Source organism: Urocitellus parryii, chromosome 15, assembly GCF_045843805.1.
Source record: "Urocitellus parryii isolate mUroPar1 chromosome 15, mUroPar1.hap1, whole genome shotgun sequence".
In the NCBI taxonomy this organism is placed as follows: domain Eukaryota; kingdom Metazoa; phylum Chordata; class Mammalia; order Rodentia; family Sciuridae; genus Urocitellus; species Urocitellus parryii.
Window position 1 is genome coordinate 33944009 of NC_135545.1, and position 283549 is coordinate 34227557.

Below are 283549 nucleotides of genomic sequence, written 5' to 3' on the forward strand. Positions count from 1 at the left end.
AACAACAAAAAAGATTTTAAATTAATAACATTTATTGTTCTTTTTTTCTCTGGTTACAAAATAGATATTCATTGAGACCATAATCCCACCCGTTGGACTTAAATGCTGCCAACACTTCACTACATTTTTTTTTCCTGTGCACATAATAGATACCATTTATTCAAAGCCAAACACCGTGCCTGGCGCTGAGCTCTTTATAAACAAGATCCTATTCAACCCTGATCACCCTATGAGGTGGAGACCATCATATCCCCATTTTTTTCAAGAGAGGAAACTGAGCCTGAGAAAGTTCATTCACAGTGTGTGTCAGAGCTGAGCAATCAGCCCAAGAGCCCTCGTGGACACAAGGAGGAGCTTATTAAGATCAAAGAGCCAGGGCTGGGGCTATAGCTCAGGGGTGGAGTGCTTACCTGCCATGTGTGAGGCACTGAGTGGGTTCCATCCTCAGCACCACATAAAAATAAGTAAATAAAAAGGTATTGTGTCCATCAAAGCACCAGAAGGAAAAAAAGAAAATGGAGCCATTATGAGGAGGCATTTCTGAAATTTTAGCAAAACTCTGGCTTAAAATGTAAAAACTAATTATTCAATGATTGCTAGAATTAAAGAATGCACCAAACTTGGACAGGCTGGAGCTCAGTGGCTTTGGCCTTGACCCTTCCTGTCCACCTTCTGTTAGAGGCATTGCTGTCTCAGGGAGGGGCAGACAAATTGCAGAGACCAGAACACTGCATACCCTGGTCTACCCTGTTCTCCAGTCAGCAGTGCCATCTTTATGCTCAAAGGGCCTGAAACCCTCCACATCTCACATCTCCATCAGAGAAGCAGCCAAGGGCCAGAGTTCTTTTCCCCAGAGGGGAGCAAGAAGAGGAATGAAAAACCAGACTGTGTTTGATCTGCCCCTCATGGCAAACCGGAGTCTGGCACAGATAAGATGAACATGACTTTCCAGTTTTAACAATTTCACTTAAGATCCAATCACCCCCAGGCTTTGGCAAGTGCCTTCCTCCCTGCCCAGAAGGTCTCTCACCTTCACCTGCTTGCACCTGCCTCCACTCACCTTTATCTGACCAATTCCAGCCTGTCTTTCAAGTTTCTGAAAGCTTAGAGACGAGCCAGCATCCTTGACCCTCCCAGGCACCCAAGGCAGCCTTCCCTCCCAGCAGTGCATTGGCCTTTTCCTACCCAAGCCACCCCCTCCCTCAGCTGGGCCCTTTCCTGACATGGACAGGGAAAACCGGAGCACGGGGCGCAGTGTCACATGCATGCCACCAAAGAAACTCTGGTCACTTAAGAGTTCAGAGGCAAACAGGATGCCCGAAATGGATCTGAACAGACCATTCCCAGGTGAACTAATGACACTTCCTACAAAAAGGAAGGGAGGGAAGGGTCCTTAGGCAATTATTTCAGGTGGCCAGTTAGGAACACCCTGTGGCTACAAAAGGTGCTTATCCTTTAGTGATCCTGAGTGAGAATTTATTTTTTTCTTGGAGACGGGACTCCCTATGTTGTCCAATTTGGCCTCTAACTCCTGGGTTCAAGCAATCCTCCTGTTTCAGCCTCTCAATTAACTTGGACCGCAGCCTCACGCCACTGTATTCAGCTAATAGTTTCTTAACCTGAGAGAACATTCTGTCGTTAAGAGTCCCATATTAAGGGCCAGATGGCAGTGGCGCAGCCAGTAATTCCTGCAACTTGGGAGGCTGAGGCAGGAGGATCACAAGTTCAAGGCGAGCCTCAGCAACTTAGCATGATCCTTGTCTCAAAATAAAAATAAATAAATAAATAAATGGACTGGAAATGTAGCTCAGTGATAAAGTGCCCCTAGGTTCAATCCCCAGTACAGAAAAGAAAAAAGTCCATATCAAGTAATCCTGACTCCATCAACTGCTAGTTAAGAACCTGTGTCTTCCAATAGCCCTGAACTGTCCATCAAGAACACCCAAGAAACAGCTGGAGAAGACACCATGGAGGTCAGAGCCATTTGCACTCAGCTTCACAAGAACTAAGTTTGATTGCCAGCTTTGCCCTCCCCAGCTCCAGGGCTCTGAGCCTATTTGGAGGACAGGCCCTAACCTCTCATCTGCTAGCTCAGGATGTGAAGGGGCAAGGGTCTTTAGAAGAACACAAATTCCTCTAGCCCTTGTCTGCTGCAGACTTCTCTTGCAGGCACTGGGGACTCGGTGGACATTTGGACAAATTACACCTTGCACCTTTCTCTCCCCGTCCCCTTCCTGTTCTGAGCTCCCTCCTTTCTAAAAGGTATATTAACTAGAAACAATTCTTCCATTTTCAGAAGTCCCTGCACGAAGCCAAAGCAATCCTCCCCCAATCAAGCCACCTTGCCCCAGACAGTGGCTGCCTTTCTGCATTTCCCTAGGAGCTGGACTTAACAGAGCTGCCCCTACTCTCAGATGAGGGGAACCCAAAACCTATTTACACCGGGAGGAGGAATTTGGCAGATTCTTTCCCTGGGCACCACGAGGGGGAAAGCAAACAGAAGCTTTTTTTTCCCCTTTATCATTTCCTGTAGTTAAAAAAAAAAAAACACGAGAGGAATGCAAACATGCAGGAGATAATGTAGTTAAGCTCCAGGTAATAAAAAGATTTAGCAAGAATGGCCAGGGGAGCAGCGCAGCCAGATAAGCCCCGCCCCCTGTCCCTGCCCCGCCCCTGCCCCGCCCTCGCGCCGACTCAGTCTTGCCGACGGTCCAAAGCTACAGGGCTCCGCGCTGGATCTGCAGGGCTTCGCTTCCTGTCCCTAACTCTGTCCTACCCCTCGTCTAAGCCGATGTCCCTTTTCCACGGTCCCCATTTTCTCGTTCTTTTCTCCCCATCTGGGTTTTCTGTGTTTTGCTGTGCTGGGGATGGGATCTAGCCCTCCCCCACCTCCACCCCATGCTAGGAAAGTTGGTTTTTTGTTTTTTGTTTTGTTTTTTTGTTGTTGTTGTTATTCTGTTTCGTTTTGGTTTGGTTTTAGAGAGGAACTAACTACATTGCCCACTGTGATCTCAAACTCCCGGGCTCAAGGGATTCTCCTACGTCAGCTTTCCAAGTAGCTGGGAGCCCAGGCATGTGCCATCACGTCCACAAAAGACCAAAGTGGGTTTTTCTGCACCAGTGAATTAGAAACCAACAAAAGAAAAAAACCCCAGATCTCACTACCTTAACTTAAAGGCATTGGACCAGATTTTCTTTCAGGTAACTGATCTTGGGCAGACATGCTTCTACAGTTAAAAGAGGCAGTAGGAAGCATCAGTTGCCAGGTGTGGGGGCACATACCTGTATTCCTCAGCTCAGGAGGCTAAGGCTGAGTCAGGGGGATCGAAAGTTCAAGGGCAGTCTCAGTGATTTAGCAAGACCATAAGGAATTTAGCGAGACCCTGTCTCTATATAAAAAATAAAAAGGGCTGGGGATGCAGCTTAGTGGTAGAGTGCCTCCATGGTTCAATTTCAATTTCCACATACACCCCAAAAAGGGCGGGGTGAGAAAACAATGGTTATTACTGGGCTTGGGGTCAGGTTGTGGGCTTGAACCTGGTTCAGCTGCTTCCTCAGTGCCTGGTTTCCTCCCATGAACTTGGGGCTACCAGGAGTGCCTAATCCATGGGTTGCTGTGACATAAATTTAGAGTAAGCATGAAACACTCTTATCATCTGGCATTCGATGACTTTTTCAAGAACACAAGCTGCAGTTGGTGAAAAGCAGATTAGACAGAGTTTTCTATTCTGGCCAGGCCTGGTGGCACATGCCTGTCACCCAGCAGCTTGGGAAGCTGAGGCAGGAGAATTCAAAGTCCAAAGCCAGACTCTTAGCGACTTAGTGAGGCCCTAAGCAACTTAGAGTGACCCTGTTTCAAAATAAAAAAAATAAATAAAAGTTGAGGTTGTGGCTCAGTGGTAAAGCACCCTGGTTCAATCCCCAGTACAAAAAAAAAAAAAAAAAAAAGAAAAGAATTTTCTACTGTGCCTATTCTCACTTTATATCCCATAATAAGTACTGTCTGCATTGCTTTTTCCTCCTTAGGCCTGCTCTTTTCTGCAGACCCCAGGCTGAGGCTGGGACCCCATGCAGCACTGGGGTCCTATTGAACAGTCCCTGTTTTACATGGCCGCATAATATTCCACTGAGTGGCTCTTCCTGACTGAGCTGACCTTGCCACAGGCTTAGAGTTGAACAGCTTCCACTTTTGCACTTTATAAACAGCATTGCTCTCGCCACCCCCTCCCCCACAAAACACACACTGCACAAGTCCATGCACTCCCTGGGGGGAGGGGAGGGAGCCGAAGGGCTGTCAATTTCACAAAATCTTTCTGAACAGAGTCGGAGCGTTTTTGTATTCATTTTCCATGTTGCCAGATTGCCCTGGGAAGGGCTGTACCCAATTTACACCGTCCTTGGCCGCATGTTTGGATGAGAACGACTTTCCATGCTGAGTTACAGCTTTTCTCTGGGATCTGGAATCCGTGCCCTGGCTGGCTCTCCTGCGAGGCACAGACAGAGATGCCTGAATGACTGAATGATGGCTGTCAAGAGAGGGGAGTGGCTGGATGCTCTGCCTGGGAGCATTTGTCAGCTGGGTGGAGCCGGGTGGGGTCCTGCCTGCTCTTAAGCCCCCAGCTACTTCCCAGGTGGGTCCCCCCACCCTGCTGTCAACCCCCGGGAGGATCGTCCACTGTGCTCTGACATCATTTCTGCTCTCCCCGGTCCAGGCCCTGGATGCTGGCGTCTGGCAATAAGTGAATCAGTCACTGCTGGAAAGAAAATCCCTGGGAGTGGGGTCAGGGGAGTCACCAGGCCAGGGAAGCCCAGGGCTCTTAGAAAACCACAGCCCAGCCCCCACCACCCCCTCGCCTCTCAGCCCTGTCCCTGCCCTTCCACTGTCGTGTGGCCCTGGCCAGCACCATGGTAGACAGGCCTCCTGGCCTCCTGCTCTGGGAGTGGCCCGTGTTTGAAGATGGCAACGGAAGTTTTGACGTTGATGATCCACCAGCCACCCACGGCTCTCCCTCTGCTGGTTCTTAGTCATTCTCACAAGGCTCAACCTCCCGGCCATCCCACGGACGTCACAGCATCCAGGTGACAGGGAAGAAGGGAGCAGGATTGCGGTGAAGCTTCGGTGGCTTCCCAGAGAGGGGAGGGTAAGGGAGGGATGAACTTCCAGCCACCCACACAACCAGAATGTGCAGGGCCTCGAACGCCAGGGCGGGGAGGCCTCTTGTGTGTCGAACACGGGCGGACTCTCCCGGCATTTCCTCCTGGGATCTCGATTCGTGGCCACAGCACGTGTGGCTGGCCTCGTTCCCGTTTTAAAGGTGGAGAAACTGAGGTTCTGCATTACGAGCAGGGCCAGGGAGGCCCAGGACTGAGTGGGGAGCCACTCTGGAGGGCAGCCGGGAGTGCTGGGTGTGGCAGGGCCGCTGTGTCCAGGGACAGAGTTCTTCTCTGTCCCCTGGAGCCCCTCCCTGGGTAATTGAGCAAGGTGGGCTATTTGCAGCACTTCAGCCTGGAGGAAGTGAGCGGGCCACTCGGAAGGGACGTCTAGCTCTGGGGAGGAAGGAGGCCACAAGAGAGGAGACCTGCAGAGGCTGGCCACAGCCACCTTGGGAGTCGGGCCTGTCCCCAGTCATCCCCTGTAGCACCCGCACTCCAGAGCCGCAGAGAGGTGTTTGTGTGAGGCCACCCAAGTAACAGGTCCTGGGGTCGGTGGCCCCTGGCCTCCTCAGAACTGAAGGGCAGGTGCATGTGGGGCTGGAGGAGTGGCCAGGAGGTGTGGGAAAATGGGCGGAGCCAGAGCAGGTGAGACCCTGCGAATCAGGGCCAGGTGCTGCTCAACCCAGGGCCTGGGACCCCGGGGCCTGCCCAGTTGCCCCCCTGCACTGTCGCCCTCTACCCTGAGCCAGAGGCACAAGTAAGTGCGGGGCATCCACAATGAGGGCAGAATCGACCAATAAGAGGCAGGACTCATTCCACTCCTGCTGCTAGGGCCACTTGGGCTGAGAAAGGGGGGTCCCAGCTTCCTGCCAATTTCTCCCCAGCAGGCGCCCAGGACACCCCGCCACCAGGCCTCTCCTCCACCCAGGGGTGCCCGCCCCACCCCGCCTCCTGGGCAGGGGACACCAGATGGCCCCATCCTAGGTGAACCCAGGGGGTTCACCCCACCCACCTCCTGGAGACCAAGTGCCACAAGCAGTCATTCGGGTTCCACTCTGCGCCCAAGTGAGCCTGCAGCCTGGGCCCGTCCATGCCCAGGACCCTCCAGCAGCAGCACTGCCCACCGGGTGGCTTCTCCCTCCTCACCAAGAGACCCAGGGACCATGGAGCTCAGGACGGCTGCAGCCCCACAGTCCGAGACTGGACTGGATGCTCCCAGGGTGGCGGCCACAGGGTGCCCAGCAGAGGCAGTGGACACCCCAGGTTGGGTGGGGGTTTGGGCTGCCTCAGCCCCCAGCTGTGAGACAGACAGCTGTGAGGGTGGCTTCTCCCTCCTCACCAAGAGACCCAGGGAGCATGGAGCTCAGGATGGCTGCAGCCCCACAGTCCGAGACTGGACTGGATGCTCCCAGGGTGGCGGCCACAGGGTGCCCAGCAGAGGCAGTGGACACCCCAGGTTGGGTGGGGGTTTGGGCTGCCTCAGCCCCCAGCTGTGAGACAGGCTGGCCCCAGTCCAGTTCTTACCGCTGCACCACACTGCCTCTCGGGGGAGTCAGGGGTCCGTGTCCCACAAGTCATTCCTGAGCATGTGTCCAAGGCCTGTCACCACCTGCCTGCAGCCACCCTGCACGGCCTTCCTAACATTCGCCCTCCTCAGGACACCCTCTCGCAGAGCCTTGAATTCACCACGTTCCCACCTGCTGTCCTTGTGCCCGTGGTTACCTTCATGACGACAGCCCGGGCACCTTGAGACCCACCCCCTCTGTGGGGCCTTCCTGACACTGCCCCGTCAGAAGTCCTCAGGGTCACTTCCCCTCCCCGTAGCTCACTAGCACTTGAAGGGTGAATGTGGAGAACATGTTAGTCTTCTCGATTCAGACTCCCAGGCTGTGTGACTTTGGGTAAGGCATTTAACGTCGCTGCACTACATTGTCCACCTAGGTACTATTTATGGAGCACTGACTATGTGCCAATGACAAGGTACCTAGGACTTTATGTGCATGATCATATTTACCCAGGCACAGCAATTACCTGTCTCCCAGCTACTTGGGGGACCGAGACAGGTGGATCACACGTTTGAGGTCAGCCAGAGCAATTTAGTTAGATCCCATCTCAAAATAAAAAATAAAAAGGGCTGGGGATGGTACAGCACCCTTGAGTTCAGTCCCCAGTACCAGGAGAGAAAAAAGAAAAAAAACAGCTGCCACCATTATGGTCATTTGCTCTTGTTTCTGTCTCCCACCCAGGTAGCGAGGAGCAGACACTGAAACTCCATTACAGGTAGGTCTGGACAGACGTGAGTGAGTGGGAGGGGCCGGGACAGGAAGCAGTCCCAGAGTCACCGCCCTGCACATGCCCCAGAATGCTCAGGGGCAGCCCTGTCCTGGCTGGGGCAGTACCGTCTTTGGAGCCTACTGCTGACAGACAGTGGTGGCAGGGGACCTGGAGGTGACCTGCTGTCACTTCTCCCATCGGCCCTTTCGTCACCCATAGAAAACAGACTGCCCCAGCCAGGCCTGCAGTGGGCAGAGCCCCGCAGCAGACAGGCTGACCCCGAAACCAAGTTCCATGGCCCTGGGAGGCAGACTGGAAGCAGCATTTGTGCAGTTGGTGACCAGCGTGGATTCTGGGTTGTTTTCACCAGCTCAAGGCCACAGGGACAGATGCCCTGCCTCCCTGTGTGCCAGCCCGCCCCAGTATTTTCGAGAATACCTGGCCCTTCCAGACATCTCCCAGAAGCCCCAGGGGCTGTTTTCAAGGTTCTCTGCCATCACCTCCAACCTAGCTGAGCAGGGTCCACATCCCACCTCGCCCGCCCCCTCTACCAGGATGCCCTCCGGGATGCCAAGGCCAGCCTGAGCCCCGCTGAGCGTCCTGCACGGCACTGCACTCGGGTGGGGCAGAAGAGGGGAGTCAGGTCCCCTCCCTCCATCCTGCCCCGCCGCGGCTCATCCACAGCAGAGCTGCCTGGGTTTGTGGCATCTCCGAGTTCTTCTTTCTCATCACAAACCCCAACCACCGGGGACGCGTCTCCTTGCCCTTCCCCTACCGCAGGCACACATTCGGTGCCAGGCACCCGGAGCGAACCTGTGCCCCCTTGTGGGCCAAGGTGACCAATTGTGCATGGACTCGCCAGGCGACCCCTGCTGCACATGGACGACGACACCCCTGCACCTCAGCTGGGTGAAGTGTTGGGAGCCCTGACCCTTTTCTCCCCCGAGGTCTCTCCATCCTGATGTCAACCGGTGGCTGCGACCAGGCACCCACAGGACAGGGGGCGCCAAGCCCTCCTCCCCGCGGATCTGAGCCATGGGATCGGATACTTGTGGATATTGGAGGAATGCGTCTCCAATGTTGGGGAGAAGGGAGGAGAGGGAGCCCCCCTTCATAGGTGGGAAAATGGAGCCCTAAAAGAAGATCAGTCCAAAGAAAGTGCCAAAACCAGGTACTGCGAGCCCAGGAGCGTGGAAGGACCCACCAGGACACCCCTCGGCCTAGCCCAGAAGGGGTGACCAGCCCAGAGGAGGTCGGGAAATGGAGCCAGGTCTTTGGCCTTCCCAGATCTTGGGCCGACAGGGGCCTAGGCCTCCCTCCCTCCCTCTTGAGGCCCAGGGAGACCCGCTTTGGGTCTCTGAGCAGGAGCTGGGCAGAGAAATGAGGGTTTTGGCTGCCACAGGGGAAACCTGGGCTCAGAACTGCCGCGTGAGTCATGCCTGGCGGGGAGCAGCTGACGCTCCGTCTGCGCCTTACAAAACCACAACAGGCTGCCAGTGGAGTGACAGCCGGCTGCCCGAGTGTCGAGGAATGCTGTTGCCAGACAGGTTTCCGAGGCCCCTGCGAGCGTGCTCCAGAGAGCAGGCCTGGCTGCTGCCACGCAGGCGGCAGGCACAGGCCAACCCGCCCCTCCTCACCACAAGGACCCCCCAACCTCAACATAGCCCCCTGCCAGGAGTCCCTGAAGCCAGCCACCACTCCTAGGGCAGCCACCTCTTCCAAGCCAGCACTAAGTGAAGACTGTGACTTGGGGCAGCCACCTCCCCAAGCAAGAGTGGGGGGCCAGGAAGGTTGAAGGGCTCCCCACTCCTGACAAGTCGGCCATCACCGCAGACCTCCCTGCACCATAAATAAGTTCCTACTAAGAATGGTAACAGCGGTGACACTGACAAGCCCTTACACAGCGCTCACTGTGGCCACGCCCGGAACTGCAGCACTGAGCACTTTTGCTGTGTGGGTATTAGTTTCACGGTGGCTGCTGTAACAAAATGACCGCAAATTGGATGGCTTAAAACAACAGAAATGTCACCGGGTGCTGTGGTGCATGCCTGCAATCCCAGCTACTCAGGAGGCTGAGGCAGGAAGATTGTGTAGCTCCAGGATATATTTGTGTTGGTTTTTATTTCTGTTTTTGTGCTGGGATGGAACTCGGTCGCACTCTACCGCTGAACTACATCTCCAATCCTCACCCTCCCACCAACACTTTTAAATTTTATTTTGAGACAGGGTCTTGCTAAGTTGCCAAGGTTGACCTTGAACTTGTGATCCTCTTGCCTCAGCCTCCTGAGACGCTGGAATTACAGATGGGCAGCATGGCACCCATCTGATTAACAGGCCTTGTCCCCCCCAGGTCCAGCACACTCCACAAGGGGATCTAACGGAAACACCTTCTGAGCTGGCAGAGGCTCTCTGCCTGGTGTGATCTACGGCACTGTTGTGTTTCCTGATAACACCCAGCTCGGCTTCGCCTGCCAAGCTCATAAAAGGTACGTAAAGCTGCGGCTCGGTTGACCTCACCAGGTACCAGCGCCATCCTGACTGTCCTTTCCAGCTGTGGGGCCAGCGGTGTGAGTGGTGACAGGGTGGAGAAAATCCAGCTCAAGAATCCACAAGTTCTTACAGCGGAGCTGAGCAGGGGCTCGGGGAAGGCAGCACGGGCCGGTGGGCGCTGTTCTCCAGGGCTCCCAATGCAGCCGCTGCCCAGTCCTCAGCCCTGGGTTGGCCTGGCCCCAGGCAGAACCCAGCATTTTCTCACTTAATTCTCACAAGGGCCCCACTAACAAGTGACAACCATTTTTCCAGATGAGGAAGCTCATTCTGCTGGCTGGAAGCCAAACCAGAACTTGGTCCCAGCTCTGCCTGGGCCGTGGTCTATAACAAGGGCACTCTGGAGGGCGGGAGGCCCCAGGGAGGACAGGGCTGAGGATCAGGAGACCAGGGCACGTGATGTGGCCCAGGCAGGAAGGTGGGACCACCCGTCTGGACGCTGCCACGGGCAGCCACGGTCTCAATATGCAAAGGAGACTGCGTTGCCTTCCAATTTGAAAAGCCCCCGTGGCTTTCCATGAAGCTGATGACAGAATCCAAAGTCCTTCTATGATCCACAAGGCCCTGCAAGGACGGCCAGCAGTCTCCCCCTCAGCTCAGCTCCAGCCACGCCAGCCCCTTCCTGCTCCCCAGACATGCCACCGGGCCTTTGCACTTGCTGTTCCCTATGCCTGCAGTGCCCTTGCCTCGGCTCCACACACTGGCTCCTCAGCCTTAGCATCCGAAGCTGAGGGCAGCCTTAGGGTGGGTGGCCCCCATTACTCTCCATCTTACCTCCCTGCTTTGTTGTCTTCCTCACACTCACTGCCACCTGCAATAATCTGTGTATGGACCACCTGTTCCTTAATTGTCCTTGTCCCATGAAGGTGAGGACTTGCTCTTGTTCCTGGTGACCTCAGCACCCCTCACCGTGACGCACACATAGCAAGTCCTCAGCAGATAGTCACTGAATGAATAAATGGACAAATTCAATAGAGAACGCAGAGTCACAGACAGACAAACAGACACTGGGACCCTGGGCTGGCCAGAGGAGGTGGAGAGGGGAGTGGCCTGGGAGAGCAGGGGGCGGCTGGGCCAAGCCTGGAGGACTTCCTGGAGGAGAAGACCCAACCCTGTGAGGGGATGCCTGGCCTCTGGCTGCAGCCCTGACCAGGGCAGAGCCCCTTCGTCCCCATCGTCCTGCCCAGCCCATAATTGCCACCTGGGTTAGACGGCAGAGGTTCCAAAGTGAATCTTCACCCTGTGATTCTCTGTGCCCATTTTCTGGACTCCTCCATGGTTCTGAGGCTAACTGCCCCTGGCCTCTTGCAGGTCTGGGGAAAGCAAAAGGCCAGCCGTGTGTCTCAGGTGCCTGCAGGGAGGGTGTTCTTATGGGTAGGGGAGAGCTAAGGGCCCCGAGGACAATTGGTTGGCCTGAGAGTTCCAGAAGTTGACAGAAACAGTGCTTGCACCTAAATCACCAAGAAATTCTCCAGGGCACCAGAGCCCAGGGGTTCAGAAAATGTGCTCTGGGGTTGACATCAGGGCCACCTCTCAGTGGCCAAGCAACCTCAGGCTAGCCCCTTGACCTCTCTGGGCCTGCACAGAAAGAAGATAAGCCCACACTTGTCCTGCAAAGGGCTGCTGGAGGATGAATGAGCCAAGGCACACAGGAGGTGCTCAATACATGCAGCACTTCTTAGGGGCCGGTTATGTGCCTGGGTACTGCGGGAGGCACCTTCATTCTGAGAAATAGTGGCCTCTTCAGAAGTGTCAATGTCATGAAACACACAGAAGCCCACAGGGACTGCTCCAGATGGAAGGAGACCAAAGAGAGACAAGTGCACACAAAACCTGAGTGTGGACTTCTGTTTGCCTCCAAGGACACTCTTGGGACGACTGGCAGATCCCCGTGTGGACTGACCGTGCGATGGTCATGTGGTTTTGACATTCATTTCCCGATTCTGATGGTCGCACACTGGTTATCAGAGAGAACGTCTTGCTTTTAGGGACACATGCTGATGGATTTGAGGGGAGCAAGGCAGGTCTGCATCCTCCTCTTGAATAGTTCAGGGGAAGAAAAAATGTTAACATGAAAGTAGTCGCAGGTTAACGCTCGGGAAAAAGTTAAAAGAAACGGTGGAGGAGCGTATTTGGGAATTCTTTGTATTATTTTTTGCAACTTTTCTGTAATTATAAAAGTCGAGAGAGAGAGAGAGAGAGAGAGAGAGAGAGAGAGAGAGAGAATATGAAAGAAAGAGGAAATGCATGACCTCTTCTCTTGAAAGGACGCAGAGACCTGGCAGGAGGGCACATCCCTCTGGTGGCGGGCCTCCAGCAAAGGTGACCATTAACCTCTGACGTGATGCTACAAGTGGAAAATCCCACACCTGACCCCATGTGACGAGTCACAGAGTGTAGATGCGCTAAAAATGTCAAAATTGCTCAGGAATCTGAGGCTGCAGGATTGCAAGTTCAAGGTCAGTCTGGGCAATTTAAAGAGACCCTGTCTCAAAATAAAAAATGCAAAGGACTGAAGATGTAGCTCAGTGGCAGAGCGCCCCTGAGTTCAATCCCTAACATTGCAAAATAAAAACAAATAAGGAAATAAATAAATGTCATTCATACATACACACATATGTATGCTTATATGTATACACACACACACAATTACCTTTAAGCCATGTATATAATGTATATCTGAAGCAAAAGAATTTCCTGTTTGGCTACCCTCTCTAAAAGATCTCATTATATATATGCAAATATTCTAGAATCTCCCAAATACTCTGGTCCCACAGCACTCTGGTTGGAGGGATCCTCAACCTGCAGGTGAATGCAGCAGGTGCCTCATGAACCTCCAGTGCCCCACGTGAGTCTCTCTGCTGTGGGGGCGGGGATGGTGTCACCAGGGCTACACCCTCGGTCAGGGCCATGGCAAGTGCACAGGCCAAGGACAGACTGGACACCAAGAGCTGGGCCAGCAACTTCCTGACAAAATAAGGTGTTCCCTGCAAACGAACAAGGTCCCGGGTGGCCGGGAGGCCCTTGGCTGAGGTGACCCGAGGCCCCATGGGTGGAATGAGGCAGGCAGCCCGGGAGGCCAGCGCTGTCCAGGCCCTCGCTCAGCCTCGGGCAAATAGCTAACCTGCATCTCCAGCCCACTGGGCCCTGGCTGCAGTGGAACCCCGCCCCAAGGATGAATGAACAGTGACGGTGGCCAAGGAATGTGGCCTACAGCGCAGAGCAACGCAGCCCAGCCCGGCCTAGCCCAGTCTGCCTGGCAGGTTGTGGCCCAGCCCCTGCGGGCCACCTCAGGCTGCTGGGCCTCACGGATGACCTCCTGGGGCTTCCCCTCCTGTGACCTGTCCAGGGGCGAGCGACACACCTGAGTGGGTGGAGAGACGCTGCCTTCGGTCCCATGACTCACCATCCGCTTCTCTCCCCTCTAGACGCAGGGTGTCAGGGCTACAGCAAGGCTTGTCCCCGGCCTGGAAGGACTCCCAGAGGGGAAAGTGGGGCTTGCACACGAGCTTTGGGCTCCATTCATGAAAGCCGAGAAGCGTGTGATTACCAGAGGATACGAGCTTGCTGCGACAAGCTGCTAAACCCCAGGAGCAGGACGCCCCTCCACTTAACACCCGCGGCTGCCGCGGGGCCAGCTGTGAGTCAGGCCCTGACCTCGGCCACCTGCTTAATTTAGAGCAGCGGCAGCTGCCCCCCCTCCCAAAATTAGCTGCCCTGTTCCGCCTCGGTCCTGCCGCTCACGGGCCTCTGAGCTGAGGCACTTTGGAAATCCAGTGGGCACAGGGCTCTGGGAGGTGTTCTCCACCCAAGTTCAAGTTCAAGTAGTACCAGCTTTGGTGGGAAGTCAGTCTCCTCCTCCCGCTCACCTCTGGCCTCCATCGCCTCCTCTGAGACTATCACAGCCACCAGGCCCAGGGACCCCTCCCAGGCACAGTCCCCATTTATAAGTTGACACTAAAAAGTCTCACAGCACTTCATTTCCACACTTAACCCTCAGGAGCCTCCGCGTCCCACATACAGACACCTTGGTTTCCTCCCTCCTTGTTTTTTTCTTTGCAGTGCTAGGGTTGTACCCAGGGCTTCATACATGCTGGGCAAACCCTCTACCACTGAGCCATATCCTCTACCCTTCTTTATTTTTATTTTGAGACAGGGTCTCACTAAGTGGCCCAAGCTGGCCTCGAACTTTCAATCCTCCTGCCGCAGCCTCCCAAGCCATGCACCACCACTTCTGGTGGCTGTGCCTCTTTCAAAGAGTGGACTTCTCCAACTGCTTTCACCAGTTCCCCTGCCACAGATAATTGAGTATTTCTAGTCCCTTGCAACCACAATGCTTCTCGGGACATCCAGGCACCTGGATCTCTGTTCTCATGTGTAGCAGGTATTCCTAGGAGCGGAACTGCTGGCATTACCATGTTGGTATTTGTGCTGGGGTTTGAACCCAGGGCCTTGTGCTTGCTCAGCAGCTACTTGACCCCCGAGCTCCACCCAGACCCCCCAGCAGAGGAACATTTTAAATTTTAGTTAGGAACAACCACACCTTTGAAAGTTGAATGAAAAATAAGAACTGAGCCTATGTGATTATTTTCATTCAATATCTGTATGGAGGCTCACAGACTCCACATTAAGAAGGTCTTAGAAGGGCCAGGTGTGGTAGTGCACGCCTGTAATCCCAGGGACTAGGGAGGCTGAGGCAGGAGAATTGCAAATTCAAAGCCAGATTCCGCCACTTAGGGAGGCCCTGAGCAAGTTAGCAAGACAAACAATAAAAAGGGCTGGGGATGTCGCTCAGTGGTTAAGCACCCCTGGGTCCAATCCTTAGTACCCCCATCTCCCCTCAGAAAAAGTTTTGGAAGCGAGAGCTAGAACTTGTGCAGGAAAGTTGTGTCCAGCCTCTGCTCCTGCGAGGGCGTTGGACTCGGTCCCTCCACAGGAAGCCAGCCGGTTCTGCTGTCACTCATGGCTGGTGGAGATGCAGTTCCGAGCTGATTCCAGAAGTCAGATTCTTTGTCGCGCTCCACTGCCAGGGCACATACCTCTCATAGATGGCCTCGGGCTCCCAGGACGTGGCTGTCGCTGTCCGGCAAAAGTGCCGGGCCAGGGCTGCTCCTCCTCAGGGCGCTGGGGTGTGGGGTCCTGGGGCCCTGGTGGCCCCTGCACAGCTGCCATCTCGGGACTATGAAACCCGACCCTGCTCAGGGAAGGCTCCGGGGCTCACACACTCGTCAGCCGTTAATATTTCAGCAGCCACCAAGGACTCAGGTTAACAGACGCCACTTCAGGAAAGCACCGGGCCCAACACAGACCCCGACATCTTCCTCTTGGGGTCCACGTGAGACGGCAGGATCCCACCAGGGAAGGCTGACTGGACATGCAGCCCGCGGCGGTCAGCCTGGGGCCAGCAGGCTCCGGTGTGACCTCGGTGCCCTTGGGAGCCAGGAGCTTCCCTTGGCCATGGGCCACATCCTAGTGTCCAGCTGGCTCTGTGTCCACCATGAAGACGTCGCAAGGGCTCTGGCTGACCATCCGCTGGGCCTTCACCTGATGGCGCCTCCCTCTGTACAGTTTCCACAAATCTGGAGCCAAAGAGCGGTCCCAGCCTGGCACGGTGGAGACACTGGGCACCTGTGACCCTTCCCGCTTCCTTCCCCTCTAAGTTCCTGGAGCTCAAACTCTCCCCGGCGCCTCACACTGCCCGTGTGACACGTCACAGGGGTTTTCAGGACCACAGCCTTCCTGGTGGTGTGACCATTTCCAGTGGCTGTGGTCATCTGCCTGGGCTTCAGCAACCATGAGGCATTGGGTAGAAACTCCACCGGGCTCCTTCCAGTGAGCAGAGACCATGTCTAGAGAACATTCTAGAAAACACGTGTCTCTCAAGCTCTGCAGAGGAAGGGACTGAGAACTCCCATTTCTGGACTTCCATGTCAGTTCTAGAAGGTTCTACCTTGAAGACTGAAGCCATTTTGCCATGTGTGACTCATACCAAGAAAAAATAAAAATAAAACCGAGCTTCGACTTCGAGGATCACGACATCCCAGAAGCCCCTGGAGCATGTGAGAGGAGCGACCCCTTGTTTCACCCCACAACACCCGGAGACAAGTTCTGCGTGTGGAACCGTTCTCAGATGAGGAAATTGAGGTATGGGAAGGTCAAACACTCGCCCAACGTCCCCCCGCCGGTGAGCAGCAGGCCCAGGACTTGCTACCCAAGGGTCCCCCTACTTTGGGAGGCTGAGCAGCCTCCCCGAGCAGCCTCCCCAAGGAACAATGGAGGGAGAAGCAGCCCCACACTCCTCCTCCTGAGGAGTGCCTGTCTGTCACCTGGTGTCACCTGGTGTCACCTGCCCCCTGAGGTGGCTAGCATGATGATGTCCCTCTCCCAGGCGAGGAAGCCAACCAGCAGCAACCTGCCCAGCGAGTCAGCCGCAGAGCAGGGACTGGCCCAGGGCTGTGCCGTCTTCAGAGCCCTCTCTGGGCAGCGCACGTGGCGGCCCGTGTGCAGACAGCCCTGAGAAAATGGAGTGAGCCAGTCAGGCAAGGAGGCGGCGTGGGCAGCGGGCGGGAGGGGGCAGGTGCCAAAGCTCGCCTCTGCCTTTGCCAAGATCTGCTCTTCATGGTCTAGCGAGGTGGCACCTGGGCAGGGCCCCTGGCTCTGGGCTGGGGTCTGAGCCTGGCTTCTGGCCCCAGCTCTGCCCTGACAGGTCCAGTCTCTCTGGGGCCTGGACGCAGCCCCGAGGACCCTCTGCCCTGATATTGTGATGCAGGAGCAGGAAGCAGGGTGACAGCACCAACTGCTAACCACAGTGTCCTTTCAGTAAGTGCCCGAAGAGCAGCCCACTCCCGGGAGGCACTCACCCCTCCCCAAACTAGCCCCTCCACACACAGCACCCCCAGCCCCCGCAGAGGGCAGGGACGGCGGTACCACCGCTGGAGTACCAGCTAGACACCAGGAGTGACAGGCTGCCTCTGTGCTGGCCACTTGCCATGGATTCAAGCAGACACGGTCACGGCACCCATTTCACACACGAGAAGACTGAAGCTCCGAAAGTCAACTTGCTCAAGGTCACCACCGACCAAACCCAAGGCCAGCTGACCCCAGTGGGCACAGTGCCTCGGGCCCACAGCGCTTTGAGGGGCCCGGGAAAATGGTTTAACGTCACTCAAATCAAAAGAGGAAAAAATGAACTTTTAAAGTAAAGACAATGCTTTCAGATATAACACTAATATATTCATCTTTATGCCAATATAGCAGCAAAATATAGTCAATATATTTTTTTTCTCTTTTATAAAGAAAAGGATCCACAAAGGCCAAAGTGCCCGGGGTTTGTGGAAGTCACCACATACTCACAGGCAGAACTTGAACTCTGAGCTGTTCCCTTCAAAGGTCCCGTCTGTCAAAGAATCCTCCAGTGTCCTCCCAGCCTCTAAGGGGAACAAGTTAGGGAGCTGAAGAGTCTACACGTGTCCCTGGGAGGGTCACAGACAGACAGACACCCAGCTGGCCCCAATCCCAAGTGGGCAAGCTGGCCCGGCTCGATTCCTGGCCTTCCAAGAAGGTGCTGGAGCAGAGAAACATTTCAGGAGACTCCTTGAAGGAGAGAGAAGGCAAAGAACAAAGAGAGCCGGGGTAGGTGCTCACTCCTAAGCCAGAACACATAGACAAGAATGATAAAGATTATCTGGAAGAACATTCCAACTTTTCTTCTTCACTTGAAAGAAAACAGCAGGCAGCCTCCACCATGGGAATTCTGCCTATGAAAGTCCAGGAATAGCCCAAGGAGACAAGGAGTGCTGGCTTTGGAGGTACCCAGACCTGGGTTGAGTCCATACTTGGCTATTTAGTTTGCTGTGTGGCCTTGAAAAAGTTGCTTGACCTTTCTGATTCTATTTTCCCTTTTGTAACATGGGAATCATAGCAACCCCAACCCCCCATAGGGGTTGTAGTGAGAATTGGCTGAAATTTAAAAATTTCTATATAATAAAGCCCTTGCAAGGACTAAAAAAACAAAAGAATATTCAGTTATTTGTTGGGGAAAGAAAAAAACAAACCTGATTCCGACAACCTTAGGGCGTTGAGCAATTACCCCGTGGACTTGCCTAAGACATTGATCAATCTGTGCAGTCACCAGGGTCACACCGAGGGGTTGACCTCTTTCCCCCTCCAGGTCTTTGAGGGGAGTTTAGAGACGAGGTAGTGATCTTGCTAATAAAAGAGGTGACTTGCCTCCAATTAAGGCGTCACCAGAGTCAGAAACGCATCGGCTGGTGACCTGGTGATTCATGCCACTCGTGCGCCTTCCAAGTCCAGGATTGCTCAACCCCCGGCAGAAACCGTGAAATGAGAGCAAAGGCCTGAGTAACCGGCAGGTGAGGGTCCCGCACAGGTGAGCAGCCAGCGGTTTAGCAAGAGGGCCCGTCCCCCGGGAGGCTCAGGGCTAGAGTCAGAATCACGCCGGGAGGAGGAACCCCCAGAGCTCTTGGCTAGACAGCCCCCCCCCCCCCAGAACTGCACCTCCCTCCTGCCACCCGGGTCCCAGAGCAGCACCTCTCAAACTGCGCATGCGCAGGCACAGCCTGGGCCGTCAGTAACACGCGGCTTCAGACAGAGCGGGTCTGGAGTTCTCCTTCCCTTTCCTCCCCTCCTGCCGGGCCCCTCCCTTCCCCTCTGCTCCCCTTTCATTTCCTTTCCTCGGGCCTGGCCAAGTTGCTGAGGCTGGCTTTGAACTTGCGATCCTCCTGCCTCAGGCTCCCGAGCTGCTGGGATGACAGGCGTGCCCCAGAATTCATTTCTGACACACTCCTGGCTGGTGCTTCAGAGCCTCAAGGACCCCGACTCTCCTCCTGGCCCCGTGACCTCTGGGGCTGTCCTCCACCAGGAACCTGGCTCAGCTTGACTCCAAAACGTGGGATCCCAGGACCCAACGGCACTGCTATAAACTGGATCCCTTGGGATTTCTGGTTTTTGTGGGGGTGCAGGGATAAAAAATGAGTTCAACAGCATGGCTGGCACATACCTGTGATCTCCACTACATGGGGGGCTGAGAGGTAGAAGGATGGCAAGTTCAAGGCCAGTCTGGGCAACTTAGCAAAACCCTGTCTCAAGATAAAAATGAAAAGGGCTGGGGACCTAGCTGAGTGGCAGAGCACTGCCTAGCACACCGAGGTCCTGGATTGCATCTCCAGTGTGTGTGTGCACCCTCGCACGGAGCAGGATGATTTATTGAAAAGTTGAATTTCTTTTCATCTCAACATACCCGCTCTACGTCCTCTGTTCAGGCAAGTAGCAAGTCCCCTTGATGTCCACCCCCAACCCCGATGCTGGGGACTGGATCCAGGGGTGCTCTTACCACTGAGTTACATCCCCAGGCTTTTTATTTTTTGACACAGGATCTCACAAAATTGCCAAAGCTAGCCTTAAACTTGTGATCCTTCTGCGTCGCCGGGCTGACAGGCGAGCACCACCGTGCGTGGCCTCTGGATGCCTTCTTGCACCGGGCTCTCTAAATTACAACTAAGTACAGAAATCAGACAATTCCTTTTAAAAACAGAAGGCTCCAGATAAAGCCGGGCCCTCTCCCAACACCCCTGCTCCTTGTTGTTACTTTAGGGCTTATATCTACAGAAGGTTTTTTTTTTTTTTTTTAATTTTGCCGGGCTGGGAATCAGACCCAGGGCCTCGTGCATGGCAGGCAAGCACTTGACCACTGAGCCACACCCGGCCCCAGAAAGCTGTTTTAGAAGAGGGATTTCTGCAGAATCATCTTGGGCTGGATCTTCCTTTTACAAAAATATAAGCCCAGGGGCCCAGGAAGGCAGAAGGAGAGGGGCTCCCCGTTTCCATCCTGTTGCAGGACATGACCGGGGGACGGGGGAGCAGTAAGGATATAAAGGGGGCCTTCCTTCAGCCTCCCCATCAACGCCACCAGGTCCTGATTAGAACAGAGCATGGCCACGGCATGCTGGACAGGCAGACCCCAGCTCTCTAGGGGACGATCCCACCCCTAGGGACAGCCCTTCACTGGGGAGCAGGGGATGTATCCCACTGGACCAACCCAACAGGCTAAAACCAAGAGGGGGGCTTTCAGGCAGGACCTGGGCTTCGGCCCCAAGCATGCCCCACCTGGCAGGGGCCCCCAGAAGTTGGGTCACCTGTGGTGTCAGCATCAGGGACGTGACATGGACACGGAAAGGCAGAGCCCCTGCCCCTGATTCTGAATGAGTTCTCCGTCCTGGTGTTACCTGGAAGGGAAGGGCCTTCAAATGACTGAAAAGGAACTAAGGGCCACACCTCCCCAGGGGAATTTGGGGTGAGCCCCAGGGAGAATCAGCTGCAAATTCTAAAGTGCTCTTATATCTACTGTGTCAATCATGGCTTCTGCAGAATCGGAGTGCGGGTGTGCCAGCAGGGCACACCCATTCTGAATGGAACCCAAAGGTATCCACTAACGCTATTCCATATTAGAAATGCATTCACTTTTTTTTTTTTGTATCAGAGATTGAACCCAGGGGTGCTTAACCACAGAGCCACATCCCCAGCCCTTTTTATTACTTTGAGGCAAGACCTCGCCAAGTTGCTTAGGGTCTCACTAAGTTGCTGAGGCTGGCTTTGAACTTGAATCCTCCTGCCTCAGCTTCCTGAGTCCCTGGGATTACAGGCATTTTCCACTGCGCCTGGCACATACCATTTTAAAGTAATACACATACTATAGTTTTGGAACATGTTATCAACCTGTTTCATCCAAAAAAAAAAAAAAATTCGCTAAAGGTCACCATCTGTGGAAACATCCCGTGCTGCCTCCTTGAGGAGCACCCTTGATCTTAACTGTTCTAGGGTTAGGGACCATGAGTTTGTCCCTAAGCAGGCGGCGCTCCCTGGCTTTTTTTTTTTTAAACATTAAGAAAAAAAATTATTGCAAAGGTTCTATACACTCTAGAGTTCATTCATTATTCAGTAGAATATGCACTTTGATCCTTTTTTTTCAAGTGATAAAATTCAGAACTGTCTCAGATAAAAATACCTTTGGGTTCCATTCAGAACGGGTGTGCCCTGCTGGTCTCGCCACCGCGTGCAGATTCTGCAGAAGCCGTGACGGATGAGCAAGGCTCCCGCCTCTGCTGTCCCTGCCGTCCAAGTCCTTCCCCACAGGGGCGGATCTGGGAAACCATGGGAGATACCTGGATGTGATTGTAAAATTCAGGAGGGAAAAAAAAAGCAATAAAAAACTTCACGCACTTTCCTCTTTGCCAAGGTTGGCTGACTCCCCAGAGGCCCCTCCGCCCAGTGAGTAAGAACCAGAAGGATTTCTTCTTTGTTCTAGGGATAGTCATAAGAGATGCTGCCTCTTCCCCGAAGGGGTTTCAGGATATTTTAGGAGTTGTGATAGGCCATGTCATTAAAAAAAAAAAAGCAGTTTTTTTGTTGTTGTTTGTTTTCTAGTGCTGGGGATTGAACCCAGGACCTGAGAATGCTAAGTATATATGCACACTACCATCTAAGCTATGTCCCCCACCCCACTTCTTATTTAAGACAGTTTAGGGTTGGGGGTGCCTGGGTCGACTCCCAGCATGACAAAGAAGTAAATAAAAAACACCAAAATCAAATCAGCCCATTTATCAACAAGGAGGAAAAAAAAAGAATGTGTATTTATAGTCTCCCAGCCTGCTCTGAAATTCAAAGCTGGAAAGCGTTTCAAAAAGCAGCGTAGACACGAGTATGGAAAGCCAAAACACACGCGCCAGCAGCGTCTACGGTGGTTCATTCAATCTCCATAACAACCTGCGGGGAAACTCTACTCGTTAGCGTTTCTAGAACCTGAAGAGCTGAGTGGTTTTCCAGAGTTTGGGGCCTAACAAAACTCCAGGTCTCCAGGCCCTTGCTCCTGACTCAGGATGTGCTGACTCCCTGGGGAATAGCCGCTGTCCTGCACCTGACCTGCAGATCACTCTCTTGGGGGGCAACTCAAAGGCTGGTGCCGTTTGCTGGCTGATCTTGGTCAGAGCCCACCGTAGAGCTGACAGCAGGATTCTTCTCTTGATAGAAACCCTCGACCAGGCCCAGTGGCACACCCCTGTAATCCCAGCGGCTTGGGAGGCTGAAGCAGGAGGATCGTGAGTTCAAAGCCAGCCTCAGTGATTCAGTGAAGCCCTAAGCAACTTAGAAAGACCCTGTCTCTAAATAAAAGTATAAAAAAGGGCTGGGGATGTGGCTCCGTGGTTAAGTGCCCCTGGATTCAATCCCTTGTGTGAAAAAAAGAGAGAGAGAGAAAAAAAAAAGTCTATCTCAAGAAGGCACCCAGCTCATCAAACATCAAGGATGGAAATAATGGCAGAGGTGTTCTGGGTTATCTTCCCTTTATCTCATTGAGGCACCCCAAAAATATACATACAGAAAATAAAAATGTTTATTCTTGACCCAAAAGAATTCTGGCTTTCACCCCCGCCCTTTAAAGATGCATCATTGATTCTATTAGTCTTAGGAACCAACCAACATGTATCTCACGTGTGTGTGTGTGTGTGTGTGTGTGTGTGCGCGTGCGTGTGTTCAAAGGGCAACAGAGCTGGGGTGAAAACCAACTGAGGAACTCAATCAACCCAATAGAAAAAACAACACAACTTTGAAAATGTAGCCGCAAACATGAGATCGGGTTGCCATAGCAACCACTTAATTGACATTTTCCTTTTACTCGTGTTTGTTCTGGGCAGGTAGGTGCAGACATGTGTCCCCAGGGTTGTGTAAGTATGCGGGTACCCCGCTTTCCCCATCAGGGTTCATCACTGGGGGCTGGTACTGCTCCCAGACAAGGCCCTGGGAATCCAGGTCTTGCGCATGGAGAACCCTCTGTCTCAGGACCCGTGGCCACAAGAACCACATCACCATGTAAATAAATGATATTTCTGAACTTGCTCCTGGCATGACCAGGAGGCTAAGGATCAGGATGCAGAGTGATGGTGGCAGACCCCAGAGCAGTGACACCAGGTGGGCTGTTCCCCACTGGCTTGCTGAGCCAGGTGACGTGGAGGGGCAGAGGAGAGAGGAGGCAGCCCAGCCCAGTTTCAATCCATCAAGAACGCAGGACCCTCTTTTATCTTCTCAAAGCACAGTCATTTTCTGCACCAAACCATATGCCAGCAAAGCTGTCGTCAAAAAAGACAAAGAACAGGAAGACAGGCCAGGAGTGGCTTTGCCAGCCTCAGCAATGGAGGACAGAGTGACCCTTGGATTTACCTGCAGGAGTGACTGACTGTGGCTTCAGCCACAGACCTCCCCCACACAGCCTCTGAGATGCAGAATTCCTGAGCCGCACAGCAACGAGAGGCAGCCCTGGCTCAGTCCCTGCAGCCACGTGGCTTGTGACAACGATGCATGCAGAATACTAAACATGACCCTGGGAGCTCCTGACACAGCCACCTGGCTGCAGCCCTGCCTCTTCTCGTCTGTTTCACGCGGGCCTGTCACCAAACACACGTGGACAAGCCGGTGTCCAGAAACCACAGCTCTGCGCCGGCAGATAGGAGTCGTCGTCAGCAAATTATTTTTGCAGGGACAAGAAAATCGGTAGGTGGAAAATATTGCCTTTGTGATTTCCCCATGACCAAAGAACGGGATGGAATCGCAGCTTGCATTTTTGAAAAGGCAAAACGCTCCCCAGAAGCCCACTGGAGTTCCACCTATCAGAGCTTCGCTTTCTCCATTTCGTCACAGGCCTGACTGTGTCACCTTTGTTTCCCGGACCCCTCCTGCCTCTAAGGGTCACTGCAAATCTCATTGTATAAAAATCTGGAGCATCTGTGTGTTGTGTAAATCAGACCCCCAAAAGGCGCCACCAGGATCAGGTGCATGAGATTCTGGGTGGAAGGAGGACTTGAACGAAATGGCCCTTAGGAAATGGGGGGGAAGGCCTCCTGGCCTCCTGGCCTCCTGGACCTCTTCCTACAAACTGAGAATAACATTCTGGGGGGGAACCCTTATTTGGGTGGTGGTATTACTCCCCCCAGATACTAAAGATGATGGTAGAGGACATGCTAGGAATCTGTGGTACCCTGGATTCACTCCCCAGCCGCCCCCAAGCCAAGTAAAAATAAAGACCATTTGTAAATGTCTCTGTCACATTTGGAGACCCCACCCATTTTGATTCCCTTTATTTTAGATTTCACTGAAATTTATCTTACAACACTTTCTGTGACTTGAGAATACAGACGTTTGACTAACATTATTATCCAGTGATTTACTGGAATGTCATAACTGTCAAGCTTATTTACCCAGACTTGCTCAGATCTAGGTTTTAGATTATTTTCCCCCCAATATCTAATATTTCATCATTCTTGGGCAACTCCTAAAAGCCAGTTTATGGTTTCTCCACTATTTTAAGCATTTTTATTTTCCTTCGCCATCTTTTCCCACTGACGACTCTAATGTGGGGAGCACCCACATCAGACCCAGGGAGGAGCTACACCCTCCTGCAGTTAGGATAACCTCCTTGGACTGGAGGTCCCTTCCCCCACCTCGTCCTCTCCAGGTGTCCCTGTCCCTGTCCCTGGTACAGGAAATGGCCTCAGCTGCTCAGATCAAAAACCTAGGAGGATTCTCATTCCTCCTCCAGGCCACGCCCCAGCTGTGAGCAGGTCCAGTGGGCCCCATGAACAAGACAGATGTCACCGTCACCTTCTAGCAGCCTCTTCGCTTGGCCCCCTGGGCCCCTCAGGCCTTTCTGCCACCCAGTCAGGGGAGACAACTTAAACCATGTCACTGTCTTCCATTTCTCCTTCAACAAATATTTGTGCACCTCCTCTGGCGAGCACCGCCCTCGCGGGAGCATGACCTTATACTCTCCTGGAGGCAAGGACAGTGGACAAAATTAAAGGGTGAAATGCAGAGTGTGGTTGGGGGGTAGATTGTAAGAGCTGTAGGTGAAAATACTCGGGGAAGGGGGATGTGAAGTGGTGGGTGGCTGAATTCCTCTCTGCTATTTAAACAGGGAGTTGTGATTTCAGGGAGGGTGGCCAGGGGAAGGCCTTGCTGTAAGGGGCGTTTGGGACCCAAAGGAGGTGGGAGAGCACCCACATCAGACCCGGGGAGGAGCTACAACCCTCCTGCAGCTCCACGTTATGTTAGGATAAAGTCTGAGCCCCTTACCATGCTCCATGAGGTCCGCTATTGGGTCTGCAGAGGTAGCCTGTGCACAGGCCTCTAGAATGTCCTTTCAGTCCCAGCCTTTCGGTGCTCTGGGTGTGTCACCAGACCAGTTCTCTCCCATCTAAGTGTCTTTGCTGGGATTGTTTCTTCTCTGGGTCACCCACTTCCCATAACACACAGCCCGAGCTCAGTGGTCCCTTCTTCTCAAAGCTGGTTTCTGTCTACCCTGTGCTTAAAAATGTCACTTCCTCAGAGAGGCCTTCCCTGACCACTCCCACCTTCTTTTTGTGTCATCATCTCCTCACAGCCCCTTCTTGTGGCTGAAGTTATCTTGCTTTCTGTCTGTCACCCCCACCAGGAATGCAAGCTCCCAGGGGGGCAAGCCGGTGTTGACCTGTTCAGGGTCAGATCCCCCCAGGTCTGGACCACAGCCAGGGCTAGGTATGAGCAAACATTCCAATGCATATTTATGGAGTGAGGGAATCAATCAATCAAATAGAGGTAGATAACACACTTGTGAAAAATTCATGCAATCCCCTGCGGCAACACTGGAATCACTTAAAAACCTCATATCCAACCCCCATGGCAGGCGCCACCATTTCATCAACAACAAAAGCAATAAAGTCGGCATGGTGGGTGCACGCCTGTAATCCCAGCAAGTAAGGAGGCAGAGACGGGAGGATTGTAAATCCAAGACCAGACTCAGCAACTTAGCAGGACTCAAAAAATAAAAAGAGCTGGGAATGTAGCTTATGGGTAAAAATGCCCCTGGGTTTAATCCTCAGCACCAAAAAAAAAAAAAAAAAAAAAAAAAAAAAAAAAAATTAAATTAAAAAGAAAGAAGAAAGAGAATAGCAATAAACACAATTCAATGGTAATTCAAGAATTCAATTTCATAATTCCATTCAGTAACATTGCTCATGTTATTAACTTGGACACTTATTAAAAAAACCTTTGCATGTATGACATTTCATCTTCACAACAACCCAATGCGGGTGTGTGTGTGTGTGTGTGTGTGTGTGTGTGTGAGAGAGAGAGAGAGAGATCCAGTATCCCTTGTGTTAATAGGTACAAGAACCAAGGTTTAGGAGATGTTTTGTATTTTCCCAAGATCACACAGCCAGCCTGAGGGCAGAGCAAGGATCCTAATACCAAGCTACACAATTGTATTCAGATGCCTCTAAATAAGTGTCATGGAGTATCTCCTGGGTGCCAGGAACTGCAGAAGCAAGAATTTCAAAGACTTGCTGTGTCCCAGACAAGTCAGAATAAAATGTTCTAGATAAAAGGATATTTTTCTCTTTCTTTCTTTTTTCTTTTTCTGTTTTGTACTGGGGATCTAACCCAGGAGCGCTTTACCACTGAGCTCCATCCCCAGACCTTTTTTTATTTTTTATTTTGAGGCAGGGTCTCCCTAAGTTACTGAGGGTCTTGCTAAGTTGCTGCCAGATAAAAAGATTTTCCATAAATTCTGAACCTCTGGCTAAAGATCCAACCGAGGCCCAGTCAGAAGTGAATATTCACCGTAATTTATTGAGTGCTCACTATCAACAAGGCCCCGGACAAGGTACTTTAAATGCTTTAGCTCTAGACTATTCTCACCCCCATTTTACAGAGAGACAGAGGTAGAGAGCAGACCATGGCCTCAGGACAGGAAGTTGTAACTAAAGGAAAACAAAAAACTTTATCTGCTTTTATCACCAGTTTTAGAGGTCACCCAGCTAAGCAGGATAATTCCCATTGGTCTTGCTACAGATAACACCTTTGACATAGGGGTCACCAAAGTTACAGTTGTTTCGGGAGACTGGAGGTACCTTTTGTCTATCTCAACGCACTGGAACCACTGACCCTTCACCTGGGCACTTGGGTCTGAGAGATGACCTTCTGATGTCAGGGGACCAACACGCCACCCTCAGAGCACACTAGAGCTGCCACTTTCCAAACCTGCATTCTATCAGGAGCCATAAAGTTCAAGTCCCGGTGAGCAGACCACCGATGACTTCCCTTTTCCTCACCCCCAACCTCTTTGCCCCGGGCCTCAGACCACCTGCTTCTTTTAAGAACCCAAACCCGTCATTTCAGAGATTTCCACGGAGCACGGTGGGCCTGGTTCAGTAACAGTGGTGGATCTGGTTTTGAACTTGGCCCTGGCTGCCTAGATAGTCATCATGGTAAACGCCTGGTGTGCCTCTGTGGGTTAACTCCCAGCAACCGGCAGGAGTTTCTGAGAGTAGAGAAGACACCAGAAACACCTGCATCTAGAACCCTTCAGACATGGACTGGATTCCGCACCTAGAATAACACATCCATAGTCCACCCTGGAGAAGGTGCTTTCTTTAGCTAAAGGCAACGTAAACCCCTAGCAAGACCTTTCCTGAGCGCCTCTGCTCCTTACCTGTAGGCCAGGGCCGCGGGTCTCCGAGAGCAGGCTGCCTCCTGGGGAGGTGGGGCTGTGCCAGCCAGGGGCCTCCTCTGAGTCTGTGCTGGGGTCTCTCTCCCTCTTTCCCTTCTGCCGGGCCCAGGTGTCCCAGCCCAGCCACACCAGGGCTGGAAGTACAAACATGGCAGCTTGTGGCCTGGCACAGGCTGACCGACGGGGACAGCCCAGTGCTCCTCACTGCAGCCCACGGCTGCCTGTGCCCTGGAATTTTCTGCTTGGTTCACCAATTCCTCGCTGGACCCCGCAGTGGCTTTGGTGATGAACAAGGCGGGCATTCAGTCTTCCGCTCAGCAATTAAAAGGCTTTGGGGACAGGACCTCCATCAGCTTCCTGGCAGTGATCTGGGTCACCAGCGAGGGTCTTGCAACGTGGCCCTCTGTGAGTTTTTCAGTCATGATTTCCCCTGAGTCCGACAGTAACATCTTGAGAAGGATGAGAATCATCTCAGCAGGAGACAGAAATAGTTAAGGCTCCCGGCATCCAAGTGGGAACTCCAGGTGGGCAAGGTTGGTTTTCATTCCCCCAAAATCCAGTGACCTCGGGTGCAAATTTGGCAGACGACTCAGGTGCTTCTCCGCCTTCCTATGCTGCATGTGTCAGTCACACCCCGTGCTGGCTCTACCTTCAAATATGATCCGGGATCGACCACTGCTCCCACCTCCAGGGTCCCCACCATCTCAGGCTCCAGCCCTCCACCCACTAGTGTCACTTCTCAACACAGCAGCCGGCAGGACCCTGTTAAAACTGATGCCGAATCACATCATTCTCCTGCCCAGAGCCTTTTGATGGCCCCATGACACTCCAAGTACAAGTTCAAGCCCTGTGTGCGCCAGGCCCCCAACTCGAACCTGCTCCTGACCTCGACTCCCTCCCTCCACACCTGCACAGATGTGTTTTCCTTGGGGCTCCTCCTGCAACCGGCTTCCCCAAAATCACAACCCCCACTTCACTCATCTTCCATCTAAGAGACTCAGCTCCTCATCCCGGGCTCTGCTGGTTTTTGGGGGTTTGAAATAGCACTTCCCGCCTCCTGGCACACGAGTGCTGAAGTCACGTGTTGATTCTCTGGTCTACGACCTGCCCTGCTCTGACGGTCTGCACGGCACAGATTTGTGTCTACAGGGTTAACCGGTGGCTCCCAGGAAGTCTGGTGTGTGGCCGGGGCTGGGCAGTGATTTGTGAATCGTTGTCAACGCCATGATGCGAAGGAGGGTGGAGGAAATGTCTTTGACTTTCCTGCTCCTCGGGGAGATGAGATGGGGATGAGCCGAGGGGGTGTCAGAGTTGAATTATGTGTGGGACACCAGCAGGTGGAGAGTTGGTTGGTAGGGAAAATACCCCCACACATTTGGCACATTTGTATCAGGAGTGTTTTATGGGTAGAGACGGATCAGAGATTCCAAACCGAGTCTCTGTGTCAACACACATAGGACTCGGAGTTTCCTGTTATCGGCAGGGGAGGCGAGTCCTGAGAGGGACTTGGTGGATGATGTGGGTGTGTAAGAGATAAGTGAGGCTTCTCTTTCCCTTTGCCTTATTGTTCATGCGTCTGCGGTTTTTATTTATTTACCGAGTGCTGGGGTGTGAACCCAGGGCCTTGAACATGCTAAGATGTGCTCTATCACTGAGCTACATCCCCAGTCCCAAGAGTATATATTTTTAGATTCAGTCTAGATGCCAGAAGAGTCCTTTTGCAAACCAATTTTAAAATACTCCGAGCAATTACAGTGGAACATCTTTGGTGTTAACTAAAAAAAAAAAAAAAAAAAAAAAAAAAATCAGAAGCCCAAGTTTTGTTAGTCATTATTTTCTGTTTCATGCCTGGAAATTGCCATACGTGTCGGGAAGTCTATTAAAGCTCTAAGCTCATTTTGCCCAGATGAGAATTCATTTGCTTTTATGATGCCCTTGGGAAGTCAGAGGTGTCTGGCATTGTTGCTATGTAGTCATTGTTTTCTTTAGTATAAAGCTGGAAGGGAACAGGGGGTGACCTAACTGACTGGCAGAAGGACCACACAGAGAGCTGAAGTTCAGGATGAGCATCTAGACGCCTTACGGGAGCTTAGGGAGTAGATCGGTGGTAGAAAGTGTGCTTAGCATGTGCAAGAATGGCTTGAACCCCAGCATCCAAAAAAAAAAAAAAAGAATAGGATGCTATTTCCAATTCTATGTGTGGACCACTGAAGCATCACTCCCACCGTACAAAAAACTAGCACTGACTGCGCATCATTTTTATATTTCTTTGTTGGATGCTGGAGACCTAATTCAGCTCCTCCGGCTGGCTAGACATGTACTGTGCCACTGAGCCACACCCTCAACCCTCCACAGTGTCTTGGCTTCTTTGTTTTCTTGCAAGGCTGGGGATGGAACCTGGGCTCTCCCGCATGCCAGGTAAGCACTCCACCATCGAGCTACACCCCAACCCTGTTTTTATTTTGAAATAGGGTCTTGCTAAGTTGCCAGGCTAACCTTAAACTTGGTGATCCTCCTGCCTCTGAGTAGCTGGAATTACAGGCATGTGCCACTCCCCCACTCCCTGCAACATAGTGTTTTTAACCAAGCAAATTAGCCTGTCCCGGGACTGTGTGCGTGTGAAGCTTCAGGCAGCCGTAAGGAAAACTGTAGACCTTTAGACAGACTTCTTCAAGATTGCACAAATTCTGTTAGGAAAAAACAAACAAACAAACAAAAAAAACCCAAGTCTCAAGAATTTAGAGGCTGGGGATATGGCTCAGTGGGTAGAGTACCTGCCTAGCATGCACAAGTTCCTGGGTTCACTCGCCAGCACCGCCAAAAAAAAAAAAAAAGAAAAAGAAAAAAAAATTAGATTCCCTACAGGATGTGACCTTAAGTTTTGCTTGGTTTTTCAAGGTGGAAAATGTTCATATAAAATTAAGCTTTTCGAGGGAATTTCTGGGATGAATTTCTTCTCTCTTTCCCTGCCCCTTTATAGATTAATCCTAAAATCCTAAGAATGTTCTTCCCTTCGAAGGCATGATAACACACTTTTGATGTGCTTTTTTTTTTAAATTTATTTTTCAGTTTTTGATGGACACAACATCGTTGTTTGTATATGGTGCTGAGGATCGAACCCGGGCCGCACGCATGCCAGGCGAGCGCGCTACCACTTGAGCCACATCCCCAGCCCTTTTGATGTGCTTTTTAACACAGAAAGAACAGGAGCAGCTGAGAGGTCAGACAGAGCAGGGCTGGGCAGGGGGATTAGCGGCAGGTCCAGAGCTCCTTCTCCACTAGTGTGGGATTGGGCCTCATTGCTGGTCACAAACCCTATTAACCAATTCAGGGCAGACACCAGGAGAGTTTCTAGATAATTGTGATCCCACTAGAAAGGGTACATTGTAAATAAGCAAAGCCATGAAACCCAGCTTTCGCTCATTAATTTATTCCCTACAGACGAGTTTAATTGAGATAAATGACCTTGTAGATGTAAATGCAAATTTACACCAAATCCGTGGAGATCAACTGCTGTGTGTGTGTGTGTGTGTGTGTGTGTGTGTATGAGGGAGGGAGGGAGAGAGAGGGAGGAAGAGGGAGAGAGGGTGGGGGGAGGAGAGGGCAGCGTTTACTTTGCCATTTCTGATTTAATTATTTCCAAGTCCTTATTGAGTGCGTGGAGTGTGCCTGGTGGCAGGTCTCAGGGAATCGGGGTCAGTGTCGCCTTTAAAACTAGAGTGGGTGCTCTTTGTCTTTTGAAGGGAAGGAGAACACAATCTTGCTGCTTCTAGACTAGAAGGTGAAGGGCTGGGGGTGCGGCTCCATGGTAGAGCATTTGCCCGGAATAGAAAGTATGAACCGAGGGGCTTAGAAATAAGTGGGCCAAGTTCAAAGTTCTCCGCAGCATCGTGAGATTGAGAGGCAGCGTGTCAGGGTTGGCTTACTGCTGTTTGTAATGGGGAATGTCTTCCAGGGGGAAAACTTTATACAGGGACAAATAAACTACTTTTTCTCCTTGGTTAATGCTATTTCTTTTTTTAATATTTATTTTTTAGCTGTAGATGGACACAATACTATTTATTTCATTTATTTATTTTTACGTGGTGCTGGGGATCGAACCCAGGGCCTCACACATGCTAGGCCAGCACCCTGCCACTGAGCTACGGCCCCAGCCTGGTTAATGCTATTTCTTAATGATGAAAATCTCTGAATAAAAACCCTGAAAATACCTGAGGGTGCCAGAGACAGTGACCCCCCCCCAAAAACAGACTCTCCCGCCATTGTGTGGGCCCTTCCGATGATTCAGTTTGGGAAAATTTTCCACGTTATTTCTTTGATATTGTCCTCCCCTCCGCTTTCTTTGTTCTCTGTGAAATTCCTTCTGGTCAATTTTTGCAATGGCTGGTTTGGTTCTTTCTTTCTCTTTGATGTTGTACCTTTCTTTTTGTTCTAGTTCCTGAGAAGTTTCTTTAACTTTAAAACCTCACCTACTGTTTTTTTTGGGGGGGCGTGTGGGGGGGATACCGAGGATTAAACTCAAGGGCACTCGACCACTGAGCCACATCCCCGACCCTATTTTGTATTCTAGTAGAGACAGGGTCTCACTGAGTTGCTAAATGGCTGAGGCTGGCTTTGAACTTGGGATCCTCCTGCCTCTGCCTCCTGAGCTGCTGGGATTACAGGCGTGCGCCACCGTTCACCTGCTGATTTTTATGTCCCCCCCTCCCCAAACCCCCACCTTTTCTCCTGAGCTGGTGTTTGCCCAGAGGTGAAGTGAGATCTCCTACTCAGCCCTGGGTGCAGCCCTGGCTGATGGTGTTCTGGGACCCAAGCAGGGGAGGAGGCCAGAGGCCCCGCTATGGAGAGAGAGAGCACTCAATCCCTCCATCCCGGGGTGACGCCTCAACAGCCCCCACCTCTGCTCCAGGTGTTCCCAAACCCTGACCCCTGGTAACTTTTGCTTTCCTTCCTTCCTTCCTTCCTTCCTTCCTTCCTTCTTCTTCTTCTTTCTTTCTTTCTTTCTTTCTTTCTTTCTTTCTTTCTTTCTTTCTTTCTTTCTTTCTTTCTTTCTTTCTCTTTCCTTCCTTCCTTCCTTCCTTCCTTCCTTCCTTCCTTCCTTCCTTCCTTCCTTCCTTCCTTCTTTCTTTCTTTCTTTCTTTCTTTCTTTCTCTTTCTTTCTTCCTTCCTTCTTTCTTTCTTTCTTTCTTTCTTTCTTTCTTTCTTTCTTTCTTTCTTTCTTTCTTTCTTTCTTTCTTCTTTCTTTCTTTCCCTCCCTCCCTCCCTCCCTTCCTTCCTTCCTTCCTTCCTTCCTTCCTTCCTTCCTTTTTTTCTTTCTTTCGTACCAGGATTAAATCCAAGGACGCTTAAGCCACTGAGCCACATCTCCAACCCCTTTCCATTTTTTCTTTCAAGACAGGGTCTCACTAGTTTGCTTACAGCCTCACTAAGTTGCTGAGGCAGGACTTGAACTTGCAATCCTCTTGTCTCAACCTCCTGAGCTGCTGGGATTACACGTGCTGCGTGCCACCACACCCAGCTCCTTGACACCTTTGATTAGCTGTTGTTTCCTCTTACATTATCCTTCGGGGATTTTACTTTGTAAATCTGACAATCATTTCATCTTGGCTCAGGAAGGGATAGAGGCGTGATGCATGCAGGCTTACTTCAAAGCACTTTTTTTTCTTTAGGGCTGGGGATCAAACCCAGGGCCTCCTGCCTGTCGGCCAAATGCTCTACCACGGAGCCAAACCCCAGCCTTCAAAGCACATTTACTTTAGGTGTCATTATTGTTCCATAAACTCTAATGAGCCCAACAGGGGGAGAGTGAGGAAGCCACATGGTGAAGATTCTACCCTCCACCTGAAGTGGTAGAGCAATAGTTGAAAGTAAAGCATCACAGGTCACATATGTATGCCATAATTCCTGCAGCAATTTAAAAAATTATTTGTAGAACAGTCTTTTATTTGTTTTTTTTTAATATTTTTTTGTAGTTGTGGATGGACAGAATGCCTTTATTTTATTTGTTTATTTTTATGTGGTGCTGAGGATCGAACCCAGTGTCTCAAGCATGCTAGGCCAGCACTCTGCTACTGAGCTACAGTCCCAGCCCATTCTTTTATTTTATTATATTATTATTTATTATTTTTACAGTGATGGGGATCAAACTCAGGGCCTCATGTATGCCAGGCAAGCACTCTACCACGAAGCTGCCTCCCCCAAACCCTGTAGTCATTATAGAGAATGACTAGAAATATTTTTGTGTAGCACTAAAACTAGTATATTCTAGTAGTTTTCTTTTTTTCTTTTGATACCAGGGATTGAACCCAGGGGTGCTTAACCACTGAGCTCCAGCCCCTTTAAATATTTTATTTAAAGGCAGAGTCTCTTGAAGTTGTTTAGGGTCTCACTCAATTCCTAAGGCTGGCTTGGAACTTGGGATCCTCCTGCCTCAGCCTCCCCAGCTGCTGGGAAAAAGTTGATTCTTTTTAAAGATCAATGAACCTGATAATCCTGGAGCCAGAACTGACAAACGAGTGAAGCTAGAAAGGAAGTATTAAAAGGGAAAGCGATAGGATCAGACTGCACAGGCAATGGAAGAACAATAAGGGATTATTACAACCAATTCTGTGCACTCGAGTTAAATGAAATGGACCCATTCCTTAAAGCTACAAACTACTAAAGCTCACCCAAGAAGAAACAGAAAGACCACAGAGTAGTAGAGGTTCTAGAAGAAATGGAATGTAGAGTGGAAATTCTTCCATCAAGCAAAACCCCAGGCCCTGACAGTTTTATTGGTGAATTCTCTCCAGTGTTTAAAGATATAAGATCAGATCTTCACAGACCTCAGAAAATAGACGAGGGAACACCTCCCAGCTCATTGTCTTGGCCAGCATCACTCTGATAGTAATGAACCAGACAGATTGTGTTAGTACCGCTCACAACGATGACATACCCCAAATGCCACCTGCCAGCGCTGTGCCCGTGTGCCGTGTGACTTTCTGTGGGTCCCCAGAAAGGAAGCACACATTTGGGCTCCGCCATCCTCTCCAGGAGAGAGTGAACCGACAGGTCAGGAATCACCACACCCAAGTCGCACGCTCCCCTCAGGAAAGCCCAGTCTGACCCTCGGCCAGGTCCTCCGACTCGCCTGGCCTTCCTGGACTCTTCTCCCATTTCTAATTCTCCCAAGTCTCCCAAGAACCCCCCAATCCTCCTTCCTCTCTTCAAACTTCCTGATACTCAATGAGCCAAGAAATTTCTCTCCCATTATCCTCGGAGCCTCATGGCAGGACCCCAAGGCCCTCAGTAAGTGCGTCCAAGTGCAGAGGACTGTGCCCTCGGACGGAGCTGGCCCTTCCCTGGATCCCAAGAGCAGCCGAAGCCAATTTTAGTTTTGTTTAATTTCTGCTTTTTGTTTTGCCTTTTATCTTCTCCTTCCTGCCACATTTCAGGAATAGCGACAAGCCATCTAATGTAAGGATCGTGAACTATTCATAGAAAATCAAAGGGCACAGCACGGCAGCCAGCCATGTCTTGTGCTGGTGTTCTGCTCCAGGTGTGTGATTAAGGGTCATTTACTTTCTTTAGCTCGATAATTCACAAGTGTGTCCCCTACCCCACCCTGGGCTGGAGATGGAACCCAGGGCCTTGCTAGGCAAGTGCTCCACCTCTGTGCTACACCCACAGTCCTTTTTATTTTTATTTTGAGACAGGGTCTCACTAAGTTGCTGAGGCTGGCCTCCAACTTGCCATCCTCCTGCCTCAGCCTCCTGAGTTGCTGGGATTACAGGCATGTAACACCACAACTTTACTCTACACCCTGCCCCGCTTTAAAGCCTTCTTGTTCTTTAACAAATTTAAATGAAAATACATAGTTGAATTCTCATAACGAATTTGATTCCCATGCATACCAAGACAAATGTGTAGAAAAATAGCCAAAGACACTTTATTCAGCTTTATGACAAAAGAAGGTCCATAAAATTATATTTTTCCCTGATACTCTTCCTGACTTAAAATTATATATAGGACCGTATCCACCTTCTTATCTCGGATAATACTGGAACAGTTTCTCTCCGGGGAAGTCAGAGTTAGATTCCCCTAAAGCTGCTTACTCTGGTGGGCAGCAAAGATATTATATTCGACCTGATCCCAAAAAGGAGACACAAAGCCTTTCCAGAAATGTCTACACGAAAACACTTGTTTTCCACACACCAAAAATAGAGGCTTGTCTAATGCGTGTTCTCTGTTTGAATATTTTTTCCTGCTTCCGCTTCCAAATTTAAGAAAGGGCTGAGCTGAGCTGTGCTCCCTCCCTCCTGCAAGGATTGGGTTGGAACCACAAGATGACATGAGTGACATTAGCCCCAAGCCTAGAGCGGAGAGCTGGGGCTGTCACTCAGTGGTTGGGCACTTGCCTCCCCAGGTGCAAGGCCCTGAGTTCAACTCCCTGCACCTCGTCCCCCTCCCCGCCACCACCCAAAAAAGCAAGAAGAGCAAAAGAGAGTGTCACTTAAGGAAACACTAATTATAACTCTTTCTCTTCGGGTCTCAGAGCTGCATCCCGCTGAGCTGCCAGACCCCACCATTAGGCCGTCTGCGTTGGCCTTAGAAACTTCCCTTCGACAAATCTCCTCCCACACCCCCGAGGGAGGCCACGGTATGGTGGGGGGCAACTGTGCAGGGGGCGAAACCCAAACTGTTGGCTTCTTTGCAAAACACAAACCCAACCCACTCCCCCCCCCAACAAAACCAAGAGCGGCAGGTGAAGTGCTCTTCATTCCACCCGGGGAAAGCGGGGAGAGCGGCCAGGAGCCCAGGAAACGGGACATCTCGGTGAAACAAGATGACACCCGTGCACCCCTCACCGCTGTCAACCTTCTGCCTCCGCGCCCTTCCCTCTGGTCCTATCACTGCGCAAACCGAGGCCATCTGTGAGTCTCATCCATCAGATAGAATCGCCCAGGACAAACGGCCGGCCTGGAAGTTCCCAAGGAAACATTGCAGGTGGCCCGAAGGTCCATGAGCCAAGTAGCCGGCACTTTCTCAGTGGATGCTCAGGACACATGGCTCCGACAGGAGGGCCAAGAGCGCCTTGTGACCACAAGGATGTGGGGGTTGGACTGGCTGCTGCCTCTGCCTGGGAGCACCGTGCTGTCCCTCATTTACTGGCTGTTTCCCAGCTTTAGGTGTCATCTGAGGAGTCACCTCCCCAGAGATTAACTGCTTTTCTTATTCATGCGTGAATACAGAAAGTCCCCAACACGTCCTAGGAGCCTGTCATCCTGCAGCTCTGGAGGCGCCCTGTGGAGCCAAACCAGGGAGCCCACTGAGCTGTCCTGATGGGGAGGCTCCACTCCGGGTCCAGGGTCAGCCCTGGAGAAAGGGGAGCCATCCTCGCATCTTACAGAAAACTTCAAGCCTGGAAATCTACACAAAGAAATTTACCAAGAGCTTCCAACATTTGGTCCCAAGCTCATTGCAGCCCTCTGGACAGATTCGAAATACAATTCGGTTCACAGAACTTTCCATCTGGGCTCCCAGGTGATATTTGCAGTAATTATAAGTAGGTGTCAGCCGCACCCAAAGAAGGTAGGAAGGGTCTGGACTGTGACATTCTCCCAAAGACACAGTCTCTGGTCCAGGGCAGGTGACGGCCCTCCACTCCAGAGCCACTCCCCTTCGCTAGCCACAGAGGCAGCCACGGCAGTCCACCAGGAGGGCCGTGACAGACTGTTCCTCGTGACACTGGACGCAGAGAGAAATGACGTCCTTAGCCCTCATCAGTGTCCACAGCCAGAGGAGGAGGCCTCTGAGGAGTGAAGAATGAGGATAATGAAAATGGAAACGTCAGTGGCCAGTGTCAACCGCGGAGGGCCACAGGGGGACAAGGGAGGGTCTATTTCTCCCTAACAGGCAGCACCGGGTGGGGCGGGGCTGGAAGGGAGTTGGACGATTCCTTGGAGGAAGAGGCATTTTTCTGCACTTCCATGTGGAATGGCTTTTAAACTGCATTTAAAAAAAAATACTTTCAAACATTTAATCCCAGGAAGATGTGCATTTAATTAAAATTTAATCTCTGCACTGCCTTATAAGTAATTCATGCTCCAGAGTTCTTACGGTTCTCCAAGGATTTCCGCTGCAAACCCAATCCCTGTTTCTCACCCTGGCCTGTCAATCCTGCCCCCTCCCCCCGCCACCCAGAACCAGGTCATCACCTCACTCTGCCCTGGGACCGGAGCCTCCAATCCAGATGCGTCCTGGTCTCTGGACCTCCATAAGGCTGCCAGGGTTCTCTTTCCGAACAGCAGCTCCGTCCAGGCCATTCCCTGAGCTCTCCTGCTTCCTGGGCTGCCCCATGGCCTTCAGGGTAAAGTACAAAGTCCTCAGCAGACACCTGCAAGGAATCCTTCCCAGTCCATTCCCTCCTCCCCCGGAATGCCACCTGGCCCTGTGCCCCATGCCCTTTGGTCATCAGCCTTCCTAGCTCTTCTCCAGCACACCGTGTCACCTGGCCAGCCTTCTGGGGGGACACTGGGCCTGGAACGCCCTGCCTCCTGTTTCCCAGCCTGCAAGAGCCTATGTGGCCTTCATCCTCCAACAAAACCTCGCTGAAATGTTCCCTCTGCATGGCCACACAAGGGCTGGGACTGTGGCTCAGTGGCAGAGCCCTCGCCTGTGCGAGGACCTGGGTTCAATCCCCAGTCCAGAAAGGAAGATCCTCATGGAGCTGATCACAAATTCCCCCAAGTGGCCAGAGTGTGCTGTGATCCCCTCCCCCTTAGATTTGGGTGGGGTTCTGTGTTTTGTTTTTGCATTTCTTTATTTTCTAAGGGAAAGAAAGCTCCTGGGCCCTCATCTCACCTGTTTTTATCCTCAGGGTCCAGCGTTATGCAAAGCAGAAGGTCAGTACTGGATAACTGCTTCTTGAGCCAAGGAAGGAATGAATGGCACCCTGCAGGTGCCAAAGTGCCTTTTGCAAAAACCAGTCTGCGTCACTCTTTGACCTTTGCTCCTTCCTAGTGATAAGGTCACATTGGAAGCTATGAAAACAGGTAAAGGAGTTGAGGGGAGGAGGCGGGGATGAGTCCAGTGCAGTAGCACAGGCCTGAAACTTGGGAGGCTGAGCTAGGAGGCACAAGTTCCAGGTTCTTCAGGGAGACCCTGTCTCAAGAAATTTTTTTTTTTTAAATATTTATTTATTTATTTATTTCTCGGCGGACACAACATCTTTGTTGGTATGTGGTGCTGAGGATCGAACCCGGGCCGCACGCTTGCCAGGGGAGCGCGCTACCACTTGAGCCACATCCCCAGCCAGTCTCAAGAAATTTAAAAAGGGGTGGGGACATGGCTCCATGGTGGAGTGCCTGCATAGTGGGAAGCCGTGGGTTGGATCCCCAGCACACACACACACAAAGGAGGAGAGAGATCTATGGGACTCTAACAATTTACTTATTTTCACTGTTTCTTCTTTTGTTTCAAAAGTTCTGCCTGGATGAGCTTCGAAGGTGTCTTCCAGTTCTCCTGGGTCCAGAAACAGCTGGGTGAAAACCCAAGCCTTAGCGCCACCTAGTGGCCAACTGGCAAGAGACAGCGAGGTGGAGGAGATGGAGGAGGAGGGACGTGGGGGTGGGCAAGGGAGGGAAGAAGCCCCAGCTCAGTTACATGAGGAGGCAGCCAGAAATTAGGTCAAAAGTGCCAATGTGAAGTTAATCCAAGAGGCAGCACTTTATCCTGATGCTGAGATAATGAATTAGCCTCGGAACAGGTATGAAGTAGACGACAGGAAAACCCCAATTGGAAAAAGGCAAAAAACAATCTCTACTTATCCATTTACTGCTTGATACTTTAATTAATTAAATAGTTTCCTTGAGAGGAAATTTTATCTATTTGTTTGTTTATTTGTTTGTTAGTTTGTTTTAAACGAGGACTGAACTCTTACGCTAAGCACCTATTCTACCACTGAGCTACACCCCCAGCCCAGGAGATGTACTTTTGAAGAATCTACAGAATTGGATGCTCATGACTCACTGAAATCACAAATTAAGTATCTAATCAAGAGTACAAAGATAGTTTTCAAAGTGTTTCTTTACCTACATTAAAGTGTAATAAGGAACATTAAAAACCCAGATGAGTTAGATGTGGTGGCACCTGTAATACCAGCAACTCTGGAGGCTGAGGCAGGATTGCAAGTTTAGACCAGCCTCAGTAACTTAGTGAGACCCCGACTCAAAATAAAAAATAAAAATGGCTGGGGATAGGGCTCAGTGGTAGAGCGCCCCTGGGTTCAATCCCCAGTATCACAAAAACAAAACAAAGCAAAAACAGATATGACCAATTCACACTAGAGAAAATATTTAAAATGATCTGAAAAAAGCAGAAAAATAATAACAAAATATTAGCGTCTGCACATGCTTGGGCATAAGCTTCATGAAAGCTTACTGAGCTAAACTTTTTTTTTTTTTAATGTCAATCTTTGTTTTCTACATTATTTTCTAGCTGCCCAAAATGAGACTCAAATCACCAATTGAATAAATAAACAATTTTTAAAAATTCATCATTTACCGAAGGAGGACTACACTGAGGATTTGTTATAATCTGTCCCCAAGGCCATATCCTGAGACCCTCTATGGGTAGATATTTTAAAAGGTAGGTACTTTATAGAGACACTCAGATAAAGAAGAGTCCTTCAATGGAGATGAGGCAAGTCAGCCCTATGTCTCAACCAACGCTAAAGTGAGATTCCTTGGTTACATTCACAAATAACAAACTCCATCTGTATGTGTATTACCTTATAAAATCTGTTCTTCTATATCCCATCTCATTGGGATCTGATAGAATCCCAGTATTTATTGACACCACCACCGGCAGTACTTATTATTGCAGGGCCCCAGAAACACAGACTCTTCCACTGTGATGCCATATTTTCCAAACCAAAAAAACAAAGACCCCTGGTACTGTTAAGAATGTTTACATAGAAACGAAAGGAAAAAGAGGGTCTCCAAGACACAGGACTTCCAGGTGGCTCTCTTCCTGACAAATCTATCACCTAAAACTGCTTGAAAAGGAAGAAATTGCAAAAGGGAAAAGGAAAGAAGTTGGGACCCAAGAGGGAGGTTTGGGGGACCCCTGAAGGAAGGGGCACAGGTGAATCAGACACCGACAACATAAGAGAACACAGCTAGTCATGGGTGGTGGGTCCGGAGGCAGGCTGAGCCTGGCAGGGGTATTTTACCTGCTGTTCAACACACAACATAGGCCTCAACCTGCAAGCTCACTAGCTGTGCCTTTCTTTCTTTCTTTCTTTCTTTCTTTCTTTCTTTCTTTCTTTCTTTCTTTCTTTCTTCCTTCCTTCCTTCCTTTCTTTCTTTCTTTCTTTCTTTCTTTCTTTCTTTCTTTCTTTCTTTCTTTCTTTCTTTCTTTCCTTCTTTCTTTCCTTCTTTCTTTCCTTCTTTCTTTCTTTCTTTCTTTCTTTCTTTCTTTCTTTCTTTCTTTCTTTCTTTCTTTCTTTCTTTCTTTCTTTCTTTCTTTTCTTTTCTTTTCTTTTCTTTCTTCAGTGCTGGGGATCAAAGCCCTGGCCTCTGGCATCTAGGCACACGCTCCCACCCCCACTTCAAACATGCAGACCTAAAAAAGAAACTTGAAATGAATAAAAAAATGTAAATCCTAACAATGCTCAGATAGGTCACCTCAGCACAGGCAGAAGGTCCTGTAGCCTAGGACACAATCCTCAGCTTCATAATAAAACCCAGACAGGAAAAAGACTTGGCAATTAATCTCCTGACTGAGGTTTAAAACATATCAGGTTCACGTGAAAAATGACCCTCTGCGTTCACACCCATTGAGATGCAAATGGGGTTTTATTCTCCGGGACTCCCCGACTTGGTTCTGAAATTCTGTTTGGAAATTCTGTCTGTCTGCAGATGTCAAGGCCATTAGCTTCTTCCTGGTTGATAAGTGTGCTTTGCATAGAGCGTTTTGTAGGAGTTATTTTTCCCGTAATGAACACTCAGCCACGCAGGCCTGTCTTTCCAGCCTGCCTGATGTAAGTAAGTGTCCCTTGATTAATGGACCTGCCAACTCGATGAGCTGATATCACCCCGACAAAGGCTCAGCCTGAAAAATGTCGCTTCTTATCCTGGTTGTCCAAGCACTTCTGCTTTATGAGCTTTGTGCTTCTCCTGGATGTACCTAGTATTTCATTTGCGGTTTTGTTAGTAATAAGGAAAGTCATATTGAAGCCGAGCACTGAATTATTTAATTCCATAGAAATATTTTCTTTTGCTTAAATGACATGTCTCAGAGGATGGGCAAATTCTCTTGTTTTTGTTTTTTTCCCCCATTTTTTCGCTCCTGTCGGCTACACTGCTACCTGTCCCTTAAATCAATGGATAGATACGTAAACACAATATTTTTTTTCTAGATTCTGCCTGGAGACAAAGCCTTGCAATAATAGAGATGTTTGAGAAGGAAAAAAGAAAATTCTTCATTGAAAATATTTTGCTTTACTTAGTCAAAGACATAGAATCTGGATGTGTGAATAGTCAATTTTGCCAGCATATTTTATGTTATTGGTAAAATTCTGTTTCAGCAGAAGAATCAGAAGTCTCATAATGGAAATAAGCAGAATTATGGGCTACTCTGGCTGCATGATAGAACAGTACTCTTTTTCTTTTTTCTTTTCTTTTCAGTACTGGGGATTGGACCCAGAAGTGCTTAACCACTGAGCCACATCCTCCACCCTCTTTTTGTATTTTATTAGAGACAGGGTCTCGCTGAGTTGCTAAGTGCCTCGCCAAGTTGCTGAGGCTGGCTTGAACTCGCCAACCTCCCGCCTCAGCCTCTCAAGCTGCCGGGATTACAGGTGTGCGCCTTGTGCCTGGGCAGACAGTGTAATTGAAAAATCCCATAACCATTGTATAGAATAAATTTCAAGGTATTATGAAGACTAGCGATCCCAAATTTATAAGACAATAGGACCCCCCCCACCACCACACTCACAGAACCGCATTCCACAATGTGAATAAAGGACTTCTGTCATCATTAAATGTCAAGCTGGGTCCCAAATGAAAGAAGGAAAACAAAATCCTCAAACAAAAACATACTTCTTGGGCTGGGGGTGTAGTTCTTGACCAGGACAGGCAAAGCCCTGGTTGATCCCCAGCAGGAAAAGGAAAGAAAAACTCACTTCCTTCATTCCATGGGCGAGGTTTACAAATGTAGTTCTCAAAAGAAGCAAAACTAGAGTATAGGTACATGAGTACCTCATTTCCATAACCATCAAAATCTAAAATGGTATAAAATAATAAGAAAGAGAACACCTTGGAAAAGGGAAAGAGTCTGGATCAACCTGGCCAAGTGCAAGGACGAGGACCAGAAGACAAAGAGGAGAGAGACATCCTGCTCACATACTGTCTTCATTCATTTTGTGTGGCTATCACAAAATGCCACAGGCTGGTTCATTTTCAAAGAGAAGAAATTTATAAGTCACAGTTCTGGAAGAAACCCATGATGGAAGGGCGACCTCGGGCAAGGGCCTTCTTGCTGCATCAAAACATGACAGAAGGCATTGCATGGCCAGGAGCCCACAGGAGACACAGCTGTCAAGAGGGGGCCGAAACTGCTATGACAGCATGTCCAGTCTCAAGAGCCTAACCTGCTCCTGAGATAACAACACAGATCCATTCATGAAGTCAGAGCCCTGGTGACCTAGTCACCTCTGGAAGGTCCTACCTCTCAATACTCTTAGAGCAGTTATTAATTTCCACATGAGTTTTTGGAAGGTGCCTTCAACCCATCGCTCATTCAGATCAAATTTGAGCAACATCCAGTAAAATGTCAAAATTCAGTGAAAGGCTGGGGATGTGGTGCAGGCGCATGCTCAAGGCCTGGGTTTGATCCCAGCACTGCAAAAGCAAACAAAGAGCAATTAACACCCCCCCTCCAAAAAAAAAAATACACTGATGACAATAGAGTAATAGCCAAACATTACTAATCCATGGAGAGATTTCAACAAGCTCTAGGCAGAAACCAAAGCATATAATGAAACAAAGAGTTAAAGAAATGCTTCGAGTCTCTGTAGCTGGCCACGTCCTCTTTTTATTAGATTGTCCTAAAAATTAATTACTTCTGCTGTAGGGAATTTTCTGCTGGGTATAAAAATATTAGAAAAAAAAAAAAAAGAAGCTTACTAAGTAGAACAACTCCAAGTTCTCAGGCTTGTAGAGACTTGAGTGCTGGTTGTGCCACATAGTGTCGTATCACCTGCTGACAGATTAATAGGAGAAGGATTCCTAGTTCTCATAGCAATCTCATGCAGATATTGCTGGGGCCCTGTTCTTTAGAACTGGGCAGGTGCCCTAAGATTTCCCTCTAAGCAAGTCTCATTCTGTGATTCAACAAGCCTTATTCTGTTGGTTGTTCTCAGAGGCACGACTCATACCTGGAAGGATTATTCTGAATTGCCACGGATATTTCAAGTCTGAATCATTCAAAGTTTCGAGGCTCCTTCTCTAACCCTCAAAATGTCTTCTCTATGGTCACCGTGGTTACAGGTGAAGGGCCTACCTACAGCCTCTGCACTGTCCTTTCAAGTAAATTTCAATGCTGAGAGAAAGCCAAGTATTGTTCTTGGGTGCAAACTTTTGTGGCTCGTAATTCTTCCTGGCAGTTTTCTCCCCTGGTGAGGGTTATTTATGACGAGTTTGCCAAAAGTCATCCAGTTTGTTGTTGATTGAATTGAGGTCAATCTATTTTTATGTCTCCCACCCGCCACTCAGTGCTGGGACTGAACCCCAGGCCTTGTGCATGTGCTGTACCCCTGAGCTCCATCCCCAGCCTGTGATCAATCTGGTTTTATTTTATTTTTACAAGTATATTTTATTCTATTTTACAAGTGTATGTGTTGCTGGGGATCAAACCCACGGACCTCATGCACGCTAGGCAAGCCCTCTACCACTGAGTTATGCCCTCGATCCCATCAATCTAATTTTAAAACTGGTTATTGATTTTAAATTTACGCATGGAAGTTTTCAGTCTTATCTGAATTATTTTTCTAACCATCCCAATCTTTCTTGAAAGATGGAAACACTCCCAGCAGCTCAGAGGCAGGAGGACTGCAAGTTCAAAACCAGCTTCAGCGACTTATTGAGGTCCTAAGCAACTTAGCAAGACCTTGTCTCAAAAATTTAAAAAAATAAAAATAAAAAGGGCTGGGGATATGGCTCTGTGGTTAAGTGCCCCTGGGTTCAATTCCTGTTACAAAAAAAAAAAAAAAAAATCAAGGCACCACTGGGTTTCAGATAGTTGGCAAAGTGAAGGCAGAGGCCTTCTGAGACTCTTCACATCCCCTGATAGCCATTTGTCTAGTTAATTGCTTTTATCTCAAAGGATAATAAAGTCCTCTTCCCTCCCAGAGAGGGACAAATGGCTGTGCAGAGGGCTGGGTTTCACCCCACTGTGCCTGCAAGACTCCGGGGAAGAGTATTTACACACCAAAGGGAGGAAGTCCCAGACCTTTAAGGCCTTAGTGGCTTGGGAGACACCGGGGGCTCTCTGTCTCGCACCTGGAGACTTTCTGTAATCGGTGGTGTCTTTTGCTTGTTTGGGGGCTTCCCAGGTGCTAAGGGAGCACCTGCCACATTCCCAGCAGGAAAGACTATCCACACCCCAAAAGGCTGGAGTTAGGGTCCCCCCATTACGCTTCAAGAGAGACCCTCTCAGGAAGGGAGAGGGAGTCCACCTCCTTTTGCTTTATAAGCAGAAAAATGTTATTATTATTTTTCTTGTTCTTCTCCTAATGTCCAGCTACGACATTCCCCAGCCCGGAGGAGGGAGGGAGGGAGGGGGCGGGACGATGTGTATCTACTTACTTAAGCTAATTAATACTTAAGGTAATTAGTAAGATCAGGTCCAGAACACCTGGTGTGCACATCCAGGACAAAATTAATTAAGGTAAGCGTTGAACACCGAACCCAGACGGCACATCGGAGCGGGCTCTTGCCCTCCTCCGGCGACAATCCTGATCACTCAGGAGAGGGAGGGGGAGGTGTCCAATCGGTCCCTCCTCCCGGGGCTGGGAGGCTGCAGGATGCCCACTGCCCTCTTTCCTTTCTTTGAAGGGGCAGACGTTAGTCTCCATCTTGATAAAACACACCCAGCTGCATTTCGATTTTGGATATATAACAATTTTTTGGTAAAGGTGTGTCCCCAGTATTGTCCCACCTATACTGAGAACAAGCAACACAAAACTCACAACCCTTTGCTGTTTATCTGAAATCCAACCTGTATTTTTATTTCCTGAATCTGGCAAAGTATGGCAGTGACCCGGGAAGACCCCTGGAGATGCCAACAGCTCTTGCCCACCGAAGGAATAAGATAAGCAGGGCGCTTGTGCCCCTTTCCCTTCATTTTGGGGCTGGTGAAGAAAGACTGCTTAGCATATCGAATCCAGGAAATCTTAACTAACAAACACCCATACATTTTTTGGTCATAGTTTATTTAAAATCCATTGAATCTTCTTAGAACACCCTGGGAGGATTGCTTTGTTTCTCCCAATTGAGATGGAAGGGCTGGGACTGGAGCTCAGTAGATCTTGGGCTTAAGCATGCGTGAGACTCTGGGTTCAGGACCCAGTTCCAAAAAATAAAAATGGAGTTGGAATGCCTGAGGTCCAGAAAGCAAGCAGAACAGTGCCTGGCACAAAGGAAGAAAATTTAAAAATATTTACCAAATGAATGAATATCATTTAGGTCAGATGAGCCTGCAGAAACGGGACGGTGGCCAGCGGAGGACATTTCTTTTGGCTATTTGTGCCTCTAGCCAAGGTGCTCATTCCTTAAGAATCGATTCTTTCGCCTCTCAAGTTAGAATTTCCTCATCAATCATGTGGATCTTATCATTTCCTTCCTGATCACTTTGCCGCAGAATTTGGGGCAGAACTAACGAGTGGGAAAGCTCTCCACAGCCCCAAAGCACAGTCACCTCTGTTCTTAGCACTTAAGGACTGTGAAAGACGGCAAGGGGGCGGGATCATTCTAAAGGATCCTTAATGAGGTGGGTTCTGCTCCAAGACTCCTGCCTTTAACACAGGGAAGGGGCTGGGAGAAGTTCTTGGGAAATATCTTTCATGCTCAAGTTTGCTGACAGGTCAAAACACTCTCTCCCGGTGGACTGTCCATCCACAGAGAGGTATGTGACCTGGGTCTTGATCAAACCCGCCTCCTCTATTCTCTGTCTTCTTGATGTTTGCCTTTAGAAACCCAGACTTGTTTTTAAATAGTTTCTAAACAGAAACCAAGTGCCTGTGCGAGACTAAAAGTCACACCCAGAGTAGGTGGCAGAGATCTTGGGTTTTAAATAATCAGGAGACTCCCACAAGTCCTTGCTTAGGTTTCCTTCATTGCGAGCCACAGAAACCAACAGACTAAAGCTCAAGGCAGTGTGTGCGTCATCAGGGTGAGGCTGAGGACAGGCCAGGGAGGCCAGGGAGGCCAGGGACACAGCTGGTAATAAGAATCTGAGCAAGAGGAACTAATGTCCAGCCAGGCCAGGGTGTCAGGTTTGGGACGCCTCTGTTCCTGTTTTCTTTCTTTCCTTCTTCACTTATCCCTCACTTCAGGATGGAAGAATGGCCTCAATAATAAATATAGACCATCATCTCCGATGGCAAGTGGTCTGGGGCTAAGTGTCACAGGGTGGCTTGGGCCACTCAAACATGTCAAGACCTGCATCTCTCTGATGTTTGACTCCTGGGTCACAGGATGGTTGCTGCAGCTCCAAACATATTCTTGCATCCGTATCACGAGCAGCAGGAGAGGAGGACAGTGGTAATGGGGATCTTTCCTTTAATAAGGAGGTCTCATCATCCTTTCTTTTGTAATTCGTTGCTTGGAACTGGGTCAAATGGCCACCCCCCTATGGACAAGGCTGGGAGTCGGGTGTAGGGGAAAGAGAGACAGTGAGAGGGACTGGCTTGGACAGGGCTTCGTCTCCTTCGGGTAGGTGTGTTGTTGCCCAAAGCTAAACCAGTGCCCTGTTAGCAAGGAGTGAGGTGGCAATCGCTGTCAAGAGTCGAATTCTTAGCAAGCAGAATCTAGCTGAGGTCCACCTGTGGCCCAAAGGAAATCTTCCCAAGGGGAAGGGAAGGGAGGCAGGAGCTGGAGGCAGAAAAGACACCCCTGCCTCCCTCTCCCACGGGCCTTTTCAGATACCAGGTGGCTTCCTTATCTAGCCATGACAGGCTGTGTCATTCTGTGAGGCCCAGTGCAAATAAAAATGCAAGACTTGTTCAAAAATTATTAATGTCCAACGCAGAGTCCTTCTGACACGGGCCTTGTGTGAATGCACGAGTCACATGCCTAGTGTCCGTCCCAGGAGGGGAAGCCTTTAGGGAGTGTGTTAGCCTCTGTTTTCATGTGAGAGTGAGTTAAACCGTTAACGTTGGTAGGGAAAACCGTGATTTATAGCGTTATAATTCACACATGCCCAGCCCTTTGTACAAACTCTTGTAAAATTTCAAGAAAGAGGAGATCAGGCCCATTCTGTGTGTATAATTCAGAAGCAGAATTTAGAGGAGAGAGAGACCTGGGCGGGGGTGGCTTCCAGTCTCCTCTGCAGCAGAGTAAGGGGGTGTCCGATTGGATTTATTCCTCGTGCCCATTCAGACTTGGCAGTGCCCTCTGGTATCGGATCATCACGGTGGTCCTGTGTGATACAGTGTGTTATCCTCATCTCATAGACGACATCATCGGGGTTCAGAGTCAAGCTGCAACTGGAAGCCAGACGGTCTGAATCCAGAGCCCGTGTTCAGGAGCACGCTGTGTCATGGAACAGGCTGGCTGGGGAAATTGTGAGCAGTTGGCTGGCTGAGACCAGACATAAAAAGGCCGTCCATTCGAGGCTCTTAGAATTCCAGGGGCCGTGGGGGTTTGATAAGGACATCACCCCAGGGACAGAATAAAGGATGGATTATGGCTCCAAAGATGTCAGTGGGGGATGAGCAAGGGCGCCTGAGCCAGGAAATTCACTTAGTACCGCTCACGGAGGTGCTGTCGCACACAGCCGGCTTTTAAAATGAATCCAAGGGCCAAGAACATTTGTCTAAATTCTTTAATTAAAATGCGCTGTAATCTGAAAGCCCCAGTGTGTATGTGAAGTATTCATGTTTACTAAGGAAACAGATTATAATATTCCTGATAGCTGAACACATTTTGATTATGAAATTTTAAACAGCTTCTTGGTCTGGTTTAAAATATTTATGTAGTTGAAAAAATAACTTGCTATTCATTTTCTACCCAAATGCAGGAAATATTGAGACATTCAAATTGCACAGAGATTCAACATACACAGATAAAGGTCTAGAATTCCTCGACTGTAGAATGACACTGTTTCTGAGCTGTTCCATATCTCAGCAACCAACAGTCCAATTCAATTTGGAGAATCATGCCCGTCTTGAACTCAATTGACCGAATATCCAGGTTTGGGGAAAGTGTTGAATTTGATTTAAGATAGCTCAGTGAAATAATTAAGACACTGTTCATCTCACTTCAAAATCAGTTTCTTTCCAGGGCAATTCTTGAGAACGGTAAGAATCTCTTGTTTTACATAATAAGCAGTACATGTTCAAGGATTGACAACTAAAGAAAGAAGAACATTCACATACAAAAGATTCCTTATAAAACAGGATTCACAGTGAAGGTGCCATTGAAACATTTTGCGTCTACAGAAGGGCGATATGTTTACCTTCTGTGAAGGTCAGAAATAACTTGCTAAGAGTGGAAGCATTCTCTGTGCTTGGGTCTTAGAAGATGTGGTGCGAATATGGGAATGATAAATGAGGGTAAGGGAAGAAATCCTCCTAAACTCCCAGACCTTCCCCATTTAAAAAGACTGTGCCAGTGAAATTACGTCCATACAAGATTTTTTCCAGGGCTGGGGTGAAACCTAGAGCCTTGCTCATGCCAGGTAAGTTTCCTACCACCGAGCTACACCGGCAGCCCCTGTACGTGACAATCAGATTGCACATTATTTTGTTTTTTAACAGCATCGGATTGGAATCATCAATGCTTATCGATGGAGATGGTTTAAGTACCATGATACGTCCATCCGATGGGCTAGATTGCCATCATGAAAACATAGGCATGTTCTTTATGTACTGATAGGGAACAATCTCTAGAATAAATAAGATGGAGAAAAATGGTGGGCCTACTATGGGTTACCACTTATAAAGGAGGAGAAGGGGCCAGAGGGAGAGGAAGAGGGAGGAGCGGGACATGGTGGCTCATGCCTATAGTCCCAGTTACTTGGGAGGCTAAGGCAGGAGGATTGCTTGAGCCCAGGAGTTTGAGGCCAGCCTGGGTAACAGAGCAAGACCATGTCTCAAAAACAAAAACAAACAAACAAAAAGAAAAATAAGAAAAGGAAGGGAATAAGAATGAATATACATAGTTACTTGCATAAGCATAAAATATCTCTAAGAGGATACACAGGGAGCTGATAACAGTGATTACTTCCAAAGAGGGCTCCGTGGAGGCTGGGAGCCAGGGATAGGATCAATCACTTTTCCTGAGTATCCTTTTGTACCCATGTGAATTTTTTTTTTTTTTTTGTGCTGGGGATTGAACCCAGGGCCTTGTGCATTCAGGGCAAGCACTCTACACCATCTGAGCTACGTCCCCAGCCCCATGTGAATGTTTTTAACCTACTAAAACAAATGACTAAAACCTTTAAAGAGGAGGATAATAATGCTGATCATCATTCCATTCCATGTCGTGAACGGCTGTACCAGTGAAATGGCGTTCAGTGGAATGATTGTCCAGGTCACATGACATGACATCAACGAGATAAATCTGTTCATCACTCTGGGATTTGGAAATGCTTGGGCCCACCTGGGAACTCCCAAGTTGTTTAAAAATGTCACAGTGTTGTTTGTAGCCGAAGGACAAATACTACAGTTTGGAGCCTTCGGGAAGTCCCTTCAGGGGCTCCCCAGGTCCTGTCATTTGATATAAAATGGGAAGAACCTACTGGAATTCAAGCCCTTTGGGTTCAGGGTTGCTGGTGGAAACAAATGGTTCAATACCAGATTTTGTTTTTAATCATGGGCTCCCCCAAGAGCCATTCGGTATGCAAATGAAATCCTCTTGATAAATATTCATGGACTGAATAACCCTTTCTGCTTTTTTTTTTTTTAATCATATAAACATGACATGATCTGGAGAGACTTCAGGGATTTAAGTGGTGTCAGCAGCTGTGAGATTACATTTTTGAGGATTAATCCAACTCGCTGCCACCATTTCTCCAGCAAGGGTGTCTAAGGCAAGTGACAGTCTGATCCCTGCTGGTGAGAAACAGGGCTTTTCAGGGTGACAGGCTGAGGATGCTCCCCCAGGGCTGCCCTTTACCTGGGAAAGCTAAGTCCATTTCCACCAAGTCCGTTTCCCTCTTCTCTGCTCTGACATAATGGCGTCAGACAGGCAATTGAATGTCGTCCGGGGAACATGCGGGGCCAGCCTAATAAGCTGCATGTCCCTTAATGTCCCTTAACTGCCTAGCCAAGGAAAACAGCATTCCCTGTTCCGACCAGGATCACCACGGACAGCAGGCTGCCCCCCCCATTGTTTCTTACCCTTGACATAAAGGGGACATAAAGGGACGAATCCCGAGAAGCCCTCCCACTCCCAGACCTGACTTCTCCAAAAGCTTCCCAGACCTCAGAGCTTCATCCTATCATCAGCAGATGAACTTTAAAAGCGGAAAGTGATTTTGTTCTTTTAAAATATAAACCACAGCGTGGTCCGGGGACTGTGGGAGCTTGGGGACACCGACATTTGATGGACATTTGCTGATTTCAAGACCAAGTCCATCAGGAGGCGTCGTAGGAATGGGAAGGTTGGCTCGACTGAGGCCACTAAAGCCGGCAGGCGTCCTCGGACGCAGGGGACCCTGCACAGGGCGCGGCGGGCCGGTGGGTGCACCTGCCAGACCGGGCGCGGGCGACCCTCACTCACTCCACGGCCTCCTTCTTCTCCTCGGGCATCTCTATGGACAGGGACGGCTCGCCTGGATCCGGACCAGGGCTCACGCTGATCCGCACCGAGCGCTCCTCGGGCCCCACCACTCCCTCCCCGCCTGCCTCGGGCTTCCCCGGGGAAGCAGGCGACGCAGAGCCCGCGGCCGGGGGCTCCTGGGGCGCAGGCTGGCCAGGGGCAGGCGCCACCGAGGGGGCCGAGGGGGGGGCCGAGGGGGCCTGGGGCTGGTCCTGGGCGGCAGAGCCTGCCTCGTCCCCCTCTCCTGTGGCTTCTTGCGAGTTCTTGGCCTGAAATTCAAAAAGGAGGATTGGTGAGAAACAGATGCCCAGGGAGTCCGTCGGGGTCTGGATACCTCCTAGTTTCCATCCTCTTGGGCCCAAAGAGCAGGAGGGTGGGTGCCCCCGGCTGACGTCTGCTGGGCAGGGCAGCTTATGGAGGTTATTTAGAAACAGCAGAATATGTTACGCGACGTTTAAGGACAGAAAGTCCCAGCTGGATTTCATGGAAGGTTTTGGAACATCCTCGGTGGCAACTATTGAGGGAGGTGACGGGAGCTGCCCCGCCCACTCCCAGGTGTGGATGATGGAGATACAGGAGAACCCTAAGCTGGCAAGGTAGAGGCTGAGGAGGGCAGGAGCCGCAGGAGCCCAAGGGTGGGATCCTCAGGGGAGGATGGGGCTGGATGCCATTGGCATTAGGCTGAGCTGACCCCATACTCCAGGACTGGGCGGGCACCTCCTCTCTAGCCTGTGCTTCCTCCTGTCAACATTGGCCATGGCCTGTGTTTCAACAGCAAATTGGGTTTATTTATTTATTTTGTACGGGGATTGAGCCCAAGGATGCTTCACCACTGAGCCACATCCCCAGCCCATTTTATTTTTTATTTTTTGGGTACCACAGATTAAACTCAGGAGCACATCCTCAGCCCTATTTTGTATTTTATTTAGAGACAGGGTGTCACTGAGTTGCTTAGTGCCTCTCTTTTGCTGAGGCTGGCTTTGAACTCGCCACCCTCCTGTCTCTGCCTCCAGAGCCCCTGGGATTACGTCATGGGCCACTACACTGGCCAGCCTGATTGTTGGTTTTTTTTTTTTTTTTTTTTTTTTTTTGAGACATTGTCTCATTAAGTCCTTTAGGGCCTTGCTAAATTGCAGAAGTTGGCCTTGAACTTGTGATCCTCCTGCCTCAGCCTCCTGATTGCTGGGATTATAGGCACGGGCCACTGCCCCCAGCTAGGGAATTGGGCTAAAACAAAACTAAAATCCAAACTGAAGCCCTGTGGATGCCTGTGGGCCTGCCTGCTGCCTGACCCATTTCTACATGGAAGGAAACTGGACAAGGAGCCGCCTCCAGAGGATGAGGCCAGATGGTCCTCAGGTGCCTGAGACCCACTTGAGGCTGTGGTTGTAAATTGAAAGGGAGAGCGACCGGCACGCTGTGAGGAACAGGGACCCCTGAAGTTTGCCCAAGTCGTAGGGTTTTAAAGGAAGGGAACAGTGAGCCAGGGGACAGGGTGCTCCTAGAACACCAGGCAGCTCCGGGGACCTGCTGCTCCCTCCGTCTTGGTGCACCTGTTCCGTCCTCCCCTGTCCACCCTAAATTCGGACAACACCCTTCCAGGGCACGGTGCTCAGAGGGGACGTCTGAAGCACATGCTTTGATCAGAGCCAGGGGAATCACGGGAAGCCTAGTGAAGTGCTTTTCCGTGTTCAGAATGCTCTTATAAATGGTCTCCAAAGTGGCCTGCTTGCTCTCGCAACCCCACGACCCCACGGGGCAACGATGAGGAATCTGGGTTGCAGAAAGCTCAGGGTCCCCAGGGCCATGGAACTAGCAGGTGACAGAGCTGGGATTTCGACCTGCATCTCTGCACTTCTAACAGCTCCTGGGGCTCTGCCACGCTGCCCTGGTTGTTCTAAATTGCAGAGGAAATGCCTTTTATTAGCACCCTCATGCAAATTTAATTTACATCTCAGTGACGAGACGACACTTAGGAGCAACGAATCCATTGGAGCTGAAGCCTCCCTCTGCACTGAGTGCACTCTGGAAGTCCATGTCCGCTCAGCCCCATGCAGCAGCCAGCGCTCATGACCTTAGCCTGGGCTCCACCTTGACCTTGGTGATTGCCGAGCTCAGCAATCGCATCTTTCTTCAACCTGTGGCCATTGGTGGCTGTGTCCAGAGGCTATCACAGAACCCCAGAATCACCACACTCCTGCCATCTGTGACCCCTGGATGGGTCCCCTGGACTCTGACACCAGCCTGGGCGGAGGTGGAATTCATGGGGCTCCCTTAAACTCTGTCGTGTGTCCTGCTGTCTGGACCCCGAGAGAGCCCCACCCCTGAGCGCTCGCCTGCCCCGGCCACCTCCTTCCCTGGCAGCCTCCCTCAGGGACGGTCATGAACAGACATAATTAACGTAATTATTCTAATTGGCATTGTTGGCTTTAGTCACAGAAAAAAAAAATCCCAGAACTAATTTTAATATTCCCTTCAGCTTTATGGGGGTGGGGGCCCCGCGCCGTGCCTGTCTGTGGGCGTGCTCCTGTCAGATCTGTTAATGGGTCACAGACACAGTGGGAAGTTGTCCCTGACACCTGGGAGGGACATTCCCTGTCCAGATGCTCTCTTCCCACCTCGGTGACAGCACCAGGGCTTCCCGTTAGGGAACGTCCCCACCCCATCCTGCCACTCTCCGCCCAGGGCTGGGCATGTGGCCTGGGTTCCTCCCGAGTACCACGCTCCCCTGGCTGCACCAAATGGCTCCCAAATTGGCGTGTGGGCCAGTTCTGGCCAGGGACAGTGAGTCCCGGGGCTTTTGCTTGGATCTCTGGGAAGAGGCACTCTCTGGTGGAGTGGGGACACCAGGAGGATGGGATCTTAGGGGCGTGCCTGGAAGTGGAGCGTCACCAAAGAAAACGGTCACGACAGAAGGTTTGTAGTGAGATCCCCTTGGCCCCGTTTGGGCTCCTGGATCCAGCTTCACCTGAACCCGTCGACGACCTGCCTCCCCGATTCCCTCAGCTAATTTGAACTTGCCGCCTGTCCCTGGCCACCCAGTGAGTCCTGCCTGATGGAAAGAATGTGTGCGTGGGGTCCCTGATACCAAATGAGTGGCCTCCCTGGCACAAACCGGAAACAGTCTGGGTCCCCAGGGCCTCACCTGCTCCAGCAGCTGCTGCTGCCTCGCAGCGGCCTCCAGCGCAGCCAGCTCCTTGAGGCGGGCTCGGAGGTGGGCCAGCTTGCCGCCCTTGCCGCCCTTGCCGCCCATCTTCCCTGCTGCAGCGAGGGCCGCGTTGAAGAGCTTCGGGGTCCCCGCCCGCGGGGGCAGGATGAGCACGCTCTTCTCCTTGGGCTTGTTGTTGTTCCTCAGCATGCGCCTGAAAGAGAGCCGCAGCTGCATCAGGAGCACCCTGGGGCGGGAGTGGCACTTCTTCCTCTGGGTCAGAGCTCTGTGCTGGTGGTGGGGGTGGCTGATGGCTTGGGGGCGCCTTTTCTGAGCCAAACACAGGGCTCAGTGTGAATGCACAGACAGACCTCCTTGAAGGATCAGAACATCCACCATGAGGTGGGTCTTCTGGATGCAGAGGTCCTGATGGACGCTGGAGCTCAGAGAGGTTAATAACTCATCTTTGGTCACACAGGACTCACTAAAGGACCGTGGTATGGTGTGGATGTGGTTTGAGTGTGTCCCCCAAGGAACCACGTGTTGGGCTCTCATTTGGGAGAGTTGGGAGGTGGGGGAACCTTGAAGAGGGGGTGCCTGGTGTACAGTAATGAGGTCACTGGGGAACGATGTCGTGGGTCCCAGAGGGTTGTCATACAAGGGGGAGCCTGGCTGTCCTCCTCTCTCTGGCTTCCTGTCTTAGGTGGGGTCTTTCTCCAACATCCTCCCATCATGATGGCATCTGCTGTGGGGTCCTCACAGAGCCAAGCCCATAGCCAGCCCTGAGCCCCTGCCCTTGACCTGCAGCCTGGGAGCCAAACACACCTCCTTTCTGTACCCCGCGCCCCCCCCACCCCCCAGGTATTGCTTTTCTTCTGGGCAGTGCTGAGGGCAGACCCGGGTCCCAGCTGTGCTGGGCAAGGGCTCTTCCACCGACCCGCCCCCAGCCCGGGGATTCTCACAGCAACAGGAAACAGACCCTGGGGGCCTGAGTGCCAAGGGGCTGGGCCCTGTGCTGCCCTTCACAGCACTCTGGGGGCCCCAGCCCCCCTTCCTGGTGCTCACCCCTCTGTGGGGTCCCCACCCGGGAGGACCAGGGAGACATGCAGCTCTTACAGGATCCACACACCACCATGTGCCGGTGCCACCCAGGACTGGGGTCTCCGTCTTGCAAGGAGACTCCCCCACTGGCTCAGATGAAGCCACATTTGGGGACCCTGCAGGGAGCCGCTGGCCAACAGCTAGCTAGGCACAGAAGCACCCCATCCTGCAGCCCCCAGGATCTGAATTCAGCCAACGACCACGTGACCTTGGAATCAGGTCCCCCACCCCCCCAAGACTTGAAATGCAACCTTGCCCTGGCTGTCACCTTGATGACAGGTCCAGATAAGCCATCCCCAAAGGAGGATGCAGATGTCCAGAGTGGGTGAGTAACTTTCCCAAGGCCACACACCCAGGAAGTCACAGAGCTAGAATTCAAACCCACAGTTAGGGGAGCACAGGTCCAAGGTGGCTCAGAAGTGGCAGAGGCAGAATCCCAGTCCGGATCTAGTGCCCCGTGCCACCCTGTTTCTCTAAGCGAGGATAGAATTTTCCATCAAACACAGCCCCCGCCTTTTATAAGACATTTTTCCTGCCCTGAGTCTGTTCTGAGTGGTTTAGCTCAGGAACAAATGGACGTCGCCTGCCATCTAGCTGGCCCAGATGACCAGCCGGCAAGTGTACTCATCAGCATTCTGGAGCCACTTGTTTGTTTAAATATGAGGCCATTCCCGGCTGCTCCTCTAATCAGAGGCCGTGGGTCTAAATTGTGGGTGTTGATATTAATTGCCCAAGATATGCATGTTCTCACTGGGCTCCCCCCGGAGGGCACAAACATGGCGATTCGTCAGGGCCTCTTGGAGACCGGCCTGGCACGGTCACCTGGGTTATTGAGTCCATATTCATGGCTCGGCAGTCCACAGGAAGGACACAAAGGCGCTCTCCATAGGACTAGTGGCTGGCCCTGTTCTGAAACACCGTGCTGGCCTTGGGGACGTTCCAGAGGGAGGACATCTGTCCTCATCATCAGTGGATGAGCTTCCTGTTCATGAGGGCAAGGCACTGCCCTGGGAAAGGGGCCCCGAGCACACCCTGACTTGGAGTGGCCAGGCCAGGACCGTGGGCGCCCCACTTCCTTAGGGCCTCGGGTCCCCTCTGTGAAGTGGGGGTCTTAGAATCCCCTGAGTGGACCTCGTCAACGGTGGGTCTCAGTCTCTCCTTTGACGGGCAGAGTCATCTCCCGGTTCTCCAAGCTGGCCTGTCCCAAGGCAGGGGACAGCCACTCTGAGGGATTGGGATGCCCTGGTCTCATCCCTCTCCCTGCCTCTGCCACACCGCAGTCTGGGAGGGTCTTGGGGACACTGTAGGGAACAGGGACCCCATGGCCCTGGCGAGGGCCCTCCTGATTCCCAATAGTTCGCCTCCCCCCCAGAGGGACAGGGAGCCAGCTGTGGCCCTGAGATGTGCTCCTCTGCAGGGGGACGGGCAGGGAGACAGCGCAGGGCCGTGAAGGAGTGGCCAGACCTGGACAGTGGAATTGCACGATCTGCGAGAATCCTGTTCGATAAGGTGTCTGCGGACCCCGAACCAGCAAATACGAAACCAACGCTCCCGGGAAACACAGGTGAGACCCCGGAACCTCTCACCACAGCGTTGTCAACCGCCAGGCCACGGCCTCCCTTACGAATGACATTGGCCTCGTCAGTGCTGACCACAGCCAGCGGTGCCGGGTTCTGGCCTGAGCGAGGCTCATCACACCTACTTTCTGGGCAGGCGCACGGCAGCCTTCCCGTGCTTAGGAACACAACAGTGGCACTTTGGCCCTGTGCTGGGGGACCATTTGAAACAGCAAAGCCACCAACAAAGAGCACAAACACAATTTTAAAAATGTGGCCCTGAAATGACCACAGATCTCAAATGTTCCCCAAACACCCAGGTGCTCAAGGCCTGGGCACCAGCCTGCGGTGCTATTGGAGGTGGTGGACCCCTGAGGAGGCGGGGCCTAGGGGAAGGAAGTTAGGTTATTGGGGGTGTGGCCTTGAAGAGGCAGGGGAGCCTTTCCCCTTTCTCTGTCTGTCTGCCTGTCTGTCTGCGTCCAGGCTGCCGTGAGGTGGGCGGCTTGGCTCTACCACATGCCACACGTTCTGCCTCAGCATAGGCCCAAAGCCACCGGGCCAGGGGACCACAGGATGGACCCTCTGAAACCATGAGCCAAAATAAGTCCTTGCTCCTCACACACAGGTTGCTCATCCCAGGTGTTTTGTCACAGGGCTGAGCGCCAACAGGGAGGCAGAGGGTCCCCTCGTCTGACTTCAGCTGGGAACATGCATTTTGAATGACGCAAATTTTTGGTCACTCTGGGCATGTGCTGACTGAAGCCCGTGAGCGCCAATCTTGGGGTATCTAGGAAATGAGCGAGTGGAGAATGTAGAGTGGAAATGGTGAGAATGAGGATCTCCTCCACTTCTCTGCCCCCGGGAGAGGAGGAGCTGGTTTGTATACCTGCTGTGACAGGGACAGTGGGCAGATCAGGTCAGGAAAGTTCTGGTAGACTGGCCCATGGCAGGGCCCAGGTGGGCTTCCTGAGAGCAGCCAGATATGCTGAGTTACAGGCAGCTCCCTTCCCCAGGGGCCTCGGCACCAGGTGCATGTGACGCTTCAGTAGCAGCCCTGCCTCCTTCCACCTTGAAGCTGCCAAAGGAATCCTGTAAACACCTGTCACATCAAGCGACTGCCGTATGTAAGCTTGTACAGCTCCTGTCTTCCTCAGAGTAAAAGCCAAAGCCCTTGCCAAGTCATTGCCTACAAGGGCCCACACAATCTCTTTCCCTCCCATTTCTCTGATCCCACATCAAGCGACACCCATTTTCCTGCTGTTTCTCTGCACACACGGAGGTTGCTCCACCTCAGGGCCTTTGCACATGCCATTCCTCCTGCCTGGAATGTTTTACCCTGCGGAAAACACTCCCAGCTCCCCTCTTCCCTCTGTGCAAGTCTTGGTTGAAATGCCGCCTCCTGAGACTCGTGTCCCCGGCCCAGCTTGTCTCAAATAGCTCCTTCCATCTCCTCTGTCTCTACACATGGCCTTTATTTTCTCATGGCTCCTACCACAGCTGACACCTCCCAGAGCCACCCATTTTTCCATTGTCAGTCGCCCTGAGTAGAATGTGAGCTTTGGTCCCTGCTCTGTCCCCAGGGCCTAGAACTCTGTGCTGGATGAATGGCTGTTGGTGACTTGTTCCCTTCCTCTGACCTCTCTGTGCTGTTCCTCGATGGCTTTTTCCAAATGAAAAACTTTAGGGAGGATTCAATGGGTACAAAAGGGGAACCCGAGGATTATCATCATGAAGCGAGCACCTGCCAGGCACCCCACAGAGATGCTCTTGCCCCCTGGTTTATTGAATCTTCACAACGGCAAAGTCAGGGGTGGTCACCTTTATTTTACAGAGGCAAAAACCGAGACCAGAAAAGTTTAGCAACTTTCCTAAAGAAACACAGCCAGAAAACACATGGAAGGGAGTTGAACCTCACTGGACTCCCAAGTCTATTCTGGGCTTTCTACCACCGGTACTGCCTCTGCTGCTCAGTTTGAAGCCCAATCTTAAGGATCTGAAAGCAAAGCCCTACTTTGCTAAAAAATAAGAATAAAAAAATTATAAATGACCTATTTTCCAATAATACAAAATACAGGTGCACAAGGTCACGGGTTGCAAAACACTGGAAATACGCTCAGTGCACACTCATAGGAATGTCGTGCAAACTGCTGAAGGGAATGAGGAAGCCGTCCATGCACCGAGAAAGCAGCTCCCAGGATATTTTGTCAAGGGGGGACAGGCCAGGTGCAGAAAGAATCTATGGTATGCTGCCTCTGAGCATCAGGGAAGGGAAAATGAGAACACAGCCGTGGATCTGCCTACCTGTTGCAAAAGTCAACACAGGAATGAAATGCAGAAACCCATGAGGCTGGCCACCCAGGGGTGGGTGGCAGTGGGGACGCTTGTCTGGGCATAGAGTTTTGTAGAATGTGGACTTTTGGAAATTTAGCAAGGAACAGCCAGTAGATGCTAAAGGTAAGAGATGAAAGTTCTATGAGCAGGTGCGTGCCGCACGCCTGGAATCCCAGCGGCTCGGGAGGCTGAGGCAGGAGGATCGCGAGTTCAAAGCCAGCCTCAGCTACTTAGCCAGGCCCTGAGCCACTCAGCGAGACCCTGTCTCTAAATAAAATATTAAAAGGGCTGGGGATGTGGCTCAGTGGTTAAGCACCCCTGGGTTCCTTCCCTGGTACCCAAAATAAAAAGTTCTAAGGGGAGTGGGACCCCTGAATGGTCCTCAAGTCACTGCCCCGTAGTTACTTATTAATTATAAAGAGAGAAACACTAACAATAGCGTAGAACTTGACCCCGAGATTGAATCAAAAACCATCAGACCAGCCCTGTGTGCCCCTAATGAGATCACTGAGACAGACACAGGGTCACTCCTGCCCTAGACCCGAACCTGAGGGTCATCACAAGAAGAAATCGGGGGAACCCAGACTGAAGAACAGGACAATTCCAAGAAATCAGAGTCAGCAAAGAGAGAAGCCAGTTGACCAGCGGTTCCAGATCCAAGGAGACAAAGGACACGTGGTGACCCCATGTGACGTGTGACCCTGGGTCTGATCCAGGAAGGAACAGAAGCCAAGCCAGGCCGAAAGGGACGCCCCTGGGATGATTAGCAGGATCTGAACCTGGGTCCCAGGTGGTAAGGGTGTTGTTTCCATGTGAAATGTCCTGATTTGGGTAAAGGTATCCTGGTTAGGTCATTTTTTTAAAATGAAAAATAAAACAAAACAAGTAAATTGTGTACCTGGCCTTCTTCCGGAGCAACTTCTGAGATTCAGGATAATGCACCAAAATTTCGTTCAAGTCCTTCTTATCCAAAATGAAGAGGTTGGTGAAGCCGTGGGCCACCACGTTGGCCGTGCGTCGATTCCCGCCCCCGATGGCCAGCAGGCTGGGTGGAGAGGGGAGGAGGTGAGAGCCTGGGGGAGGCTGGGGGAGTCTGGGGTTCTGTTTCTTGAGGTGGGGATCTTGCTATGGCCCAGGCTGGTCTTGCACCCCTGGGCCCAAGCCTCGCAGGCGGCTGGGACCAGAGGCGCGCACCTTCCCGCCCACCATCGTGGCTGTGGTCACCATCAACGGTGCATCCCCCGCTGCGTGGAGCATGACGGTGACCCCACCGACTTGAGAGCCCAGACTCAGCCTGCAAATGCCAGCAGGCGCCCGTGCGGTGCCCACCCAGTCTCCCAAGATCCACGGCGGCCCCTGCCCCCAGCCTTTGCCCAGAGCCTCCCACTCACCCCAGTTCCCTCCTGACCTTATCTCTCCAAACACGGATCCAGCTCTCAGGGTCACCAGCACGGACTTCCCGTCAGGGCCCCCCAGCACCTGCACCTGCCCCGCCTGGATGATGTACATCTCCCGGCCGATCTCCCCCTGAAACAGACCGTGCAGAGTCCTTCCGTCCCCCTCCTCAGAGCAAGCAGGGAAGAGGCGAGGGCTGGGCCCCGAGGCTGGTGGCCCAGGGAGGAGGCACCAAGGCTGAGCGCGTGGGGCCAGTCACGTCCCACGGGGGCCTCAGACTCCTCATCTGTGGACTGGAGAGGCCGCGCGCCCTGCCTACCCGGCGGATGGCCTCACGAGGGGAGGGTCAGCAGGAGAGAAAAACCAGCCACGTGCCAGGTGCTGGCGTAAGGGTCTCCTGCAATTCCCAGCTCTACCCGGCAATGGGGGTGTGGCACCTGGGACGGTGGCCAGGACAGTGGCCCAGGCCGTGAGTGACTGTCCAGGCCCAGCACCTACCAGGTGTTTGCTAACTCAGGAACAACCAAGCCCCGCGGGTCCATGACGCTTTGCGGTGCCAGGCCCTGGTCTGAGTGCCCTACGCACCTGTACCTTCAGGAGGCTCTGCGCCCCTGGAGGCAGGACTGAGCTTTTCTCAAGGTCATAAAGCAAGGACGAGGCAGAGCCAGGATGGGATCCAGCTGGTTCCAGAGTTCGTGGTTTTCATGGTGGTTATGGGTTGAATTCCCCACCCCGCCCCCATTATCTGTCCCAATTGTCATCTCCAGTAGTTTAAAGTGTGACCGTATCTGGCCATAGGCTCCCCATAGGTGTAATTCAATTAAGATGAGGCTGTACTGGAGTCGGGTGGGTGCTGGGTGCCCTATCCAATCTGACTGGCATCCTTACACAAAGGGAAACTGGGGCCGGGCACGGTGGCGCACGCCTGTCATCCCAGTGACTCAGGAGGCTGAGGCAGGAGGATCGCAAGCTTGAGGCCAGCCTCAGCAACTAAAAGGTCCCAAGCAACTGAGGGAGACCCTGTCTCAAAATAAAAAGTAAAAAGGGCTGGGGATGCGGCCCAGTGGTTAAGCGCCCTTGGGTTCAATTCCCAGTACCTGCCCCCCCAAAAAAAGAGAAACTGGACACAGACAGGCACAGAGGAGAGATGATATGAAGGGACTCAGAGAAAAAGGCCATCAGGAAGCCAACCAAAGAGGCCTGCCACCTGTCCGTCATGCCTGGCATATTTGAAATGGGGAGAGGCCAAGGACAGGAACCCGTGACACTTTAGATTTGTTCACCCAATGTTTCCTGCGCGTCTCACTCCGTGACCCTCTTCGAGAAAGGGGGAGGTAGTGGGCCTCCCTGTTTCCACGTTCAGTCTGTCATGGGGCCAACATGTGAGGGCCACCAAGCTCCCCCTCTGGAAGGCCGCCCCTGGAGAGTGTCGCTGAGCAAAACCGCCAGCAGAGGGCGCCACTCACAGGGCTGGGATCGGCCGACTCCCAGCACCTGCTGCCATCCTCTACCTACTGCCAACTGCAGTCCCCAGGCAGATAATAGCCACGGCAATTGTCATCGCTCTGTGCCAGGCACAGTGCCAAGCCATGGGCTCATGTTTCTCCTCCCAGCCCACCCCCATACGGAGGCACTACCAATGGCCCCTCGTCGCCCAGCAGAACAGGAAGGGCGGACGCTGGCTCAGGCTGCACAGCGAGGGCAGGGCTCCGGTGTCAGGGACATCACTTGATTGTTCCCAGATCCCTCCAGGGAACTTTGAATCTCAGCCTCCTGCAGCGGTTTTTCCTTCCTGTCCCCCAGCTCTCTGCTTCCAGAAACTTCACAGCTGCCCAGGATGCCACCTCGTCGGGGGGCCTTCGTGGGCTGGGGGCTCCCAGATCTTACAGGCAACATGTTCACCCTGTACACATCGCCAGCTTCGTCACCAGCTCTGTGCAAGAGGACTAACCCTGGGTACTGTCCCCTCCCCAGTTGACCTTGGGGTCACCTTAAATGCCAAAGACAGGAAGCAGAGGGGGTACCGGACAAGTTCAGGGTTCAAACTCATACGTTTTCTGGGCTTGGGTGGGTGACGTGAAGACAGTCACCCCTCTCCCCTCCCATTTTCCTGATAGAAAGACCGAGGCACTGGAAGCAGTTCCATCCGCACGGTGAGGCCCCTCGATTCCCTTTTCTACAAGGCGGGAATCCTCATCCTGTGCCCTGGTCTCAGGCCGGGGGAGGGATGGGAACACCTTGCGAATCCTGGGGCCCCTCGGTGCACGTCCACTGCCTGGGGCTGGGTACACTGGTCCCAGGTCAGCTGGGCTCTAGTGCAGGGGCTAAAGTGGCCCGGGGCTTGCAAACGTCTCTGGGCCATCAGGATTGCACTGCAGCCGGTGCCCGGGAGGGCGGGTGGCTGTGCAGACCCGGCGGCTCACCTTCTTGCACACGTAGTCGTTGGGCAGGTACACGACAGAGCGCAGCCTCTTCAGCATGTCAAAGATCATCTGCCGGTCACAGCCCTGCAGGGAAGGGGGAAAGGAGGCCCACTGAGCGGAGGTCTTGGGCGTGGGTCCCTCCGGAGGCCCCAGGGAGAGGGCACTGGCGGAGGTACCTGGAAGAGCGCCACCTTGCTGACGATGTCGTAGTTCACGTCGATGGCCAGGTCCAGCCGCATCTTGTCTGGAAGCTGCACCATCAGCTCTGACTCATCTGTGAACGAGACCTGGCAAGGGTCAGAGGCGAGGCCAGTCCCCCGCCCCACGCAGGCGCTGGCCGAGACCCCTGCTCTGGCTCACGCAGCCCACCTTCCCCCGAAGCGCAAACCACTCTTGAAAGACCCTGAAAGCTTCTCCTGTGGCCTCCAGGCCTTTACCAACACCTGTGCCAGGAACGCGGGTTCCCTAACGAACTCCTACTCACCCTTCAAAACCCGGCACTAACGTCACCTCCTTCAGGAAGCCTCCCCTGAACATCATCCCCACCCCCAGATTCTGTGTCCCTGTGCTATAGGACCTGTCACGCCCTTGACTGCAATGGTGTGTGAGCTTTTTTCACCAGTCACCCTAGAAGAACAGGAGCAAGCGCTGACCAGGTACCAGGTGTTTACAGGAGGTTTGTACAAAGAGTGTTTTACTCAATTGTCCCAGCAACCCAAGAGGGTCCACTGCTGTGATCAGGAAAGGGCAGAGGCTTTGCCAGGGCTGTGCAGACAGGGCACAGAGGCAGGATCCTTCCCAGGCTGGGTGGCCCAGAGCCACCTGCCCCAGGAGAGCAGGGACGAGGTCTGCGGTGCACACCCAGGGGAGGAAAGAGAGGAGAGGAAAGAGGGAGAAGGGGGAGGAGGGCTTCCTCTTTCCTGATTTAAACTGTGCTGAACCTTTGACGGGGCTGTGCCTGCTGGGGAGTGAGGTGAGGAGACACCGGTGCCAGAGACAAGACCCTGGGTCTTTGGGGGTCCCAGGGCAGCCAGCTGGAGGTACCCACAGGCCTCAGGAGGCCCCTCTCTCAACATCGCAGCCCAGAGAGGCCCAGCTGGAGACCAGGGCGAGGGCAGCGTTTGGGACACGGGTCGAGGGCAGCAGGTGGCAGGGGTTGGCTGGGGAGCTGCCCGCCCCCTTGCAGGCCAGTCTTACCCAGCATGCCTTGCGAGTGCCAGGTGTACTCGTACCAGGTCTTGACCCGGTTCTGCACGGACCTGGGGATCCTGTAGAAGTTCATGTACTTCACGGTGCTGTCCATGCAGCTGCGGTAGTAGGTCTGTCCCGCCGTGGCGGCCCCCACCACGTCTCTCATCTGGGGGAGAGGGCCGGGGAGTCAGGGAGCTGCAGGGTCGCGGGGAGGGGTCGCTTCTCACAGACAAGGGCTCTTCCTCAGGCTCAGTCCCAAGGCAACATGCGCGGAGAGCAAGGCTTCTGGAAGCAGTGGGGGGAGGGGCTGCAGGTGTCGGGGGGACTGCAGGCTGGGGCCCCGGCTACCTGTCCAATCATCACGGAGAAGGCGAAGACCCCCGTGAAATAATTGAGGAGCTGGAAGACAATTTCAAAGAGGGTCTGGGGGTCGGGCAGCCCCCCGATAGTGATGAGGGTCTTCACGGCCCAGTAGTAGCAGCGGACGTAACTGGAGGGAGAAGAGAAAGAGGCCTTTGGTCACCACAGGACCCTCCCTGCTGTCCTTGAGCCGCCAAGTCCAGATATTTCTGAGCGATGTCACCGTGCACACGAGGGAAACTCGCCCCCCACCCAGGCAGGGGACATTCTGGTTTCCAAAGCAGGTTCATGGGTGCTGTCTGGGTTGGCTGTGGCTCTGTCCCTTCCTTGCAGGGACATGTTGTCATGCCCCTGTACAGACACGAGACCGAGGCTGCAAGGTATCTAGGAAAGGCTGTCGGGAGGAAGGACAGCCCGGGGACTGCGCTCCTTCAGCCTCCTTCGATGTCCCTTCAATCTCCACACTCTTGTCCTTTGTCAACCCCTGTCAGGCTGATTTCCAGAAAGTGGGTGCAACAACCAGGTGGGGAGACAGGGGCACCCTCTGGAGCTGCAGGTTTTACATCTGCAGACTCAACCCACCTCAGATGGAAGATAATCAGAAAAAAAAAAAACAAACCGCGAATCGGACACGTACAGACTTCTTTCCTCATTGTTATTCTCCAAACAACACTGCGTACCACTGTAGAGCTTTGTGTGAGGTGTGATCAGTCATCTAGAGACAACTTAAAGCACACAGGGGATGCGCCGGGGGACATGCCAACGCTGCACTATCTTGTAGAGGGCACCTGAGCGTCCTTGGATTCTGGCATCCTCAGGGGTCCTGGGACCAAGCTCCTGCGGGTTCATAGGAACAACTCTGTCTCCATGACAACTTTTTCTGACCCTCCCCTTCCCCTCCCATTTTTCCAGAGTGAACATGAGGCCCCCAAAGGAAAAGGGAGCACCCACTTGGCAGTCCCAGAACAGGGACTAGAACCAGGGTCTGGCTGTCAATCATCCATCATCAGGTAACCCCTGACAGAGGCCCACGACGACGTGTCAGGAAGGGAGGTGTGGGTGACGGGGTCCTACTGTGAGATAAAAGGCACAGAAGATGCCCCGAGCTTGTCTGGTTATCACAAAGCAGCAAGAGATCACACACAGGTCTGTACCCTCAGGCTGAACCCCCCTGGAGTCAGCCACGAAGGGGGCCCGCGGAGCCTGGAGATGGGTTGTCGGGCCAGCTGCCCAGGGCCTCCCTGGGCTCTTCGGACCAGCTCTGCCTGCAGCCCTGCAGCTGCAACATGGGCTCTGGGGCCAGGCCACCTGGGCTCAGAGCCACTTTCCAGCTACAGAACTTGCAGATTTAAAAAATTTCTCTAAGGTTTAGTCCCCTCCTCCATAAAATGGGGGTGGCAAGGGGACAGCCTTCACAGGCCACCATGAGAATGAAATGAGGTGCCAGAAGAGTGCCTGGCGCAGGTGGGTTCTCAGCCAATCAGTGGTTAAGACCTTCATGCGGCCAGTGCCTGCCACGGGTCTGCAGCGGGGGAGGGACAGCCTGGCCTGGTCCTCGGGAGGGTCCCCTCCTGCGGGGACAGCAAGAAACGGGCACTGAGTGCTGGGAGGAGGGCGCAGAGGTTGCTGGGAGTGAGGTGGGGGCTCTGCCTCTGACTAGCTGCCCTGGCCTTTCTGAACCTCATTTTCACCTGTGGCCTGGACGTCTAGGGCAGCACCAGGAAGCTTGCCCTGGTCACGCCCCTGTCATACCGGTTCTGGCCACCAGAGGGCTGTGGAGCACCTTTAGTGACTGAGCAGCCCTCAACCCTGGGGACCAACCAGGCTGGGTGTGCAGGTACCTGGGCCACTAACAGAGAGGACAGTGCCCACAGAGCTCCCGCTTTCTCCCAGTGCTTCCCAGTTAGAGGAATCTTAATTGGCACAGCACATCTAGGGACAGAGTCCTCATGTCTTCCCTGCTAGTGGGTCTGTGGGACCCTCCTTTTGTGCCCAGGCTGGGCAGAACCAGAGCAGGAGAGCCCTGGACAGGGTGAAGGACCAGCACATGCAGGAACTCGGGTGCCCTTCCTGCTTTCCATCCCTTCCCAAGGCTGCCAGCCCCAGAGAGGTGGATTCTTAGCTCAGTGGGGCGTGAGCCCTCTGGGATTGAAGGAAACTCCCCTGGAGTGAAATTAACGTATTCTCAAGATTTAGCTTCAATTTCCAGGAGGGTGGAAGCACTGACCTAAGGTTATGAACCCCTTTACTGGCAGTTTGGCTTCCCCAGAATAATAGCTATAGCTAGGAAGGGGACACTGACCAGTGTCCAGGCCTGGGCTGCATTGGCTTATTATTCCTCTCCAGAATTCTGAAGGTGAGACTACGGTCATTTTGTAGATAAGAAAACTGAGTCTCACGTTGACAAATTTCTACACACATATGACCTGCCCAAATCAAACCAGGAAGATGTAGAAAACCTCAACAGACCAATGTCAAGTCAAATGAAATTGAAACAGCACTTAAAAGTCTTCCAACAAAGAAAAGCCCAAGACCAGATGGATTCTCAGCTGAATTGCACCAGACCTTTAAAGAAGAACTAACACCAGTCTTTCTCAAACTATTCCATGAAATTGAAAGGGAGAAAACACTTCCAAATACATTCTTTAAAGCCTGTATAATCCTGATACCCAAACCAGACAAAGACACATCCAGGAAAGAAAACTATAGATCGATATCCCTGACAAACATAAATGCAAAAATCCTTAATGAAATGTTAGCAAACTGTATTCAAAAACACTTCAAAAAGGTATTATATCACGATCAAGTGAGTTTCACCCCAGGGATGCAAGGTTGATTCAACGTAAATGAATCAATAAATATAGTTCATCAGTAAATGGAATAATGACCCAGGATCAGATGAGCATCTCAATAGTTGCAAAAAAGACCTTTGATAAAATCCAGCACCCGTTCATGTTAAAAACACGGGAGAAACTAGGGCTGGAAGGAACTTACCTCTACATTATAAAGGCTGAATACGACAAACCCCAAACCAACGTCACACTGAAGGGAGAAAAACTGAAAGCATTTCCTCTATGATCAGAAATGAGAGAAGGATGTCCACTCTCTCCACTTCTATTCAATATGGTTCTCGGAACTTTAGCCGGAGCAACCAGGCAAGAGGAGGAAATCAAAGGGATAAAAACAGAAAAAGAAGAAGTCAAATTATCTCTATCTCCTGATGACATGATTCTATGCCTAGAAGACCCCAAAACCTTACCAGAAGACATCTGGAACTGATAGATGCATTTAGCAAAATATCAGGCAAGATCAACATTCATAAATCAGTAGCTTTCCTATACTCCAACAGTGATTTTGCTGAGAAAGAAATCAGGAAAGCCATCCTATTCAGAATAACAACAACAACAACAAAAAAAAGGTTGGCCATTAATCTAATCAAGGAGGTGCAAGATCTACAATGAAAATTATAGAACACTGAAGAAAAAATCGAAGAAGACCTTAGAAAATGGAAAGACCTCCCATGTTCATAATATTGTCAAAACAGCCATGCTACCAAAAGTAATATTCAGATTCCATGCAACCCCCATTAAAATACCAATGATATTTTTCACAGAACTAGAAAAGACAGTCCTAAAATTTATTTGTAAGAACAAGAGGCCCAGAATAGCTTAGGCAATCCTATTTTTTTTTTTTGGTGGGGGGTACCTGGGATTGAACTCAGGGGCACTCAACCACTGAGCCACATCCCCAGCCCTATTTTGTATTTTATTTAGAGACAGGATCTCACTGAGTTGCTGAGGCTGGCTTTGAACTTGCAATCCTCCTGCCTCAGCCTCCCCAGCTGCTGGGATGACAGGTGGGCACCATCATGCCTGGCAGCCAAGGCAATCCTGAGCAAGGAGAGCGATCGATCCTAGAGGCCTCACAATACCTGATCTAAAATCACACTACAGAGCTGTGGTAACAAAAACAGCATAGTACTGGCATCAAAACAGACATGGAGACCAATGGAATAGAAAGAGAGACACAAAGACCAACCCATATGCTCACAGCCACGATATTTGACAAAGGTGTCAAAAATATATGTTGGAGAAAAGACAGCCTTTTTAACAAATGGTGCTGGGAAAACTGAATATCCTGTATGTAGAATGAAATTAGATCCCTGACCCTGTACAAAAGTCAAATCAAAGTGGGCTACAGACTTTGCAAGTGCTAGAGGAAAGCATCGGCTCAATACTCCAATGCACTGGGACGGGCTCCGACTTCCTCAGCAAGACCCCTGAAGCTCAAAGAAATCAGACCAAGAATCAGCAAGCAGGATGCCGTCAAATTAAAAAAAGCTTCCATACAGCAAAGGAAACAATTAAGAGTGTGGAGAGAGAGCTGCAGGAGGGGAGAAGATCTTTGCCAGCTGCTCCTTCAACAGGGAGTTAATATCCAGAACATGTAAAGAACTCAAAAAAATATAACCCGGAAATAAACAAACATGCAAATCACCCAATCAATCAATGGGAAAAAGAACTAAAGAGACATTTCCCAGAAGAGAAAACAAAAATGGTCAACAAATACATGAAAAAAATAAATGTTCAACATCTCTAGCCATCAGGGGAATGCAAATCAAAACTCCACTAAGAGTTCATCTCACTGCAGTCAAAATGGCAATTATCAAGAATACGAATAATAATGCATGCTGGCGAGAATGTGGGGGAAAGGGTACACTCATACAGTGTTGGTGGGATCTCAAACTAGTACCATCACTCTGGAAAGCAGTATGGAGATTCCTCAAAAAACTAGGAATGGAACCACCATACAGCCCAGCTATCCTGATCCCCAGTATTTATCCAAAAGATCTAAAATCAGTATATGACAGCAATGCAGCCACTCCGATGTTTGTTGCAGCCCAATTTACAATAGCCTAAGCATGAAATCAATCCAGATACCCACCAACAGATGAACGGATTAAGAAAATGTGGTAAATACTCACAATGGACTTTTACTCAGCCATAAAGAAGAATAAAATCATGGCATTTGCTGGTAAATGAATGAAAAGGGAGAACATCGTGCCAAGTGAAATAAGCCAGACTCAGAAAATGAAGGGTCAAATGTTTTTTTCTCCTATATGTGGAAGCTTGAGCAAAACGAGGAAAGAAGGTTGGGGATGGGTGGGAGGACAGGATAGTGTGAAGACAGAGGGAAGGTGGGTGGAGCAGGAGACTGAGGGAGGAAAGAGGGATGGGAAACGGGAAGAAATATGGAGCGAATTCAACAAAATCACGTTAAATGCATACGTAGATATGCCACAGGGAGCTTCACCATATGTAGAAAGCACCAACTGAAAATAAATAAATAAAATGGGTGACAGGGAGGCCAGTTGAGCAAGGAGGAGGGGGAGGGAGGAGAGGAGGGAAAGGGGAGCAGAGACTGAAACAGGGTCCATCAAATTCCACGCACAGGAGTTTGTCAAAAGGAACCCAACCTCTACTTATAACTACAACGCTCTAATTTAAAAAAAAAAACAACAACAACTGTGAGTCTCAGAAGGGGCGAACTCTAGAGTTGGAAGCAGGTGCCTGGAGGGGGACCCAGTGTGGAGGGCTGGACTGTGAGCTTTTCGCATCATGAGAGGCCCCGGGGAGCGCTTGCCTGGCATGCACCAGACCCAGGCTTCATCCCCTGCCCCGTGGGGGAGAAAAGAAGGAAGAAAGTGAGGCAGTCCATGTATGGGAACTCTCGACTTCCTCAGGGACCTTTCTATAACCCCGACACCACGCTAAAGAAGTTTATTAGTTTTTATTAATTCAAATAATTAACATTTTTGCACCCTTGGCTACTCCCCTTGCAAGAATTTGAGGTGAGGAAACCATCAGGCCAGAGGACAAAGGTGCCCTGCAGCATCACCTGGCACATACACACCGTCGCCACCCTCCCGTGGTAGAATACGGGAACGGCAAGCCGGTTGCCCCTGTCCGCAAGCTCCTCGGTGGCTGGTGACCCCCGGGAAGCTGTGTTGGGAAGTGTTTTGTGGCCTCGTTCCCAGTGGGCCATGGGGGGTGAGGGTAGATGGACGGTGTGCTGGCCTGCCTTCCTGGACTTTGGGAAGCTGAAAGGACCCTTCCTGCGGGTCTCGTTCCCACCTGTACCTGTGCCCACCTACAGCAGGTACAGCAGGTGCGCAGGAAAGTGGCTCAGGAAGACACGGGACATGGCCCCCGAACCTCGTCTTGGGAGAGCCATTCCTTAGCAAAGCAGCGGAGCCTGTATGCTCTGAATGACAAAGACGGAGAATGTCACCCGGAGGAGGCCGGCTCACCTGTTCCCCACGCCATCGTACACCCAGTGGGTGGAGCCGATTCCCTGATAGGCCGACGCCCAGTAGTAGAGGCAGGAGTTGAGGTGCAGGCTGTAGAGCAGGTAGGCTGTGGTCCTGATGACCCTGCCGGGCGGGACACCACCCAGGGTGAGAGAGAGCAGGACCCCAGGTGACAGCGTGCTGGAGGCCTCTCGCCACCCCAGGGGAGCAAGGGGGCTCACCCTCTCCTCCCGGGAAGCCCACTTCACAACTTCCCCCATTGGGACGTGGGGCCCGGCCGTGGGTGGACGCCCTGCCGTGGGTGGACGCCCTGCCAGTGGGACAGCTGGGGGGCCACACTGGCCCCATGGGGCACTCTTCCGAGGCGGTGGCAGTTAGGAATGGTGGCCCTTGACGGGAACCTTGTCGAGACTCAGGCTAGGACTGGTCCAGGCGGGAAGAGCTACCTGCTGATGAGTTCTGGGGGAGCAGAGGGGACAAAGGAGTCACGTGGCTGTGGGGAGGGCCTGGAGGGGACAGGTGACTGCAGAGAGGTGACCATGAGGCTGAGAGGTCTCAAGAGGAGGGAGGAGCCTTGTTTCCCAGCGTGGCTGGTGACCTCGTGCCCCCCCTCCCCGTGCTGCTGAGCGGCTGCGTCCACCTGTGTGGACCCTCGTCCCAAGTCACAATGGGAGGAAATAGGACATTCCTGACCTAAACATAAACATCCCTTCAGAGAGGAGGAGGCTGGGCCAGGAAGAGGCCAGGAAGAGGCCCGCTTCCTGTGTGCTGAGGCCGGGAGGTCAGGGTGGGACAGGGCAGGCGAGTGGTGAGAATGCTCTGTCCTGTGTGTGTGTGTGTGTGTGTGTGTGGAGTGTGCGTGTGTGTGTGTGTGTGTGTGTGGTGTGTGCGTGTGTGCGGTATGTGTGTGTGTGTGTGCATGTGTGTGTGGGTGAGTGGTGTAGTGTGTGTGTGTGGGGAGTGCATGTGTGTGTGGCGTGTGTTTGTGGTGTGTGTACACGTGTGTGTGCGCACATGCGTGTGTGTGATGTGTGCATGTGGGGGTGTGTGGTGTGTGTGGTTTGTGGTGTGTGCACTGTGTGCAGGCATGTGTGTGGGGTGTGTATGTATGGTGGGGGGGTGTGGTGTGTGTGGCATGCGTGTGTGTTGTGTGTCCACACGTGTGCATGTGTGTGTGCGAGTGCGCGCACGCGGCCCCACCTGTACACGTAGGCCTTGCTGAGGATGGCTTCCAGGCGGTTGTTGAACTCGAAGAAGGCCATGTACTGGGGGCAAGGAGCGGGCGTCAGGGGCAGCCACGCTGCAGGGGCCACGCTGCCCTCAGCTGCCCGCTGCTAGCGGCCCCAGGACTGAGCCCTTCCTCCCGGGGAAGGGGCTGGACAGTGAGCGTCCCAAACCAGAGGGCCTCGCCCTGGGCCTGGTGGGGCCAGAAACCCCACTAGGAATCATGGCAGCCCTGGCCCCTGGCCGTGGGAATCACACGGGGTCCTGGGGTCACAGTGGCGTGGAGTGAATTAACGGGGACTCCCAGACCTTCTGACCCCACCGTGAAACTTTCAGGGGTCCACGCATCCCAGGTTAGGGACTCTTTTAAATGTTGACTTTTAAAGGAAATAATCTTATTTTTTAAAAAATCATTCCTAACACTTCTTCCTTAGTTCCTTCAAAGGCTTATTTATAGTAATAAAAGTATAACAATAACTACTTTTTTTTGAAGGGGGTTCCTGTGGATTGAGCCCAGGGGCACTCCACCACTGAGTGACATCCCTAGCCCTTTTTATTTTTTGAGACAGGGTCTCATGAAGGTGCCAGGCTGGCCTCAAATTCCAATCCTCCTGTCTCAGCCTCCACATCATTGGGATTACAGATGTGCACCACTACTCCTTTATGGAGCTCCTGTTATATGATCAGTACCTTATATAACTCCCTCCCTCCCTCCCTCCCTCCCTCCTTCCTTCCTTCCTTGGTGCTAGGGACGAGCCCGGCGCCTGACACACGCTAGGCCAGCACTCTAACACGAAGCCACACCCCCAGCCTTATAATTCTCCTTTGACAGAAAGTTGTCACTCAGTGAAGTCCAATAATGTGACCAAAGCCCATGCTGGGGAGTGAGAGTCAAAATTTCTTTTTCTGCTTGTTTTTTTTTTTTTTAGTTGTAGATGGACACAATACCTTTATTTTACTTATTTATCTTTTCATGTGGTGCTGAGGATCCAACCCAGGGCCTCACGCGAGCTGGGCAAGTGCTCTACCACTGAGCCCCAGCCCCAGCCCCAGCCCCAGCCCCAGCCCTGAGCCAACATTTGAATTCAGACCCAACCTTCCTCATGCCGATGACTAGCTCTAAAGCAACCTCTGAGCCCCCGGGAGGTGGTACGAGTCAGACAAGAATGGTGCCAAGTACAGTTTCCCTCTTCCCCTGGGCAGCCAGGAAGCTCAGAGGCAGCTCCTGGGTGCGGTTTCACCCGGGCTCTTGCATTCCTCCTAGTGTTCTCTGCCCTTTTTCTCTGGGTCATTGATGTTATCGCATTTCCCTTTTGTGTCAATCCCCCCTAAAAAAGGCACCAGGCATCACGTAGGGAGAGAGAGGAATTTAAGTGGTTGGCTGGAACAATTCATTTGGGGATCCCAGGAGCCCTGAGTGGCTGTCTACCCTAGCCCCATTAAAGGACAGTTGCCAGGTCTCCAGTATCAGGAAGACCCTCCCTGGGACCCTGCCTCTCCCCAGTGAGTGGCAGGATGAACAACTGGACTGACATTGAGCACCAACCAATGACCAAACGGGTGGTGGGCGGGGCCTCACACCCATCCCGGCACTTCCTCTCCTGTGACCTTGGGCACATCACCCAGCAGCTCCAAGTGCCAGTCTCCTTGTCTTTTGGGTAGAGCCCATCATAAAGTGGAACCCCACTCTGGACCATCTCTTTAACGGTCAGAGGGGACAGACTGCCTATTCCAGCCCCGGCTCTGCTCTGTGCTGTGTGCCCTTGGGCAGGTTCCTTAGGCTCTCTGAGGCTGTCAGCACAGCACCCACATCCAGGGTTGAGGAACCAGGGCCTGGTAAGCCCCTGGATCAATACCTAGCAGCAGTGCCAGCTGGTCACTTTCCATTAAGACATGGGAGGAGTAGGTGCCTGTCCCCTGGGCCACCTTCAAGGACACCTCCCCCTTCCCAGGCTCTTGGGGGAAACTTAGGGGGACATTAAGGTGGCAGTGTCTAGTGCAGAGCACAGAGGCGCTAATTAGGCACTGGGGAAGGGCGGCTGCGGGTCTTACCTTTAAGCAGCGGGGCAGGCGGAGGAGGGGGTTCATGCCCAACTTCAAATAGAGCAAATCCAAGGGCAGGAGGCACAGCAGGTCCATCTGCAATCCCAACGGCCCCCACGGTGCACGGTGAAGGGGGGGGCAGGGGAGCGAGGGGAAAGGGCGGGGCCTTTACCGTGGAAAGGTGAGGTCAGAACCCCAGGAGGGCCTCAGATGGGGGTAGGAGATATCCCCCCAACCGTCCCTGGGCTTCGGCCTCAGTGGAAGCACCAGGCGGCTCCCTTACCATGACCATGGCCCCGTGGCTACTGGGAACCCGTGGTAGGGGCTGGCCCCTTGCCAGGTGGCCTCTGAGCGCCACCCAGCCTGAGTGGCCTGGAGGACACTCCATGGGAGATAGTGGCAGCCACATCCTATGTGTCCCCAGAGCACTGGGCCTGGCGAGGCCCCGCGGGCTCACGGCTGGCAACCTGCACGCACCTTAAATCGGCGGGACTTCAGGTAGTTGTTTCGCATCTCCTTTTTGTCCACCTGAAAGAAAATGGACAATGACATGAAGTGGGTGAGAGCTCAGGCCCTGACCTGCAGAGGCAAAGGGGGTTCCTCCAGAGCCCCTCCTCCCAGAGCAGCCGCCTGAAATAGGCAGTCAGGGAGCTTTCCCTCTGCAAAACTTCAACGTGTTCACCTGCAGGGGAGCAGGGGAGCAGGTGGGAGTTGTTTCTCTGCTGTTCTGGGTGGAACCCAGGGCCCACGGCATGCCGGGAAGGCGCTCCCACTCCACCGCACCCTGTCCCTCCCTCCTTGGGGAATTTTAGGAAGTGACTTGAGTGGGGAGATAGGGGCCTCTGGGATTGCTTTGGGGGTGGGTACTGGGATTGCACCAGGGTTGCTTTGCCCCTGAGCTAATCCCCACTCCTTTTTCCTTTTTTTTTTTTTTGGTGCTGGGGACTGAACCCAGGGATGTTCTACCACTGAGCTGCTTCCCGGGCCCTTTACTATTTTTTTGCACGTTCTTTATTGGTGCATCATACTTGTGCGTAGTGGTGAGGTTGCTGTCACACAGTCATACATGCTCACAACGTAACGATCTCATTTGGCCAATACCACTCCCCAGCCCGTCCCCCTCCCTCTCCGCACCCCCCCCCATTCCTTTTCTGTATTCTACTGAGTTCCTGCTGATTTTCATGAGATACCCCCACCCTTCTTCTCCTTTTCCCTCTCTAGCTTCCACATTTGAGAGAAGACATGCGACCTTTGACCTTCTGAGTTTGGCTGATTTCGCTCCACGTGATGGGCTCTAGTTCCATGCATTTTCCTGCAACTGCCATAATTTCAATTTTCTTTATAGCTGAATAAAACTCCCTGTGTATAGACACCACATTTTCTTTATCCACTCATCTGTTGATGGGCACCTAGGCTGGTTCCATTTCGGCTGCGGTGAACCGTGTGCTGTAACACGGGCAGGAATGTGTCCCTCTAGTAAGATGACTTTAATTCTTTGGGATAAAAACCAAAAAGTGGTATAGCCGGGTCATATGGTGGTTCTATTCCTAGACTTTTGGGGAACCTCCCTACTGACTTCCATAGCTGTACTGATTTACAGTCCCACCAACAGTCTAACAGTGTTCCTTTTTCTCCACATCATCTCCATATCCTATTCTTGATGGCTGCCATTCTGACCCGTGTGAGACGAAATCTCAGTATAGTTTTGGCTTGAATTTTCCTAACTGCTAATGGGGTTGAACATTTTGCTCATACACTTGTTGGACATGTGTATTTCTTCTTTTGACAAGTATCTGTTTAATTCATTTGCCCAGATGCTCAGCTAAATTGCTGAGGGGCCTCAAACTTAGGACCCTCCTGCCTCAGCCCTCTGAGTTTCTGGGTTTACAGATGTGCACCACCGAGTCCAGCTCTTTTTTTATTTTTTAGGTTGAGACAGGGTCTTGCTAAGTTGCCGAGGCTGTCCCTGAACTTGCAATCCTCCTGCCTCAGCCTCCTGAGATGCTGGGCTTACAGGAGTGCACCACCAAGCCAGCTGTCACTTGCTTTTGGAAAGTCACAATCAGGGCCTTGGTTTCCTCAAGCAGGAGCTGGCCTAGACCAGGGTCTCAAAGTGGTCCAAGTGGCAGAGCATCAGCAAGCTCTCTGCAGGAACCCCAGGAACACCCCCACCCCATGCTGGTTTCCAGCAGTTATCAAGCTGAGTGCCCTGCATCCTCTCAATCAATCTGCACAGCAATGCCACCAGGTGGGAACTATTACCAACCCCAATTAACAGATGAGGAAACTGAGGCTCAGGCCATTCAGCTAGGATTTGAACAGTGTGCCTGACCTAAAGGCCATTCCCTGGGCTACTGCTGCATCCTTAATTCCAGTGGGTGGTCCCGGAGCTACTTCGCCGATGAACAATATTGGATGTGTGTCCTCTGAACCTACCCAAGTGTGCAAAGTAAGCAACTGTGTTGTTGAACACACACAGGCAGCTGCACCTGAGCTTATCTTATTCACTTATTTCGTCGTCTACCGCAGCCTCAGGGGTCAGTCCCCTGAAGGCTCTGACTGGAGGACTCAGCCCCCATCCCCCTCTCCCCCGGCCTGTGACTCACGATGATGTCACCCCCTCGGACGAACTGCAGGCGGATCTGGAACACGACGATGTCCAGGAGGTAGATGAGGTCGCACAGGTAGTCCATCAGCAGCCAGAGGTGGACGTTGCCCGGCGTCTGGTAGGGGAAGGCCCAGCGCACGGGAATCAGCCAGCAGTTCCAGTTCCAGGCCAGCACCACGAAGAACAGCCACAGGATGTACATCAGGTCTGCGGGGAGGGAGGATGGGCAGCTAGACCCAGCTGGACCCGGGACCCCCCTCCGTGGGGCCAGGTGGGCTTCCAGCTTTCCGGGGGCCTGCACCTGGTGCTCCTGTCACTGTACACGGGTAAAACTTTCTGTGCTTTAAGGACAGATCACCCCAAGGCCCTAATGAAGGGACACTGAGGAGGGGTTACAGGGACATTATTAGACAGTAGACACCTAACTAGAAAAGCATTTGGCTTTCATTCTTTTTGAAAAATTTTCTAACTGGTAATTCCTGCCTTAGTAAGTCATGCACGGAGGTTGGACGGATGGAGGGACAGACAGGGGTGTTGATGGATGGATGGACAGTGTAGGTCTCCTAGTCATCTTAGAAGCCCAGGGGACACCAGGATTGGAGTCTTGCCCCCTGAAAGATTTCCTTTGTGACCTTGAGAAAGTCACTCTCTGGCACTTGTCCTGCTCGTCTCAAAGTCACAGGAGAATGTCAGATAAGAGGGGCAGGGAAGGCCTTTGTAAACTGCAAAGTGCTGTGCACATAGGCAACGGCATCGCTCCTGAGGACTATAGAATGCGCTTAAAGGGATGAGAGAGGAGTTCCTCTTCAATGTGGAAGAACCTTCCCCGTCTCGGTGCAGCCCGGGCACAAAGCCTTGGCCGAAAGCCAGGAGTCTGGGTCTGTGCTAACTCACTGTGTCTTGAGGCTGGATGGTTTCTCTGTGCCTGGGTTTCTCCATCTCTAAAATGGGTGTGACCTTGCGTTCCTATTCCAGCGACTTTTGTTGTTGTTTAAGAACCAGGTGAGGAAGTGTGGAATCGTTTGGAAAATGGGTCACAAACCTGGGACGACGTGGCCTCCCACCTGCCTCTCACCTCACCCGCCCTCTCCCACTGCACGGTGGCGACTCACTGGTCAGCGGGTCGATGCTCTGGGGGAACTGGTACTTCTTCCAGGGGCGCCGTTTGAACTTGCAGCAGAGCATGTCACAATAGTGCTCCTCCTCCTCCTGCTCCGCTTCCGGGGGCTTCGAGGCTGGGGCGGGCTCTGGGGCTTTCTTGGCTGGGGCTGAGGGATGACATGGGTGACCACCTGTCCAGCCCTGAGAAGGGTCCCCACCGCAGACCCTGGAACCAGAACTGAGGGGTCCACCCCACAGCCTGCTGCAAGCTCTGTGTGTGGAATCCAGGGGGCTCCCCAGAAGCGCCCCTGGGCTCCCTCTGCAGCAGCAGCCAGGCTGCCCCCTGAGACTCTTATCAGCTACAGCACGGAACTGCTTCTCAGGAGCTGTCCCAGTGAGGTCCTCCTGGGCACGGTGACCATTTCAGCTCAGCCTTGCGCGCCTGTGTTTGGACCCCGGCTGCCCTCTGAGGGGCGGGGGGTCGTACCCAGGGCCCTCACTGTCGGGTCGGAGTGCGAAAGGGCCCAGAGAAATCAGGAGACGTTGCTCAGGCTTCTCAGAGCGGGACTCCTGGCCCCTCTGTCCCTGCCAGGGACACTGACTGGGACCTGGCCTCCTGCCTGGCAGCCACCTGCTGCTCTGGGCGACGAGGACCTGTTGCTCACAGGCTCAATGTGGCCGAGTTTCTAGCTTTAGGACTGTGAAGTCAGGTCCATGGTGGGCACCGGAGTTCCAAAGCCCTTCTCTGGAAAGATCTAGAAAACCTTCCTGACAAGAAAGCATGGTTCTTATTTCCCCCTCAATCCTTGAAAGAAAGGAAAATGTTTAGGTGGTCCCATAAGAACTTTCGAGGCTCCAATGAATCTGAACAATAAGACCATCTGGGACACTCTCTGACTGTGGCCCGAGACACAGCCCCACGCAGGCCCCCACCTGCCAGCGGGAAGGGGGCAGAGGGTCCGTTGTTGCTCATAACCTTGAACTTTGTCCCCTCCCAGACAGAGAACCCGTCTTCACAGGGCCCCGAGTCCACAGCACAGGGATCTGGGCTTCTCCTGGGCACTCCAGACTCACCCTGGGCCACCCTCACCTTGGTTGGCAGGGACTTTGGGGACCCCATCCTTCTCTGGCCAGGTGGACCACCTGCAGCCCCCACTCACAGGGCTTGGGGCTCTCCTCGTCGGAGGTGACATCCGGGTCAATGAGCTTCTCCTTCACCTTCTCCGTCCGCTCCTTGAAGAGCTTCACCAGCTCCTGCAGCCGGTCGTTGATGATGGCGCTGTTCTGGCTGGCGGTGGAGGCCGCACGGTCCTGGCCACTGTGGGAACGGAACACAGGCTGAGCAGGAAAGGACCCCGGTGTCCAGTCAGAGCTGGTCACCGTCTGGGGCTCACCTTCCGTCAGAGCCAGGAGGAGGCACATCCTGCCCCTCTTCTCCAACACTAGAAATTCGACCCTGTCCACTTTCTCCCAGGTGGAAAGGCAGCAGGGATCATGTGCAGGTGCGCTGGCCCCAGGGACACTGACACCCACCAGGGTCAGAGAATGGACCCTGTTGCCTCTGATCCAGGCGCAGGTCCTAAAATAAACTTTCATTCCCTTTGTAATTTGGGAAGAAACTCTTGGAACTCAGCCCAGAGTTCAGCAGAATCGGGGATTTAGACCCAGCTCAAGGTTCCCAGGAGATTTGTGCCTGTGGTAGAACAGAGAGGGGAGCAGGGGCTATGTTAGGGGACATAGGACATCAGTGGAAAAGGCACTGGAGACATGTGTTAGCCCCCTTTAACGTAGAGGACTTAGAGTTCATGCACTGACAGTGAAAGAGAGTGGCAGAGAGGGAGGATGAAGGCTGCCCACTTTCCAACAGCGTGGGGCATCTGCCCGGCGTGAGCCGGCACAGGTCACGTGAGCGGGCTCCCCTGAGTGTCCACACTGTGATCAGCTTGCTGAGCGGACTGTACCAGCAGGGTTTGCAGATGTGATATGACTATATGGGTCAAGGTACAGAAACTCAAGTCAACTGCTTCTCTTGGGCTGAACCAAGGAATGGGCCTGATGAGAGGTGGCATGCAAGGACAGCAGACACGGAAGCTGCTTCCTGGCATCTGCTCTCCCCTGTGGTGAGTAGTGGCTGGAATAGAGCCACCCAGCCTGGGACTTCACTTCGAGGTATGTGTGGGAAGCTGTCACCATTGGAACATGAGTAGATATGTGACATGCGACTCCAGAGCTCCTTGCTAAAGAAAGGCCAACAGTTGTCCCTTTCTGATGAGGACCAGTGGGATCTTGGAAGCCACATGGAAAAAGTGGCAGAGCCACTGTAACCTGGGTACCTAAATGATTCTGTGGAGCAGAGCCTTCCACTGACCAGAAACATGCAACTTGTGCCATATCTAACTATGACATATGAGATATCTTCTTGTCCCTTCAGTCACTGAACTTTTAGGGTATATTTGTTATAGCGACTTAGCCTAACTAATACATGGGTATCTATGTTGACCTCCTTATGAGATTTCAAAGATAATTTTTGCATGTTTGTGCAGTGCTGGGAATTGAACCCAGGCCTTTTTGCATGCTAGCCACATGCTCTACCACTGAGCTGCATCCCCAGCCCCTATTTTTATTTTGAAAGACAGGGTCTTGCTAAGTCACTGAGGCTGGTCTCAAACTTGCAGTCTCCTGCCCCAGCCTCCCAAGTAGCCACCGTGCCCAGCTAAGGGTAATTTTTATTATCATACCTGACTTATGCCATATTATCTGAGGCTCGGTCCTCATCCTAACCTACCCTACTGTATTAAATGTGTGCTAAAAAGGGCAACTGGTCTAGGGATGAGGTTAAGGGTTTTTCCTGCTTCTTCATCTTTGATGAATTTCCTGTTACTCTGTTAAGCACAAACTGCATAAAATTATAAATATAAAAACAAAAAAAGGCAAGAAGGAGGAAGGCAAGCCTGGCATCTCCTGTCTCAAGAGGCTCATGGCTGGAGAGCATGGCAGGGACTGGGGCCAAATGCCCATGGCTGGGGTACCCAACATGCACCAGGTCCCTCAGATTCTTCAGAAACACCCCCCATTGACCCAGCCTTGGGATAATTAGATGCCAGAGACCCCAGCCCAAGGCCGTCACTGCCTGTTTTGCATACAAGGGGCAGCAGGATGGCCAGGGAGCGGGTGCAGCCTCCCCAGGGCTGTGGTCTGAGGCTCTGATCCAGTAGAACTGGATAGGCCCGGGGTCTGTAATTTTTGACAAGCTTCCCAAGATGGGACCCAGTGGAGATCCCGTGTCCCCCTGTTCCTGCCGACCCTTTTGGGGTCAGTCACCACCCCCTTGTCTCTGAGCACTGCTGGCTGTTCCCAGAGCTGGACCCAGAGTTGCAGTCTATCCTGCGGAGTTGGCAGAACTCCTGGGCCAGCCAGGAGCAGCCAGCGCAGGAGACCAGCCGACGGACTGCTCGGAAGCCCCTGGGAGAAATACAGTCCCCCGGAGCCGCCGTCCTCTAAAAACACGCACACCCCTCCACCTCCTCATCGGCCCACCCCACCCGGCCCCCCAGCATCATGAGACCCGAGGGGTGGCCCCACTCACTCGGCTTCCTGTGGGGTGGTGGGGTCTGACCAGGCCACCACTGGGGACTCGGCTGGTGACAGCGCCTTGAGTTCTTCGGCCTCATCATCATCGTGAGAGGGCAGTTTCTTCCTGAAAGGATGCAGATACACAAGGTGCCTTTAGGAGGGCAGAGAAATGACTTTGATCCTGAGGACCACCCGGAGCCAGTTCCTAGGTAGAGGATGGGGCGGGGTGCTTCTGCCAAAGGGTCCTCATTTCGCTGGAGGGAGGCACAAAAGAAAAGAGAGGGACACTGCCCGCCTCGGACCTCCGTCTTCCCACCTGCTCACTCGATGGGTATCAGGCAAACTTGAATTTGCACCCAGCCCTGCCTCGGGCCAGGGCGTGACCTTGGCAAATGACTTAAACTCTGAGCTCTTTCCATTTTCCCTTTCTGTAAAATAGGGCTAAATCTCCCCGACTTCATGGGGTCCTTGACACTCAACCAGGTCTCAGCTGGGACGTCCTTCCCCTCCTGTCTCCAGTTCGAAGTCTCCCCTTCTCTGTGCCCACCCTTTCAAGGTGTGACCTTGGGCAAATCCCATCCCCTCCTGGACTCTAGGTTCCCTATCTGAATAAATGAAGACTAAATTATCCAGGGGTCCCCTGTCATTCAGAAAATTAAACTCTGCCATAGAATGCTGCATTGGGGGCCTTTTTGCATCTTGGCTGATGGCGTCGAAGCCTGAAAACCACCTGGATCTCAGGGATGAGAAGGTTCCTGCCCAGCCTGCCCCTGGCCTGGGGTCCCCAGGTTGGAGCCTGGGTGATCTGACGGGGTAGGAGAGGTGCCTTTGATACTATTTGACGTTGGCATTTTAGGGGTGAATTCCCTGGATTTTCCCACCCTTTTTCTCCACAGCGAGAATGATTTGGTTGGCTGGGTTACCCCAAAACCTGGGAAGAGAAGAAGAGCGATGAAGAGAGAGAAATTTCTTAACATCAGCAAGGAAGCCATCCCCGGAATTAGAGAAAAAGTCCTGCTCAGCATAAAGTAGAATAAGTTGAAGACGAAGCATAAAGATCATTCTGGAGGACCTGCCCAGGCCAGTGTCCACCACTAGGAACGGCGTTTTATGGGTTAACGACTTAGGTGCTGGTGGAGAAGAAGGGTCGTTTCTTAAGGACTTGTATTATCCTATGAAACACAGAAGACCGTGTCAGCACATGGAGACGGTGACAGTGTGTGAAACCCAGCGTCTAGGGACACGGATCAGAGCATCAGCACAGCAAGCCTGTGTTCTCCATCAAGACGAGTGTCCGAACCATGATGAGCACTCAGCCCTTGACCCCGAGTGTGCTGGGCCTAAAATGGGTACAGCGTGGCCACCCGTGCAGCCGGGCCCACCCCACCGTGAAGGTGTGAGCAGCCTGCTGAACTCCGCTGTAGCAGCAACTTACCGAACACAGACTATGGCACTCAAATGGTGCCTTGCACTCCTGCTTCCACAATAGCCAACAGGTGGAAATGAGCTAAATGTCCACCGTGGTGAACAGTGCTGAGGATGGAACCCGACGCTCTCCGGCTGAGCCACCGCCCCAGCCCTCGCGTGCTACAGTAGAGTCACCACAAGACACGGCTCCAGGCCCAGAGCACAGAACAGCCGCAGAAGAACAAATCCTGCCAACTCCACTGACTCCTGAAGGCCTGGAGCTCACAGACAGGAGGCTGACGCTTCCCAGCTGGGCTGGGGGAGGAGCGAGCACGTGTCGTTCAATGTATAGTTCCAGTTGTGTGAGATGGAAAATTCTAGAGAGCCGCTGTATCGCAATGTGCGTACAGTAAACGGTATCACACATTTAAACTTTTGTTGAAGAGGGGGAGAAAAGGACTGGTAGTTTATGATCATTTGTAAGTCCAACTGAACCACATCCTTTCAAAAATAAAAAGGAAGTGTCAATGAGTCTGTGACATTCATCACATGTGACATTCATCACATAGGACTGCCCTCCTCTCCTGCCTGAGGGCATCTGGGGCAGGACCTCCGGGGAGAGCCCCTATAAAAAGCCCTGAGCCAGGCATCAGGAGAACCAGGAGAGGGTGTCATGGTCCCAGCACTGAGGCCCCCAAGAGAAGCATAAAAGGTCACCTGTGGGCCCCGGGGGCCGAGCCGGGGACTGTGAGGGTGTCGGATTTGGCGGGCGAAGGTGGCAGCTGCTGGGGCGGTGTCTCCTCCACGATGAGGGGGCGGCTGTCAGCCTCGGTGTCTTCCACCTGCACCTCCGGGTGCTCCTTCGTGGCAGGCACTTGGGGAAAGGGAGAGAGGAAGGGAGTCAGGGAGAGAAGCCGGGGTGGCGGGGGGCCTGGCCACGTGCCTGAAGGAAGCAGCGGAGCCGAGTCTGGAGGGAGCCTGGCAGCCTCACCTGCCCCATGCAGGGGTGCGGGACGCCATGCCTGAGATGCACTGAGGGCCACAGCCAGCCAGCCACCAACCAGGAGCCGCGAAAGAAGCCACATGCCATAGAAACCCTCCAAGCCCTGACTGGCTCCCCTGAGCCCAGAGGGAGCATTCACGGGGGAGGGGGTGACAGTGCTTGGACAGGACCCTCAGGGGAAGTCCCAGGCCTGGCCTAGCACTGCTGGTCAGCCGCTTCCCTTCTCTGAGCCTCAGTTTCTCTCTCAAGGTAGGGTGACAATGCCACTCAGGCCTATGGGAAAACCCAGGGGACACAGACCATTTTTCTAGTGTGTGCCACCCCCGATCTGGGCACCTGCTCTGGCATTTCCCGTTTTCATACAAGCCAGGAGCCACCAGAACCCAATCTCCAGACCACTGAGAAGTGTGTCACCAGGTCATCCCTGAGGACACCAGGTGTGCTCCTGCCTCTGGCTCCATCCCCCACCTCAGGGACTGTGGGGACAGATCTGCCCAAGCCCAAGCTCAGGGGATGCCGGGGTCTGAGCAGTGCCCCTGCTCCTTCGCCCCCCCGCCAACACCTGGGGGACCCTCGGGAGCAGCTAGGCCAGGCCTGGGCCCCAGCAAGGTAGGGGAGGGGAGCTATTGAAATAACTGGATCTAAGATTTGGGGAGGTGGGTTTGGGAGCCAGGGCATCACCCCCGAGCGTCACCCGGCCCTGGGTGTGATAATGGCCATCGTGGGGAAGGCTGCCACTTTGTGGAGTTGTTTATACTTAGTCTCGTGGAGGGGACCTAAGGAGGCATCAAGATCTCTTGGCATTTTTTAAAGAACGAGTCCTAATCTCTCGGAGGAAGAGGATGAAGGTGAATGGAGACGTTGCCTAAAATGTAAAGGAGACACTTCACCAACCAACAGGAGATTCCCCAGCCTCTGGGCGGGAGGAGGACAGGAGGTGGAGGCCCTCACCCAACTGCTCGGTGGCCTGGAAGGGTGAGCTGGGGGGGAGGAGAGGGGACAGGGGACCGCCAATCACGAAACCTCTGGAACATGCTCATGGACTTGGGAGGGCAGCAGCAACCCACCAAATTCAGCATCCACATCGAGGGGGCCCCACAGAGCTGCAGGGGCTGATGCCCACCCTGCCTTGTCCTGGGTGGGACCCTGCATCCTTGATGCCCCTGGGGGGGTGGGGAGAAAACTCCCACGACTGAGGTTGCCTTTCCTACCAGCTCAGGAGAGCAGGAGCTCAAAATAGCAATGCATGGGTTTATATCACGTCCATGTATAGACTCAGAATTATTAGAAATATAGGGCTGGGGCTGGGGCTCAGTGGTAGAGCACTTGCCTAGCGTGTGTGGGGCCCTGGGTTCGATCCTCAGCACCACATCATAAAAAAAATAAACCAATCAAATAAAGGTATTGTGCCCATCTACAAATAAAAAAATTTTTTTAAAGAAATATAAAGAAAAAATATTACATTACTAAATTGGTTAGAGAATAACATTTACTGTTAAGTACTTCCTATATGCCGGCCAATATTTCTTTTGCCAAATTCTAAGTATTTTATATATATCAACTTTTTTTCATTGTTGCTTTGAGATGGGGTTGACTATGTTGGCCAGGCTGACCTTGAACTCCTGGGCTCCATCGATCCTCCTGCCTCAGCCTCCTGAGCAGCTGGGACTCCAGGCACACGGGCTGCCACACCCAGCTCTGTGGACTCTCCAGCCCGTTCCTCTGTGCTGTGAGGTAGTTGTTATCCTGGTCCCCACTTTGTGCATAAGAAACCAAGGCACAAAGAGCAGGATTCGAACCCAGCTCGGGAGGCACCAGTGGCCTCAATGAAACCGTGCGTCTTGCTCTATCTTCTCATTTCCTTATCTGTCACATCTAAAGTCAACACGTGTCGTACCTTTGCCAGATCCACCTGCTGTCACTGGGGACATTTCCCAGTGGGGATTCCCAGGGACCCAGGAGGACAGAGGATGATTTCCAATGTACAGATCAGGCAAAGGAGAACACAGAATGGGAACATGACTCCAGATCCATTCCCTCTAGATCCTGAATCCACAGAGGGGAAGTCAGGTTAGCGCTTCGGTGGCCTTCACTAGCGCCCCTCTGACACATCCGAGGCCCCTTTCAGCCAAGGACACAGCACGGCCCCCAGCCGGCCACCACCCCACCCGTAGCTCTCAGCACTGATTTGTTTTCTGGGTGTTTGGGGTTATTTCTCTTCATGGCAAGCTGTGCTGGTTTTCCATTTGAATAGTAACACCAAGTTTCAGTAAAATGAATTAAATTGAGAAGAGAATCCAGTTAAAGAAAATAAGACGCATATCAAAGGAGAGTTGGCCCAGAATAGGACAACAGGTACGGGGTGATCCAGGGGAGAGGGAGTCGGGGGAGCCCTGGAGTGGGAGAGTTAGGGTCTGCCCACCAGGGCACGGACCCATGGTGGGGACGATCAGCGTGCCACCTCACCCCAACTCTGAGCCCATGGAGAGCCAGGAAGGGGAGAGAGGAGTCAGTGTCCCCGTGAAGGGCTCAGTGAGACCCACCACCTGGCCTGGTCTCAGAGGCAGCTTTGCACGGTGTCAACCCAAAATAGCCAACGTCAAGAGGAGAGTCGGCAGGTCTGGCTTCAGCTAAGGCAGAAAGCGGCAGGGATCAGCCCAGAGGTGCCAGTATGTCCCTGAGAACTTTCATCAGCCAGTGAGCAGCCGTAGCCTAAAAGCCACTATGAGGACCTTGTGACAATTAAAGGGATCCAGACAGGCCTCCCTCTGCGCTGGCCCCTCAGGATGGCCTCCTCCTGGCCGGCCGGCCTGCACCTGGCAGCTCCTTCTTTCCTGAAGTGGAATTTGCTGAGCAGATATTAATAGTCCTCAGAAAGCCCAGCCAGCAAACTCTCACCATCAGTAGATTGTATCTGCAGAGGGCCTGACTTCGCTCTCTTATTACTTTTCTTTTTTTAATGCCCTTACCCCCCAAACGACTAGCTCCTTGGCCCAAGCTTCGTGGCCCAGAGATCCGAGAAAGTGCATTGTTTAGACTAGAGTGCAAATGACTACCTCTCTATTTTTTAAAAACCCGATTGTCTGCAGAAAGCCACGTGTAACCCAAAGAAATAATTGCTAAATGCAGAATGTAGGCATGGGGAGAAGGAGAGGAAACCCTTTCACGTTGCCACCACAAAGCAGGGGGAAGGCCTGGTTCCGCAGAGGAAGAGAAAGTGGCTTTCCCTGAGCACAAGGCGTGGTCCCACACCCTGGCCACAGCACCCTGCAGGTAGAGAGCCCAAGCCATGCACCCGAGGCACCTGGCTGCACCCGCCGCAGGCTGAAGCGCACTGGGTGGTGAGCTCGCGCTACCTAAGCGACGAATGGAGCTCCTGGTCTCCTTGGCGAAGCTGGAATTGGACAGGGCCGTTCTCCGGGTGACGAGGACAGGGATGCGGGTGATGGGCGGGCGGTAGCTAGGCACATTGGGGAGGTGCTCTGCCAGGTTTGGGGGTGCAAGCCTGGGGGCCTCCTGGCCAGGCGGCTGGTCCTGGACCAGGCGATTCAGCTCCATGTCCTGGCCTGGCTTGGCCATGGCGCTGGAGTCCGAAGGTCGCGGGCAGAGGTGTGACCCTGGGGACTGCAATCGGGAGCAGAACAGAGAGGCGGTCAGTGGGGCTCCTCTCTCAGCACCAACACGGAGCAGCATGGTGCCCATCTGCATTCGCAGCAGTTCTGTCCCCGGTCTGAAGCACCCCTCACTCTTATCCCTGAAGTTCAACATCGAAAGGGTCATCCAGGCATGTGGCCGGTCCACCCAGCAGCCCCAGGGCCTCCTGACTTTTCACGGTCTCCACTGACCACCTGCAGCAGCATGACCCATCTCTGACCAAGGAAAGTCAGAATCCCGCAAAGCAGGACTCACAGGCTCGGGCGCTAAGAACTAGAGTCCTGGATGGAAAATATCCTCAGCCCAGAATCGCCCAGGCCAAAGAAACCCTGGAGGTGGATCAGTGTCACTTCCAACCAGGGGCAGTCCCCTTTCCTGGGGCCCAAACCGAGCTGCATAGCTGCACAGTGGAATCAGCCGGGGCCGTCGGTGTGTCTGATACCCAGGCCCGTCATCCCCAGGACCTGACTTCATGGTCAAGGTGAGGCCTGGCACTGGGAGTTTTAAACTCCCCAGGATTCAAATGTGCAGTCAAGTCTGAGAACCAGGGCTCAAGGCCATTCCCCTTTCAAACGCTAACACACAGAGCCATTGCCAGAGGACCTTGTTACACGGTCAATTTCTGACTTGGCTGGTCTGGGCGGCTCCTGGGGCTCTGCATTCCTCAGCAGCTCCCAGGTGACACACAGCTGCTGGCCCTGCGTGCAAACTTTTGAGTATAAATGGACAAGAGGCCGTGCCTCAGCGCTTCTCGAGCGTGGCTCCAGCACGTGGAGCAGGGGCAGAACCAGCCCTGCTGTGCCAGTTGGTCCTGGACTCATTGGAGGCCCAGCATGGGGCCTGGACTTAGTGGGTCTCCCACAGATGAACATGAAAGTTCACAGAGAACGCTTTGTAAAGGCCAGCTGAGGGGCAAGCTGGGGACGCCCAGGTCAGGACCCCGGCCCAGTATCATCTCCATCATCAATCGTCCTCTCCACTTCTGACTCTTCCCTTGACACCAGCAGCGATGCCGGGCACCTTCGATCCATCGCGTCCCCTGTTCTGCCCAACAGCCTTGGAGGTGGGAACTATGATTGCTCCTTTTTTCTGGATTTAGGAGCCAGGACTCTGAGAGGTCGCAGAACTGACTTTGGATCACGCAGCCAGGAAGGGGGAGAGGCGTGAGGGGCAGGTTTGGGCCTTGACCTTGGGGCAGCCTCAATGGTATCATCTGTCCAGTGGTCTGTCTGCATCGCCGGGCGGCTGCAGTGCAGGTGGCTGGAGGAGCGGGAGGCGTGTGGGCCGAGGCTCCACGTCTGTCTGTCTGTCTGTCTGTCTGTCTGTCTGGGTAAGATGGCCTGGCTGCTGCTCGGCGCCCTGGACTCTCAACCCACCATTCTTGAAGCTCTCAGGAGTGGGGGTGGGTGTAAAATACAAGCAAAGCGCAGGTGCCGGCCCCGCCCTGCGAGCTCAGCAGTCGGGACGAGCCCTGAGACCCAGAGTCTGGGAGCACCATTTGCAGGCTCCGTCCGGCCCCACGGTCCCTCACTTACATTATGTGGTGTCTGAGCTGAACCCTGGCTGGGTGGGACCCACAGCTACACTCCCCCGAGAGGGGGTGGCAGGGGCGGAGGGTGGGGGCTAGGAATCCTCGGTCCTCCCTCCACTCCCCTAGGACCTTTGAAAGACGTCATCTGGCCATGACAATGTGGCCCAAGACTCGCGGGATGGGCTTTGCTGAGGGGGGCGGTGGGGCAACAACTTGGAAGGAGGTGGAGGGACAGGCGGAGAGACCCCCCCCCAGCCTGAAAGGACCCACATTCCACGCAGTCACCTCCACCACCACCCACCTGCTGAGCTGGCGGCCTCCGCCTCCTCCTGCAGCCCCTGCAAAGATACAGCGGGGGCAGTGCTGGGACACCCGCTCCCGGCCTCTGTCCCAACGGCCCGCTCAGGACATCTTCAGGGGTCCTCGCGGCCCCCCATTCTACTCTCGCCCTGCCCAGGCAGGCAGGCCCTGCTGGCCCGTCTCCTGGGGCATCCAGACAGGTGGCTAGAACCTGAGGAGTCCACAGCACACAGGAAGCCCCAGGCCCTGACTCGGGGACTTGTCACGTGTGCCGAGAGGAGCCCCCCCCAAGCAGCCTGTTCGTAGGGGCACAAATCAACCAAAGCAGACCCCACCGGAAGCCCCACCCCGGACGGCACCTTGCAGAGGGTACGAGCACTTTTGGACCCTCCTACAATCCCAGGAGGCGTTTTACGCCGTGGTCACGGAGGCCACATAGCAAGGTGAACCAGGTGGGAATCTGAGCCCAGCTCCACCCGACCCCACCCATGGCCAAGGTCCTTCCTGACACCTGAGTGGGGCCCTCCACTCTCTCCCCTCCACCCTGCCCAGGCCTCAGGGGTTCTCCGTACCTGGAATGAGGCCTTCAGGGGCTGCTTCCCGCCTCCTCTGCTCGGATCCACACTGGACTGCACCAGCCAGGAGCTATCCAGCCGGACACTGGGGCTGGGGGCGGGGGTGCGGAAGATGGGGTTAGGAGCGCTCACCAGTTCCCAAGCCCTGCTGAGGCCGAAGCTCTGGGCCAGGGGTTGGGGACAGAATGGTCCAGACCAGGCCTTGTCCTCATCAGATTCCCAGGGCAGTGTCCTGCTGACCATCACTCTGTTTGAGACCCAGGACAAGCCACACCTCTTCTGGGAAGGAGGGCTTCCTGGAGCAGGTGGCCTGCAAGCTGGGCTCAAGGATGAGGATTTTAAAACCAGGAACAGGAAGCCAGGACGGCATGTGGCAAGAGAAGCACAGAGGAGGGAGAGAGGAGGGGTATGGGTGGAGGGAGGCACCGTGTGATGTTCAGAATTCATGCCCAGGATTGCCCTTTGAGTCTCCAGGCAATCTTAGTGTCCAGGCAGAGCAGGGAACATAAGAAAAGCAAGGACCAGAGAGTTGAGTTCACCAGGACAAAATCACACAGCAAATTTTCACAAACCACATGAACCTCACCTCTAGGCCCTGGATGTTCCTATGCTGTAAAATCAGAGTCACACTGCCACTGTCAAAGCTCTCAGTGGTCACTAACCCAGGTAGCAGGCACACATGAGTGACGGGGTCAGAGAGCAGCATGGGGCAGGGAGGACCATGGCAAGTGAGAGACCCATATCCATCTGCAGACGGCGACCCCCCTCTACTGGGAATGGATCTTGCTGTTTTCAAGAGAAGCCTGAACTATATATTTTGAAGGTGGAATTTCCTGATATTTAGATGCCAATAATTAATTCAGATTAATTTGAAATTGATATGTAGATATTTTTAAAAGAGCCTTTCTCCAGGCAAAATCAGGCCCTTAGAAGTCTAAGTATGACCTCTGGGTTACAGGCTGACTTAGAACCGGGGGCTAATGTGACTTTTGTAGTTAGAATTAGTTGCGCTTCTGAATAGCCCTGTCCCAGCCCTTGGTTCCCTGTCCCCAAGAGGCTTATTTAAGATGCTCTGGGGTGTCCACCACCTAGAAAACCTGGGTTCACCTTCCTCTACCCAGGGGGCCTCATCTCAGTCTTCTCAAGGGGGCTGAGGAGGTGGGGACAGGAGTGTGGCCGAGTGGGTTTGAATCCAGCCACCTGGGAGCAGGAATCAGCCCAAGGTCACAGTGCCACAACAGCCCCTGTGGGCCACGGGCCAGGCCCTGTGCCAGGCGCTCCACATACAGTGTCTCCCGACTTTTCGTGTAAACAATCCTGAGAGACCAGGGCTGTGGCTAATACCATTCCAGCTCAGAAAGTTGAGGCTCAGAGAGGTTCGATGGCTGGTCCAGGGTCACACAGCCTGTAAGGGGGAGCCTGGAAAAGACACAGGTGTCTCTGCTCCCAAAGCCAGGTGCTTACCACTCAGTTCTGCTGCCCACCTCTGAGCAGCGACATGGCCCCATGTGACGTGAAGGAGTAAGACCCAGGGTTTGAATGGCACAAGCACCTGACTCACTTTATTTTCCTTCTCTGTGTAGACATTTCCATTGTCAGGACCTCGACTCTCAGGGTAAGGCTCCCCACCTTGCCCAGCACAAAACTGATTTTTTGGTAGAGATTCAAGTCAAGCCGGTCCCAGGGCGGGACCGGCTTCTCCCTCCCCAAACAGATACAGGACCCTTCTCTGAAAGGCCCTGGATATGGGCCACCCCTGTCCCAGCCAGAGGCCTCCTGAGGTCCTGTTCTTTCCATTATCAGGCCAGGAAATCGCTGTCTGGCCTGGGGCAAGTCACCTGGAAGCCCTGGGGCCGCCTCTGTCTGCTCATCTGTCCAGTGGGCAGGACTGGCCTGGCCTGTGCAGCCGGACGTCCTTGAAAGAGGTCAGAGGGCCAGTGAGGACCTCGTGGAAAAGAGACTGTCAGAGCGGTTCTTGGGATTTTTCTGGATCTTTCACCTCTAAACACAGAAAGCGGTTTTCCTTGGCCCAAAGTACAAGGCTCTGTGTTCACTCTGGAGCCAACTGGGGACAGAACCCCAGCTCTGGGCTTCCTGGTGGGCCAGCCCTGGGCGTGCAGGGCACCATCTCTGAGCCTCAGTTCCCCATCTGTGAATCGGGATTAGTGATAGAATCTGCCATTCTGGCTGTCTCAGCTTGGTCTAGCGTGGAAAAATATTACCAGTCAAATGACAGCTGTTTCTATTACTATTCTTGTCACTGCTGTCGTTCATCCCAAGGAGGTGGTGGTCGGCAGGGCCATGGAGTCACCCACAAGGACTGGGAAGTGTTTTGAACAGACAGCCTCAGTTATCCACGAACCAATGTGCCCAGTGGTGTCTGTGCCCATATCACCAAGGGCTGTTGGGGGTGGTCCACGTACCCAGGTCACACCGTCCCTACTCCATCGTGTGCCCGGTACCTGCCAAGGTGCCCACTTTCCCAGCCCAGAAGCAACAGCCTAACAACTTCCAGAGAGTTCTCAAGCCTCGGGGACCTCCGAGCAAAGGAACCCAGATGGGCCAAGGTGGGCTTCTCAGAAGGCCTCTCAGGTCCCAGCTAGCGGCAGCCCGCTCACAAGGGCTGGCCAGTCCACTCCTCCCTCAACCGCCCCAGCAGGCTGTGTCCCCAGCACAGGGTCCTCATGTCACCTGCAGCATGCTCTTCCCCTGAAATCCCAGCCACCAAGGAAGGAGGGAAGGGAGCCCTCGGGCACAAGCAGCCACCTACTTGGGTCTCTCGGTCTTTGCCAGCTCGGGTGCCCATGGCGCGGTTCAGCTGGAGGCTGTGCCCTTCACCCCGAGCCCGGGGTTGGAGCATGCGTGGAGCCTGGAGAGCCCTGGCCCAGCCAGGAGTCCAGCGTCCAAGCCAGAGCGGCTCGAATGGCAGCTGAGCCACCAGTCCTCCTGCCTCCGATCAGATCGAGGGGGTGTGCAGGGAACTCTGCAGAAACGTCCCCAGGGAGGCCATGTGGGGACCAAAAGGCCACAGTTGCTAGGAAAAGCTGAGCTGTTGCCTGCAGAGATGGGGTTGCTAGGTAACCATCCGCATTACCAGGGCTCTGGCGTCATCAGTAACCTGTGCCTCTGCAGAGTGGCCAAGAGCCTCCTTCCCCAGACAGCAACAGCCCCGCTCGGCTGGCTCCGTCACCACAGCATCTGGTCCCTCCCTGGGTCTGGGGCTCAAAAGTTCCCTGAGTTTAAAACTCTGGGTGGGCATTTGGGCACATGTGCGTGCGGGTGGGCTGCGCGTGCATTCCTGTACATGTAGATGCATGGACTGCCCGGCCAGGGCGTCTGCGTGTACCGTGTTCTGAGAACATGTGTACCGCTAGAGCGTGGGCACGTGGAAAGCAGTTTATCATTGGCCTTTAAGGGTCATTTTGGCTCAAGAGCAGTGGCAATAAAGGGACTTTGGGACCTATCTGTTAGGTGCACAGGTGTAGCCGGGGAGTGGCCTGGAGCTATGAACTCTTCCTAGAGGCAGGTTGAAGGCACAGGACACAGCAGTCTGCAGTGACCAAGCTCGACGGCACCATGGTCCCCACCTCATCGGGTGGGGTAGGGGTGGCTGGGACCCAGAACACAGAATTAGGGAAGCAGGCTTAGTGTTTGTAGAAAACTAAGTTCACAAGTCAGAGACGCCTGCGGATGAGTGGACGGCCTTCAAGAGGTTACGAGTCCCCCGTCATTGGAGGTAAGCAAGTAGAGTTTGGGTGGCTTCCTGCCAAAGTTGGAAGAACTGATCCAGGGTGGACCAGGAGCTGAGGACCCCCCAGCATCCAGCTCCGAAATCCTGTGCTGGCCTCTTGGTTTAACAGTTTCCTGACTGGGACTAAATGTGACCCTCTGTGGCGACAAGAGCCCCAGTAACCACCAGCAGGGCACGATTCCAGGTGAGGCCCCACCACACCCTCTCGCAGCTGGCCCTGTGCACCCTCTGCAGGGACCTGCTGGCAGTCCCCACCCCACAGCCATGGAGCTGGGAGGCCACCTCCCCAGGTCACTTTGCTAATGATGCACAGTGGCACTTCTGATGGCAAAGACCGGCCAAGGTCAGAGGGACAGCTCAGGGAGGAGGGCGTCACCCTCTCCCCTCCCGGGTGGGTGCTTCCCGGCTCTTGGTCACCTCCCTGCCCTCTAATCTGGTCCTGGGGCTCCTCCTGTCTCCCCGCTCACTCCCGGGGCATCTCCTCCATGACCCACTTCCCGCTCCTCCCTGCTCCAGTGTCCACTCCCCTAGCCATCGTCCCTCTGTCCGTCCTCACTGCTGTCGAGCCCGCCCCTCCCAGCGCTCCTTTCTCAGCTCCATCTATAAACGTTTACTTGGACTGAGTCCTTGGGTTGAAATCTGTGTAGATGCAGATGAGGATTCGGCCCCGAGTGGACAACAGAGGAGACTCTCGGGCAGCCTTAGAAGGTGTCGAGACAACATGGGATCGTTGGGGGCGGGGGACAGTCTTGGATGTGTTAATAAGAGGGGAGCCCACTGCATGGTCCACGCATGCATTCATCCCTTCAATTGGTCCATTTATTTAGTGCCTACTGTGTACCAGGCACTGTAAGTGGCCCAGGAGCTCCCTCTGGAAACCCTCCTGTGGCTGTGCCCATGAGGGTCAAAGAGGCGCACACCTACAAGGGTGTTGGCTGCACTTGGATCCCTCAAAGGCCCATGCTAAAGGCTTGGTCCCCAGAGTGGCCCAATTGGAAGGTGGAACCTTTAAAAGATAGGACCTAGTGAGAAGTCTTTAGATCTCTGGGGACATGCCTTTGAAGGGGACAGTGGGACCCTAGCCCCTTCCTCTTTCTCCCTCTTTCTTCTCTGCCATGAAGCGAAGGCTTTTGGTCCACTACACACTCCTGCCATGATGAGGGGACCAACCAACCATAGACAGAAACCTCCGAAATCACGAGCCCCAAATAAACCTTCTCTGTCTACCTAAGTCGATTATCTCAGGCATGTTGTTAGAGTAACAGAAAGCGGACAACACACAACATAAACGTCCATCAGTGGTGGGCAGGTTAAATAGATCATATATACTCAAGGATGGAACCCTACAGAGCTGTAAAAATGATAAGGATGATTTCTACCCACTGACTGAGGAAGGCCCTCAAAGTATGTTATTGGATGAATGCAGCAAGGTGCTGACAAGTTACATGGGCTAGATTTCCTTTCAGCCCCACCCCCCACAAAAAAGAATAGAGAGGGTGATGAGAGCAGGGATATGCCCAGACTGTGTCTGGGATGGGCATCAGAACACGGTGCATGCCTGCAATCCCAGGGACTTGGGGACTGAGGCAGGAGGATTGCAATTTCAAGGTCAGCCTCAGCAACTGAGCAAGACCTTGTCTCAAATTAAAAAATGAAAAGGTGTGAGGTTGTGACTCAGAGGTAGAGCACCCCTGGGTTCAGTTTCCAGTACCCAAAAATAAAGAGCCAGGTGTGACCTATGGGATGGGGGCCGGGCTTGGCTGCAGCTCTGTGGCCTCTTGGACCTGGGGATTCGGCACGGCACGCCTGCTACCTTCTCAAACGAGAACTGGCTCTTTCAGGGGACTTCTCGGGCTCCCACCTGGGCGTCTCCACCACGGCCTTGTTCTCTTTCCCGTGAGCTGGAAGCCTCTCCATCTCCTGGTGGCTGGAGCTGCAGTCCTGCCGGGCATCCTCCCAGTGACAGTCAACATCTTCTAGGAAGAGGTCGGGCTCCTGTCGCTGCGTGGCCAGGATGCCAACTGCAGGGGACACAGGAGAAGCCACCTGTGAGACTCCTGCAGGGGATCCAGGAGTCTCAGGGAGCCCAGGCGGGAGCCTGGCCGTCTCCAGTAGCACCTCAGCTCCTGAACGAGTCCAGGGAAATGCGCTGTGGCCGGTGGGACTGGTTCCACCGCATCCGTGCTCAAGCGACGTGTTGAAGCCTGACCGTTGGCCGGGCACCCTTCATTTCCCCCACTTTTTTCTCTTGAGACAGAGCTTTGACAATGGCTGATCAGCTTGGTTTCTTTGCAGAAAGAATTCTTCCAACCAGAGCGTTGTGGGTCGTGCCCAGACGTAGGAGTGGGGTCCGCCTGGCCACCTCGGTGCAGGGCAGCCCAGATGGTCCCCAGAGATGCAGAGAGAGCCTGCCCACCGCTGCCGGCTGGATGCCCAGCACTTGATCCCTCCCCTGCCTCCTGGGTCTAGAAACTCCCTCCTCATGGGAATTCAACTTTGCTGAGGGGCGGAGAATCGCAAGAATCTGTCATTTTAAGCATTTCTCCATGCACTTGAATTCTTGACCGTGGGAATGCGGTGGACCTGTGAGGTTGGCAGAAGTGGGTACAGGGGAGGCTCCTCAGGAACCCCACCCGAGGCAGGTGTCTAGGAGAACAGGGGAGACTCCCTAGATATCAGGTGTTCTGAAAAAGCTCCAGGGGTCTTGGTGGCCCTCAAGCTGAGCGTGAATTAATAATGGTGACTTTAAATGAAAGCTGGCCCCAAGTCTTATCCTGTGATTTTGGAAGTTATTGCTCATGGTACAGCAAACAACAACAATAACAGTAATAGTAACAGCAGCGGCATTCCTGAGTACTCCCGGGGGTCAGGCCTGTGTTCAGAGAGGACCTGGGTTCATTCCATTCGCGCTCACACAACCTCTTGAGGTGGGAAGGATGATTTTTATTTTATTTCCTCTCTTTTGTATTTGATTCCCATCTTACAGATGAGCAAACTGAAACAAAAATTATCACTTTCTTTTATGGGGTGCTTCGCATGGGCCAGGGCTGGGACTCCCAGCTTCCGGGTACAGATATTATCCCCATCAAACAGAGAAAGCACCTGTGTGTCCCCAGGGAAGCCCCCACACGCACCCTGCCTGGCCCGTCTCTGCAGTAGCTCCTGGACTTTGTACTCCAGGAGTCCCCTGGGGGACAGGTTCCTGCCCGAGCACTGTAGGAGACAGAGGACAACACTCCCTGGCCTAAGAGCTTGTTAGCTGTCACAGTGCCCCAAAGAGAACAGCACTCTCCCCATTTTATAGCCCAAACAGCCAGCTCAGAGAGGCTGGCTGACTTGTCCAAGGTCACACAGGAAGTTAGAGGCAGAGTCAGGTCTCCTGATGCCTGTGTCCCTAGCACGCAGTCCCAGGTGGTAAATATGCCCCCGGAGAGCCTCAGCGGGGCCCTGGCCACTGTCTTGGAAGCACCCGTCCCCGCGTGGCTGGTGCTCTAGGAGGGAGCGATCCCTGACATTCCCTCTTTCCTTTAAGGCCTGCCCCAGACTGTCCCTAGTTTACAGCCAAAGATGTGACAACTCTAAGAAGGTGGTGCCCACGGCCACCGGCCAGGAAGGGAAGGGATGGGAGTGTGCCCCTCCCTGCAGGCTCCCCACCTCCCAGGGCTGCCCTGTCTGCGGTAAAGCTTCGCCCCTGGATTCCCTCAGGGCACCCCACCTCGTGGCCGGTGACCTCTCCACCCTCAGGACCTTCACATGGGGCTCCGACCCAGGCCAGGAAGGCCAGCGGCCCCACCCAAGAAAATGCTCCTGCTTCCAGGGTCCGGGAGCCCAGGTGCATGGGATCCGGGGCAAGCCCCCACGGGGACCCCAGGTCACTGGCAGAGCTGGGGCCGTGGTCCCCGCTCCCTCGGCCTCTCCCTAGTCCAGGTCACCTCTCCGCTCTGGCCCCAAAGCACTGACCTTTCACTCACCGGAAATTCCTGAAAGTAGGCTTGCAGCCGTCCCTCATCACCAGGATCTTGGTGGGGGATTCTGAGGCCACTATTCTAATCTGAGGGTGGGACACTCTTCAGAGTTGCCCCCAGTTGCTCTGCGATGCCTCCAGTTGCTTGCTCAGCCCCAGAGTCATCTCTGGGAAGTCACTCCTCTGCTCAACCACACTCCGTGGCTCCCCACTGCCTATAATCTAGCTCACCTAAAGTGAGGCCCAACTCTCCTGCTTAACCACGAAGGGCTGTGGGCTACAGATGGCCGGGTGTCACACCCCACCCCGGGGACCCAGCAGCCTCCCCCTTGTGCCTCTAGCTTTTCCTCCCTTTATTCCCTCTCCTGGGGGTCCCTCTCCTCACTGTCAGTGTGAGCCATCGGGGTCTCAAACGGAGGATACAAGAAGGGACAGCTGCCACCTACCCCGAGTCCCCGGGATGGCAGGGAAGCCAGACATTCTACATAAAGTCACCTGAGTAGTAAATGCTGGCAACGGATTCTAATTTTTCAAATCACCGTTGGCCCAAACAAAGACGTCTGTGGGCCACCTGGGACCCCAGGACCCCTAGCTAATTCCTCCTGCACCCCAGACCGCAGGCCACAGCCCTCTCGGCCCACCCACTTTTAAAATCTCACCACTGTGCTGCAGCCCGACCCTAGGCAATGACGTCGGCCACCACGGGGCTGAGGTGCTCGTCAGGCATGTTTAATGTGGATTTCAATGTCACTGTCCCCCGGCCTGCCCAGAGAGACAAAGTGGCCAGGCCTTAGGAAACCACTTCTGGGAAAAGTGTGTCCCATGGGGGTTGAGACAGAGCCAGTGCCACAGGGGCTGTGGAGGGGTCTTCTCAGAGGGCTTTCCATCGCCTCCCACTGAGGAAGTCCCCCTGCCGTCTAGCCTGAATCTCTCAGGCTGTCCTTGGCCGACCTTCCCCTTGAGTTGGCCTGGGTCCCGCTCCCTTGCCAGGTGTCCTGAGAGGAGGCGGCTGGGGAGCTGGTGGGGCCGCCTCTGGCTCTCCTAGCCCTGCCTGGGAGCGTGGGGGAGGGCCAGCGGCCTACGGACCCCGCAGGGAGGGGTCCATGGCCACCTCCCGCCCTCCACCCCCTGAACGTCTTCTCCTCCGGGCGTCCTTCTTCCCTTCCATCCATCCATCCGTCTGTCCATCTGTGCTCTCCCAGATCCCCTTCTCCCTTGTCTCAGAGGCCTCCAGCTGCCGCCACCCCTGAAACAAAGGAGGAGTCAGTGGGGCAGGCAGCCGGGGGGCAGACAGAGGGCACGGACAGACAGACGGAAGGGAAAGCTGTGGACAGGGCGGGGAGGAGAGGAAGCTCCTTCCCCATGTAGAGGGTTGATAGTGTCCCCCCAAAATGATAAGTTCAAGTTCTAATCCTATCGCCTGTGAATGGGACCTTATTTGGAACAGGGTCTCTGCAGACCTGATTAAGGATCTCAAGAGGCGATCACCCTGGATTTAGGGAGGCCCCTGACATCCTTGCCAAGGAAAGCGGACACAGAGCAGACGCAGAGCAAGACACAGAGCGAGTCCACGTGGGCACTCACGCAGGGTCGGGGGATCAGCTGGAAGCCAAGAGCCCAGGTGTGACCTGCAGCCCCTGAGGCCAGGAAGAGGAGGGACAATCCCTCTCTCAGAGCCTCAGAAGAAACCCACCCTGCAGTGCCTTGGTTCTGGACTTCTGGCTTTCGAACTGCTGCCTTAAGCCCCCTGGAATGTAATTGACTGTTGTTTGTTATGGTGACCAAGGAGGAGGACCTGCCCAGGCTCCAGGCCCCTGCATGTGTCTGTCCCCATTGTTAGGCCTGGTGCCCACCTGTGACCTGCCCACTCCAGGGACTGCAGGAGGCCCTGCCTACAGTGGGCTGAGAATCCTGAGTCCTCCCAGAGGAGCGAGAGGAAGACAAGAGGGGGCCCAGGCTCCAGCGCCCCAGGGGACAGTGTGGGTCCCTTTAACTTTGCCTGACCGAGCAGCTGCTGTCGAGCCAGAGTCCGGTTACTACCCCACCATATTTGCTCTGTGACCCTGGGCAGGTGCCTTGAGTTCTCCGAGCTCTTGTCCCCCACCTGCCGAGAGCCATAGAGGTCCCTTCACTTCATGCTCAGGGAGACCGTGGGCTCCATGAGAGACTGGGCCCGTCCTGCCCAGAGGCCGGTGGGCTCTGCTGCTCCTTGGGTTGCTGTCACGGCCACCATGAACCCTAACACCTCTCATGGCTCGTCCACCAGACCCAAGCCCTGCAGTCAGCCATTTGTCTGTGTCCCAAGCCACAGTGGTCACCCCCAGCTTCAGAGAGCTCACCCTGGGGTTGGACACAGCATTACAGCACAGCGGAAGTGGCCCTGGGAGAGCCTGACCTAGGGTCAGAGAGCCCATGTCCAGGACAGAACAGGGGCTGTCGCTGCCCAAAGGCCCTGCCGGCAGCGGGCTGTCCACCATCACTGACTTAGTGAATGAGTGAATGGCTGCATGGCCAGAGGCCAGGGAGCAAAGCAAGAGCAGATTTGGCTCCCAACACACTCAGAGGGACCTCAGCCTCTGTCGCCCAGTCCTGGCTTGGGGCTGGGATAAAAAGGCCCCCACATCTTCTCACCCCAGCTGCAGGTGAGGGACAGCCTCCCTGCCCAAGGGTGGTCCAGCCGATGGGATCTGGTTCCCTCAGGGACGCCCGCCGCTCTCCTCTCCCCACCTGACCAGAGCCGTCTGCCAGCAGGAAGAGGGCCCATCTGGTTTGACTTTGGGACTGTTTTCTCTGGACAGAAGCCAGGAGCCAGGCCCTGGGGGCCTCCAGCCCCTGCCAGGCTCCGGCTACCTGGACCCGATGAACAGAGATGGCGCCTGCAGGGCAGGGGTCTCTCTGGGCTCCAGGTCAGGAGGCCCCACTTAAACCCCCCCCCCCTAGGATACCAAGCCACCCTCCTGGGAGGTACACGGGAACCCAGAAATGCAGCACTTACTGGTCTGCGCGTCACCCGTCTCCGGGGAGCCAGGCTCCTGTGGGGAGAAAGGGGGGTCACCATGGCTGCCTCCTGCCACCCCCGCGGCCCTCGCGGGAGCCGGCAGGGCTTTTCCTGGGACTTGCTCCACTCTTCCCTGCCTGCGCTCTCCTGCCTCCGAGGCCACCCTGCTCCAGCCCTCTCCCACCAGGGCCACTTCCTGGGCCCCCCTCACCACCTTTGCTAGGGTGGGGCTTGCCTGGAACCCCCCACCCGCTGGCCTCCGTGTCAGATCCTGCTCCCACCCTCCCAGGAGGGTCGCCTCCAAGCTCCCAGCTCCTCCAAGGCCTCTCACCAGGGGAACCCACTTCCCCAGCCTCCTCCCCAGAGCCCCGTGACCCTGTGAGGACATCCTCATCCGCTAACTGCCACCCAGCCCGGTGTGTCTTGGAAAACCAGGTTGTCGCGCTTCCTCTGCAGACCCGAGGCGTGGATACAGCCTGTTTCCTGCCCACTTCCCTCCGCACAGGAACCAGCCTTGGAAGAGGGCAGGATGTGCCTGGAAGCCACAAGAGCCTGGATATGGAGTTGGAACTCCAGCCACGTGTGACCTTGGCTCGCCTCTGTAGGCCTCAGGTGGCCATAGAGGACCCTGCTGTGCCCACAGACCATGAGGGAATTGGGAGAGGGGCTTTGAGGTTCAGTCTTGGCTCAGTGAGGCAGGTGGGGAGGTGGTCCCCAGACAGCCACAACAAAGGTCTCCGCTTGGAGGAGCCAGGCTGGGTCCTTGAGTGACCCAGAGGCCCTGAAACCGGCCAGGCCTTCCTCTCTCCTGGGCCTACACGCCTTTGCTTACAGAGTTCTTTCCTGCCTTCTCACACCCCTGGGGAGTGAGCCACTGTCCGCTCCTTGCTCAGGTGGGACAAGGGGGCTCTGAGAGGGCCATGGCCACACTCACACAGCCTGGACTGAGGGTAGGCTTCCACTCCCAGCTCAAGAGCTTCTATGGAAATGTCCAATTGTCCCCCAAAAAGAAAGGCCAGGTCCCGGGATCTTGGGGAAGGAAAGACACAGTGACAGAGGCCTTGCTCCCCGCCCCCCACGATGGTGTTCTAGGTTGTCAGTTTTGCACACGGGACCTGCTGGTTTCCTGTGAACCCCACTTCTTCCCAGGACAGTCCAGGTCTCTCTTGTCACTGGGCCTTGGAGCATGCTTGGAGGTCACCTCTACTGGGAAGCTTTCCTTGCTGCTCCCAGGAGGCGCCACCTGTGAGTCCTATACCCTCTCTGCTCCCCACATGTTCCCAAAGGACTGTGAGGCCCTGGCAGTGGGCTGGGCCACCACGTCTCAGCCGGTGGCCACAGAGCCACAAAGGGTCTGGGTGAAGTGAACATGGGCTTCAGACAGGCAGGCTGCAGGGCCTGGGTTCTCACGGTGGGTGTCCCCACCCTCCAGGGACCAGGCCCACCACCCCATCCTTCCCTGAGCTCCCAAGATCCCCCTCCCCCACTGGCCAGGACCCACTCCCAGCACTGACCTGCTCCCGGCTGTTCCCAGGGAGCACCGGCTGTGGCAGGGCCTTCTCCAGCCTGTGTAGAAGCCACGCTAGCAACCTGTGGGCAGAGCGGGCTGTGTTCCAGCGGGAGAGCCCCCCACCCCTACCCTGGAGAGACTAGGCCACTGCCAGCTCCCTCCACAGGTCAACAGCAGGCCTGCCAGAGCCCAGCCGCGTCTCCAGCTCTAAAGACCAATTCCTTCCTCCCCTCCCCATCCCCTGGGTGGGCTCTGCCTACTGCTTGGGTTACCCCCGTAGGCAGCTGGGGTACCCCCCCACCCCATCCCCGGAGCTGCATTTCCGTCCTCTCACACTCGGCCAGGGTGCTCGACTTTGGCAGCTCTAATCCGGATTTGTTGTTGTTTTGGTACCTGGGGGCTGAAGCCAGGACCATGCACACCTAGAAAAGCCCTCCACCACCAGCTCCGTCCATCCCAGGCCACCACCCAACCCGGTTTTGACTGAATGTCACCCTTAGCCCAGCAGTTCCATTTTCACGATTTATTCTACAGATTTACTTGGGCAGGAGCCCCAGGAGGCCGGGAGAGGCTCTGACTGCAGCACAAGGGTGGAAACAAACTCAACGTCCACTGCATGGTTAAATCAAGGCTGTGCGTCCACCTGATGGAGCACTACCCGGCTAGTGGAAGAACGGAATGCAGCTCTGTGCACAAACCCACCTCCAAGTGAAAAAAGCAACATGCAGATTCCTGCCTATAGATCACCCTTGCTAGGTGTGTAGTTAAAGGAACAGTGTCCTCACCTGGGGAAGGCAAGAACCTGAGGTTGCCCTGGGAGGACTTGGAGAGTTAAATTTTCTCCCTGGGGCATGTGTTAATTCCATAATTCAAAATGCTACTTTTGTGAAGGTGGGGTGTTGGGCTGGGGCCAGGCACTGACCGTGCTCCCCGAGGTGGGGAGAAGACATTTAGGAGGGCTCACCCCGCAGAGTCCGCAGGTGGTGGCAGGGAGGAGGTCTGGAGGCTGGGCTGGGGCTCTGGAGCCGGCTCCTCCTCGAGACTGGTCACACAGGCGCTCTCGGGGTCCTGCGGCATGGGCTCCGTGGGCTCCGTCTCCAGCGGGGGTTCTGGAGGCTCTGAGCAGAGGGAGAGCAGGGGCAGAAGAGCCCATGGCAGGGCTCCACCTGGCCCCTCCAGGCCTCAGGGGGTCAGCTCCAAAGCACTAACGCGACCAGGCAGGGAGACCCTTGGGACCACTCCAAACACCTCTAGCATCGAAAAGAGCAGGGAGAGGGAGGGACTTTCCAACGTCCCACAGGATGAATGGGACCTGCGCCTAGTCTCAGGCTCCCCAGCTCGGACTAGGGAGGGGGCTCCAGTGCCCTCCCACAACAATCCACTCTCAGAAAGGCCAGAACTGCTCTCTGACCCAGATGAAGACCAAGGGTCTCCCTGAGATCCCCGGGGTTCCCCCAGCCCAGCCCATAACCACCCAAGCAGCCCCTCCCAGGCCCCCTCTCTGTACCTGGGCCCAGGACAGCACCTGCAGGCTCAGCAGTCAAGCCCTGGACGGCAGGTGGGGAGCAAGGACAGTGGTAAAAGCTCTGCACATGCCCCATCCTGGCCAGCGGTCCCTGACCTGAGGCCAGGGCGGAGGGCTATCATGCCCCCAAGTCTCCCCCCCATGGCACCCTGGGCAGTGACTCCTCCCCATTTAGGATGATCCCAGAGGGGTTCACCCCTCTTGGACCCCTGGGGGAGAAACTGCTGGAACAGTCAGTCCCCACCCCTTGGGCTCCCAAATTCTCCCAGGTGGCCAGCTGAGGTCCCTCCCACCATCCACTCACCTTAGCGGGTGTCGGGGGTTGAGGTAGCATTTTCTCCAGATTCTGCTCCAGCCACCTGAGCAGCCACGGGCTGGGCCTAAGGAGGGCCAATGGTCAGACACCCTAAGGGAAGGAGCCAGGCACACTCTCCTGACTGCCCACCAGCACTTCCTGGCCCTGGGCAGTGGGACCTTGTACTGGATGCTCTCAAAGGGCCCCATGGTGGTGGGGAAGCTGCCAACTTCAACTTCAGATTCAAGGCTGGACCCGGCTCTGCCCCTGACCCAGCTCTGGGCTCTTGGGCAGCAGGGAGGAGTAGGAGATGCCTGGATGCAGCCTAGGGGTGAGGCTCCGTGGCTGGCATGGACAGGAGTGGCTTCACGGGAGTGTGACTGTGTAAACACGGGACCCCATACTTCGAAGTTTTATTATGTTTAATGCACTATTGCCATAAACTGAAAATTATTCATCATTTAAAGGGGTCCTGCGTTTTTATTTTACGTCAATTATGCAGCTGGCCCCAGGAGCAAATATTGGGTCCAAATCTATCTGGACTCCAGAAAGCCCCCACGTCCTGAGGGAAGTTCCAGGCCCTAAAGAAAGCTCACAATCTGGGCACTTTTCCAATGTCTGTTCAGCATTGATCGTGACCAGTGGCCCTACCTAGCACATGAAGCCCTAGACTAGCTCCCTGACTGGGAACCTGCTATCAGGTCCCCTGGTGAGAGCTCTGTCTTGTTTCTTCTCAATTCAGTAAATCCTACCCTTTCACAAAGAAGAAGAGGAAGAAGGAGGAGGAGGAAGAAGAAGAAGAAGAAGAGGAGGAGGAGGAGGAGGAGGAGGAGGAGGAGGGAGGAGAGGAAAAGGGGAAACAACATGAAGAAAAGCCTGGTACGTCCTCTACGTCCACTCATTCATCTGGTTATATGTGCCCTGGGTGCCGAGCCCTCAGTCAATACCAAGTACCATGCTGGGCACCAGGGCTCCGCAGTGACCAGGACAAAAGCCCCTGCCCTCCATGGGCCTGCAGTCTAGTGAAGGAATGGGTGAAGCGTGACTGGAGTTGAAATTCCAGGAAAAATCAGAAACTGGAAGTTTCAGGCTCTTGTTGGGGACCCACAGCGTCCTGAAAGCTCAATTAGTTGGCAACATCCAACAATTTCAGATGGTGCATAAAAATCTATATTTCTAGCTTTTCCGTAAACCAGAGGCCCTTGCCACAGTGGGCCTGCAGTTAGAAGGGGTTGGACCTGATCAGGACCCCTCCTGGGCTCCTGGGGCTCCCCGATTGCCACAGTCCTCACCTTCCTGCTGCCCTGGGGGTTGAGGCAGCCGCCCCGCCCACACCCATCAGCTCTGAGAAGTCGAACGCTGTTGCCAACATGAGGCAGAACAACCGAGGACCCCAGTGTCCCCCAGGGCGGTTCAAGCCCTGCTTCCAGTGACCCCGACAGGGACATACCTGGTATCCTGGGCCCCGGGGAACTCACTGGATCCACCTGCAGACCCTGAGGGGTCAGAAAACAGAGACAGGCAGGGAGGGAGGCATGGGGAGTTGGCTCTGTGAGGGCCAAGCGGCAGCTGGCTGGAGGACGCAGGTCTGGGTTGCAGCAGGGCGAGCAGACAGTGACCGCCCACCTCGAAAAGCTAGAAAAGGGGCCTGGGACGCTTTCACTGCCACGAGGAAGGAATGACAAGTGCCAGAGGGGACAGAGAGGCTTCACCTGATTACACGACGTGCACATACATTGGAACAGCACAGGACACCTCATTCATATGCACAGACCTTGAATTTGTATGTATTAGTTAAAAAATAAGTTCAATTTTAAAGATTTAAATGCATTAACAAATTTCCAATAAAACATAACATCAGGCCAGATGTGGTGGCACACATCTGTGATCCCAGCCGCTAGGGAAGCGAGGCGCTAAGCAACTCAGTGAGACCCTGTCTCTAAATAAAATGTAAAATGGGGCTGGGGATGAGGCTCAGTGGTGGAGTGCCACTGGGTCCAATCCCTAGTACCCCAAATCAAAACAAATCATGAAATCAATGGAATAAAAAGGGGGGAGGAGAGGGAGGAAGAGAGAGAAGGAAGGAGAGAGAAAGATGGGAAATGGCAAGGGACATGCCCAGAGCCCTGGGTCAGCCTCCAGCAGGCACCAAGGGACCTCTCGCACTCAGGCCAGAGCCCAGGCCCCGTCAATGGGAAGCCCTGGCCCAGCTGGCCTCTCCCTGGTGGCCAAGGCCATCCCAACAGCCTCTCAACCCTGAGGAGCCGTCTCGCCTCTTGGTCTTACCTGTGTTCCCTGTGCCATGGTGCCCAAGGATCTGCGCTCCGGCCTGCCGGGGACAGACAGGGAAACATGGCAGGGAACCCAGGCCAGGCTGCCCCCAGCGGGCCCTCCTCCACCGCCAGCCCCAGCACTACCTGAGCCGGGGCCTCCGTGCCGGCCGCCGTGTGGGCTGCCCTGCCGTTGCAGACAGGCTGTGGTACCACCTTCTCCATGCCCTTCCTGAGCCAAGTCAGCACCCAACCGCTGGGGCTGTGGGGGACAGAGACATCATCCACCCTCAACACCCACCCCAGGGTCCAGTGACAGTTCATAGTATCCCAAGGGACTTGGCTTGAATCAACCCCTGTCTGCACCGTGAGACTTCAGGCATATCACCTTCCTCCTGAGCCTCTTGTTTCTCTCTAAAAAGTGGGCCCGTGCTGGGCGTGGTGGCGCACACCTGTCATCCCAGTGGCTCGGGAGGCTGAGGCAGGAGGATCATGAGTTCAAAGTCAGCCTCAGCAAAAGTGAGGCACTAAGCCACTCAGTGAGACCCTGTCTCTAAATAAAATACAAAATAGGGCTGGGGATGTGGCACAGTGGTCAAGTGCCCTGAGTTCAGTCCCTGGTAACCACCCCCCCCCCCAAAAAAAAGGAAAGGAAAATGGGCCCACTATGCCCAGTGCCTTTGGAGCCCACTCTCAGGCTGCTCAGAACAGCAGGGCCAGCCTCTTCTCCCCACATCCCTGCTACAGAAGGGTCAGGCTTCCTGTGGGGCATGTCTCTGGAGGCCTGGGCTGGCCAGCCTACACGTGAGGGTCCCAGACTCCCATCCTGGGCCAGCCCCAGCCCCAGAGCTGGCTGGTTAGACAAGCATCATGGGCTAATACGTCTGAGCCATTCAGGAGAGTCTATGCACAAGTCTAGATTTCCGGCTTCACTGAGAGAATAAGACTTTGGCTCTAGGGTAAAAGTATCACCCCTGAGATACTTCTGGCCCCCTCAAAGAGGGTACCCATTATACAGCTCTCTGCCTCCATCTCTCTTGGTCACAATGACCATCTGGCCCAGGAGATCCTCCACCTAATGGCTCAGAATGACTACAGACCAAATGCCTGTCCCCCCTGCCCACCCCCGTGGCTCCCTGGGAGGGAGTGGCGGTCCCAGCCCCAGGGAGAGGTGATGGGGGTGCAGTACCTGTTCACGTCAGGAAACTCCGCAGCCTGGGCCTGGAGGGCTGTGGGCAGAGGAGAGGCATCATTCTGGGTCTCTGGAAGAGTCCCCAGACTTTAAATCTGGGCCCCCAGAGAGGGCCATTTCTACTCTGCTGGGGAGATCAAGTCAAAGGCAGGGGACAAGGGAAAATCCTATGGATCAAAAGGCCTGAAAATTCTCCAGGAACCCTGAGCCTCTCTAGGCCTCGGTTTCTTCATCAGTGAAATGGGCTACCACAGCTCTGAGGGGAGAACTCAGCCTCCCTGCCCGCTGGCCGAGCTTCCAGCACTCACCCTGAAGGCCCGAGTCAGCCGCCGTCACTTCCTCCTCATCAGCTGGCTCTTCCAGGGGCTGGAGGGTTCAAACAGGACCACGTAAGCCCTGGGACCTGCCTGGTTCAAACAGGAGCCGCCTCTGGATCACCCACGAGGGACCCCCCACCCCCAAAGGACTGAACAACTCTATTCTACGATCATCTCTATAAGTTCTTGTGGCCTCAGATGCTCCCTTCCTCCTGGCCTCGGGGGGGGGGGGGCTCCCCCAGGGCGAGGGCCTCACACCCCCTTGATGGTGGCCTCCCGGCCTCCCAGCCTCTCAGTCCTATCATCCCCCCACTAGAAGCTGCCCAACTTCAGTGGCCTGAGAAGAGGGAGATGCAGTGAAGTTATGAAGGCTGGGGACAGGCTGAGGGGAAGGGAGAGGCAAAGGACGTCCCCTCATCCCAGCCAGGGCCCTCTCTCCTCTGGCCTGAATTTCCCATTCCTCTCTAGCAGCTGGGTGGAGTCCAACTCTGCCATCCGCCTCTCACCTGCCTCTCACCTACCTCTCACCTGCCTCTGCAGCCACACGTCCAGCTACTGCATCACCTGTATACACGCATAGACAAGCACACATGCACATACACACACAAATGTGCACACACACTTACATGGATTTTGTATATGTACAGACACACAGATATGAATGTGTGCACCCATGCATAATCCAGTAACACATGAACATACACGTACAGGTCAGTGAATACACACGTGAACACATGTACGAACAGAATCTATGCACATATACATTGGTGCATATGTACACTGCATAATCCAATATATACACACTTGCACATGCAACCACGTGCATATACACACATGCACTCAGGCATACAGATACAAATTGATTGTTTCTCAGTCAATCTAGTGTGTCAACATACAGACATGGGCATGTGCACACAGATAACATTTGCACATATAAAGAAAAAGGAGCACGTCCTTTGAGCATGTGTATACACATGCTCAGTAGCATAAATAAGCATATGCACATGCTCATATTTGCATAGAAGTACAAACATGGATAAATACATGTATACTTGCACATATACCAACTTCAGCATGTAACACACATGAACATACATGTTCACACAGAGGATGTGTATATACATAGAGAAAGGCAAATATGTGAATGCATATGTTTATAAACACCCAAAGGTGCATACATAAATAAACACATGAATACATTCCCATACTCAGAAACATACTTATACACAGTAGTATGTCACACACACACGGAACCATATATACACTAATACATGTGCACATACATGAGCACCTGTGTGTACACATACATATAGATGCACACAGACAATGGCATGCATGCCCAAGTCGCAAATATGTGTTGCACCAAGGACACACTACACACATGCATACACACGTAGACACATACATACACACAAATCCTATAGCTGTTTCCTAAATATGCCCTTCACTACTGCAGTAAGGGCCTTTCTCCGCCAGGAACAACCCATCTCTCCATCTCCAACAGTTAAGATTCTGCCCCAGCCTCTGTCTAGGAAGCATCCCCCACCAGCTTCCAATCTCCAAAGCGAAGGTGACTCTCTCCTGCACTCCCCTAATTCCCAGTCTGACACATTTATTTGGCCCTGCCAGAAGGGTAGAGCTGAGACCAATGCGGAGGCTGGCCACATGGCCTCACCAACCATCTCCTGGCAGAATCAGCTGGCTAGGCACTCGTCTGCTGATCCCCAAAGCAATGCCTTATCCATCTGTATGTCTTCAGCACTGAGCACAGGCCCAGCATCCATTAGAAGCTAAATCAATTCCATTTAATTGAGCTGCTAAATTACTTGTCACCCAGTTCCTGAATGGATGGGATGCAGAACTGGCAAGCTTTTCCTTCCAAGATACGCTTGAAGGAAAATTCTAGAGAAATTCCCCTCAAACTGTGGGACATGAATCAGTGCCAGTGTGCAAAGTGCTCTTGGTTTGTGATGATTAAACAGTTGCACCAGGATGTATATTAACTCCCTGTTTCTTAATCAAGAAGACCTCACTACAAAACAGACACCAGCCGAACTCAGCAGTGTACTTAGCTACACAGTAGATCTACATTCTGGATCAAGTTCCTAATGTCATCCTGGACTGATAACAAATAGTTCGATGGCTGGCTACTTGGAGTGGCTCTGCTCTAGACGCTAGGATGTTGGTAAAATATGGTCCGTGGGCCATATCAAGACCATTGCTTGATTTTAAATAAATTTTTATTGGAACACAGCCTTGCTCATTTGTTGATGCATTATCCATAGCTGCTTTCACACTATAATGCCAGAGATGAGTAACAGAGATGGCATAACCCACAAAGCCTAAGCTAGTCACTGTCTGGTCTTCTAGAGAAACAGCCTCAGACAAGCACTGTACAGTCTTTGGGCCTGAGTGTCCACCATGTTTCCTTCTGACCTCACCTTTTTCTGTAGTAAAAGGTCCTTGGGGAGCAGGTGGGCCATGCCAGGAAGTCCCTGAGCACAAGGGAGCCTGCCCTCCCCCACCCTCTGCCTCTCCCCAGGGAGGCCCTCCCCCATCCTCTGCGGCTATTTGAGACTCTGGCTCTGGTTTTACCTCCGGTTCCAGCTCTAGCTCCGACTCCAGTTCTGCCTCTTCCTCCTCCTCTTCCTCCTCCATCTCTGTCTTCTGAGGAGTTCCTGGGGGCTGAGGCAGCACCTTCTGGACCCAGCCCAACATCCTGGTACCTGTAAATGACAATCCTTAGGCCAACCCAGAGTGCTCACCGTGGCTGCCAGCATCTATGGGCCACTTTTATGGGATACACATTTACTTTCTTGCTCATCATTAAAAAAATATATTTCTGCAATTGTTTCTCCAGATATTTACTTTATAGACTGACTCAAGACCACACACAAATGTGTAGGAAGAGGCCAGTTGCAACAGTGTTACGGCAAAAGATGAAAAATACCCAAATATCCATCAGAAGACTGGTTATTGGGAAGTACCTAAGTGTTCATCTGTAAGAGGAGCACATATGAGTAAATTATGGGATATCAATACTGAATATATAGACCCATTAAAAAGGAAGAGGCAAATCTGTTAGAAATCACCAGAGAAGACGCACAGGGAGCTGAGCCATGAGAAGATCAGTTAGACTCTCTGTGCCTTGTAAAATGGGTGCACTGATGTCTTGGGAGCCTGAGGCAGAAGGATCACAAGTTCAAAGCCAGCCTCAGCAATTTATCGAGGCCCTAAGCAACTTAGCAAGGTCCCATCTCAAAAATTAACAATTTTTAAAAGTGGGGGGGCGCTGGGGATATGACTCAATGGCTAAGCATCCTTGGGTTCAATCCCTGATACAAAAAAAAAGGCACATAGGTCTAGGCTATAACTCAGTTGGTAGAGCGCTTGCCTCGCATGCACAAGGCCCTGGGTTCAATCCCCAGCATCACACACACACACAAAGGTACATAGATAGTACCTACCTCATGGGCAGAGGAAGGTACAACAAATAAGTACAACATATCAAAACAGTGAGATCCGGCACAGGCCCAGGGCTTCCTAAATGTTGCCCATGGCTACTCTGTGAGATCTAGTGAAGATGCCAATCATGGAACATAATGTATGCATAACTGCATAATCTCATAATAAATAAAAGTATACTTTGTGATTCACATAAGAATGGAAAATCTGTTCTGTTTAAGATAACATTAACCAATATTCATGATTTTTTTAATTTTTAAGATAAAATGCCCGATGGACCTTCTTTTTGGTTTATGGTGATTGGTATTCACACAATTCAGCCTCGGGTCCACTGTCTTCTGTGAATGAGAAGTCCATGGGACCATGAGACCGGACCCCTGCAGGATAGCCTGGCCTGGTCACCACCATGCAGGTCAGATCAACCCACCAACTCCCAGCCCTGGACGGCCCCTTCCAAGGCCAGGCTGGATGCCAGCCTGCTCAAGGCCATGTCCCTCTGTGCCAAGGACCCCAGCCCCAAGTTGGAAAGGGTAGACTCAGGCCCCAGGATCCCTGCCCCAGCGCTCAGCTCCCCAGTGCCCTTGGCCACACCACCCTGACCTCTGTCCCTGCTCTGGTCTTAGCAGCCCACCTTCTCCCATGAGAAGCTGTGGTGGGGATGGAGCTCTGGGAAAGGAGTCAGATTAGCCTCCAAACAGGTGAACTCGGGCCAGACCTGACCCCTCTTGTCTTCCGGGTCCCTGTTGGGTGGGGCACGTGGACCCAGTGATTTCCCAGATCCGGACAGCTCCAGGTCACACGTTTGGGGTCACAGATTGCACAGCAATCACAGGCAGCCCTGTGGTACTCCACACAGCGAGGTCAGTATTTTCATATGGAGCACAAACAGGTCAAAGGTCGCGACAAGATGGACCAAGCTGCATTTGCACTCAAGTCTGCCCAAGTTCAGCTGCCTGTCCTCTGCCCGACATCTGCCCCAGGGGCACTGTGGTTGCCAAGAGTTGCATCTTCTTTGGGCCTGACCTGTAGTTCCTCTCCCGGCGAGCAACGACTGACCGTGACTTGTGTGAATCTTCTAGAAATGACTAGGGAAGCTGTCTCCAAGCCCTAGGGAAGTTTTCTTCTTCCCCTAGTCACTGCCGTTTCCTCCTGGATAGGAAGGAATGTGGGCAGCCCCACCCCCACCCATCTTGCTGACTCCACTTTATGAGGGAGACGCAGGCCAGACAGGGACCTGGGAGTGGCAGCCGGGGGAACCATGGTATTGGATCACCAGCATTTTCAGTATCTTCTTGGAAGCTGGTGAAAATCCAGACTCCTAGGTCCCTCCAAACCCTCTGGGGAGGGTCCAGAAATCTGCTTTTCCCAAGCTGCCCCAAAGATCCTGACTCATGCTAAAGTCAGCCCTGCAGAGGGAGGAAGGGGTGGACAGAGAGAAGCCTTGTCTTTTTGGTCCTGATTAAATGCTTTGTTAGAAGCTGAGCATGTGGACACCCTTGGGGTCCCACCAAGCCACCACCTCATCCTGAATTACCTGCTCAGATGCCAACTGCCAGCCAGGAATCACCTTCTCGCTGCCACTGTGGACCGTGGACTGGCCTCTGAGGCCCTGGGGGATTAACTGGCGGGGGCTGGGCCGTGTGCAAAGGATTAGCAGGTGCCAAAGGGAGGGGTGAGTGGAAAAGAGATGATTGATGCCCAGGGAGCCACAGCAATCCCCGAGTGTCCAGCAGGGACCTGGGTCTAAATTGGGGACCCTATGGGTTGCCAGGGAACCTGCCCCGGTACCAGGGCCTGGCTCCCCTCATACCTTGGCCAAGCCACAGTCTGACTGGCTGCCAGAAGAATAACAGTTTGGAGTCCTGTGTGATTCTGGGAGACTCCTCAAGGTGACAGGAACTTGTCAACTCGGTCAGCAGGAGCAGGAGGTGTACCCCTGCTGCCCAGCCCCAAGGCCAGGGTTCACAGTGTTGGGTTTTTTTGCTTGTTTGTTTGTTTTTTCCTGCTGTCTTCAATAGCTTGAGCTCTTCCAGAATGACAGGGTTCCAGGACTGAGACTTTAGATCAAATCTGCATTAGTAGGGTTTCTCCAGCGAAACTGAGCCAATAGATTATGAAGGCTCCGAACTGGGGAGGCCAAAGTCAGAGGCCTCAGTCTCAGGGAGACGTGGAGGGCAGCTTGTGCAAGTCTCACAGTTCAAGGGCCCAGCAAGAGAAGACACGCCCATGCAGGGAGGAAGGACCAAAGAATTCACCCCTTCCTTCTCGTCCCTGTTCCATTCAGGACCTCGTCAATCGGATGGTGTCCCCGCACTGAGGGCCCATCTCCTCCACCTCGGTCACCCATATGCCAATCTTCTTTGAAACACCCTCACAGACACACCCAGAAGTGGGCTTCACTGACTCTCTAAGCATCCCTAGTCCAGTCCAGATGACCCCCGGAACTCACCATCCCAGGATCCGAAGACTGGTGGACCACTGGCTGCATCTGATCTGAACTGAGCTGGACCCCAGAGGGGAGACAGAGACCTGGGGCTCCAGGGCTGCAGGGAACAGGGGCCAAGGGAAGAGGGAGGGGCTCAGCCAGGAGGCAGGACCTGGGTGGCAGATGGGGGCAGGCAGGGACTTGACCAGGTGCAACGTTTGGGGATCTCTTCCTGCCCTGGGCAGTGTCCAGCCCGGGCGTGTTGATCAGGACAGACTTAGGGCCTGCCCTCCTGGAGCCTGCGTTCCAGGGGAGGAGGAAGAGAAGGACAAATTAAGAAATATTGCCAAGTATGCCAGAGCCACCAAAGAAACCAACAGGACAGAGACGTGTCATGAGGGGCCCTGGGTAGGAGGCTCCAGGAAGAAGCAGATCTGTATGAGCTGAGACATGAAAAGCAAGAAGTCTCTACCCTGAAAAGATCACATGGGCGGTGCTCCAGAGAGAGGACACTGCCGGGGGATGAGTCCCCAGGCCAGAATGAGTCTGGAGGAGCAGAAAGGGCACCAAGGGGGCAGGGAGTCCTGTGGGCACAGAGGAGTGGGGAAGGGTGGGAAGTGGGCGGGTGAGACCCCATAGGGCCTCTTGGCCACAGAAGGGTTTGGTTGATGGACCGTGGAAGTCCATGCCTGAGCTCATTGGAGCTGCTCAGCAGAACCCCTGACACTGGGTAATTAATAAACCACAGAAAGGTATGGCTCCCTGTTCCAGAGGTTGGAGGCCCATGGGGCAGCAGATTTGGTGTCTGGTAAGAGTTTGCTCCCTACAGATGGTGCCTTCCATGTAGCCCCTAAAGGAGGGGTGAGCAAGCTCTCTCTGGCCTCTTTTATGAGGGCCCCGCCCCCTTCATGAGGATGTAGCCCCCTGCCCAATCACCTCCCGGAGGCCCCACTCTCACCACTGTTGCATGGAGCTTAGGTTTCAGCATAGGGATTCTGGGGGGCTCACACATGTAGACCCTGTGGTGGTGTTGAACACAAATTGGGCAGAATATGTGTGGCTGTTGTGTAGTAGGCAGGTGCGGGAGCTGGAACTGCTGAGGAAGTCCAGCCTGAAGAGGGACAAGCTAATCTGTGACAAGGTGACCCCTGGTTTCCCCCTCCAATGTGGCTGCTTCAGGACTTCTGATAGGCAACACCCTCCCGAGGCCAGGACAAGGACAAACCCAGCGGCACAGTTCAAGGTGACCCCTGTCCTCCCCCCATAAACATGCCAGGCTGCTCCTCCGCACAGCACCTCCAACAGGACTCTGCAGGAACAGGAACTCTTCCGCCCGCCTGGGCTGGTAACTGGTCACCTGCGTAAGCAGTGATGGGGACAGACGACAGAGCTTGGACTAGGCTGGTGGCAATAAAGATAGGAGGAGGGGAAGGGAGGTGTTGGTTAAGCTCGGGCAACTGGCAACTTTTACCAAAAAATGAGAGCCTGGGTCTGGAGGTGAGGAGGAAGAGTTTGGAGGAGAAAACCACTTCAGATTCGTTAAGTGCAGTAGGTAATGAAGTGTGTGTGTGTGTGTGTGTGTGTGTAGACACCCCAATGGTCCATGTATGCAAAGTTCAAGAGGTGAATGACCTGCAAATAGACCTAATAATACCATAAAGGAAAGCAGCGGTTACACTACAAGATGGGAACAGTTGCTTCTGGATGCCTTCCATGTAGCCCCTGAAAGGAGGAGTGAGCAATGTGACCCGTGAGGCTTGTTGGACACGTGGAGCACGCCTGGGATCTCAGGGACCCCGGAGGCTGAGGCAGGAGGGTCCCAAGTTGAAGGCCAGCCTCAGCAATTTAGTGAGACCTTGTCTCAAAAGATAAAAAGAATCTGGGATGCAGTTCAGAGGTCGAATGCCCCTGGGTTCTGTCCCCAGTGCTAGGGGGAAAATGTGGGGCTTTTGAGTCTGGTTTCATTCATGTCGCTTGTTTTTGAGGTTCACCTACCTTGGAGACGTAGACTTCATTTTAGTGCCCGGAGCTTTCCAGGTATAGGCACGCCACGGTTTGCCTATCAACTCATGAATCTGCAGATACCAGGCTTAGGTCTACTTTTTGGCTATAAATTATGATGCTATGGGGGCTGGGGTTGTGGCTCAGCCGTAGAGCACTCAGGACGTGCGAGGCCCTGGGTTTGATCCTCAGCACCACATACAGATAAATAAATAAAATAAAGGTACTGTGTCCAACGACACCAAAAAATTTTATTAAAAAAATGATAAACATTGGCATGGATATACACATTCACTTCTCTTGAGACAGTCCCTAAGGGTAGAGTCTTCCATATGATCCCATCGCATTGCAAATTGATGTTTCACTTCATAAGAAAATGCTTAACTGTTTTGCAAAATAGTAGCCCATGTCTTGACCTGGGTAGGGCTTATAGGAGAGTCTCAATTTATAAGTTACTTCTGGTTAAATTATATATTGATGTACTTTCTTAATTTCTTTTTTTATAACTATAGAAGGATTAAAAAATAAATTGGGGGTCGTGGTGGTGAATGGAGTGAACTCTGGGAGTTTGAACTTGGGGATGCTGCTCTGGGGTCTCCCTGAACCATGAGGCTGGAGCAACTGTGAACCAAACTCTACACAAATCTAAGCAGGAGTCCTAGGACCCATCAGGTTCAGAACCTGGGCAGGTACATGCAAAGCATATGCAAATATATGCAAAGTAGTTCAGCTCTACCTGTTTCCCTCACCTGGGGGGGGGGGGGGTCCTGGTCCCAGAGCTTTAAGGAGCGAGGCTCAGGCACTCACAGCCTGACCTTCCTGGGAGGGAGGAAGCCTGCACCCCTGCAAGCAGCTGGGGATGGAGTATCACCTGCTAATCCCCAGCCTGCTGAGGCCACCACTCTCCCTGATCCCCACAATGACCCTGGATACTGGCCACAGCTAATCTCTACCCTGAGGCCAACGGCTGGTAGACAGCACAGTGCACCCTTCCTGAAGTTGGCAGGAAGGAGAGGGCCCTCCCAGCTCCCAGGCGCCCCTAATGCAGAGTCTAGGATGCTTGCCTATTCAGACAGGAGCCTTGAGGCCCAGAGAGAGACAGAACCTAGTCCAGGGTCACACAGCCCGGGGTGGGCTCAGCAGCCATCCTGGGTCTGCCCTGTCCCGGCTGTCTCCAGGGATCCCCAGCTCCCTCTCTGACATTTCCCAAGATGCCTGGCTTGTGCTAAAGCTGGGGAAAGCCTAACCTTCAGGAAGGCTAAAAGGAAGTGCCCCACACATAGGGACCCTGGCAGCGGGCCCTTCTCAGAGCCTGCGGTTGCCAAGGAGCAGTGTCCTCACAATCAGACTGGAGTGGGCGTTGTCTCTGCACAGAGTTTCTTTATTCTGCTGTCCACGGGCCTGGCCTGCCTCCCTTCCTCTCCTGCCCACTGAACGGTCAGAAGAGCAGCGAGTCCTTAAAGCCCTGTGCACCAGGCCTGTGCCCTGCAGATGAGGTAGTGGCTGTCAGCGGGTCAGAAGTGGGGTACCCTCTGCTCTCCTCTAAGGGCTCCACTTCCCTGCCCTTCCCCACCTCCTCGAGGCAACTTCCTATGCCGCGTCACCATGCCCTCCCTGTCCCTCCATGGCCCACCGTCCCCTCTCCTCTGGCCCACCTAGCTCCCACCTCATCTCTCACCAAGAGAAATTGAGCTAAGTCAACAAATTCTCACTAAAGTGTAAATGACTGAAAAGAGATTCTGGGAATATCTGCTATTTGGGGTGGGGACACTTGGTAGCCAGCAATGATTTTCTAGTGCATGTGTCATGTCTCTCCTCGTGTTTAAAGTGGTTCTATGTCTCTCTGTAAAATCTGGGGTAAATGCCAGATGCCTTAGACAAGGAAATTCAGGATGGGTCACCCAGAGCCATACAGCATTCTGCGTCACACTCTGAACTCACTTTCTTCACCTTTTCCTGTTCACTACTTAATTCAAACACCGCATCTTCTAGACCATTGCTTGAATGCCCCAACTCCAGCCTCCCCAGACAGACAGACAGACATACACCCTACACTGACCTCACAGCCCCCTAGAGCAGCTTGTGTGTGTATCTGCACACGTGTGCATGTGTGTGCATGAGTGTGAGTATGTGTGTTGAGTGTCCCTGCCACCACACGTGGAACTCTGAAAAATCACCTGGCACAGAGTAAGTGCTCAATAAACCCTTGACTAGTAGACAATCAGCCCAGGCTAAGGTTGTCCCCCCACGGAAGGTCGTTACCTGGCATGAGCCCGGGGAGCCTTTCATGTATACGCTTTGCTCCGCAGCTATGGCCCGCATCATCGACGTGGTGCCCTGGGACGACGGTACTGCCCACGTGTATGCATCCCCGGCCATCGTGCTCCCCATACCGCGGCAGCGCCAACCGCTGGCCGGCGTGAAGCAGCAGCTCTACCACCCGGCGCTGCCCACCCTGCGCCGCATGGACATGGACTCCGTCAAGGCCTGCCTCCCGGATGAGCACTGCCAGTCCACCACCTACTGCCGCAAAGGTCAGGCCGCCTCTCCTCCCACCAGCACTGGGCCCCCCTGGGGCCTTTGCAGAAGGGGCAGGTCGGCAAGGAAAGAAATCTTGGAGGGAAAAGTCACGCGTGGCAAATGAAAGGGTTAAAAGGGCCAGTCTCGGCTGCTCCCTGTCCAGAAACCTCCATTAAGCTCTGACCGCTGTTTCCTTATTTATAAAGTGGAAACGATGACCAGGGCCGCCTGCCTCACAGAGCTGTTGACGCTGGGAAGAGATGAGGCGGGAAAAGCACGGAGAGCCACAGCTCGCACATAATATGTGCTCAACAAACGTGATTGCTGGGTCCGTTGTGAGCGTCCTCTAAGTTTTAAGGGAACAACGTTGATTTTAGCGCCCAGTTCTGGAGGGGCTAGGTGAGGGGCTGCATCTGGTGATGCCCTTCTTGTTGGCAGAGTGTGAGGTGGGGCAGGGCATGGTGAGGGACAGAGTCTAGGTGCCCGCATGCCTCTTATGGCTCTTATTAATGAAGACAGAACTGGGCAGAGATCAGAACGATCATGCTGGTGACAAGGATGACTTCTGCCTGCCCACCCCTGTGTCGGGGAAAGGGAGAGACAGAGCCTTCACACCTCCCATGGAGGCAAGGTCAGGCGGGCCTGCAGGGGCAAAGGGCCCCCAAGGACTGAGAGGGCTTTAGGAGATAGGTCAACGGGACTGGGCGCCAGGGTGGGTGCAAGAGGAAGGGGGAGGTCCAGGTGATACGGAGGTCCCTGCTGGGGTGGCTGGTGGGTGAGGATGTCCGAGCTTACACCGAAATCTCTGGAGACCCACCCTGACCCCTGCAACCAAGATGAGAAACATCGTTGAAGGGAGCAGCGGGGGCCAGCCCCTCTGGTGAGGAAGAGCACCCACATGGGTCCCATCCAGAGGGCTCCGGCTCCCAGACTCCCACTGACTGGGCTGTGTGCAGAGAGTCCGAGAGATCACGGTTCTCCTAATTTCCTGCTTCCAAGGGAAGCCAGGAATTTCGATTTTTAGGGAAAGCCCTGATTTGGTTCTGTATTGTAAGCATATGCAGTGCTGGGGACGGACCCCAGGCCCTTGGGCATGGTGGACAGGGCTCTTCCACTGAGCTACACCCCAGCCCTAAAACTCAAAACGCTACAACAGTGAGTACATTGACACCCCCTTACAGGTGGCCACTCTTGGCTTCTGGTGTACCTTTCTGTTTACTAATGCAAACACAAACATGCATTCTATTGTCTTTGTTTGTTTGTTTGTTTTTTGAAGAGACAGGATCTCACTCTGTTGTCCAGGCTGGCTCTGAATTCCAGGGCTCCCACCATCCTCCTGCCTCAGTCTCCCAAGGAGCTGGTACAGGCATGCTCCTGTGCTTATTGTTCCCTCAATTTTTATTATGAACATTTTCAAAGTTTAAAGAATAGTACTACGAGCACTCATTACTTTCTATCTGCGTTAGTCAATGTTTTACCATATTTGAATCCCGCCCCCCCTCTACACACACACACACACACACACACACACACACACACACACAGTCTACCAAGCAGCTCCCAATGATAACAGCCTTCTACGTGACACAATATCGTTATCATACCAGGAAAGTTAATAACAATTGTATAACATTTTATAACCAGTCTACATTAAAACTTCCCTAATTACCTCCCAAAGGTGTCTTTTATAACTTAAAAAAAAAAAAACAAACAAAAAAAACCAGACAGGGGCTTCTACCTAGGAATGTGCATTGCAATTGGTTTTTATGTCTTTAGTCTTAGCATAAGACTATCTAACTGTTTTTCTTTTCTTTTTTTTTAAATTTTTTTTTAGTCATACATGGGCATAATATCTTTATTTTGTTTATTTATTTTTACGAGGTGCTGAGGATCACGCATACGAGGAGAGTGCTCTACCACTGAGCCACAACCCCAACCTGATTTCTATCTCTTTTTCATTCCCCGCTGTGATATTGACTTTTAAAAAGTTCCCAGCAGTTGTGGGACACAGTGCCTGATGGTATTTGAGCAGCTGTTCCCTCATGGTGGTCTTTACCCTGCTAATCTATTTTCTGCGGATCAGTAGCTAGACCTAGAGGCCTGATAGGCCCATGAGACAGTGCTGGCCAGAATCGTCCACAGGTGATGGGCACCATGTTTCCCCTAGAGTGGCTGCAGGAGGCAGACAGTTATCCTGCTGTTCATGCTGCTGAGTTTGATAATTTGTTTAAGATGATAACCAGAATGTGTTTTCTTCTCTGCCTCCAAGAATCTTAAACTTTAGGCTCTAAACAGGCATTTGTATACAGTAACTATTCTTTTGTACCTTGGAGGTTTTGTCCAGAGGATATCCTCAGATTTTTTCTTTTTTTTGAAAAATATTTTCTTAGTTGCTTATAGACCTCGAATGAATGAATGAATGAATGAATTTATTTATTTGTGATGCTAAGAATCAAACCCAGTGCCTCACAGATGCCAAGCAAGTGTGCTACCTCTGAGTCACAGCCCCAGCCCCTCAGATTTCTTTGAGTAGCTGCACAGTGTGGATGTAGTGTAGTTTATTGACAGTCCTTGAATTATCTCCAATCATTTGCTATTACAAACAATACTGAAACGGGTTACTCTCTTCTTACATCTGCACTTGTGCCTTTCTGGGGATAAATTCTCAGAAGTAGGACTACGGGGTCAAAAGCATTTGTTTATTTATAATTCTGATGGAAAATGCCAATTGTTCTCTGTAGGCTCCAATAAATGTATACTCCCTCTGGCAACATATGTCAAAGGCCCCATTGCACTAACTTTTTGGATTATTCCCAGTCTGAGAAGTAAAGTTGGTATCTTCGTGTAATTTGGATATGTATTCATCTTATTATAATCTTTTCATGTTTAGGGGTCATCTGTAATTCTTATATTTGTGTATGGGCTGTGTATGCTTTTTTACCCTTTTTTTTTTGGTCTTTATTTCTACTCTTTGCCTTTCGTCTGTAAAATTAGTAAAAAAATAAATTTCCATTTGCCTTTCGGCTTCTTTTCTATTTTGCTATGCAGAAGTTTGTTTTTATGTAGTCAAGGTTGTTGATTCAAAGTTGCTGATCTTTTCTTTAAGTTCTGGCTTTCTAGTTAGAATTAGGCCTTTCCTGCCCCAAATCTAGAGGAACTTGCCCACATTTTCTTCTAGTATTTCTATGGTTTCATTTTTCTTTTTTTGCACTGAAATCTTTTATCTATTTGGGAGCTTATTATATTGTAAGAGGTGAAGATAGAAGTACTAGTTTATCTTAGATGTTTAAATCCATCCAGTATTAAAAAAAAATTAATGCACAGTGTGGGCCAAACCTCTCTTGCATGAACATGGGACTGCTACTGAAGGAGAAGTCTCTTCTCCCTTTATCTTCTTTCAACAGATGAGTTTGACAATGCCCACTTCACACTCCTGGGGATCCCCAATCAACCCCTGCATTGCCTGGTGAGTGTTGTCCCTAACCCTGGGTTTGCAAAAGGCACAAGCCTGCACCCAGTCCCAAGCACCTCTAGGCTCTACTCCCTAAGCATATCCTCAGCTACCTGTTTGGGACCCCCTCCACCACCATCCAATCCAGGTCTCCAACCTCAAGCACACCCCGGGTCAGATGGGTCAAGTGTCAGCTCTGGGCTATGAGATGATCCAAGAAGACACCCCCCCCCAAGTTCCTGTATCTACTGCTGTGCTCCTGACCCCCGCCAAAACCCTAGCAGGACATGACGCCCACTGGCCAGAAGCTCTGCTGCAAGTACCGTGAGGGAAAGCTGCTGCCCATCGTACCAGGCATCAACCGGATCGACTGGCCCTCCTTCACCAGTGCCATCGAGGACTGGTCCCACTTTGTGTCCACGGCTGGGGAATTCAAGCTGCCCTGCCTGAACAACAAGGGTGAGTCTCCCAGCTGCAGATGACACCTATGGTTGGGGGAGATTGTAGGGCACTTGGGTCATTGCTGTAGCAGGGAGAGAGGACCACTGGCTGCAAGTGGGCAACCGCAGGGACAGAGTAAGGGAGCTGGGGAGCAGCTGGGACGCCTACAGCAAGCATGACAGAGGGCGGCTGAGGGACTTAGAGGCCGCGCTCATCTTGGGGAAGGAGCAAGGGGCAGGGCCAGGCCAGGGGGAGCAACCTGGCTGGGTCTGAATGCTGAGCTGGTTCTGGAACTGAGGGTGCCGGGTCCGGAGACCCACTTTTGTCCAGCGCTGGGCAGTGGAGGTGAGGCTTGCTCTGTGGGCGGGGCTTAGATGAGGAAGGGTGGGGCTTGTCGGAGCTGGCGGGGGTGTCCAAAGTGGGCTCTTTCCTCAGTGGAGAGGTTCAGCGGCTACGCCGTGCGGTATTTGAAGCCGGATGTGACCCAGAACTGGAGGGTAAGGGAGATGCTCGCTGACCGGTCCCCGGGGATCCTGATGGGTGCAGCTAAAGCAGAGGAGATGCGAGGGATAGGGAAAGTGGGGACGGGGTGGAGGGACGGAGAGCCAAGTTCTCACAGTCCCCAGGGCTCATATCTCCAGTAGGGAACGCTGTGGGGGCTGGGTGGGTGCCCGAGGTCCCCGGTTTACCAGCGCCCCATCCCTGTGGCCCGCCCCAGTACTGCCTCAACCAGAACCCCAGTCTAGACCGCTACGGACAGAAGCCCCTGCCTTTCGACTCCCTGTAAGTGATGCTACGAACCCCGGGACCTCCACCCGGAGGAGGGAGGGTGGGATCTCAGCCCCTTTCCTAGTACACACAAGGGCCCAATGGCGCTTGAAACTGTGAGACCTGGGAGGTATTAAGTGGTTCGAATACAGCACACGAAAATCGTAATTTCAAAATGAATAAATATTGAATTCGTACCAAACGGAGCACCTTGTCATCCCCGGCAGCTTCACTCTTTTGGAGTGGAGGCGTTAAGCGGGACGAAGGGCGACGTGATTATTTCGGTTTGCTGGCGGGGAGCGGGGCCCCCTGCACCCGGGGCTCACCCTCCGCGTCCTTTCTCAGGAACACGTTCCGGCGCTTCGGCTCCAAATACAGGTAGGGGACTGGCCACGCCCCTGCCCGCAGCCGGCCACGCCCAGGTCGGCAGCTAGGGCCGCGGGGGCCAGGGCCGGGAGGTTTCCGCCCACGTCCAGATCCCCCAGCCCTCCACCCTCTGGGCCCAGCGGAGGAGGGGCTAGCTGCTGGGCTCCCTAGAGATCCGAACCTGGCCAAAGCTCAGCTCCCTGGGGACTGGGGTGGGCGTGGAAAGGAGCTCAGACGCTGTCAGGATTGGCCCAGAAGAGGCCGGAAAGAGGAGGGCATTACCTGGGAGGACTGAACGGAAAGAAAGGGCCAAGAATCTACCTTCTAGGATGCGGGCAAGTGGGAAGGGAGGGTGCTTCACCCCTTGAGACTCAGAGATGGGAATGAGAACGGGAGTGCTGCTGCGAGCTGTTCTAGCATCTCCAGGATATGGCTGTCTCCAGCCTTGCTTTGTGCACTTCAGCAATATCAGGCTCTTTGGTGTGCCCAAATCCACCGGCGCGACCAAAACCTCTTCCAAAGCTTTTCTTGTCCTGTATCAGAGCCTAGATGGGCCTTCCTCCCCTGTCTGGAAAAGCCTTCCTCACTCTTTGAAGGCCACCCTGGTTGTTCCACCCCCACCTGGAAGTCTTTCCTGAGCCTCTGCCTCTCCCACCAGCTCACACTCCCTCCATTTGGTCATCGCCTGGGCATCCCTACCCCTTAGCACCCAGTGGGCTGCATTCGTTATTGATGGAAAGTTGCCCACCCCCTCCCCCTGCACCCACAGGGGGAAGCGTTCTGCTCTTACCACTGTATGATGCCTAACGGAGTAGGTTTGTTAAATGACTGAAAAATTAGGGAAGCAGTACATATTTGAGGGTCTTGGGAGATAAAAATGAGGTGAGGGAGGCAAATTTGAAAACCAAGAAAAATCAAAAATAAATTAAAGGAAATAGGGAGCTATTAAAAGCTCTTGGGCCACACAGAGGCTGGGGGAAAACTGTCTTCAGAGACTTGAGGGTAGGGAGGTGGGTTTTGGGGAAAGGCCTGGAGGAAAACCGACCGATTTTTCTTGAGAACACCCTGGAGACCTCCACTTCATCCCTGTTTCTCTCCACAGCCGCGTCAACTACCTGACTCCCTGGCATTAATCTATGAAAAGGAGGCCAACCCCCAGACTGCTGAAATGTGCCACCTCAGGTCCCCCAGTGGGACAGAGGGCAAATGGTGGCACCACTCATCTCCCCAGAAGTTCAGCCTGGCTAGAAATAAATTTAATGCTCACTAAATGCATGTGTGTGTGTGAGTATGTGTGTGTGTGTGTGAGTGTCTGGGAGGGGGTTGTTACAGAGGCTGGGAAAGGGTCAGGACCACAGGATGACCACATCTTACCTTTACCTTCCTGTCCCCTGCCGACTCCTGTAGGACCACTGGGAAACTGGAGTGGGATGTTTGGTGACCTTGGGTAAGAATGTCAAGGTCTAAGCCTCCAGCCCATTCAGGCAGGCCTGGGAATTTCCTCATGCACCTGTTCCTTGCTCGTAGCCCTACACCCAAGCCCCTTCACCTTAGATCCTGAATTTGAGTCATAAGGAGAAAGGGAGGGTGTTAGAGATTTGTTGGTGCCTCTTTCTGAAGCGCTCAGAATGGTCCAAAAACGAGGAGCTAAAAAATTCTTCTTGAGCCCCTGGTCTTGCATGCAATAGGTACTCAGCAAATGTCAGTGGATAAAGGAGGAGAGGATGTGAACCAGGGATTCCTAACCTTGTGGGCACTGGCTTTCCTGAGAATCAGATGAAAAGAATGAACCTTCCCATGGAAAATAAGCACTCAAGTGCACACAGAATTTTGTGCTTGATTTTAGAGGGTGTGTGGATCCCTGAAGTCCCTGAGCCCAGGACCAGAAGAGAGTTCCTAAGATTGGTGGCTATTTGCCCCATTCTGGGCCTGATACTGCTGTCTGTCCACAGGTAGGGTGGAATGGGGTTGGTGACGTGTCTGGAAGGTCCAGGCACTAGCTTGTGAGCTGCCCTGACTCCTGAGCCAGGCTGAGGAGCTGCTTCCCTAGCCCCTTGGAGCAGGGTGACCTTGTACTTGGGCCACAACATCATACCTTCCTTTTACAGAAGGGGCTTAGGGTTTGGAGGTTGCTGGGCAGGGAGGGCTAGTCCTACCTCCTTGTGGGTAGAATAAACAACTTTTTACTTAGATGATGTTTATTGTGTCTTGGGGAGCAAGGACTGTCCTCATCTCAGGCACCTCATCCAGGTTTATATTCCATGTTCTGTTGCTTCACAGGAAATGGATGCCATAGGCCTCGCCAGCCTCCCAGAGCCTGCCTCTACTTTAGGGAATCCCTGGGTGCCAGGAAGCCCCCCATACACTGGTATGGTGAGCGGTTCAGAAAGAGGCACCAACAAATCTCTATCACATTATCATTGGGACTAGTTTTTTCTCTGGGCCTCACAAGCACCCTAGTGAGTGAGTTGAACCAATGCTGCCTATTTCCCAGATAGAAAAAGAGAGGCCCAGATCAAGCAGGTAGTCGGCCAAACCCAGAACCTAAGTCTCATGTCCCAGCACTTGGCACAGTGTCCACATATGGTTTGTGCTCAACTTTTGTAGGAAGAAATTCTTTCCCAGATCGTGATCTTTCTGCTTAACTTTGGGTAATAAATAAGAAGATGGGTTGCATGTGGTTTGATCTGCAGAATCTGCCTTTTAGAACTGAGGCTGATTTTAATTTCTTTCAGGCGTGGAAGTGACAGTCATTGCCCTCACACTGAGATGAGGGACCATGGTGCCATCTTTCTATGCTAAAGTGTAGGCTCTGCTGACAACAGAGCAGGAGACTGGAGCCTGGGCAGGAACAGACAGGAAATTGTACAGACATCACAGAGCCTCTTCTTCCTCAGGGGCCTGCTGAAGATGTACCCAGCCTCCTGCCACTCATCCAGAAGTCCTTTCCTACAAGCTCAGAGGACAGTACATGCTGACTTCTACCTTGGGAATCCATTCACAGAGCCCGCTGGGGTTCCGGGGCCACCCAGCACCAGAATCCCCTCCAAATGCCAGAGAAAAGATGGATTTGCCCAAGGCTCACAACAGAGACACTAGAGTCTTGGGTGACAAGGGACACTAGTCAGCTCTAGGGAGCATGCTGAAACATATAAAAGGGAATCAAGTGACTGGGTTTTATTCCTGGCCCCACCTCCTGGTGAGCAAGTCCATCTCAAAATGAGGCCCAGCATATGTCTATGGCCTTTGCCTGGGCCAGCTCTGTGCTGGGTGCTGGGGTGGCACAGACAAGATGCCATCTCTGCCTCTGGATGCTTCTCATCCAACGGGAGAAACCAATGGGCCCAGCTGGTGCAAACCAGAACCATGTTCCTCCAGCCCAGGATGCCATGGACAGTAACCCAGCCCAGAAACTTGATTACAGGTTCTTGCCCACCGGTTGTACACTTAATCCTGATTTCATAAACATAAGAAAAAGCGTGCCTAAGAATAATGGAACTAGAGAGTAGAAAAGCATAAACACCTGATTAAGTGTCCACTTCCTATTCTCAAGTGGAAGGCAATACAGTGAGGGCTTTGCAGGCCCCGTTCAACAGTTGATGAAATGGACTTGGAGAGGTTAAGTGACTGGCACGAGATCACACAGGTGGTGACTGGCAGAGAAGGGAATTGAAGCCAGCCTGTCTGGTCCCCCGCCTGTGGTCACCACATTCCACTGCTTTCTTGCTGAGAGGGAAGCCAAGAGTGGGCAGGAAGTCAGAGGGGGCTTCCTGGGGCTGGGACATCTGACTAGAGTTTAGAAGGAGGACGGGATGTCTCATCAGAAAGCTCTCTGAAGCTGGGCATGGTAGTGCCCCTAATGTCCTATTGGGAGCTATTTGGGAGGCTGAAGCAGGAAAATCACTGGACCCAGTGATTGATCCCAGGACCAATCTGTCTCCAAAAGAAAACAAAAAAAATCAGAAAGCAAGCAAGCTAGCTCTGGGTGGCTGCTGATGGCCACTATCTCCCATCCTCCTCCTCTTCTTAGCCTCTGGGGTTCCTTGTTCTTCATAAAGCGGATCATATCAGAAAATCAGAAGTTTTCATTACAGACAAAATCTTGAGGAGAGTCCAGCCACCCTGACCTGGCCTCAAGGCCTTCCAGGCCTGACCCCAATTCAATACCCTGATCCTTTTATACCAAAATAAACCCCACCTGCCTCCTCACCGTCCCAAACACCCAGGCTCTGTATGCCTCCAAAACTTGGTTCACAAGTATCCTTCCACAAGAAACGCTTTCCCCACCTCTTCCTACCCAAAGCTCACACTTTCTTTCTGACTAGTCAACCTTCCCCAAGTCCATGAAAACAAACACTGCAGCTGTTCAGGGGACTCACTCATGCCCTCTGGCCCACAGTGGACTTGCCTGCCTCTTATCTTTATAACCGGGGCTGAGGGATTAGGGCTTGGAGTCACCCAGAGCCAAAACACTGATCTGGATTAAGTGAAATAACTACAACAAAGTAACAGTGGTGTTTAATACAAAATAACAGGTACAACACACATCACAGTCCAGGGCTGGGGCTGGCTCTGGGACAGGTTTAGGAACTAGATGAGGATTCCAGCTGAGGGTAGGATGGAATGAGGGTTGGGGGGACTTTTGCATAGCATATTTTATACTAGATATTTTTTGGTACCAGGGATTAAACCCAGGGGTGCTTAACCACTAAGCCACATCCCCAGCCCCTTTTTATGTTATATTTTCAGACAGGGTCTTAATAAGTTGCTTAGGGCCTTGCGAAGTTGCTGAGGCTGGCTTTGAACTCAAGATCCTGCTGCCTCAGCCTCCGGAGCCATTGGGATTACAGGTGTGTGCCACCACACCCAGCAATTTTGACATTTTTTGATCCTACTTTTTGATTCATGAAAACGCCAAACCCTCTCATCTGAAGTTCTTGCTTAGTGCCCTGTTGCACCCTCTGGCAAATAGCGGGTGCTCAGTAATGCTTGTGGATGAACAAACGAAGGAGTGTAGACCGAGGGAGGGGATGGAGTAGTTTAGTGAAGATGAAGACTCCACAGCCCCCCCCCCCCCACTTCTTTGCAGGATATTCTGGCTGGAATCTTTGTAGGTTTGAGAAAATCAATAGCAGCCAAGGCTCTTCCTGGAGGCGTGACCTTCAAGGAACAAAGAAACCACTTGCTTAAGGGTTGAATGCGGAGCTTGTCACCAGAGTCTGACCAGGAGGCCTTGGGCGAATTTCTGTGGCCTGAGCAGCCCATGGTCTCACCTGAGGCCTGCTCTGGAGGAAGACAGAGGGGTAGTGGGATGGGAATGGAGACCAAGAGATAACCTGTATGTCAGTGCCCAGAGGTGCAGGCTGTCTATGGAGTCGCTGCCTCTGCACAAATGGGAAGGTGGAGCCTAGTAACTGCAATCCCTCAGGCAGCTGAGCAGGCTGGGAGGCTGGCACCCCTGGCCTGCTGGTGAAGAGCTGTCCTGCTCCTTTGGCCAGACAGGGCAGCAGGACCAGTCCTGGCCATTGTTCCCAGCTTCCTGGCCAGCTGAAGCCAGAGTCCCAGGCATCAGTGACCAGAGCTAGAAGCTTCAGTTGTTCAGGGCCTCGGTTTCTGTCATTCACCAGTGTGCAGGAACCAGGTTCATGTGACAGTACCCCCAATTCCAGGCCACTTGCATCATTGTGTGGCTTTGAATAACCCATTGGCCTGCATAAAGGGAATATTCAGGCCCATCCTGCTCCCCAGGTAGATGGGTTTTGCTTAAGGTCACACAGCTAGAAAGTAAGCTGCGACTCGAGCCTGGTACAGACACAAACGGCAGTGGTCATCCCCTTGCTGAGAGATAGAGGCAGCAAGAAGGAATCCCACAGCTTCTTAAGGGTGGGGTGTGCCCCGGGCCACATGGAATAAGAACAGAGGATCCGGGTCACATCCAAGGCCCCAGCCTTTCACTAAGCTTCCTATTAAGCTTCCAGACTTTTAATCCTTTTAAGTATAGGTAGCTCCTCCTTTTAACTTCTACACTTACCTTCTACCCAGGGCAGGGTACCCTTGCTAGCTTTCTCCCCGCCTCTGCCCAGCCCCATCTTTGCCTCTGAGAAATGGAAAGAGCCTGAGCTGCAGCTGAGCCATTGGTGTGTGTGTGTGTGGGGGTGGACTATAGGGAAAGGCGTGCAGACCCTGAGGTAGAGGGCTGCTGGGCTGGGCATGCAGAGGGGGCATAATGGTACAGGGTGAATGTCCATGGGGTGGGGTCAGGCCCTCTGAGGTGGGCCTGGCTGGCAGGGTCTCCTGCTCCAGGGAGGGGCTGGACAAGCTCTCTTGCTTACCAGGCCCAGACCCCAGCTTCTGGCCTTCCATGAGCTGCACTGATCCCTCATGGCCCAGCTCCCTCCTCCAGGGCTATAGTTTTAATCCAAGGTCAAAGGGGAAAGGTCCATTCCCCAGGGACTCAGGTGTCCTGCAGCTGATACTGTCAGGACCTTGGCAGCTTACCCACCTGGGCCTCACCGAGACTCCATTTCTTTTTCACAACAGTCAAGCAAGGCAAAGGTTAACCTCCTTTTTTTTTTTTTTAATAGACTAGGTAACTTCAAAGAGGTTAAGTGACTTGCCCAAGGCCACAGCCACACAGTCAGAACATTCAAAGCTCAGGATTCAAACCCAGCCCTGTGTCCCAGATCCCAACCTGACACTCTGGCCCGCATGCCTTTCTCTGTCTCTCCATGTCCCATCATTTCCCTGTGGAAAAATGACCAGAACAAACAGAGCTTTGGTCTGTGACAGTCGATGTCTTTACTTCTAAAGCATACATTGGGTTCACTATATATTAACATCAAAAGTGGCTACCTAAAATGGAGTCATCCTTTTTAAAAATCCAGATTTTCACATTTATATATAAGATTGAAAATGACATGAAATTAAACTATACAATGTTATGAATAGTATAACAAACTGCTTTTAGAAAGCAAAGTGAAAAGAAAAAAAATAGCGGTTGGGACTGTTGTAAGCCTGGGTTCTGGTCTTTTGAGGCATTGTGACTGAGAGCCAGCACCGAGGGGAAGGACCAGCCCCTCTCTGCGGGCACAGGAGGGAACCCAGTCAGACAGAGGAGGCAGATGTGGCTGTTCAGACTTCAGAAGGTAAGAGAGAGGCAAGGTGGTGTCTTCCTGCACCTCTGGGCCCTTGGTGTGTGCACTGATCAGTCTTCTTTCAAGACCCACACCAGAGAGAGGTGGGGCTGGAAGAGGGCAGGGGGCAAAGCTGGGTTCAAAATGGTTATTTTGGTAACAAAGGGCCTCTGGGCCCCTTAGCAGGCCCTGGCCACCAGCAACCAGGCTGACCCCATCCTCCTGCCAGGCACACTGCCTGCTGGGTTCCCAAACCCACTGTTTCCTCCTGCTCCCTATGCCCTGGGCACTTTCTGCTCCAAGAGCCCTGAGGGCAGCCAGAGACCTGGGGTACTCTAGGAGGACCCACAGGAGAATACTGCAGTTTTCTAAGTAGCTGGATATTATCCAGGGCATTTTGACAATATAAAATCCCTAGGTTCAGGCCAGCAGCCAAAACAATGGAGGGATGGCACTCCCATTGACTAGGAGCGCACTGTGAAGTCAGAGGTCATCCCCCCTGGGTATCCGGACCTGGTCTTGGCCCTGAGGCAGGGCTGGGGCAAGCACACTGGGGCTATGCCCCTGAGCCCTGAACATTTTGGTTCTCACAATTTGAGAAGAGGATACTTGTTTCCATCTGCTAGGGGATCATGAACCTCACCCTACTTCCTCCTACAATCCCCTTCGCCCTACATTCCTCTCCCCCATCAGCAGTTCCATCTGGCTAAGGATACACTCCCCACCACCAATAGGAACCACACTGCAAGTTGGGAGGGGGCTTTCAAAACCACAGGACTAGCCCTCAATGGGCCAATCCTCCTCTCCCCCTTCCTAGCCATGCCCATTACTTTCCAGACAGAGCTTCCCAAAGACAACTTGACTGTCAGAAACCCGAGGGACACATCACCCCAGTCTGGGGCAGGCAGAAGGCTGAGGCTCAGTCTATCCTGATCCCCAGAACTAGGTCACAAACAGCAACTTGAGGGGATGCCTTATACCCAGCCCACCTCTGAGGTCCGGAACCTACCATGACCATACTCCTTCCAAACCCATCTTGTGGCCTGAAAGATTTGGAAAGATTGGGTTGGTAGACCCCCCCAACCCTGGGACAGAGAGAGAGCATGTGACTGCCAGTGGAATTTCAGTCCTCCGGAGATGAGGGAAACTACTGCCCTCAGAAAGCAAACCCTGCAATGGGAAAGAGGTTTATGGAGTCAGGACTGGCCACAGATCTGGCTCCCCAGGGCCAGGCTGGTGACAGGAGTGCTGAGTACACTCACCCTCCACTGGCCCAGTACTGTTTGTCCTCACTCCTGGAGCCTAAGAAGATGGAGCTGGGTGGGGGGTTGGTGGGCTGCAGCTATAAGGAGGTGAGGCTGGGCTGGGCCCTAGGAGCCATCGCCTGGCCTCAGGGTAGGCAGGCGGCCACCTGGTAGGCGCCCTCGGCAGCTGCAGCGGCAGCACTGTGCTGTGCGCTGTGCTCCTGCAGCAGGGCCACGTCCAGGAAGCGCTCGCCACACCACACGCACTTGAACTGCTGCTCTCGGGCGTGGACACCCTGGTGCTTGTTAAGATGCTCGCGCTGCTTGAAGGCCTTGTCGCAGTTGGGGCACTTGTAGGGCTTCTCGCCCGTGTGCACCCGCCGGTGCCGCTGCAGGTCTGACGCGTATTTGAAGCGCTTCTCACAGTCTGGGCATTTCAGCGGCTTCTCTCGGGCTGGGTCGCAGCGGTGCTGCACAAATTCGGAGGAGGAGAAGAATCGGCGCTCACACAGGGTGCAGCGCAGGGGCTTCTCGGCCGCGGTGCAGTGCGCCAGCTGGTGCTTCTGCAGGGCCGATGCCCTCTTGTAGGCTTTGTTGCACACCGGGCACTTGAAGGGCCGCTCGGCTGCGCCGGGCAGGCACTTGTGCCGTAGCAGCTCTGCCGACTGGTCGAAGCCCTTCTGGCACATGGGACACTTGAAGAGAGTCTCGAGGGTGTGCACGTGCTGGTGGTAGAGCAGATGGCTGGGCTGCCCGAAGCCCTTCTCGCACAGCCCGCACTTGAAGGGCTCCTCCGTCTTGTGTGTACGCCGGTGCCGCATCAGCGCATACTGCTGCTTGAAGCCCATGGGGCACAGGTCGCACTTGAAGGGGCGCTCGGCACTGTGTGTGCGCTCGTGCTGCCTCAAGTCTGAGGGCCGCTTGAAGGCCTTCTGGCACTCGCCGCAGCGGAAGGGCCGCTCGCCACTTGGAGTGCAGGGGTGCTGCAGCAGCTCCGAGGACTCCTTGAAGTGCAGCTCGCACACATTACAGCGGAACAGGTGGTGCTCGCCGGAGTGCGCGTACATGTGGCGCACCAGGTGAGAGCGGTGCTTGAAGGTCTTCTCGCAGACCGCGCACTTGTAGGGCCGCTCGGAGCTGTGCGTGCGCTTGTGGTGCACCAGGTGGGACGACTGGCTGAAACTCTTGTCACACAGCGTGCACTTGTACGGCTTCTCACCTGTGTGGATCCGCTCATGCCTGGAGAGCTCCGACAGGTGCTTGAAGGGCTTCTGGCAGATGGGACAGCTGTAGGGTTTATCAACCTGTTCCGCAGGGGCGACAGTAGGAGGCGGGGCAGCTGGCGGAAGTGATGGGGCAGCAGCAGTGGCAGGCTCTGTGGCCTCGGCTGGCTTATAGGTCTTCTCACAGATAGAACACTTCACGAGGCCACTGTGCGCGCTGTGGTGCTGCGCCAGCGAGGTGAGCAGGGAAAAGCCCATCTTGCACACTCCGCAGACGAAAGGCTTCTGCTCGGCCTGCACGCACTGGTGCTCCAGCAGGTCAGTGGCCTGGTGGAAGATCTTGAGACACTGCGTGCACTGGAATGAGCGATCGTGGCCCGCCAGGCACTGGTGTTCATGAGGGCTAGTCAGGTGTGCCAGGTCGTGACCACACACACCGCATTTGGGTCCTGGCTCCCCGGCTGCCTGCAGGGGTGCATGTTGTGGAGGCTGCAGGCCCGTGTCTGGCTGCAGGAGGATGCCATAGACCGCACAGCCCAGGGGGTTCTCAGCAGTACCAGGGGGCAGCGCATGCTCTGCCAGGGCCGGTGGGGGCTCGGCATGGTGCTGAGGTTGGGGTGGCTGGGGCTGCTGCGGCTGTGTCTGAGGCGGCTGCTGCCAGCTTTCCGACATGCTTGGGAAGATGAAACAGGGTTTGGAGATTAATGGCTTCAGTTTCCCGCTTAAGGTGACCCAACTCAGAGAGAGAAGTTGCCCAATCTCAAGGATGGACAAGGACCTCAGACAAGGCACGGAGGAGGACTGGTCAGACGGCCCTAGTCATCAAGTGAGGAGACAGAATACAAGGCTGCGTCTACAGGGCAGGGGGTGCTTCAAGACAGGGTCCCAACACTGCCAGGGAAACTCTGCCTTCCACAGTGAGCAGTTCTGTGGGGAAGAGAAAAACCGTGAGCTTGAGCAGAAACAAGCAGCCCTTCCCCATCCTCTCCCTGTTCCGCCTGCACTTGCCCCTGGACATAAACCACATCTGGGAAGAGAGACACTCAGGACTGGGAGATGTTCCTTTCACTTGCCACCAAAGTAGACACTCAGGACTGGGAGATGTTCCCTTCATTTGCCACCAAAGTAGTCTGCGGGAGGTTCAGCTCCTCTAGGCAAAGGGTTTGGCAGCTGCCTCTACTCTACCCATGCCTGAACCAGGGCATCCTAGCCTACATGAGTTTCCTCAGCTTCCTGCCAATTCTCTTCAGTCAGGTGTCTTCAGGTGAGAACCTGGGGTGATCTGTTCACAAAACAGAGGCCTCCCTAAGGCCTACAAGCCTGTTCCCATTGCTACCCTGAGTCTTGACCCAGGACCCCACTGCTCAAAGGAGCAGTCTATTGACCTAAAAAGGCCACACCTCCCAGGTTTGAGAGCCCAATGGCAAAAGGCCTCTGGCAGACAACATTAGAAAAACTACATAGAACCAAGGACCACCTCAAAAACCCTCTCCTGTGTGGCACTGGCTCACACCCTTCCTCACCTATCCCCAAGCCCTCCACTCTGGCTACATACCTATCCTCTTGCCACATAATAGGATGGATGGCCTGGCAGAGACCTAAACCCACAGATGATAGGAGCTAGGTTCCCAGAGCCACCCAGTCTCATTGTCCACAGAGCAGAATGTCTTTACTTTAGCCATCTTTCAGAAAACCAAAACCAAAAAAAAAAAAAAAAAAGTTCTAAATCCTCTGAATCTCTCTGGCTGGCTATCAATGCCTGCAGAAAAATGTGAGAAACTGCACTGGTCTGTCTCAGCCATGTAACAACAGAGCATCTCTCTCCATCTCCCTTCTGGAGACAACCTGTTACCTTGCTCCAGGGCTATAATATTCTGGGTAATCAATGCAAGGTAAAGCCCACCCGGCCTAGGCAAATCTCTAACTCACCACTTTGTGGCAGCATATGATAATGCCAGAGAGCGGGAGGAATTTTTAGAGTCAAAGGAACCCACTTTCAGGTTTCCAGCTCATCGGCCTCTGAAGTTGAAAAGTTTGTAAGTTTTCTCCTGAGAGAAGGAAGGGTAAAGTATGTCTTCATAGGCCAGCCTGACTTCTAACTGTTCTGTCGACAAAATATAAGAGTGAAGCTAAAAGCTGTCATCCTCAGCATCTTCTGGGAAGGGAGAAAGGAAAGGGGCTGCTGCTCTTGGTGGAGGCAGCAGGTTGCATGAACAAGCAGGTACCACTTGGTAATCTAAGCAGGCAGAGGAGAAAGGTGGCTGCTCTGAGCACATTCGAGGTCTGGCTGCATCAATCCAACTGTGTTGTGGTTGTTTCTTTTTCTGGCATAAATGGCTGCCAGAGCCAGAGGCCCCTGGGGCGCAATCCCACTGCCCACCCTGATCCTCCTCCCGGAAGGTGCAGCCAGGAAACCTATCTAATCACTCCACAAAAGGAAGGAGAGATGAGGGGAATGGAGGGGAGGCAAAGGGAGGCCCCCACCTGCGCCCCACCCCAGTTCTTCCTCCTCCCTTGGAAAAGGAATGAAAGCCGATCACCTCCCACCGGGCCCTACCCGCCGGCCCAGCTGGGCTGCCTCCTGTCAGCCCTCGCCTGGAGGGCCGAGCCCCTGCCGCCCGAGAGCGGGTGCCTGGGCCCCAGGAAGGCCCCAGGGACGCAGGCCCGGCCCGGGAAGCGGCTGTGCTTGGAGGCCCGGCCTGGGCCGCCCAGGAACTCAGGAGGCCGCCGGGTCGGGTCGGAGGGGCGGGGGGGGCGGCCGGGCCGACTGGGGAACGGGTGCGGCGGGAGCGGGAGTGGCCCCCAGACGCAGCCCCGGGCGCCCAGCCGCTCACCTGCTCCAGGCCGCCCGCGGAGCCAGGCGCGGGGCAAGCGGCGACCAGCTGCTCTCTCTGCCGCCCCTTTATTCCAGCTCCATCAGCGGCGGCGCGGCCTACGCGCGCTGCCAATCCCCGGCCTAGCGTAGAGGTGGCGGCCGGCCCGGGGGCGGGGAGCCGGCTTGCGGCGACCGGAACGGAGGAAGCGACGCGCGCGTCCAGGCTAGCGGGGCCGGGGCGGAGGAGCGCCGGGAGGGCGGGCGGGCGGACGGACCGATGGCCTTGCTGAGACAGGCGGACGAGCGGGCGGCGCGGGGGCAGGGAGGCGGGGCTGGGGGAGGAGCGGTAGCCGGGGCGGCGGCGGCGGCTGCTGCGGGAGGAGCGGGCGGCACGGAGCGAGGCCGCCCCCTGCCGGGGACCCCGCGGCCTGGCCGGGTCGGACACGCCTGGTGCGCCAGACTGTGCCTACCGAGGCCCGGCCGGCGCGCTTCGGCTGACCAAGGGAGGGCGCTCAGTTCGCGCCCACCCAACCCGGCCTCAGGGGAGACGACTGCCGGTTCCGCCCCCCGCCCGACTCCTGCACCTGACAGCGAGAGCCCGCCTGGACCCTCTCATCTTCGGCAACCGACGCGCGTCTAAACCGCTCGGCTTAGCTCTGAGAGCAGCGGCCCCGGGGCTCGGACTTTGAACCGGTTTGAGGAGGGGGCCCCGGGACCTGTGAAACGGGCACACCAAGGATGGAGCGGGGAGGCTCCGAGAGGCCCGGTAGCCCTCCACGCGCAGCCAGCGGGCAAACAGCATGCGGACAGCGTGCAGATCGCGGACACGGCCCTCGCTAGTGTCCCGCGGGTCCCGCCCCTTCTGGCCCCGCCCGGCCCCGCCCCGAGGCGGTGATACCCTCGCCCCGCCCCCCCGGGAGCACTTCCGGCTCAGCGGAACGCGGGGTGCTGGCTGAGGTTGCCCACGGACCTGCCCCGTGAAGGTGTCGCACAAGGCCCCATGAGCGCTGGACCCCTGGTGGGCTACAGCAGCAGCGGCTCCGAAGATGAGGACGAGGCTGAGGCTGAGATCGAGGCCGCGACCCAGGGGCGGACCTGGCCCGGGGCTGGGGGCTGTCGTCGGTGAGGATCGAGGAAGTCTCTTTCGCCGGGGCGCGGATTTGTTAAGAGAACCCCGCCAGACCCGAGCGTCTGTCGACTGGGGAGGGGAGGCGGTTCCCGGGGAAGGAAAAGCGGGAAAGGAGGATCCAAAGGGCACCCCTGGACAAAGCCCCAGAGTGCCCCCACCAGGCTCGGGCAAGGTTGGGAGGCAGGACGCCAGCTCGGGCAAGTTCTGTGTTCTGTAAGGTAGCACACCGTCCCGGGTCTGTTTCTTCATCTGAACACAATTGCAGTGATAATACTTGCTTAAGCTTATGGAGACCCGGGTGCGGTGGCACATGTCAGAGACCCGGGGAGGCTGAGACAAAAAGATCACAATTTCAAGGCTGGCCTCCTGCAACATACTCTGTCTAAAAATAAAATTAAGAGGGGATGGCTGGGAAGGCAGCTTTATGGTAAAGTGCCCTAGGATCTCCAGAACCACATACACTGCCTTCCCCCAAACACAGCATATGGAGAGCCTTTTAATTCATTCAACAAATACTCTTTGAGCACCTAGTCTGAGCCAAACTGAAGATTGGGAACTTAAGTGGACAAAAGCCATGAAAGTCTTTTTTTTTTTTTTTTTTTTTTTTTGTGGGCTCTAGGTTCTTAAGTAACTGTCTTTGCTGAGTGCTTTACAAGTGCTTTACTGTTGATGGCCTAGTAGTTTTGTCAGGTAGAAATACAGTTAACACATGAGGAAACATGTATCTCAGAAAGGGTACATCACCTGCCCAAGATCACAGAGTTAGAAAATGCTGCTCCATTTCAGGCCTGTCCAACCAAGGATGTAATACCTAAACCACACCTTGCTGCCTGCCAGAGTGTTTCTCATGGGGACCATGCTTTATTCTAAGGTCTGCTTCCCAGACTTGTTGAGAGACTCCAGCGCAAATATGTGGGAGAAAGCTTTGTGACTTTCTAGAAGTTACCTCATGTACTTGCCTGGAAAACCACACTCAGGATCATATTTATAAGGGGTTACAGCTTTTGTTGGGTGTATAAAAGCAGAGAATGCTAAAAAGATAAATGTGCTTGTTTCCTTTTTTCTTCTGCAGTGGCCAGAGTCCTGATCCTAGTCAGAGGTTTCCAGTGCCCGACAGTGTACTGAACATGTTCCCCAACACAGAGGAGAGGCCTGAGGATGACAGTGCAAAACATGGGGGACGTGTGCGCACCTTTCCTCATGAGCGAGGCAACTGGGCCACCCATGTCTACCTACCATGTGAGTCATGTGTGACAGGCAAACAGTTGAGACCAATAGGTGCCTCTTGATGTATTTAGCCACAACTAAGAGGAAGAAACCAGAACCCTGTCTGTGCCTCCCCAGCCCTGATAAGTGGATAGCAGGCAAAAAAATGCCCAGAGTCAGACTTCGTCCATTATCTACTGCTCTGGGTATCCTTTGGACTTCTCAGATCTCAGTTTTCTCACCTCCAAAAAGGAGATAATAGTAATACCTATCTTTGGAAGATGAACTAGATAATTTCTGTCAGGTTCCTCGTACAATTCACAAAGTAGGTGGTGGCTCTTATTATTTGGTGTAGCCTTCTCCCATTACCACCAGCATCCCCCACCAAGAATTGTGCACTTGTCACAGTTGATGAGCCTACATTGGTACATCACCATCACCCGGACTCCAAAGTTGGTATTAGGGTTCACTCTTGGTGTTGTACCTTCTGTGGGGAGACTTGTGCTACCATTATAGAATCATAGTTCACTGCCCTAAGAATCCTCTCCTCCTCTTATCCATCCCTCCCCTGCTTCCTCACCTCTGTGAACCAGTGATCTTTCAACCATCTCCATAGTTTACCCTTTCCAGAATGCCATGGAGTCAGAATCATTCAGTAGGTAGCCTTTTCAGATTGTCTTCTTTCACCTAGTAATACATATTAAGGGCTCCTCCATGTATGTCATGGCTTGACAGTTCACTTTTTTTTTTTAATAGTACTAAATAACATTCCATTGTCTGGATGTACCATAATTTATTTATCCATTCACCTACTGAAGATGGATACTTGTGATTGCATCCAAGTTTCGGCTGTTATGAATAAAATATAGTCATCTGTGTATAGTCTTTCATGTAGATGTAAGTTTTCAACCTCTTTGGGTAAACACCAAGGAGGGCAGTTGCTGGATTGTGTGGTAACGGTTATGTTTAGTTGTGTAAGAAATCACCAAACTGTCCTAGGCAGTGGTTGTGCCATTTTACATTCCCAACAGTAATGAATCAGAATTCCTGATACTCCATGTCCTTGTCAGCATTTGGTATTGTCAGTATTTGGGAGTTTAGCCATTTTAACAGGTATATTGTTGCATTTCCTTGGTGACATATGATGTGGGACATCTTTTCAGGTGCTTTTTGCTATCTGTATAGCTTCTTTGGTGAGGTGTGAATCAGATTTCTGTCCTACTTTATAATCAAATTGTTTATATTCTTACGTTTCATTTTAAGAGTTTCTTCTATATTTTTCTGTATTTTTAATCAGACATATCTTTTGCAAATGTATTTTCTCCTAGTCTATAGCTTTTCATTCTCTTAATATCTTTTACAAAGCAGAAGTTCTTAAATTTAATGAAGTCTACTTTTTTTTAAATAACTTTATTTTGTTTATTATATTTCCTATGGTGCTGAGAATTGAACCAAGTGCCTCAAACATGCAAGACAAGCACTGTACCATTGAGCCTCAACCCTAGCCCATAATGAAGTCTATCTTATCAATTCTAATAACTAATAAACAATATAGCAATATAAACCTTTGGGAGACCCATATTCAAACTATACCTACCAGTTTTATCAACTTCCTGTTTTCAATTTCATCAATTTCTGCTGATTTGTATCATTTCTTTTCTTCGGCTTACTTGGAATAGAATTCGCTCTTTTCTGGATTTTTTTTATTTTTTATTTTTAGGTGGACACAATTTTTTTTTAAAATTTTTATGTGGTGCTGAGAATCGAACCCAGTGCCTCACGCTGAGCCCCAGCCCCAGCCCCTTTTTCTAGATTCTTAAAGAGGAAGTTTAGAGGATCGATTTTAGATCTTCTAATATGTGCTTTTAGTGATATAAGTATTCTTCCAAGCACCTCTTTTGCTGCATCCTACAAGTTCTGATAAGTTGTGTTTTCATTTTCATTTACTTAAAAATACTTGTAGGTGGTACCTGCCTATAATCCCAGCAACTGGTGGTAGACCTAGGCAAGAGGATTGCAAGTTCGAGGCCAGCCTCAGCAACTTAGGGAGACTCTGTCTCAAAAAAACAAAATCTGCAAATTTCTCCTGAGATTTCTTCTTTGACACAGGTGTTATTTAAAAGTGTGTTGTTTAATCTCTAAGTATCTGGGAATTTTCCAGTTCTCTTTCTGTTATCAGTTTCTAGTTTAATTCCATTGTGGCCCAAAGTCAGACAATGTATGATTTCTAATCTTTTAAATTTAAGGGGTTCTGATACCTACTCTCTCTTTAAACTGTATTTTTTGCCTTTTATTATGTTTTATCATTTTTTCTTCATAGCTGAATATGATGTGTTGCATAGCAGGGACATGGTAAACAGGCCTTCAGTAACATGGTGAGGTGTGAAGGGGAAGCATTCTACAGCCCTGTGGTCAGGTCCCAGTCATTTAAATGAGCCTGTGCCTCTGGACTGTGGACAGCAAGGCGAGAGCCAGTTTGAAGTTATTTCCCTTCCCCCAGGTCAGTAGGGCTCCTATTAAAACACCTGCAAGTCAGGCTCTGGTTAAACCTAAGGGCAGACCTTTTAAGAAAAACAGAATTTCTAAATGGTTTCTTTCTATCCCCTTGTGCCAGAAGGGCCAGAAGCACAAGATGATTTTTCTCCAAAATTCTGTGAGAACCTGGTAGAGTTCCAGATCCTAACCCTCAGAAAGCAGTGTGCATATGTGTATGTCCCACAACCCACATCCTCTTAGAGTTTTTAACTTTCAGATTTGTATACCCTGAGTCTCCAGCAATTTGTCTATTACAATGTAGGCCTCCCTGCGCTAGCCCTTGTTCTCACACAGGTTTCAGCTCATGTACGTCTGGTCCAATAATTTGTGAGCCTCTGTATTCAGCTGTGTGTCACTCACTTCTCTTATAGATCTAAGAAGAGCTGTTGTTTTCTTAGTTTGCTGAACATTTTACTTGTTGTTAGCATGAAGTGAAAATTTCCAAACTTTTTTTTTTTTTTTTTTTTTTTGGTACTGAGGATTGAACTCAGGGACACTTAACCACTGAGGCACATCCTGAGCCCTTTTTTGTATTTTATTTAGACACAGGGTCTCGCTGAGTTTCTTAGGTCATCACTAAGTTGTAAAGGTTGGCTTTGAACTCAACGATCCTCCTGCCTCAGACTCCCTAGCCGCTGAGATTACAGGAGTACAGCACTGCACCCGGCAACTTCTATGCTTTTTAATGCTGGACTATAAACTGAAGTCTCCTCCCTGTGTGTATGTTGTTTACCTGAATTCTTTTCAGTGAGCACATATTACTTCTTTAACCAGAAATGCATGTTAAATTTTAATAAGCTTTATAGACACAGACTCAAACCCAGAGTGATATGGGCTTCTGTCTGCCTCCTGGGCTTTTTCACTTAGCCTTGAACCTTGGCTAAGACAACAGCCCACCCGCTCCACTCTTCCTTCCAGATGAAGCCAGGGATGAGTTCCTGGAGCTGCTTGATCTGTTGCTACCCCATGCCCAGACTTACGTGCCCCGGCTGGTGAGGATGGAGGCCTTCCACCTCAGCCTGTCTCAGAGCGTGGTTCTGCGTCACCACTGGATCCTCCCTTTTGTGCAGGCTCTGAAAGACCGCATGGCCTCTTTCCAGAGGTGAGCGCTTCCCTGGGCCTCTGGCTGTTCTCTCCAAGGCTTCTCCCCCTTTCCTGAGCTACTGCAGGTTGGAGGTATGGGTTTCATTATCCCAGCAAAAGGAATAGAACACAGGAACATTGAAACATCTCCTGGGGCCACCTGCGGTACATCTCATCCCGTGTGACCTTGGGCACATTATAAATTCTTTTTTTTTTTTTTTTTTTTTTTAAAGAGAGAGTGAGAGAGGAGAGAGAGAGAGAGACTTCTTTCAATATTTATTTTTTTTTTAGTTCTCGGCGGACACAACATCTTTGTTGGTATGTGGTGCTGAGGATCGAACCCGGGCCGCACGCATGCCAGGCGAGCGCGCTACCGCTGAGCCACATCTCCAGCCCTATAAATTCTTGATACTTCTAGTTTCTTACATGCCATATAGGAAAATCTTCACTCTCTTTCTCTACACTCTCACTCAACATTTCTAACACAACTGTAGCCACATGATATCCTGAAATTTTAGTTCAGTTCTGATGGTAATGACCCAAAGTTAGTGCACACATCACAGGTTAGGGGCTCAGTCCCACGAGACTGCCCCCCACTTCAGATGCTAACTTCTCATGTTGGATCCCCATGTTACCCACAACTCTTTTTCAATTTTGCTATAATTCAGAGGTTTTTGTGACTCCCTCCTCAGGCTTGATCATTAGCTAAAACAGCTCACAGAACTCAAAACAGTTCATTTAATAGATTATCAATTTGGATCCTTTAAAGGATATTTTAGGGGATCCAAATGAACAGGCAGATGAAGACACACATAGGGTGAGGTCTGAAATGGTGCCAGGCTCAGGAGCTTGTCTCCGTGAAGTTAGGGAGTGTCACCTTCCCAGCGCACCATGCATTCTTCACTAGAAGGAACTCTTCAAACCTGTGCGTTAGGGATTCTTCTGTATGAAGGCATTATTAACTCTAGCTCCTCTCCCCTCCGCAAAGGATGGGGGTATAGGGCTGAAAGTCCAGGCTTCTAATCATGGCTTGCTCTTTCCAGGTGACTGTCCCTCTTACAGGAATCCAGCAAGAGTTGCAGAAAGTTCCAAAGGATTTAGGAATGCTGTGTAAGGAACCTGTCAAACACTAAATAATAGAACGAAAGATGGTCTCAGCATCCTTACTGTTTAGGAACTTATATGGGTTTAGGAGCTCTGTGTCAAGAACTGAACCAGTGACCAATATCTGCATACAGGGCATGGGAAGATGTCTGCCTCAGAGGCGCTTATGGAGAATGAAATTCTGCCTGCCCCTCAGCATGGCATTTGGTAAAGGGCCAGAACTGAACCCTACTTCTGGTTTTGTCTACGCGCTTACGACATTTTCCCCCTTAACTAGTTCATGCCATTCTCCTACAGAAATGCTTTTCCTGCTAGACTTCAGCACATCAGAACCCTGCTCTTGCCAGGCATGGTGGCACATGCCTATGATACCAATGATTTGGGAGGCTGAGCCAGGAGGATCACAAGTTCAAGGCCAGTCTTGGTAATTTAGCAGGGCCCTAAGCAGCTTAGCCAGATCTGTCTCAAGAAGTAAAACAGGGTGGGGATATAGTCAGTGGTAAAGTGCCCCTGGGTTCAATTCCCAGTACAAAAAAAATTTAAAAAAGGACCCTCCTGCTCTTTCTACCAGATGGCATGTGCCCCAGAACTCCTCAGTCCTCGGGATCGTCAGTCTTGGCACTATTTACAGTCTATAGCTCATTACTCCTCACCTCCACTCATTCCCATGTCCCTCTTCCCTTCTGGAGCCCAGGTTCCCCCCAGCAGGATAATAGCTTCTCTCTGAATAACCCACAGCCTTCTCCAGGTGCTCTGGTTAATCATGCCATTAAATAGATGCTTGCTGAGTGCTTGGACATTCAGGAGGGAACGGAGCCTGGAGGACACCTCTCTTAGAGTTCTGTGGGTCCACTGAAGGCTGGGACTGGAAAGAGCCTAAGAAGCCATGGTGGTTTTGTGACTCTGCTTTTACCTGCAGAGCTTTTTTTCAAATGAGGTGTTCCACAGACACCCACTGTGTAGATGTGTGAGACAGGTAGAAATAGAAGTCTCTGGGCTGGGGGTGTAGCCCAGTGGTACAGTGCTTGCGTAGCTTGCACAAGGCCCTGAGTGGGAACTCCAGCACTGAGAGAAAAAGAAATAGAAGTCTCCTAGCCAAGGAAGGCCCATACCCACAGCTGAAGAAGCCCTAGGCCCAGATATTCTAGTGAAGGGCTTTGCCCAACTAATGGGTTCGACCTAACTAGTTGAACCCTTTCTGAGGGCTAGAGGGGAAGATTTACTCCAGGCCAGTCAGTCATCTAGAGGATCAGGACTGAAGCTCGTCTGTTCTCCAAGCCTAGCCCACCTCCTTTCAAATTTACTGAACTTTATGTATACTTTCAGGACTGTTTTGGTCACAGATACCAGAAACTCAACCCAAAGTGGCTTAACACAAAGGGGGATAGGCTGGTATAGCTACAAAGTTCAGAGGAAGCGCTAGCTTCGTGATGAGGGAGTGGAGGTCACCAGAAGATGTTAGATGGCACCTGGCTCTTACTGTCTCAGCTCTGTGCACCGGAGGGACACTAGCATCTCCAGGCTGACCTGCCTAGGAAGATAGCCCTCTTTTTTTTTTTTTTAATATTTTAGTTATACGTGGACACAATATCTTTATTTATTTTATTTTATGTGGTGCTAAGGATCGAACCCAGTGCCTCATGCATGCTAGGCAAGCACTCTACCTCTGAGCTACAAACCCAACCCATAGCGCTCTTCTTTACTTTTTTGTTTCTGTTTTTGTTTTTATTTTTGTCAGGAACAGAACTGAGGGCTTCAGGCATGCTAGGCAAGCCCTTTGCCACTGAGCCATCCTCCTGCCCCCAAAAGCCCATTTTTCAAATAACTTCAGCAAAAGTCACAAAAGACTTGGATTGGTTTGGCTTGGTGTTCATGCTCTCCCTTTTGTGAGTGAAGAGTTAAAAAGCCCTTTCTCCTTCTACTTAAGAAGCTTTCTCTGCTAGAACACTGTTCCCTGACCAAGGGCAGCTTGTCGATAAGTTCTAGGTCCGGGAACAGCAGAGTTGCCCAGTGTGCAAGACAAAGGAAACGAGGCCCCTGATGGGAAGTCTCAGTTCTGGGCCTCCTTGAACCCACCTGTTCTTTGATAGGCAGGTGCCCATTAAGACTCTGGAAAATTCACCCAAGAGTTATTTCTAGAGTACCCGAGGGGTACCCAAGGAGTACATAGGTGGCTTTTTCCCTTGTTTACTTGGGAAACAGCTCCAGAGAACTGCCCCTGGCTTGCTGGATTGGTTCCCTCCGAGGAAATGCATCTGATGTGCCCCGTGGCTCAGTGTTTCTTGCTCTGTGTCCTGAGTGGGGCTCAGCCAGCCATGGCCTCTTTGAGCTTGATTGTCAGGTTGAGTCCAGGATGACTGAGAACAAGCAGTGCACCCCGGATTCTGTTGCTGCCACTGAGGGCACTCTCTGCTCTGACAGGCCAGGCCTAGGTCAGCACCTGCAGCTGAAGGGGTGGTGGCTGGACACAACATCCAGTGTCGACAGCAGAACACTTATCCAACACCTTCCAGAACTCTTTCCAAAATCTGTGCTTTCCCAAGAACTAGTGGTTCTGTTATCCCTTACATTTTCCCCAAAAGGGATGCTGAGCGAGGAGGCAGGGTGCTGGCTGGCTGACTTCATGCACGTGGACAGGTTGTAAGGCTCTGTCCAGCCAGCAGATATGTCCATTCCTTCCACTGGGATGAATCCTTTGGCCTGAAGGCTGTGAAATTATCTTTTCCTGTGATGGGACTTGCCAAGATGATCAGGAGGGGCAAGAAGCCAGTCTGTCCCTTTGCAATCACCAGTATCTTTAGGACACAGCCAGCACCTAACTTACTGAACCTGACTGGTCCCCGTGTCACTCATCTGAGGGGTCAGTGGGGGCCTGTTTCTGCTTCCTTTCATACCATTGGAGACCCACTATTCCTAGAGCCTCATAGGAGAGAGCAGGGGCTTTGTCAGGCAGACTGAGGTTCAAATCCTGCCTCGAAAGCTTCAGTTTCCCTGTCTGTAAAATGGGCATATTTATAGTGCCTGCCTCAAAGGCTCATGTGAGGATCCCATGAGCTGATAAGCCCCAAACCCTAAGCTCAGCCCTTGCACATGGGAAGTGTTCTTGTTATTGCTTAGACTAAATCAGTGTTGTCCTTGTTTTAACCTGCAAGGCACAATTTAGCCCTCATATGATTTGTTATCACCCACTGATAACAAATTAAGTGATTAACACTTTCTCAGTTCCTATCAGTAAAGTTGAGATAGTCTCAAATTGTTTGGAATGAACTGCTCTTATCAAAATAAAATTTTTTTGCTAGCATCTGAATGATACTATATATACTTGGACAGGGTGATTTTAATGTCTTGCTAGCTCTAATTAGGGTTCAGTTTACCATTTATATAATGAGGTGACAATATTAAGTATAAAGTTCTATTTCTCAAGTGCTATTTATCAAACTATTTTTCTGTTTGTTTTTTCCTATTCTTCCTGAAATATGATCTTTTTTCTTCTAAATTTCAGATTCTTCTTTACTGCCAACCGTGTAAAGATTTATACCAATCAAGAGAAGACCAGGTGTGTCCCCCTGATCCCAAGTCACTACCAGAAGAAGAGTCTTTGGTGGAGTGCTTTTTGTTAAATTTTTAACCAAGTCTGCCAGATTATAGGGAAGCTGTTCCCAAATCTGAATTTCCATTAAGAAAAAGAACTGGGAGGCCAGGCATGGTGGCACATGCCTATAATGCCAGACATTCAGGAGGCTGAGGCAGGAGGATCAAAGTTCAAAGCCAGCCTGGGCAATTTAGTGAGACCCTGTCTCAAAAAGTAAAAAGAGCTGGGATGTAGCTCTGTGATAGATCGCTTGCCTGACCTATGAGGCCCCAGGTTTAATCCTCAGTGACACAAAAATGAAAGAAAAATCACTGGAGGAACATCGGGAGGGGTCCCAGAGGTAGAGCAGATGGGGCCCTTCTCGGTATAGGGAAGAAAGCTGTGAAGGTAGAAAACCTGCTCCTGCTGTCTGCATCCCTAGTTTTAACCTTTATCTCACACATTCTGCTCTCTGACCTTTGTGTGCTAAACCAGCATCCCCACAGTGACACCATCACACACCTCCCCTTGATTCATCTATTGCTGGGCAGTTGTGAGGCTCAAAAGAGGCCAGTGGATTTTAAAAGCATTAAATGAATATAAGAAGAAATTATCATTACCAAGGTTTCAGAGTGAGCCCCAGTGTCCCCTCCACTCACTGAGCCACCCTCTCTCAGCACCTCTGAAAGGGCTCACTCCTTCCTTCATTCTGTGCTCTACAAATTTATTAAGCTACTGGGTTCCCAGGAGGGAGGAATTGGCAGCGTCACATACCACTGAACAAGTGAGAACAGGAGTATCCTTGGCTTTAGTGACACGGAGGTCATCAGCAATCAGCAACTGGCAGGCACTCCTGCCAAAGGTTTGGAGACAGGAGGCAAGGAAGTAGGGGACAGGAAAGCTGGACCAAACACCTTTTTAAAAAGTTTTCCTGAGAACAGGATGGAGGCTGGCTGAAGGTGGGGTCAGGAAGGGCTTTAACCTTACTACGTGGTTCTGCACGGGAGAGCGGCCTGAGCACTGTGGGAAGAGGCGGACCCAGGGGGCAGAGTGCAGAGCAGTAGCAGCAGGAGCCATGTGGGTTGGACCTGGGGAAAGAAGGCTTAGAGACAGAAGAGGAGAGAGGAGAGGCTTATGGAGCAGCCCTGGAAGCTCAGGAGGGAGGTGGAGTGAGCCTATGGCCAGGCTTCCTGCCTGGTGCATCCCGCTCCTCCTTGGGTGGTCTGTGCCCTCAGAGGCTGCATCTCATGCCCATGTTTCCTTTGCCTCTGCCTCTCCCTAGGACCTTTGTTGGGCTTGAGGTCACTTCAGGGCATGCCGAGTGCCTGGACCTGGTTTCAGAGGTTGACAGAGTCATGGAGGAATTCGACCTCACCACTTTCTATCCGGTAATGAACAGGGTTGGAGATAATGAATGGAGATACTTATTGTCTCTTCAACGGGCTGCTGCTTCTCCACTGGCCCGTCTCTAACTGGAATAAAGCCATCCTTAAAGAAGCCTTCATCAGAGGCAAATTAAAGAGCCCTCCAGACTTTGCTGTGTGGAGTGTCCCAGATGCCAGCCCACAAAGGACACATGCCACTGGGAGGTGAGGGGTCTGAGGTGCAGCTAGATGTGGCCCATCCAAAGTCTAACGTTTTTTTAAAACTCCATATTTTAAATATGGTCCAGTATGTCTCCTACTGCATAATGTCTCCATGTTTGTTTTATGTTTCTTAAGAAGTATCTCCCACAATTTTTAGCAAAATAGACCCTCTGGGAAGAGTTGTAGCTTTGCATACTTTACTGTACCTGCCACGTGCTCTCCGGGGTACTGAAGAGTCCAGGTGGAATGTCAAGGCTTTAAAGGGCCCATTGATTTTATTTGATATATTTTTTTAAAACCATGCTGAAATATTTAACAATGAACTTGAATGGAAATAAGTATTATTTCTTTAAAAATTTAGACATTTTGAATTTTGTTCATTTCATCTGAAAAGTATGGCATCTGTTAGGATGTTCTAGATTGGAAAACAGAGTCAGATCCTGGTTTCTCTTCCGTATCCCCAGATTTAATGACTCTCTGTATGGTATTTATAGGAAAGCCTCTCAGAACGGATTGTCTTAGTTAGCTCAAGCTGCCATAATAAAGTACCATAAACTGGGTGTCTAAAACAACAGAAATTTATTTCCTCACTTTCTAGAGGCTAGTTATCCAAGATCCAGGTGCTGGCTGGGTTGGTTGTGGTAAGGACTCTGGCTTATAGACCAGTTCCTCCCACTGTGCCCTCCCCTCCTGGAGGAGAGAAGCTGGAGTGCACAAGATCCCCAGAATCTCTCCTGCCAAGGGCACTCACCCCATCACCAGAGTCCCTTCCTCGTGATCATATCTAGCCGTAATTACTCCCTTAGGCCCCTCTCCAAATGTCATCAAAATGGTGGGGTTAGGTCTTCAATATGTGAATTTGGGGAAGGGGATAAGACCAACTGAGGCTATTTTATCTTTCTGCTGTCCTTGGGATCAACGCTAAGGGTCAGATCTCTCACACAGGCCAGGGATCCAGCAAGAATATCCTGATAGCTCTGTCCCAGACCTGCTGTGGCATCCAGGTGATAGCCTGCATCCCTCTTTTCCTCTACAGGACCCTTCATTCCACATCAGTCTGGCCTGGTGTGTGGGTGATGCTCGTCCCCAGCTAGAAGGACAGTGCCTGCAGGAACTACAGGTAAATTCCCAGGGCAGGAGCAGAGAGTGCTGAACTCTGGAAGGACAAGGTGGATACTGGGGAGGGGAAGGACTAAGCATCCAAACCTGTATGCCTGGGAAGCCAGTGAAATGGCAAAAAACCAAAAAACAAAACCCTCAAACATTACCTTGCATCTCAAAGTGTGGTCCATGGACCAGCAGCACCAGCAGTACCTGGAAGCTTATTAGAAATACTATTGCTTTGATCCCACCCCTTGCCTAGGAAAGCAGAAATGCATTTTAATAAGATCCCTAGGGATGTGAGTTGCAGGAGGCTGTGAGAAGGCTGCTGGTTTTCCCTGCAAGGCTTGGGCTTGGCCTGTACTGGGAGTGAGTGGAGGGTGCCAGGTGTAAGGAACATCCAGCCCCCAGAACTTAGCACAGTTTGATAGTGGGTTAGATGTTTTACCCTCCCATTAGTGCCCTTGGGGGAGAACCAACAGTACATGGGCAGCAGTGACCAGCAGCTGATGCTCTGCCCCCGGTGGGGAGGCAGGCCATGCGGGAATGTGGCTTATGCTGCTTAGCTGGCAATTTTGTTTTTCAAGAGAAGCCAAAAATGCAGATTTTTATGTGTATCTCCCAGTTTTCAAATATTGGAAAATGATGTCGATTTTTAAAAACACTTTGTAAGGCAAACAGACTCTGTGCAACCCACAGACCATCATGGAGTAGCCTCCCTGCTCTGCCTCGGTCATGCTGGGAGAAACAGAGAGCACAGACTTCTGACTCTAGCAGACCTGGTTCCCAGTCCTGGTCCCCCTGGTTTCTGAAACCCAGAGCTTTGAGCTTTGTGTCCTCATCTATAAGTTGGGGTGGTAGATGGATGGCACAAAGTTGCAGAGATGATTAGACCAGACAGCTCCTGCAGAGCCGGGGGCTGCGCAGCTGCTTCCCCCTCAGCATTGTCTACTCTCTGAAAGAATTCACGAGGCTGCTTTTGTTTGCCATGTCCTCTGGGTCCGGGGTTTTCCTTAATGTGACCGTGCTGTCCCGCTGCTGGCTGAAGGAAATCTTGGATGAGTTTGAGGATTCTGAGATGCTGCTCCGCGTGCTCACTGAGCAGGTGCGCTGCAAGTCTGGGAACAAGTTCTTCTTCATGCCTTTGAAGTGAGCACAGAAGCCTTACTTGTCCAGGCCCCTCTGCAGGCCAGGCCATGAAGAGGAATAGTCCATGGAAACACTCCCAACCTCCCTCTAAGAGGCCCAGTCATGTCTTCGGACTGAGTGGTATTGCCATCCTGGATTGTCCTGGGGGCTGCTTCTCCTGGTCCTTTGGGGTTTCAGGTTGGATGCAGCTGTATTGTGGTCATTCCCAGGAGTCACCAGTAGAGGGCAGCCTGGGTTTCCTAATTCTTGCACTGTGGCTATGCAGAAAAGAAAAATGAGGGCTGCCAGGGGAGCCCACCCACACTCAGCCAGAATCCCCACCATAGTCCCCCTAATGAACAGCCCCCTCCCTGCCACTCCCCCTTCTGTGTTTAGTATTTTGATGCCCTTGGCCTCATACCAGGTTTTTTTAAATCATCATGCCCTGCCTTATCCCTGTCAAGCAAGGACATAGGGTTCTTCCGAGAGTCTGTCACCCTCCTTCCTTGAAGTATGTCACTTTTATTTATTTTCTGTTAATCCCAGCCCCTCCTGTGCCAACAGAGACCATTTCGGGGCCAAGGTACAGGGTGGTAATTTGTGGTTCAGCATCAGTTTTCTCCATTCTTTCCTCCCACTCACCCCCAGCCAGGTGCCTGGGGAGACTTGAGCAGATGTTTCATTTTGGCCTAGCCATGGCTGAAAGCCCGGCCTCCAGCACTCTGTGACCTCTGGCTTCCCCACCAACTTTCCCAACTTTCCTTGTCAGTGCCTGGGCATTCTGTAGGGAACCCGGAGGGAGGACCAGGGATGCACAGGACCTTTATTTTTTCCATCCCTCACCAAGGTGAAGGGCCAGCTCTCTCCAGTTATTATCTGGGTTTCTGGTAATAGATGAAGAAATGTTTTTGTTATAGTTTCAAATTATGTTCAACAAATAAAAATTACATTTTTAAAAATTTTTCCGTCTTGTTTTGGACTGTAAGAAGGTGAGTGAGCGGTGACTCTCCTCTGTCCCTGCCTCCCCAGGTGTGCTTCATAATTTAGAGGGTCTCTTGTGAGTCTCTTATGACTTCTAAGGTGGGCTAAAGGAGTTTCAGTAAAATGAGGGTGGGGTCACCCAGCCTTGCCAGGCCCGCACACGGGAGGCTGCAGGAGCACATGTAGCCAGGGCTGGGCGTGTGGCAAGGGATCACCTTCCCCGTTCCTCAAGGGTCGAAGCACAGATGTTTAGACTTTACACTGCTATAACACTTATTGCGTCCTAGGACCTTCTCATGTACTCTTTCCCATAACCCCCTGAACAGAAACCAGGGTAGGAATGATTGTTGCTTTATGGAAGAACTTGTTAAGTGACTTGCCTGGGGGCATGAAAAATCAGTGGTAATGGCCTGACCCAGCCCTAATATCAACTCCTGTTCTGGCAGGGCCCAGGTGTAGCACTGCACACCACAGGCCTCCTGCTCAGCCCTGAGGGAAAGGTGCGGGGGGAGGGGCCCATTGCTCTGGCTGCCACTGTGCCCTGGCAAAACCGCCCTATCCTCACCCAGGAGGCCACGTGCGTACCTATTCCCCTGAAACCACCACACTGGTCTGACTCCTGCCTGACTGGTCAGTTGCTTCCCTCTTCTTGCATTTGAGGTCACACTGGTGAGAGAGAGGGGGCCAGTCATGTTTTCTGTCTTGCAAACAATGTGGCAACTCTGGCTGCACAACCCACATTACTGACACCTGCTCTGTGCTGGGCCTGAATTGGACACTGACATAAATCAGTCAAAGTCTGACCCCGGTGCTCAGAATGGGGAAAGCAGGCAAGGTGCGTGGAGAGGAATCCCTAGCCCCAACTTCATACTTCCCAAAACGACTGGCTGCTTCCCTGGGGAGGATGTAACTCCTGTAGTGTCCGGCAGAGGATGGAATTAGAGAGCAGCCACTTTGAGGAATGGGCCAAGATCAATAAGCAGCTCTTCAATGGAGAATGGATGGTGGCGATTGAGGAAGGAAGCAGAAGTTGCGCTGGGGGGAGGGGTGGGCAGGCCAGGCTGGGCGTGAGGAGGCCAGGCAGCAGGGGCTTGGCGGATACCCAGACATCAGATGTGCCTCCAGAGCAGAGCAAAGTGCTCTACTCCCGCTGACAGTGCAGAAGCAGCTGAGGCTCTTCCATAAGAGGAAATGTACTCCAGAAACCAGGGAGAGAACTCTTGAGAAAGAAGGAAAGATTGGAGCAGGCTGAGGTCCCAAGCTGCTGGCTTGCAAGGAAGAAATGCTCTTGATGAGGATTTTTTCACACCAGGGAGAGAACCGAATCAACACATCTGGCCCCAGCGTCCTCAGACGTTTCCCACAGGGCAGGGAAATGGTCATCTCATGGCCTGATTGGCGGGTTTCCACCTGGCACTCCCAGCCCTCTCCATCGCCTCTCCAGACCACCCCAGCTTTGTTTCCAAGGGAAAGAGCAATTACCTCGGCTTGCTTGTTTATTCCTTGTCTTGGCACCAGGAGTCCCAGGAACTGCCTTGCAACCCAACCGGACCTGTTTTGCCTGCCTCAATTGTGCCAAGCACTGAAATGGTGAATTTTGCAAAAGAGAAAGAGTTTATTCATCAGGCAGCCAAATGAGAAGAGGCAGGAGTCCCAAGTCTCAAATCTGCCTCCCCAGGACAGGGTTTAGGGATGCATGGGGTAAAGAGGCAGGGTGGTCTGAGGCGTGGGGAAGGGTGATCAGAGTAGGAAAAAGTGAAGTCATCTGAGTTCTGCTCAGGCATAGTCCAAGAGTCCTATGACTCTTCAGAAAATGGCAGCATTAGCATGCTCTGCAGATGGTATTTTTAGCTCTCTGATGTCAAAAGGGCACCCGTCGGACACCTGACCGGACCCAAGTGAAGGGTTAGTGATTTTAGCTGATTTGAACTACCTCAAAATTGCTGAAAACCAACTTTACCACATGACTCATATATCAGAAGTGTTATCTACCTATCTCAAAGTGAATGTGAGTGTACTGCTGAGCTACAGGACAGCTAAAATGGGTGATAAATGCAAGAGGGTTTATTCAGGTTTTCCCTCAGTGGCAGCCTCTCCTTTGAGGTGGGCCTGGTGTGCTACCTTGAGGGGGAAAGGGTCCTGGGCCTGGGCAACTTTCTTTCACTGAACCAGACCTCTCCTACTAGCTGGGTCAGCTCTTACGATGAGGAGACAAATCCTCGGAGGGGAATAACATGTTCCAGATCATCCAGCAAATTCGGGCTGGGATAGGAACCTCATGACCTGGCTTTCAGTCCAGAGCTTTCTAGACAACCCGACACCACATCAGGGTCTCAAAATGAAACTATGCTATGAAACACAGTAAACAGGCTTTGATTCAAAAGACCAAGAAGAAGAAAAAAAGTTGGGGGTGGGGGGTCAGGACAGAGATGAAACAATGTTGGCAAGCTGTGGTGTTTAAAGCTGGCTGACCAAGGGCTGCTGTTCATGCTTCTCAGTTCCTTGTGTCCTCTTAAGATCTTAGGTTCTGGCTAGACAGGACAGAAACTTAGTCGCCTTGCCCACGGTGCCTGTAGGAGCCAGAACTAATCATTGGGAACCCCTGGTCACAGGGGAAGCCACTTTCAAGAGGGATCCCCATAAGAGAAAACAATCTCTGGACTTGTCCAGCTGCAGGCCTCTACAGATGCTGCTCACCTTCTGGGCTCCTTTCTTATTCAGTGGTCCCATAAACCCACTTTTATTAAAAAAGAAAAACTGGCTGAATGAGAATAAACACGGGGAAAGATTGCAATGCATTCATTTAAACAGGGGCAACCCTGATGTCCATTTCTGAAAACCACTGTACGTTTCCCCAAAGCAAATTTCAAAGTGGAGAATTTAGAAACCCATTTCCTATATGAGGGATCCCTACAGAGAAGTTAAAGAAAATCAATGAATTTGCCAAACTCTGAACTTCCTTCCTCGGAGGAAGCTCTGCCAGGTAACATCAGGTCGGTTCTAATAGGCCATTTCCAAGGCTCTCACCCTGCCTCCAATTTCAGGGAGGCAAGCTGGCTAAGGAGCCCCAAGGGCCCACTTTAGGGAAAACCGCCCTCAGGTAAGGGAAGCTCTTATTTCCTGGTCTGCAGAGAGGTGAGATCTCCGCCCCAATCACCTCTCCACCTCGCTGTCCTGCCTGGCCAGGGCCCTGTGTCAAGGCAGTCCTAGATCCCTATGCACAGTCTTCGGGGGACCTTCGATCCGGGGTCCCTAGCTCTGGCCTCCAGCACCGACACGGACTGATCTCAGACCACTCCTGGAATACATTTAAATCTAGCACATTAAGATCCGAGGGAAGGTTGCCCCCCACCCCGGGGTCCAGAGCCTCAGTGGGCATTTCACTTGCACATAATGGTGGCCAAGAAGTGCCTGGCTTCAGTTTGGAAATTAATTTGTGCTGAGCAGGAGCCAGAACCCTCACCCAATCTTCACCCCAACTCCTTGCCCCACATTCTAGGTGAAAACATGAAGGCCCAGAAAGACGAAATAATTTGTCCACATCCAAGCAGCGGGCGAATGGGGGACACGGGACTCCTAGCCCTGTGCCACCCCGCCCGCCGGAGGCGCCCAACTCCCCCTCACTTTGTGATTGAGGAAAGTTACTAAAGGTCCCAAAAGACGCTTTGAAAAGGGGCCTTGGCCAACAAACTTCCAGAGTTTTGTTTTGTTTCAGTTTTTTGTGCATTCGTTTGTTTTAGTCAAAACACGACACTTGGGTCCCTTCCTAGCCCTCCTTCCCGTCCACCTCTGCCTCAGTATTCCCCATTCTCAACCACCCAGGGCGAGGAGAGGAGGAATCTTCATTCCTCCTTTCAGGGAAACCACGCCTTCCTTGCGCCCTCTAAAAGGATCCAACTGGGGTCACCCCCACGTTCAGAACCTGGGATGGAGTGACGCAGGGCGGGCTTAGGGGTGTTCGTCGCCATCTGGGAAGAATAGTCCCACCTGCCGGGGCTTGACTACCGGCACCTGCTACTCGGAAGCGTCTGGTTAGGGTATTGGCCCCAGCCCCCCCGCCAGGGACCGCACGCAGGGAGCGTACTGGCCCTTTAAGAGCGGCGGCGGCCGAAGCGCGCGGGGAGGAGGGTTGGAAGCGCCGGGAGCCGCGCGGAACTCGCCGGGTACGTCGGGCGCCAGTTCCCTGCGCTCCTCCCGGGACTGCCTGGGGACCCGGGCCCTGTTGGGCGCAGCGGTGAGCAGAGCCGCGGGCAGGAGGCGCGCGCTCTGGGCAGCGCCGGGCCTTGGGCATGGACAGAGGGAGCTCAGAGCGCAGGGGGCGCGGCGGGTCCGGGCGGCCGGAGCGCTGAGCCAGACAAAGGCTCAGGAGTTGCGCTTGCTCTCGGGAGCCGGGCGCTGGGCGCCGACGCTGCGGGACCCTGCGGCCCGCGGCTCCGGCCCGGCCCCCTCCCGCGGGCCGGCTCCGCGCGCCGGGACCTGCCCCTGCCCGCTTCTCCTCGCGCTTGGGAATTTGCCGAGGGGACCTGAGCGGCTCCAGCAAGGACCTAGAGCCAGAGGTCCGCCGCGCGCCCGCCGGGCCGGAGCCAGGGAGCGTCGCAAGTTTTCTAGCCGCGCACGGGGACCCGGCACCCGCGAGCAAAGGAGCCCGGCGTGCAGCGCTCCAGACCAGACTAGGCGCCGAGAGCATGGGCAGCGACCGGAGCGCGTCCGGACGGCCGAGCGGCGCGGGCAGCCTCCTCGGCGGTCGGGAGGCAGCTGCACGGCCCCGGCTGCTGCTGCTGCTACTGGTGCTTCTGAGCTGCCTGGGCCGCGGCGCAGCCGCCGAGGACGCAGAAATCCACGCAGAGGTAAGGACCCCCTCCCTGCTCCATTGCTGGAGGATGGGGAGGGGAGCCACGCCCGCAGCCGGGGACCCGGAGGTGGGGGAGCGGAGACGTCAACCCGGCTGGGGATTGACGGGGAGAAGGGTCCGGGAAGAAAGAGGAGCTGCCGGGCCGCTCCTCCCGAGCTCGCCCTCATCCCAAACCCTGGAGGACATAGAGCTTGTGCCTTCCCAGGGCACTGCTCCGCTCTAGCCTGTGTCCCGGAGCCGCTTCCGCCGCCCCCATCCTTTTCCTTCCCTCCCCGGCTGCCGATTCCTCGAGAGCCGGACTGGCGCGCCCTTTACAAGTGGGGAGGGGGCTGCTGGGGGTGTCTGGGGCGGAGCCGGAGCTGGACAGAGCTCCTGCTTAGGTAGCCTCGGGTCTGGCAGACACCTTGCGTTGCCCAGCTGGCCAGGATGGGGAGGGGGAGGGGTGCGAACCGCGGGCAGCAGACTCAGGTTGCAGAGGCGCTTTGGCGACTTTCTAGCGCTCTTGCGCTGAAGCCTCTCCGCACCCGGGTGGAGTCCCAGGCAGAGACCTTGTCTTCCACAGCCCTTCTTCCCACCCGCACCCTTACGCCGAGGCTTGATAGGAAAGGGTAGACTCCGCGCCTCTTTTTTTCTGGAAGCCCGACTGACGTCCCCACGCGGGCCACTCTCTGGATTGGTCCCGCGGGTAACCAGGCGCGGCCTCCCGGCGCAGAGCCGGGTCCAGTCAGCAACTCCAGCTCCAAGGGGTCCCCCAACAACAGCTCCGTCGTCTTAGAACAAAAAGGGTCGATTCTTTCCTGACTTCTAAGATCCTGGACAGGTGATGAGAGGAGTGGGGAGAGGACTGCCCTGGAACCGTCGCCAGACACGGTAGGCTCGGGCCTCAGTGCTTGCTCTTGGGCTGCCCGGGCTGCCGGCCCAGAGAACGTCTGTGCGCTGTTTCTATTTGCAGCGGGACCGGTGCTCCCCCCCAGCCTTCGGCGGCTTCCCCACCTCCTCAGCTTGCTTGGGAGATTTTTCCGATGGAAGCCTGTCCCTTCCCCGCCCTACTTTAATAAAAGCTTGGAGGAAGGGCAGGGAATTCCTCCCAGGCTCGAGTTACACCTCCCAACCAGTTCCCCACCTGCTCTGCCCTCCCTCCTGGCCAGGCCAGGGGATGCTTCAGGGAGCCAAGCCCTGGCCTAGTCCTACTTTCCACAAACCAATTCTCACAGGCAGAAACTTATAGGGCTTCTTGCTAGTGGGGATTGCCAGTGATCTGGGTACTGTGTTGTGGGGAGGGGGTGTCACCTGCCACAAGGAATTTCAAATCAGATTCACCCTTAAGGACTTTATAATACACATAGGGATGGCATCCTCATACAGGATGATTAGAGACCAAGCTAGAATTTGGAGGCTGTGCACTATGAATGAGCATCCTGGAAGGCCAGGAGCGGAGATGCTGAGACCTGTGGTTTCCGAGGCTTCACACTCTTTCCTTTGCTTCTGTGAGTCTATCACCCCCACTTCCCACAGTTCCATATATCCACAGCTCAGTCTCTCCAGGGAAGAGACCCCTGGTATTACTGAAGCCACAGGCCATGGCCTAGAACCTGTGGTGTCACTGGCTAGGAATTCTGATTGGCCCTACTCCTGGGCTGTGTCTGGAAGGGACCCTAGAAGGTTTAGGAAGACTTGAATGTTGGAAGCCAGTGAATAGAAGGCTAGAGAGATGAAGGGAATAGAGTTGATGCTCAGGGGTAGAGCACTTGGCTGGGCCCTGAGTTTGATCCCCAGCAACAACAATAACAAAATGGATAGTCCTAGTTCCTAGAACTGGCTTTGGGGTGTAAGCTGGTATCCAGACCCAAAGAGGAAGTGGCCTTAGCAGCCAGCATGTCTATTCAGACTCCTGGGCCTGGCTTACACCCTGGCCAGAGCCTCCCTACCTTGAAGAAGGGCTCTGGTTCTTGCCCCAGAATGTCCACAGCTCCAGACCCTAGGACCATCTCCAAGCACGGTGGCACTGAGCCGAAGCCAACCCCTCCCCTCCCTTTCAGCCAACCAGGATGGAAGCCTCAAAAGTTTCCCCCAGTTGACTCAGGGAGTCTGGCCTGTGCGAGGAGCCAGCAGACACCTGCAGCCAGCCTGGGCCCACCCAGAAAGGCTGTCTTGGAGAAGCCAGCACTGCAGCTCTCCTATCCAACTCCCTCCCTTGGACATCAGGGCCCAGCCTCCAGCCATTGTGCACTGAAGCCCCACCTGGCTGAGGTGCTAGCTGTAGCTTTGGGCCAAGTGCACAGAGACTCCAGGCCCTTGTCAGGTCTCTATGCTGCTCTTCGTGGCTGCAGTTACCTGCCTTTGGTTGTCGCCAGAGAAGCTCCCACCTGGACCCACCCTCAGCCTGTCCCACCCCACAGGCACAACTTCAGGTGACTCAGCTGCCAGAGTTCACAGGTATGATGCCACCACATAAACATGGACACACCCATCTTCCCTGAACAGACCCAGGAGTGTTTTCCTGCCCCTTCCTGGCCACCAAGCGCGATGAGCAAAGGGATGGAGTCAACTCCAGTTCTCATTTGGACCTGCAGCCTGGGTTTCCACCTCTACTCACATTTCATTGCCTCCCACCCCCCAGTCTCTTTATATCCATATTCTTTAAATGAAGCAGAAACCATAGAGACCCTCTGTCTACTCTCAGGGAAAAGGGGTCCGTGTCAGGCCGTGTCTCTGAGAATCCACAGTAGCTGCTGGCACCTGGCCCTCTCCATGTGCTCTTTCCAGTCCCAGAGAACCCTGGTCTGATTGATGTGATGGATGGGACTCTGATTGATGTGATGGATGGGACTCTGATTGGGGCTGTGCCTTTCAAACCAGTCCTTGCCACATCCCTGTGCTTGGCTGCCCTTAGGCGTAGCCCATCAGCTGCCTCCTTGCAGAGAACAGCTAGTGTGTCCCCTCCTCCAAGCAACAAATGTGTTTGACCTGTCCACTCCTGGACACCAACATCACAAAGGGTTGCGGACTCTTTCAAGACATCCCTGGATGTGGACGGGAAATATACCTAGTCCCCCTCCAAGATGATTTCCGCTAGAAGCCCAGCACCCACTGCCCCCATCATTGATGCCAGCTCAGAATGGCAATGCCACAGGCCTAGAAGAATTGCTCCCTGTCCACCACTTGATTCTGGCTGTCCCTCCACACCCCCGTTGTTGCTTGATCTAGCAGTTTCCTGCCATTGTCACTTCTGCCCAGTTTGGCTTCTGAGTCTAGCTATAGTGGTCGCTGTGGGATGTCCCTGCTTCCTGGGTCAGATCAAAGTTGGCACCTTCTGTATCATCCTGACGCATGTGGCTCACACTCTAGGGCACTCAGGCAGGAGCAAAGCCCCATGACCAGTTTTGCTTTGGGCATGGAGATGCATTCCCTGAGTCAGCAAAAACAGGGAGAGTTTGGGGACGCTCCTCCTGGATCCTTCTTCATTAAAAAGGGTCCTTGGAGAAGCCACAGATAAACATGAGGACCTGGGATCCTGAAGGTAGCTGAACACTCCAGGCCTGTGACAGACAGAGGTGCCTTGTGGCTGAATAAGCCCCTCTGAGGGCTTGAGAATTAGGGCTCCAGAAGGGGTCCCCAGAAGGATAAAACGTGCCTGGAGACCAGGAGCCATGGGGCTGGGCCCTTTTGGAGAGGTGGCAGACCTAGGCATGAATGGCAGAGGTGTGTGAGCAGGGCTTGGATCAGAGAAACAAAGAGGGAAAATCCTACCAAAACCCATTCCCATGGAGAAAATGAGCAGGAAGACCCAACCCAACCTCTGACATCAGGATAGATGGATGAGGACCTGGCCTTGGCCAGCCCCGAGAGAAGCTCCACGTCCTCCTGCCATATGATGGCCAAGCCCTGGAGCTGTGAAACCTGGAGGCCAGGTCTGGTTTAGCTCTCCAGGCCCAACCTGCAGGTCTGGGTACCACCTTGTTCTTTTCCCCAGGAGTGACAGCCATCCTGGAGGGGTGAAGGTTCCCCAGCTCCGAGCTCAGTGCTTATAAGCATAGTACCTGGTACATAGGAAGTGCTTGAAAAATAGTAGCAAACCTCGTGACTGTGAGAAGCAAGTGGCATTTACAGTTGGGCAACTCCATTGAACCTGTCTTGAGCCTCAGTTACCATCTATAAAATGAGAATAGCAACAGTACCTACTTGAAGGAGTTGCTGGAGAGCCTTATTGCATTTATGTGCAAACACCGAATGCTGTGTGCAGTGGCCACATGTGAGGCTCAGAGAGGCTAAGGTGTTATTTTTATTGATTGATTGATTGATTGATTGATGGATGGATGCTGGGGAGTGAATCCAGGAGCACGGAGTCCCATCCCCAGCCCTTTTTAATATTTTATTTAGAGACAGGGTCTGGCTGAGTTGCTTAGCACCTTGCTTTTGCTCAGGCTGGCTTTGAACTCGAAATCCTCCTGCCTCAGCCTCCCAAACCCCTGGGATTAAAGGTGCGTGACACGGTGCCGGGCTTCAGGTTTTATTTCTGAGCACCTTCAACATACTGTATCCTGGGCATGGCTAGGAATGCTCTGTAAGCATTTGTACATTTCACTGTCTTTTCAACTCTTAGTTGGGTGCTCCATTTCCCCACTGTGTGAGGGAGAGTATCCCAAATTCTACACCCAGAGACTGAGAAGCTGAGATTTGAACTCAGATCAGTATGGCTTGAAACCCCAGCCTCAGCTGGGTGAAAAGCTGCAGATCAGCCTGCAGGGTGCCATCCTGGGGAACTTCCGCCTGGCAGGAGCCTGCTGGGCCTGAGCCAGGTGGGAAGGAGGTTTCAGGGGTGGGGCCAGAACTGCCCCAGCAGTGTGAGCCTGGAGTCCCCACCCATCAGCCTTCTGCCCCTGCCCTGCGCAGCCCCATCTAGTAACCGCCTGCAGGGGGAGTTCCAGGTGAGGCCCCAAGGCCTGGCCCCCAGCCCACCCTGAAACTCCTAGGGAACAGAGGTCTCTTTTCACCCCGCCCCTGCCCACCCACTGGCCAAAGGACTGGTTTGTTTTTTCCTCCAGGTTAAAGAGTGTGGGGGCGGGCTGGAGGGTAAAGAAGTGGCAGGAACTCGGAAGTCTGCCTCCTTCCTGCTTCCCAGGCTGGATGTCCCCTGCCACCCAGAGTCCCAGCCCCCCATGTGCAACTCTTTAAAGAGCCATAGCAGGGGGTAGATTTAAGCCCAGAGAAGCACCTGTGTCCCAGAATTTCTTAGATATGGACAGTGCTGCCCTTAAAGTTATCTAGCAAGACACCAAAGACTGGGTGACCTAGCCAGCCCCCTTTCTTTAATGACTTTGGAGCTAGTTGTCATTTGTTTTCTTAAGCTTGTTCTGCATGACCCCATCTTACAGGGTAGGGAACTGAGGGTCAGAAAAGTTGCCTTGATCATGTTCCGTTACTCCAAGGCCTGTTATGTGGACAAGCAGTCAGGACCAGGGGGCAGAGGTGACACAGTGGGGGCTGATTTCTGCTCAGCCCATGGAAGAGCTTTCTAACACTTGTTGCTGCCCTGAGATGGACTGCGCTACCCATCTCTGCAGGGGAGCGGCGGGATGAGTCCTTGGCCCAACTGTGGCCTCAGGGAGTGGCAGGCTTGGTGACATTGAAGCCCTTTCTGGCATTAGACTGGATACATCTGGGTCCTGCTCAGGGTCACCCAGCTGGTGCGTGGACTCTGGATGAGACAGGCCTGTGGGCCTGGAGTGCATGCCCTTGCAGGGGCTCTGGATGCCCAGTTTAGTCCCTGGCACAGCTGGGAGTACAGAGCCTTGGCCTGCTCCCAAGAGCCCTCGGGGGCAGGAGTATGGGGTAGCGGAGATGGGCATGATTAGGACCTCACAAAGCCACAGAAGGTCTGGGGGCTGGATCCATCGTTGGTGGCCCTGACAAGACTCCTTTTGTGCCTGGCTGCGTGAGCCTGCCCAGGTCTGACTGCAGAGAGAACTTGAGGTGAAGCACAGCCCAGGATGCATGGTCTTTATCACGGGGGTCTGATAAGGGCCCTGTGGGAGGGGCTGCTGGCTGGCTCCACTGATCTGGGCCTCTGAGGAGCTTCTGTGGCGGCAGGAACAGGCTCTGGCCCCCGCCCCCATCCCCTGGCCACTTACTGCACAATATTGATCTGGTGCCTTCTCAGCCAAACCCTCCCTGCAGGCCTGCCTGTATTGTCTCAGCAGTCCTGGGGGAGGGCCGTGTGGCTCGGTGCCCAGACCCCGCCAGGGACGTTGGGTGTGGGGAGGATTAGAGGCCCTTACCCAATGCTGTGCTGGGCACTGCTCCTGAGAGGGCCCAGAGCCCAGTGTCCCCACACAGGTCGGGATTGCTGGTGGTGCTTAGAAACAGTCTGTTCTGATAGCTCTGCCCACAGGCCCACTCCTAGCCCAGATCTGCTGAATGACCCTGCATGGGCAACCCACCCTCTCTGGGCCTTTTGGGTGTATAATGGGAATGGTTCCATGTTCATTTACTTTTCAGGGGTGGTTGTGAGCATTCAGTGGGGTGATGAGACTGTGCTGCCTGGCCTAGGCTGGACTCTCAGGTGCTGTATGATGGCCTCTCTTGGGCACGTACTCCTTGGGCCCCTAGTCATCTTGCCCGGGGCCAGCCACTCACCTGCAGCATCAATAAATACTTTTAGGATGGGACCTGGAGCTCAAGAAAGAAATGTCGGAGGGAACCACAGTGCTGGGGTCTCCTGCAGCAGCCCCGCCCTGTTCTGCAGATGGGAGGGGCCCTCATGGCCCGGGAAACCTCCTCCCTCGGGGCCTCATGGGGAGGGGCGGGGGAAGCAAGCCCTCGTTCACACCCTTCCCCTGTTCTGCCTCTTACTGACCTCCCTGAGAAACACTTTTTTTTTCTCTTTTGAATCAGGGGTTGAACCCAGAGGCACTTACCCACTGAGCCATATCCTTAGTCCTTTTTATTTTGAAATAGGGTCTCACTGAGTTGCTTAAGGCCTCACCAAGTTGCTGAGGCTGGTTTTGACTGGGATCCTCCTGCCTCTGCCTCCCGAGCCTCTGGGATTACACGTGTGCACCGCGCGCCTGGTGAGGAACAGAGCTTCACGTGCTTGCTCACCCCGCTCTGAGACTCCAGGCTGAGGAAGAGGAGTCACCTTGTCAGGGGACAGTTTTAGTCACCACTAGGAGCTTCAGGGGCTTGAACTGGTCACAGCCTTGGGGACGGTTCCCACCTTTTGCGCAGTAGCACCAGGCCTTGGCAGGCTGGGGCTCCCTCACCTGGGGGCAGCAGCACCTGCCACGTTCCTGGGCTCCCTTCAAGCTGTTGCCCACCCCGTGTCCTCGCCTTCTGAGCTTGTCACATGTGATGCAGGGGGTAGGGTGGCAGGAAACTCCCTCCTGGGCACTGGGGACAGGAAAGAAGCCCACAGCCTTGCAGGAGGTGTCTGCTGACACCTGGCTGGTTTGCTGGCTCTCGGCCAGAGTCGGGCAGGCGTCAGGGTCTCCTCCTCACCCAGAGGCTTGCCTGGCTGCTCTGTGCCAAGGCCACAGTTCTGCCTACGTCCCTGCTGCCCAAGAGGTGCCACCAGCTCTTGGCCTCTAGCTCGTCACTACAGCAGTGGCTGTGAGGGATTTGTCACCAGGAGGCTGAGGGTTCAGGGTTGACTGACAAGGAGACAGAAGTTCTTCATTCCCTGGGCGCTCGGAGGTGCCTGTCTGAGGGGGAGGGCCCACAGCCACCCTTGAAACTTTCCTGACTTTCCCCTGAGCTGGCCCTGGGACCAGAAGCCCCTGTGCCTCACCCCTCTGCTGGTTTCTGGAACTCTCTGCTGCAGACAGGCCAGCTCCTCTGCCCTCCCCTCTCCCCCTCTCTCCTGTCGCTCTGCAGACACCGCTAATCAGCCCCTTGGTGGCCTGTGATTGCACTCCTGGAGATATTTTTACCTTATGCAAATAGGAAATGTAGAGGTGCCCTCACCGCAGCCAGCCCCCTCCCCCTCCCCCAGCTCGTGCCTCATGCCCTCAGAGCTGGCCAAGCTCGGTGGCCTCGCCCTCTGGGCCTCTCCTGGCATCTTCAGGAAAACTGTATCCACTAGTGGGGTGGACCCACTGTCCCCTGCCGCCACCACCACAGGAGTTTTGAGGAGAGTCGGTGCTTGGGAAAAGCCACAGCAGTGCCACAACACTGGCAGTGTGTGACAGAGCTCAGGAGGGCGGGGAGGGGCCGGAGCCACCTGGGCAGGGCCTGTCGGGCCTGGCTGGTGGCAGTGTTGTGAAGCCCACCCTTCCAGCCGGGAGCAAAAGGCTGCCAGGCCCAGAGAGGAGCGGGCGGGCCCCCTGGTTTCTATCACGTCTCTTTATTGGGCACTTTTTATTTCATCCCTGTAGAGACCCCCAGATGGGGGCCCTAAAGCAACCCCCTTTTACCACGGAGATGCAGAGTCACATCTCGGGAGCAGCCAGGCCAGGCTTTGTCCTGCTGTGGAGCTGACGGTGGTTTCTCTGCTCCATGCCTCAGTGTCCCTGCTCTGTGCCTGCTCCCTGGGTCCTGAGAGGCCACCTGCACCAGCTGCACGCCAGCCTGCCATTCCACAGTCCCCCATCCCAGCCTAGGTGCTGCTGGGCTGGGCTGGGGATGGCACAGGGCACTGAGGGCACAAGCACCAAGGAGCTGGAGGCACTGCAGGCGGGTGTGTGGGTGTGGCCCTGGCCAGGCAGCACAGGTGTCAGTCCCCAGCAGCCACCATGTCCAGCTCTTGGCCTGCCTTGGACACCCCATGTGTACAGACCTCGCCTTCCAAGTTGCTCAAGGAGTGGCCGTCAGCATGGGTGAGGAAAGGCCGGCAGGACACCCTTGCATGTGACTGAGGCCCCTTAGTCCCTGGCTTCTGCTGAGGGGCAGGGAGGTCGCCTTCCTCAGGGCTCAGCCTGGCTTACCTATGCTTCCGCCCTCCAGCTGCGACTGCAAATGTCACAGGGTGTAAAATCCTCCGTTGTGGGTTCTGGGTCTCCCCAGAGACCATAAATCCTGGAGGGTAGGACACTTCAGCCCTGTCCCCTAGGGCCTCCTGCTGCACGGTTCCCGGCTTAGGGATGGTGCTCCAAACATTTGGCTGGGTGGATGGATGGACAGATGGATGAGATTTGTCCAGCAAGTTCTGAAAGGGCTTGAGCACGCCCATTGTGTATCAGACACATTTCCCAGGCCGCCTCCCTCAAATCTCACCCCAACAACCCCATTCTTCCTCATTTTGCAGATGAGGAAACTGAGGCTCAGAGAAAGTACTTTATGGCAGGCAGAGCATGGTGGTGTGTGCCTCTAATCCCAGGTTAGGAGGTTTAGGAAGGAGGATTTTCAAGTTCAAGACCAGCCTCAGCAATTTAGCAGGACCATCTCAAAATTAAAAAATAAAAAGGGCTGGGGACATGATCCCTGGGTTCAATCCCCAGTAGTACCCCCCAAAAAAAGTTTGTGGCAGAGGACATCCTGACTTTAGGCCTTCGTCCCCAACTCTTAGACCCAGGTAGGCTGCTTGAGGCTGTCTGCCCTCTTCCCAAGAGGTCAGGGTTGCTCCAAGCCACCCTGAGGAGCTGGTTTTCCTACAGGTTGAGGCCCCAACAGATTCTGAACCCTGAGGTCCCCAGCAGTCACCTGGATTGGTAGGGGCCCACTCTGGAGGGACCAGTGTAATAATAATGACAGCTACTCTAGACTGTCCTCGCAGACACACCTTGTCCTCTAGGGCAGACAGACAGTCATCCCCTAAGTGAAGTATACGGCCTGTCAGATGGCAGTAAGAGGGAGGTGGGGCGCCGGGGACAGTCAGCGGGTCTTTTCTACATACCGTTGCCAGAGAACACCTTTCCCACCAGGTCATGTTGAACAGAACTGAAGGAAATGAGGATGCAAGCCATACCAATATGGCAGAGGAGGGGGGAGGGGGTATTCCAGGCAGTAAGAACAGCAAGTGCAAAGGCCCTGCAGTGGGGCCTGCCCAGCTGGAGTCAATAGTGGGAGTGGGGTCAGGTAGCGAGGGCTGTAGCTCCTGAAGAATGGGCTTTTCCTCTGAGCTCAGAGGTCATTTAGGGTTCCAGGCAGAGGACTTGTAAAGGCCATTCATTCTCTTTATATGGGAATAGACAAGGAAGGCGGGGACATGGACCGAGGCTGGGGGTGCGGGTTAGAGCTGCCGGTGAAGACTGTGCGTGTTTGGAGGGTGCAGGCCAGCTCTGGCTGACAGGATTGTGACTTCTTTGCAGAACTGGCTGCGGCTCTATGGTTACCTGCCCCAGCCTAGCCGCCACATGTCCACCATGCGCTCCGCCCAGATCCTGGCCTCGGCCCTTGCGGAGATGCAGCGCTTCTACGGGATCCCTGTGACGGGTGTGCTGGACGAAGAGACCAAGGCGTGAGTCTCTGGCCCCTCCCAGACCCCACGGGTGCCTCGGGCCTAGTCTCCTTAGGGCTTGGCATGTGGAGATTCCAGAAAAGAGTGGCCTAGATGAAAACAATTGCCAAGGATTCGGTCTTCCCTGCCCATTCCGACGGGTGGTAGTGGCTGCCTGAAGCTGTGTTGAGAAAGCTTCCGAGGCGGAATCCAGACTTGGCAGAGGGGGTCTCGGGATTGGCTAGTGATGTCTGCCACAGGCATGGGAAGGGGGAGGCGCAGTACACAGCCCTGGCCAGGATAGGCTGTCCTAGTGGGGCCTTATTCTGAATCTAAGAGGTCAGGTGACCCAAAGCCACATCCTTGAGAAGCACTGGACAGAACATACCGAGGACAGGTGGCCTTAAGAGCTGTTCTGAGTGCACTGGTCAAAAGGGACTTGCCCTCATTGAGTCACTGCTGGACACTCCGCCTTCCAATATAAGATCATTTTGCCCAACTTCACTGGAAATAAAAGCTGAGGGTCCCCACCCCTGTCCCCTCCATCCTAGGAGCAGTTGGGAGGCTGGAGGGGCCTGGAAGGGGGTGGGCTGCCTGGAGGCGGAGCCGACACAGGCACGTTCTGAGCTCACCCTGCCCGCCTGTGGCCCAGGTGGATGAAGCGGCCCCGTTGTGGGGTGCCAGACCAGTTTGGGGTGCGAGTGAAAGCCAACCTGCGGCGGCGGAAGCGCTACGCCCTCACCGGGAGGAAATGGAACAACCACCACCTGACCTTCAGGTAAGGGCCTGCTGCCCAGGGCAGCGTCCAGCCCTCTTGGTGGCTGAGCCCCAGGCTTCCTTTCCCAGCAACTCACCCTGGGGGCCGTCTAGACGGTCCGACACTCCCATGCTGGGGAGAGCAGCCATGCATTCTAGGATCTCTCTCCAGAGAGGGTCAGGACCCCTGGAGCTACTTCCTCTCTGCCCTTCCCTGCCTCCCACTGTTAGCAGTCCTGGCCTTAGGCGGCCACAAGGGGCTCCAGTGGAGTCGGGGTGGGGGTGGGGGTGGGAATCCAGGCACCTGTCTTGAGCAGAGCAAGTCACTCCTGAGCAGAGTCCCAAAGGACTCCTGTTCTAGCTCAGCCACGCCCCCTGCCCAGCTCCATCCAGGAAAGAACAGCTCCCAAGACCTTGTAGACCTCCAGCCCCCGAGTGAGTTCACGATCAGGTGGCCTCCCCTGCCCATTTCATGGAAGTCTTGACCTGATTTACCTGGACAGCAGGTGCTCTCACCTTCATTGCACGCAGTTCAGTGCTACAAGTCCTTTGAGAGTTATTCTGTTCAGTCCACACAGGGACCCCTGGAACAAGTACTACCCACCCCTCCCATTTGACAGATGAAGAAACATTCAGAATCTAAGTCACTTGCCCAAGGTCACTCCAAGGGTATTAGAGCCAGGCCCTGAACTTGGGTCTGCCTGGCCAGAGGGTCAATGTTCAGGGCAGCTTGGCCTGTCTCCCAAACCTCAGCCACCTGCATCCCATTTCCTAGGTCTTTCCCCAGCCACGAAGCTTCTGTGCTCTTATTAACTTATTGTCTTTCTTACTTATAGTCAGCTTCTGTGCCACAGTGTAGAATTTTAATTTGACAAATGCTAACTCACCTCAAAATAAACTAATGGTTGGTCCTGACCGTTTTGTGTACGTTTCTTGGGAACTTGTCAGCAGAGGACAGTAGCCCTGGGGCCTGCATCCGCTCACGACCTTCCCACCCACCCACAGCATCCAGAACTACACCGAGAAGCTGGGCTGGCACCACTCGCTGGAGGCCGTGCGCAGGGCTTTCCGTGTGTGGGAGCAGGCCACACCCTTGACCTTCCAAGAGGTGCCCTATGAGGACATCCGGCTGCGGCGGCAGAAGGAAGCCGACATCATGGTACTCTTTGCCTCTGGCTTCCACGGTGACAGCTCGCCATTTGATGGCATGGGCGGCTTTCTGGCCCACGCCTATTTCCCTGGCCCTGGCCTGGGTGGGGACACCCATTTCGACGCAGATGAGCCCTGGACCTTCTCCAGCACTGACCTGCATGGTGAGGACAGCTGGCCAGGGTGGGGGCAGGGCCAGCAGCTCCTGGGCTAGGCATGGCCCCTTTGAATGGGTGCAGCAGCTGCGGGGTCAGGAAGGGAGAGTGTCCCCTGTTTGGGTCTCTGGAGACCTGCACTAACCTTGGTCTGTTGTCCCACCATCTCCAAGGGAGGTAGGTAGAGAAGGGTTTGCTGTACCCATTTCTCAGGTGGGGGAATTAGGGGTCAGAAGAGAGAAGCCAGGGTGGGCTCTGGGCAGCCTCGGCCTGGAGGTGTCGGGTGGCCAGGTTCTGGGATGGGTCAGAGTGACCAGGCTGCCCGCCCTTCCTGCAGGGAACAACCTCTTCCTGGTGGCCGTGCATGAGCTGGGCCACGCGCTGGGCCTGGAGCACTCAAGTAACCCCAATGCCATCATGGCCCCCTTCTACCAGTGGATGGACACAGACCACTTCCAGCTGCCCGAGGATGACCTCCGGGGCATCCAGCAGCTCTACGGTGAGTGGACGGTGACTAGTCCCTGCCTGCCTGCTGTCTTCCCCAGCCCAGGAGACGTAGGCACCGTAGCCCTGCGCTCTGTAGAGGAGGAACGGGATCAGTGACGGAGCCACGCCACTCGGGAAGTGGTCGTGTTGGAAATGGAACCCGGGGCGACCGATGTCGGGGCCTGGCCTCACCCAGCATTGCACTGTGGCTCCAGGCCGGGTGCTGGAGGAGCCACTAGATGCAGGGTGCCCTAGGATCCCAGGACCCACAGCCACCGCCATTGCTCCCTCCTCACCTGTCACAGGCCCTCCCCTGAGTGTTGCGAGTTAGTCATTTTCCCAGTGGCTTTGAGGCAGGTGCCAGTTCCCACCTGGCAAAGCCTCCATCGGGGAGGGCCCCTGAGGGCCAGTGCCCTGGGTAGAGCCCACACTCTGCTCACACTGAGCCCTCCTGGGGCTGCAACCCTGGCCTTGCTGGGGAACCTGAGAGACCCCCTACTGCCCGCATCCCCAGCCACTGACATGCACTTGGCAGGGTTCAAGGTCCCTGAGGCCAGAGCTACGCCCTTGCCTGCAGGAGTCCTGCTTCCTAGTGAGGCATCCTGAGGCAAGGGGCCCCAGGGGAAACCAAGGCAGGCAGCCTTGGGGTACAGTGACCCCAGCCCAGTGGGGAGGTCCAGAAAGGGACTGTGTGAAGACTCGGGTCCCTCTGAGGATGATGGTGAGCATGGGTGAGGGGTCTGCTGTGGACAGGCAGGCCCGTGGCTGCCCCTTCCTCCCACCCCGTCCCAGGACTCTGGGCAGAGATGCTGCTCCTCTCAGGCTGCAGCCGCCCTCTTACTTCTTGCTTCCTGCCTTTGGCTGCAGGCACCCCAGATGGCCAGCCACAGCCCACCCGGCTTCTCCCTACCGTGACACCCCGGCGACCAGACCACCGACCTCCTCGGCCCCCCCAGCCACCTCCCCCAGGCGGGAAGCCAGAGAGGCCCCCAAAGCCAGGCCCCCCTGCCCAGCCCCGAGCCACAGAGCGGCCTGACCAGTACGGCCCCAACATCTGCGACGGGGACTTTGACACAGTGGCCATGCTTCGTGGGGAGATGTTCGTGTTCAAGGTCTGGTCCTGGTGCCTCCCCCACGCCCAGCCCCTTGGCCCAGGCTCAGAGCAGGAGAGCTCCCGCCCAGTCCACCCGAGCCTCACCAGCCTGCACCTTGGGCACCCTTGTCCCTCCCTCACTGAGCAGCCCCAAGGGGCCATCAGACCCTGGGTGAGGGACTTGCTAAGGGTCACATGGCAAGCCCAGGTGCCGGCTGCCCAGCCCAGATCTCAACCTGGGGCTGTCCTGGCTCTGCCTAGCTCCTCAGGGTCACAGTGACTCCCCCAGGCCCTCCCTGACCTGGGCAGGGGGGTGAGGGTCAGGCCTCCCCAGGCAAGGCACAGCTGCCCACCAACACCACGCCCCTCCCCAGGGCCGCTGGTTCTGGCGAGTCCGGCACAACCGTGTCCTGGACAACTACCCCATGCCCATTGGCCACTTCTGGCGTGGTCTGCCCAGCGACATCAGTGCTGCCTACGAGCGCCAGGATGGCCGTTTTGTCTTTTTCAAAGGTGAGCTGGGGCCGGCGTCGGGGAGGGGCTGGGCAGCTTCCTGCCCTGACCTCTGGCCCAGCTGGACCTGAGGGAAGAGGAGGGGTAGAGGGCTGTGGGTCCCATCTCGATCTGTGTCCCCACTCTGAGCTCACTCTGGGAGGATGGGGACACCTGAGGGCAGTGACCGCACCTAGTGGCAAGGGGTGGGGAGGCAGATAGAGGCCAGGAGTATCAGGTGGACCTGGGACTGTGGAGTCTGAAGCCTCAGATCAGGGGTGAGTGTCTGTCCCTCTTTGGCCACACAAGGTCATGGCCCCATAAGAGCAGGTCCTCAGGAGAACAGGTCCCCAGGCCACTTTGGGGCAGGAATTCTGCAGTCTAGCTGCAGGCCCTGAGGGGCAGGGCCCTGATGGACGGCTGAGTCTCCAGCCCTGCTAGCTCCAGCCCAGGGGAGGTTGGAGGTCCCAGGGGACACAGGGCCACTAAGGTGACCTGGGGCCAGGCAGAGGCCCCACTCCCCTACCTGTGCAAGAACTCTGAGGGGGTTCCCATGGGGGTGAAGGGCTGTGTGGGTGCGTGGGTGTGTCTGGGTGTGAGTGACTAACTTGCACACGTGTGTGTCACGGGTGTCTGTGACAGCGCAGCTTCCAGGGTGTGGACCTGGGGAGGTGTGCTGTACATGGTCCTGGCATGCGGATGTCCACCTGTCGAGTGGACAGTGCCGAGTTCTTCTGTGCGTGTGTTGAGATGATGGGTTTGTGGGCCCAGAGAAGCACTTCCTGAACCCCCCCCTCGCACAGCCTCCCCCAGGCCCCCCCTCACCCACCTCCCACCCCTCCTGCAGGTGACCGCTACTGGCTCTTCCGAGAGGCGAACCTAGAGCCTGGCTACCCACAGCCGCTGACCAGCTATGGCCTGGGCATCCCCTATGACCGCATCGACACGGCCATCTGGTGGGAGCCCACGGGCCACACCTTCTTCTTCCAGGAGGACAGGTGAGTGGCACACCCCTCCCCGAAAGTGGGGAGGCCCCAGCCAGACTCCCCTGCCCCCTGCAAGGCCCCACAGTAAGAGCCCACTTCCTGAGGGGGTGGGCCCTGCCCAAGCAGGGTCTCCAGGTCCATCGCCGGTGCTTCCCGTCACAGGTACTGGCGCTTCAACGAGGAGACTCAGCACGGAGACCCCGGCTACCCCAAGCCCATCAGCGTCTGGCAGGGGATCCCCGCTTCCCCCAAAGGGGCCTTCCTGAGCAACGATGCAGGTACCAGGCCAGCCCCCTCCCAGAGTGCCCAGGGCTCACTCCACACCCTGCCACAGGCACAGGGGACATAGGTGCCGGAGTCCCTCAGCATTGCCACATAGTGTATGGGGACAGCTACGTCAGCTGGGCCTGGAGCTTCCTGGGTATTACCTCCTGGCCCTCCCCCTTGTGAGGACAGATACACTAGACCAGAGGCTTGAGCACAGCACCTCAAAGCTCACAGCGAGGAAGCTATAGAGTCCAGGCCACTGCCCTGGCCAGCCTGGGTCCAGACCTGGAGCTCGGAACTGCCTGCTGCCCCCAGGGTCCAGCTCCATACAACCTCCAGGGAGCCTCGAGCTGGAAGGGTGGGCTTGGCTCCGTATGGGGGGCAGAGTCTCTGGGTGTCACTTACCCACCTAGAAGGAAAGTCAGGTTTATCATCCTAACCCAGGGACAAGGGGCTGTGGCTCTTGCATTTCACCAGCAGCGTCTCTAGTGCATTTTTATATTTTTAAATTTTTTGATACTGGGGATTGAACTCAGGGGCACTCAACCACTGAGCCACATCCCCAGCCCTATTTCAGATTTTATTTAGAGACAGGGTCTCACTGAGTTTGCTTAGTGCCTTGCTTTTGCTGAGGCTGGCTTTGAACTCACGATCCTCCTGTCTCAGCCTCCCGAGCCCCTGGGTGCGCCACCACACCCGGCCTCTGAGGCATTTTGGAAAAACCATTAGCCTGGTTATTGGCTCTAGATTCTCTAGCTCAGAGGGGACCTGGCTTGTGCTCAGTGTGGTCACACGGCTTCCGTGGGGGTGTCCCTCTGCAGCTGCTCTGATCTCATTGTGTTCAGCAGAGCACAGACTCACCCCTCACTTCAAACCTGGCCCTGCCCAGTGTCAAGGGCACACAGGCAAGGTGCCCAAGGCCAGAGAGCCAGTCCAAGGCAGCGGCGAGTTCCGCTCGGGTCCATGCAGGCTCGAGGCCACGTTGCCTGCTGCACAAACCTTCCCGTGTGGGGGGAAGCTGATGCCTGGACGGGTCAGCAGTTCCCTGACAGCAGCCCCCAACCCAGCAGGCTGTACCCCATTGGGTTCTCGCCAGGCCCTTGACCCAAGCCCTTCTGAGCCTCAGTTTAGCTCCTGTCAGGTGGGAAAATGGCAGATTTGAAAATGTTCAGGAAAGCAAGTGAGAAAAGGGGAGTGTGTTTTGTCTTGTTCTTGGCACTGGGGACGGACCCCAGCGCCTGGGGCACGCTAAGCCTGCGCTGTGCCCCTGAGCTACCCCCAGCCCCGAGGAGGGGGGGGTCTTCGTCCATCGGTCATCTTTGAGGGTCGCTGGCGGGTGGGTGGGCCTGGCCTGGAGCACTCTGGCCTTCTCGTCCCGCAGCCTACACCTACTTCTACAAGGGCACCAAGTACTGGAAGTTCGACAACGAGCGCCTGCGGATGGAGCCCGGCTACCCCAAGTCCATCCTGAGGGACTTCATGGGCTGCCAGGAGCAGGTGGAGCCCGGACCGCGCTGGCCTGATGTGGCCCGTCCACCCTTCAACCCTGATGGGGGTGCGGAGCCCGGGGTGGACGGGGACAGTGCAGAGGGTGGCGCGGGGGATGGGGCGGGGACAGATAAGGACGAGGACGGGGGCAGCCGCGTGGTGGTGCAGATGGAGGAGGTGGCGCGGACGGTGAACGTGGTCATGGTGCTGGTGCCGCTGCTGCTGCTGCTCTGCGTCCTGGGCCTGGCCTACGCCCTGGTGCAGATGCAGCGCAAGGGTGCGCCCCGCGTGCTGCTCTACTGCAAGCGCTCCCTGCAGGAGTGGGTGTGACCGCCCTCCCGCCCGGTGCTGGGGGCCCGGGTGGCACTGTGGTCCCCAGGCGGCTCCCTGGGGCACCCCAGCAAGCAACAACTGTGGGGTCCCTCCATCTGCACTCCTGTCCTGTCTGTCCTTTATGTATGCCTAGGGATGTTTTTTTAATTGGCACCTTAACTGAGCATTCGTTCCCTTCCTGACCAGAGCAGAGGGCTTAGCATTTTCTAAATGTTCTTCTGCGCCAGTCAGGGGAGCCAGCCCTCGTCCATCTGTGGCTTGGCCACAGTCAGAGGAGCAAGGGACAGAGACCCACCTCTGGGAGGTGGCGTAAGGGTGGTGGAACTTGTTCCAACCCTGGCCCTACCCAGGGGCCCTGTTTGTCTTGAAGGGACCTAGCTGGGTCCCCACCTTCCTGAGTCTCTGCCTGAGGATGAGCTTTTCACCCTGGGGCAGCCCCCAGCCAGGAGCAGTCCACTGGCCTCTGAGTCACATCTCACCTCCTCCCCAGCCCCCACACAGACAGCCCCGGCAGCCTGCTCCCCATCCCCTGGTCAGCTGGCAGCTCCCACATCCCCTCGGGCCGCACCTCCTTCCCTCTTGGGAAGGGGCCCTGGGCCTGCCTCACCAAGGACCAAAGGGAGTCTGCCAAGGGCCTCCCCCAGCACCACCACTGACCTCGCCCCAGCCTGGACGTCTGTCTCTCAGCCGTGACCCATCTGCTCCCTCCCTGGGCCCCCCACCCTCTCCCTCTCCCTCTCACACCACATCCTCAGGGGCCTGCGCCAGTTTCAGGCTTCTGCTGCCAGTGTCCCCAACCCTGGCAGTGAGAGGGGATTGGCCAGTGCCTAGGCTGGGACAGTGAGTACCAGACAGGTGCCCGCAGGAGTGGGGTGCCCGCAGTGCTACAAGTCAGGCTTCGGGGTTCCCTTGACTCCAGCTCCCTCTCCCCAGGGGACACAGGCCAGCAGCTTTTCCCCCACGAGAGCCCCCGGTGGCCGGGCAGTTCTCCTGGGCTCGGCCTGGGGGTGGACGGGTGTTCCTCTACTCTTTTCCTTCCCAAAGTCAGCAGGAGGCTGAAGCTGCTGTGGGAAATGGTACTGTACAGCCGGCTCCGTCCCCTCTGCTCCCCCCAGGATCCCTGAGGGCACTGGGGGCGGGGAGGGGGCGTTCTGCCAGCCTCTCTTGACCTGGTGCTGAGTGCGAGTCCAAGAGCTGCCCCCAGTCACGATGACCTCTGCAGAACCGGAGAGCCAGCGAGGGGTGGGCGTGGAGGGCTGGGTGTCCACCCCCTCTGTATATTTCTGCAAATAATCTGCACTGATTAAATATACAGCCGGCGAGTGTGGCCTTGTTTGTGAGAAGCCTTGGCCTACAGGTGGCAGGGGGTCAAGTCCAAGGACGAGGGGGCACACCCCAGTGCTCAGGAGACCTGTCTGCAGTGCACCGCAGGCTCCTTCCCATTGACCTTTGGAAACAATGCCCGGGAGGACCAGTGTTTGGGGGCGGTGGGAGGTGGCTGCCCTCTGGGCCATCGGAGGGAGTGGCAGGGCCCGGGGTCAGCCTGGGTGAGGCGGGGAGGGATGTGGAATTTCTTTGCTGGTCATTGGTGGGGAGGAAGGAGGCCAGCTTCCCACATCCCTCCACATCTAGGCATGGACAGCGCCGGCCAGGCCACCCGTCCTCCACCCAGCCACACTGGGTTCTGGGCCACCTGAGGCCTGTCGGGAACGGGGACCCAGAGCTGGGCACAAAGAGAATTGGGAAATGGGTCCACTTGGGTTCCAGAACTTCCCCTCACCACCCACTCTCTCCAGACCTGCCGTCTCGTCCTTGGAGAAGCAGGAAATCCCACCGCGGGCCTCTGCTTAGGCTGCAGACGATGATGCAGGGCGCAGCTGGGGTTCCTGTGACCAGAGGTCTGCCTCAGACCCCCCACATCCATGCCCCCAGCTGGTCTATCGGGAGCTCGCTGGGGCCCCCAGGAATGCAGTGATCAGCCCTAGAGGGCCCCCTCAATCTTGGAACAGGCAGGGTCCCTCAGCCTGTTCCGAGCCCAGTCCTCCCCCCTTCCTCTATCTGCTGCCTCTGGGAGCCGAGGCTGAGGCTGGCAGCCCATCTAGGAAGCGGCCTTCGAGCCCCCACCACAGGGCCTCTGTGATGCAGAGGGGCCAGGAAGCCACAGGTCCCCACCCTGGCCTGCCTCCTGCCCGCAGCCCTGGGTTACAGAGGTCACCAGGCAGGTGGAGGGTAGTGTAGGGCCAGGTACAGGAAGAGGATGAGACCTCTCCTACGCCCTTCCTCAGAGCCAAGGCCAAAGGAGAGACTTGGCAGAGCCTCTGCTGCTCAGGAGACTACCCCGGCAGCTCCCCAGGGCTCTCGGCTGCAACCCAGAGCATCTCAGTGGGCGGAACCCCAGGCCATCTAGGAGTGCTGTCATCCTCACTCAGGGTCTGAGGGGCTTCTAGGAGCAAGGGGTGATACCCAGAGTCCAGGTCTACCTGGGGCCTTACCCTACCTCCTCCCAGAACTGAACAGTAATCTGCATCTTTAAATGTTTGGTTTTCAAAACATGACTATAAGGCCGGGTGCAGGGTGCACGCCTGTAATTCCAGCAGCTCAGGAGGCTGAGGCAGGAGGATGGCGAGTCCAAAGCCAGCCTCAGCAACGGCGAGGCACTAAGCAACTCAGTGAGAGCCTGTCTCTCAATAAAATACAAATAGGGCTGGAGATGGGGCTCAGTGGTCGAGTGCCAATCCCTGGTACCAAAAAAAAGTGACTCTAATTTAAACTCACCTTGGATCCCCCCAGAGGTTCCATTTCCTCTTTATCTTTCTTCCTTTACATCTTGCTAACACCCAAGTTGAGAAAATTAAGATATTCAAGACAAACACAAAAAAGGGCCGAGGTCTGGCTCAGTGGTACAGAGCTTGCCTACAGTCCCTAAGGCCCTGGGTGCCATTCCCAGGACCCAAATAAACAAAGAGGCACAGACCATCACCCTCCAGACAGCTGGGTGTTTCCCCGCCAGCCCTTCCCTGTCGTGGCGCAGCTGGGAGCTACAGAGTCCAGACGTCCAGGGCTGGAGCCCTGACCTGCAGTACAGAAGCCTCGGTGGAGGGCTGACACCATCTAGGTCCTCTGCGGGAACAGGGCAGGATGCAGAGGCTGCAAGGTGCTGGTGACGGTGCTCACTGGGCACGTGCTGACTGGTCTTGACCCTAGCTGACTAGCATGCTCCCCACCCACATTTTACTCAAGAGGAAAGTAGGGCTCAGAGAAGGGAAGTGACTTGATCAAGGTCACACAGCCACAGCCGGGCAATCACGATGCTGGGATCAGTCTCCAACAGACCAAGCCCACCCCACCTCGTGCTGCTGGGGAATTCGGACAGAGACTGAGGAGACGCCGTTCCCCCAGCCCCGTTCTGTGGACCCAGGACCCCAGGTCTCCAACAGAGCCTCCTTTCATGCCGGGGCTGGGCCGAGATGGCCGCTTCCTCTCCTCCCATTTGGCAGAAAGCCTCTTTGTCATGGTGCACACAGAGGGCTTTCTCTAACCCACAGAAGGAGTGGCCCACTTCCCATCCATCCCCAGCCACCCAAGCCACCGAGGGACCAGCAGCATAGGTTTGGGAGGAGCAGGGCTTCCTGCCCCTGTGTCCTGCCAGGCCCCGTATCTCCCACCCCCCATCCAAGAAACCACGCCAGGCAGTGGGCTCAGCTGTCCCTGCAGCAACGCAGGGGATGCCAGGCCTCAGGGCACTTTCAGGGCACCACAGTCCACCCTCAGCCTACTGCTCATGACCCACAAAACACTGGCAGAGGCCCCAGCCAGGCCTGCCCTGTCCCAGATGTCCCCGTCCCCACTTAGCATTTCGCCTTTGCTGATGCTGTTCCTGGAAAGCCCTTCCCTGCACACTTCATCCTGTGCAAATGGCATAGATCAGGGCCCGGATCACAGGTTGCCTTTCCTGCATCCCCACCCTCCCTGCTCAGGGTGGGTGAGTGGCCGGCCTTCCGCCTCGGCCTTTCCCAGCGTCCTCGCTCGCTCGTCTTGACTGCTCCTGAGCTCCACCTGCCCGTTGTTATAGGCACCCAGACACTGACCATGGCTCTGTCATTCACTGGCTGTGTGTCTTTGGGCTAGTCACTTCCCCTCTCTGAGCCCAATTGCAATCTGTAGAATAGCCGTGCCTATTTCATACAATTGTGAAACTCGGTATGAAACGGGGTCAACACTTAGAGACGCGTGGAAGAGCATCTGGCTCTGAGAACTCTCAAGAGGACGAGGTGAACATCCCTGTTGGAAGTACAGGTACCTGCCTGGCGGGCAATGTCACTTCCCTGCTTCTCGCCTGTGACTGTGGGATGAGGTCAAAGGTTGACACACTAGAGGACAGGTGCCTGGGAGGAGAGACATTCTTGTCCCACCCCTTCCCTCCCAGCTGCTGGGGCCCCACCCTGCCCCACCCCAGAGCCTCCCTCCTGGCAGCCAGCAGACTTCCCAGGCCCGGGCGCAGGCCCCCCAGGCTCAGGTTTCCCTCCAAGTGCCCCGACACCTCCTGCCCCGGGGTTCCACCCACCTCAGTCTTGGCCAGAAATAGCCTCTGGTCTCCACTTGGCCCGCAGCCAAGCTAAGAGGCCCCTCCAGGACACACGGGCTCACCCCCCACCCAGCACAGCTCCCCAGGGAAAAACCAGAAACAGAATTAAGAACAGAAGGAGGGCTGGGGACGTAGCTCAGCTGGTAGAGGCTGCCTGGAGTGCTCAGCCCTGGGTTCAGGCCCCGCACCACCAAGAGAAAGAGAAATAGAAGGAGCCTGGGGAAGGGAGGGGCAGCTGTGCCCCAATGATTTCACCCAGAGGTCATCAGAGTGGCCCTGAAGCCTGCAGTCTCTGGCCAGATGAGCCTCCTCCACCGACGGGCTCCGGAGTGGGCAGAGCCCTCATCTGGCTGATCAGAGGCCTCCTGGGACTGTGGGTGTGGGGGGGCCTGGGAGAATGGCACTGTCTGTCCGAATCGCTGAGCTCTGGGAGGTGAGCCTGGAGCCCCCATGGGTCATTTTGCCACCAGATAAAGAACCTTTCTCAGAGAGAGGCCAGCACCCGGGAAAACAGAAGCTTGGAAAGAGAGATTCTGAAGGCGCGGGGACCGCAGCTGTGCGCCTCTGCAGTGGGTCTAAGCTCCTCTGCGTGTGAAACCCGTGTGGGTTGTTGCTGGGTTTGTTCTTGTTTGGGTTTTTAGCTTAATGCATTTTTCTTGGCCATCGGGGACTCCCCGGGGTCACAAAGCACATGTTCTTTCCACCTCAAATGTTGACTGAGAATCAGGGCTCACTGTGGGGTCCCCTGCACAACCCCTCAGCCTTGATGACGTGGCCTGAGCCACCAGAGCCCTTGGGATCCAGTGGTCAGAGCCGGTGGGGAAGGGGGAGCATTGACGGTTGCAGAAAACCTGGATGCCAACCGTGACGGACACGAGGGGACCCCAGGAACACCCCAAGGGAGCAGAGGTGGGGCGCACGCCTTCGTCCCTGCACTCCAGAGGCTTACGTTGGCTCGCAGTTTTGGAGGTCCCAGTTTATGATCGACTGGTGCCACCCCTCTGGGCCTGTGGTAAGGCAGCACATGGTAGCAGGATTGGTCCCCCATGGACCCCTCAATGGGCATGGAGCAGAACTGCTCATTCCACGGTCAGGGAGTGACCACTGGAGACCACAGTCCTCTCCAAGAGCACAGCCCAGCGCTTCCCAGAAGTCCTTACCTGGCCTAGGCTCCCCACCACCCATTGGCACCACCCTGGGGACCAAGGCTTTAACACACAGACCTGTGGGGACACTGATCCAACCCCAGCATCTTTTGTTTATCCATTGAACATCTGTGGGTGCCAGGGTGCCAGGCTAGGAGCCAGCCATGAATAGCAGAGACGCCCTCTGAGGGTTCACCTGCTGGGGGGGTGACCCTCGTACACAAGCAAGCCCAGGAGCCCAGGCTGGACCCGGCCTGACCGCGCAGGACAGAAAGGAGCCCAGGAGGTGGGGGCGGGGGTCAGGGAACAGAGCCAGGCCCCACGGTGCAGAGGGAGTTAGACTCGTTCTAAGCCTGATGAGAGACCTTTGTAGGTTTTGCTAAGCAACCTTTGCAAACATGCACAGTTCTGTTTCCAAAGGAAGTCCTAGAGATGCAATGGCAGCCACAGGGTCCTAAGGCCTCTGTGACATATGGGCAATTACCCTCCCAGGAGAACATGCCCCTGCTCCTCTGTCAACTGGCTGAGTGCCTGTGCCCCTTCCACCACTGGGCAGCTGTGAGCATCTTCCCATGATTGGCAAGACTAATAATGGTTTTATTTGCTGGTCTTATTTGCAATTCTCTGATCACTACTGCATTTGAGTGTTTTTATGACAGCTTCAATGTCAACACTTTGACAGGTTTTTGTGGGGTTTTTTTTCTTTTTCTTTCATACATGACAATAGTGGAATGCATTACTTTCATTATTATCCATTCACAGCACAATTCTTCATAACTCTGTGGATGTAGCTCAGTTGGCAGAGTGCTTGCCTCACATGCACAAAGTCCTGGGTTCAATCCCCAGCACCAAAAAAAAAAAAAAATACAGCCAAGTCACATTGTTTACCTCTAAATCCCTGCTTTAACCAGCACATCACTAAGTTAAGCAAATATTCAAAATGATGGCTCCAAATAATATTTTTTTTCTTTCTTTAAGGGGAAGGGATGATTACCCTCTGGTCCCCAATGGCCATTTTTCTTTTGAGGTATTTCTTCTTACTTATTCATAGAAACTCTTTATGGGGTGAGGAAGCTCATCTTATGTTAATCAATGAATTTGAGAGCCAGGAGGGTCTTCGTCCATGCCCCTGTGTACAGATTGGTAAACTGAGGCACAGACAAGCAGGAGTATGACCCTGGTCAGTCCTCAGAGCCACGCTGCTTCAGGAGGGAGCATGTGCCGGCTTCATCCATGACCTAGAGAGGCCCCTTCCCCTCCGGATGCCTATGGAACTCTCCCCCTGCCCCACCCCCAGTCCCTTACCAAAGCCCCCTCTAGTCCCATGGTTAAATTCCACAGAAAAACGACGGCATGTACTGCATATTTATTAGGTATGATTTAATTGTAGATTTTGTTGGTTTCTCTTCAAAGCCCTCACCTATTTATGGTGGATTAGGGTTAATCATCAGTTGAGAAATGGGGTGTGGTATAATATTTTGGTGGATTTTTTTTTTTAAGGATTAATGGTTTTCTAAATTTAGACAGTGGGAATATTGGTGGTGTTTGGCACACTACTGCTATGGCAACGGGAGAACATCCTGACACCTGAGGATCCAATACTGTGATTTGAGGTTCATTGTTTTTAGAGAGCTTTGTTTCCTCGGGGGGCAGGGGAGGGGGCTGTCTTCCCCTCACCCAGATACCAGGAAGGGCCACAGATCTTGGCCTGCAGGCTTGCTGCTCGCGACTAGGTCCAGCCGACAATCTGAGAAGCGGACCTCAAATGTTCAAGGAGCATCAGAGAAGGAGCAGGGAGACAGATCAGCCAAAGTCCTGAATCAAGCAGGACATGGTGGCACTGCCTATAATCTCAGCAACTTGGGAGGCTGAGGCAGGAGGATCGCAAGCTTGAGGCCAGCCTCAGCAATTGAGCAAGGCCCTAAGCAACTTAGCAAGGCCCTAAGCAACTTAGTAAGGCCCTATCTCAAATTAAAAAATAAAACATAGGCTGGGGATGTGGCTCAGTGGTAAAACACCCCTGGATTCAATCCCTGGTACCAAAAAAAAAAAAAAAAAATAGTCTCAGAATGACAGCCCAGCTCTGCTCGGGCAACTTCCTTGAGCTCCCAGCTGCTGCTTCCTCTGCTGTAAAATGAGGATTCAATTCCCACAGTGCTTCTAGGAGTCAGAAAACAGATAGACTTGAATATGTGCACACACAATGGCGTGCTTATTGTAGTGTCTCGGGATTTTAGCCCGCCTAGCATCCATCCTCCCATCTCTTGGCTACAGACTTTGATTTTTCTCTGGGAAGCCACTCCTCCCCAACTTCAAATTCATGAGTTAACCAAAGGGTTCCCTCTCCAGGTTCCAGGGGCAAGGGGGACCAAAATGGAGTCAGTCCCCTACCCCTAACTTTATCCCTGCCAGGGATGAACAGGAGGGTCAATCACCTCTGTCCTTCGAACACACCTGGGAGCAGTCTGTCTTAAAATGAGCATCCCACAAGGGAACAGATCTACGGACAGAAAGATGACCTTGTTTGAACCCCTAGATGCAGCCAGACCTGACTCCATACTCTTTTTAGAGAGCCAGTAAATATCCTCTCTTTGGTCAAATCTCTTCATTCAAGTTGAAATTTCTGTAACTTGTAACCAAAATATATATATATAAAATATATTGTGTTGGGAGATATATATATAATATATATATCTCCCAACACAATTGTTACTTTTCAGATCTTTTCATTTTGTCACCAAAGTCCAGGACTCAAGGGAGGGAACAGACCTTTCCAGGTCAAACAACAAATTAGCACCAGAGACAGAACCTGGAAGCCCAAACATGCCCATCTCTAACCACACTGCTCAGGTCCCTGGGGGCTGCCCCAGGGTCACTGTCCCTGGAGTCCATGTGAACTTGCATGTAACATCCATCGTCGCAAACGATGGTTCCTTTTCATAAATGAATCACACAGAGCTTGAGAATCAGGACTAAAAAACTATATTTTCAAAACGTGGGGAAAGCTTTGGGGATAAAAATACTCATTCAGCTTTATTTGCAAGGGAAGAGACTGGAAGGCACCAGGCAGCGGGACGCGGGTTGAGCGGCGCTGGCGTGTTCTTTGATGAAGCACCACACAATTTTGAGATGGTGATTCTGGAAACAGTTCAGGCAGCAACGTGGAAATGGATTTAGTACAAATTTAAGTGAAAAAGACAGGACAGAAATTGAACAATGATGGTTTTTAAAGTACAAATGAGCAGGAGAAAAATGAGGAAGAAAAATGGCTGGCAGGGCTAGATTTTGTATCAGGGGCAGTGGGGCAGTGGGTGGCTTTCCTTCTCTTTTTGATCTATTCTTTTTTTTATTTTTGGTACCTGGAATTGAACCCAGGGGCACTTAACCACTGAGCCACATCCCCAGCCCTTTTTGTGTGTGTGTTTTATGTAGAGACAGGCAGGGTCTCACTGAGTCACTTAGGGCCTTGCTAAATTGCTGAAGTTGGCTTTGAACTTGTGATTCTCCTGCCTCAGCCTCCCAAGCAGCTGGGATTACAGCTGTGCCACCATGACTGGATGATCTTTTCTTTTTCTTTTTTTTTTTTTTTTTGTAGTTATAGATGGACCGGATGCCTTTATTTTATTTGTTTATTTTTATGTGGTGCTGAGGATCGAACCTCATGCAGCTAGGCAAGCGCTCTGCCACTGAGCTCCAGCCTCAGCCCTGATCTATTCTTTATAATGTGCATTTGCTGCTTTTACTTTGAAAAAGGTAGACTTATGTTTTGTTTTGTTTTTTTTTTTGTACTGAAGACTGAACCCAGAGGTGTTTTACCACCAAGCTACGTCCCCAGCTGCCCCCCCCCATTCTTTCTTTCTTTCTTTTGTGAAAGGTTGTCTTGCTAAATTGCTTAGGGCCTTGCTAAATTGCTGAGGCTGACCTCGAACTTGCGGTCCTCCTGCTTCAGCCTCCCGAGGATTACAGGCATGTGCCACTGCACCCAGAAACTTGAGTATCTATCTATTTGTTTGCTGCCGAAGATGAAACCCTGCCCCATACACACTATGAGCACATGCTCTCCGTTAGCTACACCCTAGTGTTTTTTACACTATCGGTAACCCTTTCATATAGACATATAAGCAAAAAGATGCTTTGATTTTTTTTTCATGGAACAAGATAGCATAAGGGCTTTAATATGTAAATCAAAATCAAACCAAAAAAAAAAGGGGGGGGGACACTAAGCACAGGTATAACTGAAGAACAAACTTCTCAGAGTGGCAAATCTATGCTTTGGATGGCCAGAGAGACATTCTGGCAGGGAGGAGGGTGCAGGGTTTGAACATCCCCCCCTAAAACTCATATTGAAATTTAACCACCATTATAACGATATTAAGAGGTGGGACTCACCTGTAATCCTAACTATTCTGGAGGCTGAGGCAGGAGGATCACAAATTCAAGGCCAACCTGGGTAATTTATCAAGAACCTGTTTCAGGGCTGGGGCTGGAGCTCAGTGGTAGAGCGCTTGCCTAGCCCATGTGGGAGGAACTGGGTTCAATCCTCAGCAAGACATAAAAATAAATAAAATAAAGGTATTTTCTAAAAAAAAACAAAACCTATGTTAAATTTTTTAAAAAGGGAGGAGGATATATCTCAGTGGTAGAATTCCATTGGGTACCTCCTCAGTACCATAAAAAAAAAAGGTGGTAACTTTAAGAGGCGGTTAGGAGGAACCTTTAAGGATAGATTAATGTCATCTCCATAGTAGGGTTAGTTACTAAAGGAGTGGTTTCCCCTCCCCACCTCTAGGGCCCCATGCATACTAAGCAGAAGCTCGAACACTCAGCTACATCCCAGTCCTGGAAGTAGGTTCTTGATAAAATGGATGAGTTCAGCCCAATTCTCTCTCCCTGTTTTTTACACTTGCTTCATTGGATTTCAGGACTAGACCTTGGACTTCCCAGGGTCCTGAACCAAGCCAATAAACTTCTGTTTATAAATGAATCAGTCTGTGGTGTTCTGTTATAGCAGCAGACATGGACTAAGGCAGACTAGAGAAGGGCTAATTGGTTTGAGTCCTGAAGGATGGAAGGATCTGGAACAATAAGGAAAAGACAGGTGTGGTAGGAGAAATGGCACAGGTCAGTGTACAGAGGCTGAGGTGAAGGATGAAATTGAGGTCTGGCTGTCTGAGAGGACTCAGGGTCTGGACTTGCCAGAGGCATTTCAAAACCATAAAGTTAGGCCAAAGTACTAGGGGTCTCCAAGGCTGTGCCAGGCCTCAGGCTCCCCTCACATCCCTTTCTAGAAGGGCACAGTCTAGCCCTGGTTAGGGTCAACTCCCTGAACATCCCTCCAGGGCAGCCAAAGAGAAAGACTAGGAAGGAGGGGGACCCCAGGGCCCTGAGTGAACAGGTCCCGGGAGGCCTGGCTTCAGCTTTCCAGAGCACCTGGTCCAGCCTCTAACTGGGAAAAGGAGGCCAGGCCGCAGGAGAGTTAGAAGCAGAGTTAGACATGGCCACCAAGGAAAGGTAGGTCCCAGCTCTCTCTCCATCATTCAAGGGTGCTCTCCGCACACCTGTTCCACGTTTAAAATGCAAATGATACACAGAAGGCTAATGCCAGGTCCCTCTCACTCCGCAGAGGTTCCGGAGCACGGCTTCGCATTTACAAATCACAGACCCCAGCATCTGTTTTGTGGCGCTGGCTTAACATCAACGCTAGCTAGGTCCTGGGGCTTCTTTCACCCCATACAACCCAGGCAGCTTTCCATGTCGACACCTAACTCCACCTGGCTCTTTTGAACCGCTGCCCCTTGGAACAGTAAAGATCACTAGGATAAAGGTAGCAACCTCTCCCCTCCTTGAGTCCCTGGATAACTGCATGGAGCAGAGGACTCTAACCTGCATTGGCTTAGCCTGAGCAATACACAGCTCTGTGCGCTGCAGGGCGGAGACTTTGGAGGTAAGTTGTTTTTGCAGCTTAATGTTACCTATCCTGACTGGCAGCTTATGGGCTAATGAAATTTTCCCACAATTCCCCTCGCCAATCAGTTGCTCCCCTTCACATTACACACCATAATGCAATTAATAACCCCTGTGTGCCTCGCGAGCATCCTGGAGAGCATTTCTCTGGGTTCTTCTCCATTTGCCTGCCTACAGGCACCTGCTCTGCCCTGGTTGGCCCCCTGGGCTGCATTTCCCAGTGGGTGTTCTTGCCCTTTGGCTTCTGGCTGGGTTCCAAGCATGGGAAGCACCAGCCGGAGACTGGGAGGCTGGAGGAGAGACCGGGGAGTTAGCTTCTCACTTCATGCTGCATAAGCACAGAGTATGGCCAGGGACTGTGCCTCCCCCAAATACAGTTCCAAGCAAGCCAAGGGCCGCCAAAGCTCCCGCCAGGTTCTAACCTCCTTCCCTTCCTTTACCCTCCAAGCCTGAGGTGGCAGTGGGCCTCCACTGTGCTGCTTCCGTACTCTGACATCCCTGGTAGAACATGGTGACCTTGACCACACTTTTGGTTTTTCCTTTGGATGCTGGGGATTAAGCCAGGGCCTTGCACATGCTAGGCAAGCACTCTGCCAGTGAGCCCCAGCCCCAGCCCCTGAACACACCTCTTTTAAGTTATGAAAACTGTGCTTTCTGTTTGACCCATATGGAGAGAGTTCTACATCCTGATACATCTGGAGACAAGGTGAAATTCCCAGACCCCCCGAAATGGGTGTCGTCTATTTTTATTTATTCATTCATTTAATTTATTTGGTACTGAGGATTGCACCCTGGGGTACATACATCCCCAGCTCTATTTTTTATATATATTTTGAGATAAGATCCCACTACATGGCCAAGGACTGCCTCAAACTCATGATTCTCCTACCCCGGCCTCGGGAGTCACGGGGATCACAGGCCTGTGCATCCGGCTCTGCTTTAATACATGCTTCTAAATTGCCCTTTCAGGTCCCCAGGGAGCTGGCCTGGCTAGGCTGATGGGCAGCCCTGTAGTGAGATGGGGACATGGGGCTTCCTCCCTGGGGTCAGAGGTCTGACCGCTGAGATGCCACCCCCGGCTCTGAGGGCATGTCCTGGCTGATGGACAGTCCTCACCTTGGGACGCCCAGGATCACCTCTGGGTAGATATATGCCCACCAAAGGGGCCCAGGCCAATACCAGCCACTGCCAGCTGAGACCAGTCCGGGCCACCTGCCCCTGTCCTGCTCAAAGGCGGGACAGAAACCTGACTGGCATGTTTTCCCCAACCCCAGAGTTTCGGCCCCTCTCTCGGGGACTGTTTGTGTTTCGGGTCACGCTACCGACCGGCCCCACCCCTTCTTCCCTCTGCCAAGCTGACGTTCCCCTGGCTGCCAGGCCTCCAAGTTCCTGCCCTGAGCTGCCCAGTGGGGATCTCCTTTTCCTATTCCAGACACTTCTACGGCCCCCGTCACATGTCGTCCTCTGAACACGGTCCAGCCATGGGAGCACTGCGTCCGTACTGATGGGGAGCTGGCGCTCAGCCGGATGGCGGCTTACCCAAGGTCACACAGCACATCAGGGGCTGGGGTACCAGGAAAATTGGCCCTCAGCCCAGAATACAGACCCTGCCCCACAACTCAGCCACTGGACAGGGATCAGGCCTGGTTCCCAAGCCCCGTCCAGTTCATTCATCCATTCACAAATACTGGGTATTCACTGAGCCCCCCACTCAGGGCTTGGTGCTCTACCCGAACCAACCCAGTGCCTGCTCTTGTGAAGTTCTGCTGAATCCTGGCCACGCCAGGCCCTTTATATATTATCATGGCTGCTTCCTTCTCCAGGGGCAGAGTGCAGACACCACACAGAGCGTGTGGCTCCCAAGCCTAAAAATTCTATCACCTTTTTTCAGGGCTGGGGGTACTGGGGATTAAACTCAGGGGCACTCCACCACTGAGCCCCATCCCCAGCCCTATTTTGCATTTGATTTAGAGACAGGGTCTCACTGAGTTGCTTAGCACCTTGCTTTTGGTGAGGCTGGCTTTGAACTCAAGATCCTCCTGCCTCAGCCTCCAGAGCCGCTGGGTGCACCACTGCGCCCGGCTCACCTGACTTTTTATAAGAGAGAGAGAGAGAGAGAGAGAGAGAGAGAGAGAGAGAGAGAGAGAATAAGTTTTCCCAGAAATCACATTATGACTTTCTAGGCATTTCTGTATTCACCAGCCCCTCCTCATTAATATAATAAATAAATAAATTTTAATATTATGAACATATATTTATATATTATATGCACATACACACAACTTTTTAATTTTATGACTGTTGATTAAAAAAAACTATTATAACCCAGTTCAGATTATATTCTTATTTTTAAAATGATTTTTAAAAAACTTTTTTAAACATTTCTGTGGGCCCTTGAAATCACACAGGCCGTGGGCACTGGTCTGCTGTGCCTCATGAGAAGATGGCCCTGACAGTGGCCACAGAGTGAGTCCCTCCATGGCTGGGCCCTAAAGGAGACTCCCGCTAGGATCAGCTCCTCAGAAGCTGGGAGAAGTTGTCACGGCTTTGAAGGGAACCTTTAAGGACTCAGATAAAATTTTTGTTTATTTCTAATTGGAATGAAAATTTTGATTCCTTTTCCAATTCCTGTTTTTCAAAGTTTTCAACTTCTTCGTTTTTTAGGGGAGATAACAAATGCATGTGGGTTTTTAAATGTTGTGAAGGTCCCAAATGATTTGCAAAGGAATGTAAGCGTCCCTCCCACCCCAGCGCCCCCAGCCGCTTTCCACCACTGGCTGTGAGAAGGAGAGACGGACACACAGGCTCTCCCACCTGGGCTGCTCCACGCTTGCTTTCTTCCTCCTTAAATCTACGTCCCCAAGTGTAGATTCACCTTTAAAAAAATGCCTTTTCAGTATCCCACTGAGTGAATTTGCCCCAATTTGGACATTTCGGCATTTCCAGTCTTTTTCGGTTACAATTGTGCAACAGTGACTACTTCTGAATGGACCCACTATGCTGGGATATTAGGCAAGCATTTTTTTCTCTCCAAAAATAAAAAAGTCCTTAGAGAAGAGGGAGTCCCTGTATGTACAAATGCTCATAACGGCGCTCTCGTTACCTGATGCTTTCTGATCCCTTTATTTTAAACAAGGAAGTACTATTTGCAGAAGAGACAATGGCCTGAAGTGACCTCAGTGAATTCTAATTTGGGATGTTGGTGGCGGTCACCCAGCAGAATTCACTGGGGAGAAAAAGGAGGCAAAGATATTTGACACAGATTTAGTAAATTTTCCTGGGGATATGACTTCATAGTTGCAGTGTTAAATAACACCGTAAACAAACCTCTTAAAGATCACGTTCGAGGGCAAAGCCTTAAAATTCAGAACTTCCACTCACCAGACACCATTAACAGAATGAAAAGCAAGTCTCAAGAGTGGGAGAAAATACTTGGCAATATATATTCCCAACAAAAGTTTTATATCCAAAATACAAAAAGAATTTCCACAAAACAATAAGGAAATGAAACAAATGACCCATGGAAAAAAAATGGATAAAAGACTTGGACGGCACTTTATTTAAAAAGGATATCCCACTGATCAACAAACATGAAAGCAGGTTCAACTTCATAAGCTATCAGGCCGAGGCAAATAAAGATAACAACATAATACCACAACCGACCCACCAGAATGGCTAAAGTGAAAGACAGACAATATCAAGTGTTGGCAAGGATGTGGCACAAGCAGAACTCTCATACACTGTTAATGAAGACAGAAATTGTACAACTTTAGAAATCCACTTGGCATCATCTGTGTGAGCTAAACACATGCGTCCTGCCTACCCAGCAGCTTCACCCAACAAAAATGCATTCATATATTCATGAAAAGGCAACGATAAGAATATTCGTAGCGGTTCTATTTGGAATAGCCAATGACTATACACAAACCCAGGGTCCATCAACAGCAGAATGGATAAATAAATTGTGGTATAGGCATACAAAGGAATATTGCACTCCATGGAAAATCGAACACAGTAACCTCGTGTAATGGCACAAAGAATCTCAGAAACATAAGCAAAGGAAATCAAGTGCAAAGGAGTATTAAAAAGAAAAAAAAAGAGCCACAGCAAAGCAAGTTCCTGTTCAGGACACAGGCACAGAAGCCGAAGACCTGATCTAAAATGGAATTAGAGCCTGGTGGCACCAAAAGTCTCCCACAAATGGGACCTGAGGGAGGAGAACAAGGCCTTGCAGCCTTAGATGAGAAGCAAGGGTGTCAGCTGCAGTTGTAGAACAGGTGAGAAGCATCCACAAGTTCCACCTGGCCCCATCCCAGGTGTAGACTCTTCCATGAGGACACCCCCCCCCAATTACAACAGCTCAGCCCTTATTCCTGCCTGGCCAATTAAATTCCTCAGCCACTGGCTGATCGGGAGGTGGATTTGAGCTGCCTCCTGACACTTTGGCAGTCAGCTGTCAATAAAGCTTGTTCTTGTTGCAAAACCCAGTGTCACAGTACTGCTGCCAGGAACGTCGGCCATGACCTCTTGATCAACATCATAAGTTTTATGATTCCATTTATATAAAGCTCAAAAACAGGCTGTTAGTTTCTCATCACTGTGACAAAACACTGAGAAAACAACTTAAAAGGAGGCAAGGCTGACTCTGACTCACGGTTCCAGAGGCTGCAGTCTCTGGTTTCTCAGCCCCTTGCTTTTGACTCTGCAGCAAGGGAACACATCACGGCCCAGAGCGCAGGGCAGAGGATACCTACTCACCTCCCGGCCACAGGAGAAGCAAAATGGAGACAGAGAGGGGTGGAGCAGCATCCCAAGATCCTCTCAAGGTCGCCCCCTGATGACCTCACTTCCTTCCACTAGGCCCCATTTCTTAAAGGTTTCATGGCCAACAGCCCACAGGCCCAAGACCAAGCCGTAAACCCGTGGTTCTTTGAGGGAGATTTAAGATTCAAACCACAGCACAAGCCAAATTAGCCAGAAGGTGGAAAAACCCAAGTGCTCATCACCAGATGAGTGGATAAAGGAAAAGTTACCTGTTCAAACAATGGAAGTATTTTTTTGTCATTAAAAAGTTGGAATTCCAAGAATAAAACAACATGGATGAACCTGGAAACGATGCTAAGTGAGATAAGCCAGACAGTCGCAATACTGTAAAGACTCTCCAGGATTGACAAATTCATCAAAAGTAGATTAGAAGTTACCAGGGGCTGGGATGATAGGAAATATGGAATTATTGCTTTATGATTAGAAGTCACTGTTTGGAATAATAGAAAAAGCTTTGGAAGAGATAGTGGGGATGATTGTGCAACACTGAGAATAAAACTAATGCTATGAAATTCAGTTCTTCAGGTAGTTCAAATGGCAACTTTTAATAGACATATTTAAAATTTGCAACAAACTGTGCCCAATGGTACATGCCTGTCATCCTAGTGACTTGAGAGGCTGAAGCGCAAGGATTGCAAGTTTGAGGCCAGCCTGGGCGATTTAGCAAGATCCTGTCTCAAAATTTAAATTAAAAAATTTAAAAGACTGGTGAGTGGCAGAGGACCCCCTGGGTTCAATGCCCAGGACCAAAACAAACAATCCATCAAAAACCAGTGAAATTCTGAATCAAAGGATGGTGCACTTTCAAGTCATCAACCTGTCCCCACGGAGGGAGCCCCTTTGTGCTCAGAGAGCACGTGCTTTCCACGCGTCCTTCCAGCACCTGGTCTCCCTGTCCGGGTGGACAGCGGGGCAACCTTTGTCCTTTGTTCTGAGACACAGCAGCCACGGCCCCTCAACAAGGTCCCCTTTAAGTCCCCTCCGCAGAGGTTCCCCAAAAGATCTTTCACGACAGCTGTGTCCCAGGCTTGGAAGGTCACGGGCTCCCCCATCGTTGGGTTGGGTCTCAACACGAGTTCACCAGAGATTTGGTTTTTGAAAAGGGAATAAAGCAGCTGCCGGGAGGCTCCTGCGTCTCCATTGAGGTGTCTCCTGAATGGTCCCTGAGACCAGGTTTGCAGTGACCCAGTCCTGTAGCTGATCGGTGCTCCGCGAGGGCCAGTGCAGCCGGGGGCGCGGGAAGGACAGGAAGGCGCAAGATGAAGGACGTGGTTGGCTCTACCCCTGGGTGGTCACAAGATCCAGGGATGGCCCATCAGCAGGTGCCAGCCGCAGGTGGCGTGATGAGTTCAGACGTCACCCTAGAAGCCCAAGGAGCCCATCACATCTAATGTCCAATGTTATGCTGCAGCCGCTGGGGAGGTAGGCCCCATTTGGGGCCTGGGGGTATTGAGCCACTACTGGATGCCACCTTGCCATCTTGATTGTGACCTGAGCACCACTGCCAGTGAGAGCCAGCAGAGCAGTGAGACTGGTGACTGGGCCACCGTTTGAGCCCTGGAAGCGCCTGTGACCAAGGTGAGCGCTACCTTGGCGCTCTTCATATACTGAACCAATAAATGCCCCGTGGAACTTCCACTGGAACTCACCAGTACTCCAAGACACCCGACAAACTGGTCCATGGGAACAATTTGGGGGCTTCCCTGGCTCACGCATTTTGGGAGAAGTCATCAGACTGGGTTTCCCAGGGAGAGGGGCCCAGAAACGGGATGTTCTCCCCCATCATGAGAAGGGGAGCGGATGTCACAGCTGCCACCCCCTGCCTCCCCTGCACCCCGAGTTCCGCCCTGTCATGCCAAGCTCCTCTCCCTTCCCAGTCATGCTCTGGGTCTTGGGTCTGTTCTTCTTGTTTCTGGGGATCCCCACACCTCCCATTCAACTCCACCCTCTTTGTGAGCCTGCCCAGACAGAATGCCTGGTTCCTTCCTCTGTGCTCTGGCTGTACTGTTTAGGTCCTGTGTCACGCAGGGCTTGGCACTGCACGTGAACACTCATTCATTCATTCTTTGCTTCCATTTATTTCCCGAGTACCTTCTATGTTCTCAGCCTGGCTTTGTGCATGGACCCAAGGTAACCCCATCAAAGGTAATCTTGAAGTTCACACTGCAGCTGCTCGGGAGGTGGAGCTCATTTTCAGCTGGGCCCGTAGAATACCACAGGGAACAGCACAGTTCTCTGTCTTCATCTATCTTCAACCAGGTGGCGCAGGCCTGTAACCCCAGTGACTCGGGAGCCTGAGGCAAGCGGATCGCAAGTTCAAGGCCAGTCTGGGCAACTTGGCCAGTTCCCGTCTCAAAATAAAAAATAAAAAGGGCTGAGGATGTGACTTGGTGGTAAAACCCCTCTGGGTTCAACCATCAATACCAAAAAAAAGTTATCTTAGTGGAGCTTATATTTTAGTAGAGGAAAACACACAAATTCAGGAAGCAGTAAATTCTACATGGTGTACCTGGAAGTATGTGCGATAGAAAAATCCATCAGGGAAGGACCACAGGAGAGCTGGAATGGGGGCAGGTGCACTTCTAAATAATGTGGCCAGAGAAAGTTCCTTAGAAGATAATATTTGAGTCCGTGTTTATCATTAGAAGATGATATACACTTAATTAGAAGATAATACATACTTCCTAAGGCCACTAGGAAGTGTCATGGGTTGAATGTTTACCCTGAAAAGATGTGTCTTCTCACCCCACACCAGTGAATGGAACTCTCCAGAACATGAAGGCTCTCAAGATGAGATCATCCTGGATTATCCAAGTGAGCCATGGAGCATAATGAAATTTACCCTGCTGGATTTTGGACGGCTTACCCACTTATTCCTTCTATTTTCTCCCTTTTGGAATGAACTGTCCGTCCTGTGCTTTTCTGCCATTGGATTTCGGGAGAAGATACCCTGTTTTCTGGTTTTGCAGCTCCATAGGTGAAGAGGAATTTTACCTCAGAATAGATGGTACCCAGATTCTCACCCAGGTCCGATTTAGACAATGAGATCTGGGACATTTCTGAAAGGATGATCTTTAAAGTTGATGCTGTCATGGATTGAGATTCAGGATGGGGGGTGTTGGCCTAGGGTGAATGGATTTCACACACTTGGGTTTTGGAGAACCAGTGTGGACTGTAGTGTTTTGAATAAAGACTCTCCAAAAAGGTATACCCAAGTCCTAGTCCCCAGAACCTGTGAATGTCACCTTATTTGGGAAAAGGATTCTTGCAGATGTCATTAAATTAAGACTCTCAAGATGAGAAAGTCCTGGATTATCCAGGTGAGTTCCAGATACAATAAGGACCCTTGTGAGAAACACAAAAGGGAGAGACACCCAGGGAGGAAAGCTACCGGGAGACAGAGGCAGCCACCAACCGGGACACCTGCAGCCACCAGAGGCTGTGGACGAGGCTGCAGTTCTTCCTTGGAGCCTTTGGGGTGGTGGTGGTGGGAGGGTGCTTTTTGATTTTGAACTTCTGGCCTCCAGAACTTTCTAGAATTCTCCAGAAAGAACGATTTTCTTTTGTCTAAGCCACCAAGTTTGTGATGGTTTGTTATGGAAGCCCCAGGAAACAAGACTAGGAAGAAAATCAAGTGGACATCTGGGGAATGTTCAGCAAGACCAATTCTCAAGGACAAAGGACCCACGTCAGGGATCATGCTTGGCGAGATCTAGAAGAGCCATGGTCAGAGCAGCAGATTGAAGCATGAAGAGTGGCAGAAGTGGGCCCAGAGAGGACGAGGGGACCGGATCGTAGGAGATCGTGTAGAGCCTTGTCTTTTACCCTGAGTGCGGTGGAGCAGCAGAGGGGCGAGGGGATCAGACTTAACAACCTAAATAAACTAAGGCACAAATGAATGGGTGCACGGCAGCCATCGGGTCACATCTCACACCTGTGCCTGACCACCCTGCTAAGGCGTGAGCAGTTTGAGGCCAGAGACTGACTACGCCATGAATTTCTTTTTACATCCCTGTCTCATCCCACACTAATAATCAAAGAGCTCCTACGAATCAATAAGGAAAAGACCAAAGGATAGGCAAGAGAAGAAGAAATCCAAATGTCTAACAAATATGAAGGAAGACTGGCTCAATTGCATTCCTGGAGAAATTGCATTTTGAGAGCAATGAAAACAGATATCCCTGAAAGACATGTATCGGAGTGTTCATAGCAGCTTTATCGATAAACAGAAATTCAGGCAGCCCAGCTGTCCTCCGACAAGAGAAGGGATAAACAACCGGCACATCCATAGAACGGACCATAATTCAACAATAAAAAGTAGCTGGCTGTTGCGGTGATGTGGATACATGTCACACACGTGACGTTGACGAAAGAAGCCAGCCACAAAGGCGTCCAAACTGTGTGATCCTCTTTATGGGAAGTTCCAGAACAGGAAGAGCTAATCCACAATGAAAACAGAAGACAGCGATGGCCTCTGGGGCTGGAGGGACAGTGATGGATTAGGTCTGGGCAGGATATCTTTTTCCAGAGGTCATGTTCTCTATCATAATAAGGGCTGGGTTACATGGATGTACGTGTTTGTCGTAACTAATCAAGTGGCACTTACTCTTAAGATGGTTGCATGACTATGGGCAAACTGTACTCAGAGGTGGGGGACAAAAAGGAACCGTGATGACTACTGACTAGTTAGTGATACGTATTGCTAGGGGTGAACGGTACTGATGCCTGGCACCACGTTGAAATGTATTAAAAAAAAAATAAGCCGTAATGGGCAGAGAGCCATGTGTCAAATGTTACTGCAGAACCTAAATAGTGGGTCGGTGGGTGTTCAGGGTGCAATTTTTCTACTTTTCTAGGTGTTAAATGTTTTCTTTCTTTCTTTTTGGTACCAGGAATTGAACTTAGGGGCCCCATCCCCAGGCCTATTTGTATTTTATTTAGTGCCTCTCTTTGGCTGAGGCTGGCTTTGAACTCACCATCCTCCTGCCTCAGTCTCCAGAACCACGTGCGCCACTGCGCCCAGCGAACGTTGTCATAATAAAGTGTCAGATGAGGAAAGACGCCCAGTGATAAAGGATTTGCAGATCAGAACGAGGCTCTGAATTCTGTGCACTGAATTGTACGGCGCTGTGAAGCCTGTGCTGCCCGGCGTACAGGAGGGCGTGGGGTTGCCCTGGACTGTCCATGAAGGCTTAGGGAGAGGACCCTGATCCCCTGCAAGCTTCCTTCCTGTCCCCTCCCGCCCTGAGCATCTCATCCTCTACATATGGTGCACATACACGGTATAATATCCTGTTTTTCCTGCGGCATTAGATTATAGGCACATCCTGGTTCTTTAAAACCTCTTTGTTAAACATTGTGCTTGAAAGAAAACAGGTATTTCAAGACTTTTTCCTTTTCTTTTTGAATGATGACAAAGGTCCCTGTAGAAAAGGTAGCAAGCTCAGAAAAACACAAAGAAGAAAATAGCAGTCCCAGTGTCCCTGTAGCATGCTCTTTTTAGGTCTTTAGGGAATAGACCAAGAAGGGGAATAGCTGGGTCAAATGGTGGTTCCATTCCCAATTCACAATAGCAAGACTGTGGAACCAACCTAGATGCCCTTCAAAAGACGAATGGATAAAAAAAAATGTGGCATTTATACACAATGGAGTATTACTCTGCATTAAAAAATGACAAAATCATAGAATTTGGAGGGAAATGGATGGCATTAGAGCAGATTATGCTAAGCGAAGCCAGCCAAGCCCTAAAAAACAAATGCCAAATGTCTTCTTTGATATAAGGAGAGTAACTAAGAACAGACTAGGGAAGAAGAGCACGAGAAGAAGACCAACATTAAACAAGGATGAGAGGTGGGAGGGAAGGGGAGAGAGAAGGGAAATTGCATGGAGATGGAAGGAGACCCTCAGGGTTATACAAGGTTGCATACAAGAGGAAGTGAGGGGAAAGGGAAAAACAATACAAGGGGGAGGAATGAATTACAGTAGTGGGGGTAGAGAGAGAAGAGGGGAGGGGAGGGGAGGGGAGGGGAGGGGGGATAGTAGAGGATAGGAAAGGCAGCAGAATACAACAGACACTAGTATGTCAATATGTAAATCAATGGAAGTGTAACTGATGGGATTCTGCAAGCTGTATACGGGGTAAAATGGGAGTTCATAACCCGCTTGAATCAAAGTGTGAAATATGATATATCAAGAACTATGTAATGTTTTGAACAACCAACAATAAAAAAAAAAAGAAAGAAAGAAAATAGCGGTCCCCTGCAGTCTCACCCCCTTGCCATTTTCTGGGACCTCTGGCCTGTCTGTCCCCTGTGCCTACAGACACTGCCGTGCTCCTCGGTGTGTCTGTGTGACACACCTGCAGGCTCCTACAGGACCTCGGGTTTTGTTATTCGCTTTTCTATGTAATAGTCTCCTCTGGGATGTGTGTCTGCAGACTGCCCGCCTCTACCGAGGGCCACGCCTTGCTTTCATTGTCGTCGTCCAGGTGGGGTCCACTTGGCCTCTGCTGTGCTCCTGGGGGAGTCCAGGCCGGGGGCATTAGAGATGGGCAGTCTTCTGGGGTCACTGTGTTCCCTGGGCCTAGCCTGGCTGTCCCGGTGGCTCTCCTGGCACCAGGGCTCTGAGTCACTCTCCCTTGTCCGACCTGCTGTCTGTCCTGGCTAGTTCTGGCCTGTCCTGAGCTGCCCTCAGGGCCAGGTGGGGTGACATGAGGCCCCGAGTGCCCCTGAGGACTGTGGGAAGAGCAGTGAGTGGCCAGCGGTCAGGGAGTCCTGCAAGTCTTTTGGCCCAAGACGTACCCTCGGACCAGCGCTGGGCCTGGAGGAAACCCCTGCGCACCGGGCCGCATTGTGTTGCAGGATTTCCCGTTTCCTGGCCGCCTAACCTATTTATGGGCCACAATAGCTCCTTCCCAAGGGAGGCTTCTACTGTACTCAGGCCCAATCAATGAGGCCTCTGGACTCTGCCCACATAGAACAAGTCCAGCCTGGGATTGGCCCAGGGCAGGGACAATAAATGGGTGTCACTTTACGTGCTAACTTTGATAAATTGATAGAACCTGCCAGAGCACAGGATGGACAGTTCTGAGGCTCTGTCTGGGCACAATAGTCCATCAGAGACCTTGTGTGTGATGACAAGTGACTCGAACCCTCAGCCTCTGGCACTCTGTTGGGGGTGGGGTGTCCTAACTTCTTTTCTAATCTTACATCCCTCCTCCCTCCCTACCACTGCCTTCCAGCTGCAGAACCACCTCTTTCTTGGACCCTGCCTGCCTTTTCCTGCCCCAGGGCCTTTGCTCATATGTTCTTTTGCCTAACCTGTCTTTCCCCTCATCCTCAGCAATTATATCAGGCAAGATTCAGCAAATGGAGGAGATCCTATGGAGCCAATCTTCTCTCAACCTCCAAGACCCCAGTTCAAATGTCTTCCATTCTGGGAGGCTCTCCTGTGTCCTCAAACCTGGTACACCCAGCCCTGCCACCAAGTAAATTTTGTGGGTGTCTTAGGTCGAGCTCCCCAGAAACCGAGTCTGAGATGGGAATTCTTGTGCAGGCAGTTTGTGGAGAAACTCAAGAACCCTGCGAGGAAGTGAAGGAAAGAGACAGGGCAGGGCAGAGGCTGAGCAAAGATGTGGCTGCAGAAGAGATCTGCCCACCGGATCCCACAGGGGACTCTGGAGCTGAAGCGGCACCTGAGAAGCTGTGGAATGCACAGGAAAGGGGACAGGCCTGCTCTGTGCCCCTGTCCCTCAGCCTTGCTGTGAACCTGCCAGGCACGTCCAGTGAGCGACACATCTCCACAAATCCATGGCGTCCCTCCAGAGAGGTGGGGGGTATGGTTCCCAGCAGCCACCTCCGCTGAGGGAGGGGTGCCAGTCTACCCTGGGGAACAGCCACACACCCCCAGGTGAGAGCTCCCAGGACTGGCTCCATGTCCCAGGCTCCGTAGGACTCAGAGAAGCACTTGGCATCAGAGATACTAAGCAGAGTCCAGGGAGGACGGCAGCTCCAGGTGGGTCCTGGCTGTCTCCAAAGCCTGAGCCGAGGCTCGTGTGGACACCTCCTGTCCTCCTACCTCCTGGGTCATGTTGGCCGGCCTGGCTGTGTCAAGCAGGCTCTGGGAAGGCCCCAGCTCTCCAACCCTGCCACTGCCCACGCCGCTCTCGGCCTCACACATCACCTCTAGATTGACAGCTCCCCCAAGCTCCTCCTTCTCTCGGAAGTCCCCAGGAATGACCCAGCCAAGGGTCCGTTGCCCACTCTAATGACACCTTTAGGGTTTACGTGATATAAGGTAGTTTTTGCAGGAGCCTAAATACCAGAAGCTTCAGAAGAGTCTTTCTAAAAGGAACTTTTGACTTCCCTGTTTTTACACCAGGACAGCTTGCCCAGCACTGAAGCCGGCTGGCCTGGGTCATGGTGGCTGATGGTGGCCTGCATCAGGTGGTAGCAGTGACATCTCAGCAGTTCTCTGAGACCCTGGGTGTGATACGGCTCTGCTGTTATGGGCTGTTGAAAGGCTGCTGCGTACTGTGGGCGAACATCCTACTAGTTCTTGCATGACCTTTCACCCTTCACTGTGCTTATTTGAAGCCAAGGTCTCTAAAATTCAGAAATATGGTTAACCACAGCCTGGGGACTAAATGGTACCAGATCTCCTCTTCACAAGCCATGAAGAAGCCTCAGCAACCCTGGGCCAGGGCCTGGCATACAGTACCAATGGATGGATGGATGGATGGATGGATGGATGGATGGATGGATGGATGGATAGTTGGGTGGGTGGATGGATTAACAGGTAGATGGGTGGATAGGTGAATGAATGGGTAGACGTGAATGAATAGTTAAGTACCTGCTTTTCAATGAAGAAGCTGAGGTTCCAAGAGGTTGTGTCACTTGCTTAAGTTGACAGTAAGTGGCAGAACCAGGATTCCAAGTTAGCTCTATTGTCCCCAGAGCTGAAATGATTGAACACAATGATTCAGTGGATTCGGGCCCTTCCTTACTCTTAGGGCCCCCCAGCCACACAGTACAGATCCTAATTTCTGGGGCATATGCCATCTGGAAAGAGGAGGGGAAACAGCCTTCAACGAGGGAAATGTGGATTAGACTTAGGGAAAGGGGACACTTGGGTGGGGGGTGCTGTTCTTATTACTTCCTACGCCCGGCTGGTGGTACTGGGGTGGTCTCCAGCCTGACCAACCAAAGGCTCTGGTGGTCCAGCCAGCAGGCTAGGCACTTGTACTGGAGGGAGGGGCACTGTGCAAGGATGGGGGAGGGTTGTGGGGGGGTGTTGGGGGTGGGCTGGGTCTCTTTGACCAGCTTGAGGGAGGAGGGGACCACATATGGGAGTGGGTGGGCAGTGGACAAGTGTCTATAGCTTCAGCACCCCCACTTGGCTGAATCCCCCCATTTGAAGGGGTCAGGGAAGTTGTGGGTTTGGGGGCCAATGAAAGGAAAGGGGGTGCCTGTCTGATAGCTCCTCTAGGAAACCAAGTCTAGAGGAGGGAAGAGAGTCCATTCCCTGGGCCCCCCGAAATCCCAGCTCTGCCTAGACATGCTTTCAACCTTCAGCACTCCGCCTGGGGCCTCAGGCTTACCAAGGGGCTTGACCAGGTGCCTTGTAGGATTTGAGGGGCCGGGACGAGCTGCAGAATATCCCTGAGTCAGGGAAGGGCCTCAGGTCCTACAGGCAGTCAGGGGAAGCTCCCCAGGAGGAAAGGGCTCAGGGGGAGAGGTGGCTTCCCAGGGCCCAGGAGCCGAGCCTCTGAGCCCTGGAGGGCAAAGGAGGTAGGTTCGTCCCCGTGGGCCTTGGTGTGACCCGTGGCTGTGATTTGAGGGGTCAGGGGGTGCCTTGGGACTTTGCCAGTAACTGCAGTCAGCTGGACCTGGGGTCCAGACTCATCTGCCCCCTGTAGGCCATTGTACATCCCTAAGCCTCAGGCTTCTCCCGGACAAGAACAGCACCACCTGGAAGGGTGGTAGAAGGGCAATCAGTCTTCAGGGACACTTCCTGCTCTTTTTTTTTTTTTTTTTTTTAATATTTTAAGTTGTAGGCGGACATAATACCTTTATTCTATTTATCTTTATCGGGAGCTGAGGATGGGACCCAGGGCCTCCTGCGTGCTAGGCCAGCTCTCTGCCACGGAGCCACACCCCAGCCCGACTTCCAGCTCTTTCTGCCGAGCTTTTTTTTTTTTTTTTTTTTTAAGAGAGAATGAGAGAGGAGAGAGAGAGAGAGAATTTTTAATATTTATTTTTTAGTTCTCGGCGGACACAACATCTTTGTTGGTATGTGGTGCTGGGGATCGAACCCGGGCCGCACGCATGCCAGGCGAGCGCGCTACCGCTGAGCCACATCTCCAGCCATCTGCCGTGCTTCTCTGTGACATTCACATTAGTTCTGGGCAAGCCGGGCAAGCGCCATCCTCACATCTCGAATAATAAAATCGAAGCTCCCGTCCAGGTGTGGTGACACCTGCAGTCCCAGCTACTCAGGAGACATAAGTGGGAGGATCCCCTGAGCCCACTCTTAGGGCTCCCCAGCCACACAGTACAGATCCTAATTTGTGGGGCATATCCCATCTGGAAAGAGGAGGGGAAACAGCCTTCAACGAGGGGGCAGGTTGACCAGCCTGGACAACATAGAGAGACCCCGTCTCAAAAATAAAATAAAACAGCCAAAGAAACCACAATAAGCCCCGAGGCTCCAGGTGGTCAGCTTAGGCCTGTTTCCTGCCCCAGAAGCAACCTGCTTCCATCCTCACCTTGGCTACAGGTGACAAGGGCCAGGCTTCATCCATTTTCTCACCTGCACGTGGCCTCCATCAACTGCAGCAGCGCGTGCAAGCACACCTGCACACTCACACTAACACACGCACGTGTGTGAGGACACATCTCCACACCCATATGCCTGTATGTGCGTGCACTTTCACACACCTGCACCCAGGGTGCGAAGGCGCCCACCTGCAGGCGCCCTGGGTGGGCTGGGAGCTGGAGATCAGGGTTCTTCCAGCTGTTGGGCTTTTTCTGCCAGAAAGTGAGGGAGGAAGAAGCGGAGGTGCTGGTGGGCGCGGAGGGGAGCAGGGGGGAGCAGGGGGCACCCTGTCTCCCTGTTCCATGGAAGGACAGACTCCGCGGGCTCGGCTCTCCTCCCCTCCCCTCCTGATTTTCCTGGAACAAAGGCTGAGGATGGGGAGGAGGAAGCCCCCAAAGCTACCTGGACACAGACTCCCGGTGACCTCACCTGCCCAGTGTGAGCTAGAGTCCCTGTTCTGCCCACGGTTGCCACTAACCTTGACCCCGGCTCTCAGAGGGAAACAGAGGCAGGGAGCAGGAGCATCCCGTCAGTTGACCTGGGGAAGCACCTTGCAGTCATGCCCTTTGAGGGTCATGGCGGCCACTCCCCTGCCTTGAGAAGATCTCAGCTCCTCTGCAGGGCCCTGCCCCACCATTCACCAGGCAGTTCCTGCTGCTGTCCAAGCCAGATCCCCCTGCCCTGAGAACAGACCAGAGCTGGCCTTGCCTGCCACTGTCCCTGGCCAGCAGGGCCTGGCATGCGGTGCAGGGAAGATGGAGAGAGGCCCTGGCTGCACAGGCTGGGCCTCGGCTCCCACAGGCTTGGCCCGGGTCTCCTCCCTGCTCCTTGCCTCCTCTCACCTCCTCCGCTCTCCACTGACTTCTCCTCTCTCCATCTCTCTCTTTCTAGGTCTTTCTCTTTCCTTCCGCTTCTTTCTCCCTTCCCCCCTGCCCCCCCTCCCCCCAGCTCTGCAGCCCTCCCAGCGCACACAGCTGTCCTGCTGGCACCTCTGCGTCCTCCTCCCCGCTCCTCTACTGCCCTCAGCCACCTCCTCCCCTCTACTGCCCTCAGCCACCTCCTCCCCGGCACCCGCAGCCCCAGGGGTGGCTCCCACAGCCCTCCTCCCCACCGTTGCTCAAGCCAGAACCCAGGGTGTATCCCAAGTTGGTCCCCAGCACTGGCCAGACCTACCTTCCCCAGGTCTCTGCTGGCTCACTTTTTTGGGGGGAGGGGATTGAACTCAGGGGCGTTCTACCACTGAGCCCCACCCCCAGCCCTATTTTGTATTTTATTTAGAGACAGGTCTCACTGAGTGGCTTAGCACCCACTTTTGCTGAAGCTGACTTTGAACTCGTGATCCGCCTGCCTCAGCCTCCCGAGCCACTGGGATGACAGGCATGCACCATTGCTCCCGGCCTGGCTCTATTCTTGCCTCCCCTGCTCCTGAGGCCATCTGTCTCTCAAACCCCTCCTGCAGGTGCACACTGGACCTTTGGGGAGGGCCCACTATTTCCAGATGAAGCCCCTGTTCTGGTGCAAGACTTGCTGGTCCTTTTCCCTCTTGCTCTCACTCCATCCCTGCTGCTGGCTCATGCCTCCCCCTGGGCCTTCGCACATGCTGCCTCTCCACCTGGGAAGCCCCATGGCATTCCCCATACACTCACTTTCTCCCAGGCAACTTGATTTTCACGTTACTTACACACACACACACACACACACACACACACACACACACACAGCCTCTGGGTGGACCCTTGTACTCCCCATTTCCTGCTTATGCCCCTCAAAAAGCAGATCTCCGCCTGACACGGAATATCAAGACTGCGATGAGGTTGGGAGTGAGGAATCAGGTAGGAACTGACAGGAGGCAGCAGCCCAGGCAGAGCCCAGGACAGTGGGAACGGCAGTCTCTGAATGTGCAAGCCGCAGCCCCTTTGCTGTACAGCTGGGAAATCAATCTTGGTTACTGCACTGGGGTCCTAGACGGGGGGGCCCCCAGGCCTCTTGGTGCAGGGCCTTTGTTTGTGGGGCTCCCTCCAGCTGAAGTGAGGCCGGCTGGTGAATGGCCCCCCAGCAGCCACCCCACAGTGCAGCCCATTGAAAATCCCTGCCATTGTCTGGCCTGTCCCCCCTCCACTGCCGGGAGCTGGTGCAGCAGAAGAGAAAGGGGGTCTTTATGCCCACAGGCAGGAGGGCACCGCGTCCCCTCCCAGCCCCCACGATGCCCTCTGGTGAAAAGGCTCTTTGTGAGGCTCCCTAGACTGGCCAGGGCTCAGAGCCCTCCCCATCAGGAGGTGGTGGCTGCCAGCGGGGAAGAGGGTCACAGGCCACAGTGGGGGAAGCCTTGGGCCCTAAGACGGGAGGAAGCAGGCATCTGACAGCTGGGAATGAGAGCCCAGGGCGGTGGGGCAGGCTCTGTCCAGTGTCCCTGGTCACACAGGCCCTGCTTTCTCACAGCTGCTGCAGAGCCGCTTCCTGGCCCTGGCCGGGCTGTCACAGAGGAGGGGGGGCTGTCCCACTCCCTGCTCTGACCTCATTCTCACTCCCCTCCCCTCCCCCACTCGGCTTCTTCTTGGCTCAGTTGGCAGATGCCCACCTGGGGGTTGGCAAATGCTCCTCCTCCACCAGAGAAGGAGAAGCCCGAGTCGCTCGGCACCTTCTTCTCTTGGGGGCCTCCTGGGACCACCCCCCACCCTGCCCCCTCACCCCCGCCCCCCCCCCTCACCTCCGCCCTACCATGCGATCGAGGGCGTCTGTATGTTCTTGTCTGGGTCCCCCCAGCTGCAATGTCAGATGATGAGGGCTTGACATCCCCCAGAATGGATATTTGTGTGAATGAACAAATAGGTCATCCCATTTCGCCTTTCTCCCACCCTGAGGGACTGGGGGATATTTCCCAAGTCACACAGTGAAAGGTAGGACTGGGATTCAGAGTCCGGATTCTGACCCCCCAAAATATGCCTTTCACCAATGTACCCCCCACCTCCTCGGTGCCTCCTGTCCCCCACCTGCCTTCTGCCTTGGTTGGCCCCCAGGGCATGGTCCTGGGGGTGCCCTTCAGTGGTAGCTCTGAAGTTGAGGTTCTGCAGCATGGGTGGACCCCATGGCAGGTCCCCAAGCAGAGCTCGACCACGGCCCTCCCCTCAGTATCCCAGGACACTGCCGAGCTCCCCACAGCCGGGCAAGGCTCCTAGCCCCAGTGCCCACCGGGCAGACGCACCTGCCTCCAGGTGGCAGATGATGAACGAGTGCAGGGAAGGGCTCCTGGGGTCTGAGGATCGAAGCCACAGGTATAACGTGACCCTCACCCTCGGCCAAGGGTCTTTTCTAGAAGTGAGGGTGGAAGGATATCAGAGAAGGGCTCCCATGGCACCATCACCATCTCCCAGCCCCCGGCTGGAGGAAAAGCTGGGCCGAGGGGCTGCCAAAGGTCCCGGGCAGCCTTCCCTGGGAAGCCAGGCTGTGGGCTGGGGGCAGGCAGCCTCGGTCCTCCTCCATGGGTGGGGGGCTTTCTTCAGGGGAAAGCAACCTCCCCAGCCAGGAGCCATGCAGAATCCATCTCTTCTGAGCCTAATGGAAGGACCTAGAATGTTCTGGCAGCTCCCCACAGGACTTCTTATGGAAGACAAACTTGGGGCGACCTCTCCCTTCCCTCAGATATCCTTCATTCCCGCTCCATCCTGACATCCCACCCCTAGAGCCCCCAATGCCCAAGGGCCCTGTGAGCCAAGTTCAGGGCCAAGAGAGCCGGAAACTGGCCCCCTCCCTGTGCAGACAGGGTAGTAGCCCAGGGAGGAGCAGGATTCTCCAGGGGCCAGCAGCAGCAGAGCAGGGGTGGGGAGAGGGCCCAGCTCTGCCTAGCCCTGGGGCCTGGTGCTGACTGCTCCGAGTACAGAGCCCTCCAGTGCAGCCAATCCCTGCTGTGCTCACTGGACTCCGTGCCTGCTCTAACCCCACACAGAACTTCCGGCCATCCCTACAACTTGTCCAGCGTCTTTCCAGCCTCTGGGCCATTTGTCTGGAAAGGTGTCCCCCTCTCCTTTCCTGTGGTTAACTTGCACCACCCCTCAGCTCCCAGCGCAGACAGCAGGGGGGCTTCCTTCTAAAGCGCTCCCTCCCACCCCAGGACTGAGCTCCTGAGGCCAGGCCTCAGCTCCCCCACCCCCACTTCCCGGGCTCCACTGCTGGTCCACACAGGGATCCCTGTGGGCCTGTGCACCCTGCACCCAAGGACAAGCTCGCTCATGGTCTGCAGGCTGGGGGAGGCCCCAGGAAGCTCTGCCCCCTCCTCCTGTCACTTCCCTCCTCTGGCCACTCTAGCAGCTGGGAAGGTAGAAGGAGGCCCTGAAGAGGAGAGGAGTGGACATTGTGTGGCCTCCCCCTTCTGCCCTGCGGATCCATTTCTCTCTTCTTCCTCCAAAGCCCCTCCTGCTCCCTGCTCTATTTACCTGCTCAGATTCCAGAGAGAGGAATCCATTGGCCACCTCCTGGGCTCTGCCTCGCCCAGGATTTCACCATTCTGTTGTTTTCTGCCAGGCGCCCAGGGCAGGCCACACTCCCAGGAGCCATGATTTGCTCTGAGCACCCTCCGTGCGCTGGGCACCACCCCAGGTGCTGGGATAGGGCAGGGGAGAACACGGGGGCCTGCCTTCTCAGGATTTCTGGCATCCTCAGTCTCCCTGAGCCATGAAACCCCTCCTGGTTCCCTCTGTGATGGCAGAGACAGCCATGACAAACCATGTCCCTATGACAACCCCTGCCATCTATCTGCTGGTCCTGTCCTAAGCGAGTAGCATTGATTCTCTCTGTGGTCCCCATCTTGCCCCTAGGAGGTGCACACGGCTGTCACAGTTCTCTGTTAAACAGGAGACTCAGTGAGGTTAGTGCTGCATCCCTCCCGAGGGCACATGGCTGGAAGCAGCAGAGCCAGAATCCAAGTCCAAGTTGGCATGCCCTAAAGGGACGGGCTTAACCTCTAGGCCACTTGGCTTTTCCGAGCCCAGAGGGTCATATCCACTTGACTCATGGCCCTGGGTGATCCCACTGGCAGGAAGGGCAGACACCCAGGGAGGTGTGAGGTCTCCGCCTTCTGATGGGAAGGAGGTCCCGGGGGGCCTGCCTGGAAAAGGGGGACTGTCACTGTGGCAGCCCAGCCAGCCCAGTCCCTTAGAGTGAGAGGCCACCCCTTCCTCCAGCAGTCCCCATCTCAGTTCCAGGCACCTCCTTTCCTTCCTGGCACATAGGCCAACCTGGGGAGGCTGTGTCCGCCCCATCCGTCCCCTCCAACCAATCTAGATCACACTCGGGTCACTGACTCTTCTCTGCAACCCCCACTTCTGGCCCATCTCGCCTCCACCGTCCCCACCTCTGTGAGGACCAGGCCGTGCAGTCCCCCCGGGCCTGGCTCTGGTCCTGCTCACCCACCCTGTCCATGGTCATCCATGTTTCCTGGTCTGAAGCCAGTGACCCACTCAGCATAACTATTTCCCTTCCCTCGGACACAACTGTCTTCCCTGGGGGGCGGGGGGGGGGGGAACAGCTGCAAGGGATTAGGGTGGGGAGCGGAACAGGAGAACCCTCCCCCACAGCCCACGGAGCTGGGTGGAGCAGGTGGAGGGGCCTGCTGTACCCAGTGACCAGGGCTGCCTCGTCCCCTGGAACAAGGTCCTCTCCCACAGGGGCTGAAGAAGCTGAAAGGGATCTGTGAAGCAGGGCCTCCCCTCCCCCAGTGCTCCAGCCTGGCCCACCTGTGGCTAGAACAGGCCCCTCCAGGCCGGGGCTGCAGCTTGCAAATCAATCTTTTTATTTCACTTTTACTTTGAGACAGGGTCTCCGTTGCCCAGGCTGGCCTTGAACTTGCAATTCTTCTGTCTCGGCCTCCTAAGTCACTGGGGTTACAGCATATGCCACCAATGTGCCCAGCCCTTTTAGCTTTTAAGATAAGCTTACATTCTATGCACCTTGGGTAAACATCCTTTTTGGATGAGTTACATGTTAATACATTAGTGTCGCCTGCTTCTCCCGACTGTGCCCTACTTTATCTTTGTCCCTCCTTGCCTAAGGAAACTGGGGCAGGGGCAGGCACCCGGAGGGAGGCCCTGGGTGTATTGCTATTACCCATGTCACTTAGGTTTTATGATCAGCTGCTTCATAAGAAACCATCCCCAAACTTCATGGCTTAAGGCCATCTTCATTTTATTTGCTCCTAATTATTTCATTGTGAACCAGCTCTCTGGCCGTCCTCGGGCTGGGCCCACTGGTGACCAGATACAGAGCAGTGTGGAGCGGCTAGCTGGCGCTGGTGTTCCCTTTCCCAAATTCTCTGGCCTCCCTCTCCTTCTCCACGTGCCTCTCCATGTGGCCTCTGGACGTGATCTCTCTAGTCCGGCAGCCAGACTTTTATTTATTTATTTTACCTTATTATCGTCATTATTATTCTTCTGCAGTGCTGGGGATCGAACGCTCGGCCTCAGTGTGCCAGGTGAGGCGTGCGAGCTACAGCCCCAGCCTGGGGTGCCAGTCTTTGGATGTGGCTGCTCATGGCTTCAGGAACACAAAAGCACAAGCCGCTAGTTTACCTCGAGCCCAGAACAAGTGCCCCTCACTTCTGCCATGTGCCGTGTGTATAGAGCAAGTGGCAAGGTTGGCCTAATTCTAAGGGAAGGGACTCCACAAGCCATGGATCTAAGGGGCCGTGTTCACTGGGGCCACTAAATTGACTGACTATAATGATGTACAGGGAAAACACTGGAAGCAAAGCAAAAAAAAAAAAAAAAGAAAAAAGAAAAGAAAGAAAGAAAAAAAATTCTGACCATGGTAATTTGGGATTCTGAGGCTATGGGTGCTTTGTATTTTTTTATTTTCACATTTGGGAAAAAAAAAAAAAAAAAACAACCACCAGAAATAATGAAAGGAGAGGCGTCCTGCTGTGAGCAGAGCTGTCCCAGGCGACTGTGGCCCAGGGAGTAGTGCCCTCTGGCCTCAGGGGCCTTGAGGTAGGGAGGGCAGTGAAGGTGACCGTGACAAGGTAAAGCTGGGCCCATCACCCTGGCAGAGGGGCCGATGGGTGGAGTCCCTCATTCACCGCAGTCCGGAGACCTCACTTCTGAGTGAGTCTACTCCAAGGTCTCCTGTCAGAAGAGAAAGATGATGGGCAGTTTTGAACTTGCAGATCACTACTGAAGGCTCAACACAAATAATGCACCTAAAGTTTTTTTTGTTTTTTTTTTAGAGAGAGAATTTTTTAAATATATTTTTTTTTAGTTTTTGGTGAACACAACAACATCTTTATTTTATTTTTATGTGTTGCTGAGGATTAAACCCAGCGCCCTGTGCATGCCAGGTGAGCGCACTATTGCTTGAGCCACATCCCTAGCCCCCTCCTAAAGTATTTTTAATGAATACTTAAATCTCCCCCTGCTCTAAAGGTGATCCACAGACCAGCTGCACTGGCACCGCCTGGGAACTGATTGGGAATGTAGAATCCAGGGAGGGGCAGAGACCTGGTGATTTACATGCACATGACTGGTGAGATGCCTGCTCAAATCAAGTTATGGGCACAGTTATACTACAGTGAATATTTTTCTTTTTTAATGATGATAAAGTCTTATTTTGGCTGGGTGCGATGGCGCATACCTATAATCTTAGCCATTTGGGAGGCTGAGGCAGGAGGATTCCAAGTTCAAGGCCATTCTCAGCAGTTTAGTGAGGCCCTAAGCAACTTAGCGAGACCCTGTCTCAAAATAAAACGTAAAAAAGGCTGAGGATGTGGCTCAGTGGGTTAAGTGCCCCTGGGTTCAATCCCTGGTACCAAAAAAAGAAAGAAAAAAAGGTCTTATTTTATTCAGTGTTAACAGAAATTTCCCATACCTGCTACAATATGGTAGCTGCTTTTCAATACCAATATGGTAGCTGCTACCACAGGTAGTTGTTAACACTGTTACTGAACCAGGCCTGTTTTGCCTGTCGTGAAGTCTGCCAGTCACTGAAACAAAGAGCTTTGCAAAACAGTTTATTCACAAGGTGATGGAGATGTGGAGATGGGAGAGAAAGTCTCAAAACCGCTTCCCCAAGATCAGGGTTCCAGGATATCTGTGGGTTGCGGCTAGGGAAGGTGATGAGAGGTTCGGATCTTGGTGGCCTGCGCATGTGTCACCAAGTTTCATCAGCGGCTAGCACCGGGACACTCAAGTCGGAGGTATTATCGAGGTATTATATCCGTGTTGCTAAGACGGGTGACTTGAAAGTCAACTAAAAGCAAGTAACCAATTCCTTCAGCTGCAGGGGAACTTGAACTGTGTGGCTGTTGTTAGAGAACTGAGTTTCAAAATTTGATGTAATTTTATTAAAACTTTAATTTAAACAGTCACATGTGGGTCCTGGCTACCATATTGGACAGTGCAAAACTTTTAAATCTATTGTAGTTTTCATGAACCACAATCCTAGAACACTGCCCACCAGTGAGGCCCCTTCTCTGGCTCCAAGGGGATTTGCACAGCCTCTGATCTCATGCATCAGATGAGGAAAAAAAAAGTGTACCCCTGAGGCCCATGGAGCCCCCAGTGGGAGGAAGAGCAGTCTGCAGGGGTCCCCACCAGGTGAGCTTGGCCTCCTTGGAGCCCACCTCAGGTAGACAGCCTCCCTGATGCCAATACAGGGGGACAGCGGACCATCTGGGGCTCAGTGGCCTCAGGAAGCTTCTACATGACCCTTATCTGAGGCTGCTGGGACTCCTGGGCTGTGGGGTGGGGGCGGGGAGCAGGGAAGAGCATCCCCTCTCCGACCCTCTGACCTGCATGCTGACCAAGGTGATCCCAACCTTCTGGAACGAATCTACTCCCTGATAATTAGTACAGGGATTTCAGAAAGACCTTCTCATTAGTGACATGAGTCAAGTTCAAAATATGTGCCTGGCCAGGAACATTTGTATAGGTATTTCTATTAAAGTGAGACATAGAATTTGGTGGGCTCAGTCATGTTTGGGACATCTCCGTTTCAGGTTCCTATAGGACCTGCAGCTCATCCCTGACACACAGCAGAGAAGTCCTGCCCCGTCCTGCCTTCTCCACCTGGTCCTGCTGCCTGCGCAACCTAGACCTGCCACAGAAGCCCACCGGCACCTTCCTGAGCCCTAGGGACAGGGAACGTGGATGTTCTTTGCGTGCTCGCTGGCGAGTTCCATGCTTGTGGTCCAAGATCTGCTCTCATGGTTGGGCAGCACCTGGCAGCCAGTTTGGAGGGAATGAGACTCCAGCTCTCCCTGTCGCTCATAGTTGGAAGCTGAGGTCAGTTTTCAGTACCAAGAAGAGAGGCCCCAGGCTCTGAAGGATGCTCTGGGTTCAAGTGAAAATGAAGACAGCCTCAGAGAACCAGAGGAGGCTTCGAGACTGACCTGGAATTCAAAGGCCAGCCTCTATGTTGACTGATTTTATGATATTCCCTTTCAAATACCAGCAGGCTTTACAATTTAAGGCTTTATGGAAGCAAGACTTGGGGGAACCCCAGGGGGTGAGAGAACCCATGGAGGCGCTCACCAATGTGTATTAATCTCATGCAATAAAACAGTAGGGGCTCCGGGTGACATTTCATACCCCTTTAACAAGGGGTTCTGTTCAAGCCATTTCCATACCCACCCCTTGCACACTGTTTTGCTTTGCTTCAGATACCATGGATACCAAGAGGCACAATTTTTCCAAGGCTCCTGCTCCATCCAGATGTTCAGCGCCTTATGGATTTACAATCTGGAGCTCCGTGACCACCGCCCAGAGGCCCTCGGGGTTCCCATTACAGGGTCCCCCATTTTGGGGTTATGGAAAAGATATGGAGATGTGAGTTACATACTAGGGGTCTCTATAAAGGGGAGCTGAAGGGCTTTAGGGGGATGATGGAGAGAGGTTGCAGCTGCAGATGTGTGGGGTGGCCTTGCTCTGTTCCCCCTCTCTCCCGGCAGCATCTGCCCTCTCTCCATACCTCAACGAGGTCACATCAGCCTGCTCCCTCCAACCCCGATAGGATAGGCTCTCAAATGACACAATCACCCCAACCCCAGAAGGTATTAGCATGCAGGTTTCTGGGCTGGATGAGTGAGAGCCAAGATCTCTCTTGGGGTGAGGACAACGAATCTTCATTTTAACAAGTTGGGCCCAGGAATCTGCATTTTAATAGGCCAGGGCCAGGGACTCTGATTTGATTTTTTTAAAACCAAAAAAAATATTTTATTTATTTATTTTTATGTGGTGCTGAGAATCAAACCCAGTGTCTCACATGTGTGAGGCAAGCTCTCTACCACTGAGCTATAACCCAGCCCTGAAGGTGGTAATGGGCCACTCTTGCAAGGGTCTTTTTTTAAACTTAAATTAATTTTTTTAAAGATGTTGATAAATAATATTTATTTATTTATAAGTGGTGCTGAGAATCAAACCCAGTGCCTCACACATGCCAGGCAAGTGCTATGCCACCGAACCACAACCCCAGCCCTTTGAAAAATATTATTGAAAGAGTATATTGAACAAGTTAAGTAATAACTTTAAAATTCTGTGTGCAAACACTTCTCAGGTTAAGAAACAGCTGCTGAAGTGGCTCTCCAGGGCTTGCTTCCCCAACCGTGTTGCCTCACCTCCAGCTAAACATTCTCTTAAGTTTGAAGGCATTGGGTCCCCTGACTGACTGTATCCTATAACAATGTTGTTTTGCCTATTTTAAACCTTTATGTAAATAGGATCATACTTACTATAGTATGCCTTATTTTTCTCTCTCTTTTTTTTTTTTAAAGAGAGAGTGGGAGAGAGAGAGAATTTTTAATATTTATTTATTTTTTTTAGTTCTCGGCGGACACAACATCTTTGTTGGTATGTGGTGCTGAGGATCGAACCCGGGCCGCACGCATGCCAGGCGAGCACGCTACCGCTTGAGCCACATCCCCAGCCCCTTATTTTTCTCTCTTGATTTTGATTGTGAGACTTCTTCTCCAGGTTTTGTGTCAGTTGCTGTCATTCGCTTCTATTTTGGCTGTATAGTATTCCACTGTGTGAAAATAGAACAACTAGGGCTGGGGTTGTGGCTCTGAGGCAGAGCCCTCACCTACCATGCATGAGGCATTGGGTTCGATCCTCAGCACCACATAAAAATAAAATAAAGTTATTGTGTCCTCCTATAAGTAAAAATAAATGTTAAAAAAAGAAAATAGAACAATTGATATAACTGATTGTTCATGGACGTCTTTTCAAGCCAATTCTGCAGTGTGTCACATGCTTTATCTTCAGGTTCATTCATTTTGTTGAGGAGGAAACAGTGAGTCAAAGAAGTTGAGGGATTTAAGTGCCCGTCGCTGAGGTTGAACAGCCTGAATTTGAAACCTGCTTCATCCAGGGGGATCCCTGTGTGACCCTGGGCACAAATGAATCCCTGTGCCTTGGTTTTCTCATATATAATGAGAATAATAGTTACTATTTCTGTGTTATGATAATTCAGTCAAGTAATACATATAAAGTACTTAAAATGTTGCCTTGCCCATTGAAAGTTTTCAATATGTATCAGCTGCTCTGTTATTTAAAAAAAAAATTGTTTTTGAAGTTGTAGCTGGACAGAATGCCTTTATTTTATTTGTGTGTGGTGCTAAGGATCGAACCCAGGGCCTCCCTCATGCTAGGCAAGCGCTCTGCCACTGAGCTGCAGTGTCAGCCCCAGCTGCTGTTATTAAGCCCAAAGTATAAATGCCAGCTCCTCTGTTCTCTGTTCCCTTCAAGGTGTACGTCCACTTCCCTTCTAGGACTGACCCACTGAGGGTGGCTCCCTGCAACTATAATTAACTACAACACACAGAGGCCTGGAATAGCAACACAATCGGAAAATACCAACTAAAACTCAGCTGATGAGTCCTCCTGCGGTAAAGGGGCAGGGGGCTCTCCATTGTGGCCCCCCAAGTCTATTCTAGAGCTTTGCAAATATCTGATGTAGTTAGTCAACAGGTTGGTGAGCAGCTAGAGCCTGACCTTACAGCAGAAAGCCGAGGCTCTGTTCCCAGCCCTAGTCCCTGCAAGCCCCGCCACCTTCCTGAGCCCTTTGACCCCTCTGCTTGTCTTTAGGTGGGGGTAGCCCCCACACTTCACCTTGCAGAGGGGTCCAAGTGTAACAGTGGTCCACTTCACCTTTTGAAAACAGCCCTTGCTGTTTATTTTAAAAGGACATGTTTTTCTCTTCTCCCTCTCCCCATCCCTAACCTGGGGACAGAGAACAAGATTAACCTTGAGTTATTTGTTCTCCACAGGAAGGAGATATCAAGGGAAGAACTGGGAAGTGACCATCTACCAAACTTACAAATGAATTTCAACACCCCTTCAGGGTGCACCTGGAGAGCAGCCTTTGAATAGCTTCTTTAAAAGCCTTCTGTTTTCCTTGATGGGTAGAATCAGAGACTCTGGGGCAGCAGTACCCTGTGTTTCTCCTTTGCTAACAAAGCAATAAAACTTCTTTTTCCTTTTTCTCAAAATCGTGTCCTCATTATTGGATTGGATCAGGGACAAGGACAGAGCTTTCTGTAACATGACGGTGCCATGTGGAGTGGGTTTGAAGGCATGCCACCACCTGGAAAGTAGTGTCCTAACGCTCTGCTGTCAGGGATGGGCCCAGCACCAGGCCTTTCTGGATTCCCTGGAGACCCTGAATGATAATGATCAGGAATCTGAACAGGCTGCTCATGCTAGGTGCAGGGCCAGAGCCAGCTGCATTAGTAATCCCACATCCTCTCCTTCAGGAATGGGGACTGAGCTATTTCATATTCTTTCTATAGGCTGAATTTACCGTGAGCATATATTTTATGATCCATTAGTGAAATACAAACCTTTGGTCCTGAGCTGCTTTTTAAAAAATATTTTTAGTTGTAGATTGACACAATAACTTTATTTATTTTTTAATGTGGTTCTGAGGATCAAACCCAGTGCCTCACACATGCTAGGAGATCCCTCTACTACTGAGCCACTACCCCAGCCCTGTTCCTGAGCTTCTTACCCTCAGTCTCAGGCCCTGGAGTTCAGCTAATGAGACTCCGATCACGTGATCAGGCCAGCCCCTACTGTCAAGGCAGAGCCAACTCCAGTCCTAGGGGCAGAGGATGCCGACACAAGGGAGGCCAGGGATGGCCTATGCCTCCTCTCAGGTGACTTGGGTTCACGTTCTTCACTGTCACTTATGGCTAACACATCTTTCTCTGTGCTTCAGAAGTGTCCCTGCCAGTGGCTTGAGGGGGACAGGGACGCAGACCACGAGAGCTCCAAGTTCTATTTCAGTGAATTTCCTGCACTTAGAGCTTTGGGCTGAAGCCACTGAGGGGCTGGGGACCAGTTTGGGGGTTGTCCTCTGGTGCATCTGCATCCCTTGGAAATGCAGGAGAGGGCTGGTCCTGGCCAGGCTTTAGGCTAGCCACAGAGGCCCGGACACGGGGCCATTGGTAAATAAGGGCCATGGGGATCTTCTCTTTGCGGGGGAGCCCTGTTGGGAGCGGCTCCAAGTTTTGCCTTAAGAGTTCATGCCGGGAACTAAACTCCCACTTAGAAAGCCACTCCATCATGGCTTTCGAGCTGGAAATGCGATTCTGCCTGCTCCAGTTACCAAGAGCCAAGATCATCCTGGCCCAAGCTCCACGATGGGGCCTTCAGCCCTGTAGCCTGTCCTTCCCCGCCTCCTCCTCAGCTTGTCATCTCCCTGGTGAGCTGGAAAGCTGAAGGCCGTGTAGCAGCGGATGCCACTCTTGGCACTGGCCTGGCTCCAGCTTAGATAATACATGCCGTCACCCTCGGCGCCCCCTCACTTCCTCCAGGATGGATATGTGAAGCATCTGGGAAGATAGCAGCTGCAGCCGCCACCCCACAGAGGGCGGTGAGGTCACTCCTGTGGGTCTGACAAGTGCCTCGGGGTGAAAGGGGCTCTGTGAGCAGGAGAGAGCCTCACTGTTTCTCTGGACTTCCAGGAGCACTTCACTGATGTCCTGGCACCAAGAGGAGATGAAAAGCTAACTGGGATTTTCTCATCCCCACAAAAGCATCTTTCATCCTACAGCAGACCACAGATTGCAGGGAAGATTTCATTAGCTAGCGGCCAGAGACAGGAAGCTGTTGAAGTCACGGGCCACTGCACCCCCCACCCATTGAGAGGGATTCCTACTGTAACTTCAGAAAGCAAGGGACACAGGCACATAGTCCAACAGTGGGGAGGCTGACATAAGTTTAAGGACGAAGTAGACAACATTCAGATTTGGCTGGGGGTGGCCTTTAAAGAAGCCAGCCATCGCCTGGGCTGACAGGTGCTCTGCGGAGCTGAACTACCAGGGACTCCCGAAGGACAGGGGCAACATCTGTGGAAAGGGGGCTCCAGTCGGCTTGATGGCACAAGATAGTGGAGCGCGATCTTAACTTAAGCCCTTGACAACTGTACAAACCAGTACTCAGTGTTGCCCAATGAGGGAACAATGGAACTCCTCCCTCCCACCCTGGTGGTCCTGCCTCCCTGGAGATTCCATCCCGATTACCCAGAGCACACTGCGGGGTAAAGGAGGGGGAAGGATGTGGAGAACTTGACTCTTCCCATCCAGCTTCTCAGGAAGGCAGCAACAGTAATGGCAAATCTCAGAACTTAGTGTTTTTAACCTTCAGCCAAAGCCATTGGCTGGTGCCCACAAATTCCTGTCTCAATCCCTATGGAATGAAACCAAGTCTCGAGGGAGTGACTGGGGGCGCCTAGTATCTGGAATGGACTTTTGCTCTTTTTTGACTTTGAAATTTTTATTATGTAGATATTAATTTTTCCATAAATGTTTAATATAAAAAATATGAGTGAAAATACAGAATCCCTCCAGCTAAGAGGTTATCACTGTGCCTCTCCCATGTCCTTCAGGATCATCTAGGCTCATCTACACACTCTGTGGTGTCTCCAAATTGCTTTTTTCCAAGAACATCACATTCCACAGAATTACATTATATAAAAGTGCGTAACTCTTATGAATTTAACTATTTGTGCCTAAGCACTGGGTTCAATCCTCAGCACCACAAAAATAAAAAAAGATACTGTGTGTTCATTTACTACTAAATAAATTAAAAAAAAAAAAAAAGAATTGGAAAAAACCCAAATTATAGAATCAGGGTTGCTCCATTGAAGAGCCATATGCCCCAGAACAGGCACTAATGGAAAAAGTGGCATCAGGTTTCAGTTCCCTTATGTGATTTTAATGTTCAAATGGACATGAGTCCCTACACTCAAGGCAAGTTTTCATCTGAAAATTGGGAAATGGTGATCCATTCCAATGGGAAGAATACTAGATCATTTCAAGAAACATGTAGGCCTCTGAGATGATGCTGTCCATTGTATTTTTTTTTAATATTTCTTTTTTTAGTTGTCAATGAACCTTTATTTATTGATACGTGGTGCTGAGAAGCGAACCAAGTGCCTCACACATGCTAGGTAAGTGCTCTGCCACTGAGCCACGACCACCCCTGCCCCCCTGAGTATTTAAGAGCAATGTGGACTACGTCATTTTGTCTTGGACTCAGTTGAGGACCCAAATCCTCATAAGATGATTCTACTGTTTTTTTTCACTTATCTTGAGAGTTGTCCCAACTCAGTGCACTCTTGTTCTAAGTACTCCTGGCCTGAAATGGCTCCATTTTCATCACAAAAGAAAGGAACATCGCCATTTAAAAAAAGGCAAACAAGGAGGAAATTTACAAACCAAGAATATAACATTTTATTCATTTCCAGATTATGACTATTACACCACATATACATATGTTTAGATAATATATAAAACAGAGAATAAAATGTAGGAAGAAATATTGGTCTGAAATTGCCATTAGGACATCTTTAATTCTGTAAGTTCATGGTAAAAGTATCTCCCCACACACTGGGGCAGACAGCAGGAGAAGCGCCAGCAGTCGTGTGTCACTCAGCGCTGCTGATCCCCCAGTGGACTTACAGTGCAATCAATGATGGAGTTAATGCATGGTCACTGGTGTCCACAACAAGCTAACCATAGCCCAGTAAATTAATATAAATGGTTCCGCAATTGTCCTCCAGATAGTTTCCTTTTAAAACCAAGAATCGTGTCCAGGGTCTATCCCTTGAGTTGCATTCCAGTTATTGCTGAAGGGAAAAAAAGTAGAAAAAAAGCATCAGTTCAAGTTATTAGAAAACAGACGATCAATGCCACCAGTCTACCTTTAGTGACACCTGAGTGGACACTGGCTGTGGAGAGGCACCCACATCTGCAGCAAGCAGGCACCTAAGCACCCACCACTGCATTAGGGAGAGCCAATTGACTGCTGGGGATTTAGGGCTGATAAAGAGGTTCAGGTGGAGGATATTCTTCAAAGAAGGCCACAAGCAGGAAGCAGCAGGACACCTCTCAAGAGGGGCGGGTCATTGGTGGAGGTGGAGACTGCAGTAACAGAACCCACTCACTCAGTGCTGATGTCAGAAGGAGATCTAAGAGCTTGCATTCCACGGGCTCCCCAAAGCTTCCCGGAGGCAGGCCCCACAGCTGAACCGACCAGAGCTCTCTGCAGGCCGGGCTTCCGTCCCAGCTGACTGTCTGTAAGGTGCCTTACCTTGGCCTTGTTCTGAACTGGGAGGTACAGTTTGAACTCTGCTGGCAGCTCATCTTCTGAGTAGAGCCTGTCTGAGAAGTAAACCCGTCGGATGCGACAGTTTGCGTGGATCTGTGGGGCAAGACCCAAGTGGGCAGGTGAAACACACGTTCCTCTTTTCCGGATTCTCCTAGAGGCCCTCTCATGGCACTATCAAAACTTCATTCTTTGGCATCCCCTCAGCTTGGCTGAGGGGTAGATTTGAGCAACACAGGTATTTTGTTTTCGGAACTTGCCGTTGTAATAGTGGACTTCTGAGTATTTCCAGAACCTTTTTGAGACCAAAGCCCTTGGACAGTGACTTGGAAATTTTATCCAGAAACCCCCACTCTTCTGCCCCATGGGCCAAACCATGGGGATACAGCACATGTCCCACACCTCTGGCTGGCAGTTCCATCTGTGAGAGATACTCTACCTGTACTCTTAAGGTCTCGATGTAATTCGTGCCATACGCTCGCCGGGTGAAGTCAGATAAGTTGAACTGAATCTGGTTCCAGCCATCATCCAGCCGCATGGGCATGGTGCAGATGAAGGGTTTGACACGGGTAGTACTCTGGTAGTTACTTGCCCGAAACCGCCGACGCACATTCTTGTCATCTAGTACCTATGAAACGCAGAGAAGGATGGTGTCAATTGGCAGGATCAAACAATCCTGTGAAGACAAGGACCTGAGCTCCTATGGCCCAGTTTCCCAAGGGTAAAATCCAGAAGAAAATAAACAGACTAGACACAGGTCACACAACAGACCACCGATGGCCAGGAAGTACCAAGTTTATGCTGTTTGTTGCCAAGACAACAGCAGCTTCTTGTGACATGAGACACACTCGGCATGCTCTCAAACTATAGAGTGAGTTAATAAACTTTCTTCCCTTTGAAAAATCAAAAATAGTAAAACAGAGAAGAACTCGGTATTAAATAATTACTCCCCAAAGGACACTATGCTAATCTTTAAGTTTTAAAATTTCTGTAGCTGTTGATTAGAGCTTCTAGTAGTTTACTGTTTCTTTAACAAACTGGAATTAATTAAATTGATTACTATCACCAAATTTATGTCATAATAACAAAGGTTGCATTGTGCTTAGTAGAGGCAGGAGAATACATAAAAAGGGATAATGATACTTTGCAGGGTCAGTTTTTCCTAAAGTTGAAAGGATCTGTCTTTGGTACAGCCATCAGTGGACACATTCATGTGCACAACTCACCTGTACTTCAAAGGTAAAATATTTCTTCAGGTTTTTGATAATCATGACAAGGAAAGGAAGTTTAATCCCCAGTGTCTTCTTAGGGTCTGCAGGACATGTGATATATGTGGTACTGTAGAAAGGAAATACCAATAAACCGCTTTGTGCTGTGCACAACGACACACGGTCCTTGAGGAAAAACTGGAAAGTAGATCTAAAAGATTCAGGTAAAGCATCCAAGGAATCCCTTGACCCTTCAGCTAGCCGAAGCTTTAAAAACTGCCGGACTCAGAAACAAAAGCTTAACACAAGACTACACAGCAACAATAAAACGTCTGAAAAGCCAAGCCAGACCAGTGGAACGCAGGAAGTCCCACCAGTGAGTAAGACTTCAATTCTGGTCCAAGAGAACTACGAAATGACAGAACATCACAATTAAGACCACTGTGGCACTGGCCACGTTGGCCACCCACTGGACAGCCAGTACAACTCCTCCCACAACCTGGTTAATACGAGTAATGTACCTAAGACTTACTTTGTGCTTACTATGTGCTAAGCATGGTTCTGAGTGCTTTATACATATTCACTTATTTAATCCTCACAGTAACCCTGTGAGGAACATGTACAGTCATCATTCCCATTTTACAAATGAGGAAACTACGGCCTGGGAGGTTAAGCAACTCCCCAGGGTAAGCTCTGAGTGGCAGCCTGGAGTCGCACTAGGCAGGCTGGCTCTGCAGTCAGTGCCAGTAACCTCGATGGTGCGCTGCTTCCTTGCTATAACACGCCTCTGGGAGAACACAGCGGGCCACCTACCTGACATTTGTCCCTTCAATCTCTAGCACCAAGGACTGGATGTCATTATCAGTGATTCTTTTGATGTGGCCATTCCGTACCTTCAAGGAAGAAAATTAGATTAGTTAGGTACAGAAATATTTGGCAACAACTTTTAAAGATTTTAAGAAACCATATAAGGAAAACCGCAGTTGCCCAAGGGGCATAATACAAAAGTTTGTGAGACAGTATGTCAAGCCTTCCTATATCAAGGAAGCCATGCTACTGCCCCTATACAGGGTCCCGTCAACGACCACAAGCAGCCCAGGTAGCTTGGCAATCTGTATGTCAGGATAAGAAACAAACTCAGTTTAGAAACAGCTACCCTTTACCAAGTGTCTGTTCTGTACTAGGAATGTTCACATAGATATTTTCTTAACCCTCACAGCAATGACAAAAATCAGAAGGTAGGTGGTACGATATTCATTTTACAAACATGAACACTGGCACCCAGGAACTGTAAATGACAGGTCCTAAGTGGGAGACTCAGGATTTACTGGACCTTTCACGGCCCCTTATACTTCTTTGGTAAAAAAGGTCCATGAAATGTTGAGCATCACCTAGGAAGGAAGATGGCAACTAAAGAGTGAGAGTATGACCGCCCTGGGCTTGCTGCCACTTCCTTATCTGTTTTTCCTTCATTTTTATACTTATAATATGAATTCAAGTCCTATCTGGGTCACACACAGATGCTGAACATGCTGCACTGTCAGCCCACGGCGACCTCTGTTTTCCTGGCTTATGTTTTCTAGACTACCAATCTAGCATTTCATCAGATATTTGCTGTACTGTTTGTGCACATGATATGGATTATTCTCTCGCAATACTTGGGAGTGAACAATCATCTTCAAATATTAAATATTTAAGCACCTAATACACACAGAACAGAGCAGGGCTGAATGTTCTAACACATGGAAAAGATCAACCAGATTTAGAACAGGATACATCAGAAAGAAATGTGATCTTCTTTTCTGCCAGGTCTTTTTCGGTGAAAATGGCTGTGGTGGGCTGTCATATTCAATGCCTCAATCACACTGACTAAAGCTCCCCTTATTCACTAATCAGCCTTCTGATTACAATTTTCTTCCACTAATTTGTATACGGGGAGAGAACACAGCGCTGAATCTGACAGTTGCATTTTCTACATAGATAATTAACAACATGGCATTCTGTTTTAGACACCGGTTTCTATGAGCTCTGTTACTGGTTTTGATCCACTCACGGTGTGCTTGCTGTTCCATGGGTGACACCTGATACCAATAAAGCTCAGGGCTGGGGTTGTGGCTCAGTGGCAGAGCGCTTGCCTAGCATGTGTGAGGCACTGGGTTCAATCCTTAGCACCACATTAAAAAATAAATACATAAAATAAAGGTATCGTGTCCATCTACAACTAAAAGTAAATATTAAAAAAGAATAAAGCTCAGGCAAGAGCAGGGACCAAGCATCAAGCATTGTCTGTCTTCCACGGTGCCCAGTACTGCGCTAGGCATAAACTAAGCATTCAAATATGTGCTGACTTCTGGAATTTGTCACCCCAAGAGTTGGCACATGTGAATAGGTTCAAGGAGAGTTTTAGACATTCCTGGATAACATACCCAGTGTGACTATCAGACGAAGCTGGCGGTCCTGGGGAGTTTTACCAAGCCCACGAGCTGCTAGCACGAAGAATGCCTTCCCACCAAACACCCTTTGGAGCATTATCAGAGATGGAATGCTGAGCTCCATGGTCCCAATCTCTGCCAATGTAGCATTTCTTGGGTTCTCAAGACACAAACGTCACATTGAAATGCTTTTCAAACAAAGCTGGTGACATTCAGTGCCCTCCTGCTTTGAATTCTGGGCCTCTTTCCAAGAAGATTAAGAGCACAAAGGCTCGAGTCTGCAGAACATGCCCACACTGCCCACCTCGTTCCCCAAGCAGATGCTCCCACCAGAGTGGCAATATTACTCCTGTGTTTTCTGTGGAAAGTTGGGCAGACTGTTGGTGAAGGAGGAATTAATCAAAAGCTTATTTCCAAATGATTTGATGCGGCCCCACTGATAAAAGCTGGCAGTATCCCAGTAAAATGCAAACACCAATTTTATAACATTCCAATAAATTATTCTCAATAATATAAACACTCTTTCTGAAAAAGGTACATACTGTAAAGACCAAATAGATGGTTAAATTAAAGGCTTAAGAAGTAAATAGATACTGAAAGCTATCAATGCTAGAAGGCAACAAGTTGCTATTTATCCAACATTGTTTAAAAGTGTGGCCTCAAACCTAAAATCCCCAAGGCAGAGTCAACAAGAGGCCTCCCTCAGCTGCGGAAAGACAGAAAGACCATCCAGATCTCGCAGGTAGGAAATGTTAGGGAATCTGCCTTTTCCCCATCTCCAAGTTTGAAGCAGATGACTTCACTGGATACTCCAGAAAACCTGACCTATTCAGGTCTTCACAGACCAAAAAAGAAAAGCCTTACACTGCACGCAGAAGCCAACAGGCAAAGCCAGAATAGAATGCAGTATTCCTCCGCTTCTGCCCACCCCAGACCCAAGTTGGACTTTCAATAGCCTCCTAAAGAGGTTTCTTGCAGCACTAAAATGACCACACTCACCAAATTAACTCTCAGAGAATGAATTAATACATCCTGAAAAAATAAGACAACCCAGAGATAAAGACAGCTTTGTTGAAGGACTGTGCATTAGGCTCTCTAGAGTTTATTTGTTTGTTTTTGGAGGGTGGGTAGGGGGATTGAATCAGGAGCACTAACACTGAGCCACACCCCCAGCACTGAGTTGCTTAGCACCTCACTTTTGTTGAGGCTGGCTTTGAACTCGAGATCCTCCTGTTTCAGCCTCAGAGCCACTGGGATTACAGGCATATGCCATGGTGCCTGGCAAGAGTTTTTGTTTTTGTTCTGACACTGGGGTTTAAATCCAGGGCCTCGCACATGCTATGCAAGCTCTATACTGCTGAGTTACACTCCCTTGTCACTGTATTTGTTAAAATTTGAGACAGGGGCCCCGCTAAGTGGCCCAGGCCAGCCTCAAACTTGTGATCCTCCTGCCTCAGCCTTCCAGGTAGTCTCTAGAGTTTTAACTGGCTGCTGATGCGACAAATTAAACAGTGCTTTGCCCAAGGAGAAAATTCGCTCCCAAAGAAGAAAACAACAAGTATTCCCACATCACCAGCTTCTCAGGATCTGCAAGCAACCTGAGTTGATCTGTCAAGAATTATGATTTTTGTCCTTTTTAAAGCTGAAAGGGCTCCCAGTGCAAATTCCCTGGAAGAAGAGTGGGCTGGAGGTGATGAATCAGGGATAGGAGCACTAGGCGGTTCCCGGAGCCTCTTCTCTAGGCTCTAAAGCCAGGAGCGGGGGAATGACTGAGGGCACAATCTGAGGCGAGGCCTCCAACTACCCTGGCAATCTGGTAGCCCCCCCTCCTCAGACCTGCTGCTTATACACTCGCACAATGAGCTGCATGTCCTCAGAAAGCAGCGACTTCCTTCCCTAGCTCCTTCCAGTTCGGAGGTCACTGGGCAGGCCTGGCTTTAGGTGAAGGCAAACAAGCTGCTCAGCTCTGCTCAGCTCTACTCACGGAGGAAGAGGGTTTTATTTTGACCTCCCTCTCTCATCATAAACAGCAATTACTTTTGACTTGTCAATTCGTTTTCATTCATGACACTTTCTCATTATCAAGGTGTGGCCTCCAAGTGTTTTATTCCTCAACAAAACACAGTCACACACACAATTACAGATAAGCTTATTTTTATTTCATGAACGCCTCCCTCCTGCCCCTCGCCCAGGGACTCTCTAGAGCCTCAGAACCCAGGCTGCCTCTCAGCCTCCAGGCACCAAGGCGAACAAACCTTCAAGCCCATCTTACAGTCACTCCCAGGCTTTCCATGGTTGCTGCAGCAACTAAATAGAGAACAGTGATTTTTCTCTCTCAGTCTAAGCCCCAGGGAGGAGGTCAAGCTGAGGGGGAAAAATACTACGGGAGAGGGAGGAAGCTGGCCAGTGCTCTCCATCTACAGAGTGTTTTAAAAATAACACAGAAGCCCTATCCATTCCCTTCCCTGCCCCCACTTTCATTTTTCTGGCTCCACCCACTCATCGTGGCAGGCAGCTGAACCCTCAGCCATCTGGCATCCTCGTCTTAATGACACATGTTCCAGTTTACATTAAGCCATTAGAGCTGTCCTTTCTGCAATGAAGTGTCTGCCCTGGGTTAGGGGCCGGCTCCAAGTCAGAAAACAGGCAGAGGGAGCCCTCTGGAGGGAGAACCCGGCACAGCTCTGACTGCACACCACAGCGGGGCCTTCAGGCTCCCAGGACGATCCCCTCTTCTGCTGTGCTTTACAGTTCCAGGCACATTCAAATAACTCCTTAGTTAATGTAAGGGCAATCATGTGCCTTGAAAGGGCAAGGGTAACCAAAACCTGTGCACTCATCCAATCACAGTAAAAGGTATTACTCAGAATAATGAAGAACCCAAACTGACTGACCTGGGAAAGCAAAGGTCACTGTACCACCTTCATATCCAAATGCATGCAATCCTGCTACTGGAAATTGCATCAATTTAACATGCACTAACAAGGCTTGCTAAAACTTAGGGTACAGGAACTTTTTTCTGAAGGACTGTGTTCATTTAAAATTAGGAACTACGAATAGGAATCTAACACTACCCAGTAACAACATCAACAAAAAATGGATTCTAATAGTTTTGGAATAGGGAGAAACAACAGCAGCTGACAGAAAGGAAGACAGAGCAGCAATCATGACTTAATCTCATGTCAGGGACATTGAGGATATTACCAGTGAAGACTGAAAATTGTATAATGTCTTACACAGGCGTGAGTGAGAACACAACTTCCAGGTACTCGCCTTAAAAGCCAGAAGTAATATTTACATTAAACATAACATTCCTTTTAATAAATATAAGCTCTGTTGGTTCTAGAAGTTAAGGAAACAAACAATAACAACAAAACGAATTTCTTCTCAGCTCTTGGTTTGAAAACTTACAATGGCAGCTATCAGAAAACTCAGTGTAGCCAGATCTCAAGCTAATTTCAAGAATGATGAGAAGAAAATCCCATGAGTAGATGAGCTAAACTAACTTAGCCCGCAGGGTCAAGGCCTCTGAGAGCCTGCCTTTGAACTATGGCCTGAGGACTAATGAACAGGTAGGGGGATGAGCAGGAACTAGCAACTGCAAAAGCTTCAGGTGGAAGGCAGCAGGACTTTCTTCATTCTGTAGAAGGATACTGCCAAGAGGGAGAACAGGAAAGGTGAGCCTGAAGAACTAGTGAAGCAGGCGCCAGACCATGGGCTGTGCGGCCTTACAGTCGCATTAAGGGTTTTAGACCAGGAAAGCCATAATGCAATGTCTAAATTATTCTAATTTCACATGTCTGGTTTTGCTGTGCTCCAATTCCTAGGCATCTGAATGCTGGACTGTTATAAATTTTTTATTATTTTAGTCTTAAGCAAACTACTTAGCTCCCTGCCCTTTTAAATTCTTAAGTAAGCCATAACTTAAGTACTAACCATATGCTGTAACTATTGCTAAGCATTTTACACATCTTCATTTAATCTCTACAGCCATATAGTACAGCTAGGATGTAATCCAAGGTGTATGGCTGTACCCTAGCACTGGGGTTTCTTCCTTTGAAGGAACTTGCAGTCCAGTGGGAAATACACAATAGACAGGAAACTGCCATATGTGTTATACTGAGCTACAGAAGTACGTATGAGATTTAACTTGTCCATGACAATAATGTTTAAGATAGGAAAGGTGAGATGGGACAGGAGGGGGAGGGGCTGAGTTTCAAAGTCTTGGTTAAATCCCAGCTGTTACATTTATGAGCAAGATATACTAACAAAAGCAAAGTTCACAAAGTCGCCAGTACTGTGAGGATGGCATTCGCTTCTCATCTTTATAAAGACATACAGAATCTAAATAGGGGCCAGGTCTAATTTTTCAAATTAATTCTTACTAGAAGCTAAAAAGAAGCCCACTTTTTATAAGATCAAAAAAGAAAAGAGTAAATATTTGTGAAACAAAAATAATAACTAAAAATAGGCCCGGCAGTCAATATGTACCTACTAGCCAAGGTCAGAGTCTAATGTGGACAGCACTATTTGCCCCTATCAAACTTTGCCCTTCTTGGGCTGGGGATGTGGCTCAAGCGGTAGCACGCTCGCCTGGCATGCGTGCGGCCCGGGTTCGATCCTCAGCACCACATACAAAACAAAGATGTTGTGTCCGCCGAGAACTAAAAAATAAATAAATAAATATTTAAAAAAAACAAAAAACAAAAAACTTTGCCCTTCTTACACCTTTGCCTTATTCCCTAGGAGCAGGGAAAATGTTTTCTTTAATTCTGTATTTTCTCAAGTATACACAATGTCACTTAGATGTTGCTCAATAAATCTTTGATAAGTATATCAATTCCCAGTGTTTCCCTGACTAGAATGGATTCCCAACACTTTGAGAACTTTATAATATAGCAGGAAAAAAGCACCAATACAATAAAGCCTGTGGATATGACCCCACACGTTCCCCTTTTCTCCCTCTTCTGCCCTTGCCCCAGGGAGGAAAAAACAAAAAAACAAAAAACACTCTCCCTTAAACACTTTTGAATTTAGTCCAAATAATTCAATCAATACATAATTAACTTTTGCTTTTGTGAGGATTTTGCCTAAAATGAGTATTCTTCTAAAGGTTTTGTCAGAATGTCTGTTTAATTTACTCCATGTAACCTTGCCAATGAATCTAATGTTTTCACATGTGTTTATGTCATTAGGGTACCATCCGACCTCTAGTGGCGTTGTTAAGGGACACAGTGCACCATGGTTACTTTGCTTTTATGTTCTGTGTGTAAACATGTTGACTAGTCAAAAAGTTTCATTTGAAAATAAAACACACACTACAGAAATCAAGTCTGTAAAGGTTAGAACATTAAACTGATAAAAGTTTCACCTAACAAAACTTCAATTCTTCCAGTCAGCAAATGGACCTGCTCTGAAAACCTATCCTCCTAGGTCAAGTCCCATTCTCTATTCCAATTGCCTTACACTGACACAATTGTTATCATTTGGTTTCCACGTTCATCTGGCACAAGGCTGCTCTATGTCTTATTTATTTATTTTTGGTACTGGGGACTGAACCCAGAGATGCTTTACCACTTAGCCACATCCCCAGGTATTTTTTACTATGAGACAGGGTCTCCCTAGGTTGCTGAGGCTGGCTTGAACTTGTGATCCTCTGCTTCAGCCTCTTGAGTCATGCAATCAAAGCACAGCACCTGGCCCTTTCCAAGTCTTCTAATGGCCCATAACTGAGCCAAGTGACAATACTATGAAGCCATCTCCCTTACAAAGCCTCCAGGTAATACTCCAGGTTCTCTTTGTGGAGGTGCAATAGAATTTATGGTGCTTTATTCCATCGTAAACAAAACCATAGAACTGAAAACCTCAGTAACAGAAGAAAAGTTAAAGGACAGCTTTCCTACATAACACTCTTGGAATTAGCTCTGGCTTGTGGATAGAATCATCTGAAAGAGAAATGTTGGTAGATTTGTTCATATATACAAAGGCCCAACCTCATTATATTCAGAACTTTCAGCTACATTATGCAAATGATGCTATGAACAAGCATCCCTTAAAGCAGATCTCAGAACACAGAATTGCTTAGAGATGATAGGCAGAAGGTTGTCCTGTTCTAACCCAACCTCTATTTGAACCAAAGCTCTCAGCTGATAAGGGAAGATGTTATGAGATGAAACACAAAATCCCTGACTTCCTTACCAATTAACTCTGCTTATTTATACCACCCCACTTGCACCTACATAAAAACACCATTCAGCATATCTCTCCACGCATCCTGGAGAGGGCAATTTAAGGATATTTCCTAAAGCCCTTGGCTTCTCCAATAGAATGCCTACCTTAATTTATATTCAAAAATTGGTACAAGGCTGTGGCTGTGGCTTAACAGTAGCGCACTTGCTTGGCATGTGTGAGACACTGGGTTCAATTCTCAGCACCACATATAAATAAATAAATAAAGGTCAACAACTAAAAAAAAAAAATTAAAAAAAACTGGTTCAGCTGACTGCCTGGGAATTGTGAGAAATGAAACACCAAATGCAGGCTGACTCACAGCTAGATCTTAGTATCTCCAAAAAGTGGACAGGGTCATCATCTCCTGGGATTAGTGAAAATGTCATGCAGTGGATACCTGAATGAAAGCAATGAAGCTTGCACTTGGCTGACTTTATTCATCCAGGCAAGACTTTGATGGTCATCCGCTTTGCTCCAGCTTTCCATAGGACCCCAAGCTACAGTGAATGTGGAGGAGTGCGAAAGGTGGCCAAGTACCGGTTTGTTTGGGATCAGAGAGGAAAGGAGCAATGGAATGAAACCCGAATCGCTGGCCTGTCCCGTGGGGTTCCTTTATAAGGGTGTCCAGAACAAAGGTTCTCTGTCTAGTGACAGAAGTGCCTGGCACAAACTAGGGCATCAGTAAACATCTGGGGAGTCCGTGAACATTAAGTCCTTCTCATCTGTGTCGTCCCAAAGCTTCCTCATATAACTTGATGCATTCCATGCTGTGACAGGGGCACCATCAACCCCACTGCATGACCACGTCGTAAGCACGCTCGCCCACATGCACCCCCTCCCGCGCTCCACGCCAAGTTGGAGACAGGGTACAACCGCGGCCTCCTGCTCCGTCCAGGCCCCAACTCGACACAACTACTGCCCGCTCCAGTCCCGGGACGATGAGGTGCAGCCTCTGCACCCCGTGCTGCCGCTACCCCTCGCTCCTGACCTTCTTGTCCCAGATCTGCAGAGGTTTGCTGCCGATGCTGTAGAGGATGGAGAGGAAGCCGCTCTGGAACGTGTTTTTGAACATTTCGCCGGCGGCCTGCTCCGCAGCCGACCCGGAGCCGGCCTAGGTCGGGGAGATGTGAGTAAGTGGCGAAAGCAAAGCAGGGGCCGGCCCAGGACAAGACAGGGACGCTGAATTTCGATCTCCGGACCTGCAGCCACCGATGGCCCAATTCGGACGCGGGACACTAGATCTGCTAGTGTCAGCTCCCAGAAGGCCACCTGGAGCCAGAAACCACAGCAACTGCCGCCCGCCGCCTCTTTCCCAGCCTTAAATGGAGGCGGAGGGCCGCCCTCAGCTTGGAATGGATCCCTCCGCCCTTGAGCCCGCCCTCAGGGAGCTCAAGGCCCAGTCCCGCCACGGAGAAAGCAACTTCCGGTTCCTTTCACTCGTAAGCCCCGCCCCGGTTCCGCCCCTCGTGAGAAGAACTCTGTTGCTAAGGAACTATTTTCCCCATCGAAGTCCCGGATTTGCTACCAGGTAGCGGAAGGAGACAGACGATTACGGCACGTGTTGTTAGTGCCGACGTGGTGTCAAGGGAACAAGGCGGGAGTGAAGCGAGGGGGCGTGACGGCCAGGCTCCGCCCCCTAGAGAGTAAGGTGGAGTGACAGGGACCAAAGGAAAGGAGCGAGGCTAAAAGGTTTTCTAATCATACTGATCCGTGTCCTATGAGTGCCAAATAAATGCTTGTTGGCGAGTTCAGGATAAAGTTAAAGCGAGCAACCTGACATGAACGCTAGCTGTCATAAGCGCTTTATACACATTATGGCCTTAAATTATGAACAGGGTCACTCTGAATGGGATGTAGTCAAAGCGATACTCTGAGGAAAATGTATTGCCTTAAAATGCATTGATTAAAACCCCAAAAGGCCTGAACGTTAAGATATCTGCAGATATTAATAAAATTAATCAAAATAAAGTTGAATTGATTAAGTTGAATCTACTGCTGATTTTTTTTAAAGCCTCAATGTCTAGAACATAAAATAAGTTATGATAGTTCACGTGTGGAAGGAAATTCCAAATGTTCGAGACAACAATCAGTCACTGAGAATCTACTAAATGTCATATTGTATGCTTAGGCCTGTACTGGGTATTATGGCTGACAGATGTTAGCAAAAAGATTTTAATTGCTAAAAAGATTTTAGCAATTTTTTATTGTTATAGCAGTAAATTGAGCATTTACTATGTGTTAGGCACTTTTTAAATGCACTGACTTGTATTAACCCATTTAATCCTCACATCAATCCCTTGAATAACTCAGCCAGAATTTTTAGACACAAGGGGGAAAATATGAATTTTTTTGTATGGGGATTGAACCCAGGAGTGCTTTATCACTGAGCCACACCTCCAGCCCCTTTTATTTTTTATTGTGAGGCAGGGTCTCACTAAGTTGCTTAGAGCCTTGATAAATTTCTGAGGTTGGCCTCAAGTTTGTAATTCTCCTGACTCAGCCTCCTGAATAACTGGGATTAGAGGCATGCATCACTGTGCCCAGATAAAGTATGAATCTTTTGGGGGGCAGGGGGATGGGTACTGGGATTTAACTCAGGGACACTCAACCTCTGAGCCACATCCCAAACCCTATTTTTGTATTTTATCTTGAGACAGGGTCTCACTGAGTTGCTGAACATCTCACTGTTACTGAGGCTGGCTTCGAACCCCTGATTGTCCTGTCTCAGCCTCCCCAGCCACTGGGATTATAGGCATGCACCATTGGGGCTGCTGAAGTATAAATCTTATTACAGTATAAAGGTAAAACTTTTAATATTGAAGCTATTATTTTTCAATAATTTCTGGAGCCTGTATACTTTAGGGTACTGGGATTTAACTTGATTGTTTTTTAAAAAGTTATAGAAAATGCATGTTATTGTAAAGTTATTCATGAAAATGAATTGATGGCAAGTCTGTCTCCCTTGAATAACTCAGGGTTATTTCACAGAGTCCCATGTCAGAATAAACCATGGCCCCAAACCATTGCCTGGTTTCTGCCCATAGGTTGCTGGCACCAAAGTGGGTTATACAATGCAGGGAGTGGGGGGTTGGAGGGGAGTTTTAAAAAATTCCTTCAGGGGAAAATTCAATTAAGAAACATTAAGAAATAGAAAGAAGTATAGATTAGTGTTGATGTGATGGTGATGGTGATTCAAATACTGCATACAACTTGACCTCTTTGAAAATCTATATGCAATAAATTACTTTTTTCCAGCATTGGGAATTGAACCCAGGGCCTCACATATGCTAACCAAGTGTCTATCACTGAGCTGCATCCTCAGTTATTTTTATTTTACTTTGAAACAGGGTCTCTCTGGCCTTGAATTTGGGCTTTTCCTGCTTTGGCTTCCCAAATAGTTGGGTTTACAGGAATGCACCTGGTGAAATAAATTACTTTCTAGGAAAAAATAGAAGTAGAAAACCAAATAGCCAATAATCATAGAAGAAAATTAAGGTAGTCATTGTACTTCAGAAGTTTCTGAATCTGATTATTTTATGTGAGTTTATTTTTTTCTGATTAAAAAAGGTGATATGGGTTTATTGAAGAACTATGAAAAATAACTTTACAATAGCTCGGTATCTCACCATTCAGAAAAAAATGTACGCATATGTATGTGGTCCATTCATGTCTTCCTCCTCTGCCTTCTCTACCTGTCCCCTTAAATGAATCAATTCTCTTTCCTTACCTAATCATGTATAAATATATACAGATACCCATAAGACTTTTGTCTTCGAAAAGACCCTTAAAACACATTATTCAGCACTACAATTTTTAAGATCCATCCATTGGACCAGTGCATATCAAATCTACTGCTTAATTGCTCTAAAGTCCGAATGCATCTACCATGTTTTATCTGTCCACTCCTTCACTAATGGACATACTTATCCATGTCCTCTTAAGGACCTATGTCAGAATTTCTGTTGCACACACATCCAGTACCAGAACCTCCAGGTCATAATATGTGCATGCATTTAAGATGACTAAGTGCTAAATGGCTTTCTAAATCAGCATAGCTACTTACACTCTCATCGACAATGCAAGAGGGTCTCTGTAGTCACACCCACATCCCGTCACTCAGCATTATTCTACTTTTTAAATTTTGTAAGTTCAAAATACATATAAAATGACTTTTAGTTATCATTTTTCTGACTACTAATAAGCTGGCTCATCTTTTCATAGGAATTTAAGTTTATTTACTTTTTTTTTTTTTTTTGCACTGGGGATTGAGTTTAGGGGCACTCATCCACTGAGCCACATCCCCAGCCCTATTTTGTATTTTATTTAGCGACAGGGTCTCACTGAGTTGCTTAGCTTCGCCATTGATGAGGCTGGTTTTGAACTCGCCATCCTCCTGTCTCCTGAGTGGAGGAGTGTGCCACCACGCCTTTCTATAACTGACTGACTTTAAATAGAAAAATAAAACTAATTCCCTATCTAACACCATTTATCAGGAGGATTGAAGCACAGATATGGGGCTGGAGTTGTGGCTCAGTGGTAGAGCACTCGCCTGGCACGTGTGAGGCCCTGGGTTCTATCCTCAGCACCACATAAAAAATAAATAAATAAAGGTTTAAAAAAGGCATGGATATGAGATAAATCTGTAGTTAATAAAAATATAGGGATGACTTAGGGATGGTTAATGAAAGTTCTAAGCACAAGCCATATAGCAAAGAGATAATTTATCTGTGTCTGCCACTGCACCTGGCGCTACTCCATTTCTTAGATGGTGGAGTAGTGGCCGGGAGGCCTGATGGGCATCCTGAGCTTAGTATTTCCAAAATAGGATTTACATCTCTCTGCCCCACCATCCCCTACCCAAACCTGCTCCACCCCTCGTTTTGCCTATTTCAGTAAATACCAACTTGATCCTTGGAGTCAGCCAGAGCTCTTTTTCTCGGTGGATCCTGTAGCTCTACCTTCTAAGTACCTTCTGGTCTGGTCAAGGCACTACCTGTGGCAAGGCCCTGGTCAGCCACCAGCTGCTCTTGCCTGTGCCCCTTCGGCAGCCACCTCCATTCTCTCACTTACACCTTTGCCACCTCACAGTCCAGTCCACTGGTGGCAGCCAGTGGGATCCTCTTAGTGGCTCTTTGTTCCAATGGCCATCCATTTGTTAGATTCAACCCCAAATCCTTGCTATTTCCTCCTTCATCTTTTTCCTGGAAGCCCTTCACACTTTCCTCATGTCCCCCCTGTGCTGGTGTCACCCCACTTGCCTTTGCTTTTGCCTGAGCTGGTCCTGCCTGGCTGGCTGGCTCCTTTCCGAGTTCAGTTCGAAGCCACTTGCATTACTGTCCTGGGGCTGCCATAACAGATTCTCACACCTGCATGACTCAAGACGGCAGTAATTTCTTCTCTCTCTTACGGTCCTTGATGCTGATGTCCACAGAGTGTCAGCAGGGCCACGCTCCCTTTGAAGATGCTAGAGAAGAATCCTTTCTGGCTTCTTCTAGGTGCTGGTGGCCCCAGTCATTCCTTGGCTTGCGGCAGCATCACTCCAAACTCCGCCTCCATCTCCATGTGGCTGTTTTCTCTCCATGTCCTCTCTCCTTCCTAGAAGGATGTCAGTCACTGGACTTAGGGCCCACCCCACATTCAGTGTATTTTTGAGGTCTTTTCGCTACTTGCTTTTGCAAAAATCCTTTCCAAATAAGGTTGCATTAGAGGTTCTAGGTGAACATGAATTTTTTTGGGAGGAGCATAACTCAACCCACTACACTACCTTATAGAGGGCTTTTCTGACAACCTAATCTGAACCAGCAGCCCCCCTCAACACATGCTACCTACTCTTCTCCCCCTAGTCCGCTTTATGATTTTAAAAATAGCACTCATCACCACTTCACAGTCTAATTATTTGCTTATTGTCCATCTCCCCCTACTGCTCAGTTGTGAGTTTCTAGGAGAAAAAATTTGGTCTGTGTTGCTCAGAGATATATCTTGGTGCCCAAAACAAATGCTTGCATTTTTTTTGAGAGACAGAGAGAGAGAGAGAGAATTTTAATATTTATTTCTTAGTTATCGGCGGACACAACATCTTTGTCTGTATGTGGTGCTGAGGATCGAACCCGGGCCGCACGCATGCCAGGCGAGCTCACTACCGCTTGAGCCACATCCCCAGCCCCAAATGCTTGCATTTGTAAGTGGGTATGCAGTATGTGTTGATTCTATGAATCAGAGTCATGGACTTGGGGCTCCTGGCTCTGTCTCTCCTGGTCTCCAGGTCCAAGCCCACCCAGCTGAAAGAGATGCTCTTCTGCTCAGAATCAGGGCAGCTATATCCCAGTCATTGGCCAACAAAAGCTCTGTGAAGTCTCTTATTGTACTGGTTTGTTCTCATGATGCTCTCTCATTAATTGTTCCACTTAAAATGAAAACCTGACCCTGACCCTAAATAAACACACTGACCAAGGAAATGAAAGTAAGGAAGTAGCTTGCTTCTCCCAGCTACTCATCAGCATAAACTGTGTTCCATTCTCCCTCATGTCAAAGTTTGAGGTGTATTGTGATCACAACCTTGGTCACAGTAAAGATTATTCCATCAGGGCTGGGGATGTGGCTCAAGCGGTAGCGTGCTTGCCTGGCATGCGTGTGGCCCGGGTTCGGTTCTTAGCACCACATACAAACAAAGATGTTGTGCCTGCTGGTAACTAAAAAAAAAATAAATATTAAAATTCTCTCTCTCTCTCTCTTTAAAAAAAAAAGATTATTCCATCAAAGGTAGGGAAAACATAAATTAACAGGTTTGCTCCTCTGGCTTAGTTTGTGCATGCTCCCTCCAGATGTGGACTGTGTCTTTCTCTGTGCATTGTATCCTAGGACTTAGCACACTACCCACCATCATAATAGGCAGTCAATGAATAAATGGATGGAGAGCAAAAGTTCATCTCAGACATCAGTGTTCATTTCAAAGGTCATGTAGACCAAATTAACCTAAAATCATGTCTCCCACAGACATATGCATCAAACACTACAGTTCTTGTGTTTTGCATTCCCTTCAACATAAAGATATACAAGAACAAAATATGAGAAACCATGCTAATAAGTGGCTGTAGTCAGATTTTTTAAAAAGGTAATCAGTTAAAAGGAAGAACATTCCAAGGAGGCAGTAGAGGAACTGCAGTGGGTACACAAGTTCAATTCATGCAAATTAGGCAATTAAAACTTGTACAAAAGGGCTGGTGTTGTGGCTCAGCTGTAGAGCACTTGCCATCCCGTTATGGATGGGGGACGGGGAATCTGACCACGAATATAGTGAAGTTCTAGGCTGAGGCATAGTATGTTCCCCTTGGTGGGGTGTCAAAAAATACAGATATGCCAGGCACAGTGGTGCATTCCTGTAATCCCAGTGGCTCGGGAGGCTGAGGCAGGAAGATCACGAGTTCAAAGCCAGACTCAGCAAAAAGCGATGTGCAAAGCAACTCAGTGAGACCCTGTCCCTAAATAAAATACAAAATAGGGCTGGGATGTGGCTCAATAGTTGAGTGCCCAAGTTCAATCCCTGATACCCCACCCCCCAAAAAAATAAAAACAAAAACAAACAAAAACCCCCACACAGACATTATAGCAAGTAAACTAAACCATGATCTCAATAATCTGTATCAAATTGGGTAATAAGTTTCCGATTGTGATCATATTTTTAGATATTTTAAATATTAAAGAGGACCTAATGTATTAAGAGGATCTGATGTTTTGAACTTAAATCAAAATGCTTAAAGGAATTTAAAATTAGATATGATTTTAATTTTATCATGTCCAAGAAAATTTAATGTTTAAAACATTTCATTTAAGAAATTTCAATTTATTAAATTTATAAGTTTAGACTTAGACTTATTAGTTTTCAAGTGCTTAGGAAGGTTTCATCAGATTTTAGATTTTTCATATTTGCAAATCAAACAGATCGAGAATGTGATTGAGTCTGAACTGTTTAAGGTAACTAGATTAAGCATGTAAACAACATTTACTGTTAACCCATTAAGTTCGGAGTTAGTTGACCATCAATCAAAAGTTAAGCAAGTACTCACATTTATATACAAAATCAATTAGTTTGCAGCCATGAATACAAGATTTGTAAATTGATCTTTAAGACACAAATGAGATTTTTAAATGTACAATTTTAATAATGAAGACATTATTTGAAACATAAGTAGTTATAAGCATTCCTTTCAGTGCATAAAAACCCTGGTCAGATGCTAACACCCAGGGGACAGCAACCCTTCCTGTCAGTCCAAGTCTAGAAACACAGAGAACCTTCCCTTGGGACACACAAGGGACAGACATGCCATGCACTGTAAGGCAGAACTTATTTTTCACCTCTCCCTGCTGATACCGGGGTAGGAGGGAGAGGCACAGCAACGAGGTGGAGTTTGTCCCTCAGCCGAGAGCAAAGACGGAAGCATGCCCTGAATGCCTGGAGTCTTCAGCTGGCCAAGGGCAACTGAAGCGGGTCCCAGCAGTTCTATCCGAGGAAGACCATCAGTCCTGACTATCAGGAAAAGTCAGAGGCGGGCAGACGAGGTTCCTGCTAATCTGAGCCTGAAGTCCAAAGGGATGCTGTTAGGCCCCTGCACATTATTGTTATTTTTTAAAATGAATTTTTAAGTTTACAAACAATAAAATGTACTTTTTTTGGTGTACAGTTTTGACAAAGGCACCAAGTCATACAACCATCACATTTAGGCCACAGAATGATTGCAGCACCCCCCAAAATGACCTCATACTAACCCTCTGTAGCCATCATTAATCTTAGGCAACCGCAGACCTGCTCTCATCCCTGGTTTGCCTTTTCCAGATTGTCCCATAAATGGAATCACTCAGTGTGCAGCTTTTTGAGTCTGGCTTCTTCACCTAGCACAATCATTTGAGAGGCACATTATTTCAACAGCCTGAAGAATAATATTCTGGAAATGTTGCTCATCCATTCCACCTGGCCCCCTCTAGCCAGGGCTATTTTAAAACATTTGCTGGCTCTCGGCATGCTTACTTTTGAAGGTTTTTCCATAGCATTCCAAATACATTAAAGTGAAACTATTTTTCATATTTAAGATAATTTCTTCCTGTAATTAAAAAAAATCTTTAGAATTTGCTTGTGGAATCATTGGATTTTATGATGGTAACTCACTGGAATGAGAAAAGTATGTTTTAAAGAAAATATTGACTTTAACAACAATAAATTTCACAGGATTATCCATTTTAAGACATTTAATTTCACTTAATTTTTATTTTCAACTTTCTTGATGTAGAGTCATCACTTGTTTTTCAGATTTGAACATTTCCGTAGGTCCCCAGAAAGCTCACAGGCACTGGGCACCAGGCCCCAAGTGCCTAAACCCCCCAAGAACCCCATGACTAAAGTCATGGCAGGTCTAATCTGTACTAGTGTGGAAGGGGCAGAACACTGCTTTCTCAGAATCATAACATTTTTTAAAAAATCATATGGCATAGTAACTCTTTTAAGATTTTATTTACATATAACCAATTCAAAAAAACTTATGTGCAGATTTGCCCACTGCAGCAATACTGAAAATAGAAACAACCCAGAGTCTATCAAGAAGGAATTGTTTCAGTTGTGATGCGTCACACAATGGAATACCATGCCGCCATGATAAAGGGGTGAGGTAGATCTACACACATATACAATAAGATTTTCAGTTAAGTGAAAATGCCAAGTTTCTGGTAAATAACAGAGTTCAATTACATTTCTATTACATTCCTATTACCATGAGAATCAATGTCAGTAAATGCATAGGAAAAAATGGGAGCATACACACCAATTTTAACAGTGGTTACCTCCAACGGAAGAAAGGGCGTGCATGTGTGCACCTGCACGCATAGTGGTGGGGCTTCATCAACTTTTCTGTTGATAATGATAAAATTCATTTGCATTTATTTACCACAAGCATGGATTATTTCGATCTTCAGGAAAATGCAATAAATATTAATCCACCAAAATACAAACAGGACTGTTGGAAGATGTGATTCTGAAACTCCAAGTCTGCTGTGGATGAACTACAGATGATCCTTGGGTCAGCAGTCTCCCTTCTCTCAAAGTCAAAACCACTTAAGCAAAAACTTCTCCTTCTGCTTCCTTCTACAACCACTCTCCTCCCCAACCATAACCATCCACAAACCCCAAGCTTATTTAATATCCTTCAGAAGTTTCTGGAAATCGAGACTTCCATACTGGAAAGTTAAGGAGAGCCAGGGTTGAAGACAGGAGGAGAGATTGAGGGCAAAGCAAACATTCCAAGCCCCAAGCCCACCACTTGTGGACCTGTTTGTACAAGACCCTCCACATCTGGAAAGGGCCATAAACACCAGCAGCTCCACATGGAGATAACACATACATGCTGTGTAGGTAGAACTCACACATTCAAATGAGGTATTTTGATGCCATCCCAGAGATCTGGAAGACCAACAAGAATTTGTAGAGCCTTGAGGCAAAAAGGGCCCCACAAAAGATTCAGCTTAAACAAATTAGGTCAGTGATGGGGCCAGGAAGTACCAAGTCTGTTTATGTCCCACTGGCCTGACAAAGTCCTCTGCTGGTGGCCTGTGGGTTTTCACTCGCTGGTATCCAGGGGCAGGTAATTTCAAGCTCTCAGGCCTGAGGAACTGTTTGAAAATGGCAGAAGCTGGCCCAAAGGACACTGTGGCGTCGTGGTGGCAGCCCTGACAGGGACCTCTTTGCCTTTTTCTATAATTGCTCCACATGCCCTGAGTGTCCACACTTGGATTCACACAGCTGTTCAGAACAAGCAGCAGAGGAGGAGTGTTGTGTGGAACAAATGGCCTCTGTGGAGACCAGGCCGGCACCCCAACCTGGGTGTCCACTTCTGCTGATTCTTCTGCCCTCTACAGGCAGTGGGAGGACACAGGCCCAGCCATCAGAGGCAAGGCTGGGTGGCCACCAGGCTGTGGCCACTGTTCTCACTGCCCACCCCTGGCACAGCTGTTCTGGGAGGTAAGACCCAGGTCTGAGGGAGCCAGCAAAGCCATTTCTAAAACTGGTTTTGTTTTCACTAAACAGATACAACTGTTGCTTCCACTCCAGCCTCTTTGCCATTTGGGAGGACCAGTTCACTTCTCATTCATGGAGCGTCAGAACGTGACCAGGAGCAGCCCCTAGCTCATCCCTCCCCTGCCTCTGGACAGTAGGCTCCACCAGCCTCTGGGGCGAGGTGTTTTTTCAGAGGGGGGGGCGGGCAGGATTAGGACATGGAATGAAATGTTCAGACATAAGCCAAGGGACAGCAAAAAAAGGGCTAAGGCATCTTTTTGAGTTCAGTGGAGGCAATATTTACCTACTTCAAATGCTGGGCCACTCACCCAATTCAGACTGGGGCCCGGGGTGGCCACTGGCCAGTTCTCCCAGCCCATTGGGTGCTTCCTTTCTCTGGTTGCCCCACTCCTAGGATGGTTCACTCCACACCTCTGAACACTCCCTTTTCTCTGCATTGCTCTTTATAACTGGCCCTCTTCACCTCGGGACTTCCCCCACTTTCCTCTGGTTGGAACCTGGCACACAAGATCTTCTGTCACTCAGTCCTCCATGGTCATAGGTCTTTTTAAATGGTCCTTTCCATACTGAAAACTCTCCATACATTTCTTTTAAAACCTTTTATTCAATAATATATACTTTTAAAATAATATGTAACTGCCCGTCATGCCATATATTGCCCCCATTCCCCCACTGTGGTGTCTGTGGTCAGCTAATTAACGTGGTTTGCTGGAAAAACAGGCGGCCACAGGACACGTCAAGGGGTGTGGAGAGCAACAGTAACCAACAACCATTTTGCATACCCTTCACATTTCCCATGCTTTCTGGGTCGGGAGGAAGTCAACAGGAAGTCAAGGCATGTGAACCTTTTACATTCGGAAGTGAGGTTTGATATACGGTGGTAGGCTGCCCTTCAGTTCGTGCTCGCCAAACCTGCCACCGTTTTGTGTCTGCTCACGGAACGTGATCTCGCTACACACGTTAAGACGTTTGATTTGGTTCTTGTTCTGCTTATGGAAAAGTGGGAGGTACCGCAACAGACCTGGGGAGAGATGGGAGGAGGGGAAAGACGGCATTAATCAATCTGACCCAGAGTGGGGCAGGCCTCTACTTGCGTGGGGCTTCCTTCTCTTGAAGAGGGCTGGGGGTAGAATGCAAGCTTGACCTCCCCAAGCCACTTCCAGGAACATGCAGTGAGAACCCGCTGCATGATTCCAAGTTTCAGAGTACCCTCTTCCTGCCCTTTTGACTGCAAAAGGCAGTCTTCTGGAGAGGAAGGGGAGAGCTCTGGACACACCATGCCATAATTGACTCTCCAACCCTGGAGTCCAGGACGCTGGTGTCAAGCCCCATAATCACTCCATGCAAGTCAAGCAGTCCAACACCAGATCACCCTTAACCTGACCCAATTTATTAAGGACATCTTGGGACCAAGAATGAGAAGATGACTTGGCGTGTACTCAGAGAAAAGGGCCAAGTCCACCAATAAGGGAACAAGTGACAGTGAGTATTTTCAATTCTATGCTAGAAGCAAACAGCTGCCTGGCATGGCCTGAAAATCCACTCCTCCTTTCCCACCTGGCACAGCAAGTGGATGGTGAGATGCCAGCACAGGAGTGTCTCCCAGGGCCGTTTAGCAATACTGAGGGAAGGCACTTTGCCCTTGGGAAACTGTCACAGTTATTTGATGAAAACTTCCTTTGGGTAAAGGTTCCATTGATTAATATTTGAGAATGCCTGCCGAAGCACATTAAGAAATTACCGTATTTGCCTTTAAGTACTGATTTCCAAGAGTCCAATTCCACAGTGATCAGTGGGGCAAAAAAAAAGCACACTCATAAATAAGATACCACCATCGCTCAACAGTTGCACGTGCTCACATGTGCCTGCATGTGTTGTGAGGACAGGCGCAGGGGAGACTTTCACAAGTGAAGAACAATGGGCTACAAAGTTAAAGTCACCAACAAGTCAATCCCAAGAAGCAGGTGTCTGAGTGGTGCAACTCAGAAACAAAACAATCCCACCACATCTTTAATTCAACTTCATGCCATGGTGATGATCTGCAACCACCATACACATCCTTGCAGTTCAAGGTTTATCCCTCCCTCCCCCAAGAGACAGGAAATACAAGTTAAGGTCCTCATAGCAATGGCTTGTCTCCCACTCGGGAAGGCTGGGTATTGTCAACATTTTTATTTAGGAAAACAGGATTTAACATGGCATTTTTCTTCCCTTTAAGGGCAGTAGCACATGAATCACACATCAGTCATCCAGAGATACACAGAGTTGGCCAACTGTGTCTGAAGTAGTCACTTGCAATGGATCAAACCCAGGCAGTGTTGCTTTTCTGCAAAAAGAAGGCTCCACGGTTCTTGAAGAGTATCCAAGCTTTCCACTGGATGTCAAGATTTGTCACAAACGCTTAGTCAACCATTTACAGCAAGAAGAGCCAGCAAGTGAAAAACTGTTAATTTATTGATTCAAAGTTTTTTTTTTTTTTTTAAAACAATCCCCAATACATGCAGTTCAGGGTTAAGAATCACATTTGTAGCACATTGTTGAGTATTGACACAAAAGTATGCATCACTGTATACCCCATCACATCTCTTCCCAGCCTCTACAATCCCTGGTTGGGGGTGTTTTCATTAAAACATTCATAAAGCTCAGAAGCATGTTATTACTGGTTTCCTTGCAACCTCCCCTCCCCAATATCCCCATTTTGGACTTAAGGTTTTAAAAGGCAGGATATTCTTCAGTTTTAATTTATTAAGCCCCCTGACAAACCTGAGCTTATGTCTCATGAGGACCCAGAGTTTGCTTTCAGAGGGTTTCTACTTAAGTGAATGTGACTCTCACCAGTTATTATCCACTCATTTATTGCAGGAGGGAGGTCTGCTCTTCCCTGTGGGTGCTCACACAGTAACACAGGCTTCTAACGAATCAGTCTGAACTGGCACTGAGGAGACCATTAACCGGGGCTCTCTTAGATTTCAATGCACATCTCAAAATTCTTCTGACTGGTTTGTGTTCCAAAGTAGCTTTGCTTCCATCTGCATCAATGCAGCACCTGGGAGAACTTAAGCCATTTCCCTGAGTGTGCAGAGACAAGACCCTTGGCACCAGCTCTCTGGGACTCAGCACCTAAATCAAGATACCATCTCTCAAAGGCCCAGTGGACCCAAGCCAGAGGGGCAGCGTCCTCCTCCAGGGCACACGTCAGAACTTGGTGTCCCCTGATTTCAGCCTTTCAAGGATATTCCCTCAAGACCTACAGTTAGGTCATTTTTCTTATGGATTCCTTTTACCTGCCCCTTCCCCCCAGTCACTCTCTTCACATTCCCAGGATTCTGAGCTCTTCTGTCTCCTTGAGTCAATCGGCCTGAGAGCACCTTTCTCTCTATGGGAATACATGTGCTCTAAGCCTGGTGAGCACTGATGCATTGGAACACCCGTGACAAGACCTGGCAGAATGCTTGGTGCCCAAGGGCATCACTGAATTGGCACAGGCACTGCTCTGATTGGTAAGAAGCCCCAGCAATACCCAGCAGAATACTGCCGCACTATGCACCTAACAGCATCTCCTATCCAGCCCCCTGCCACAGGACAGGATGGGAACCAGTCAGCTGACAAGAACCTGGAGAGAGTAAACTGCCACACAGTCACCATTGAGAATGTTGGTTAGCCCTGCATCAGTTCCACCCGCACCCTGAAATTCCTTGGCTGAAGCACCCTTGCAGTTAAGCTCACTCATGGCCACCAACCGTGAGACCCTGACCTGGATTCAGCACAGGCACCTTCTGTCCTCACCCTACAGGTCTATGTTCCTGAACACAGGCAGTACCTGAGATGACAGTGCAACACTACCCTGTTCCCCATGTTTTTTGCTTTTCTTTAGGAAAGAATTAAGTCCTTGTCATAGGCACTTTTAACTTGTTATAAGGTAATGAAGCAAACAAATGAAAATTACTGAGTTTAAAAAAGAATATGCTGACTTAAAAGATACTGGATGGGTAAACTTATCTAGTTTAGTCTAAATGTAAGACTAGACTCCCACTGCTACACACACTCTCACTCACACAGACACACCCACCCACCCTCCTTGAGGACTCTCCAAGACCATCTCCTAACCTAGGCAAACACTCTAATATCTCAGGGGAGCTTGGGCCATCTGGACACAAAATGGACTTGGAGACCAGTGAAAGAGAGGACTAGGACTAGACGAGACTCATTTCAGTTTTGGAAAGAACAGCTTAGGTGTCAAGTCCAGATCCAGAAGGGAGTGAGCATTTCAAAGCCAGGAATGCTCCAAGTCTAAGGCATGAAGAGAGGTAAGAACAGGTGCTGTGGAAACAAACCACACGCTCAAAAGATAACTGCTGTGCCAAAGCTGCAGTACCGACCCAGGACAGGCCGGTCAGTTGTGCTGTGCCACCTGAAGCATGGCCAAAGGAAGAAGGGGCAGAAGCCTATCACATGACCCTTCTCCAGATGCTTTCATTGCCTCTGGAGGACCCAAGGGAAAGGAGCAGGTTTATGGCTCTACAAAACCCCTCCAGCAGGGTACTCTTGCCTATCAAGGCAGCTGGAATAGAAAAGAAAAGGAGAAAGAGAAAGACAAGAGAAAAGCAAGGTAAGGGGAGAGGCATGGGTGATGGAGGAGGAAATGGGGCAGGGAGCAGGAAAGACACAGAGGCACTCTCCCTGATAACCAATGGTTCAGGCTGCCCATAAGGGCGGGTCAGAGGCCTTTGATAATTCAAAACACTGAGTTTCACTGCCTGACTTATTGAAATAGGTTCATTTGAGAGCTCACTAACGTCTTGTTTTTAATTTTCAGGTAAAACAAATGTATACATCAATATGCAGACTGTGCAATGCAGGCAGGCGGTATTGGTATGAGAACCTTAAGTGAATGTATTTCCTGGCTTCAGAATCTTATTTTTTAATCTATAAACTCAACTCTATGAGTTTCATTTGCAATTTAAGTTTCCACAGACCAAACGACAAAAATAGAATCTGCATTTAGAGATAGGACCTGCTACCAATACCAATATGATTTTATTGGGATATGGAATGTAAACAGATGTTTCAAACAAACAATCTAACCTTATAAAAATGTACGGCATTATTAAATAGTTAATAAAGAAGTCCTAAGTATGATGTGGTGGTAGACACCTCTAGCTCTATTCTAGACATGCTAGGTCCCCAGAGCTGAGGCATGAGTCTGCAGCCGGGGGCCAGGGAACAGCCAACAAACCTTGTTGGTTACAAGTCCCCGAAATTAAATCAGCCCTATTTTTTTTTTTTAAACAAAAATGTAGCTTTCGGGGCTGGGGATGTGGCTCAAGCGGTAGCGTGCTCGCCTGGCGTGCGTGCGACCCGGGTTCGATCCTCAGCACCACATACCGACAAAGATGTTGTGTCTGCCGAGAACTAAAAAATAAATATAAAATGTAGCTTTCTTTGTTAACATGGACTTTAGCACAGTGGATCCAAAACTTTAACACTGGCTCCAGGAGCTCCACTTCATCCCCACCCCCCTGCACATTCCTCTCCTCTCAGTTACAGGATGGTCTTGCCCACATGTTGTCAGTACCTGCATGACAGATTTATCTTTGCCATCACATTCACATTATCAGAGCTTAAAATGCATATTACCCTGATTATAGCTGGTATTGTCATGGGGATAAAAAGAGGGAAAAAAGATGAGGATACATTTTTTTCCAATAAGTATTTCCTGAATAAATCCTAATAGGACATTTTCTCCCTTCTTGACCTGCCTGAAAACTGACTTTCCAGCTTTAGTTATGGTTATTAAAAAAAAAAAAAAGAATGAACAATAAAAAAGTATTTTTTTTCAGAGAGGTGCATTAAAATAGATGCACACACAGGGATGCGCTGGGAAATGGTGAAATTCTCCTTACAGGGCTACAAAAGGAGGTGAGGGGCACAGTAAACAAAATCAGCAATGGGATTCTGTGGTTAGGCAAATCAACAAAGGTTACCGTGAGAGCTCAAAGGTTACCGTCAGCCACTTAGCATGGAACTTTTGATGAAACAACGGACCTGCTGATGGCATCTCAAGACTTAAAGTGATGTCTCCTGACATCATAGGATTCTGAAATTGACTGCAGTTTGCTCCCAAATGCATACACTTAAGAGGAAAACTGCAAGGATGAGGGACTTTTCCTGGAAAGCTCATGTCATAAAAAAATACATAAAACATGAATTTGTAAAAGAGCTTAAAAAAAAATACTGTCACTGTTTTAATATCTCTTTTTCATAAATGAGGCTGGTGTGTCAGTATAGACTGCTGACATTTGCTAAAACTTGAGCCTGAATTCTCACAAAAGGAAACCAGACCACAATGGAATAGATAGGAAGTCAGATATTCAGAGCTTGTTGACCGCACGGGTTAATTCAATAGTGGTGTCCTGTTAAGTGAAGGTAAATGTACAACAACTCCGAGTTTCTCATCTCCCATGCATTCCAAAGGGAGAGTCCCTCAGATCCTGAACTATGTGCATCATCATGCTGCCACAATGGCAGCTCCCTGTAGACTAGTACTGGGGAGTGTCTTTTTGACAGACTTTTAGGTCTTTACTCTTCTTTGCCTTTAGAAGGAATGATTAAAATTTCTCTTTTATCACACTGTAGTTTCCTTCAAGGTTTGTGTTTGGTGCTTGGTTTTTATTGGCAAGCATCAAGGCCGCATTACCCGTCGCTCTCCAGTCTTCACCGGGCTGCCGTGAGACCACTGGAAAGCACAGCGTTCTCTGCACAAGGCTGGGACTGCTCTTTCACCACGGGGTCTGCAAGAAAGCAGGACACAATGCAACCAAGTCAGGATTCAAGTGCAGGAGGGGAAGTCACAACAGACCGGCCCCTTTCACAGTGAGACATGGACACATACAGACCCTGGGCAAGCCAGTGTCTGGAGGTCCAGAGAGGGAGACAGAAATCACAAAACCACACACAAAGAATCAGGGGAACTGTTCTTACAGTCAATTTTTCTATTTCCTCAGAGGACAGACTCAATTGCTGAGAGGCATAAAAACCCTAATTTCCTACTGTTCAAAATTCCCACTAATTTATGTGTTATTTTCTTTGAATACCAACATAATATTCAACCCCTAATTTCTTTAAAGCATATGCAATAATAAGCACATCAGGGGAAAAGATGAATAGAAGCCTATTAATTTTAAGCAATAGTGGCTTAAAATTTTTTAAATTAAAGTATACTTTGTATTTAGAAAAATAGCTAGATCATGAATTATGTATAATATCAATTTTCTTAATTTGACCCACCTCGAAGGGTTAGAACACCTTTCTGTGTCAGAAATTGTAAAGAGGACATCTGAATTCCACTGTCTGGGGTCCAGAATGCTGAAGGGTTAAGACCTTTTAATTCTGCTGTCTCCTGGTACTTACTTCCCTAGGTCTAAGACCACAGCAGTATAACCTTCAGGCTGGGAATAATGGGGTGGTGATAAATTCTGGGTGGGGGCAGGAAGGAGAGGGAGAGATAGCATGCTGGTCTAACAACAGAGAAAAACTTCAAGGAATAAGAGTTTTCATCTTGATTCAGAGGGTGAACTGCAGTAAGTCACTAGTCACTTAATTTCCTTATTCTCCATTTTCCTCTCTAACTGGATGAAATCTCACATTGCTAATAACACAGGGAAAGTATATCTGAAACACTTTATCAGTGGGAAAAACCACGTGCCCGCAGAACCTCAACCACATGTGGTTACACAGGTAAGCAATCCAGTTAGATCCTAGTGAGGTCTTCCTTCAAATCTCTTTTATCTACTGCTTTCTTTAGAAATTCATTATGGTTATCTTACTACTTTTAGCCAATTACTTGTGTTTTGAGGGGAGAAATCTTTGATTAGGTTTCCCCACAAATATAACATTTGAAAACAAATTTTAGTTGTCTTTCTCAGGGTGATAGGAGTGGCCAAAAAGACTGGACTCAAGGGAACTACAGCTGGTGAATGAGCAAATGCCTTTGGGGATCAAAAATCTGGTCTTGAAAGTTGTTTCAATGACTACAATGAATGAGGACTAGTTCCAAGAATGATCCATGCCAAACACCTAGATTTTCCTTAACAGGCCTCAAAGATGTGAAAGATTTTTTTTTTCCCTTTAATAAATTAGACCCCCTAAAAAGTCCCTGGAGACTTACAGAAGTATGGGTGCTCCATGGCTTCTTTGGCAGTCAGTCTCTGTTGATGGTCATATCGCAGAAGTTTGTCCAGAAGGTCTAGGGCCTCAGGGCTAACAAGGTGTCTGTTCTCACTGTGGATGAAGTTTTCCCAGCGTTTCCGTGAATGCCTGAAAACAAAGTATTGAAACATTAGGATTGAGACTAAACTCAACAAGAATCCTCCTCTACTATGGCTAAAGCCAGCACAATCTTAGAATTCTATAATGATTACAACTTGTTAAATCTCATTTTTCCTGGTACCCACTCTACCCACCAGTCACATCACAATATACTGACAGAAAACAGTGTTCTGTAATTAGATAAGCAGAATTAGTTAGAACATGGACATCTGATTTAGAATTTGTAGAGTTTTCTCGACTTTTTTTAATGCCTCAGGTTCTTCATTCATTCTGGGTCAGGCATGGTGGAAACTTAGTAATTTGTGCTAATCAGAAGACATATTTAAAGTACTGGCCACAGAAACATGGTAGCTTCAAATATAAAAGAATGTTTGAAAACTGTCAATCAAGCATTTCCTTTAAAACTACTGCACTGTACCAAAAACCTCAATGCTATAAAACTTGTTACCTTATAGAAAATCTATTATAGAAAACAAGAAACTATCAGTTTCTTATTCAAAGAAGAAACACAGCTTTCCAAGATTTGTCATTAAAATTAATGCATATGCTGTACCAGAAAGCTTTTTTCTGTAACATTATGATTTTGCCCTCCATTTTCTATTGATACAGATTATCTCATAAAGAAATAAAAGAACTAGAAGACAAATATAAACTATGTCCAAATACTGCAAAATAATTTAAAGAAAACACACATAGCAACGAGATATGGTGGTGCACACCTGTAATCCCAGAAATTTAGGAGGCTGAGATAAGAGGATCTTAAGTTTGAGGTAAGCCTGTATGACTCAGTGAGACCCTGTCTCAAAATAAAAAGAACTGGGCTGGGGTTGTGGCTCAGTGATAGAGCACTCACCTAGCACATGCAAGGCCCTGGGTTCGATCCTCAGCACCACATATAAATAAATAAAATGAAGGTATTGTGTCCAACTATAGCTAAAAAATAAATATTAAAATAAATAAGTAAAAAGAACCGGGCAGATAGCTCAGTGGTACAATGCTTGCGTAGCATGTCTGAGAGGTCCTCGGTTCAGTCTCAGTACAGCAAACAAAACAAATTAAAAAAAAGAAAAAAGAAAAAAAAAAGATACTTCAATTTGATGTAACTAGAAAGGGAAAGAATGATTTTGGCTAACCTTCCCACTTTTGAAACTGGGTAAGGCAAAGCCCTTTTTCTTTCTCTCTCTCTTACTTACTGTCCCAGGATATCGTTGAAATGTGGATCTAGGTCTATATGATACTTCTTCAGATACCCATACAGCTCGTCTGTACCCAGAACCTTGGCAATGCGAACAAGCTGAAACACAAAACAAACTACCAAATCACTGAGCACAGAACTCACTGTGAGCCTATGAGGATGCTGGGCCAGGGAACTGGAAGATTCCATACCACTTGATCTCCAGGGACCAGGCAGAGATCTGAGTCTAGGACTGGCCAAAAGACTCAAGGACATGAGGCTCACATGAATGCAAATTTCCAAACTGCCTTTAAAGGGAGAACATAACTTATGACAGTAGTCTTCTAGAAACTAACAATTATGGGGTTTATCACAATCTAATAACTAGAATCTAGTTTTATTAGATAAAGGAGGTACCTGACTTTTTCATAAGAAAGAGAGCATTATCTGTATTGTTGGGACCTCATAACCTTAGACAAAAGTCTAAGAAATTTTAAACTTTAAAAAGAGGGTTATATGTAGACACTGAGTGACATGCAGTGGCTCAAGGAGAATATTCTAAGTACACTATTTTCTTGACATTCATCCCCAAACATGTAAGAGCCAGATGGCTTTCTGCTGACCTGATCATAGTTGTCCTGTCCATGGAAGAAGGGTTCCTTTCGAAAGATCATGCTTGCTAACATACAGCCCAAACTCCACATGTCCAAGCTATAGTCATACATCTGGGGAAATAAAGACAACCAGTCAGACAAGGATGTTAGAAACCCACTTTTCTGATCTGAGTTTCTAGTCTTTATGTGAACTTTGCAGACAGTTGAGAATTAAAAACTACTTCTTCCTCCTAAAAAAAAAAAAAAAAAAAAAAAAAAAAAAAAAAAAAAAAGCTGTTGAGAAAAATCTGCAACTAGCATTCTGGGGTGGAATAATGACTGAGAATTGAATAATTGAATATATGCAACTTAATAAATAACAAAGCAGAAAAAGCCCTCAGTAAGTACCAAAACAACCCAGAGCAGCCTTGCTACCAAGTTCACCTGATAGTCCACAAGAAGCTCTGGTCCCTTGAAGTACCTCGAAGCTACACGAACATTGTACTCCTGAGCAGGGTGATAGAACTCCGCCAGGCCCCAGTCTATCAGTCGCAGCTACAAACATGACAGAATAAAACATGTGAAAAGAGTGTTTCTAGATTCCTATGCCTAGGGCAAGACCACATCACATTTCTGATAACAACTATTTAGCCACACAAAAAATGTGAGCAGGTATACTGTTAAACAATTACATTTTCAGCAAAAGTAAAGAGGTCATTTCTGGAGCAGAGCACTCAGAATGCTTTTTTAAAATCATTCTAAATCAATAGAGCTCAACCTTTTTTTCTGCTTCCATTCTACTTACATGTGTATCACACTGCCCCATCACTCAGAGATTTCATCATAAGCTCCAGGAATAACTAGAAGGGTTGGGAACACATGGCCCACCCCAGGACTGAAGCACGGCTCTAGCTTGTCTACTACTAGCTGATCCATTTACTCACCAATCAGGGACAACCAGAGTTGGATATCAAAATTAGGAGGGCCCCAAGTGTACTTTTAAGGCCAGGCAGATTGGTCTGAGGGTCATTAAGAAGTGAAGCAGAAACCACCAGCTGTAGTTTCTTTTTCTGAGGCCCTTTGGAAAACTAAGACCAAAATAAAACAAGTAACTACAGTCAGGTCATCTGTCCATTTTCCCAGTAGAAAACAACGCTAGAGACTGGACAAACGACAGCGACACAAGTTGGTCATAGGAAATAGCATGGCTACAAAAACCATCTTGGTAGGGGCAGCTTTAGGTTGGCCCTAAGCCTTCTAACGAAGGCTTGTTGCTGCCTGGCTGTAATGGTACCTTTTTTTGTTGGTGATCTATCATGACATTGTGAGGTTTCACATCCCTGTGCATGATTCCCTTGCTGTGGCAGTAATCCAGAGCCTATTAGGTAAGAAAGCACAGAGAAAAGTAAGCAAACCCTCTACCACCCCCCCCCCCCAATGCAAGTACATTCTTATTATTTTGTTTGTGACACTTTGATGTGAATATGGTCTCCCAAGGGGCAGTTTACTGCCTAAAAGGAAAGGGAAAAACATGCTTTTGGAGAATGCTCCTTACTCTCTATGAATACAACAATGGGAAACTGATAGAAAGGGAGCTACAGAGGGCCATGCTGAAGGTTTCTTTAAAAGGGGGGATGAAACCAGTTCTGGGAACCTAGCTAGAGCCACTTCTCATAGTGGCTCAAAGGAGATTCCAGAATCCATGTGGACATGAACATGGCTGGTCTTTGTGGGTCTTCTAGATTAAAAAACATTAATATTTTCCTTAAATAGTAGTTAAAGCCAGCTGGTCTTTAACAGCTGTCAATATTATTGCTCAAAGGGAACAGCTATTTCCTATACTTGATAAAAAGATTTTAAAGTATAGAAGTCAATGATTTTTAGTAAATTTAGAGAGCTGTGCAACCCTCACCATAATCTAGTTTTAGAATCCCCCTCTATCAAATTTCCCTTGAACTTGTTTGCAGTCAATCCCCATTCCCAAATATGCCCCCCTTGTTATCTGCTACCTCTGAACATTAATAAAATGACATGATTAAAGTGCAGTACTCTACTTTCTTTCATTTCATAATCCCTTTTGTATCAGTTACTGAGGATTTCCTGTGTGTGTGTGTGTGTGTGTTTGTGTGTATTACCCAAGGCCTCATGAATGCTAGGCAAGTGCTCCAACACTGAGCTAGATTTCTGCTCACTATGTTGTCCAGGCTGGTCTTGAACTTGTGATCCTTCTGAGCCAATGAGATTACAGGCATGAGCCACCATACCTGGCCCAGTATAATACTTTTGAGATTCACTCATACTGCTATTTTCTTACAGTTCATTTTATGAATATTCTAGCTGGTGAACATTTAGATTGTTTCTACTTTTTTAGCTGTTAAGAATGAAGATGCTATGAACATTCATGCACAGTCTTTGAAAGACAAATGCTTTCATTTCTCCTGGGTAGATTCCTAGTGACAGAAATGTTAGGTTGTATGGTAAATTTACACCTAACTTTTAAGGAACTGCCTAATTATCTTTCATAGTGGCTGCACCACTTTGTATTCCCACCAGCAATAAATAATGATTTCAGCATCTCTATATTCTTACCAGTACCTGTCATTGTTCATTTTTAAAAAAAATTATAGCTATTACAATAGGTACAAAGTATATTTCATTGTAGTTTTGATTTCTCTTTTCCTATGAAATGAATGAAGTTGAATGTCTTTTCATGTGCTTACTGGATAGTCTATACTGCCTTTGGAGAAATATTTATTCAAATCTTTGTTCAAATTTGGTACAGTATCTGACCATTACCATGAAAGACATTTTTAAAAGTTTTTGATTCTGCTATTTTGAATAGTTGTTGCCAAAGGAATAAACTAATGAGATGTGGAAAACTTTCTTTTTTAAACATAAAAATCAGATTTCTCTTCCTAACACAATTAATTATTTCCATAAATTTCAAAGATAGGATCCTTGGCTTGTATTAAAAGCACTTAAAGGTCGCATGAGGTCAATGATATATATATATTCTTTAAGTAATGTGACAGCAGCCCATAATCATATAAAAACTACCATGTTCATACCAGTGAGTGCTCTTTGTGGAAATTTTCATGTGGAATTTTTCACAACTTCAGCATTGTTAACAACATTTTGGATCAGGTAATTTATTGTGGGGTGCTACCTGGTGTATTAGAGAATGTTAAGCAGAATTACTGGGCTCTACTTGCTGGATGCCAATATCCACCTCTGCTTCCATTAAAACCAAACCAAACCAAACCAAACTTTTGTTATTTACTTATTTATTTTTATGTGGTGCTGAGGATCAAACCCAGGGCCTCACGTGTGCAAGGCAAGCGCTGTACCACTGAGCCACAACCCCAGCCCTGCTTCCAGTTTTAACAATACAAATGGTTCCAGATACTGCCAACTACTGCCCTGTGGGGGACAAACTCAACCTGATTAGGAAACTCTGAACAGACCAAGACAGACACTGTACTAAAGAATACATAATCCAGAGAATGACCCCAGGATCAGCACTCCAGAACAAGCTGGTCTTGACTTTGCCTTCCCTACTCACAAGGCTGTGCAATGTATAATGATTTTTATTTGATCAAAAGATCAAAACCAAATAATATTAAACTGTGATGGTAGAGGTAAGAACAATATCTCCAGAGGAGGATATATGAAAAGGAAGGTGGACAAGAGAATCTTCCAGGATGTTTATAATATTTCTACAGCCCTGGTCCAACAGAACTTTCTGGAACAATGTCTTTGTATGCACTGAACAATACAGTAACCACAGGTCACATGAAATGAGCACCTGAAATGTGACTACTATGACTACAAACTGAAATCTTTTTTCCCCCCAGGTGTTGGGGATCGAACCCAGAGCCTTGTATATGCAAGGCAAGCTACATCCTTAGCCTGGAACTGAATTCTTCATTTTACTTAATTGAAACAGCTATCTATGAGTAGCAGCTACCATATTGCATAGTATGGTCCTACATACATTTGCATTTTACTTATGTAAAATGTAAAATTCTGTACACTTAAGACTTATTCACTTCACTTGCATTCTATTTCAATTTCATATTTTTCTTTGCTTTACAATAGTTGTAGCAAGATTCTAAAGTGCCTTTGAGACAGTGCCTTAGGAAATCAAGGGTCATGAGGGCTGAACTCCCTCAAATTGAATCAGATCAGACTCTGTTGCAAAGCCTCAGGGAACTGCTGAGTCACATGGAGCCCTCAGCCTCAATTTCTTTTATATTTTCAATGAAGTTAAATATTACCTCTACCCAACTCCTGTATTTTTCCCCAAAGAGAAAATTTAGCAATGTTGATTCTGTTGTTTTGCTTAGTGTGCCAACAGAAATAAACTAATAAGAACCACAATACCTAGATGTAAAAGATACCTGATGAAAGCAAAGGCTGAACAAATACAGTGAGGTAATTAATTTTCTTGCCAAGTTCACCAGTCAGACTCCCTGTGGAGTTACTGACATGCTTTTAAATTCCTTGGGGAATTATTTCAGTTTTAAAATCTGGTACAGTTTCTGACCATTAAGCATGAAAGATGTTTTTCAAGTTTCACTTGGAATCTATGCTTTATTAGCAGAAAGAAACATGTCCTATTCCAGTCTCCAGAAAGCAGGACTTAGGTGAGCACTGAATGACATCTGCCTGGCTATCCTATAAAAACCTATATTACAGGGGTGCCTTCCTTTGCCTGACCTAAGGACCAATGTGCAAGGTTATAAATCGTTATTTTGCTGGTGCTAGCTAAAAACTGCAAAATCTCAATACTGGATTTAATAATAACCACCTGTGAGATTTGGACTATAGCTCCCATGGGAAAAGTGCATGGAATTTTCTGGGAAGACCTTCAGGGAAGGGCTAGCCTGACAGTTCATAGGACGTAGCAATACAAACCTCTTCCACACTAAAGCTTCAATTCTAGTCTAGAAAGGATGAGAAAGATGGGGTCAATCAAGTGCTACCTCCTTCATCTTTCTACTTACACAAAGGAAACCCAGTAGACATGAATGAACCCCCAAATACACCACTGTGGTTCTCTCTAATGTCATGTGGTCTGTGCAAGTAGTTAGAAAACATCCATTTCTTCTTTTTTTTTTTTTTTGGTAACCGGGATTGAACTCTTGAGCACTCGACCACTGAGTCACATCTCCAGCCCTGTTTTGTACTTTATTTAGAAGCAGGGTCTCACCGAGTTGCTTAGTGCCTCGATATTGCTGAGGCTGGCTTTGAATACTCGATCCTCCTGCCTCAGCTTCCCAAGCTGCTGGGATTACAGGTGCATGCCAAGGACTAGTACTTTGATTCACACTCTTCACAATCCCATCAAAACCCCACCTTGGCAATTTTCTTCAATTATGACCTTTGTCATCTCTATCTTCTTTCAGAGGTTCTTGAGATCTATATCCCCTAAAGTTTTAGGCAATATTGTATATTTATAGATGTACTTTGACAGGAGGGTTCACAGATTTTATCAGGTTCTTAATGATCCAGGACCCTAAGAAGATAGGACCCACTGGTTTATAGCATTTTAGAATTCTTAGCTTAAGTGTTTACCTTGACAAACTAAAAATGATCACTCCTCCATCAACCAGTTATGCTTCAAAATTTCAAAGTGTTTGGGATTAGTAAGTCACTTAGAAGATCCACCCACCACTTTTCCCTATATTAACCTAGAGACTACCATGGGACTCTAGGTGGACCTGAACTAACTCCTGGAGGATGAGACCTCAACTATCCCAATTGCCTGAGTTGAGGTTCCAGATGTAACATCCTGACCCAGTCAAGTTGACCCAGACCTAAAAAAATCACATAGCTAACTCATGAAATTATGAAGAATGATAAATGATTTTTAAAAGTCATTACGTCTGGGGTTATCTGTTATACAGAGAAAACAAATAGTAAGTATTAAGTGGCAAAGAGAAAATCCAAGGGCAAAAAACCCAAAAAGACAAAAACAAAAAAACAAACAACTATGAGATTCTAATATTTGGTATAATGACCCTTGTACCCTTTGACTTGCCCATCTTTCCCAGTTCCAATGGAAAATTTCTTCCTTCTTTTTTTTTCCCCAGTTGTTGATGGATCTTTATTTCATTTGTTTGTTTGTATGTGATATTGAGACTCAAATCCAGTGCCTTACACATGCTAGGCAAGCGCTCTACCACTGAGCTACTACCCCAGCCTTCCAAAGGAAATTTCTATGTGAGATTCCATGATGGAGGCCACAAAAGTTAAACCTCAAGAAATATTCTGCTTGAGGTCTCTCTGTCCTTTCAAAAGCTTCTTTAATAGATGAACTTGAAAAACTTCACTGTTTATGAATGTTACTTACTTTTAGTAGTTCATACATATAAAACCGGATATCAAAGTCTGTCAGGATCTGGTAGAGTTGCTGAAACAGATTTCAGAAAACAAAGTTAGTTTAGTCTCATTGGGACTTGTCATCCCAAGTGTCAGTCATTCTTTGCAAACTTAGTGCTTAAGATACTAAGGAACCCCACAGACATTTTACTACCCGATTTGGAATAAATGGTAAAGATGAGGAATGACATTAGAAATATTTCAATCTTCAAAAGAGACCAGAAAAACAAAACAAAACAAAACAAAAAAACGAAAAAGAAATTTCACGGGAGGAAAACAGTTAAGCCAACTTGGATTTTTGGTTATTTTATGCTCTGTGATTTTAATAAGCACAGTTACTTTATTGTGAAGTCTACATTGTCCAATTGTCCTTATATTCTTTTTTTTTTTAGTTGTAGTTGGACACAATACCTTTATTTTATTTATTTATATGTGGGGCTGAGGATTGAACCCAGGGCCTCGTATGTGCTAGATGAGCACTCTATCGCTAAGCCACAACCCCAGCCTATGTCCTCGTATTCTTATTGCAATTAATCAAACCAACCGCCCTGCAGCACCACAGTGTACTCTGAAGAACTGAGTTCTGAAGAACTTCATCAGCTGATGAAGTTTGTGGCATAAAAGTTGTTAATATTAAACTGTTTGTGAAAGAAACTTGAGGACAATGAGTTGCTCTTCCATTCAGAGATGGCAAAAGATTACAAACATCCATTCCTGCCCCCCAAATCAATTCCAGGCTGGAAAAGAATGTTTCACAAGCAAAAACTGATGTCTTGTGGGTAAGAAAAAAGGAGTGGAGTGAGGCATTAAAAAGAAAAAGATGGAGTGCCAAAAATTATCACAGGCCAAACGACAAACAGATGAAAACTTTTATTACTGATAATCCAAAGACCCACCCATTGAAGTTCTAAAAACATTTCTCTTCTAAGAGAGTACAAGATTCATTAAAAGCATCATAGATTCTTGTCAAAAACTATACTATTACCTTTGATATCTAATCAATTCCAAATAAATCTCTTTTCCCATCAATCTAGGCAGCAATTTGCATAAAAATTAACCAAATGCCTTTAGGAAGCTTCTCTTGTTCCTCTACTAGAAGAAAGACTCAAGCAGTGTAGGGAATCTCTCCAAGGAACACAGAACAACATACACAATGTATCTATGTAAAGGGAAAGATAAGACCATATGTCTGTAGAATGATACAGGAGTTATTTCATGAGTATATATAGGGGAGAATAGGCCACAATTCCACTTTTATTCCCCTTTTAGGTAAGGGTAACTCTCCCAGCTTAGTGAGAATATATGACTTCATCAACCTCAGACAGCTGCTAGCTCAGGGCATGGCAGGGAATTAAAAGGCATAGACCAGTACATTGGCAGTGTCCTGAAGCTGCTCCAGAGCTGATGGCCGACCCTGGTTGGGGCTGAACTGCACTGGAGCTAAATGACACAAATAAGCCACTATTTTTACTCAGGAGAGCTTCAGCTCCATAACAACCATATCTCAGGTTTTTTGTTCTTGCTGCTCTGTTCTGCAAGGGAGGCTTCTTAGCTAGCACTCGGCCACAACCGACAGCTGGAATGTGCAGGCGCAGGCTTAAGATACCATCTTGGGTGTTAAGGAAGATCACTCAGAGAGACTGTTCTAAACTGAACATCAAGTCAATAAATAGCCTGTGAAAGAGAAAAGATCAAATTCTCTAAGCCTTGAAGAACTAGAATATTTTACTTCCAGAAAACCAATATGAACTATTTTGTTTGGACTTCCTCTCATATTATGTGGTATGTATACCAAGCATCTGTGTAATTGGCATAAAGCATAAAAAACTAATGTCCTTGGACTACTGACATATCTCTAGTTATTCTAGTCAGTATCAATTTTACTCAATACAAAAGATATCAGCTATGCAACAGTGCTTAGACCTACTATATCACAAAGTACTGGACAACTGTACTTCATCCTTCCTTCTCAGGAGCTCTAGGAGGAAGGACACAGAACATTATCTGTAACTTTTAACTTCCTGGGTCTAAAATTTGGGCCTCTCCAGGGTCCACTCTTGCTTCCTCTAACTTTTGTAGCTCTGATCTCCATTCCATCTCCCAGGAGTCCCCGTCTTTGACCACACAACCTGAGCTGGCTACCTCTACTCTTCCCTCTCCCTGCTCTTAACATGCAACATCAAACCCATTCCATCCGATTTTTACAGAATGACAGTGGTCTCACCCTTCTCTGAACTCCCAGGCCATTTGTTCTCAATCTGTGGTGATCAAAGGAAAGTAACATAACTAGTGTCCCCAGGGTTAACATTCTTCACTTGGGTGACCAAGAAATGGCAGTAACCCAAAGTTCTCAAGGTAAATTTTCACTGTTGTAAACATGAGCCTGCTTCACTTCAAGAGCCTCATGCCAGCACTCCCTGGGTACCATGCCACACACACATGATGAGGGGAGATGGGTACTGCAGCAGCTGATGGTCACAAGTTTGGTGATTCAAGACCTCTGAACTCTCCCTACCCTCCCAGTATGTTGAGGGTCCACTCCATATCTGGGTACCACACACATTTTCTCCACACTCCTCAACCGTCTTCTAATCCTCATATAGAATAGCATATACTTTATCTACTCCACACTAAGTATGGTGGTTCTCTGCACATGTTTTTATAATGATCACTAATCAATGGAACAAAACAGAAGCTCTTTTTCAAGAAATAGAAGAGGTTGGAGATACAGCTCAGTTGGTAGAGCTCTTGCCTCACATGCATAAGGCCCTGGGTTCAAACCCTAACACACACACACACACACATACACACACACACACAAAAAAAAAAAAAAAAAAGAAAAAAAAAGAAAAAGAAAAAAAAAGAAAAAAACCTAGAAGAGTCCATAACAAATTCAAAAGGGAAACTCCAAAAGAACCATACTTTCTCTCTAGCTATGTGTAGAATATTATTAAACAACAAACTGTAAATATTGGCAGGAATATAGCTTTGCTCACATAATCATAGAAAGACTTATCAGAAACAAAACACTGGGGTTGTGGCTCAGTGGTAGAGTGCTTTCCTATCGAGTGTGAGGCCCTGTGTTCAATCCTCAGCACCACATAAAACCCCCCCCCAAAAAAACCAGCCAATGCTTCCAGAAAGATTATGACGGTACCAATGAAGAAACTATTCACTGGTCCTGGTTTGGCTGCAAATTCTCAAATACACTGATATTTCTCTAGAAATCAGTTCCACTACAGGACTGCTCTAAAGGGCTCAAGGTGGCTGGGTGTGGTGGTGTATACCTGTAATCCTAGCAACTCAGGAGGCCAAAGCAAGAAGATTCCAAATTTAAGGCCAGCCTCAGCAACTTAGCAAGACCCTGTCTCAAAACAAAAAATAAAAAGGGCTGGGGATATAGCTCAGTGGTAGAGTGCCTCTGGGTTCAATCCCCAATACCACCACACAAAGGAGGGAGAGGGGGCAGATAGGAAGAAAATGGCAGATGCTGCAACTTGATCATATCATCTGGCTCAGGGCCTCCTGGGTCTCAAGCCACAGACACCATAGGATGGCCACCAGTGGATCTCTCTCATTCCTGCTGCATGTACAGGCAGCTCTTCAGATGCAGCTGTGTCTTAAGGAGATCAAGGCCCATGCCCAACTGTCATTTGGGAGGCCTTCGTGCTTTATGAACTTTTAGCCAGCAGAGTGTAGGCATTCCCTCACATAGCCCTATGTCCATAATTTCCAGGGCTGGCCACATGGGGGGGGGGGGAGAGATTTAAAGTGAAAGTGAAAGAGGTGTTTAACATCACAGTTATCAGTTTAGCTGTTGTTAACCTGTAACCTCCAAAATGTAGAATAAAACCAAGGCCAACATTTCTAGAAATTTAGGGAACTAGAACAAATCTGTAATGGAACAAATAAATAAACTGAAAACATCACTTATTTTCTTGAAGTCTTACAAGAAAATGACAAAACAATGTTAATGACCTATGATTACAGTTCATTTCTTCCCGATTTAACATATAAGAGAAAAGTCAAGGCTAACAACTGAACTAACAAGTATGGCATAAAAAATGACCATGCACTAAAGTCACAAAGCAAAGATCATAGATTTCAAATAATCAACATTATATAGGCTGAAGTTCCCTTAATCTGAAATCCTTGGGACCAGAAATGTTTCAGTTTTCAGATTTTGTAATATTTGTGTAGGTATAAGAAAGCACCTTGGGGATATTCAAATCTAACCATGAAATTCATTCGTATCACATACACCTCACACAGAGACTGTATAAAAATGTAATTTTATACAATACTTTATATAATCTTGTGCATGAAACTCTATTTCATGGTGATTTCAATTTTCCACCTATGGCATCACATAAGTACTTATAAAAGTTCTGAACTGTGGAGTATTTTAGATTAAGGATGTTCACCTGTATAGATCATGTTCTCTAGACACAGTGCCATCAAATTAGGAATCAACAATAAAATAATAATTTTCTAAAAAAAAAAAAACAGTTGGATTCTGCCCTACAAACTCACAAGCATATAGGAAGAAAGGATATTACTGGGATAATTATGGTGAAATTTTGAATATGGATTTTATACTAGATGGCATTATCATAAATATTAAATTTCTTGGGTATATGAATGGCATTGTGGTTATGCAGGAGAATGACCTGATGCCAGTGCTGACATCTTCAGGAGTGGAGGAATATCATGATGATACTTTTTCATCTGAAGCTTCAAGATGAATCAGCAAAAAGACAAAGAGATAGAAAGGGGAGGAAGAAAAATAACTGCAAATATGGCAAAATAAAATTTCTAATGGAAAAAGTCTAGAAGGTAAAATCCAAATCCTCAAGTTTGGAATTTGCATTTATAATTTGAACAACTATCTAGAAATAGAGTTCAACAACCATGGAATACAACTAAAATGGTGCTTGAGGTTATATAAACTTAAGCACATGTATTATGAATCAAGGAAAGTTGAAACAAATCAAATGAGCTGACTCCAACTCAAGTAGTCAGGGAAAAACCAGTGGAGGCCCAAGAAAATTGAAGGAAGAAAAACAATTAAGACAGGAGAAGAAAGAGAATGAAATACAAAAAATAACAAGAATAACAGGTGAACAATAAATCCAAAAGCTGGTTCTTTGAAAGGGTAGGAGATCTAGATCTAGCAGGGTTTACCTAAAAAATTTTTAAAAAGGGAACAAAGGCATGGATAATGTTTAAAATTTAAAGGAAAGCCTAACTACAGATAGAGTTTTTAAGTCTTAAAGAGAATTTTATCAATAACTTCATGACAATAAAGTTTAAAGTGAATAAGTTTAGAAATATTATCCAAACAGACTGTGAAGAGTCATAGGTGGGAACAATGTCTTTATATTTATGTGGTGCTGAGGATTGAACCCAGTGCCTCACGCATGCTAGGCGAATGCTCTACCTCTGAGCCACAATCCCAGCCCCCTATAGTATATTTTTAAAAGGAATGTACAGTCCAAAGTTTTCCTCCCACCTCTAACAGACACCTACCTGGATTTACCTCTCTTATATGTACTTTCAGAGATTAAAACAAGAAAATGCCACTCAATTTGTAAGTTAGTATAACCATGATACAAAATCAGAGGACTCTAACAATAAAAGGAAATTAATTATTAATTGTGCCAATAAAAAGTACTAAAAAGAATGGGCTGCAGCTGTAGTATCCCGCCCACTACACGCTGGGGACTGAACCCAGGACCTTATATATACATGCTAGGCAAACACTCTACCACTGAGCTGCATCCCCAGCTGCCACCACTGTTGATTTATCCTGTTCTTATGCCAGTGACAAACTCTCTGGGTGACACCTTAAAAGCAATTATCAATATCCTTTATGTTAAAACAAACAACAAAAAAAGTAGAAACAGACTTTCCTAGTAAGATAGACACATAAGCCTGAAGGACATTAGGACATTAAACCAACAGACTATGCCTATCATACTATCTGGGGAAAAGAAGTAACTCTCCTGCCATTATTTTGCTCTTCCAAAATACACACCTACTACCTGATATTTAATAATCTTGTAAGTGAACTAAAATATCATGACTTGAACATTCAAGGGGACCTCCAGTTAAACATGACAGATCAAACACCTCTGCTTCTTTCTGAAGCTCCTCTAAAATAACAATCTAAGGAGCGGGGGAAATAACAGTAAAAGGAGAGAGAATTCTCAAGAACTCAGGGAGGAAGAGACAACACTCCAAAGCTAGAAATGTCCAGCTAATTCTACAGACCAAAAAAAAAGGTAAAAATTCTGCCAATAGTGAATTAGGCCCAGAATATAAAACTACAAACTGAAGAACTACAGAAAGGCTCAGGATGAAAGAGAGTAAACAGAGTGAGTTGAAAACAGAAAACGGGTTTAAAGACCACACTGGAAACGAGGAATTAAGTGTAAGACTCTTAACACCCCCCATAGCTCTCATCAACTTGAGACTAAAATGCCAGCAGATACAGGGCTAAGCTGTGTCCTTGAGATAGAAGCGACTGCTTTTCAGAGCATTACTCCAAAATATGAACCATAATATTTCAAACAATTATCATAGAGACAAATAATAATCACAAAGCAATTGGAAGAAAAATAGAGAAAAGGTATGAATAAAGCTATTACATAAAACATAAAAGAAATGGACTTCTAAGATATGAAGTCTAACATTTGAATGAGTTTTAGAAAGTGAGAACAAAGAAGAAAGGGGAGAAAAATCAAAGAACATTAAAAATATTTTCCCAGAATGAAGAACATGAATTTTTAGAAAAAACCCAGCAAGCATCCAGAACAAAAGATAAAAGGAACCCACAGGAAGGCATATCATTGTGAAATTTCAGAAGACTGGGAATGAAGAGAAAATCCTAAAATCTTCAAGGGAAAAAAAAAATCATGTCAGATACAACTGGAATGGCTTTACTGGTAATACTGGAACAATCTTTTCAAAACGGAGGAAATTCTGAATTTCAATCTAGAATTCTTTACAAATCAAAAGGATAAATTACAGATATATTCAGAGATGTATGCATCAAAAAACACTGATCCCAATGACCTTTTAAAGAAGGAGAATGTGTGTCTTCTTCAAAACACCCCAGGCTTCAAGTCCCACCCAGAGTAATACAATTCCCCAGGGAATGAGAATTCCTGCTAACTGATCTCCATGTTTTTAACATCAACCAGGAAGACAGATGTCACTTTTAAGAAACACAAAATGCTGCTGTGAAATTTTACACATGTGACCAGACAGCTGGTAAAAACTCATTTATAAAGCACAGGTATTTTAATTGAAGGGATCTACACTATGATGCTGCATTGTGAGCAGTTTTTAAATTTCAGCATTAGGAAAATGGTTTTATCAAAGTCTGTCTGGCACTCTAGGACAGGAATACACATTCCCACTCATGTACATCTTGACAGACCTGGGTGATTCACAGGATTGGCTACATGGCACAGTACTCTACCAGCTAAATCCTCTGCTACGGGATGGAAGAGATTCACAATCCCTCCCTGGCCTTTTTTTTTTTTTTTTTTTGGTGACAGGGTCTCACTATGTTGTCCAGTTGGCCTCAAACTAGGGATTCTTCTTCTAAGTCTCCTGAGTAGCTGGGAATACAGGTGTGGTGCATTACAATACCCAGCTTACATCCCACTTTTTAGAGTTCATTGAAGATTTTATCTGTAGTGACTCACATTAACAGGAATATCAGTTACCCATGGAAAATGCTATGTGGTATATAAAACTTGCTACTTATTACTTTAAAACTGAAAATTTTTCTTCTTTCTTTTGCTTATTTTCCACTAACTTTACTTTAGAATAATTACCTAAGAAAAATTAAACGGAGGATTAAGTTCCTTATATTTTCACTCAAAGCACCACTCCCAATAGTAGGACCTTTACTGGTGGATTTGGTTGTCTTCAGCTTCTATAGCAAAAAAATCATGTCTCTGATTCAGTGCCAGAGTTATGATCACCTAAAGTCCTTTATATCCTGCTGAAAATCAACACCAATATTTTGTTATTTATATTTTCAAATTATGCACTAAAAATGGGTTTCTACCAGTATGTCTAACCCCAAAGTCTTATCAGAAGTTAAAAGTTTGTTTTGGGGGCTGGGGATATAGCTCAGTTGGTCCAGTGCTTGCCTCAAATGCATAAGGACCTGGGTTCAATCCCTAGCATCTATCTCACACACACTCTCTCTCTCTCACACACACACCAAAAAAAAAAAAAAAAAAAAAAAAAAAAAAAAAAATTTGTTTTTGAACAATAATAAGAAGAAATTCATCAAAAAAGTTCAAAACCATGCTCTTAAAAGAACATTTCAAAATCTAAATCAATACACATTATAAGAAAATATAAATATCCCATGACAGGGCTCCTCTAAAGCAGTGACTCCTAATAACTAGGTTTCAGTACGATTTGCTTGCTTGGTGTATATGAACACACAGTCATCATTTCACATCTCCAATTCAATATACCGCCTTTCCCCCCAAGGGCCCTAAATCACTTTATCCCTCCCATCAGCAATGTAAGATTTCTTAGGAAAATCAAAGTTAACATCCACATAAAACTATTGTCTAAAACAGGAAGCATTAGGTTAGACCCAGATGGGCAGTTACTCTCAGAGTAAGCCAGACAAAGGGTGATAATTTCACCAAATGCAAGAATCCAATACTTTCTGCACCCTGTATTCCTGTGAAAAGAATCCAATCTGTTATTCCTACTCTCACAAGGACATCCCTGGCACCTCTGTGTCCTAGAGTTCCAGCTATACTCATCACCAGCTCTCTACCCTCCCACAACCCTATATCAGGAAGAAAATGTACACGTACCTTAAAATCTGTATTATTGATATATTCAAATACCAAAGCTGGTGTCTTTGACTGTAAGAGAAAATATTAAGGCTTTTTAGGTATTCAGACAGTAATGAATGTAATTTGTTTTTGCCATACTGGTCCATTTCTAAATTTCATTTAAGATGAAAAGGGACTCAATCATTAAGGATGGTCTGTTAAAAAATATTTTCTTAAATTTTTATGATGTCTGAAATTTGCTTCAAAATAAAGCTATGGTGGGATGGGGGAAGTGAGTACAGATGAAACAAGGTTGGCGATATGTGCAGGAGGGTCATGTTATTCACTTTACTTCTGTAAATGAAAATTTTACTTAATAAAAAGTTGTTTTTTTTTTTTAAAGGAAGGTATTTTTTGAGCAACCCACACTGACCTTCACCAATCTGTCAATGATTTTATGAAGATTTCCACTCTGCAATATTTCAATTTGCCAATTACAAAAGGAGTGACACATGTCATCTAGGTTTAGCAAGCAAGATGCACTTGACAGAATTTTCATAGGTCTTGGGAATCTATTACAAATCTTTTCAAGGCCCCCAAAAGGAAATGTAACTATCTGTGAAACTATCAATAAGTTACCTCGTGAGATTACTGCCCCAGTTAGAATATCTCACTTTAGAAGACAATGTTCCCCCCAAAATCATACTTAATCAAATTTTTAAAAGCACCATAGTCTTTAAAGCAATAAGTATAAAATGTTTAATACTTCCTATGGAAGTACAGATTTTCAAAATGTCAGAAGTAAAATAATGCTAATTGGCAGTAATAAGGTTTCAAAATCGGGAGAAAAGCAGAGGCTTGGGTTATAGAAACAACACCGACAAAAAGCCATCTTGGAAATCTTCACTGCTGACAACATTTGCTTCAGGACTAGGTGAAAGTTACCTAGGAAATAGGGCACAGTGCATGCATGCAGGTCTTTGCCAGGACAATGCACAGCTCAAGCAGCAGCTTCGAACAAATGATTTTTCACCTGTCCCAAATTTTAAAGGTTTCATCAAGACCATCAGAATGCTCTATGGACTCAGGAATAAGTTTGATCCTCTCAAACTTAGGAGATGAGGATTCCCTGATGCTTTTCATCTACTCCAATTTGTTCTATGAAGTAGTAAAACAAACACTTTAACAAATTACAAATATACTAAGTAATACTGAATTCTGTTAATTTTTTTTTTTAAAATGAAGATGCTCCTGGTGAGCTGGGTGCAATGGCACATGCCTACAATCCTAGCAGCTGGGGAGGCTAAGGCAGAAGGATCACAGGTTCAAAGCCAGCCTCAGCAATTCAGCGAGGCAAGGGTAGGGATGTGGCTCAGTAGTTAAGCACCCCTAGGTTCAATACTTGGTGCCAAAAAAAAAAAAAAAAAAAAAAGATACTCCTGGTATACTATGTTATGGCACTGGCTCACATTTTAAAAATTCTTCTGAAAACACATATTTTCATGTATGTATTCTTTTTTAAAAAATATCTTAAAAATGGGCAACACTCATTTTTAATGTAGGCCATTTTCAAACATTAGACAGCCCTGGGCTAGTCTTATTAAATCAGTCTGAACTTAGCAGGCTGGCTGTATATGTACAAATATATATATATATATTTTTTTGGTGATACTAGGGATCAAGTCCAGGGTCTCACACACACTAGCCAAGTGTTCAACTACTGAGCTACATCCCCAGTCCTTTAAAAAAAAAAAAAAATCTTTTTTTTTTTTTTTTTTTTTTTTTTTTGAGACCAGGTGTAAGTTGCCTGGGCAGGCCTCAAATCTGTGACTCTTCTGCTTCAGCCTTCCAAGTCACTGGGATTACAGACGTGCAACACCATGCAGGATGGACTATATTTTGAATGACAATCAGATACATTTTGGCATACAACCATCCCTTTCTGGTCTTTCCAGGGTCCACAGGAAAAAACCTTTTCTTTCTTTTTTTTTTTTTTTAAGAGGAGTTATTTTATTTTTTAGCTTTAGGTGGACACAATATCTTTATTTTATTTTTATGTGGTACTGAGGATCAAACCCAGTGCCTCACGCATGCCAGGCGAGCATGCTACTACTTGAGCCACAACCCCAGCCCGGAAAAAAACCTTTTCTTACCCAACAATACTGTGTAACCTTGGGCAAATTACTCCTGCAGACTTTTGTTTTTATCACTACAATGTGGACAATGACAGCAGATACCCCTCTGGATTGTTTGAGGCTTTTTAAAATGATGCAATATAGATTTCTCTGAAAAGTGCCTGGCCTGCAATAAGCACTCAATACATATTAGCTACTACACCACATGCGCTATAGCAGACAGAAACAAAGACCTACTTCTTAAATAAACAGAAAACAGTCATGGAAATATTTGAGGTACAGAAGGCAGAGTTCAGAAATGGGATAAAAGTGGTATAAAAGTATATGTGTATATATAAGTGTGTGGGTGTCCTAACTTAAGGCTAAGTTACTCCCCAGGGAGAGAAAACAAAATTAAACAGCACATCTAAAATGGCTAAAAATTAAGCATTTTCACAAAACTATTTTGATTGGTAAAACTTTTAGTAGCATCTACTCTGAAATTAAAGACTAGTTATGAGATACAGCAGGCTTCTTGACCTCAAGGGGTTAGTGGGCTATGATTTGCTCAGCTCTACATGCCAGGTGTCCACACAGAGATACTCCAGTATTTCCTTGGGTAAATACAGGTTTTCAAATGTCAAGCTTACTAAGAGAGGTAAGGTAATGCAAACTGGCAGTAATAAGCTTTCAAAAAAAGGACAAAAGCAGAGGCTCACGGGAGCTACACAGCAAACATTTGTGGGCTAAATCAAAATAATGATAACACAGGACAAGGGTTTTTCTGAATATCCTTTTATATTCTTATAAAAATAGTGGTGGCTACCTTATCACTGGGCCATCTCGATTTTTGTCTGGTGTTCAAAACTATTCACCAGTAAACACACTGTGCACCTTGAGGCTCTGTATATTCAACAATCACCCCCCACCTCCGGTCCGTTAGCACACTTCTCAGCCATCAGCCACTTACCACAGGATCCTTTACAGTATCAATCAGCTTAATGATATTTGTTCCACCACGAAGGTTCTCCAAAATCTTAACCTCACGTTTTATCTTCTTTTTCTTCACTGGCTTAAATACACAAGAGTAATCAGAAGTAAGACTCCTTTTGAAGTTAATATAATAAATACAACCTGAAAACAATGTAAGCCAATCACATGGTTCATATGTTACCTTATGGACTGGGATGTATTAAAAGAGCATGCCTGAATCAGAAGAGAAAAACTGAGACAAAATGGGCTTGCCCACAAGAACTTTTAAAGTTAAATCATTTACAGACTTGTAAAATCTATGTGTCAAGATGTTTAAGTAGTTATATCTAAGGCACTTAAAATTTTTGAACACCCATGTCACACTTCAAAAAATAAAATGTTTACTAGATAACTGCCAAATGGAAAGTATTCAAGCTCTGAACAGTTGCATATCAAGGATGTACAAATGGAAAAACTGAAACAAAATGGGGTGCTCTTCCAATGAGTTACATGTAATTTTGACTTCCAGGAATGAAGACCAGTTCACTGACATCAAGTTACAAACTTGTTTCCCAGCTGCTGGCTCCCATTTCCTGTTGCCACTCCCATTTCCTTAATATCTAGAATCTGAAATCAGCACAGAGCCCGTAAAATTTCCCAACAGATTCTATTCCTAAAGAAAGATGTTGGATCAGCAAAGGAGAAAACTGATTGGATAAATAGTGATTGAAAACCTCTGCTATCTGCTAAGCTATCAAACAGCTAGATAGAAAAATCAAAGACATTAATTAGAAATACTCTCATTACACATACCATTTCCTGTCTTACATGGGCCAAAGAATTTGAAGACTAAAAGCAGCTCTGAAAACATAAGGGTATCTCAATCAAGTAAGCTTTACAAGGCACTTAGAACAGTGATTGGCATATAGTAAGCACTGTTACCACCATTATTTTCAAATTATTAGGCAGTAGTAAGTATAATCCTCATAAAACCTCTATGCAGTAGAGTCAGCAGAGTGGAGGTCACAGCTAACAGTAGAGGGGGGTCAGGAATCAAATCTGGGGGTCTGATTCTGTATGCCACAGTATTCCATGCTGTGTTTTTGTTCTCCAGTGTGGCTGAGGGGAAAAAAAAACCTAAGGGGAAAAGGAGTTTTGTATTGCTGAAACACTGTTACAATAGCATAGGTAACTAGGCCAGTGGGGTCTGGTATGAAATGTTAAAACAAGAACTCAAAAGCCTGTTGCAGGGGTTCAGGGAACACAACCATATACCAGAGATCATCATTTTTTTTTTTTTTTTTTTAACCAGACTTGAACCCAGGGGTGTTAGTTCATTGAGCCATATCCCCAGTCCTTTTTAAAGTTTTTTATTTTAAGACAGGACCTTGCTATGTTGCTGAGAAGACCATTACCTTTTGTTGGTCCCTGACACACAGCTCTCAACAATTAAAAGAGGAAAGGAGAAGACTGTGAAACAGAGCACCTGCACTCTAGCTGCATCCTTGCAAGTCAGCTGTGAAAGACAATGTCACTGTCTACTTTGACAGGGTTCCCAGTACAGCAGGTCTGGCTGCTGTGTCCCTGGCCCCATCTCCACTTAGGAACTTTACTCCTTAGTCTCCTTTTCATAATTATGAACTTCATTGTTTTCAGAAAATGAAGTACTACACAATTTGATTTAAAACAAAAACAAAGCCAGCCAGGGAAGGACATATTACATAACAACTAACCTATAAGCTTCAAAAATGCCAATGTCATGATATGGACTGAGCAACAGCTTCCAGATATGAAAGATATGACAACTGAATGTAACACATGATCTGAGATTTTCTTTGTTATAAAGAACATTATAGACACAACTGCAAATGTGAACGAAGGCTATAGATTAGCTATAAGCACTGAATTAATGTTAACTTCTGATTTCTGAGCATGGAAACATGGGTAAGAAATTGTCTTTGTCTTTAAGGAAACACATGCCGAAGTAGTTAGGATGGCTATAATTTACTCTCAAGCACTTCAGAAAAACTAAATATGTGTCTGTATGTACATACACATGCAAATACATGGTGTTTATATGAAAACAAAGAAGGATAAAGCATTAACATTTGAGGAACTAAGTGAAAGGTATATGGAAATACTTGCAACTTTTCTAAAAGTCTAAAATTATGTCACGAAATTAAAGGAAAAATAAAGGTTGGCTATCATGTATGTATAAAATCAGTCAATGCTACCATTGTATTAAATAACTTTCAATGTGAGAAAATTCTAGAGTTGTCATCCACAACTCTAGGGGGGAAAAAGACCCACAGCCAGAAGCCTGTTTACAATAAGCAACCTCTTCTTCTACTAAGAGCATCCTTAACTCCTTACAGGGTAATTCACTAAATAAGTTATCTTTATGATGCTGCCCACATAAAGCCCTCCACTCTCTCCTGTTACTCAGCAACAGGTCAGGCAGGTGCACAGTTCCTGGACAACCAGGTTAAGATCAAGCTATCCTTCAACATATCTAAAGGCAACTCAGAGCAACTGAAGCATATTTTGTTGCCAAATGTCCCTTGTCCAAAAACTATCCAAATTAGAGATTGAGAATAGCAGGGCAATTCTAAAGTGGCATAATTGAGTACAGCAGTTAAGAGTCCTCAAATGCTGACAAAAGATCAAAGAGTTACAAAAAGGAAAGTGACCTGCAGCCCAGGACATTCCCTCCAACCCATCAAGAACAAGCTCCAGACAGCTCTCTTTAGCCTCAGTTTATTTCCAAACCTGAGAAAGTCAGATGGAGTGAAAGAGACCATTTTAATTCTACAAATGGAATCACAGAGAAAAAGTCAGAATTTATGAGAGGGTCATTAACATCTCCCCAAAAAGATAAATTTAAGCTTCACAGAAATAAAGATGCTTTGACTCTCCTATCTAGAGTTCACACCCATTCACTACCAGTTACACAAAATGCAGAAACCACATGATTTCCACAAAGATCTCATGATTTCATCTTGTATGCTACACAAAAAGTCTCTCATTTAGGGTTCATTTACTTCAGTTCAGAGAATACCTGTTGAAAATATTCAAACTGAATTAGCTTAGCTATTTTCCAAATCCCTCTATTTTTTTTTTTTTTATTAAACCCAAAATCCAGATGGATGTACTGGCGCATGCCTATAATCCCATGCACAGAAAATGCTAAGGCAGGAGGATCAAGTTCAAAGCCAGCCTCAACTTAGCAAGGCCCTGTCTCAAAACAAACAAACAAACAAACAAATAAATAAGGGCTAGAGATGTGGTTCAGTGGTTAAGCATTCCTGGGTTCAATCCCTGGTACTATAAAATAAACAAACAAACAAAACCACCCCACCCCCCGAAAAAAAAATCTCGAAGTCCATTAAAGCAGCAAAAAGTTAAAAAGAGAAGGGCTGGGGCTATGGCTCAGTGGTAGAGTGCTTGCCTCGCACATGTGAGGCACTGGGTTCAATCCTCAGCACCACATAAAAATAAATAAAAATATTTTTTAAAAGTTAAAAAAGAAATTAAAGTAGCAAATCAAGTTTTCAGAAATAAATAAATTTTGGCATTTATAGGAAATTTAAAGGGAAAGAAACATTTAAAATTTTCTGTGCATGCGCTCTGAAAATGAAAAAAGGAGGGAAGGAAGAAGAGGAAAAAGAGAAAGGAAAGAAGGAAGGAGTCTTCCAGAAGGTTTCTACCAATGTGATGATCAGCTCTTGCTATTTGGGAGAACTTTTTCCTTTCTGATATCCAAAAACGTTGAAACAAAATATAAATTTAGTGCCAGTCTGCTTAGAAAGATAAGAGTTGGCAAAATCCATAATCTGCCCCGTTTATTTACCTAGTTCTTTTTTCCCTTTTCTTCTTCTTCTTTTTTTTTTTTTTTTTTTGGTACAAGAGAGTGAACATTTAACCAATGAGCCACATCCTCAGCCTTTTTTAAAATTTTGAGACAAGTTCTCACTAAGTTGCTAGGGCCTTGTTAAGTTGCTGAGGCTGACTCTGAACTTGTGATCCTCTGCTGCAGCTTCCTGAGTAGCTGGGATTACAGGCATGCACCACTGCTCCTGGCTCTTTTTCTTTCTTTCTTTTTTTTTGCACTTAACCACTGAGTCACACCCCCAGCTCTTTTTCATATTTTATTTTGAGACAGGGTTTAAGTTGCTGAGGCTGGTTCGGAACTTGTAATCCTCTTGCCTCAGTCTCTTGAGGAGTTGCTGGAATCATAGGCATGCGCCACCACAACGGGCTTTTCTTTTTCTCTTAAAGGCAAATTTGAGAAAGATTTCAATTACTAGCATTTAATTACAAATTAACTTGCAAACTTACAATTGAAAGGTATAAGAATTGTGACCTCAATAAATTCCAAATATTAACAGGCAAAATCCCACTTAAACTTATTTCTTGGATTGATAAATTCAAGACAGGAAAAATAACCTATAACTTCCAAAACTGGGTTACTTATTCTAGATCAAACCAAAGAAGACCCTACTAGATATTAAGTTTATCACCTGCATCAAACAATTACCATTGATAATGGTTGCTAAGAATGAAGAAGGATGAAGTAAGGAACAAAGTTCAGCCTGGATGATGGCACTTGTTTTATTATCTTGGTAGCATCTCTGAAACCCACTGCACTTGACCTAAATATAAATATCATTCGAGCAATAGTATTTATTCACAGCAATTTCTTCACTATTTTTTCAAGTGTCATCATCATCATTACATTATCAATTGCTTGAGGGTTACTATTTATTTTTAGGATTAAAAAATATTTCTTGTTAATTTAAAAAGGAAAGGCATAAAATCAAAATGACAATGAGATACCATCTCACACCATTAGGATGGCTATTATGAAAACCAGAAAGTAACAAGTGTTGGTAAGCCTGTGGAGAAGAGGAGCCTCTGTACACTGCTATTGGGAAGGAATAGCCACCGCGGAAAATTCCTCAAAAAATTAAAAATAGAATTACCTTCTGATCCAGCAATTCCAAAAGCGGTACTCATACACCCATGTTCAAAGCAGTGTTATTCAAAATAGCTAAAATGTGGAAGTAGCCCAAGTGCCTGTTGACGGTCAAACAGATAAACGTGACATATACATACAATGGGATATTATTCAGGCTTAAAAAGGAAAGACCTTCTGACATGTGCTACAACATGGATGAACTTGGGGGAAATCACGCTAAGTGAAATAAGTCAGCCACAAAAAGACCCTTAATGATTCTACTTACATGAAGTACTCAGGACACTCAATATCATAGAGACCAAAAGTAGAATGGTCATTGCAGTAACTGAGAAGAGGGAGGACTGGACAGTTACTGTTGAATGAGCAATTTTAATTTTATAAGATGAAAAGTTACACAGACGGGTGATGGTAATGGTTACACAACATTATGAATGCATTCTGACTTAAAATGGGTAAAATGGCACATTCTATATGCATGTTACCCCAATTAAAAAATTAGAGGTGGGGGGAAGGTAGCTTAATCTCATCAAGTGAATGTTACAACCCTTTCTACTATCGTTTCTGCCTCTTAAACCGTACACTTGGTCCAACTGTAATGCTGTTATTACAAACCATACTATACTGCCCTCAATGCGTCACTGTCTTCAGCAAATCCAAACCTCTGGCAAGAGTACTATTTAACATAGTTTTTTCAAAGGACACTGAGGCACAAAGAATTTAAATTGTTCAACATCAGAGTTTCTGAGTATTTGAGATGACATCTGAGTTTGGGCAATCAACTTCCTGGGCCAGATTCTCTCAGGAAAGAAAAATATTTTGTGGATTATTAAAACACTATCATCTACCTACACATTTATCTATATTTCATGATTTGCCTTTCTTACAGATGAGAAAACAGCCAAAGGGTATGAAGAAACTAGTTCTAGAATCCAAGTCTTCTACCTTCCTTGTATAACATGTCTTATACTATACCACCCAGATTATGAGATGGCAGATCCTAAAATTAGGCTCCAAGAATTATCTAGAGGCCTGCTCCACACATAGGAATGAATACTCTCTATCAAGATATTCTTTTGCTGGGTGTGGCAGCCTGTAAATCCGGTGGCTCAGGAGGCTTGAGATAGGAGGATTACAAGTTCAAAGCCAGCCTCAGCAACAGCACGGTGCTAAGCAACTCAGGGAGATGCCAGTCTCTAAAATACAAAATAGGGCTGGGGATATGACTCAGTGGTTAAGTGCCCGAGTTCAATCCTTGGTATTCCCCCCACCCCCAAAAAAGATTTTCTTTTCACACGTATTCACTTTCAAATAAGCTCTAATATATTAAAAGGATAAAACTGTAACCCCCCAAAATTTGACAAGTGATAATGAGACATGGAGAAACTGAATGGGTTAAAAAGCATAAAAATAATGCTCACTGAGGCTTCAAATGAAGAAAGTAAAATAGTATTTCCCTTACATATTAAACTTGTTGCTGGGGATGCTAATCATAGAGACCCTCTGCCTACAACTTTCTGGGTTTTCATCTATTTGTCACTTCAACTAGCAACCCATCAAAGTCAAATACTTAGAAGAATAACTCCAAAAATTAATTAGAGATAATTTCATTTGATTTTAGTGAGTATTCTCCAATCCTTCCAGTACACTTCAATTCATCAAGAAATCAAATATTCAGCAAATGTTATGTATTCCTCAGATCTACCAAGACTAAATGACAGGTATGCAGAGTTCTACACCTAGTACCTCTACCCACTAATATGCAACTTTGATCACATCACATCCTTTCTTTAGGTCCTAGTTTATCTATAAAAGACAGACTAGGGTTCTAATGGCTTATAAGATCCTATACCCTGTAATTCTGTTTGACAAAGGATAACTACACTTTCCATCTGAAACCCATTTTAACCCCAATGTTAGAAACAGCACTGACTAGTCCACACACAATTTTTAATGTTACTATATTTTAATAATACTGTTTTAACTCTTGATACCATGAGACATTTGTGAAAACTAGAATTCACAAAAAATGTAAATACCACTAATGTGTTGCTTTAGGAAGATACATGTACACATACCCCAAAATAGGGTAAAAACCCTACCTCTGAAAAAAAGCAGAAATAAAGAAGGAAGCAATATATCAGTATGTAAAAAACATCCTTTGGATATAACATAAAGACTGCCAGGGCCATAAAGTTACCAAGGATCTGTATCAATGCTACCTCCTGACAACACAAAATTTTTAAGAATTTGTAAATACAGCAAATATGTTTAAAAAACATTTTAATCCCACCATTCTCTGTTTTAACTTTAAGAATTTATTTCTGTGGAAAAAAACGGATAGCCCAGCTGTTATAAAATAATACTATTAAGAGGAAGCATTATATGGGAATTTCCATGTCCTTGTAGCACTGGCTCAAAAAGCTATACAATGGTGTTGTTCTTGACTATTATTCACCAAATAGCATTTTAATTTTAAAGATCCCAAAGACCCCAAGAAGCGAGAAAATCCATACATACAGGTAGTACCCACAAAATGCTAAAATTTATCTAAAATGGTTAAATGTTTTCATTTCTGTGGATAGCTTTTTTTTTTTTTTTTTTTTTTGTGCCAGGGAATTAACTCGGGGCACTAGACCACTGAGCCACATTCCCAGCCCCCTATTTTGTATTTTACTTAGAGACAGGGTCTCATGAGTTGCTTAATGCCTTGCCATTGCTGAGGCTGGATTTGAACTCGCAACCCTCCTGTCTCAGCCTCCAAAGCCCTGGGATCACAGGCGTGCGCCATCGCACACAGCCTGTGTATAGCTTTCTAAGTGGTATTACAGAGGAAGTGAGGAATAGATTTTTCAGAATTAAAATATGAAACTTTTGACACTGAAGTAGCTTTCTGCTCTGCTCTATAGATTCTTACCATTCCTAAAACAAACTCTTGTCAGAAAAATATATAACCTTTTTACTGATTAGGAAGTTTTAAGATTTTAGCCTGTGAATATACCACTTAAGGATAGCCTGTAAAAGTTTCCTCACCAGTTCCTAAATTCACAAAATCTCTTAATAGTTCGAATACATTTTGATCAATAAAATACTTAGAAATCTCAGATGTAAATTAAATGAAATAAAATTTCTCGGTGATCACTCAGAATCCAATCATTCTCATAAATGGAAAGACTGTTATAAAATGGTCTTTACTGAAAAAGACATCCTGTCCTTGAAGGAATGTACCCTTTGTCTTGGTTACTCCATGAACTTTAATACACTAAGTTCCTTCTGCAGCTGAAAAACAACCAGGGTATATGAAGTGGGAGCCTTTTCTATATTCCAAACTGAGGAGCTGATACTCTGCTAAGGACTTAATTTCCTATAACCAAACACCACAATGGTAGATATTAGTCATAACTTGAACTTATTTGAGTAAGGGAATATAACCTCAGATAAAGACCATGTTCTTTTAGTCAAGTGCAGTGGTACATGAATGCAGGAGGCTGAGGTAGAAGGATCACAAGTCTGAGGCCAGCTTAGTGAGGCCCTAAGAAATTTAAATGAGACCCTATCTCAAAATAAAAAATAAAAAGGATGTTTGGCTTGGTGGCGCACACTTGTAATCCCAGCGGCTCGGGAGGCTGAAGCAGGAGGATCCCCCAAGTTCAAAGCCAGCCTCAATAATGGTGAGGCGCTGAGACCCTGTCTCTAAATAAAATACAAAAAAGGGCTGGGGAAGTGGCTCAGTGGTTGAGTGTCCCTGAGTTCAATTCCCAGCATCCCCTCAAAAATGAAAAATAAAATAAAAAGGGCTGGAGATGTAGCACAGTGATAAAGCACACTGGGTTCAATTCCCAGTACCAGTACCCAAAATATAATACTACTTTGAACCTATTTTAATAACAAAACCACAATAATACCAGTAGTGGTTTCTTACCCTATCCTTCAAATAGGAATAGAACCTGGATAGAAATGCCACAGGGCTTTGAAAAACATAAAGAAGTCTAGTTTTCACCAGTGGAAACATGGTGATTCAGGTCGTATCAAGGAAAGAAACAAAAAACATTTCACTAACCATATCATCAAAGGCAACTTCTAAGACTCATTTTAGGACAGTGGAACTTATAAGATCTGCTGAGTACAGTGGCATACACCTGTAATATCAGCTACTCAGGAGGCAGGACATTGCAAATTCAAGGCCAGTTTGGGCAACTTAGTGAGACCTTGTCTCAAAAAAAAAAAAAAAAAAAAAAAAAGCCAGGCACGGTGGCACAAGTTGATAATGCCAGCAGCTCAGGAGGCTGAGGTAGGAGGATCACAGGTTTGAAATCAGCCTCAGCAACTTTTTTTTTTGAGACCCTGTCTCAAAATTCTAAAAAAGGGGGTCTGGGGTTGTGGCTCTGAGGTAGAACACTCCCCTAACACAGGTGAGACCCTGGGTTCAATCCTCAATACCACATAAAAGTAAATAAGTAAAATAAGATATTGTGTCCAACTACAACTAAAAAATAAATATTTTAAAAAGCGGGGGGTAGGGGCCACTATGAATGTAGTTCAGTGGTAGAGTATTTGCCCAGCATATGGAAGGCCTTGATTTCAATCCCTAGCACTGATAAAGAGAAAGAAAAAGATCCTACAATTCAATGTTGAAATGAGCAGTAAGAGACATGAAGAAATAGGCAAGAAGAGTTCTAGTCAAGGGTCATTTCAATGTAATGATGTCAGGGCAGTTTCTTACAAGGATAACTGAAGAGCAATGTGATGCTTTCCTAAATGAACACACTGGCATTTAAACATGTGCCTGAATGCTATTCTTTTCAACAAAGTCCACAGGAAACTGCACACTTACATTTAAAATGTTGCCATTGCACAAAAGTTTATGCATTTTTCTAGAATTGCTTTATTCATTCTTCTGAACGTACAGCAGTGGGATGTGGATTGTGTCCTAACTTTATGTTTGCTCATGATTGGAAGCAGCTTATACTAAAAACATTTATGCTTATATACATAAAAGAATCATGGCTTCCTTGGACAATGTGACTAAAGGAAACATTTAAATATTTTTGTTTTAAACATGCATGCACATATGTGTGCACACACACAAAAATACATATACATATATATACCTTATAACTCATACTCGGGGAAGAGGGGAGTCAAACTCCATATATTAAACTATCATTTGCCCACTTTTCATCCCCAATGTTTCTGACAGCACAGGTAACTTCAATTATGGCTCTGTACTGCTCCTTTATCACTAGAAGTGGATGGGCTTAGTGATGGCCCTAGAGATTGACAGAGTACATAAACTTGACCCCTCATATTATACAGCTGCCCCAACACACAAGAGCAACTTTTCAATCCCATGTTCTTACTCCACAGAACCTCTCAAAAGGCATCACAATGGAAATCAAGTACATGTAAGAGTACCCTTCGGTCTTCTTGATCTTTCACTAAATGACATGTACATACATTAAATAATCTGGCAAAAATGAGTACCCATCAGAGTCTAACTATTACTTTTTAGTATACCCTATAAAACATTATCAAACCTCACAATCAGTTACCTGAAGGAAAATTTACCTATTTCTTGATGCTTACTAAGATCATGCTTAATCTGAGAGATAACAAAAGACATGTCACCAAACTGCTAAACCGGACATTAGGACAGTTTTTGTTCCAATTCTCATTTTAGTGATTAGAACTGCAGTCTTCTGTTGCTCCAAATTTTACTTTTACTAGCTGATAATAAACAAGGGCTAACTGGCTTCCTAATAAGATTCCCCCCACCCCCGAACTAATGGCTAACTATCCATTCCACCTGAAACTTTATTACCAAAGAAGAAGAAATAAGTGATAATTCACTGAAGGAGTCTCCTTTTATTTGGACTTCAAAGTTATCTCTGAAGCCACTCTAGTTTTTAACAACTTTTTTTTCTGGAATAACTCAGAACCAAAAGTAACAAACACAAAAATCACAGAGCCTTTGGATTGATGGAAATCTCCCATTAAAAGACTTTCTTTCCTTTGAATACCTATTTATTTTGGGACAAATGGAACCATTTTGGAATTAGTTTTGGGAATCCCTAATTTATACTTCAGAACAAGGATGTTCCTGAGCTAACATGCTCAGATTTGAGATTAGTCTGCATATTTTCTCAAAAGTTCACAGGGAAATGGGGTGGGAGGAGGAAAGGAGTGACATCCGACAAAAGATACATAAAATAGTTTGCACTGCTCATTCTAGAAGGTGGCAAGAGCAGCTTATGTCCTTTTGACCTATGGAAAAAAAAATATTTGCAATGCCACTCGTAAGACACTCACCTTGAGAATTTTTACAACCACTCTTTCATTGTTGGTGATGTTGATGGCCTCAAATACTTCACTATACTTCCCACGACCAAGTTTTCGAACAAGTTGGTAATCATCTTGATTACTGTGGAAGGCAAGAGATACAAATAAATGCCAGGATTTGGGATTAACTAACCCTATGCCCACTGTACACCCAGTCTAAATGTTTCCACTAATCAAACATTTGGAAGTGTCCATATATCATGCCACAGTTCATTCCCTAAATGAAAGCCACGGCATAAACCTGGCTCCCTTCATTCTGCAGAGCTCCCAACCTAACTGACCCTCCCTCCCAAGGAGGAGATGGGAGCAGGAAGACAGCACTGAGCCAATCTAGGGGGTCAAGTAAAGCATCCACCTGGAGGCCCAGAGAGTGCCCGCTCTTTCCGTGGCTCCACCAGCACCTGCCTATTCCACATCCTTAAGGCAGACAGTGAATCTGGACGTCTTTAAAAATTTTCCTCCCACCCAGCCTCATTTCAGAAAACTAAAAAGGCAGCGAATTTTAATAGCTCAAGGGGACAGCTGTTGACTTCCCACCCCAATAGAAACCCAAAAGTGTGAGGAGGAGGAAGAACGGCTCCCTCACTTCCAGGGTCTGCTCCCTGGACCCTACACTTCTCCTCGACCCCCGCACCCCCACAAAGCAAAAAAAAAAAAAAAAACAGCAGCAGCAGCATTCTCTGGGGACGAGCGGTGTGCAAAGCCGGGATACAGGGGTGGGGAGGTGGGCAGGGAAGAGGAAGAGGACATGTGCGAGAGGGGGGCCTGTGCCTCCCACCCCAGACCCGAGGCGGCGCCGGCCCACCGAGGAGCCGGCGGAGAGGCGGATCCCCCAGGTTCGAGTGCGGTTTGCGCTGGGGGGCGGGGGGGGGCGGCGGCTTTACCCCCAGCTCGGGACGTGAGCTTCGTAGTCCCAGTACTCGCGGCTCCTCAGGCTGTTCACCTCGGCGTAGACCCGGGCCCTACTGCCCGCGGCCGGGCCGGGCATGGCGGGCGGGACCGGGGGGCGCCGCGGGGCGCAGAGGGCGGCGGCGCGGCGGGGGGCGCGGGGCGGCGGGCGCAAGGGGCGGCGGGCCGCGGGGCGCCGGAGGAGGAGGAGGAGGAGGAGCGCGGCGGCCGGCGGCCGCGCCAGGCCGGGCCCGCGGGGGCGGGCGGGCGGGCAGGGGGCGCGGGGGGCGCCGGCGGAGCCGGCCCGGCCCTGGAGCTGCCGGCGGGGCGGCGGGGCGGGCGGCGCTCGCGCTCCGCGGCGGCCTCTGCTCGGCTCGCGGCCCCAGGAGGCGACAGCGGTGGCACCGGCAGCGGCAGCCACCGGCCGGGAAAGGGGCAGCGGCGGCTGCGGCGGCAGAGAAGAAGGAGGAGGAGGAGGAGGAGGCGGAGGAAACCCGGAAAAGGGGCCGCGCTCACTAGGAGCGGCCGCCGCCCAGCCCCGGGCCGCCCGGGCTCACAGCGCCCCCTGCAGCGCGGGGGGACCCGCAGGGTGGCGCCGGCCCCGCCCCCGGCCCGCCCCGGCCCCCAGAGCCCCAGCGGAGCCCCAGCCCCAGTCCCAGCCCCAGTCCCAGCCCCAGTCCCAGCCCCAGCCAGCGTTGCCTACTGGGTCCGACCCGCCGCTCGCCCCGGAGACCCCCCACCCGCAGACCGCGTCCCTGGAGCCATCCCCCTCGAGTCGCAGCCCTCTCAGGACCTCCCGGAGACGCCCACTCCCACCCTGTCCTTCTGGTCACCCAGGTTCATATCCGCAAGACCTCCCATCCCCACCCTGTTCTGACCCGCCTGTCACCCAGCTGGTCTCATCAAATCCCTCCCTATGTCTCGCTCATGATTCAGAAACTCCCCCACTTGCAGATTTCTCCTTCCTCTTCCTTCCACTCTGGACCCTGCCCTGTCTCCCACAGACCCCCTCAACCCCAGGACCTCCCATTCTCTCTTCATCCAGAGCCTGCCTTTCCCTACGTCTTCCCGAGCTCCCCTCAAATCCCTTTCCAGAGCCTTCCCTGAGAACCCTCTGAATGTCCTCTTGGGTCATTTCGTTAAACTGGAATGGGTCAGGTTGCTCCACTATTAAGTTACTATTTTTCCCTTTGTAACTAAGAAGTAATTTGTAGGGAGATACTTTGAGACTCTGTAAAAATCCTTTTTTATTTTCCTTTTTGTTTTTGTTTGGGAGAAGGGAGAGTATGGGAATGGCCAGTCCAGCCTGAAGGGACAGACTAGGGGTTAGTGATAGCTGAGGGTGGGGTGGCCACCCCAACTGTCCCGTGTGATGGTGTTGCCTTCTAGCTCTGAACACTCTCTTATTTCTTCTACTGGGCCTTGCTTTTGTTTTGCTTGCCCACCCTGGGTCTTTTAGAATAGAACCTCCTCTCCCAGCCCTGGTGCTCCTACTCCAATCCTTGTTCATTCTGTTTTTTTAGATAAGATCTTGCTCCCTCCCCCTTCATGTAGTTCAGAGCAAGGACTTACAAATGTGTGACCTTGTGCTGCAGATTTTATAGCATAAAGCCAGTAATGGCGTCTACTTCACAGGGCTGTGTGAAGAATTAAAAAGGTAAACCACAGCGAAACAAAACAGTGTTTGGTGTTAAGATTACTAAGTGTTATGCTATTATTATCGGACAGGGCGTTTCTCCTAACACTTTTGCTTCCCCTAGACCATCACACGCACACACCCCTTTCAGTTCCTTTCACCTTCCAAGCTTGGCTAGGGGACACCTCCACCTTCCCAAGGCCTACTCTTTTTCCTTTTCAAGTTTCACCTTAAAGGTAAAAACAGCATGAGGACCGGATGCTCAGCACTGGCTCATCTGTTACTGGCCACAGCCAGAGGCCTTCAGTGGTTACCATGCTATCCCAAAGATGACTTGGGGGTTACATAGGGGAACTTAGAAGTTCCCTAACCACTGATCATATTTATCATCAGTAAGGAACCAACTGACCCTCTGTTGTGCTGTGGTGAGAAGAGCTACATCACCCTTGTGGTATTCTGCCCAAAATCTTCAACCTGAATCTAATCGGTAGGACACAAGCAGACAAATCCAAATTGGGGGACATTTGACAAAACCAGCATCCTGGACTCTTTAAAATAATCAGTATCACTATAGAAACCAAACCAAACCAAACCCCATTAAAGGAGACGAGACTAAGTGAAGCACATGATTCTGGATTCAATTCTGGATTTTAAAAGGTGGGAAGAGACAGGGAGGGGGAGAAAGAATACAGCAAACAGAAGGACACTATTGAGGGAATTTGAATATAGGTCATATATTACATAATAGTGTTACATCGATGTTAAATTTTGTCGGTGTGGTCATTGCACTGTGGCTATGCAGGAGAACCCCTTGATTTTAGGAGTTATATGCCAAGTGCTTACGAATGAAGTATCATAATATCTGTAATTTATTCTCATATGGTCTCCAGGAAAATTTGAGTTCCTGAGAGCATAAGCACGCAGGGGGAGGTGGGGCTATTGGGGGGAAAAGTTGACAGTGAGTGTAATTAATTGTAATTAAAGGGTCTGTGAAATTGCAACTTTTTGGTAGGTTTGAAATTTTTCAAAATAAATACTGGAAGAAAACAAATAAAGCACACTAGAGGACACAAACATTCTCAAAATCTTAATGCGACTTTAGGATTTTTACCCGCAAGTTCCTATCAACTAGTCCAGATCAGAGATTCTTAATCTCAACCCTTGAACAAGCTTTCCAGGTTCCAGGAACCCCTGAAACTGTGAGCAAAATTTGTGGGTCAGTGTCTGTGTGCGTGTGTGTTCTTTCTTCATGATATATCAGATTCCTAAAGGAGGCCATGACCCAAAAAACGATTCTGAACCATTGATCTGACTACTAAATCCAAACCCTGCCAGGGCCCCATTCTTTACCTCCACCCTTGCCCACCCCTGACTCCACCCACCCTCCATGCTTCTTCTTGTCATCCTTCGTCACCTAACCCACACCCATCTCCCGTAACCTGCTCCCACACCTGTGGGATGCCTGAGGATTCACCCACACACCACTCTGGTGCAACACACTCCAGATGTGGCTGACATTTCACTAACTCAGCCCTGAAACCTGCAGTCAGTCCTCCCACAGCCAAATGGAATATGTTTTTATGGTTCGTTGGTAGATAGGTTGGGCACCCCACAAAATTGGCATGTAGCTCCTGCCATGTAGCTGGCGTAGTGTGAATTAACATGGGCAATTGGAAATGGCACCAATGCAGCCTAAACTGAAGGAGTTTCACTTGGATATATGAAGAGTCAAGTGGGTGGCTCTGCAGGGTGGGTGACAGGCCAGGAAACCAGTATTGACCTCCCCAGTTACTCCATGTGTGCCATTTGGGGGTGAGTGTAATTCAGAGTTCTATAGGGAAAATAAGAGAGGCCATCTTGGATCAAACAGCCCAACAACTTCCTATTAATTCCTTCTATGTTTGCTGAGAGCCATAGCCAAGTAGGAATGACGCATGGCATTTTTGGTTGAAAGGTGACTTCAGCAAGCCATTGAGATGATAATGATTATGTTAAGATGTGCATTCAATTGGAGATTAGACCCCTGCTGTCCGCCTCAGCCTGCTACTTTGGAGCTCTCCCTTGACTCCCAGAGAGTTCCAATTGGTTGGGGAAGTGCGGTAGGAGGGAATTCTGGAGGAGGGATTTCCTGTTGGTGTAGTGTGTCACGGGAGAAGGCCACATGCGTGCGTGCGTGGCATTCCCAGGAGTTTTGGAAATAAAGTTTGTTCCTGCTTGAGTGGCTCGTGATTTTGTGCCCAGCCAGACTGTGGCATATGTTCCCAAATTCTATCCAACACTAAAATTCCTCCCAAAACAAATACATTTTGGAGAACTCAGAAGACTCCCATATATCTTGACAAGGCCTATTTCCAAAGCATTTGATAGGCATACAGGCTTTTAGCTTGTATTGCTGCTTCTTAAAACCTAGCCTTGGGGCTGGGGATAAAGCTCAGTTGGTAGAGTTCTTGCCTCCCATGCACAGCACCACAAAAACAAAAACCCTAGCCTTGGAGGTAGATGTGGTGGTGTGCTCCTGTGGTTCCAGCTCCTCAGTAGGCTGAGGCAGGAGGATCACTTAAG

At 50.3% G+C, this 283549-nt stretch overlaps 7 protein-coding genes and 1 long non-coding RNA gene across 14 annotated transcripts; 3 read left to right on the forward strand and 5 right to left on the reverse strand.

Moving 5' to 3' along the window:
* Positions 1-48633: 48633 nt before the first annotated feature.
* On the reverse strand, positions 48634-96132 carry Cngb1 (cyclic nucleotide gated channel subunit beta 1). Its single transcript, XM_026395728.2, has 20 exons — positions 95999-96132; positions 90384-90477; positions 87683-87950; positions 84041-84197; positions 81930-82040; positions 79504-79661; positions 78355-78510; positions 77241-77449; positions 75112-75162; positions 74644-74730; positions 72568-72632; positions 71368-71490; positions 65046-65187; positions 64704-64863; positions 63683-63780; positions 63507-63590; positions 61097-61215; positions 60587-60733; positions 54698-54914; positions 48634-51821 (listed from the first exon to the last, which is right to left on the reverse strand). Exons 1-20 carry the CDS (start codon positions 96052-96054, stop codon positions 51510-51512), a joined length of 2814 nt encoding a protein of 937 aa, XP_026251513.2. The 5' UTR covers positions 96055-96132; the 3' UTR covers positions 48634-51509.
* Positions 96133-98747: 2615 nt separating this feature from the next.
* LOC113187732 (uncharacterized) lies at positions 98748-101464 on the reverse strand. The gene is made up of 3 exons (XR_003301453.2): positions 101314-101464; positions 101097-101133; positions 98748-99347 (listed from the first exon to the last, which is right to left on the reverse strand). It is a non-coding gene; the product is annotated as an uncharacterized LOC113187732 (long non-coding RNA).
* A 16946-nt stretch (positions 101465-118410) lies between these two features.
* On the forward strand, positions 118411-124778 carry Spmip8 (sperm microtubule inner protein 8). 2 transcript variants are annotated; one of them, XM_077793402.1, is made up of 7 exons: positions 118411-118633; positions 122024-122085; positions 122355-122529; positions 122947-123017; positions 123161-123294; positions 123625-123657; positions 124748-124778. In XM_077793402.1, exons 1-7 carry the CDS (start codon positions 118411-118413, stop codon positions 124776-124778), a joined length of 729 nt encoding a protein of 242 aa, XP_077649528.1. The 2 variants fall into 2 exon arrangements, with proteins under 2 accessions (XP_077649528.1, XP_026251517.2); XM_026395732.2 differs by having other exon boundaries at positions 122947-123008; positions 123230-123294.
* Positions 124779-128744: 3966 nt separating this feature from the next.
* Znf319 (zinc finger protein 319) lies at positions 128745-136310 on the reverse strand. Of its 4 annotated transcripts, XR_003301452.2 has the most exons (4): positions 136080-136310; positions 135175-135349; positions 132041-134172; positions 128745-128805 (listed from the first exon to the last, which is right to left on the reverse strand). XR_003301452.2 is itself a non-coding variant. In XM_026395718.2 (3 exons), the coding sequence occupies exon 3, from the start codon at positions 133915-133917 to the stop codon at positions 132169-132171; it is 1749 nt and encodes a 582-aa protein (XP_026251503.1). In that variant the 5' UTR covers positions 133918-134172; positions 135175-135264; positions 136080-136310; the 3' UTR covers positions 130410-132168. The 4 variants fall into 4 exon arrangements, 3 of the variants coding, with proteins under 3 accessions (XP_026251503.1, XP_026251502.1, XP_026251504.1); XM_026395718.2 differs by lacking the exon at positions 128745-128805 and having other exon boundaries at positions 130410-134172; positions 135175-135264; XM_026395717.2 differs by lacking the exon at positions 128745-128805 and having other exon boundaries at positions 130410-134172.
* A 689-nt stretch (positions 136311-136999) lies between these two features.
* On the forward strand, positions 137000-151430 carry Usb1 (U6 snRNA biogenesis phosphodiesterase 1). Of its 2 annotated transcripts, XM_026395729.2 has the most exons (7): positions 137000-137182; positions 138262-138428; positions 141849-142032; positions 146620-146673; positions 147971-148076; positions 149311-149394; positions 150424-151430. In XM_026395729.2, exons 1-7 carry the CDS (start codon positions 137061-137063, stop codon positions 150526-150528), a joined length of 822 nt encoding a protein of 273 aa, XP_026251514.2. In that variant the 5' UTR covers positions 137000-137060; the 3' UTR covers positions 150529-151430. The 2 variants fall into 2 exon arrangements, 1 of the variants encoding a protein (XP_026251514.2); XR_003301454.2 differs by lacking the exon at positions 150424-151430 and having other exon boundaries at positions 147971-148277; positions 149311-149392.
* Positions 151431-153372: 1942 nt separating this feature from the next.
* Mmp15 (matrix metallopeptidase 15) lies at positions 153373-175236 on the forward strand. Of its 2 annotated transcripts, none has more exons than XM_026395726.2 (10): positions 153373-153389; positions 166581-166729; positions 167361-167486; positions 168470-168777; positions 169106-169267; positions 170122-170366; positions 170722-170860; positions 171687-171837; positions 171988-172103; positions 173474-175236. In XM_026395726.2, the coding sequence occupies exons 2-10, from the start codon at positions 166626-166628 to the stop codon at positions 173908-173910; spliced, it is 1788 nt and encodes a 595-aa protein (XP_026251511.2). In that variant the 5' UTR covers positions 153373-153389; positions 166581-166625; the 3' UTR covers positions 173911-175236. The 2 variants fall into 2 exon arrangements, with proteins under 2 accessions (XP_026251511.2, XP_026251510.2); XM_026395725.2 differs by lacking the exon at positions 153373-153389 and adding an exon at positions 155599-156331.
* Positions 175237-216937: 41701 nt separating this feature from the next.
* Cfap20 (cilia and flagella associated protein 20) lies at positions 216938-229006 on the reverse strand. Its single transcript, XM_026395690.2, has 6 exons — positions 228695-229006; positions 219857-219936; positions 219062-219173; positions 218275-218463; positions 217821-217931; positions 216938-217356 (listed from the first exon to the last, which is right to left on the reverse strand). The coding sequence occupies exons 1-6, from the start codon at positions 228776-228778 to the stop codon at positions 217351-217353; spliced, it is 582 nt and encodes a 193-aa protein (XP_026251475.1). The 5' UTR covers positions 228779-229006; the 3' UTR covers positions 216938-217350.
* Positions 229007-238318: 9312 nt separating this feature from the next.
* On the reverse strand, positions 238319-279491 carry Csnk2a2 (casein kinase 2 alpha 2). The gene is made up of 12 exons (XM_026395647.2): positions 279348-279491; positions 278434-278545; positions 267148-267249; positions 264103-264153; positions 255216-255275; positions 250155-250238; positions 249305-249415; positions 248891-248992; positions 248287-248387; positions 246933-247081; positions 245463-245556; positions 238319-239786 (listed from the first exon to the last, which is right to left on the reverse strand). The coding sequence occupies exons 1-11, from the start codon at positions 279449-279451 to the stop codon at positions 245480-245482; spliced, it is 1053 nt and encodes a 350-aa protein (XP_026251432.1). The 5' UTR covers positions 279452-279491; the 3' UTR covers positions 238319-239786; positions 245463-245479.
* Positions 279492-283549: the final 4058 nt, after the last annotated feature.

Coding starts and splice junctions, on each gene's coding strand:
- Usb1 (XM_026395729.2), top strand. CDS start 137,061: ATGAGCGCTGGACCCCTGGTGGGCTACAGCAGCAGCGGCTCCGAAGAT. Junction 148,077..149,310: donor ACCTCACCACTTTCTATCCG/GTAATGAACAGG, acceptor TTTCCTCTACAG/GACCCTTCATTCCACATCAG. Junction 149,395..150,423: donor AGTGCCTGCAGGAACTACAG/GTAAATTCCCAG, acceptor TGCTGGCTGAAG/GAAATCTTGGATGAGTTTGA.
- Mmp15 (XM_026395725.2), top strand. CDS start 156,170: ATGGGCAGCGACCGGAGCGCGTCCGGACGGCCGAGCGGCGCGGGCAGC. Junction 156,332..166,580: donor ACGCAGAAATCCACGCAGAG/GTAAGGACCCCC, acceptor ACTTCTTTGCAG/AACTGGCTGCGGCTCTATGG. Junction 170,861..171,686: donor CCGTTTTGTCTTTTTCAAAG/GTGAGCTGGGGC, acceptor CCCCTCCTGCAG/GTGACCGCTACTGGCTCTTC.
- Csnk2a2 (XM_026395647.2), bottom strand. CDS start 279,451: ATGCCCGGCCCGGCCGCGGGCAGTAGGGCCCGGGTCTACGCCGAGGTG. Junction 264,154..267,147: donor ATACTGTAAAGGATCCTGTG/GTAAGTGGCTGA, acceptor TTTCTCTTACAG/TCAAAGACACCAGCTTTGGT. Junction 247,082..248,286: donor TTCAACGATATCCTGGGACA/GTAAGTAAGAGA, acceptor CTTTGTTTTCAG/GCATTCACGGAAACGCTGGG.
- Znf319 (XM_026395719.2), bottom strand. CDS start 133,917: ATGTCGGAAAGCTGGCAGCAGCCGCCTCAGACACAGCCGCAGCAGCCC.
- Cngb1 (XM_026395728.2), bottom strand. CDS start 96,054: ATGGAGAGGCTTCCAGCTCACGGGAAAGAGAACAAGGCCGTGGTGGAG. Junction 72,633..74,643: donor GCCTGCCCCGCTGCTTAAAG/GTAAGACCCGCA, acceptor CCTTGCCCCCAG/TACATGGCCTTCTTCGAGTT. Junction 71,491..72,567: donor AGCAAGGCCTACGTGTACAG/GTGGGGCCGCGT, acceptor CCCGCCCGGCAG/GGTCATCAGGACCACAGCCT.
- Cfap20 (XM_026395690.2), bottom strand. CDS start 228,778: ATGTTCAAAAACACGTTCCAGAGCGGCTTCCTCTCCATCCTCTACAGC. Junction 219,937..228,694: donor TGCAGATCTGGGACAAGAAG/GTCAGGAGCGAG, acceptor TCTTCCTTGAAG/GTACGGAATGGCCACATCAA. Junction 218,464..219,061: donor ATTTTACCTTTGAAGTACAG/GTGAGTTGTGCA, acceptor TGCGTTTCATAG/GTACTAGATGACAAGAATGT.
- Spmip8 (XM_077793402.1), top strand. CDS start 118,411: ATGGCCCGCATCATCGACGTGGTGCCCTGGGACGACGGTACTGCCCAC. Junction 118,634..122,023: donor CACCACCTACTGCCGCAAAG/GTCAGGCCGCCT, acceptor TTCTTTCAACAG/ATGAGTTTGACAATGCCCAC. Junction 123,295..123,624: donor CCCCTGCCTTTCGACTCCCT/GTAAGTGATGCT, acceptor GTCCTTTCTCAG/GAACACGTTCCGGCGCTTCG.